Raw genomic sequence first — 288,358 nt, 5'->3', positions numbered from 1 at the left:
TAATTATATATTTGGATGTCTAAACAAGCTTGAAAATATAACCCTATGACCTTTCAGTCTTTATAATGAGAACTTTCAGTCTTTATAATGAGAACTTCACAACCTTTATTCCTGGTTTGATCTAGAATAGTACCAATTCTCCATTCAGTAATTTTACTTTTTCGCTAAGTGTCTTCTAAGTGACTGCACTTTCTGAAATTAATGGCGCGTTTTTTCAGACAGTGTCTCCTTCTAGAAGTGAGAATGCTTGATGTTTATAGTTACTGCCAAGGAATGATATGCAGCAAGGCTTTTGCTTGTACTTGATCTTATAGAAACTAATGTCACTGATAAATCTTGTGCCCCATGTTGAAGTGACATAAGTAAAAGGGTCGTAAGTAAGTAAAAGGGTCACACCTGCAGAGAGGAGTGAACCGGACAGGTGACTCAAAACTGACCAACAAAGTATTCCGTTCCATATACATGATAGTCAGTATAAAGCTAAGGGATCACAAGGGTCAAGCCTCTCTTCTTCTATGGATGGCATCCCAGACGGCCTCTGTCTGTTCTTCCACCTTCGATCCCAATCTGTGTGTTCCCAAATCCAGATCCCATTTGTCACTGAGTCCAGTCTGGGGCTTTCCCAGTGCCAACCCTGCAGCATCAGTGGTAACATGATCATCATTGTGGGAGTTCAATATTTGGGTTGTATATATTTGTATATATTTCATTATTTTCTAATTAATAATATTATCTTTTGGGTTTATTGTTATTGTTTCATTAAAGCTGTTTTAGGTTTTTTCCCAACCCATAAGTCTCTCCCCCTTATTTGCTTTCTCTTCTCCTTCTGGGAAGGGAGAGGTGTTAATAGGGAGCATCTGTCATTCATTTAGTGTCCAGCCCAGCCTTAAGCCACGACACCTTTCAAACTTGTTTTTTCCTCCCAAGATAGAATAAAAAGTAAACTTTGAATTTTTCCGTTACTGCTTGATAAAAGTATTTCAAATGAACAGCTTCAAACGAATGAAATCATTTCATTACACCAGACAGCTAGACTGAAAGAACATGTAAACAAAGACCTTCCCTCCATAATGCAAACATTGTACTGAGCTTTAGAAAAAATTAATACTAGCAGCATGACGCTAAAATTTGTAAAACAGTTAGTTGAACTTTAAAAGTTCCCAGTTCTTCATGAAATAGAAGCAGGAACACTCTTGAATTCATTAAATTTTGAGATTACTATGATACCTCATTAAAATAACCCCCAAACCAACTATTCTGCTCAGTAAGACATTGTAATCTTTGGTATAGTTCAGCTCCAAGTTTCGTTTTAGAGAACTCTAGTTCTGCAAACTGTATAAAATAAAGAGATGTATTTGGTTTTTTATTAACCAAGGACACAACTGAAAACTTCAAGGGAAAAATTCTAGTATTGTTCTAGAAATATTGACCTTCCCTTATAAGAATAGGGTTAAAAATACAGATTTTCCTCAAATTACTGAATTTAGAAACACATTACTCAAAGTAAATACAGATTGAAGTGATAACCTGATTTCAAAATATAGCTCAGCCTAACCATTACTTATTGTATTGTTGGACATGTATGAGCAAGTGGGGGAAAGAACACAGATGGATCGACCAACCATCTGCTGTGTGATTTAATACTTAAGTAATTGTGAAGTGTTTAACACATCTGTTAGCAGGAAGGTTTTACCACAACATTCCCCTGAACTAACAGATGACTCCAACTGCCATTGAGAAAAATGGTGTAATTCTTCCATGTTTCATTCCTAGAGCTCTTAGGGAGCCATGCATAGGACTGACAATCTTTGGTTATGTTAGCTGGATTTACTATCCACCTAAAGTATAAAACTAATATATTACATTTTATGTTAAACAAGGTCGTTTATTTGTTTTACCATACAAATAAATGATTTAGCACTTTCTTAGAGCCGTCAGGCAAGTTGAAGCACTTACCATGATGGGTAATGCAAAAATGAATTTCTGAGGCAGATTTCTGTTTGTTTGTTTTCTTGAGGGTAAACAGGGTAGCACGCTGAGATGGAATTTAGGGTTCTGAAAAAAATTAATAACAACAAACCCCTCTTATTTCATGACAAAAATAAGTTAGTTTTTATTAATAGAATTCAGGAGACCATTTCTCCCATAGACCTATTATTTAATTATTATGATGTTAATATTTCTACTTCATTTTGCATAGTTTCTTTTCTCATATTTATCACCACAGATCCTCAATGTCTTCAGTTTGTTATATCATTACAATTTATTCATTATTTATATTCGCTTCCTCCAAAAAGTACCTCTAATTTTGCTTGGTTGGCAATTAGGCTGCTTCTTAATTAATTGAGCTGTTGATTTCACTCCCAACATTGGCGTGCCGCACCTATGTTCATAGTGGGCCTTGTTTTGTCCCCTTCCCCCTAATCTAGGTTTGAAGGGGTGGCATGCCAATGTTGAGGGTGAAATCAATAGCTCATCTCAAGTGCATCTACATCAATGCACGCAGCATGGGCAACAAACAGGAGGAGCTGGAAGCCATTGTGCAGCAGGATAGCTATGACTTGGTCGCCATCACAGAGACATGGTGGGATGACTCATTACTGGAGTGCTGCAATGGATGGCTATAAGCTCTTCAGAAGGGCTAAGCAGGGAAGCAGAGGCGGTAGGGTGGCTTTGTATGTTAGGGAGTGTTTTGATTGTGTAGGGATTGACGATTGTGAGGATGAGGCCAAGTGCTCATGGGAAAAGACGAGGGGGAAGGCCAATGAGGCAGATATCCTGCTGGGAGTCTGTTATTGATCACCCAACCAGGAGGAAGAGGCAGATGAGGCATTCCATAAACAACTGACAGAAGACTCACAATTGTTAGCCCTTGTCCTCATGGGAGACTTCAACGTACCAGATGTCTGCTGGAAATACAACACAGCAGAGAGGAAACAGTCCAGGAGGTTCCTGGAATGTGTGGAAGAGAACTTCCAGGAGGTTGCTGGAATATGTGGAAGATACCAGGGCAGGTGCCTTGCTTGACCTACTGTTTATGAACAGAGAAGGACTGGTGAGAGATGTGGTGGTCAGAGACCTTCTTAGGCTTAACAACCATGAAATGATAGAGTTCTCTATGCTTGGTCAAGTTAGAAGGAGAGTCAGCCAAACCACAACCATGGACTTCCAGAGGGCTGACTTTGGGCTGTTCAAGATGCTGGTCAAGAGAGTCCCTTGGGAGGCAGTCCTGAAGGGCAATGGGGTCCAGGTAGGCTGGACATTCTTCAAGGAGGAAGTCTTAAAGGTGCAGGAGCAAGCTTTCACCATGTACCAGGAGACAAGTCAGCAGGGAAGACAACCGGCCTGGCTGAACAGGGAGCTTTTGCTAGAAAAAGGAGGGTTTACCACTCTTGGAAGAAGGGGCAGGTAATTCAAGAAGAGTATAGGGATCTTGTTAGGTTAAGCAGAGGGAAAATTAAAACTAGAACTCAGGCTGGCCACTGTTGTGAGAGACAACAAAAAATGTTTCCACAAATACATTAACAACAAAAAGAGAGCCGAGGACAATCTCCATCCTCTATTGAGTGCAGAGGGGAACATTGTCACCAAGAATGAGGAAAAAGCTGAACTACTTAATGCTTCCTTTGCTTCAGTCTTTAATAGTCAGACAAGCTATCCTCAAGGAAATCACCCCTGAGCTGGAAGATGGGGACCGAGAGCAGAATAAACCCCCCATAATTCAGGAGGAAGCAGTTAATGACCTGCTACGCCACCTGGACATTCACAAGTCTATGGGGTGGGGTGGGAATTACCTGAGAGTACTCAGGGAGCTGGCAGAGGAGCTGGGCAAACCATCTCCATCATTTAACAGAAGTTCTGGCCAACAGGGGAGGTCCCAGATGACTGGAGACTTGCCAATGTGACGCCCATCTACAAGAACATCCAGAAAGAGGATCTGGGGAACTACAGGCCTGTCAGCCTGATCTTGGTGCCGGGGAAGGTTATGGAACAGTTCAACTTGAGGGCAATCATATGGCAGGTGCATGACAATCAGGGACTCAGGCCCAGGGTTCATGAAGGTCAGGTCCTGCTTAACCAACCTGATCTCCTTCTATGACTATGTGACCCGCCTAGTCGATGAGGGGAAGGCTGTGGATGACATCTACCTGGACATTAGTAAAGCCTTTGACACTGTCTCCCACAGCATTCTCCTAAGAAAGCTGATGGCTCATGGCCTAGACAGGTGCACTCCAAGCTGGGTTAAAAACTGGCTGGACGGCCAAGCACAGAAAGTGGTGGTGAATGGAGTTCAATGCAGCTGGTGGCTGGTCACAAGTGATGAGCCCCCGGGCCCAGTATTGGGACCGGTCTTGTTTAATATCTTTATTGATGATCTGGATGAGGGGATTCAGTGCTCCCTCAGCAAGTTTGCAGATGACAGTAAATTGGGTGGGAGTGTTGATGTGCTCAAGGGTAGGAAGGCTCTGCAGAGGGACCTGGACAGGCTGGATCAATGAGCTGAGGCCAATTGTATGAGGTTCAACAAGTCCAAGTGCCGGGTCGCGCACTTGGGTCACAACAACCCCATGCAGTGCTACAGGCTTGGGGATGAGTGGCTGGAAAGCTACCCGGCAGAAAAGGACCTGGGGGTGTTGATCGACAGCCGGCTGAACATGAGCTGGCAGTGTGCCCAGGTGGCCAAGAAGGCCAACAGCATCCTGGCCTGTATCAGAAATAGTGTGGCCAGCAGGACCAGGGAAGGGATCGTGCCCCTGTAGTTCGCACTGGTGAGGCCGCACCTCGAATCCTGTGTGCAGTTTTGGGCCCCTCACTACAAGAAGGACATTGAGGTGCTGGAGTGTGTCCAGAGAAGGCCAACGAAGCTGGTGAAGGGTCTGGAGAACAGGTCTGGTGAGGAGGGGCTGAGGGAACTGGGGTTGTTTAGTCTGGAGAAAAGGAATCTGAGGGGAGACCTTATCACTCTCTACAAGTACCTGAAAGGGGGATGTAGTGAGGTGGGTGTCAGTCTCTTCTCCCAAGTAACAAGTGATAGGACAAGAGGAGTTAACCTCAAGTTGCACCAGGAGAAGTTTAGATTGGATATTAGGAAAAATTTCTTCACTGAAAGAGTGGTCAAACATTGGAACAGGCTGCCCAGGGAAGTGGTGAAGTCACCATCCCTGGAGGTGTTCAAAAAACGTGTTGATGTAGAGCTTCTAGACATGGTTTAGTGGGCATGGTGGTATTAGGCCAATGGTTGGACTTGATGGTCTTAGAGGTCTATCCCAACCTAATGATTCCATGAATCCATGATTCTATTCTATGCTGGCTTGACAAAGAGAAAGGTTCTCCTATGCATTTCTGTATCAGAAGGCAAACCAAAAGATATACACCCTTATTCTGATGCCAAAAAGTCGATAAGATTTCTAACAGTTCATGGAGAATACCTCACAGTATCACACTCACCACCCTCATAGGACAGTCTTTCCTATTATTCTCCATTGTGCCAGAAAAATTTAGCTCATGGCCAATCATCATCTCTGTTCTTTGACTCTCTTATTTTAACCCACAGCTACTAGCTCCACCAGAAGCCAATTATGAGAGAACATGTGATCTAGTGTTGCAGTAGCTTTCCTTAGAGTGGGATGTTGGACTAGATGACCTCTAATGTTCCCTTCCAGCTACACTTGGAAAATATGGACCTGTTGGAGTAGATCCAGGGAAGGGCCATGAAGATGATCAGAGGGATGGAACACCACTCCTGCGAAGAAAGGCTGAGAGAGTTGGGGTTGTTCAGACTGGAGAAGAGAAGGCTCTGAGGAGACCTTATTTCAGCCTTTCAACACTTATAGGCAGCTTATAAGAAAGATGCAGACAGACATTTAAATCATTCCTGTAGCATTAGGGCAAGCCGTAATGGTTTTAAACTGAAAGAGGGTGAATTCAGACTAGGTACAAGGAAGAAATTTTTTATGATGTGGGTGGTCAAATATTTGGACAGGTTTCCCAGAGAGGCTGTATATGCCCTGTCTTTGCAAATAATCAAGGTCAGGTTGGATGGGGCTTTGAGCAACCTGATGTAGTGAAAGATATCCCTGCCTATGGCAGGGATATGTACAAGCCAAGTGTGTGTAGCTCTGCAGGTTGTCAAACAGAAAAGATGCTGATTATTCATTCAAATCTATCCCACCAACATAAGATGTATTGACACAGAAACTTTAAAACAGCGTCAGAGACAAACCACTTTGCCTGTACTTGGTACAAGCTTATCCGTGAGATTTTATGTTATTATAAATGTCCAGTTTTGAAAACTTTGTATAATCTACTATATCCTATATTATTAAATGCAATTAAAATATTTTAAAAAAATGCTGAAATCAAATAGCATCACGAATCTCCTTTTCTTCATGCTTCCTCCCCATCAAAGAATAGTCAAGCAGTTATTTCTAAAGTGATCAACCAGGCAGTCTCAGAACAACATTTTTACAAGAGTGAGTAACATTTGTCAGGACAAGCAACTTTGCTCAGTGAAGTTTCATACGTTGTGTAAAAGCGTCGGTGCTGGGTATTTGAAGGTCTGTTAAAACAATTCATAAAAGCTTAAGGACAATTACAGGCTGAAGGAGTGTTCCCACAGGTCTCACAGAAACAAGAGAACTGAAACAATACAGATCCATTAAAATGTAATTTCCTGACACCCTTTCAAGCAACAGTGCTGCATTTACATACAGACACTTTCTAGAGGTCTCCTAAGACCTCAGAAGAATGTTGTCTCCACTGACATTTTTGTAAGTGAATATTTGAAACCGAATCCACTTGCAAACCCACCATTTCAGAATCTAGAAGCTGCAAGGTGGGCTCTGGATGCCAAATTAATTACTTAGGGTAGCTCGATGGGCAGTTCAGTTGTAACTGCATATGATGGGTTAGGTGGCCCTAGGTGGGGACTCATTTTGGCCTCAGCAGCATCAGACTGGCAATATCTCCTCAAGTTAAGTACACATTATTTTAGATATCCAATGTTTCTAGCAGAGCTTTTACTGTTTTATAGTTTTCATGCTAATGGGTACAAATACTAAGCACACTGTAGTCCTCCATCAGTATCTTGGAAATCCAGATTCTATTAGACTAAAGAGTCAAAGACAGCTTCTAATACAAAAAGCATAAAATGTGTATGAGGCATGCTAAAGAGGGTGTGGAAATACTGATACACTTAGACTTTTTATAAAAGACTGCCAAGGTTAAGACAAACTGCCAAAATTATGTCCTAGCACCTACTCAAAAAAGAAAAAAATGGATGCCAAGAAGAATCAAAGGAAATGGCCATATGTGGTAAAGGGTTGAATTTATCCTCATACATCTAGAACAAACCACAAAATAAGACTAAATGGGCTAGAGAAACACTGAAGATAAAATTTAGGTTAAAGGTTAAATTTAGTTTGTCAAGAGAAAGGTGATTAGTACATTTACTTGTCACATTTGTAATGATGAAGTTTTCTGTCAGTGATTAGACCATAAAAATTCCAATCTGCAGTTGTAATGAGATACTAACTTTCTTATGGCTTAACAGCTGAAGCTTGGACAAGATTAAGCCTTCATAAGCAGACCACCCATAAGTGTTTCTTAGTATTTAAACTTTATAGTTAATAACCTTATTAAAACTCTGTACATTGACACAATTTCAAGGTTTGTAGCTTTAGTTAGACTGTTCAGATTTTAATTAAACTAATGATGACTTTTTGGCTTCACCTAGGAAATTTAGTCCTCATCAACATTTTCAATGTAACAGGATACATTTTGGACAATTTGCTTTTGCTTTGTAATTCAGGTTTTGTCCTCTACTCTCTTTCATCCTTTCCCTTCAAAATGTATGAAACCGAAGCAGGAAGAAAAACAGACACTTTGCAGAACATTCCTTTAATTCCTGTCAATATTTTGTAATGCTTTGAAGTTACACAATGTTGAAAAATGTTGTGAATGCAGTAACACAGTTTTTAACTATCGTTAAAAAAATAACCCACAATTCCCCAACAACCTGAAACCTTCAAATTCCTGTAGCATTTCTGGGGGAAATAAGCGTACCAACTTGACTGTTCCCCAGACAGCTCCATAGTGTGTTGCATAACAAAAAGATGTTACCAAAATTGCAATTTAATCAGTTCATCATTTTATAGAACTAGGGTGATATGGCTCTGTTTACCAACAAGCAAGTGCTTTGCTTTCATGAGAAACACGATTAACTCACTGAAATGTCTGACATATTGCTCCATTAAAGCATATGAAGTCAGAAGAAGGATTTAGTAAAATGTCTCCACTCATCCCATGGAGAATACACTGACATGGGGGCTGTCTCACCACGGCAAGAGAACACAACATCTCTCTGCTGGTGGGCAGCCAAGAGCAGCAGGACTTCTCCTGTGGCTCAATGCCAACCCAACATCTCCCACATTGTGCTCTGGCTGTTAATATCAGACAGAAAGTCAAGGCCAGGGCAACCTTATGTCAGAAAGTACTGGCGTCACTGCAGTTGCTGGCAGCGGCGAAGAGGGATGGAGCAAAGTCAGGCTGTGCAGACCTTTGCTAAGGACCAGCCCGAGGAGCAGCTAAACCAGAAACCAGGAGTTGCAAAGGGAGCTTGGAGCCAGCTCTGCACTCCTCCACAAAGTCTTACCATTGTCCCCAGAGGTGCGGTCCAGAACTGAATCTCACGGTGCAGTGTTATTTCCTTGCCCAGGATATCGGCTCTTTCGGTTTGCATAGTGCTGGTTTTTTCCCAAAACTACAAACACAGATTTCCTTAGGAGTCATGCTCAATAGGCGTACTTGTTTGTATTATACTTCACATGCACTGGGACAGGAAGCCACAGCGCTTCCAATGCATTGATAACAAAAAATAATAAAAAGATATATTCTGCACAATGAAGTGTAACTTCATACGTCAATGAGTTATTGTTAATAGATAAAAGCTTCACTTGACTCAAAAATTTTTACCATTCTTTATACTTACGGAAAATAAATGTCATTTCCCTTACTTGAAATGGATCTGTAAACACTGAGGCAGTGTTTCTAACGCCTAAACATAGGTTTAAACACCATCTGAGTTGCCCTAATGCACTGTGGCCTCCAGACGCTGCCTGTATGCCCTACATTATGTGCACAGCATATACCTGCCAGGCCTGTGAAGAGGTCTCAGACACCCTAGAGTATCTCAATTGGAAAGAGATAGGTTTGCATGGCTGGGAGTGGCATCCTGCCCCACAGTCTGCTAACACCATCCTCTGAGCAAACAGACATCTCTGTTACAGAGAGAAAACAATAGATAAACATCTCTCCTCTGTACTGTGATTTTCAGGCATATAAAATTTCTCTTAAGCATACGTAAAGTAGGATACCAGCTTATGAAGAGAATTAAAATGCTGTGTTCATCATGTTCGCTACATTCCATGATATCTCCATGAGAAATTATCATTATTTGGGAAAAAAAATTTATTTGTAGATCTGTGTTTGGTTTGGCTAGGATGGAGTTAACGTTCCTCGTAGCAGCCCTCATAGTGCTGCGCTTTGTAGCTGGAAGGTGTTGATAACACGCCAGTGTTGTGGCTACTGCTGAGCAGTGCTCCCACAGCGTCAAGGCTGTCTTTCCAACCCCCACCCCAACAAAGGTCAGTAGGATGGGGGTAGGCAAGAGGTTGGGAGGAGAAATGGCCGGGAGAGCTCACCCAAACTGACCAAAGGGACATTCCGTACCATATGACATTGCACTCAGCAATAAAAGCTAAGAGAAAGGAGGGGGATGCAGGGGAAGCATTTGTTATTAAGGCATTTGTCTCCATAAGAAACCACTATGTGTACTGAGGCCCTGCTTCCCAGGAAATGTCTGGGCATCACCTGGTGATGGAAGTAGAGAATAAATCTTATTTTCCTTTGCCTCTGCCCACAGCCCTTGCTTTTCTTTATTAAACTGCCTTTATCTTGACCCATGAGTTTTTCATCTTATTTTCTCCCCCTGGCCTGATGAGGAGGGAGAGTGAGAGAGCAGCTTGATGGGCACCTGGCAGTCAGCCAAGGTCAACCCACCAGTTCCCATAAAAAACTTTAGTTCTTTGCAGTTTATTTCCCTATATAGTCATATTTTCCTGTGTGGTTTAGGTTACAGAAAAAAATGAAATTGAAAACTTTCTTTGCCACATGTTCAGAACAAACTGAAAACATGGTGTTGGTAAATGAAGAGAGATTCTTCAAATGGATCATGGACCATGCAGGTTAGCAATCTGGGACACAGGTGGTAAAGGTGCTTGATTGGCACAGGACCTGACTTCTTGATATGCTGCTGGTATGCAGCAGAAAAAATAATAATTAAAAAAAACAAAAAAAAAAAAAACCAAAAAACAAAACAACAAAAAAAACACGAAACAACCCTAAAAGTTTGTCATTGGTCACTGGCAAAGTTAGTAAGGTTGGTGGTGTTATACTGTTGGATAGGAAAAAGACCTTACTCTCAGGGATTATCCAGTCTGTGCTCTCAGAATCGGCACTTTCTTTGGGCTAAGACCAGTCCTAACCAAACAAGTCCACTGGGAAGGACCGTGAAAGCAATTGTCCAGAGACCAATTTCTGCAGGAAGCCTATGTGATATGACAGAAATTATCTTACTTGCCTCTCTGTTTGCAAAGCTGTGTTCTGCTAAGTGGTCCTTGCTGACTGTTTGCCTCAGGCTTTATTGTTGCATCAGTCATCCAAAAATGAAGTTGTTTGGTTACAAGTGGAGCATTGCAACACTATATGGTTAGGCTAAGACCTTATATCATTCAAGAGGAAAAATCAAAACTGTTAATTTATGTGACTAGTGAGTCCAATTGCACAACTGTGTAAGAGACACAAGGAGTCATGTGTGCCACTGCTCCAGTGAAGTCCTGTATGGAGGTAAATAGTCCTTACCTCCCCGTTGAAGGTTTCCTCATATCCCATTACCTCACACAGTAGACCAGTGTAAGAGAAAGAATTTGCCAAAAGATCTATGTCAGATTAGTTCTTTTACTAATAACAGGAAGGATAAGGACTTGAGCCAGCTACAGCTGAGTCAGAGTCTATCCTACCCTGTTCTACACTGTGCTCCTGCTCGTCCCCTCACCCAAACTGGAGTCAAGGGAATTTTCTGTGTCTTGGGGCAAAAAATTTATTGACCACCAAAGTGACTCTGAGTTAAGAGCTTCATGACAGGTCCATGACTGTGAAGTCCTATAGGGTACCCATTACTGCTGCAGTCAGATCACTCCTAACACTCTTAGTGCCAGCCAGCCTTTGGGTGATGGGTGTGTACCCTCCTGAGACAACTCCAGGCCTTAAGAAGCCAGAAATGAATGAACATAATGAAGCAGAAAATTAGCAGTGGAAGTATAGAGAAATTCTATTCTGAGCAGTAAACACAGGGAGCAAAGAGCTAGTCAGTGAGGATCAGGACAGCTATTGCAAGGGTAGGTGGTTGTACAGAAAAGGTTCTGGAAACTTTGGAGACCATGGCATAGGGGAGAAGATGGGTGAACCTACAAGGAGGAAGAAGGTAAGTTGGAGAAGAGAGGGAAAAAATAAACTGTCCAGAGATAGATGTTAAACTACTTAAAGGTGCACCAAAGGTGCCTATCTAAAGGTTTTCTCATCAAAGTTCCTCTCTTATTTTGTTTTTGAAGCTAATACCCTGTACTGGTACCATTTAGTCGGACACCTTAAAAGAGAAGCCAGTATCTGTTGAACAATGTGGTTATGTGCTGTTCATAGTATTTTCTCTGGAAAATATATTGGCTGAGTCCTTTTCTCTCCAAGTGCACCTGCACAGGACTCTAGAAGTGTTGCATTGCCTTCCATTTTCCGGAAAAGATTTTCTCTGGTGTACTTAAAGATCCAAAGACTTTATCTGTAACTGAACAAAACTTTCAAGAAAACATTGTCCTGTGAAACTTCCCAATACTTAACTCAGATCAGAGTTTTAGAGATCATCATCCTTACATCTGAAGCAAAGACAGACAGGATCGTAATTTAAAACACAGGACTGTAATTTCCCGAAATGAATTGTATAGCAGAGGTTTTATTCTGTAAAACAAAATGACTTGCGGTTGGGAAAGCTAGCTCATAGCTACCAACAGAGGAGACATTGGGGAGTGTTAATACATGTAATTAATGTCTACTTAATTTCAAAAGAATAATATATGAAACCTGAAATGCATACGCAACTCTCATCCTTTCCATCTACCCCTCAGCTGTGTTTTTTTTATGAGATTTGTCTCTGTATATTATTCCTAACTAATTTTGGCAGCTGCTGTGATATAATCAATCATTGCACAGTGGAATATACAGAAAGGTGAGCGAGAAGACAAGGGAAAAAATGGTCTTGTACTGAGTTAGGATTGGAGGCTGGGGTGGTGTGGAATTCATCTCACCCAATATTCAATACATGCAATGGAGATAGCTCCATTTGAGCCTGTCACTCGGTGCTGTTTCTGTAGTTAACAGAGAGGAAGAGACACCCCAAGAAGGGTTCATCTCACTGTCACCGAAGCATTTAATGTAGGAAAATATGAAACAAGTTTCATCTAATCTAACCCACTGACTGTAAAATGACCTACCCTGACTTTGGGTTCAGAGGACTGCATTTTAGCCACCTAAAGGAGATCTCAGACATGGTGACAGTCCCCAGGCAGATTTATGGTTAAATTTAGATTAAAATTCTCATTAGTGACCACTCACTTTTCTCAATATATTAATATCCCACATTAAAAATCCAATGAAATTCTCATCTGATCATTCACATCCACTTACACCCTTTCCTATGCGGATCGTTGTTATCAGACTACTGTAATCAGCATTCAGAAAACAAAATATTTTATGAGTTCCTTATGGATCGGCTTGTTTTCACTTTTTTTGCTTTGCAAGAGTAAAAGAGATAAATGTTTCTAGCTTTTGAAAACGTTCACACAGGATTAGCTGATGCATTAAGGGAAGATCATATGGCCTGTGTTACCAGTGAACACCAAAGGGAAATAGAGAAAGGGACATACTCCTAAGGTCACTTGGAGGTACAAGAAGCCAAAGTCAGCAGGACAGTCCCCACTTCTTAGGAAAGTACATCTGCCCCTCCCATCGTGCAACAAACAAGCATTTGACATGTTTATTACATCAGGATTTTTTCCCCTTCCATGACATCTTTAGAAAGCAGTCAGGCATAGGAAAAAGTTATCCATCCCTTGGTTTCATGCCCACTCCTTATGTGACTGAATGACCTAGTACTTCACAGAGAAACCTGTTTTTTTTTTCTGCTGTGAGAGTTTAATTATCCCTTTCAAAACAGGATGCTCTGCTCATTACCACTCTGTGTGCTTAATCTGACTAAACCCAGCAGTGAATTTTTGACTCTCTGAGAGGTGCTCTGTGAGACACTGCTGTTCAGCTTGGTATGAAGGAGTACTGTGCCACCGAAACAGAGACTACTTGTTACCTGATAAACATATGCCACTAAACTAAAGTGAAATCCTTTCCGGATTAGTCTTTAAACAAACACCATTGCCAGAAGAAAAGCAGTAAAATGGAAGGAATCTTTCTCCTTCATGTTCTCAGCTACTCTACTTAGTTCAAATGGGAAATTCTTTCTTAAATGCTAATATTGATTTACCGTTTACTTAAGAGAATTGGAAGCAAATAAGCGAACGGTAAAGATACTCTTAATTTATGTGATGATATCGTTTAGTCTCATCTGTGACTTGAATTGTCCTGTGCTAAGCATTATACAGGTTGGGTATTGTCTGTGACACTGTCTTATCTGACCTTTGGCCTGCCTTTGCTACATTTTCGTCCAAGCTGCATGTGGAGCATAGTCATAAAAATAGGTTGCACCACATGACATGTTCTTTCATGGGACCAGAAACGGTTAAGAAGGCATGCCACCTGCACAAAACTTCAAACCCAAGCTTTTCACTAGGTTGTAACGTAAAACCAACCTGAGACACTGCATAGCTGTATATGTGGATGGCCATCAGCAGTGCTTCCTTCCAGAGCAGACCTGCAACCTCCTTGGCAGCTGGTAGAGTGCTCCTCTCCATCCTCTGACTGCCTTGTCTGGGTAAGTCTAACCTTGTGTCCCTTTTGGGGGGTTTAGAGAGAACAGAACTTGTTCTCTCTCACTTGGTTTTCTCTTCTACCTCCTTTCCTCTTTTTTCATTTAACAGAAATCCAACTTGAGGAATGGCACTGACTCCAGCTGCAATGTTTCACACTTCCCAACTCCCCAGCTTCTTGCTGATTTCCTTTCCCCTCCATGGGAGTTCCTCAGGTTTACATGCCTATCATAGTCCTTTTAGAAGACTTACAAGTCCTTCTGGCTTGACTGGCTTTTTTCCAGATTGAAATTTATCCAGAACTGTTACGGTAATTTATGAGCAACATATTAGAAGAAATAATAACATGCTTACGTGTTACTCAGTTTCTAATTTCCGTCTCAATAAAGGCTTCTCATAGAGACCACACATTGCATATTAATATCACAAATGTCAGACTTGGCCCTTGAAGTGCTTTTCTAAACTACTTTTCTATTCTCTCTTCTCTCTTAGGCAAGCACATTGGTGAATCCAGCCATTTTGGGCAGATCTAATACTGGTCACATAGATAAGGATGATATCAGGGTATACTTTCAGAGTGCCAGAGAGGCTACATAGCCTGTCATACATAGATCCTCATGAGCAATATTTTTAATTAAATTCCTTCATCATCTAGTGAAAGGAAAAATAAAGGCAAAGGAAAAAAAAAAAACAAAAAGCTTTCAGAGCCTTGATTTCTTTGATTTCTATCTTGTCAGACATAGGCTAGACTTTGCAGTCCCTTTTTCTCCCTCCACACTCCAGGGGCAGTTTGACTGTATTTTCCTGACAGAAGTGTCCTAGTGTCCACTTGCTGTAGAACTAAGCTTTCTCTGCAGCTCAGCTTCCTCACACCACCTCTTCCCACTCATTTCACCTTACATTGCCAAAATAGCATGTATTTGATGGATTTTGAGAACTTTTCCCTGTGTGCAAGTCAACCTCAAAAATTGAAGCTTCTGCTCTCATAATGGACAACACTGACAACACACATGGTTCCTCACTTCAGAAGACTTTTGATTTAAAAGCCATTTTCTCAAATACATTATTTTAACGGTTACAAGCTCCAGTAAACATTCTGCTTCTCTTAAGATACAGTGGACCACTCTAGTCCTGTATGCTTTAAAATGCACATTTCAAATGTCTTATAATTAGTAGGGGGTTTTTAGCCAGACACAGGTACAGCAGGTAACTTCATGTTTTAATGTTTACACTTGATTACAGCTTTATCAAGCTTTAAAGATCCAGATTGATATCTTCTGTTTCAGAGTGAATAGATCTGTCAGCAACCACAAAACATTGCCATTCCTTAGAGGATAAAATAAAAGTTATGATCAATGTAGTTTCATTGCAAGATTTTGACATTTTTGTAATGTACCAGACCTTTTGAACCGACAGTGTTAGGTAGGACAAAACGAGTTGCTGCAGTTTTAAGAACGTGTATTTTACAGATTTGGGGATATAAAGGAAGATGTAAAGACCTATGCATAAGATGGTGAAGAAAAAAATTCACAGCCAGTGCAGCATTATTCTTTCTCTGAAGTCCCTGCCCTGAATATGCTTCATCCCTCCAACTTCGCCCTGCTGACCAGATTGTGGCCTTTCTATGAATGCTGAGCATCTGAGTGTGCTTCAGCCTGAGGGCACCCCGGCTGAGGGACTGTCCCTCAGTATCAGTCCTTAGCTGACAATGCATTTGGGTGAGGTGGAGTCTCTCTGCCTGTTCCCCGCTGCCACTTCTTCAGACAAATTCCAGCCTTTCCACTTGGCCCAAGAAGATGGTGGAGCCACTCAACTCATACAAAGAGCCCTTAGGAACCAGAAGAAAAGGGAGATAAAAATTCAGCCAGGAACTGAAAGTGGAATCATAGAATCATAGAATCATTCAGGTTGGAGAAGACCTTTGAGATCATCAAGACCAACATCTAAATGATCTTTAAACACATTAAGGGATGGTGACTCAACGACCTCCCTGGGCAGCCTATTCCAATGTCTGATAACCCTTTCAGTGAAGAAATTTTTCCTAATGTCTAGCCTAAACCTACCTGGTGTAGCTTGAGTCTGTTCCCTCTTGTTCTATCATTAATTACCTGTGAGAAGAGACCAGCACCTACCTCACTACAGTGTCCTCATGTAACTAGAGAGCAACAAGGTCTCCCTTCAGCCTCCTTTTCTTAAGACTAGATAGCCCCAGTTCCCTCAGCCACTCTTCATAAGACTTATTCTCTAGGCCTTTCACCATCTTTGTTGCCCTTCTCTGGACACGCTCCAGCGCCTCAATGTCTTTCTTGTAGTGAGGTGCCCAAAACTGAACACAGTACTCGAGGTGTGGCCTCACCAATGCCAAATATAGGGGCACGAACACCTCCCTACTCCTGCTGGTCACATTATTCCTAATACAAGCCAGGATGCCATTGGCTTTTTTGGCCACCTGGGCACACCACGGACTCATATTCAGCTGCTTCTCAACCAGCACCCCCAGGTCCTTTTCTGCTTGGCAGCTTTCCAGCCACTCTGCCCCAAGCCTGTAGCGCTGCATGGGGTTGTTGTGACCCAAGTGTAGGACCCTGCACTTGGCCTTATTGGAGCTCATACAGTTGGCCTTGGCCCATGGGTCCAGCCTGACAAGTCCCTCTATAAAGCTTCCCTACCCTCAAACAGACCAACACTCTCACCTAACTTGGTGTCATCTGCAAACTTACTAAGGGTGCATTCTATCCCTTCATCAAGATCATTGGTAAATATGTTAAAGAGAAGTGGCCCCAGTACTGACCCCTGTGGAACACCACTTGTGACTGGCCGCCAGCTGGATTTAACTCTATGGATCACCACTCTGTGGGCCTGGCCGTCCAGCTAGTGTTTTACCTAACAAAGTGTATGCTCATCCAAGCCATAAGCAGACAGTTTCTTCACTAGAATTCCATGGGAAATGGTGTCAAAGACTTTATGGAGGCCGAGGTAAACAATATCCACAGCCTTTCCCTCATCCATCAGGCGTGTCATCTTGTCATAGAATGAGATCGAGTTCATTAAACAGGACATGCCTTTCATAAAATCATGCTGACTGGGCCTGATCACCTGGTTGTTCTGTAGATGAGTAGTGATGGCACTCAAGATGATCTGCTTCATGACCTTCCCTGGCACTGAGGTCAGACTGACAGGTCTGTAGTTTCCTGGATCCTCCTTTCGGCCTTTCTTGTAGATGGGTGTCACATTTGCTATTCTTCAGTCGCCTGCGACCTCCCCAGTTAGCCAGGACTTCTGGTAGATGATGGAAAGAGGCTTGGTGAGCACATCCGCCAACTCTTTCGGTACTCTTGGATGCAGCCCATCCAGCCGCATAGACTTGTGTGCATCTAAGTGGTGTAGCAAGTCACTGTTTACTTCCTCTTTAATTGTGAAGGCCACATTCTGCCGCTCCCCCCCCCCCCCCCCCCCCGGTCATCCAGCTCAAGGGGCTAGGTGTCTAGGGAACAACTAGTTCTACTACTGAAGACTGAGGCAAAGAAGGCATTGAACACCTCAGCCTTTGTCACTGTGTTTCCCCCTCTATCTAGTAAAGGAGGAAGATTCGCCCTAGCCCTCCCTTTCCTGTTGATGTACTAATAGAAACATTTTTTATTGTCCTTAACAGCTGTAGCTAGTTTAAGTTCTAATTTAATTTTCTCCCTGCATAGCTTTACTACTTCTTTATAGCCTTCATGAGAAACCTGACCCCTCTTCCAAAGGTCATAACTTCTCCTTTTGTTCCTGAGGTCATGCCAAAGGTCCCTACTCAGCCAGGCCAGTCTTCTTCCCCATCGACTCGTTTTTCGGCACATGGGGACAGTCTGCTCCTGCGCCTTTAAGACTTTCTCCTTAAAGTATATTCAGCCTTCCTGGACACCTTTACCCTTCAGGGCTGCCTCCCAAAGGACTTTGTCAATCAATCTCCTGAACAGGCCAAAGTCTGCTCTCCGGAAGTCCAAGATGGCAGTTTTACTGACCCCACTTCTTACTTCCCCAAGGATAGAAATCTCTATAATTTCATGATCATTATGCTCTAGACAGCCTCCAAACTTACTTCCCCAAAGACTGAAAACTATCATCTCATTATTGTTACGCCCTAGACAGCCTCCAACCTTTACTTCCCCCACAAGATCTTCTCTGTTCACAAGGAGCAGGTCCAGGAGGGCACTTTCCCTGGTTGGCTCCCTTACCTTTGTGTCAGGAAGTTATCTTCCACACACTCCAGGAACCTCTGGCACTGTTGTCTCTCTGCTGTATTGTATTTCCAGCATATATCTGGAAAATTAAAGTCCCTCACGAGAACAAGGAGTAGCGATCGTGAAACTTCTCCCAACTGCGTATAAAATGTTTCATCCACCTCTTCATCCTGGTTGGGTGATCTGTGACAGATTCCCACCACGATATCATCCTTGTTTTCCTTTCCTTTGATTCTTACCCATAGTGACTCGACCCTGTCATTACTGTCATTGATTTGTGTGCATTCGTATGTCTCCTTAATATAGAGGGCCACCCCACCACCTCTTCTTCCTCGCCTATCGCTTCTGTAAAGTTGGTGGGCATTGATTGCTGTGCTCCACTTGTGGAAGTCATCCCACCAGGTTTCTGTGATGGCAGCTATATCATAATTTTCTTGCTGCAGAATGGTCTCCAACTCCTCCTGTTTATTGCCCATGCTGCATGCATTAGTATAGATGCACTTCAGTTGAGCTAATGATCCCGCCTCTGTTTTGGGAGGAGAAGCCCTAATTCCTACCTGACCATTCTCAGCGTCTTCCACAGTTACTAACTTATCAACAAGCCTAATGTTTTTCCTGCTGCATGGGTCACAAACCCCCACCTCAACTGAGATGTCAAACTGAAAGAACACACCAGCGCACCAACCCACAAGCACCGATATGACGCATCAAGGCTCCTTTCTGGTGAGCCTGGTTTCATCCCCGTCCTGCTTCGAAGCTAGTTTAAAACTCTTCCTATAAGCCCTACTAATTCTTGTCCCAGGATCCTTTTCCCCCTTTAAGACAAGTTAACGCCATTGCTAGCAGGCCAGTTGTCTTATAGACCAACCCATGGTCAAAGAACCCAAAGTTCTACCAGTGACACCAGTCTCGAAGCCAAGAATTCATCTGATGGCTCTTCCTGTCAAAACCCTCATCACTCCCTGCAATTGGTGGGATAGAGGAGAACACTACTTGCGCTCCCGATTCCTTAACCAGCTGTCCCAGGGCCCTGAATTTTCTTTTCATTGCCCGTGGAATTCTTGATTTAAGTCCATCGCTACCTACTTGAAAAATTAATAATGGGGACTAATCCAAGGGATTAACCAGGTTAGGAAATTTTGCTTTTAATTACTTGACCCTAGCCACAGGGAGGCAGCAGACTTCCCTGAGGAGTGGGTCCAGTCTGCAAACAGGGCCTTCCATTTCCTTCAAAAGCAAGTCCCCTATGACAAGTAAGCACCTTTTATTCTTTACTGTGGCTGTTTTGGTATGGGGCTTAGTCTGGCTTCGTACTGATGACACCACTAAGTTAGGTGAACCTTCATCCCCCTCGGTGTTTGATTCTCCCTGCAGAGCAGCGTATCTATTTTGCAAGAGCACCTGAGGGGGTGCGGTAGCTACTGGGTTGTCACATCTGCTGCGCCTGGCAGGAACTTGTCACCACAGATCCCTATCCTCTAAGTCAACACATTCAGCAAGATGGAGAGAGGACAGGGAAGATGGGAAGAAGACATGGGGATGGGAATAAAAAGGGAACCTCTAGGTAGGAACTGAAGAGGTAGAAGAAGATCTAGGCAGAAGCAGGGAGGAAAGACACAACAGTATTTAACTACTGCAAAACTTGCACTTGAACTTGTCATTTTCAAATCTTCACACTTTCTTCTGTGCTAGACTATTGTCAGCAGTTTCACAGCTAATGTGCCTCTATGGCAGACAGCCAAAATAGTAGGAAATCACAGAAGGTTATTTTGATCTGCCAAAGTGAGCCTTGCTGATACCTCATCTATGGTCAGCATTGTCCCACGTGAAAACTTATTTTTCTCTTTTTTTCTGTTTCCCTTTTTTTTTTTTAAAGGTGATTGCATTCAAAAAAACATGAAAGCATTCTAAAGAGAGCCACTGAAATGTAAAATCTAAGTTCAGCCCTCATGCAAGCATTCAGACAGAAGACAGAATAGAGCTGCAGGTTTCATAATTATTATAGTTCCCCCTCCAATATCCCTAACTGACTCAGAGCCTAGAATGAACAGTGTGTTGCCCGAATAGCAACTATTCATAATTTATCACATGCTTCCTTAGGAAGTGGTGCACTGGATTCTTTACTGTGGAACTACCTAAATATATCTACAGTATATTACAGGGCTATTACTACAGTATCTTAAACTGTAGCACTATGTGTATCTTTGTCTGCACAGGAAATTGCATGTAAGATTGAAGCTGAGTGAAACAAGAACAGAAATGGGGTGAGAGAAGAGTATTTTTTCTTCAGCAATGGATTGTACAATTTGTGGGTACAAATCTTCCTTCAGAAGCAAAATTTCACAAATTTCAACAGTCACAATGAGATTAATCTCTCTCAATTCCCAGGTCATTAAAAAAGTAGAAATTAATATTAAACTCTCAACCCACTGAAGCTTTTTGATCTTACCCAGGCAGACATTAGAATATAATTCTGCCATAAAGGATGTACCCATGAATTCTCTGTGCTTGTGACCGCACTAGATGGGACAGCACATGATGATCCTGTGGTCTGCTGTCTCCCTTCTGAAAATTTTATGAGCAGAAGTTAAAAACATTTTACAATGTCTCTGAAACAAGGATGACATAAAGCAGAAGTAATTTAATGAATGAATCAACACACCTAGGATGTAAAAATATTTAACCTAAATGGCTACAAAAGTTTTAGGGACAACCAACACACAATTGACCTTGGGTGGGTTGCTGAGGACTAGGAGAAATACTTGGGCCAGCTCTCTGGAGAATAGCTGTAGACAGGGAACTTCAAGGACTTATTCGCTCTTATTTGCTTGTTAATGATGCTATGTAAATATGTGCAAAAATGCTCTTTCTATATTCAAAAAATTGTACTTGATTCTACCCAAGATGATAAAACAGAGACGATAAACCCTGCAAATTCAAACAAGCTCCACATTGATCTAGAAGAGGTAACTCAATACCATGCGGGGAGCAAACACCAGGAGAGCTCTGCAGAGAGTCAGCATGGGGCCAATATGACCTATGAGAGCCAGACCTGTGCCCGCGCTGGAGCCAGGCTGACTCTGCGCAGAGCAGCTTAGTGCACTTAAGCACCTCATTTGTGGAAAAGCTGATGTTTGTAACACGGAGTGGGTGTTTAACAGCTAAAAGTAGTAGCTGAGAAATTAGGCAGAGTGCAAGGTTAAATAAGGAAAATTAAAATCTGATTAAATGTATGTAAAATTAGTGCAGTGGTTAAGTTATTACCACCTATTAAAGACAGAAGTGGAGCAATATGTGCTGTCCTGAGGTCCTCACATCCACACTATGGGACTATCAGAGTGGTTTTGCTTTGGACTGGCTGTGATCTGGTGCTGTGGACTGAAAGCCCCCACAGATGATGGCCCCAGCTCTGTCTCGGCACGCACCACCCCCTCCTGCCTCATTTCTGAAGATTACAGTTCATCCCTCCACAAATACTCTACCTGGGGAGACGAAGCATTGATAACAAGGACAATCAGGAAGTTTTTACCTCAGAATCGAAACCAACACGGCAACACAGGCATACCCTTAAACGACTTCCTCAATGACCCAAAAAAAAAAAAAAAAAAAAAAGAAGCCCCCAGAGCAGTAACAGTTTATCAGCAGCCTCTGTGGACCAGCAGCCCTCTCCTTACAAGAGACTGTGAAGTGCTACAGACACTGACTGTGTGCATCACTTTTTCTCTTGGTAGAACCATTTTAGTTCAGCTCCGTAATAACAGATATTAGCATATATTTACTATCAGGATCACTGATTTATTTACTAACTCAAAAACTTCCATCAACTTTTCTTCTAGGGAATTTTAGCTGGATCCTGCTTCATCACACCATCTTGAACTCCAAAAACCCTGATTAATTATTATAATTAATACAAATTACAGGTTAAGAGATAGCCATCTGTCTTCACTCCCGTTCTTTGTAAGCATTTCAGGGACGTAAATATCAGGCAGTGAAAACAACTGTTTAAGCTAAAGGCCATGCTGACACAAGAACAAATGGGTATAAATTGGCTACGAAAAAGCTTAAGCTTTTTAAAGAAAAAAAGTTGAGCATTACAGCACCAAGGACCTGAATGAGAATTTTTATGGGAGCAATGCAGGACTAAAAAAAACAACCTTTAAGGCCGAGCCAGATAAATTTAAGAAACATGTGAAGTAATATGGAACTTGTTAGAGAATGGAAAAAAAGTAGTCCCCTCAGAGAGGTTCTTCTGGAGACATGTACCTGACAATGCACCTACAGCCAGATCTCCATATGGCCCAGGAGCATGGAGAGGTCAAGCTCCAGACGACATTGAAGGTTTCTTGAATCAGACACTGTTAATTGCTTCACTTTACCTGGCATAGATAAGATCACATAGAATATAGGTCCACAATATTTTGTTTGAAGTTCAGAATATGTAATTCTTGCTTGCAGCAACAGAATATATTTTAAACACCTAGAAAGAAACGTTTGTGCAGATGAGAAAATTTGTAAGGTAGATAAATCATAGCTAACTAATGCAGCTTTTGATGTTGAAATACCTCTCTTCAGTTGTTATCACGCTGGGCTTATACCTTTTATCAGAATATTTATACTGTATATAGTTTAATGTTAGACTGTACAATCCTCCTCATAACTTTAAGGTACCTACAGACATCTAAGAAAAAATTCAGTACACAAGGCACCAAGAAAAGTAAGTCTTTCATGGGCCAATGACAGATGAAAATATATACCCAATTCTGGAAAACAGAAATTCCATTAGATGGTTTAATTTAGGCAATGAGTAGTGAAACAATGTAAGTCAAATATATTTCTGAAACCATTTCTTACTCCCTTTCACAGCCTTTCTACAAATTATAAGTTCATAATAAAGATTATGTGGCTTATGGAGCATATATATTAAATTACCTCCAATTCCAACTTCACTTGCAATCTTTTCAGCCTCCATCTGTTTTTTCTCTGTTTGTATAATATACCTGTAATCTCCTATTTGCATAGTAATTTACTATTCAGCATAAGTAAAGGGATTGGACCTTTGTCTTAAAAATATTTACATTAATTACTTCAAAAGAATTAGAATAACAGCTTTTTGGGGATAGCAGCTTATTGACAATAAATACATTTTTTTTTCTATTAAAAAATTCATGAAGCAACGGTTTGTTCTAGGGGATACACCACTAGTAAAGAAACTGAAGGATCATCTATCTTAAGTACAGCTAGAGGAGACGAGGTTTATGTGAATAAAGCCTACCTTTCATTTTTGGATGGTTGCAATTTCATTTCTGTCTAGTTTACACACGTTTATGAGAATTTCAAATTAATGATTCCAGTGTGTAATACCTGACAGAATATTATTCAACAGGTGAAAAAGAGGGAAATGTGACTGCCTGAACATTATCAACATTTTCCAACACTGTGTGAAACATACCCCAAAACACCAAAGAAGAGGTGCAGAAACTCAGAGGCCATCTTCATTATTCTATTAGCTCGGAAATATTGAGGGCAAGAATATGGCTTTGTGAACCTATAATATAAGCAGTTAACCTCAAAGTCTTGGCCAGTTATACTTTATAAATTTGCTAAGAAGTTTCATCAGCTTCACTAGAGAAAAAAAAAAAAAAAAAAAAGGAATTGTCAAGTTTTTTTCCGCTTAATATTCACCCAATTGGAAATGCTACCTACATCTGAAACCTCTGTGCTGAGCAGGAATGAGCCATACACCTCCTCTCCATCAAACACCTACTCTCTGGGGCTGACCTTGTGTCCCAGCTCCCCATGGGATCCAGGCAGCTGCTGTGCACTTCTGAGTCAGATACCTTTCCTGGTGCAGTCCTGTGCATCATCTCCCGTTAGTTAGCTCCAGACAGCTCCCTGCTGAATATGAAAGAGTGCTGAATTGCTCCACTGAAGTACGAAGGAACCCAGTGCAGACAAGTAAATGCTCCGCTCTTGATCCTTATCAAAAGACCTTTAAGGGTGCCTGTATCTCTTTGTTGACTATGTAAGGACTCTGGGCACACACCTAAGTGCTTTGCATCACACTGGCAGGCCACGGACTTATGTGTAAGACACTGTAATGCTTGACTTACAAACTTTATTAATATGTAACCACAGACACCTCAGTTTGGAGTCAGGACTTCAGGATTCTGACTTTTGGATCCACTGGAGGACTACTGAGAGAGTCAGAAACTAGGAGCACATGGCCTTTGAGAAAATGTTGAGAGACATGAGCTTGTTTAGTCTGGTAAAGAGGATGTCTACAGCAGCCTGAAAATGTACACACGGGAATTGTGAATGGGACAGAATGAATCTGTTCTTGGTCATGATTTATGCTGTACATATACAAGGAGAAACAGCCACACATTGTAGCTTGAGAGATTCATCTTCTACTTTAAGTAAAACTTTTTCACTGTACAGCACTGAAACATGTTATCCAGAGTGGTGGCCATTTCTCATTAAAGGCTCTACTGACCTGGTCACAGTCTCACTTTGAGCAGGAGGAGGGACAAGATAACTACTGAAATCCCTTCCAATCAACACCAGAAGGGATTTTTGTTTCCATTTGCACCTCTGAACTTGGCTTGTAAAAGCAAGCCATCAGGTTCACACTAGTAGCCATAAGCAAAATGTAGGGACTCCAGTAGTATGAAGTAAGTTCCTAAAAATGGGGAGATCCTGTATCTTATGATTTCTATCGGTCATCATATGTTCAAAGTTCTTCCCATTGCCTGGTTGAAACAGGTAGAGCTGAAAAATGTGTAGAGGACCTGAAGACTTGGGCTATGTGTGGCTGCAGTAACCATAATGCTGAGGACAACCCACACCACAGAGTTCCTAAGAATTATTTGCTGGGAAGCAGAAGGCATAGGAACCCATTAAGTGCTTAACCTGTTAAGGACATGTGGCTGGATATAATATACGAACAGCTATTCCTAACATGCTGATTTTCTTACAGCAACAGTTTTCACATTGTTCTGAAACAGTTACAGAATTACAGTTGATATTCAAAAGCAAGATTAGGTGGATTTTATTTTACTTTGGAGAAACCAAAGGAGGAATTGGCAACAAGACAGCAGTGCTGTAAGAGGGTAAGGACGTCCACTGAGATGACAGTAGCAAGCAAAAGATCTTTCTTTCTATCAATTTTGTAGGCTTAAAACTTGCATAAATGCAAAAAGAAAGTTAAAGCCAGCTCTGAACAGGCATTTCCATTTGAGCAAAAGACAGAAGGATTTTGAAACATTCATAAATTGAAATATATTAGAACTTTGGAGAGGAGAAAAGGCAATTCTTGGGTTTTGTTTTGTCAGACTCCAATGGAGGGGAAAAAAGTGATTAAGATCACTTAGAAAGTTTTTAGCTCACTAAATGGAGTCCAAATTTATCTTTCTTCCCTCAAATGCACAGTTTTAAAGAGAACTAAGAACTCAAAGAACTTAAAAAACTGCCTACAATCTCTCCAGTTAATAGCCATAAATGAGAAACAATTGCAGAGAGCTCTGTTTTTAAAGCCAGCTCCAACACAAGGATGCTCAAACCAGTGGAAATGTAAGAGTCACTGCTGATTTTGGCTTGATTCTGGAGGAAGTCTAGCCATGTTAGTTCTGTTATTATCATGTTAAGGCATTCCTGCATTTGGTCTGGCTCCCATCCTTCCCTGATGCTCCCTGTTTGGTGTGACATCACTTCTGGGATCAATGCAAGTAGGCTCAAAACTTCTGGGTTGCATGGTATAGATATGTCCAGTATTTTCAAAAAACAGAATTAACAGTGTCATCCTTACAAGTGGGTTTTTTTTTTTGCAAATGTATGAACAAAGGTACATTCGTAGAAATTGTTAAACCGAAATGCTTTTTGTTCACAGAAGAAAAGAATCAGGTCCCAACTCAGATCTGAGCCACTAATTCTGAAATACACTTACGTTATGATGAAAGAATCTGTTATGATTAAAGGTATTTATTAATAATAGAAAGTTTCTGATATATCTCTTTTACTGTTTAGTGCAGCAAATTAGTTAATATAATTATAAGTGATGCAAACACAAAACCAAAAACTGAGCCAGATGTTGCAATACTGAATGTTAAAGAAGATTAATTTGATTTAGTGCTAACATTAAATTAAGAGAAAAAGAGTCAGTCCTAAAAGGTTGTAATTGCATTACGTATTTTAGGATGCTTTGAGGTCACAATAAAAAGGACTTGACTAATGCTGCCAGTAGTTGCTACATAGGCAAAATGACTTTTCATTAATTTTCCAAAGTTGTTTTCAGAAAAACATACAGTAGAGCACTGTAATGTCCTAAAAAGACGTGAGGCTCCCAAATATAGCATTATATTTTGCTATTGCGTGAAGGGAAGTGGTTAGAAACAAATAAGCAAGGAAAAATTTCTTGTTATGAATTATGTGTGTAAGAAGTGATGATGTTTCAAATTCCACACTTAAGTAATGGTAAGTCTGGATCCAGCCTCTGGGAGTGGCTTACAGGGAATAAAAAGCTATTAAATGTGAAAGAGGGGGGTAATTAATGGACATTTATGGCAAGCTGCATTATATTTCTTTTTTCCTCCAAATTTTAAATGTCATCATTTGATATTTAGATTACAGACCACTGGAGGCTTCTCAAAGTTTCTGAAAATGTAGCAAAAAACACATGCTAAGAGCTAAATGCATACACCACCAATATGAATACCCAGAAAGCAACCTCTTGCCTAAGGGATGAACAGGAACTTCTGGGGTTCTGTCTTAACTACCGTAAATCCCTGGGAACATTCAAGGTCAGGTTAGATGGGGCTCTGAGCAACCTGATGTAGCTAAAGGTGTCCCTGCTCACTGCACGGGGTGTTGGACTAGATGTCCTCTAAAAGTCTCTTCCAACTCAAGCTATTCTATGATTCACTAATAAAGCGAGGGGAGACACCAGTTCCTCATAGATTAGACCAGGCAGGAGTTTCCATAGAAGTCATAGAAATGCCCCAGCACTTAAAATTTGACTGCATAGTACACTATAGCAGATAATTCTGCAGGAAGACATAGAGTTATGACTAAATGGGCCTTAGTCTGTAATAAAACACCGTATATGATACACAGGTGCTGAATGAGGAAAAATATAATCAGAACTTCAGGCTGGGACAGGCATATGCTTTGCTGGGTGAAAAACTGATTGCATGACCGAGTCCAGAGGGTTGGGGTCAATGGAGTTAAATCCAGTTGGCGGCCGTTCACAAGCGGCATTCCCCAGGGCTCAGTACTGAGGCCACTCCTGTTTAATGTCTTTATCAATGATTTGGACAAGGGGATGGAGTGCACCCTTAGTTAGTTTGCAGATGACACCAAGCTGACTGTCGGTCTGCTTGAGGGTAGGGAAGCTCTACAGAGGGATCTAGACAGGCTGGATCCCCGGGCCAAGGCCAGTTCCATGAGTCTCAATAAGGCCAAGTGCTGGGTCCTGCACTTCGGCCACAACAGCCCCCAGCAGCGCTACAGGCTTGGGGAGGAGTGGCTGGAGAGCTGCCCGGCAGAGAGGGACCTGGGGGTGTTGATTGACAGTCGGCTGAACATGAGCCAGCAGTGTGCTCAGATGGCCAAGAAGGCCAATGGCATCCTGGTCTGGATCAGGAACAGTGTAGCCAGCAGGAGCAGGGATCATTCCCCTGTACTTGGTACTGGTGAGGCTGCACCTCGAGTACTGTGTCCAGTTTTGGGCCCCTCTCTACAAGAAGGACATTGAGGTGCTGGAGAGGGTACAGAGGCGGGCTACCAAGCTGGTAAAGGATTTGGAGCATGTCTCGTATGAGGAGCGGCTGAGGGATCTGGGGCTGTTTAGCCTGGAGAAGAGGAGGCTGAGGGGAGACCTGATCGCTCTCTACAACTACCTGAAAGGAGGTTATAGCGAGGCTGGGGTCGGTCTCTTCTCCCTACTAACAAGCGACAGAAGAAGAGGAAATGGCCTTAAGCTGCACCAGGGGAGGTTCAGGCTGGATATTAGGAAGAATTTCTTTACTGAAAGGGTTGTCAGGCATTGGAACAGCCTGCCCGGGGAGATGGTGGAATCATCATCCCTGGAGGCGTTTAAGAGACGAGTAGATGTTTTACTTAGGGACATGGTTTAGTGGTATTGGTAGAGCTAGGACAAAGGTTGGACTCTATGATCTTGAAGGTCTCTTCCAACAGAAACTGTTCTATGATTCTATGATTCTATCTGCTGCTATCGGACGAGGGGTAGATTTTTTCCAAATGAAAATTGTTTAATTCTTTCATGCATTGATATATGCATGTAACTGTGATATGACTATGATATTTTCTCCAGCGAGGATCTATCCAGTGGAGTCTGGTGTAGAAGAAATTACAAATTAATCAGAAAGAGTTTCCCAGGGGAGGGTGTCCTTCAATAGCAACACAATGCAAATTCAGCCAAAAATGCCAGCCAGGACTCAGATGAACATTTCAGTAACAAGTATTAGAAACAAGGCAGGGTTGTGTATAGCAGCACACTAGGGACTAGTTTAAGATCTGTGACTGAGAGAAAGAAGTCATCACCATACTGCAGATGGTTTTTATTACACACTTCTTGTTGTTCATCAGAAGGCACTTAATAAAACAGATCAGCAAATAAAATGACAACAGATTTTACAGCCGTAGCATAAAACCAAATAAGTAGTAAAAAGTTAATGCTAAAAGATGCATTTTTTCATCCCTGGCTTTGCAAATGCAACAGGCAGAACTCTGCACATTTCAGCAGAAGGATTTTAGAGGAAGTCCAAAGCAACATGCTGTCTGAAGGCTCTTCTGCCACTCTCATGGATGAGACCAGGAAAAGCTATGCATCTTGTCTTAACAAATGTTTGTTGAAAAGCTGCTGTGAACATAACAAACCAAATTCTGCTTTTAACCATACTCATTGTGATCCCACTGGCTACAGCAAACAAGCTTGGTGTGTTAATGAGAGCAAATTTTAGTCAAAAAGATATCAATTTCTTCCAAAAGGCAGAATGAAAAGCAAGCTGCAGTTGTGTTTCTGTTATTCTTTCTGCCGCATCTACCTAGGGGCAAAATTGTAGCTGAAATCTTATCATCCAAAACGACTGATTAAGAATAACTTTAGTCTAAGCTGATGTAACCATGTATAGCTAATGACTGCATTTCAGAATATCACTAGAAAAAAATAAAAGCAGAGGAAAATTGACTAAATGTTGTGGCACTGTTCTCGCTACATTACCTTAGTTCAGTGTCAAAACAGAAGATGTTTTGGGCAAGCCAAATAATCGCTTCTAAAGGACCTTTCCTGTTCTCCTTCTCCTTCTATGAAGGTGAGATCATGCAAGCTCCATGAAGTAAAGCACTTCATGATCTTCAGATGAAAAGTAATTTGGAGAGTAGATTATTATTTTAGACAAATAAATGCCATATTTTACTGCAAGGCAAGGATAATTTGACTGCTGTTGAAAGAAATGGAAATCAGCAAGAAAGAGACTACAATATGATTTAGGAAGGCAAAGACTCATGCCCTCTGATTTAAAAAAATCATGTTTGTCAAATACAATAATGCTAACAGATTATGGTCCATATATTTCAATAAAAAAGGGTAGAGTTCCTCTTGTTGACAATGACTGGCCTATGGTTGATTTAATGCAGGGATGTGGCTGATTTAATGAAGTGCAACAAAAGATAAGGAAAGCCCAACAGATATTCCATTAAGAATGAAGCAGAACAATTTTTTGCATGGCTACAATGCCATACAAACAGGCAAGTCTCTTAGAGTAAAGCCATCAGTTTAGCTGGAACAATGAATATGACATGTATTAAGCCCACTTCTTGCTATCCTTGAAATTAAAAAGGAGATGAAGTACTGTAGACAGAATATGTTAAATTCAGACAGAGGTCTGCTGAATCTAGGGACAGGCTTTAATGTAATTGAAATCACCTTCCTGGCAATTTAACAAAAAAATTATACTAATAGATTCTGACTCTATGACCGAATAACACCATAAGTATCTGTATTACTGTATAATCTTATGTGCATTTAAAAATTATTTGTGCTCTACTTCTAAGATAGTTTATTAGTTTAACAAATAAATCTTAATGAAGAGCAGGTTTTCCAGTTCAATGAAAATTTCATTCTTTCGGAATTTGGTTTCAGTTCTATTCAGACATTTTTTTCCAAATTCTTTCCAGAAAGCAGTCATCTAAAATGGGGGCACGCTGTACTACCTAGTACTAGTTGGTCGGAAACATGGAAGGAGTACTCTTGCTCCTGAATCCCTTTCAGTCCATCACCTGTTTTCAAAATATAGAAGTTTCTCCTGCTTTGTCAAATGGCCTATCCTGGAGTCCCAGGTCCTTGAGGTGGCTCACAGGACCAGCAGCTCCCAAGCTGTGTTGTGTGTCTGGGCAGAGCTCATCCCCATGGCCGCACTCACTGCCTGCTGAAGGGATGGCTCCTATTTTCACAGCACAAAGCATGGCAAGACTCTGCCTCCACAGCTGAGGGACAGGAAGCCTATAAACCCACGCAGATCCTTGTGAGAGAAACATGGGTCTTGAAATGTTAGGGACAGGAAAGACTGCAACAAATGCCAGAAGAGCATTGCCATAGATTTGGTTAACATGTTTGCAATGAGGAACTCTGCAAAGATCACTTCAGGCACAACAAGATATTCTCGTCTATCAGCACTCTATGAAATTCTGCCCTGTTTAACCGAGGAAATCTTTGTTCATCTAAAAATGACATAATTTAAAGAAAAATGCAATTTTGTATTTCTGGTAGCAAATTCCAGGAAAAGATACTAAAACAGAAAAACGATTTCATAATAATAGGCAATTTACTGGCACATAATGCTGGTTGAAGGGGGAGAGGATTCGTGCATTTTAATATGAGATGACTTCCAGGAATGACAGGAGTTAATGTGAGTGCCTTCAGGAGATAAACAAAGATTGTGAATTCAGCTAATCTCTGTTTTAACTACAAACAAGTCCTGGCCCCATGAACACTTGTACTACCTGTGAACACTTTAAGCATATCAGCCCAGAAACATGTATGCATCCAAGTCCCATCCCTACACAGCACAGACACCATGGACACAATCCATTTTGCCAGATTTTGGGGGCTTGACCCGGTTACCCACATCTAGATGTCTTGTTACATTGGGATGACCTAACAGACCCTACCTGGCCTTCCACTGCTGGTCTTGAAGGACATGGACACCAGTGCACATTGTAAATACCCCTGAGCACCTCAAAGCCACAAGGTATATGTAGATATCCACATCATAGATTTCTCAAGTTGGTAAAATGAATGCAAATAGACACAGGTCAGTAGTGAGCCACAAGAGTGGCCTTGACTGATGTACCTACAACTATAGAAGCTACAAGTCTGAGTTGTCTCACTGAGCTGAGGAGTCTGAACAAACATAGCAGTGACTAGAGGTGCATGCCAAAAAAAAAAAAATAGAGAAAAAGGCAGGTGGGAGATCTTCATCACTGCAAATTTAAAGCCAACTTTCAGTAAACGTTCTTTTGTTTTTACTCATTTATTTAACCATATAGTCAGATAATATCTAACACAGGTACAGGCTATAGCCATCATTTGCTATGAAAGTATTCAGGATTGAGTCCACATTCCCAGTGACATAATTCTAAAACCCTGCTGTGAATTTATTTTTCCCTTGTCAGCAAAGAGCAGCATGCTAATAGCTATGTTAAAACATTAGCTGCATCTTGCCGACAAAATTAAACAGCGAGCCCTCAAAATGAAAAAGTAGCTTAGTGAGGTACTACAAAAGGTGTTCGTCAATAAGGACCAAACAGCAGCAGAGTCAGCTTTCAGAAACTGAGTCCTTAGTGATACAAGGGGAACAGGAAAGCACGACAATATCTTTTCCCTTATAGTCCTCAAAGCTCTTATTTCTCGGGGGGGGGGTGGGGGGGGGGTGGGGGGGTGGGATCTCATATCAACCTATTTTTGTTAAATATGCTCTTGGCTAAAAATTTCCCAAAGGCTACAGCTGCTTTCATGCCCCAGCTGTGATAATGGCAGCACCTGCCCCAGGCCCTCCACCTAGACAAAGCATCCCGGCTGTGTATGTGGAGTTGCTGTGTCTTTGCTCCAGCCGTTGTTCCTGCAGTCACTGAAAGCACAATAGGCAGCAGGGATCATTTCGGGATCAATCAGACCCTGCCATGCTGAGGATACCCCCACCAGGTTGTTCTTCCCAAGGGACCTTCCTCACTGGCAGCATGGGTGACAGACACAATGTCACCAGCTGCTCAGAGCAGCTATGTTGGATGTCTGATGTCCTCTGTGAGGTCTCAGGCATTCCCCCATCAGGCATGTAAACCTCATATTCTGTCCCATGTTTCACTTCCAGCTCAGTGTGTCACAAAGAGCTAGTCGAGGTCTGGGGCTGGGTTCGGGCTGCCTGTTTGTGGCACCCTGTGCTCTGCCTAAGGCAAAGGCAGCAGGGGAGACTGAAGTGCCTGTGCCGGTGTAGGACAACTCTAGAGAGAGGAGACACGTGGAGCCAGCAGAGAAACAAGGACACAGAGAAATCCTTTGTGGAAGGAATTATTAGGAAAACAAGGAAAAAAGAAAAAAGAGATAAGAGGACAAGAATCAGTCTTTTCCTTATTCCAGTGTTTTCCTTATTTTCCTCCAACCCTGATTACCTCTGTTTCCCCCTACCTGCTGTCCACTGGGTTAATTACAGGTGAGATGATAACACAGCTCAGTGCAGCATGTGTCGGCAATACAGGGGTACTTACTGTTCATTTCTTACCTAGCTTCACCAGCATCACTTTGGCAGTCAGACACTGGCCTAACTCTGCCTGAAGACCTCAGAAAAAGGTCTAGGTTCCTATGGCAGGCAATATTAGTTCGTCAGCTTCCTGCTTAAGCTGGATCTAAATGCTAAAGGAATAGCCATGACCACAAACGAGCCCTCAGCAGCATGTTTTCGTGCTTTCTGCCTTCTTCTTGGCAGAGTTTATATATGTGCCAGTGGCCTGAGCTTCGTTCATGGCAAAGGGACTCCAGGACTGTGGCTGGAGTTACTAAACTAAATTCTTTTTGATAACAAGATGCTGTTCGTTTCAGGCAAAGTCAGATGTTATTTGTAAAGGTTGGATCAACTCAGTATGGGATAAAACCAAGACCCTGGGACTGTGAATGAACTTAGAAGGAAACAAGCTTTGAGTGAATTAATTGGAATCCGAGGAACAATCTGAGTAAGTTTGAAAGCAGATGACAGACTGAAATCTCACAATAATTTTAGTGATTTAATTGAAATATTGGTAAATATTCTTATACAGTGATTATATTGGTAGCTGTGGACATCTCAAATGTGATCACCCAGCATCAGTTCATCCATTGCCAAAGGCAAGCTTTCACAGATTCTTGCATCTCCTGCACCCTTACTTCCAGAGGTTCATATGCTTCTGCACCAGTAAGTGCTTCCTATCCAAGGTTTGTGATGACCCTGGACAGAAATAGCATGGAGGTTCTCATCTGGGAAAAAGTGTAGTGTACAATAAAGACAAAAGACTTGCAGAAAAAGTCCTAAAGCCCCAGGCATCCACCTTTTAAATATTTTAAAAATTATTTTTAAAAGGTACTTAGAAAATCTCCAATATCCTGGAAAAGTGAGAGAATCCAGCTTTCTGGGCACTGTGGGACAGCTGCCAGGGGTGCCCAGACACAAACTGAGTTTTGCTGCATGTTTTTCATGGACACACATACACACAGATGATTTTAGGAAAGAAACAGTGTAGAGGAGATGCAATGCCAGACTTTATTATGTAGTCAGCAGGTGATCAACCCTGAAACCTCCTACATTAAGGTACTCCTACATACTGCATCTGCTGAACACACACATATTACAGACAGCAGAACTGAGAGCAGACAGATGTATCATGAATTAAGAACATGTCCTCCTGTACAGAAGCTGACATTGTCAACAGTCTGCTCACAGAATCACAGTGGGGCAGCAATTTATTCTTTTTTCTTTCATAATTTTACTTTTATCTTTACCTTTATTTTTATTTTAGTTTTAGTTTAATTTAGTTTAATTTAGTTTTAGTTTAATTAAATGTGGGAAAGAAGCAGACAAGACATTTTAACCTGGGGAAGATTTATAGACAAACATCAATAGCAATGTACATAATAATGAAGTGAATTAGTACAGCAATTAAAGTTCACCGTTGAATAATTGCTGACAACTGATTTTATTAACAACAGAAAGATCTGAAAACTCCATTGTAAAAGTGTCTTGGCAAAATACAGTCTTCCTCGTCTTCCTGAGAATTTCAGGAGGAATGCAAGAGCACAGTCCCAGTTTTCTTACTCAGGCTGATCTCCTCGCAATGATACCTTTAGTCAAAGTGTTCAGCTGCAAACCCAATGGCACTAGAAATAGAGATTTTTCATTTTTCGATGACAGCTACTTATCACCCACAGGATATGTCACTATAACAAAGGAAATCCAGTTCTGTCCTAATTAAAGGTCATTTCACAGTTAATATTATATTCTAAGCCTTATATGCAGTAGCAAGGCCAGAGAGAAACAGATTATGAACCCTTTGGGCATGTGGAAAAGTCTTACGAGAGACTCTGTTTATGTTTTATGCATACTTTTTATGTCATTAGTTCTCTAATCAGTTTACAAACAAACATTCCTAACACAATTCACTCTCACAAAACAGAATTATTTAATAACACAAGCTATTTCTATCCTGTTCCCACACCTGGGATAGTAACTTTTAATTATGTCATTTCCTATGTTGAAGTAGTTTAAGTAGTATGGCTGTGGGTACACTCACCTTGAAATGCAGACTCCTCTCAGAGCTTGAGCAGAAACGTAGCTATTGTGGCAGTTGTACAGCACGACACCTATGATGTATATAGAGCAGGAGTTCTGCAGAACATACTGTAGGTGCGTGTGTTTGAAATCCCAGCAGTACATAAAAGAATATGGAGAAGACTGGCCTAGTTATTTCTGACACTATTTGTACTTGCAAGAGATGCTGTAAAAGTGTACTGCCTCTTAAATCATAGCAAGGTCCATAGAGAAAGGAAATCATAGCAAAGTCCATAGAGCAATCGCTACCCAGCCTGACACTGTGCCTTTGAGACAGGCCAGTATGTGCACGATGAGCAGGACAAATGCCCAATTGTCCTTCCTCTGGTACATCCTCCCACTTCCAGCAAACTCCAGTTAGGGGACTTCCAGAACCAGAGTTTTCCTCTGCTTCTTTGTGCTTCAGAGTAGTGGGGGGGGGGGTTGTGTGTGTGTGGGGGGGACGACACTGTTCTTTCATTCTTGATGATGTTTTCACTCAAATCCCAGTCACTTCTAGTTCTTTGTATGCCATTTATTGTTGATGATGGGGAAAAAAGTCCTTAGTTTCAGTCTTGCTAAATCCTTCCCTCCTAGAAAGACATGTTTAAGATCCATAATCATGTCAAGTGCTTGACTCCTCCCCCACACAAGGTGTCCAGCTATGGAAAATTTTACTCCTAATGGTTAGTATTGTCAAAAGTATAAGGCTTGAGAAAGAAACTTGTAAGATAAGCAGCATGAGCAAAAGGCACTGCTGCGACCTCTACCTAGCACCAGTTTTGACAAATAGTGCGCCGTCCTGCTGGCAAGATGCACTCTCTGTAGGCAGAGGCCAGTACTAATTCCTTAAATTTCAGTCTCTTGGTGCTGATTCTGTTCTTGTCAAAATGTACATTTTCATGCTAAAGCAGTCTATTCATAGCTTACGTTGTTTAAACAGTGGGCAAATCTTGAAGTCCTCTCTTCATGTGACTGCCTCGATCCATTGTCCCATCCGTGTGTTACATCTCTGGAAAAAGAGACATGCTGGGCAAGGGTGGCAGCATCCAGTTCCTGAGGGCACGTAAAATTGCAACAGTGATTACCAGTTTAAATAAATACAGCAGCAGTGGTGGCAATGCAATCTATTCCTACAGTGAATATAATTTAACATCCATGTTCAGACGCTTCCTGTTATCCATCAATTACTGGATCAGCAAGAAATAGCATACACAGATAGAGCCACCTGGGTAATTGCACTGCAGAGAGCAGTTATGGCTGTTTAAGGAGTAGATGAGTCAGATGGTTAAAAACTCAAAGGAAAGCAAACAATTTCTGCTTGAAAATCTCAGATTTTAATCTTTCACAGCGAGGACTAAATTATTAAAAATGTAAAAAAATAATTTCTGCTTCACAGTTAGAGTTTCTACAGCATATGCCTGGCAGCTGCATAAAAACAGGAAGCAGAAAGATCATCTGGGCCAATGTCAGGCCCTTATCTACAGACCTTTTGATTAACACCATGTCACTGATAGCAGCGATGGCATTCTCATCATTTCCCTTTTGCGGCTATCCCTCAAGTGATCCCCGATATTAAGTTTTGTCCTGTTAATTTTTGAAATTTCTTAATCACTTACTTAAACGATTTTAAATATTCTTTCAGTTTGCTGTTGTATGAGAAGAATAAATATATATTTCAACCAGAGCCTGAGACTAGTTCTTTCCTGGCCTTACACAGAAGATAGTGTAATTCTGTAGTGTATTTAGTGACATCCACTAGCTGACACGCTTAGCTGCATAGAGTTCCCAGTGGGCATCAAGTAAGCCCTTTATTGAGCAGATATGTTCTTCTCATTCAATATAAAGGTAAAAAAAAAAAAAAAAAGAAGAAAAATCTAAGAGACAGAGCACCAATATAAATTTGAGATAGCAAAACTATGAGACAAATATCAATCTCCCTTTCAATAAAATGACTGTTACTGCAACTAGAAGAGGAAGATGTGAAGGGTTCTTGCTGCTCAGCTTGCACAACTTAGTACCTAGAGAAACTGGTATCATATCTGGACACTAAATGTCCTTCTGCCTCCTAGGCAATTATTAAGTGTGGCAACGGTGCTGTTATTGTCAAAGAAGTCAGTATGGCTACAAGGTCCTACTTTCTAGAACATGTCTCTTCTGCCTAACCCCACATGACTGCAACTCTGACTTGATGAATTTAATTTTGGCTTAATTTGTAGAAAATTACATTTTTAAATTAATTTCTGCACTCATTGTGATTATTATAACAATGCAGGAAGGAGTCCTCATCCTGGGGTAAAAAAAATAGCAGAGAGAAAAAGAGAGGAAATGAAAATGTAAGACCAAAATTCAAATAATGAAAAACAAAAGGCACGTCCTTAGCCCCCATCACATTCACTGTCCTATGTCTGCTGTTCATTGTAAAAAATTAGTTATGAAATCTTACAAAGTTTCTTATGGATGTTTTAAAATAGGAACTGTTAGGCAAGTTAAAGCAATCACTGCCAGACCTCCTTACCTTAAAGTAATAAAAATACTTTTTATTAGTTATAATTTACATATATTTTTACCTAGAATTGTCGTTCCTATTGATTATTTGGATTTCAGACTATTTTCTCTAGTATGACAATTTTCCACAAGTCACTTTGCTATTTCCTTTTCTGATGTTTCTTTCTCTATTTTCACTTGAGTTTTAAAAACCACGCAGTCCATCATCTTCTGGCTGTACACAGCAGCAAAAATCTTAGTCTTCCACAGTTATGGCCAGGTAACATCTTCTGTGCTTTTAGATCATATTTGCATATTAGCAACATTAATATATGTATATTTTGCTATCTCTCTGGTTTCTTTCACAGTTATGAAATGAATGCTCAGAACTTGCCATTGTGTAGTAGCTCTGAGGAATCCATAAATCCCACTTAAAAACCATATCACAAAGTGTACACACAAAGCACATAGCAGAGAAAGGGACCTAAGATTCTGACAGTAGCATTCTGTTAGGTACCTTCCCTAAGGCTGTGTATTATGGCTTCACTTACCAAAACTCCAGCAGCTGCATCAGTGTTGAAGATAATGCCTTGTATTGTTTAAGCACAGAGCACTTTTGCACTATTTTATGCTTTTGAATAGTGAAGAGAAGTGAGCAGATCTTGTTTCACTTCCTTGAACCCACTTGCTTTGAAGCACACACTGAGATTGTTTCCTCTGGCCAGGAGCCCTCCCTTGTTGCTCAGCAGACTCTCTGTGTCTCATGCATCAGTCCCTTCATGCACAACCCACCTGGCAATAGCTGGTGTAAGCATCAGACAACAGCCACCATGCTGCAGACATGAAAATGTGAGTCAAATACAGATTGTCTTTTAAAAAAAACAAGTATATCTTTCCTTATGCTTCCCAAACAGCAACTGAGTGATTGTAATGGCTGGGGAGACTCCATGGTGCATGCTGCTAAGTACAGATGTCAGTCTCAGGAACACTCAAACTCAATTACTGAGGGTTTTTTTTACCAACTTACATAGACCCACCCAATAACCACATCAGCACAGGCTCCAGCATAGTCTCTGTCTGTAGAGTTTCTTATCTGTGCAGATTCAAAGCTTGCTTGAAATTGTGCTCCAGAACCAAATGGTTGAAGCCACACAACTGTAGATGCTAACAATAGGTACCTGTGGCTGAGTGAGCTGATTTTCTGTACATCTGCCTGGTTTTCAGTTGTGGTTCTGGTTTTGATGTTTTAATACAGCCCCAGCTGAATGGAAGTACTTTAACTTGGCCCAACTTTCAACTAAGAAAGCATCCTCCAGAGCCTGACAAGATAAGACAGGACAATGACAGTAGAAGGCTATCACTGGAAGGATGCAAAAGAGCTAGTCTGCCCCTGGGCAATTGCAGCTAACCTAGCTTTCCTTCATCATGAACTTCTTCAGCACTGGGTTCTGCTACTAGTCATAAATGAAAGGAGAGAGACCATGAGTGTGTCTGTCTGTCATGAAACCCAGAATGGATCCATACAACCAGTCCAATAGGGAGCCTGGAGAATCTCGGCTTGCTTAGGAAGAGGGAGCTATTTTTAGGAGCTTAAATGGGGGAATATATGAAGTAGAAGAGAACAGAAGGTAGGAAAGAAAGGGCTTTGTCTGGGATAGGTTATGAGAGATTGTCTCTGGCAATCCCAGCAGCACCCATCTTACTGGCCAAGGTTTGGAGGAACAGTGTGCCGAGCCTGCAGGGATATCCCATTGCACGCATCGGATATGCCACAGCGTGTGGCTGAAAAGGGTTAACGACACAAACACAAGCCAGCAAATGCAAAACTTCAAAGTAGGGCTGCAAGTACCAGGAGGAATGAATCCAGAGCCCTTTAATTGTTCTGTTTGCATGTATTTCAGTTATGTCTATAGTTGTAAAGTAAACAAGGCCAGTGAAGGTTCCAGGCCCTGGCAGTCGATAATTTGTACTACTGCAAATTTTCACCACATAGCACATTTTGGTCCAGGCTGATTAGCACTCTCTCAAAGAATTCATAGGCACAATTTAGGTGGTAGCACAGGCCAAGGACCATTCTCTACAGGCAAGTTAGATACCCTCATGGTACAGGAAGGTATGAAAGGTTAATAGTGTGGATCCAGGCTATTCCACACCCCTTGTCCCCAGTGTCAAAGAACAATACCAGGCAAACTGTGTTTGTCAGTGTATACGTGTCCTTTTTGTTCCTTTTTTCAGGTCTCTGCCTTACCTTGAGCCCACAGGTGAGCTCGTGCAGTTTGTGAAGTCTGTTCAGTGTATGGTTTTCCAAAGGAAAATGTCTTCGTAATTTCACATTTACTGTTTCTCATGCTCACGAGAGATTTGTCATTTGATTTATTTCATTTCTATTTATGTTCTTTGTATACAAACACAGTGCTCTTGGTTTAATAAAATGTGACAATCCTTCCCCTAAAAATAATGCATATTAATCAAATTGTATTGTTAAAAGGCAGATAGAGGCATGAGTTAAAGCTCTGCCTGGGGCAGCCCTAGTCAAAAGCTGAATATTTACATTTGATTTTTTCCAGTAGTGATTCTATTTTTTTGAGGAAAAAAGAAAGCAGAACTGCCCATTGCCATCCTGAAGACAGCCCTAGTACTCCTTGGTTGCTGGGGGTGCGTGAAGAAACAGATGAAGCAGGCAGGATAGTAACACTACAGTAACAAAGGGCTCAGTAGAAAAACTCTTCCTGTTCCAGTATGGAGTCCAGGATTTCACTTTCAGTGTGTTTTGGTTTTTTTTTTTTTTATCAGAGCCTCCCAGGAGTGCACCAGTAGCATGAATCCCAGGTGCCATCAATACAAGAACAGATCTGACTGTGCAAATGACATAGACCAGAGCACATTAAAAACTTTCTTCTCTGAAGTCCACATCTTGGATGGTTTGCCATGAGTTTTTACTGATCCGCCTCCTTCTGCTTCCCTAGCATCCCTTTTCTCACTCCACACTTAAACTGAGAGATATCTACTATCATAACTACTTGCATGACTTTTTTCCTAGATCTTGACATGTTTTTCCCATGTAAAGACACTTTAAAGTGAAGACATTTTAAATCATCCCCTCCTTTTCTCAGATGGATATAGAAAAAAGTTTCCCGATAGGTAAAAATCTGTCCCAGTGTGAAATTCTGGCCCCAGAAGTGCCAACGGCAAAATCTCATCACATTCAACCAGACATGTGGTTCTATGCTGCACTTTAAATACATGTTAAATGGAAATTTAATTCTATCTTTTTCACTGCTACAATCCACTATTTATTGGCTCTGAATTATTGACCTTCCACTGCCACGTCTCAAGCCTCAAGGTGCTGTTCGTTCGATTCAATTGCCTACAGGCAAGTGAGTCCAGTGTGTTCCTCTTTGCCTTGATGATGCAAGTGCTGTTAATTGAGAGTAGCTAATTACAGCACAAAGCACGTTGCTGTGGGAGCTGGAAAAGTCAGGCAAATATGTGCAATCCTGGAGGATGATGAACATCTTTAAGTTTTTAAGGAATCAATGCAAGTTGAAAAGCTGAAAGGCATGGCTATGGTCAGGAAGTGAGCTGGTGCATACAATGATCACATTCCTGGAGGGCGGCAAGGAGATGTCTTCATGTCCAGCTGGATGTATCCTTCATGTCCTTCCCTAAAGACATGTCTTGTCCCTGTAATATCCATAATAAGGAGTGAAGAAGTAATGTCATTTTTCTCAGCTGAATGTTTGCAGTCATCAGCATACTCCTGAATTTCTCAGTTTTGTCAGGTTACAAGTAATTACCATGCATCGTATCACCTGGATTGCCATTATGCAAATTTGCATATGGCTTGAATGCTCTGCTTAGACAAATATTTATCATCCTTTAAAGCTTCTCTTGGAAAAGAATATCATACCTTCTGTTCTCCCTTATCACTTTACATGTGCCATGATTTAAACAGAAGCCACAGCTGAGCAGAAGGTCTGTGGAGAAAAGGTCTGCTGCCTGCAGAGAAATTCCTTTCAGAATTCTGTAAGAATAAGACAAAGGGAAAAATCATGAATAAACACCATATAAAAAGAAACCCATAGTTTAATGGCCCACCTTTTTCAGAATGAATTTAACTCTCTTCTCCCAGCTTCCACTCTGTACATTTTAGGCCTGCTCCTGAGCCTGACCAAGAGGGTTTGGTAATCACTGCAGGAATGTTAATACAGAGCAAGACTATTTTCTATCGAGGTTGCTGGAACATTTTCTACCATCTAAAAAAAAGCTAGGCATTATCCTTGCCTCTATCAGTTCATAAACTTTCTTAGTGAATATTGATAGCCAGAATAAAATATGTTGTGGAAAATCCTTGATAGGACAAGGAGTAATGGTTTTAAACTAAAGAAGGGGAGATTTGGATTAGATATAAGGAAGAAATTTTTTATGGTGAGGGTAGTGCAGGTTGCCCAGAGAGGGAGTAGAAGCCCATCCATGGAAACATTCAAGGTCAGGTTGGATGGGGCTCTGAGCAACCTCATGTACCTAAAGATGTCCCTGCTCACTGCAGAGGGGTTGGACTAGATGATCTTTAAAGGTCCTTTCCAGCCCAAACTATTCTATGATTGAATAATTGTATAAGTCTGTAAGAATAACAAGCAAGAATGTTGTGGTCTTAATCAGGGTTCCTTTGGAGGTATCAAGGATTATCTGCCTAAGAAGTGAATGAGGACTATCAACGATACTTCTGCCCAAAAACTAAGCGGCCAGTACACAGTGGCCATCTTTAAATTTCTGGAGCACAACTCATTTAGAGATCCAGGCAAGCCACACACTGACAAGTTCAAACATGCACTTGTTTTTGGTGGAAAGACAAGGAGTAAAGAGAGAGTGTCCTCTTTTAATAAAACTTTGGGTTTAGGCAAGTATCAGACTTCACTTGAGATCCAGGCATGGTTTGAAAGTGCAATCATTTATAAAATCCCTATCTTGTCTTCTGCCAAAATGCCAGGCTGAGGAGAAGGCTGCGCACCATGCATAGTGCTTGTGGGGTCTGCAGGGGGTCAGCAAAGCTCTCCATACTGCAGTGATGAGATGCTACATCTGGAACTGAAGTCTTGTAAATATTTCTGTTGACTGGGCAGAGAAGTACCAGATGTTGGTGAACGTAACAAACATTCACCACTGATTCACCCAGCTGGAAGTTATTTCACCAGTCCAGAATAACCAAAGGGCTGTGGGTCTTGTCTATGGCTCTTCTTGCTGGTGTCGGTACTTCTCACAGCTTCTCAGAAGAAGTCAGCACAGTGCCATCGCAGCAGTTGAGCTCCACACCTCCCCTTGTCATTGGAGGATCCCACTCACATTTTCAGCTGAAATTGCTGTTCTGTTTACCTGCACAGACTGAATATAAGCCAGAACAGCAGACTCTTTTCCCCCAGCTCCTGCTTGCTCTTTCCTACAGAGCACTGCAAAAGAGATTTGGTGCCTTCTCAAAGACACAACACAATGCAGCTTCTGATTAATGCAGGACCAGCATCCAAGAAACAGAGGAAGAAAAACCGTCTTTTTTCAAATTATAAAAAGAAACTACCTTGATTTTATCTAAGTCAGGCTGATCTGGTACAAAAGTAGGTAGACAAACCAGGGAAGGATGTTTTCTATCATAAGAAGGGAGCTTAGAATGACTTCCAGAGGCTAGTGATCTTGATCTTATGAGCTGAAGCAAGAGATAAGAAGACATATACATTCAGATAGCAATTTGAGATACTTTGAAAGAGTCTTTAGTCAAAATGATGGTGGTGGGGAAATGATTTTAAGCAGAAATTAGTAAAATAATGATTTGTTCATTTTCTTACCTGTTTTTCCTTAATTGTATTCTTTGTCATGTGAAATTTACAACGCAAGTTGAACCAGAACATAGTGGTATGTTGTTAATGGCTCACATAAATCAGGTAAATTAGCTATTTTTACCGTTTTTCTTCTTGAAAGCTTTAAGATCAATTTGTGTTGTCTGCCCAGTTAGAAGAAAAATGTCTCTGCTTTGTGTGTTGATAATGTGGGAGCTGCAGGAACTGTTTTATCAACCCAGCTGTTTCTTAATGTATGATTTTCCTAAAACTGTCGTGTTCACCTGCTCCAGAGCTATTTAGCCCTGCTTTCTCTGAGTACCAGGATATGCTCAGAGCTATGCACTGGGTATAATAGAACTTTAAAACACTGTCATTCTTTTACGTCTCTTAATTCCAGTCTCCAAGGAAACACTGCACAAGACTCTCAAACATGGCAAAGTATTATCATTTCATTTTGGCGGTACCTTGTTTCAGAAATCTTAAAAATACCTTGATTTTCAGAAGGAAGATGCTGACCTTGCTATCACCTTGGACACTGGGTTACTTTGTGGTTAGTTGCTAGGTGATTTGACCATGATCATACAAAGTAGATCCATATTCTGTTTCAGACTACTGAAAGTAAATGTCCATGATCAAACCAGGAACTGAACTCTGATTAGGGAGTGGCAAATAATTATTATAATCACTGAGCAGCCTTTCTTTTTACACTGGGCTTAAACTGTTACACCTTTGTTAAGCCAAACCCTGCTTTACTTTTTGTGCTTCATGCACTTCAGATGCTTCATGTACTTCAGCTGGCTTGAAAGTCTAGTTGACAAGCAACGCTCTGAGGAAAAGTTTGTCCATCTCTACTGCTTCCATCACCAGTGGTGGAGAGCATGTCATGATTTTGGGGTAAGTACTGTCAACTTCTTCAAGTCCGTAATGTGCCTGGCATCTGAGCCCAGGTTTCTTCCTTGGCAGAAGCTACCTTGTCCAGCCCAGAAGTAACTAACATATATATTTAGCATGGATCATCAGGGCTTTGCACTGATTATTTCTGCATCCAACAAACCCTGCAATATACATTTTCCCACTTATTGCTTCAAAGCGTGTAATACTGTTTCTTCACCAAACACTTCTGATGTTATACAAATAACATCAAAAGTACTCGAGCAACAAGGAGGTCATTTTAATGATGTATTAAATCCAGCCTCCAGAATCTTCCACCTCCCCAGTAAAAAGAATAGTGGTGTTTTGTGATACAGCTGAAGAGCAAATGCTGTCCACAGGGTTGGTGTCCACTATGACAGCGTGAGACTTCAGCCAGCTCAATAACATTCCCTCCAGCAAACTAGAAAGAGCTCACGCTGTGGAGTCCCACCGGCCTGCCAATCCATTGATAGGCTAGACACTGTAAACTGCATGAATCATAGATGGACAACTAGAATGGATAGCTAGGGTGGTTAACCTATTAACTTGCTGCAGGAAGTTTAAATACATCATATATAGAAAAAAATTTCTAGCCTCTGCAGGCCACCAAGGTTGATATTCATATGGCATTCTTTCTTCAGCAGCATGAAAGTGCTCATTCCCCAAAGATGAGAATTTGAAGGCAAAGTTATTGTGCTGTCACACTACATGCCGCCCAGCACAGACAAAGCTACCATACTTTCCTGTTTTGGTATCAATTTCTTGTGTTAGCACTCTTACACAGCTGGCTGCTATTTCAGGTGCTATTTCTGTTGACAGAGAAACACAGTTATAAAACACCAACCATCTCCATCATGTACTGTTGTTAAAAAGAACAGTAATGGGGGTGATAGTAAGCCTGGAGTTATTTCAGAACTTCATTTGACTCCAGACAATAAATATTCTCTTCTGCTATTCTTTTGTTTGCCATGAAAATGTGGATTTTCATTTCAAAATTAGCAGAACAGAGTACATAATCTTTGTCATATAATCAGTTTCGTGGAATAAAACTTCATTGTGCATTTGTCCTTTTATTCATTCTATTGTGAGCACATTTGCACTTTTACATTTTGCAGGAGAACAGTGGTAATTTCTGTTGGGACTGGATCACATAGGATGGACTTTAAAACCGAATTTCCGTGAATCTAAGTCACTTGTTTCATTCCACCTTCTAACTTCATTTCTTCTGAATAATTTAACTCTTGTTCACACAAGCAAAGGTGGTTGTAAAGCCTGTAGCATGTTTATGAGACCATGCAGAACATATTCAAAGCTTCTCCTTCCTCCCCTCGACACACATAGTTCAGGATGAGAAAACAAAGCTCCACCTCAGAAGTTGTTGGAAGGACAGAATTTTTAAAGGGAAAATTTATATATACTGCAACTATGGGATAAAATTTCTTTGAGACTCACCATCAAGCTGCAGTCTAGGACTATCCTACTTTGCCAGATTAGCCACAATTTTCGACCCCATCTCTCTGGATGCTTGAAAAGACTTCACCTTCAAGCTGTCCCTAATATTCAACAAAGAGACACCATATCCAACTGTCCAATATCTAAACATAGGAGACTAATACTAGTGGTTTTTTCCATTTGTTGACTGTCAATGACACCCTAAACATCTGCTAGGTTGTTGAGCTGATAAGCAATTAGAAAAAGGTAGCTTCCTTAACAATGAAAAGTGGCCATTTATTATCAATTATAATATTGAATGTAAATGCATGTAAAAATAATACAATTAATGTCTTCAGAAGACAGGAAAGATTCCTGTCAATCCCTGACTATCAAAAAGATCTCCAGCCTTACACATGGGCAAAACACTGGAATAGGACTGTGCTGCCGACAGCTCCACCTTTTCATAATGCCAACGTGTAGAAATATGCTCTGAGAGGGAACACACAGGCACATGACCAATCCCAGAGGCTCTCAGATGCAGGTGTTCGGGGATCACACGTCTGCTACATGGGATCCTGTTGGCCCATTTTGAAAACAACAGCAGACACTGCAGACATTTCTTGCCAAGCATTTCTGTTTGGTTTGCCAGCTATTTGTACGCTTTCTGGAAGGTGCGCGTCATTATACATATCCTCATCTCCTCTATATTCCCACCTACCTTTCTTCTATTGCAAGCTGCCCAAAGCTGGTCTTTGATTTGTCTCAGCCAGGCCCCTTTCCCTCTCCTCTTTGACCCCGGACATCCTCCAAGCAGGTACAGGGCAACTGGTTGGCATTTCTCTTTGATGTAGGAAAACCAAAAATGGACCACAGGACATGGGTTAATGCAAACAGCAGGGAAGTGATTCTGGGTTTTTTGACTCAAATTGAACGTTGTAAGAAATTCAGGTTCCTACTATCTTCAGTAAGTTGGCAGAAATTTCCAGAGAACAGTGATAAGTGGTTCTGGGGGCTCTTCTTAGGAAGGACACTTCAGCCTTGCACCAGGTGAAGCACCTTTGATCTGCCACCACAGGAAAATATTTCTCATCCTACAAAACCCAGAAAAAATATTTAACACTAGGGATGGCTCAGAGAAATAGTATTTTCATTATGTGAGAAATGGTAGCATTTTGAAATGAGTTTCTGCTCTGAATTAGATTGTTTATGAAAAATATTGAAATCTATGGAAAGAAGAATGCCTCTGTTAAAAACAGGAAATGCCAACTAAAAACACAAATTGAAGTGTTCCATTTGCTGAAAGAAAATCTATTTGAATCTGACAAATGGATGGTGAGTTCCTGTGACTTACTAATGTTGGCTCCAGTTTTTCCCTTTCTGTTTTCATCATCAAATTTGGTTTTTTAAATAATGGAAATTAAGATTTGTTCAGAGAATTATGTCATATGTTGCAAAATAATTTTTCTGAAGGGAATTGTCCTGTGCCAGTAGCTTCAAGAAGCCTGGACTGCAGCATGTGTTTGGTGCATACATGTATGCTTCCACTCAGATGCACCCCATTCTTTCCTGGAGAACCCATATAAAACCTCTGATTCTTAGTAAAACAGGCCTTAGCTTCCATTGTGTCAGGCTCCCAGCAGGGTCTTTCCACCTCACTGCAGCAGATTTACTGCTTGTATTAAGCTTTGCTACTCTGCAGTATGTATGCACTTGCAAATTTAATTCTGGCTACTGAGATACTACTGGAGCCCCAATTTAAGCATGGGAAGTATAGCTGGAATTGGAAATGCTTCTGAAACCACAGTGAACTCCTGAAGTGTGCCTACTGTTTCTGTAAATTAAATCTGCCTGGGAGATGTAACACTATACGCTTTGGGATTTGTTTTATTTGGCTTTTTGTTTGTGTAAGGCTAAGACCATAAGCAAAATAAAATCTAAGTAACTGTAAAGTTCAACTGTGGAATAAAAAGCAACGGAGAAACATCTCTTTCTGTTAGTCTCCAGGTGGAGTGTTACTGCAATCAAGATAATTATTTTCCTAACTTCTTGATTGTTCTTTGGAAAAAACTAGCAAGCACAGCCCTCTCAAGATACAAACTGTCTCCTGCCCCCAGAAACACATAAAAATAAAAGAAACTCTCTTTCCTTTAAACCCAAAAGCTACAGGAAGCACTTTAGATTCAGATTTGTCTCACCTTTTTCAAAGTAGATTTTGTCAATTTAAATTCCCTTCATGCCCCTCAATAGTCAGCTTTCTCCTGTTTGCACAAGCTACCCACTCGCCATTAGCATGATGCGATTATTTTTCGGATGTCAGCCTTTACCCTGAGTCACCACGCTGCTAAAGCATCTTGACTGTGGCGCTGGATGAAGAACACAGAGTGATTTGATTAAATTCCCTTTTAAAAATCTGATATGGGCAACGGTTTTTATATTATCTCATAATGTGAAAACGAAATGAAAGCCTGAAATTAATAGAGTATGGAGAATTGCATCAGCTGCATGAGAGATAGGGTAGCACTGCATTGTGCTATATTTAACCTTCAGACTCGGGAAGCTAAGAGCATGCTGACCACATACAACAGGGCTAATGGTTATTTTCAGACTGGTGTTTATCAACAAGGCTCACAGTGTTTAGGTACAATAGTTTATAATACATCAAAGGCTTAAGTTGAGTGAATGGATTAGCAAAGCGGGAAGTAGGTGAGAATAGCCTGGAGTCTTACAGCAAAACAGCAAAACTGTTTAGTGCATGCCTGTTTTCCTCCTCCAGACTGACCAGCTGTGCTCCCAAGTACTGTTACCTCCCAGATCCAGTGTGTCTCAAATGCATATCCCAGAGACGACAGAGGAACACACTGCTTTTTTCAAATGCAGCATCTGAGTAGAAAGTGATAGAGGTTTGTCAAGAGCCACAAGAAGGCAGAACACTGTAGAGGAGATCATATGGATTATGGTCAATACAGTCCCAATCACGTAAAGTGTGAAGCTGGAAGAAAGAAACAATAACAGAGCCATCTCAGACACACAGAAGTCATTCAGTGCTGTGATGCACATACGATGGGCCTTGGAGGGGTGAGTGCAGCATGAAAAGAAAATTATCATTAACAAAACAAAAATAACATAAGTTGTACTAAAAATACACTTTCTGAGGTCACATCAGCAAGAGAGACCATACCAAAGGTCACTGATTAAGTATATCTCTCTATACAAGAAAACTGCAGGAGTTCATAGATGAAGCCTCGGCACAACTTACAAGATGGATCCTGTGAACTATGTCCCTTGGCAATGCTGGGGACCTAAGAATGATTAATAAATACTATTGATTCCTGCTTTATACTGCTTAAATTTTCAGACCAAAACAATCTTTCTAGGGAACATACTGCTGAATGTATTGATTAATTCAAGTTTTCGCAGTCAACCTCCTGACATGAATCTTGTTTATAGGTTCATCGGTTTGAAAAACCTTTTCATGAAAAGCAAAATGCTCAGCTTATAAATTCCTCAATAGCTGGAGCCTCACATTTGACAATTGACCTCACAGAATCTTAAAATCACAGAATTGCACAGGCTGGAAAGGAAGCCTGGAAGTTACCTGTGCCAACCCTCCCATGTAAACCAGGGCTAACTCCGATGCAGATCAGGTTGCCTGGGGTCTTGACCAGCCAAGGCCTGAGTACCTCCAAGGATGGAGATTCACAGCCTCTCTGGGCAATCTGTGCCAGTGCTTTACCACTATTGCTGTGAAGATTTTCTTTTCTTCTTAACACAATACATAGTTGTTGCCCATTGTCTTTCATAGAACGCCTTCACACAGAGTGTGGTCTCTGTGCATCCTCTGATCAGGTAGTTGTACACACTAAGTAAGATCCCCTTCAGTCTTCTCTTCTCCAGGCTAAACAGTCTCAGCTCTCGCAGCCTCTCCTCACATGTAAGATGCTCCAGCCCCTTCATCATCTTCATGGCCCCTCACTGGGCTCACATCAGTGTGCCAATGCCTTTCTTGTACTGGACAGCCCAGCACTGGACCCAACACTGCAGATGTGTCTCACCGGGACTGAGCAGAGGGGAAGGATCACCTTCCTCGACCTGCTGGAAATGCTTTTGCTGATACAGCTCAGCACATGGAAGCTGCCAGGGTGCGTTGCTGACTCCTGTTCTGTTTGTGATCCCTCAGGTCCTTCTCTGCAGAACTTTCCACAGCTAGTCAGCCCCAGCCTGTGTTGATGCTTGGGATTGTTCATCCCCAGGGGCAGGACTTCACATTTGTCCTTGCTGAGCTTCATAATGTTCCTGTCAGCCCATTTTTCCAGCTTCTCCAGGTCCCTCTGAATGGCAGACCTGCCCTGCAGCTTCTCAACTGCTCCCAGCAGTCAGACAATGTATTTGTGCTCATTCCCAGAAAAAAATCCCAATCTGACACCAGGTCCTGAGAAAAAAATTAAGCAAACACACCAAAAAAATGCCACCACACATCTCCCACACTTGCATGTCTCCTGGAAGAAAAGTCTTTGTATGAAAGGGGCACATCCAGAAATGACTCCATGTGCATGATGCTTTGAACCTGATGCCATCACCTGAAGATCTCTCAAGACGTTCAGTTGTCACCACCAGCAAAGAGTAGGAAGGCATGCTGAAATAGTACTAAGTGCTGAGCACTGGTTTCACCTGTGTCATTCCCTGGTCTCCTGAGCTTCGGTTCAGCTGGGACAGGGAGCAGCCCACACCTGCGTGTGTACCCTGTGTCCCCACCTCGCTGCCTACTGGTGTTTCACAGTAGGTCCGTGCTAAGATCTGTTGCAAGCTGCAGTGTAACAAAGCGCTACTGGGCTTCTACTATTTCTATACATCCAGGAGAGCCGTACTTCGTGAATGTTGATTTCTCTCTTGTTGCGTTTCTCTTTTCTTCTCCTAAGGTGTATCTGAGCAAATTCGTTTTCCTGACAAATTGCTATCAGCCACTCAGCGTTAAAAGCGGTAGCTTTTAGGTGACAATCAGCATCTTTTTCCAAATGAATTGAACGATCAAGATAATATGAAAAGAAAGTCATTTTTACTTACAGGACATTTGCAAGCAGAGTAGGGGGTAGACATCAGAAATATTGAAGAGCATGAAGGTTAACAATACCCAATTTTGTACTGCTGGCAGAATATTTGTACTTAGGGGAAAAAATGAACATTTTTCAGCATAACCATACTGCAATTGTGATTCAATGAAACCAGGAAAGCCATGGAACAGGGAGATAATGCTGGTTTAATTTATGACTAGCAGAGACTGATTTCCATTGAGAGTAAAGGCAGGAAAAATGCTAATGTAATTACTTTCCCTTGGAACAATAGAGTCTAAGTGAAACAGCATATCTTTATGTTCCATAGTATTTTTGTGTACAACAGTTAATAATGTTGGAAGGCAAAATATTTGGATGGTAGGAATACGCAGATTTTATTTTATGATACAGGAGAAACCAGGCATAATGCAGAAATCTCTTTTCTACACACTGTACCTTTGAAGTTAAGATCTGACCACCTACAAAACACAATATGCTTGTCCCTTGCAATTTAAACACTGACCTGTGTAAGGTCTGTTATAATTCTGAGGCTCTTCATGTTGTGCACATTTCCTACAGGAGAAACAGCTTCATGGGAAGATCAAATATTGTAAGAAGCAACAACCTTAGAACAATTATTTTAACAAACTATAAATTAATTGTCATCATTTTTCTATAGTTTAGAGGTCGCAAGAGAGATCTGATGAGCCAGTATGATTTGCTGCACAGCACAGGCCACAGCTCACAACCTAAAGCTGACTTACACACTACATTAGTTATATACCAAAATAAAAATTGCCTTGAATTTCCATAGGTGGTGCTCAATGTTTTTTAACAGAGACAGACTTTGCAGTATTGCTTAGAAAAAAAGATCTGACGAAGTATCAGAATTTGGGAATTTGTTGAGATTATGTGCTCCATGGCAATGATGTGATAGCAGCTGAGAAGTGCTGAAGCTGCCAGGGCCACCTGGCTCCCTGTCTCACCACCATCTTCCAGGCCTTTCAAAATTTTCAGGTATTTTTCCAGCTAAATGGGGCAGTCCCCTCAAGCCCTGCCAGCAGCTGGCACTGGGACTGGCAATGGCACTGGCAATCATCAGGCCTGCCCATGTCAGGTGTAGCCTCCAGATATACAGAAATTTCAAGCTCCCCTGCAGCCCTCCAAGTGAACCAGGAATCCTAGTCATGGTTTCAAAGATAACTGAAGCCAAAGTGAAATCAATTGGATTTTGGGGTCTGTAATTTTCTGTTTATAGTCTTGAGCAAACAAGATGAATGCACATGGGAATACGAACAGACTAATACAAATCATTTACATTTGAAAACATCTTTTCAGCAGAAAAAATTCAAAGCACAGGTATTTTATCTTGGTGGGATCTTCACGAAAACAAACAGCATAAGCCACCTGTAAGACTGCTGGGCTTGCAAGAAAATATTAAGTGACTTTCCTAGCAGAGCAGAGTTTTCTGATACTAATAAGTTTCATGCAATCTGTTGGCATAGAAGGATGCTTCGCTTTACAAATTTAAGCATCTACAGTCACATACTTTTTTCTTCCAACACAGCAAGAACAACGCTATACTGCACATCAAAGGCTCATTTGCATGTACTGCCTCATTATTTTACACCTGCTGAGGCCTCCAACATTTTGCTTACTATATCAAAGAAAGATTCAGTCCTTGAAAAGGCTTTTACTGTAGAAAGCCTTATCCTCTGACATGCACCTTTTTGAAATAAAGGGTGAAGTGTACCACGTGATCTGCCTGGAATAAAGGCAGATGAAGGTCTTAGTTAAATTTTCAAAGTGTTGATAGCAAGAAAATTTTAGAAAAAAATCCTTTTGTTTAAAGAACAAAATTACATAGATTAAATAATGAAATTCATATTCTGTCTGTCTTCCTTATTGGTAAGTGATTCTAAACCTCAATGTTTTGGTCAAAAAAAAAGAGTTAATACAGGATTTCACTGGCAATTAATCTTCAAATGATGTATCTGCCTCAGTCGATCTTGTAAGACGGGGGGAATCAGAAAAGCTAAAACATCTCTTCTGGAGCAGACTGTTATTTAAGTAATTCCTCCTAAGTCGCACAGTGTAATGGGTTCAGTCTGGTAATGGCTGCTTCTGCATCAACACTCACAGACAAATAATGCAACTGATTTATTTACACGTGGTTATTGAGCAGCCTCAGGCGGTGACAAAGCAGATGCTTTGAGGGCTGGGCAAGAGGAAGACTGCAGCCAAACACACAGGAAGCACCTGGCCAAACAAAATTTGGGACCTGCCAAGGGGTCCCTGACTTTGACTTGGGACTGTATGAACTTCGGCTTGGGACTGTGCAGGACAACAAGCACAAAGTTGGGCTATTTCCCGAAAGGGTAGGTGGGTGGCACCAAGGGCTAGATGCGGCAGAGCCACCCAGAGAGGACTGAGTCTGTCGCTTAGAGGGTCAGGGTCTGGGCTGGAGACAGGGCTGCCAGGCTTGTGCAGGAGGAAGAGGTGGTGGAGAGGGGAGTGTTGGAGCAGCTGCCCTGGAAAACACTCACAGAGCAGACACCCTTTCAAGGACAATACTGTATTTCTAGGAACAATGTCCTCAGGAATGTGACTCTTGAAGAAAAGTAACTGAGCTGTGTTCCCTCTCCCTTTCCTTTAATTTTTCCTTGCTTTCTATACATTTCCTCTGACTGGTCTCCTCTCTGGAGAAAAAAGTTCCCTTCCCTCACAAAGGCTTTTTAAAACTAAATGGCACCGCCATACAAAATAGACACCACAGATATGCCTCTCCAAGGCTTTTAACCCCTTGGAACAAAGGTATTTACCTCCTACACAAAGACTTTTCCGGATGGATGCTTTCAATACACTTGAGCCTTAATTGGTATGCAGTAAGGCTTATTGCACCTTTTAAGGTAAAAGTCAGTATTTAATTATAAAAGAAATAAAAATTATCACTCAAAAATCATGGCTCACAATGTATTCAGGTGATTGTGCTTTTTGTTTACCAAAGTTCAAATTTTAGCAGTGGTATTTGAAAGTTTACATTTTTTTCTTGTATGGTGAAATTTCTTCACTGTTCTATTTTTTCCTTAATATGTGACAATTCTGAAAGAATGATGTCAACATCAGACCTGAATTCTGGTTGTCTATGGGATAATTAAGCATTTGAGTAAAACATAAACATTTTAAGAAGGAAAAAAAATTATATATTTATACTCAAAAGCTAACAGAAAGGAAATCAGAAGAAAGAATCCACAGCTTCTCAGTTTAATCTAACACCAAGCAGGAGGTAGAACTACAGACTGCGTGCATTGTCTTTCGATCTGTGCAATTTGTGATTCTATAATTACAGAAAAAAAAATCAGAGCTTGGCTGTCACCACAAGGTAATCTACAGGCTAAGATGATGGATACATTGGCCAGGCGCTGCCCTAAGTGGTAGCACATAGAGGGTATGACCTTCCCATAGAGGTGGGAAGGGTCTGGTGGCTCACCATTGGCACACCTTGCTGCTCCACTGTCTTAGTAGATTATCTTTTTCAGCAGTATTCTGCCACATTCCTGCTACATTTGATGACCAACAGACCAAGCTGCCAGCTCTTTGGAAACTTCTGCCTACTGACCATTGGGAGCACAGGTCAGCTGTGAACTACATATTCATGCCAGCACTTCTCTCTCAGTACCGCGTGCACGCTTGGCTAACCTGCACAGCACACAGTCTCTATTTGTGGCTGTGCAAGATGAATTCTTGCTCCTGATGACTCCTGGGCAGCCTCTTTTTACCATGCCACAGCGAACATCACTAGACTGTCCTTGGGCTGAAGTGTGACTTTACAAAGATTGGGTCCATACATTCTCTGTTCATTTGTTCAATTTTACATTGTGCAGGTCAGACTTAAAGCTTGTCCATGCAATGTTTAGGATGAGCTGAGGAAGGCTTCACTGTGGCTTGCTTGGTGCAGATCTGATGCCCTGATGCACTGGACTGTGCTAAAGCTTGAGCTTCTCCAGAAATGATCCCTGGAGATCTTCTAGCCCTGCCCTGGGGATAGTCCAGGCTTAAGAAGAGATTCAGAGCGACATTTAAATGACAACATAAGGATGGAGAGAAATCCAGATGGCTCCTCATGAACTGTCCCTGTGATTTGCTTCCAGGGCATTCCCTGCTTTTAGAGCCAAGTGGCAGGGAGTGGCTTGTGTCTGCACTGCCATCAAAGGCAGACTGATCGCATCATCCTGCAGTACATCTGAGAGATGCTCAAAGCATGTCACACACAACATTATGTCGTGTGTCTGTGACACTGTGAATGGACCACATGGATAGTCCTTCTTACATGTCAAGCAGCAGAGCTTGGGGATATGCTTGAACTTCTTAGTATGAGGCCACCTGCCTGTGTCCTGAGGTGGCCATGAGAGTCCCAGCCTCCATGAGCCCCTCCTCAGCAATAACTGAGGGCACGTTTTATCACTTTTGAGGGCCTATGAGTCATGGACAGTTAGTCATTTAAAATGCTTTTGGAGTTTGTATTGCATTGTGAAACAATGAGAGGACTGACTGTTGCAAACTGCTGTACTTGTTACCCCTGTAACGTAACACATGGGTAAAATGCCAACAGACCATGAAGGCATGTGGAAAAGAAATGCTTCTGGAACAGTCTTCAGGGACAACTCTGAGCTCAGGCACCAGGACATGGTGCAGTCCCATCCATATTATCATGGAGCAGTCTCTGGATTTGTCCAACTACCAAACCACCCACAGATTTACCTATGTATTTCTTCCATTCTCAATAATTTCGGTGGGGACAATACAGCATGCAGGCCCTGGCCAATCAGAAGAACAGGGTCCTGAAGTGAACTGAGGAGCAGTTCAAACCAACAGTGTAAAGATAGCCAATGGTTGCAACACGGATACAAATTTTGCACTAAATTAAATAATACACTTTGAAATTCTGGAATATCTTTCTGAACATGAACCGTGACAGGGCTGCTGCTGATCCACATATGACTGTTTCAAGAATCAACTGAAGGCTTTCGAGTTTCTGTCTTACTGCTCAGACCAGCTCTCACATAAAGTACCCTTACTCATGCCCCAACTCGTGGCTAACTAGACATAGATCATTTATTATAAAAAGTAAATACAGATTCCACCAAAATTCTAGCAGAGCATGGACAGTAATAGATCATCTTCTCCTCCCCTTTCCTCAATTGAAGCTTTAACCTAAGGCTAAACAAATCTGCAAAATTACTTCTGGAGGAATTTAATTTCCCTGTTCACTAGTTTTACCTGTATTAATTGAAAGCAAATTCTCAGTCACATCTTATCTGGCTAGTAGAAAATACCTTAATATACAAACCTCTCTGAATAAAATATCCTTTCTACATAGAATAAGTTCCTCCTCCAAAAGCTCCAGTTAAATTATCTAGTTATATACACTTAATGAGTCCATCCCATTAGTACACAGGTATCAGTCAAAACCTTAAAATCCAGAATAAATTCTGTTTATTTTACCTCATGCTGAGTTTAGCAAGATTCATATATATTGCAAACAAATCTAATCATCCCCTCCTGAAATTTGACTGTATGGGAATACTTTTTAAAGTTGATCTTCTGTTCCTTGCCTTAAAGGCACCTTTGAATTGCATTTTGTTTTCTGATTGCAGAGCATGACAATGTCATGGGACACCTGGGATCTTCCTCTTGGTCAGTCTCAGGACTCCTAACAAGGGAAGAGAGGAACTTACAGTGAATTTAAACCTGGATGACTTATTATGAAAGATCCCAGTTTTACATGTTAGTTTGTAGCTGTCCTTTTTTGTGAGGAATTCTATTTCATGAGAATGAATTGGCCATTCTAACATGATCTTCTCTGAAAACAAACACTGTAACATCCCAGAGAGGGCCAGTCAAACTATTTTTTTTTACTAAAAAATATATTTTTACTAAAATTGGAAGTAGAAGAGTCCATTTGGGTAATCACATACTGAATCTCTCCTTCTCAAACAAAAGTTTGCTACTACCTGACTAGCAAAAAACTAAAAGATCTGTACAGTTTGTTCAGACTTTTCTAAACGGCCACTAAATTTGCAAGTATTACAGAAGCACTTAGTGGCAAGCCTGGATGTTACTTTTAATTGTAGGACTTGCTTAACACAAATCATAAGCACAGGTCATGTGACTTTTGGTCAGAAATATCATGGCTTTAGTCCTCTTTGCTCCCTGCAGGGGTACCTTCTGGGCATTTAGAGGTACTCTTAAGTTTGGTCCACAGTTGTGTGTTCAAGATGTCAATGTTCTGAGCAGAAGAGATGCCATCCCATACTGCGAGGATTGTGGTTGCTCTCAGATTCTGTGGATTTGCATATCCTGCCAAACAACTATTACCATAAACTTGACACGGCTGGTGAACTTTTATTATGGCAGCATGTTCAACTTGTAGAAAAGCTGCCTTTACAGTTAAATGGTTGGGGTGCTTGTTAAAGACATCTGTCTTACTGTGAATGCCTTTCTTCCCTCCAGGACAACACTGCTGGAGTCTTTGAAAATTTATTATCCAATAAGTGAGTTATTATCATAAAATACTGTGGAAACTACTGATTGAAGAAAACTAGATCTTTCTTAACATATAATCAAGAGTTCAGTACAGTAAAAATAATTTAATAATTATGAACTGACAGAAGAGATGATGTACATTATATCAATTCTCCAGTAGATACTGATCACAAAGGTTGTCAGACTGAAATTCTTTGTGTGTATAATACACCAGGACTGCAGTAGTCTCTGAGACAAGTACGGCTGAATAATCCAAGCTGACATCTGTCTGGGTTCACTATCACAACTCGTTCCTTAAATTCCTAGATGCTGGTCTAAGATGTTTATTCACATCCGAGAGCACTGAATGAACAATTCCCTCCCAAAACAGGTGTCCATTAGCAAAATGGCATGCCTCATTTGGCCTTAAGCACGGTTGACAGTTAATAAAAGCATATGAACATGTGTTATGCATATATATGCCATAAGGCATAATCCTCTTTGCTCCATGCAGAAATATTTCCTATTGCCCCGATTATTGTGAGTGCTGGGAAGTATTTCAGCATGGACAATTATGTCCATAACATCTGTGTCCAAGCTGGAAACCAGCAAATATTGCAGAGTACTATTCACAAACATCCATTTAGAGGTTATTCAGTTCCTGCCGTCTATTGACAATACGAGTCATATAAAGACAATTCACTGACACATGTTGCTTTCCTTCCAGCTGTCGTGGTAGCTGTTGCTGGTCCCTGACACTGAGCTAGGACTGACAAGAGGCACAAAGGTTGATGCCCCTTCCTGGTGCAAAGCAATAGTCCAGGAAGCAGAAATTCTTTCTCTGGGATACTTACTGAAGCAAATCACAAATGGAGCATCTACCCAGTAAACCACCAAAGAGGTTTCATCATGATTTGTGTCCGATTTCTTTCCCAATTGTCATTGTTTAAACCAAGCCGTCAACTAAGCCCCACACAGCTGCTCGCTCACTCCCCCTGGTGGGATGGGGGAGATAATCAGAAGAGTAAAAGTGAGAAAACTCACAGGTTGAGATAAAGACAGTTTAACAGGGAAAGCAAAAGCTGTGCATGCAAGCAAAGCAAAACAAGGAATTCACTCTCCAGTTCCCATTGGCAGGCAGGTGTTCAGCCATCTTCAGGAAAGCAGGGCTCCATCATGTGTAATGGCCGTCAATCTGAACATCCCCTCCTTCCTTCTTCTTCCCCCCATGTTTATATGCTGAGCATGATGTCATATGGTATGGGACATCTTTTCGGTCAGTTGGGGTCAGCTGTTCCAGCTATGTCCCCTCCCAGATCTTTGTGCCCCCCCAGCCCACTCACTGGTGGGGTGGTGTGAGGAGCAGAAAAGGCCTTGGCTCTGTGTAGGCACTGCACAGCAATAATGAAAACATCCCTGTGTCACCAACACTGTTTCCAGCACAAATCCAAAACACAGCCCCATATTAGCTACTATGAAGAAAATCAACTCTACCCCAGCCAAAACCAGCACACCAACACCGTAAAAAGATACGTGCAAACACCTTCTAATATGCTCCCTGATAGGAAAGGTACATTTAGTTTTAAATCTTTTATGTGACAGTATGTTTCACCAAGTAGATCATAAAAATTTAAATTACTTAAGAGGAGGAAAGAAGACATACAAGTGCTATGAAACTTACTGAGAGCTTGTACAAATGTGACTCTGCAGCAGACTTTCACTTAGGCAATTGCTTTCTGTCTCCCAAAGAAGAGCTATTCTACCTCAGAAAGGCTCCAGCAGTGGACATTGATTTCAGCTACATCTGTGCAATACAGCTAACTGTGATGAACATGTCAAAGCTGATATCCCCATTGTATTTGAAAGCAAGCTGTCTCAAAGCAGAAACTACAGAGCTCCTGTTAGATGACTTTTCCATTACAAAGCAAGGAACAATGTTTATCTAAAGCAATACAATATTTTATTCCCAACTGGCCAAATTAACAAGCCTATGGGAGTATCTATCTTAGACACTTTGACAGCAAAGAATTACTATTACTATAGCACACAAGCTCAGTAATAAAGCAAAAGCATAAGAAAATGTCCTTCATACTATAAAGCTGGTTTCTGTATCTGACAGCCCAAGTTAACAGCCTCTGTCTCTCAGCTGTTAGATATTCTAACCATTACCTTCAGGCTTTCTCCAAACATGTCCTCAAAATTATGAAGGAGTTCCCTTAACCAGTCATCAACACTCCATGGCATCAACTTCCCACAAGTTCTCCACATGTGAATTACTACAGAAAATAAATATATTGGCCATGTCTATGCAGGGTTCATTATGATCAATATTCTTTCACAACTTCATCATGTTCCTTATCTGCATGCAAAACTATTGTACATTACACTTTGATTGTACATGCAGATCATCATTTTCTTCTGAGTTTGTGTGCAGCACTTAGCAAAATGGTAAATTAACTCACAAAATATTGCCAGATGAGGATTCAGTAGCAGGGTGCTGCAGCTTGTATGACTGTTGGAGACACAGAGAGGCAGCTGATGACAGCTCCTCCAGTAGGGCTTGACATATAGAATATAAAGGCCAGTGTTTCACAGCATGGTGCTCTTGAGCATGTTGTAGACCTTATACCTTGTGCTGTCTTAGCTGCAGTCTTCTCCTCAGTATCTTGGTGTACTTCTTATTCCTCTTGTTCTGTATTGCCATTTTGGTTTCCTGATCCTTGGCTTAGCTTCCAGCCATCTTTCTGCACTGCTGTGTGGATTGCTGCCTATCTTGACGACCTGACCTCAGCCTTTAACATTGGATAATAAAGGGAAAGGGAGAACTGAGAAGTTATTTGTATTAACTTAGTAAAAGCGGAAGGGGAAAAGCTGAGAGGAGACTCACAAGTGAGTATTCAGAGAGACCAGAACTAGCCATTAGCTTGGGAGCAGAAGCCACTCTGGTCATGGTGACAACAGGGAGGTCACTGAAGAAGAGGAAGCACCAAGAGGTGATCTCAGGAAGCTCCTCTGTCTGCAGACAAAATGTGCACTGGAGGGTGAGTTGCGGTGCCTGGAGAAGACAGTGAGTGGCACAAGGAGCTGGTGACTCTGGTCTCCCAGGTCCTCACCAGCATTGCAGACAGAGCCAAGCATGGGGACCCAGATGGAGAGCCTAGTGCATGAAAACTGCAGAGAGATTGCCTCTTTCCAAGAGATTATGCAGATATATGCATATATTTCCCTGAAACTGAGGCACAGACCAGGCCAGAAGTGTGTTTGTTCAGAGCACAGAAAATAATAACTACCAGAGTTGTGATTTGGAAGGTTTTCCAAACTGTTCTTCCAGCTGGAGGAAGTTTCCACAAGCCACAGAGTTTAATAAAAGAGTCCTGACCCAAGTTTTACAGCACTAAACTGCATACTTGAGGCTAGATTAGTAAAAACAGATGGGCAAAATATAAAGCTGCCTAGACTAATTGGGTGCCTTGTTGGTGGACATTTCCCGGAATCAGGGGAGTTTTGAATGACATATGTTTAACTTCTCCCCCTCCTCGGGATACTATTTCATTATACACAGTAATGAGACACCTGGCCCAGCGATTGCTGGGCTGAAAATCCTTAGAAGGATTTTTAACCTGCTGTATGTAAGCTTTTCTATTGGTAAAGCATAGATGTTCTACCCTGACAACTCCCTGGGGCTCGACAGAGGACTGGTTGTCAGGAAATCACTGTGATTTGAGTTATTTGCATTTGGGATGCATCTCTGCCTTGGCTGAGAAAGGCAGCTGGATGTCACTTTTTAGCCAGGGAGGAAAGGTAGAGTGGGAAAAGGAAGAAATGAAGTGGAAATAACTTCAGATACGTCACAGACAGTCTGTATAGAGGCACAGTAGCAGTGAGTGATGGGGTTCACGAGACTTCAGCTATCACCCTTGTGTGACATGAGAATCCAACCTGCTGTCCTACAGTCACTTGAGTGGCCTGCCACTGCTCAGGGCAGCCACAGCACTGAGCCAAGCCCCCATAGAAATCCACATGCAAACAGCAGAGCTCTTCTTCCAAGGTTGGGAGTACTGAAGCCTTGGGGTGGAGGCTTTTGGTTTCTTAGTGATTCCCAGACCTTTCTGTTCATAGACCCTGTCCAAGCAAGGGACCCCATGATGGACATTTCCAAAACTAAGTGGCCATTTCTGACATCTTAAAGAGCATTTCTCTCTTCCTGTGGCACAGCCTCCATCCCACCACACATCTGATGGGTTTGTATGGCTGGAAGTATAAAGACAAGTATGTTTATGCCCCTGTCCAGTTCCTTCTGCCTTTACGTAAATGTTCATTGCACCTGGTGGACACAAGATCCTGCCACCTGCCCTGGGATGTGTGTCAAAGCTGGAGCAGGGCAGGTCTGTATCGGTTCCCACACCCAAACACCAGTGGGATTGCTGGTATAAGGCTCCAGGGAGGAGCTGACTCTGGCCACAAAGGCTAAATAAAGCTCAACACTAGCTGAGTTACTGGAGACAGGCACTGAGTAATCATGTTCCTACCTGTATAAACTGGAATCAAAAGTGAATTATTCAGTCAGTGGAAATAAATGGATTTTTCCAGCTGGTGTGGCTGACGTGTACTGTGTATATCACATTTATATATCTTCCTTCCACCAACTAGCTCCCCTTTCAATAATCAAGCTCTATAGCTATAACAATTCTACTGACTGGAAAGAAATGTGTGTTCACAACATGCACCAAGAGATAAATCCTGATATAGCACCAGGAACACATTCCATGCATTACATGTGCCAAAGGAGTAGGATTTATTCGGGTCATTTATGCTCCACTGGAGTGGAAAAAGGAAAAAAAAAAAAAGATCTTGCTATAATGAATTGAACACTTTGAGTCCTGCAGAAAATAATCCCTATGCATTGGCTAACAGGGATTGCCATCCACCAAGGCAACAAGGGGTGGCTTTGTAAGACAGGTCTGTTCTGGACCCACAGCCACGTGTGTATGTTACCTCCTTCAGGCCCCAACTGGTACCTACCGAGACCCCTGCTCCCTGCACTGCTCATCCCTGCAGCAGCCCCTCATACAGCCTTGACCAGGACTCTTCCCATGCTTCACAGGAGCACCTTGCGCAGTCTGCCATGCCCTGTCCCACCTGAAAGCCCTTCTTTCATCTCTCTGCCCTTTCAGGACAGGCCATTCTTGAGAGAGTTCAATTTTGCACAAGTTATTGTTCATCCTACAAAAAAAGCCCAGAGCCTGCAGAGTGACCATTGTCCCATTCAGCTGTGCAGCCACAGAGCCACAAACTCTTGTGATCTAAACAAAGAAATGAGGAGAGAAAAGGGCAGAGGAAGGGGAGCACAGCAGGCCAAAGCTACAGCTAAGACCAGAGCTGGCTTCAAAGCCATCACCATCCCCTCCTATAAAGGAAGAAAGACTAAATTATAAACTTCTGGGAGTTGCTGCCTCCTCCTCTGTCTGTCCCTAAGGCTGTGAGCTCTCAGAGCAGAAAACACCCCTTCCTCTGTGTTAAGAAAAGAGCTAGCACATTGCAGCTAGTGCTACAACTACAGAGTAACCTGATGTACATCTGCAGGCACCTGGCTGGTATTTCACAGCTGCTTGAATAAACAGCCTGTCTATCTATATCCTTACGCACCAACCTGGTTTGTTCCTTCATTGCACTTAAAATTTATTGGCACTAGGGAGGGGAAGTTGAGAGAGAAGAGCAAAGTAGGAAAAAAAAGGCCTGAGTTGTGTATTTGTGCTTCACCATCAAACAGAATAAACATGTCACAGGCTGCCTGTCCCCGCACTAGAAGAAGGGGCAGCAAGTTCACCTTGTCTTTAATAGGAATAGCACCAGTGGTGCTTTTAACCCTTGCTAGCTTGTACTTTCCCCAGGAGACACTGAATGAGGCCAAAACAGCAATAAATTATCATGGAATGCAGAAATGCAGGTGAGGAGCTGTGTACATCGAAAATTCAAACAGGTTTTTAGTGTTTGAAAGTGAAGATTAAATGTTCTTTTCTGGATTATTATCAGTGTAGTAGTGTATGTACAGATCCAAAAGGACATGATCTTTAGTCTTTCATTGTAAAGGTTTTTCAGATAAGAAACTAGAGTGTAGATGTTTCCAGGTTTTGAGTAAAAAACTGCAGACTTCCAGGACCACGCATTTAAAAAACTTCAAGCTACATGGGAAGTCATCAATTATGTATTTGCCATTCCAGCTATCTACTCTACATCTGTATCAAAACAGGGAGGAAGAAACAAGAACTATTACACTGAGATCAAAACAGTGCACTCCTGGGAAGAGGTAGTGCTTTTGAATGAGTGAGGGAAATGGTGCACAGCCCCTGAGCATCTAGTGTCACTAAGCCTCCCGATCTTTCTAGGTTGCAGCACTTCATTCATATGTGCTTAGCACTGAGTTCCCGTATTGTTGTAATATAAGAAGTCCTGGGGGAGGATGCTTGGATACATCACAGTTAGGCACACAGAATTTTAAAACACCTTGTGCTGGTTTTGACAGGGATAGAGTTACTTTTTCCATAGTGTCTTGTATTGGACCAAGTTTTGGACATGTGTTGAGATGTTCTCAACATGTGTTGATAACATAGGTATGTTTTAGTTACTGCTGAGCAGCTCTTACACAGAGCCAAGGCCTTTTCTGCTTCTCACACTGCCCTACCAGCAAGCCAGGGGTGCACAAAAAGTTGAGAGGGGACACAGCTGACCCCAACTGACCAAATGGATGCCCCATACCATATGACATCATGCTCAGCATATAAATCTGAGGGCAGAAGATAGAAAGGGGGGACATTCTGAGTGATGGTGTTTGTCTTCCCAAGTAACTGTTGCACGTGATGGAGCCTTGCTTTCCTGGAGATCGCTGAACACCTTCTTGCTGGTGGGAAGTGGTGAATGAATTCTTTGTTTTGCCTTGCTTGCATGAGCAGCTTTTGCTTTACCTTTTAAACTGTCTTTATCTTAACCCATGAGTTTTCTCACCTTTACTCTTTCAGTTCTCTCCCCATCCCACCACAGGGGAGTGAGCAAGCAGCTGCATGGTGCTGAGCTGCTGGCTGGGATTAAACCAAGACAATCCTCAACTGACAAGCCACCTCAGACCTAGTCTGGCTTGTTCTCACATTACCCTGTCAGCCTAAATGGTCCGGCCAAAAGAAATGGAGGTACATGGGTATGCAGAAGTGATTGGGATGAAGAACTGTAAAAAATTTCCTTTTGTCTGTCATTTTCCCTAGAGAACAGAAGTGAGAAACCTCTCTGAAATTTACATACATTGAGAAGACATCATATAATATCCAAGGCCACAGGATGGAGGATAGTGGAAGGCAGAGGATCAGCAAAGGAAGGGTGAAATATATGGTAGCACAGCACTTGGGGTAACCTTCTGAGTCATTCTAGTTGGCAACAGTTCCTGGGGGCTACATCATGGAATTCCCAATCCTTACATCATCTAACTCCATCCTGAAATGCTGAAAGATGCTCCTGGTGGAGAGAAAAGATGTCCCAGAGACACCTTGCTTTTGCAGTCAGAAACTCATGAATTATTCTATCTGATCTTACTCACAGCCATGTAGGTTGCTGTTTGTTCATACAGATCTTCTCTGCCCTTGTTTATCCTTGCTTCCCACTTTCCCTAGGAAATATCAGTCCTAAGATTGTTTTCTGAAAAGATCTTACTGTGGCATGTGCTATTACTTCAAGTTTCATTTTATGCTATTTCATCCTTACCTCCGTATGTTCAGTCTTTTTCTCATTCAAAAGCATGTTTGGGTGTGGTTTGTTTGTTCGTTTGTTTTGCATGCTAGTGATGTGTAACTGATGGGGTATGGATGTTTAGGCCATGCTTTCTCTTTTACTTAAATGGAAGTGCTGTGGTTTTTTACTTTCTGGGAAGATTTGAAAGAAAATATTGTAGGAGTAAGAGAGATGAACACAATGCGATACACAGCTTCAGGGTACAAAATGCAGTTGTGAGTGTCTTTCACATGGACTCATACATTGAACTGCAGCTCACATTCAAATATGTGTAAAGTATGTATGTTTACTTATATATGCACTCCATAAGCAAGAGTTTTAGAGACACAACTAGGTAAACTGTTTAGAAACATGAGGAATTTGAAATGTTGTCTTTTCTTTCTAAAGAGAATTGGAACTCAACCTTAACATGGAATCTGCAAAACCACAAAAATGGCAAACCAATTCACAGTTTGTGGTTGCGTGTTTATCCCTAACACAGTAAAGATATTACCCAAAACAATAAACAGTAAAAATAATTAAAGCAGATACTTGTGAACGACTTGATACTTCTGCTTTGCTGAAGTCAACAGGAAAGGCAGAGCACGAACCTGGAGCCATGGTACAGCAGTGGCTCCAGTACAGTTGGCAGAATCCAGTTACATTGCTGGAGCAGATGGCCCAAAATAAACAAAAAGAGTTGTCAGCATCTTCAGAGAGATAGATCTAGCTAAGTAGTCACTGACGTTTTTTTTTTTCACAAAGCCTCTCCAAACCATGTTGAAACATATAAATATGCCACTGGTGAAGTAACTGCTTTGTTTGGTCCCAGGCACAATGGCTTTTATAGCAACCCAGATCGCTTAACCAAGACATTATGATGAATACAAAGAGACAAGAACAGGCACAGTTTGGGGGAGATCTCTGAAGTTTTCCGTGGATAACTTGTGTCCAGGCCTATATCCCACCATGCAGTTCAAGGTCTGCTTTTAGCATGGGTGTCTCCACAGGCTGGGGCAGCTAAGAAGTATCAACGTCATTATTAAGCAGAGCCCAGAAAGGAGTGATAAGGCAACCATTACTCATGCCTTGAGATCCTCCCAACAGAAAAGCAGAGCTTTCTCAGGTGAATTTGATAATAGGATCAATAGTGAAACACTGTGGTTTCTCTTCTGCCATATCCTCTATGCATATATTACCTAGACAAATTACCACAGAAACAGGAGACTAACACTGTTAATCAGGATAGCATATTAAATATTCTTGATGTTTTGCGGGGGGGGGGCACGGGGGGGGGGGGGGGGGGGGGGGGGGCGCGTAGTGGTGCGGGGCAAGTCAAATGTAATTGTCCTGAGCAGAATATATTTCCATAACAATGGAATCTCAAAATCAGTCTGCTGTTCATTTCAGCAAAGGAAAAAAAAAAAAAAAAGCATATCTCCAGATATTTTGGGTCAGTGAGGATACCATTATAACCTTCTCAATCTGCAAGAGCCGTTTCAAGCCGTATCGTTTTCTGATGACTCTGTCACTGCAATGTGACAAAATGGCACGGTTTTTAGTTTAGACCAGTAGACGGGGATTAATCAAGCTGTTACTCTTGCTGTTGTATACCAGCAGTGGAAGCTTTTAACTAACCAGCTGAGAGACTTATGAGTGTGGAAATTGTTTTTTTGCATAATCATTAAGACAGAGAATTGTTCTCCCTTAGCAGAACCATCTGCATGAGAGCAGAGGACAGAAACATCCAGTGGAGTCAGGAGAACAGTCTGGTTAAAACTGAGGCAATCTCTGGCAACAGGAATGAGAGTTTGAGTGCCCTGGGAATCTGGACTAACCTGTAAATGAGGGGATTTTCCCTGCAGAGTTCAAAGGGACAGTGGGAAGCACTACTTTTTCTCCTGAAGCCATGTAAAAATTAGGCAAAAATAAAACGATCTACTGTGTGCTCCCCTCAGCTGTGATGACAGACCATTACCTCTGCATCTGGAGAGAATATGTTTGAAAGTGGCACAAAACCCCCTATCATCTTTTTCAATCTCCAGGCTAAAACACTGACATTCATGGAAGAAAATTTAAGCTGCTGCTGGGAATTTGTGATTGGTTTTGGGAGCAGAAGAAGGGGAGTCTCTAAAGGAGACCGCCTGGTAGACACAGTCTGGACATCTGAATCAATTGCCTGAGACAGTTACCTTCATAATCAGCAAAGGAACAGTCATCACCAAAGCACAGGCCTAACCATCATGAAGTACACGTCTGACACATCAGGTGAGCTGTGCCCCGAATCAGTTTGTCTCTCCACCACCCCAAGCTCCCAAATGCTATCTCCTAGCATTAGTGCAGAGGACACTTTGTAGAGATCTAAAATCCAGTGAAATAAATGCCACTTTATCCTTAAGTCCAGAAGTAAGCCTTGAGATCCTCAGACAAATGGACTTGTCTTTTTTAGCCTCCTCCAACATACTGCAAAGCCATGTGCTACACATGCCTGTAGGACGCAATGTTCCTGGTGTGTACGTGGACAGACGTAGGTGCCCTGGACCAAACTCTGCACAGTATGTAGAAAATTGTTGAATTCAGAGATAATTGATGATGAAGACAAGTTTAGTGCATTTGGTAGGTTTATATTTTTATAAGTCATGGCTCAGACTGGGCCTTGAGAGTCTATTCTTCAATGTCAAATCCCCTAGGAGTATAATTTCCAGAAATGTTTAATGACTATTTAATAACAGCTGCATAAAATATCTCTGATCATTTTTTAATACTCCCAATGACAGAATTGTTCAGTGCTGAAGTATTTCATGCTTATAAAAAATATATCACTCCTTTTTGTCAGTGAGCTGCCCTTAAAGCAAACCCTGGCCACGCAGCATGACCCTCGCCTCCTGGGTGAAAGGGCAGCCCGGGTGCGAGCTATATGAAGCAGAGGGAGGGAGATGCCTTGTCTGTTCATAGGAGCTCACCATGGCAAAATCTGTGACTGGCTTTTTAGAAAGGCCAGAAAATCTTATCGCTTAAGCATTTGCAAGCAGACAGGTGAAGACAAGATATGGTTAATGAAATTCCTTGCTTGAGGGCACCAGCTGATCTGGAGTGCAAGTCCAGAATTTAGCTCCCCAGCTGCTGCCTGAAGAGCCCAGAGCAGATGTTGACACATGCCACTGGAATGTTTGGTCTTCCCTTGAAACATAATTACTGCCCAAAGATGGAATACAAGCTCTGAAGAAGGTTTCCACACCCCAGTTGCATCTAACCTCTTGCTCGTGAGCAGCCTAGGCAAAGGAGGCACAGCAGGTGCCACCAACACCTCTTGTTCAGTTTACCTGAGCCTGCCAGAGGTACGTGGGCAGGCTTTGTGTCTGCCAGGGTTGCTGCTCTCCTCCCAGCTCAGTCTGGCTGCCTTCTGCTTTGCTTTTGGTCAAGGAGCCAGATCCCGCTAACACCTACACCTGTGAGTTAACCTTCCTTGTGAGAGAAGTGCACTAAGTTCACATGAACCGAGCTGCTTGCTTGTGGAGATGTGATAATATGGTTATGTCTTCAGGGTAAGAGCTGCCTAATTTAGAAGCTCTCATTTTTCTTTAACCAGCTATCACCTGGAGCCAGGTGGTGGCAGCTCCCTGCTCCCGGGCTCAGAAAGGCTTGAGTATTAGTACTGGCCATGTACTCCATTTTGTGCAGTGTCTGTTGGGGTCCACACTTGCTCATAGGGACATCTGTAATAATCCTAAGTAGTCTCTGGTCCTAAACAGGACTACCTGCACTTCGAGCATGCTAGGATGTTTTCAGTGTTCAGGTGGATGAAGGAAATTCATTAAAGTATTTGCCTTGTGAGCGAAATGTGTGCGTGTGTGTCTGTATGTGCATGTGTGTACGAAATAAACAGAAAGGAAGAGAAAATTTACATGATTTTCCAGACCATTAAAAGCCAGTTTCCGGTAATCGGATTATCAGCCCAATCGACTCAGATTCTTGGCTTCTGTAATTTATTGCTAGTTTTAACAGCTGCCAGTCTTCTTATGATCAGGTTCCTGGGAGCTGTGGAAGCAAAATACATCCTTAAAGCACTTCGCATTCCTAAAGGAGATTGAAGTAATCCTAGACCTCGTTACATTTCCATTTTTAACTGAATTAGTGAGCCTGTAATATGCGCAGCAATTAGACTTTTCCTTGCAAATAGAGATGGTTGCAGAAGAAATCTTTTTTTAATATATCTATCCTCATCATTATCAGGAAAACATTTTCTCTACATTAGTTACATATGCATTTAAATTCCATTTTGAATGGGCTTCACCAGCCTGAGACCCTTGAAGAGCAGCTACCTCTGAGGAGAACGCACCCATAAAAACTATTCAGCCCCTTGCAGAGTATTGACAGGGAAGAAAATTCTGTTGAGGGTCTTGAGTGTTTATGCTTGTTCTTGAAAGGATTTTCATGGGATATTTATGTCTACTTGTAACTGAAGTTTTCTAAAGCTGTCTATAAAAGAGCATTCCATGGCAGCCTGGAGGTTTCAGTTTATCTATTCTGGCTGCTTCCTAAAAGGAGAGCAAGTCTCTTATAATTCTAGCATTTACAGTAAATCTGAGCTCATGTACAAAAGCATTGCTAAATTAATTGAATAGGTATTGATCATTTTATTTTTACCAAAGAAAAACGCAGAACTCCCTGTATCTAAAGTGTATCTTTGTCCACTGTGTTGTTAGTGCAAGTTGTATATCACTTCCAGAGAATTTACTTGTACTGTTGTTTTAAGTGAGGTGAGTGATTGATGCGACTGAGGCAACTCGTATAATCCAGACTTCTTCCTTGCTGTGTCATAGGAAGCAACAGGGCATAGAATCCTTTCCTTTCTGTATGTGGAGATGCTTGGTCAGTCAGCTGTACAGGAAAGCTGTAGTTTTATAGTTTCTTATACTACCTTCATCTATTATGCTTTTCTAATAGCTGTCTGACAGTTTACACCTAATGAGCCTTACAAGGCAGCACCAAAATGAGTATGGCTGCTGCCTCATCCTTTGAACAGCATCCAGCGCACTATGAACAAGTGTTGTACTTTAACCCCGGTACGCAGCTAAGCCCCGAGCAGCCACTCTCTCATTCTTTCCCAGTGGGATGGGGGGAGAATTGGAAAGGTAAAAGTGAGAAAACTCAATGGCTGAGATAAAGACAATTTAATAGGTAAAGCAAAAGCCACGCACAGAAGCAAACCGAAGCAAGGAATTCATTCACCACTTCCCATGGGCAGGCAGGTGTTCAGCCATCTCCAGGAAAGCAGGGCTCCATCATGCATAGTGGTTACTTGGGAAGACAGAAACCCAAAACTCCAAGCATGTCCCCCCTCCCTTCCTCCTTCTTCCCCCAGCTTTTATTGCTGAGTGTGACATCATATGTTAAAGAATATCCCTTTGGTCAGCTGGGGCCAGTTGTCCCAGCTGTGTCCCCTCCCAGCTCCTCGGGCACCCCCAGCCTACTCGCCAGTGGGCTGATGTAAGAAGCAGAAAAGGCCTTGGTGCTGTGTAAGCACTGCTCAGCAGTAACGAAAACATCCCTGTGTTATCATCTACACAGTTCTCAACACAAATCCAAAACATAGTCCCATACAAGCCACTATAAAGAGAATTAACTCTATCTCAGCTAAACCAGTACAACAAGAAAATTTAAACACAGCCACAGAGAAAGATGATCATTGTCTGAATGGTTGCAAGCTGGCTCCACTTTTGTAACTGAAGAGCAAAACCTGTCTAAACTGACCTGGCTATTGTACCTGGCAGTGAGAGTTAAGATTAGATAAAGCTGAGAGTATGAGCACCCCACCTGCTTACTAAATTTCCCTTTCTTCAGCATGATGAATAATGTTGAAGAAAAATATTTGCTTGTTTGGAAAACTAGTTTAATAGAATTACGTGGTCCCAAAAATGAAAACACAAAACCCAGCAAGACCCCTAGAGCAACAAGGACTTGCAATCTACAGATGCCAAAAAGGAAGAAGTCCTGTAAGCACCAGGAAGTCACAGTGGTACTTTTCTTGTTGTTTATTTAGAGAAAGATACTATGTGCCTTTTTGGTGACACAGTTAAAAACTCAGAGGGTCTGTACAGGTATGGAGAGAAAAGGATCTCCGAAGCAAGTTTAAGACAGATCAGGATGCATGACCACTTGAGTTGTGATTAGTCAGAGACCAGAAAGGGAAGGATATGAAACAGTCTTTAGCATTTTGACATATCCACTACCAGATACACAAATGTTATCTTTCTTCTCCGCTCAAAATACATCTCCAATGATTTTTAAAAAAAAAATGTGTGAATTTACTATCTTGGAACCCTTTGTGAATTCCCAGTGGAGAGATCATGGAAACATAGAAAGGTTTGAGTTGGAAGAGACCTTTAAAAATCATCTAGTCTAACCCTCTGCCATGGGCAGGGTCACCTTCCACGAGATCAAGTTGCTCAAAACCCCATCCAACCTGGCCTTGAACACTGCCAGGGAGGTGGCAGCCACAGCTTCTCTGGGCAACCTGGTCCAGTGTCTCACCCCTCTCATCATAAAAAATTTTCTTCTTTATGTCCAATCTAAATCTACCCTCTTTCAGCTTAAAGCTGTTGCCCCTTGTCCTTTTAGGCCTTGACAAACGTATATTTCCATCTTTCCTACAAGACCTCTTTATGAAATGTTGCAATAAGATTTCCCCAGAACCTTCTCTTCTCTAGGCTAAGCAGCCACAGAGATGGTGGCTCTGTGCCCATGGTGCGGAGAAGAGGGGCATGATGGTGTCTTTGTAGATGGAGACATTAGAGTCTTGCACAGGGAAGCAAAATTAATGAGCTGTGGGTTTTCACATACTGAGCAAGACAGACACACTTGCATCTGCCCAGAGCCTAGTCCTGAGATCCCTGAGTCAGGGTGATCCATTCTTCCACCCTAGACCCTGGTCCTATGCTGAAAAAGACTACCTGACCACATTTGTAGATAGTCTGTGGGACAGTCCTAGGCAACACATCCTTAATGGCTGGCTACAAACCCAGATCGAAACATCCGCATCCATCCAGAACATGCCCAGTATCAGCTACATGAGGCCCACAGACATGTGGGGAGATGACTGTTCTGCTGTTGCTTCCTTGAGGCACTGAAAAGTGCACAGCGATTCCCTTCAGGACACCTTGTTAGGCCACAAAGAGCCCTCCCTTGGTCTGTTTGCATGGGAGACACATGGCTGTTTTGAAGGGAGTCTGGACAGGATTTATTTATTCATGTGGTCTCTGAGAGGATTGGCAGGAATCTCCTGCATCGAGCCACTGAGGACTTGTCCTGTCACATTGTCTAAATCAAAATACAGCTCCTAAACCTGCATGACTTCAATAACCTTAGTGGAGCCTTGTTGGCTTTGATGGAGCAAGTGGACATGACATCAGATGCCAAGGATTTGCTTGTCATCTCCATTGTAGGTTCACTTTTGGATGCTTGCTGGGCTACAGAAATCTGTTGCAGACTAATCTGCTTGGGATGTCAAGGAAGCCGGAGCTGAAGCCTTGATGTATGAATCTTCTGTGCTGATAACTCTCTGCAGAGCTTTGATGAATGCATAAAGAGTTGGCAGATGAGTGGAGTTTTTGATTAACTGTGCTAGTCTGTGCACACTCAAGCTTCAGTGAGATTGTATATTGTCAGCTTGCTGTCTCCTGTGTGCTGAATTCTCATTTAAGCTTTTGTATTTAGCTGGAAATTCTGATTTCTCTTTCACTATGCAGTTTAAAATGAAGTTCAAATCAGACATAATTTACAGCATTATAAAGACTGTGTAATATTTTCTGTCTCTGTAAGTAGCTTTGAGATGGAATTACCTTTAATGTTTATAACGTCTTGTATTCACATTTGCATTAATGCATTTCCTTAACAAGATAAAAATATTTCTCCACCAAGCACATCCATATGGAGTTGTGCTTATGAATATTTTTGTCCCAGGTATCAAGTTTCCCCATTTCTGAAAAAAAAAGAAGTTAAATTCTGCTTTTTAAAGGGCAACTTTATTGTAATTGAATCATCCAGACACAGATGAAGACTTAACGATCGCTAGGAAGATCAGAATTTAGATCACAACATGCAAAGATGAACAGATGCATCCTGAGCAAGGCAAACAAATATACAGCAAATGATATATTCCCAGACCTATAAGAGAAGAGAAACTGTGTATCCTGCTTCTTGTAATAATGCTGGGGAATCGTTACCCTAATCATGGACAAATATAACAGGTTGTACAATTTCTGTTCTGCTTTGCTAGTGTACTAAAACCAAAGTAAGGCTGTAGGAACAAGGACAGATATGACAGAAATCGTCAACACTGCAAGGTGCAAATATGATTCCAAGGTGCATTGTTGTTTTTTTTTTTTCACGTTGTAGTTTTGTTATCCTAAATATTGGACCTGTTCTTACAGTCCTTAGTTTTCATCAAGTTTGCATTCTGTCAGTGTGTCAGAGTATCTGCTGGTGAAAACCATCCTGGCTTCACACAGGGTCTTCCCGATTCATCATAGCTGGAGTACAACTGAATATATTGTACAGAAACTTTTCAGAACCAACATCAGGTCTTATTTTTGTAGCATAACTCTGTTGACTACAGGAGTTAGTCCAGTTTACAACCATGCAGGTGAGATGGTACCATGTCTCTGACCCATGAGCTTGTATCTCTTTATACTTGACCTCAGCTTGTCCCTATAGTTGCAGTAGAGCATTTGCCGGATGAACAACTAGATTACTTCATCTGCTGTATTCTTATGTGCAGTCTCCCTAGCTACTATCCATTTTCCCCAATAAATCACTATGGGGCATTAACCCAGCAGTATTTGTAATTTAATAATTATTGTATATTACAATTATTCAATAATCGTAATATATGGTCTCACTGCTTTATCTTGAGACCTCTCTGTCTGTCGGTGTCAGGGATGTTCTATTTGTAGGAAAGCCATCTCTTTCAATTATTATTTCTGTACAAGAATCCTCTAATCTTTTATTTTGGTTCTGTTAAACAGAGCATAAAATCTAACTCAATACAACATAAAACATCACAATAGAGCAATTTGTTGAGGCAAGTCATCTTCACGGTATGATACTCCTGGAAAGTAAAGGACGAGGGGGGAATAGCATGTACTGGGTTTTACCTGCCATGTTTTGCATTCCTCAGTGCACAGGTTTCAGAGAACCCTCTCAGCCTCTTTTCACTCCTTTTCATAATGATGGGTAACGGTAGCGGTTATTGCTTCCACCCTTTCCTATACCCTTTACTGTTTCTAAGCCATGCAGGACTGCAGTCAAAAGTTATGATCTGGCTGTGCTCCTGGGGATTTTCTGCTAGCACAGTTCTGCAGCCTGATGTATTGACAATGTTTAAATGTGAGTGTTTACAGCCTCTGTACATCCTGTCAGCTGTTCTTTCTGCAGAAACCCTCAAGAGGTCTTTTGGAAAAATTCGTCACAACTGAAGGGTTTTGAAAACACAGTTTCCACTGTCCTTTATAGGGACGGTGTCATTTACAACGATTCCCAGCAGAATGTCCCTCTGTGCTCAACAAAACCAGGAGAAACCAATGAAGTGTGGCTGAAATCTTTCTCTTACTGCAATGGGGATCTCCCAAGTTCTGAGTTAGATGTGAGGAATTAAAGAAAATACAAGCCAGTCCATTTAATCTATGTTGGGATTAAAAAGACATCAAAAGGTCTATCTCCTGCTACGAAAGCTTGATATGCATGATCCGTTTGCTTTTAACAGTCAGGCTGTCTCTACTGAAAAGTGTGTGAACCATTAAAAGGTACTGAAAAGACAGTGAAAAAAGGGCAAAAAGAAAAAATCCCCTACACTTTGAGCTAACAAATGCTCTAGATCACTGCTTTTGAACTTATTCTAACATTTCCAGTACACCAGTCTTCAGTGATTTTTAAATTGTATCTCAGGGCACAACTGCCCACGCTTGGTGACCCTGAGCTCTGGTACCTTTCTTAGCTGGTAATCATCCTTTCCTACCTTACTCGTTTTAAGTAGGTAGTACTACGTCTACATAAAACGCCATCCCTTTTTAAAGACTTTTAAATAATTTGGGTATTTGTCTACTTAAAGGGTCTCTCAAAATTATGTGATTTTATACTCTATTTAAAAAAGGAAAAAAAAAAAAAAAACACTAGAAGACCACATTTTCTAGAGTTCCGAGTACTTTGGTTACTTTGCTCAACACACTTTTAAGAGGCCAGTTGTCATAAACACTCACTTTCTTGGAGCAGTAGTCCCCTCAAAAGTGTCTCAGTTGAATTAGTAAATGACATTGATCACCATGGATGTGATGTATTTTATACAAATTGTTGCTCTGAAAGTAAGATGTCAAGACATCATAGCTGGCTTTATCTATATAGGCTTTATCTATAGCAGTTAGAGAGACAGAGGAATCTCATTTAAGATTGTAAAAAGGCCTTTTACTGAAGATTTCATGGAAGAAAATATTTGTAAGTTCAAGAGATGGTTCATTCCACCTATCTTACACACTAGTTTTAACATAGGACTGCTACACCTTTACTTAAAAATAAATAGGGCTGCAAAATAAAGGTGAGAGAAACCCAGTCACAAGGAGTGTTTTATGATAGCTGGTGAGAAAGTAAGCTGACTTGCCACCACTTGCAGGAGGCTGGGGAAACTGGAGCAAGGCTTTTAGGACCAACAGCTACACCAGGGTTTTAGATCACACCTTGATAGCTGAGGGTGACTTGCCAGGCCAATGAAAGCCATATCTGGTCCCACTTTGGACTGGCTAACTTGGTTGGAAAACACTCAAATACAGATGAAAGTAATTTTGTGTAGAGAAAAATACCCTGGTTTTATTCCCAAGCAAAATCCTTTGCCAACACTGCAGCAAAAACACGAGAGATCTGGGGTTTGTTGAGTACTAAATCCTCCTGAAATCCCTGAAAGCACAGGATGGGATTTTTCGTAAGGATCGTAACTCCGAAGGATTAGTCAACGTGAAGCACTTCTGAAGCCCCGTTCATAGTTATCAAAATATCACATCCCATATTCTGAATTCCAAAGGGAAATGGAAATCTGTGGTATCAGGATTGTTTCTGTACTTTATACTGTGGGACACAGGCATTTTACTAACTGTGAAATTTTTAATAGTCTTCTTGTTTGTCTGAAAATATATGGTTTTTATATTTCTGTTCCAGTACCCAGAAGAAACCCAAAATACTGTAATAACATGTAGGAACAAAACAGTATGAACAACTAGGGCACAATGCCCTAACAAATACACAGAATACATCTTATCTCCTATTATAAGCCTGTTTCACTGTACTGTACTAATCATGGTAGTATAGTCTTGGCAAAGAGTTTCAAGCACCATATATGCTAAAGAGGTAGACAATTTCTCCAGAAGGGATTTAAAATTGTAGTCACATTTTGGAGGAAATGCTACAATATGTACATTCAAAGTGACCAGATTCTGGAAACTAAAATCTCCAATGACAGAAATGGGTCCTTGAAGTCCACAAAAAGGGTTCTCCTGTATCTTGGGTTAAACCAAATTGTGGGAGGACATTTATGAAATAAGTGACATGTGAACAATCCAGCCTTTCCAGAGAACCTGGGCTGGGACGTACCGGAACTGCAGAAAGCATAAACAACTTCCGGTGCAGGGGGCATGAACATCTTACAGGTGCAGGAGAAGAGACAGCCGCCATTAATGACGCAGTTTGAATTTCTTGAAGAAGATGGGTGTGAACATCTGTGAACGTGACTTGAACATGACTCGCAATGTGGCCAGTCAGGTTGGACTATGGGCTGTTATTTGCGATGAAGCCAATCAGTATTTATTGGGTGTGGTCAAGGGTTATAAATTGCACTGGAAACACGGAAATAAAGGTTCACTTGTTAGATCACACTGATCCTGTCAGTGTCCTCACTCAGCTCCCGCACCAAATCTTTGTTTACAAAGCAAATTAATTCTCTTGATATATAACCTAAGTGTAAACTGCTTGGAGACACTTTATTTTGTGATAGGATAATATGTAAAAGAAACTGGATGAGGCTCATCATAGATGTTTCATTTAATTTATTTTGGTATCCTTTTAGATGTGAAGAAATTTGTTTAGATTTCAAAACAGAAAATTCCTTTGAACTGAGGAATAAAATCTTTTGTATGGCAGCTATCTTAGAGGGACACTGTAAAGCATGAAAAATCTTTTTAAATCTTCTATTTAGGACTGGTTTCAATGTACTTTCCTTCTCAGGAGCATTTTGGTTCTAATGAATCATCATTTTCCAATGGAAAAAAAAATCAACATAAATTACTTAATCAGCCACATAACGCCCCCCCCCCCCCCCCCAATAAGTTCTGCTCTTCACCACAACCATGACCCCCACTGCACAGAACTGTTTAAGGTCAAGTTAATTCAGTGAGGCATTTCATCACCTGATGTGAACCAGCACAGTTTCCCTGAAGACAACAGAGACACATTGATTTACAGTTGCTGGGAGTGTCCATGTAAATTTTCCAAGCTTTCCATGGCACATTACTAGATCCATCACTTCTGATGATTTATGTGAATTATGCTCCCCTAGAGAGGTCTTCAAGGTGGTCATACTGGAATACAGCTAACATAATTTCTGTGATACGAGATCTACTGTAAAATCTCACATGGATTAAACAACTCACACAACATGGCAGGCCAATGATCCACCTCCCATTCTTCCCCTGTCTCCAGCAACAACCAGCAGAAAATGCTTTGAGCAGAGAGCAAAGAAGGTCCTTCAGCAGATGTATCTGTCTCTTCTTAGTCTTCCAAGAAAACCACTACAGGTCTCTTCCTATGCTTTGGAAATGCCTTCCATAATGTTAAAAACAGATAATGCATAATATGCTAAGAAAACAGATAAAATGTTTTTACAGTTCTGACAGAAAATTTATCTCCTGCCTGTCTCTATTCTCTGTCAGTCCATTTCTGTTCTGTTAACAGATTGGAGCCTGACAGCAGTGGGAAAAGGTGTCTGCCTGATCTGAGCCGCTGGGGCCATTGGAGAATGGAGGGGACCTTCCAGCCAGGGAACAACCAGACTGTTGTAGTTGAAGAGACCTTCTGGAGAAAGGGTCAGAGAAAGCAGACTGTCCTAGGTTACAGTGTAAGATGTGCTGTTGAGACCAGGTGGGGCGGTGCTCCCTGACTCCCCCCTCTGGACTATCTTCTGTTAATGGCCCATCAAGGAAATGCCTCACGACTCCCCATCCCATTGTGAGATGCTCCGCCCAGGGGCGGGGAAGGAGCCAAGCAGTCCATGCTAAATATAAACTGAGATCTCGAACACCCTAGCAGCCTTCTTCCACTGGATTCCTAGAGAAGTTTTTTTTCCCTCACTGGAGTTCCAGAGGACAAGAGCTACCTACCTACCTACCCCTGGACCTTCGGAGGAAGACCAGACTCTTTTACCTGATTGCTGCTTCAACAGAACTACATCCATCGCTTCAGGAGGACTGCAGCCAGCATCTTATCGGACTGCTACTGCCACCCTAACAGGGTGTCAGGTTGTATTTCTGACTCTTGTCAGTGTAAACCAGTGGGTTGGTTTTATTTCCTGCCTTGTGTTATATATATATATATATATATATATATATTAGTAAAGAACTGTTATTCCTATTCCCCATATCTTTGCCTGAAGGCCCCTTAATTTCAAAGTTATAATAATTTGGAGGGAAGGGGGTTGCATTTTCCATTTCAAGGGAGGCTCCTGCCTTCCTCAGCAGACACCTGTCTTTCAAACCAAGACACAGACAGAGGGCAGGGACCCTGCTACACCACCAGAAACTGGGCAGCCTCTGTAAAGAGCAAAGAGCAAATCTCAGACCTCCAGATTCAAAGGAACTCCAGTTTTCTTGAGAGGTATAGAGAGGACTTCCGCTATACCAAATTAATTAAGAATTTAAAATGTGTTTTATCCTTAATATTTTTGAAGATAAAATAAGAATTTCTCTGCAAAACACCTACTCTGAAGCTATTCCATCTGCAGGTGGGAATGAAATGTGATCTAGAATAATAAATGTGATTAAGAATAACTTTAAAATTAAAAGGTATTTTAAAGAAAAAGGTAAAGCCAATGTTGCTTTAAAGTAAAATTCAAAAAAAAACCCCAAAAAAGCAAGTATTGACTTAATGAACTTGGCATTGGTTTGTTAATTGCTATGTTTCACTTGGTTTTTTGAAGTGTGCATCAGCTTTCTTGTACTTCAGTTGGTGCTGGTTTCCAGTTTCACCAATTTGGACATTTTCATTCCCATCCAATGAAAGAGACTGAATTCAATGACTAGTAGAATAAAATATATTTCAAACATCTAGTTTAACCTATTTAAAAATGAGCTTTACAGGGATTAATAACATTGGCATCACACACATGACAGGGTAATTTTGACTTGCCTGTGACAATATGAATTTCACATCTCATCAGCTCACTCCTAGAAGCAGCTTTGTGTTGGGAAGTGATCAGCTTGAAACCTTCAAGTCTGTTCCTTGTTACTTCAGGAGTCCATCAGGAAGTGCAGTCAGGGTACTTTGATTCATATTAATTCGTATGGTTATGTTGTTGTTGCTGGTGCAGGTGATCCCTAGAAGCAGGTGTGATATAGTCTATTCTTTTATGTGAACTGGCTCATTACTGCCAAGATAAAAGGAAGGAAGGGCGGAAGGGCAGAAGGGCGGAAGGGCAGAAGGGCGGAAGGAAGGAAGGGCGGAAGGGCGGAAGGGCGGAAGGGCGGAAGGGCGGAAGGAAGGAAGGAAGGAAGGAAGGAAGGAAGGAAGGAAGGAAGGAAGACACGTATCTCCCTTTTTACTGTTAATATGTCTTGGCAGCAATTTAACAAAGCAGCAGTATCTGTGAAGTAAAAATTGATTGTTTGCTTCTTTGCCACCTTTCAGGATAATCAGTTACTCAGCATCTGAGAGACAGGCACAGAGGGTACATAGGTTAACTGATAACCTACCCTTGGGGACAGCACAAATGTAGCAAGAGAAGGAAAATTAATGCAGAATTCTCTTTGAAAGAGTATACTGTTGTAGTGAAGAGTGACAGCAAAGATCCTGGCCTGGGATTCCTGCGCTGGTAAAGATCAAGTAGGAAACTGAGATCCTTAGATGTTGTAAAATGGCACAACACTACTCACTCTCTCCCTCCATCTCTCTCTCTCAAGCTTTTTGTTGTACAACATAGTTCCTTTTTCTCAACTTCTCCCACATTGTGCAAATCCCTGTACATTGCATCAAATTATTTTCCTGACTCCATCAATGTTTAAAGCTTCTTCTTAAGTTATCAAATGGTTCCTCTAAAATATGACTTAAAAATCCATGCTGACCTTTCTTGATTTTAAAATAGTAGATTATCGAATTTTATTGGTTTACAGTTTCTGTAAGTTTTGCAAACATAGAAAAAAGACTTTATGGAGGACTGTTAAAAAAGTGAACTTTTCATTCCCCTAGAACCACAGCCCACCTAAACGATGGGTTAGACATCATGTTGAGTAGTGAGGCATCATTATGATTGAGTTCCTTTCGGACCCTTGGATGAGGATCATCTGGCCCTGATGAGTTGTTACTCTAGTTTCTTCTAAAACTCCTTATTTTGACAGGTCAATTTAAGATGATCCCTAAGACTCATCCCCTATTTTAAAAAAAAAAAAAAAAAAAAAAAAGAGAGAGAGAGAATAATCAATGTGGGAACCTTCCTCAGCTTTTTTGAAATGAATACTGATGTAAAGAGTTTGTATTTGTGAACTGTGTACTCCTTTTACACTTAGTCATCTAATAACCCAATACTCTCTTTGGCAGGCATCCTGCTTCTGATGTATTCAGAACATTTATTTTTGGTTTTATGCCTTAAGTGAGGTTCCTCTAAATTGTTTTTGGCCTGCCCTATTATGGTTTTACATTTCATTCATCCGTTTATTCTATGAACTGCTTCATTTTCCGTTGACTTACCCCTGAACTTGTTGATAGCTTATGAGGCAGCAGTAAAACTGAAGGACTTGCAGGTCATTTCTATATGAAGCACAAAGTAGAAAGAGCAGAGTGACAACATTTTCTTACTGTAATTTATACACTTTGCTTGGAATGATGAACACATAACTAATCTGCCATTCTTTTTTTTTCAGAAATAGAAGCATAGTATAATACAGGTCGGAGGGGACCCTGGGAGATCCCTAATAGCAGAGTCAGCTCTGAGGTCAGAGTTTTATGCTCAGAGTTTTATGCCATCAGGTTTTCAAAACCTCCAGTCATGGCAACTGCACAACCTCGCTGGACAACATGTGCCTCTTCCTGACTGTCTTCATGGTGAAAACATTTTTCCCTATATACAGTCATAACATCCCCTGTCCTCTGTCCTCCTGCCATGGAACTTGATAACCTCCTTGTAGGCAATGGCAAGCTCTTAATAAGTCCCTCACAGCAAAGCTGTCTCTTCTACAGGCTGAATAAGCCCACTCCCTTAGACCTCTCCCCATAAGGCATGTGCTCCAACCCCTTGAGCATCTTGGTGACCTCCACTGAACTGTCTCAAGATTTCCAATGTCTTTCTTGCATCAGAGGACTCAGAACTGTCAGGTCATTCTTGGGCTAAGCATTCCTCTCTTGCCTCTGCAAACTGCTGGCTTCTGCCACTCTCTCTCAACAGTCAACCACAATTTTTGGTGTCTGAATGCTGCTCCCTTGTCCCAATGCAGCTTCTAAGTATTCCACAATCTCAGCCAAAACCAACTATGGAATCATAGAATCATAGAATCATTAGGTTGGAATAGACCTTTGAGATCATCAACTCCAACCGTTGACCTAATACCACCATGCCCATTAAACCATGTCCCGAAGTGCCACATCTACATGTTTTTTGAACACCTCCAGGGATGTTGACTCCACCACATCCTTGCACAGCCTATTCCAATGTTTGACCATTCTTTTGGTAAAGAAATTTTCCCTAATGTCCAATCTAAACCTCCCCTTGAGGCCATTTCCTCTTGTCCTATCACTTGTTACTTGGGAGAAGAGACCAACCCCCATCTCACTTCAACCTCCTCTCAGGTAATTGTAGAGTGATCAGGTCTCCCCTCAGTCTCCTCTTCTCCAGACTAAACAACCCCAGTTCCCTCAGCCGCTCCTCATAAGACCTGTCTATGGCTATGTCTAAACTAGGGGAGCTAGGAGTCTGCCCAAGTTACCTTGTCAACATCCCTTGCAATTAGAGACATGGGTTGTGCATCAGACACTCTCTTGCATCCTGACTTCTACAGAACAGAGCAAGGAACCTGGACTGTGGGTTGCCATATGATGTAGCTTAGTGGGTGTCAGTACTACCCATATGATGTGAAAGGGAGTGGGGACTGTTATCCCCACTGTGCAGCTGCTGAAAATCCAACTCCAAAAAGTCTAATGAAGTCAAAATAGGACACAAGCTACTTGCTAATATCCTTGTAATCCTCTGAGAGGTAGTCATGGCGTTGTTTCCTGGTTTTATTTAAAAATTTTAATCATAGCTTTAAAGTGTGACCACCAAAAGTGAAGTGCCTTATGTAGACAATCCTAATGATGAGTTTGTTTCCCTTTTATTATGAAGGGCACAAAAGCAATGATCACAGTTACTTAGGGGCTCACTTGTTCCTGCTGCTGTTTCTTCACAGAACTCTGACTACAAGAGGAATTATCTGTGTGAGAGGATATTTCTTTACTGCAAATGTCATTTTCAACAACAAAGAATTAATTATGGCATTTAACCTCAGACGCCAAAAGGAAAAGTATTATCTCTCCTTCCCATGGAGAGCCTATGAGAATGATGGTTCAGGAAGTCCAGTGAAATTACTCCTAGGGAAAGGGCTTGAGAGAAAAATTTCTTGATCCTCTACAAAGAGAAGAAATAAAAACTGGAAGCAAAAGGTTAGAAAAGAATAAGAGGTGGTTTCATGTAGACGATACCGGCATGCAATCAGCCAGTGTTTGTTTTCATTTAAACTCCACTGAAACAGTAACAGATCACAGTGCTCTTTATGATAGGCAGGACTTTTACTCCTTCACGTGTCTTTGCATCCCATCCATCCCCTCCTTAACTCATCAGGAGAATTCTTCCCAGCATTGATGTAACCATGAGTGAAACTCCTCATTCAGGGGATGTAGGCTAGGTGTCCCAATGTGATACACTGTCTTCACAGTGACGAATAAAAGCTGTTTCTGGATAGATGAAAATCAAGTATGCTCTTACAAGGGACATTTTGTGTTTTCCCAATGCCTGACAGTTCCTTCCAATGAAGAAAGTTTACACTGAAAAAAATTCAACTACAAACATTTTTTTTCTTGAGTATACTTCGAAAATGCTGAAATTAGAGTAATTATAGGACGGCTCTTGACTTCAAATTTTCTGGCTTTTTCTTTGACATACAGTTTTCTCATGATTTGCAGAAGCTATTTTTATAGATTCTATTACAAACTATATATAACTAAAGCACTGTCTTCACAGTATCAGTGAGGTGTTTGCTCTTTCTTTATAACATTGGAAATGTACTGGAGTCCAAACATCCTTTTAAATTCCAATTTACTAAGTTTTCATCTCAATTTTAATATGCAATTTTCTTAGAAAAATCATACGGAAAATATTTCAAAGCCAGCTAAGGACAAGATGGAGTGGACAGGATAGTATCAGTAAATAATACTGGGATTTTCTCTCATTTCATCCTTATTGGAACCCAAAGGATACAAATATCACTTCAAAGACCTACTTACAATGAACTGGAAGGCCCAGTATTTAACAGACACTTGTCTTCCCTAAAATGGGTTTCCTGTTCTCATGTCAGTGTGGCTGATACTGGTAGCTTAAATGGCTCTTCTTCATTTCCAGCCATTTCACAGGATTATACAATCACAGAACAGCTGAGGTTGGAAAGCACCTCGGAACATCGTCTAGTCCTACCCCACTTCTCAAAGCACGGTCATCTAGAGCAGGCTGCTACAGACTGTGTCCAGTTGAGCTTTGAATATCTCCAAGGATGACATGCCAGAACCTCTCTGGACAACCTGTGCAGTGTTGGGTCATCCTTAAGAGTAAAGAAAAAATTCATTATATTTAAATGAGATTTCACTCTTTTCAGTTTGTGCCCATTGTCTCTTTTTCTTTCACTGGGCACTACTGAGAAGAGTCTCGCTGTGTCTTCTTTACTGTCCCTCATCAGGTATTTATACACTCTGATATAAGCCCCCTGAACCTTCTCTTCTCCAGGCTGAACAGACCCAGCTCTCGCAACCTCTCGTTGTATGTCAGATGTTCCAGTTTCTTAATCACCTTCGTGGCCTTTCTCTGGACTCACTCCAGTATGTCCATGTCTCTCTTGTACTGGACAGCCCAGTACTGGACCCACAACTCCTGATGTCTCTCACAGTGCTGAGCAGAGCAGGATCACCTCCCTTGACGTGCTGGTGACACTCTGCCTGATGCAGCCCAGGAAGCTGTTGGCCTTCCATGCTGCAAAGGCATACTTCTCACCATTCCTTTTTCCCGTACAGATACTGAACATGTACAGAAATAGCTGCAAACAGGCCAGAGTGGTCAGTCAGTGCCCTACCCACTTCCACAACCAAGGGATCTCTAAGTACTGAGAAATTCACTTGGTGAATCACTTATTTCTAAAAAGAAATACATCACAACTAACTATAAGCATTTTTTTAAGAAGTAGCTGCTTATTCAGCACTGCTGATAAGAAAATTTCTTTCCAAACAGGCTGTTGATGCAATGACGTATATACTATAAATTGTCTTTACCTTCCAAACCTCTCAAACGTCTGTGCCAGTCTCTCACGAGGGTCTAGCCCACAGTACCATCTAGTGGCAGGCGTTGATATGACCATGCCAAACCACAAAAAAGCTCTTAACCATTGACATTTCTTAGCAATCTCAGTAGAGAGATAAAAGTGTATGAAACACCGTCTTATGCTTGGAAATAGTACCATGTGGGATAGCATGAGAAGAATTCACCTTGTCAGAGACTGAGAGGAGTTAGCCCTGACGACGAAATTGCCTGTCATCTGGTACACTTCATAAGCATGATTACTAATTACTTTTCCCAAAGATGACCTGTTAAGAAGATTCTGGTTTGCTGCTCTTAAAAAGATACGTGGATCTAACACTGGGTAAAGGAATGAAGATTATCTCTGAGACTTCTTTTGAAGACCACCAGGGGAGCTTGCTTTCTCCTGAGACGCAAAGCCTGTAGTAATTCTGACACACACTTCTTTAGAAACTGCTCCCAGTTAGAGTACACATATCTGACACTCATCTTGGGCAGCTGGTTATTGCTGTTTAGGTAACTTCCTTTACAGACAGGATCATCACGTTAGAATGAACACTGGACAGTATATTTACACATTACACAAATTATATGTGCTCTCAGTTAATTTCTGTGTTGAACAAGAACATAGTAATGCAGATGGTTTTGATAACAAAAAAGTAGAATGGCAATGTATTGTAAAACAGCATGAATATCCAAATTTTTGCATTTACTAGCCTCTCATACCTACAATGTCATTCTAGAATCAGCCTGTGCAAAGCTTTCTGCATATTCTATCATGATTCTTTATGCAATAAGATAAAGTGTTCAAATAAATTAAAACAAATAAATTTAAATTAAAAAACAAAAAATTCTTTCCAATTTCCACAAAGATTACACCCTAAGAACTACTCTTCAGGCAAACAGCAGTTCATATTAACAGTAATTATCATTGTGAAGCTGTTCAAATAAGTAACACCAACTTTATTCTTTGATTTTCTAAAACACACTAGTGAAAAGTCTTTCTGTTTGTACCAAATCTACTGAAAGTGAAAAAAACCTGTTCTGTTGCTTTCTAGGCATCTTACATAAAGGTCGTGAGAACTAGAAATAAGAAATCTAGACCTTAAAGAGAGGCATTTCTTAAAACACATCAATTTAGTGAGCTCTGCTTTAAGCAGTTTAAGTGGCTGAAATGAAAAGAAGATCCAGGAAATGGTGCTGAGCTATGCAGCCTCACGCACAGGAGGCGATGAGCTGAGGTGAAGGAGGATGGCCTCTCAAGCAACAGAGCTTCCAAGGAAGCTTCTAATATCTGAAGAAGTCAAGTGCACTCATGAAGTTACACACCTTCAGAGGAGAATGCAGCTAAGGGCTCACAGAGGGTGAGTTTATTTTCTCAGATGTCACCCACTCTTTATTGTCTTCAGACTCTTCTACATCTAGTTTCTTATTCACACCTTTCATTTTCAAAGGATTAAAAATGTAAAAATTAAAAGGATTAAAAAATGTATATGTAAAACTTCATATAAGGATTTCTAGCCCCAGTCAAGCCTGCACATTGTTAGTATGGTAACCAATATTAAGTATAATTTATGTAAGTCCATTTCTGTCGATGAAAGACAGTCTATCAGTTTAAGAGGTTTGTATAATGATTCATATTTTATGCTTTTGAGTATGGAATTCAGTTTTTCTTCCCCCTTCAGCTCTAGCAATTATGTATCTGTTCTGGGAGAAATTACTGCTCTTCTGAGTACTGTCCTCTGGAAGCTGAAATAAAGAAATGGAGAGGGAAAGACCAATTTGTAAGATCAGTTCTATTTGTACTCAGCATAACTTGCATAACTTCCTTTCCACTGCAGCACTTGGATTTTAGTGAAATTCTAAATCTAATCTGCTTGAGGGTACGGAGGGTCTACAGAGGGACTTGGACAGGCTGGATCAATGGGCCAAGGACTATTGTATGAGCTTCAATAAGGCCAAGTGCTGGGTCCTGCACTTGGGTCACAACAACCCCATGCAGCGCTACAGGCTTGGGGATGAGTGGCTGGAAAACTGCCTGCCAGAAAAGGACCTGGGGGTGTTGGTCGACAGCCGGCTGAACATGAGCCAGCAGTGTGCCCAGGTGGCCAAGAAGGCCAACAGCATCCTGGCCTGTGTCAGCAACAGCGAGGCCAGCAGGAGTAGGGAGGTGATCGTGCCCCTGTACTCGGCACTGGTGAGGCTGCACCTCGAATACCGTGTGCAGTTTTGGGCCCCTCACTACAAGAAGGACATTGAGGTGCTGGAGGGTGTCCAGAGAAGGGCAATGAAGCTGGTGAAGGGTCTGGAGAACAGGTCTTAAGAGGAGCGGCTGAGGGAACTGGGGTTGTTTAGCCTGGAGAAGAGGAGGTTGAGGGGAGACCTGATCGCTCTCTACAGCTACCTGAGAGGACACTGTAGAGAGGTAGGTGCTGGTCTCTTCTCACAGGTAATTAATCATAGAACAAGAGGGAATGGACTCAGGTGGCACCAGGGTAGGTTTAGTCTTGATATTAGGAAAAATTTTTCACTGAAAGGGTTGTAAGACATTGGAATACTGCCAGGGAGGTGGTTGACTCACCATCCCTTAATGTGTTTAAAGGTCATTTAGGTGTGGTGCTTGGAGATATGGTTTAGGGGTGTACTTGTAAAGTAGGGTTGTTGGTTGGACTTGATCATCTCAAAGGTCTTTCCCAACCTGAATGATTCTGTGATTCTATGATTCTATTCTAAAAATGTTCTGGAAAAAAGTATTTAATGAACTCTACAGAGTTTTCCGTTATAACTACAACAATTTGAGGTATTCTATTACAATAATAGGTCTTATTTCTGAAAGGTAGTTTATCTCAGATAACAACAAAAGGTGAGTCTGACTCTTCAACAAACATGTATTCTTCTGTTTGGGAACATAGCATGCCCTGTGACAGTAGACTTGCTGTGAAGTTGCCAAATGCATCAAAGAGCATGTTTTTGGATGGATTGCAGCACCAATACCTGATGAATACTTTACTGCTATAAAATATAAAAGGAAGAAACTGTTCCTGCTTAAACATATAAATGCATTTGTAAAAAAAAAAAAAAAAAAAATTTGTATTTTAAACACACTTTGATATTACCACACTAGCTTCATTATTTTCAAAGGTTTTGTTATTCTTTAAAGGTTTATTACACTTCACATTTTGTCACTTTGATTTCTACAGATAACAATCTGCACTTCCTAAGAAATACCTTTTTCTCAAGTCTCCAAAAGCGGGTGTTTATAGAGTAGTAATATGTGTTTTCTAAGATCTCTTTATATATTTTAGTCTTACTAGTTCCTATACCCCTGAAACTAAATAGCAGAACAGACTCGTTAAAACACCAGTCAGACCATTAAGGCATTTCTGATGCTTTTATTTCTTATATTTCCCAACTTATACTTCTGAATGGCCTATGCTTGTGATACAGCTGCACTTTGGTGGTAATAAACACTCTACAGTTCTGTCTTTTACTTACAAAAATGTCATTCTTATGATATACAGTAGTAGTTACCTATAGTATCTTTCATTTAGATTACAACATTGTGTAGAAAGAAAGCTCATCATACAATGCACACGGGCAATAAATATCAAGGAACACATAAGAAGTAATTTCTTTTTCCTCTTTAGGTCACCTGGGAGACTTCCAAAACATCAGGGTTATGACTAGAGTCATAAGAAGGAAAGATTAATGACTCAGTCAAAATAAGTATCAAACATACTGCTTAATACACTGTGAACATAATATACAGCTCTCAAGTTTTTTGTGATGATAATATTACATCATTAAAAACTTACTAGATTTCAAGCTGCCAAACTAGCTTGAGATTTACTTAAATCATTTTTTTTCCTGTGCTAAAAAAATAAACACATCAAAGACACCTAGGAAGAGCACACCTTTCACACTCATAACATAGATCAGCCTAGATAAGCTCCCAAAGGACTTCTGCTCAAAGAAAAATATAATTCAACACTCTAGCTATAACTAAACATTAAGAGGTTTTTTTCCCTATCACTCGTGGAAGGACTCAGACAGAGCAGAAGCAAGCAGAGAGTTTTGGTAATGTGGAAAGAGGTGAACTAAACGAAAGGAGATTTAATCAAGCTGGTTAACAGTGCTTTCTACACACAGAAAGAAGGCTCTGACAGAAATGCATGAATGCACGCCCTGAAAACATAACTCTTGATGGTGTGAGCTAAGAAATATTCTGCAGTTCTACATTTGAGGCAGTAGGAGATGATAGGTACAAGAGGTAACAAACCTCCAGAGCAGAGATAGGCTAGTTCTGAGGGGTTAGGATACAGACAAGTTATCAGTAAGAAACTGAATCAGTTCCTGACCCTGAAATAGAAATAAAGATAGTGTGGTAGGTCTGAAGGGGTCTCTTTTATATATATATTTTTTATTTTTTTTTTTGGTGATAGAGTCAGTATCTGTATATTAATAGAATCAGTAAAGATTTCCTGAATAAATCTATAAAAAGAAGAGACTTGAAACCAGAGGCTCTAAATAATATTTGTATTTACACTTGGCAGGATGGAAGGAATCTTTGAAGCTTATTAGCAGAAGAAAATAAAACAACAAAAGAAACCAAAACACGAAAATCCCTACAAAGTTCTACTGATGTTTTATTTCAGGGTTTCTACAACCCATCACAGTACACTTTTATTTTCCATAACAAGCAAAACTGGTCATCAAAACCACTTACTACCTTTCTGATCTCTACTTTCTGTGCAAAGTAGATAAACATATCACATCTATTTTCCAGCTATCTTTGCCCTAACATAGGCAGTTAACTGAATATCTGTATTTCTCTACCTGTCCACAAAAGAGAAGCTGGAATTAGTAAGAGCCAGTAGATCCCTCAGTTTTGAGAAAAATATTGAAAGCTAAAATCTAGTCTGCTTTATGAAAATACGTTGGATCCAAAAGGGAAGGTTGCAACATGATCTTTACATGTGCCTAAGGGAACAGAGCACAGTTGCCCTCAGTAAAACTTTCTTCTCCCAGAGATGTTTTACCAAGAAAGCCTAGTACGACAGATTACTTTCTCTGCACAAGTCACCCTCTAAATCCTCACAGAGGTTGTACACGCATTTATACGAGTGCTTTCTGTTCTGCTGGAAACTCTGTTATTTTCCTCTACAATTTTCTTCACAGAGAACTGTTTTCCAAATTTGCTACAATTTTATTCTTTGGTGAATCATGAGTCAAATGTATAAAGGAAGACGAAAAATTATCCGAAAAGTATCAAGTAAATCTATTCTGCATTCAGCTAGGATTCAATTTTAAAACACTATGTGCACTTATATCAAATTATTTTAGGACATCTTTTTATTAGAAGAAAAACTAAAATAGGAAACTTTCCAAATAGAAGACAAAAGACCAAGTTTAAGGGATGGACAATAGAGTAGAACAGAGAAAAAGACTTTCTTCAGGAAGCTAACCTGGAGATGTGGCCAATCTTTTTGCTTTCCTTCTCCCTCCCTCAAACCACCAATGAAAATATCAAGGAAGTGAAATACAGTCTTGATTTAAATACTACTTTAAAATAGATAAATCTATCAGAGATATTGGAGTCAAGACATCTATTTTGCTTTCTAGGCAAACCAAGAAAGTGGTTTTAGGCTTTTGGCTTTTAAAAGTATCTTCATGAGGTGACTCTGTAATTGCAGTTAGAAATTAGACACTTTCAATTCTTATGTTGAGACTTCATCATTCTTCGGTAATGCTGCTTCCTGCTGGACTCTGGGTTTCCTGCTTCTTTTGGGATTTTGTCTAACTGCACACCAAAGCTATGGCAGCATCCCAATGTGATACATCACGAATCAGTGAAATCAAACTTGAGTGTCCTGCATGAAGAACAAGACTCCAGGAGTCTCTCACACCGTAGACCAAAACCATTATTATATCACTCTGTTAATCACTCAACTGGGTGAAAATCTCTTTTGTTTGTCTAAGGAATTGTTTGCCTACCTTGGGCCTTTATGTGTACATTCTTACTGGAATTTAGTACAGTTTCATATTTTTTTTTTTTCAGTAACTTCTAGGTAACAACCACGATTGTAGTCTAACTGTATTTTAACTCTACATGAAGTTTATGAAGCTCCTACTATTTACTACCAATACAAAGAAACACGATTACAAGTAAAACATCATTAAAACAGACTGGAACATTTATTGTGATTTTTATATTGAAGTAAAACACTCAATTTCAATTACAACAGGTAGGTTTTATCATTTTATCTTATTAATTAATGGAGGCATAAGAATAACAGTTCAAAAAGGATAACGAAAAAACTCATCAAAGAAAAAATGCTGACTTTGAATTCACATTCAATATTTATGGACAAAATATAAAAGATTTCAGCAAGTCTCAGAAAGAAAGACAGCTCATTACAATCCAGAGAAACAACCCAAATTAACAGTTTGCTGAAAAGTACCATGTTAATTTTTACAATATCCCACAAATGATACAAGTACTACTCCAATAGAATTATTTTTATATATCTTAAAAACATAAATAGGGGAATTTATAAACCATTGTTTTAAAAATGTATAAGCAATGAATCTAAAGTTTTCTTTTAATAAGAAACAATTGAGATGTTTAAATGATTCTTAACTTTAAGAGTTAATTTAATGCAGTTTCAGATCACTGATTTTTCAAAAATAAAGCAGCACCACATTGAATCCACTGGTCTTGGTTTCCTCCACAAGGTACATCAATATTTGTCACCACACGGTCTCTCTCCATGCTAGTGTAGACTGGTAAAGATATGCATTCCTCTGGAGAATATGGACCGTATGCATTCTGTCAACAAGCAAGCACTTAGTTATCACTTAAACAGATAATGAAACATGAGAAAGAAATAATGTCCAATGATATGGTATGTAAAGCTAGATCCTAAGATACCGTTTAGACACTGCAGCCTTGGACAGGCAACTCTTGGTCCCAGCTACAAAGGAGAAGGATTTCTAACATAGCAGAGACTTTAGAAAATTCACTGGACTACTCCAAAACTAAGCCTCTACTTTTTCTCTCCAGCTCGTCAAACTGAAAACACAAGAAAATATGTAATAGGTGTGATCCTATGAACTACATATCAAAATCTTCATTCAGCTAAAACCCCCAAAACTCCATATCAAAAGCTCCTGCAAACCAGAGGCAAGGGAAGAACTGAACAGTTCTCAGGGGGAGCAGGCCCCTCGAGCACCAGTGCCGCCCTGCAGGGAGCTGCTGACCCGGGCAGGCTGGAGTCCTGGGGCAGTCAGTGCTCTCGTTGGGCCCTGCTGCCTCTCCTCCTCCTCCTCCTCCCTGCCACATAACCCCACTGCTCCTCCTGTGCTGCAGCCCCAGCTCTCATCTGCGGCTGAGATACTTGCAAGTGGGAGACTTCAGGAACTGCACCAAAAAACAGTCTTATCCCACACTTTTCAGGCTACTTTATGGATCTAAACAATGGTTTCTAACATCAGTGAATCCAAATATAAAAACTGTTCTCTGATACACGGAGAGCTACTACACCTTACATTACAGCCTCACAGGGACCCCACTTAATGCAGGATATTAAGAGTAACCCAGAAGTATTAACCACAATTTATTTAGACCAAGACTTTAAACAAACAAACAAAAAGCCCAAATTCCCTAGTCCTTTCCTTCTAGCACGTCAAGACATGCAGGCGTATGTAAAAAATTACATTACTAGTAAAAAAAAAAAAAGGCAGGTTTGATGACTTTTTGATTGATTTTTTTTTTAAATGCCTTTCATACTAATACTGATCACAGTCACAGTTGGGGTTCTTTGGCACTTCTAGAAAACAGGTAATTTCCATTAAGTGCCTAAATAGGAAATTATCAGCTTAACTTTAAGCATTCAGATTTGAACAGAGTGTTTTGAACCTACGGCTGAATTCATTTACAATTTGCATTCTCCTACACATGTACTTTCCCACCGCACAGCATTAGCAGCATTACTATCACAAAGATTACAATTCTATTCTAAACACTACTTAGGGAAGGACCTCGGTTGGAGCCATGGCTTCACCTCTCAGTCTGTATCCCGACGACAAGCCATGCTCTACTGTGAGAACAGGAACAGCTCCTCTCTGCCTTCTGTACTGCAGACTGTGTGCGCCCGCACGCAGCTTTCCCCTAGGGCTTTGCACAGGGCATTGTGCCTATGCATGACTACAGAACTGAGTTCAAATCCTCCGTCTAGACTTCCTACAGCACGTAATTTGGGTTTCAACTAATGATGTATTTATTTAGTGTAAACAATTCAGGGTTTGATTCAATTGACATATATTAAACATGTTTTCCGTCACACTCAAAATCTCCCTTCCTGTCAACAGGACAGTGCCAGAAGATTTTCAGAATTAAATAACAAAGCAGCACACTTGTCAGAAAGGAATTTGAAACAAAAATGAGGGTCTTCTTAATACAAATCACATCAAATGTGAGTTAGTAAAGCTCCTTTATTAGAAAATAACTAAAAACAGGAAAAAGGAAACATGCAAACAGTAACTGTCTGAAGCACTTTGCCTTGCATGTCAAGCGTAAGCCATTTCTGAAGAATTTTATTGTTCCTTTTGAAAATCAGCTTCCCATGTCTTTCGAACATCAGTGTTTAAATCCTTACAGAATGTCTGTGCACTTGCAAGAGTTGTACAGAATAACTTAGCAATCAGAAGTTTGTCAAAAGAACTCAGCTGTTCTCAGAAGGATTATACTTATCACATTTATCCCTTGGTTAGCACTACTGAAGAAGAAAAAATGTTGGCCAGTCTGAGAGTATAAAGTTAATCAGCGAATTTAGGTTTTGCTAAAGCTGGGAGGCCAAAAGTTGGACATTTTGCCTTCGAAGACCTCTTTTTACACCTTTTCGAGTCAAAAGAGCTGTTCTCACATCCTTCTCAATCCCACTGATGTTTGAAGGAAACATTATTTGAGGGTTAAAACCATTCTGTCAAAGTCTTTTTGAACAACAACTCCTTATGTCCTTGGCTTATGCACAGTTCACAAATTCTGTGTCCAGACTCCCTCACACACAGTTCATCCCCCATAGCAACACTGTTCACACCTTGGGATCTATCAGTGAATTAAAACTAGAAAGGACCTTCACAGTTTAATGAGAATAGTCATTTCAAGCAGTGCAGCATTTTGAGGGGGTTCTCTCAGGGAAATACTATAGACTACCTTTTTTTTTTTTTTTTTCCAGAGAGTTCACTTTATTTTAGTTCTGTTGAGAATGAGCTCAAAGCACTGCATTATAAATATACAGATTTTTGCTCACTAGAGTTCATAGGAGATATGTATGGGGAAAAGAAAACAAATTCAAAACCTAAGAATTCTACTTCATGCACTCTTCTCCTAAGGGGAGGATAACATGTTAAGGGCAAGCGCATAATGTCGTGATTCTGCCTTAGTTTCTCAGCACAGTGTTTGATTGTGGTTTATTTTTACCCATAGCAAAACAACTTAAGGGCAAAGCAACTCAGAAATGCTCTCCTTAGAGATACTTTATATTTAAAATCTGGGCAGCTGACAAGTTTTGACCTGTGTTTTAAAAGAATCATATTTCTTTCTAACACAAAGACTTCAGTTGCTATTCATTACAAATATGAAGTACATTGGAAGAAGTTTAATTCACTAATTATTGAACTATTTAACTTCTATGTTTTATAGATAAAGCTCTCTGCTGATGTCACATATAACTGCTGGATCTTATCTTTGAAGTTTAAAGAATACAGACTGTTATTCAGAAACCAAGAATCTGTTTTATCTCTAAGACAAGATGAATGTTATTCAGAACAAAGAGAGGGTTACTTAGAATCCTCATTTTCAGTGTGCATAAGCTAAACATCTGGTGTCACCCTGTAAAACCATGTATATTACCATCCTCTCCCCACACACCACTGAGTTCACATATTAAGATGTCTGATAATTGTGTATTTATCCCATGCATCACCTTTCAAGTAAACTAGAAATCTCTTTATTTCTCTGAACAAAACAAACCTTTTAAACTACTGAAAAATCTTTCACTGGACAACTTTGTAATAGGTTTTGTGCTGTTTTGGTTTTGTTTTGTTTTTTTCATCTTCAATATTTTCTTTCCCAACAAAGCTGGAGCAGTAGTGCAGATGGTGGCTAGTGTTTACTTGTGTGTTCAAAGTCTAAATCCTGGCCATTATACTTCTAATGCTATACTACAATGCTATAATTCCAGTGCTGGAAATAACAATGAGGGGAAAAAATAGGTTGGGACATAAGTAGTACATTAGTAATGGGGCTCCTTGCACAATATCTATCACAATATACCACAAATCTCATCATTGTCATAATTTATGATGAATAATAAACTCAATTCTAACAAAAAATTTTCATCTATTTGTGTCCAGTGAACTATTTTTCTTTAATGTTCTTCTAACCAAACCTAGTTTTCTTAAGAGAGAACTCCGCAGAGCTCTCTAGGTTGCAAAATAACAAACTCCTCCAGTTAATAAATTCATTTGCTTGATAAGTTAATGTCTACATGACAGGATAAAAGGTCACATTATTTTTCATTTTTTAGATGCTGCTAATTTTATTTATTGTTATAAAGAAGTGGAAAAAACCCTGCATCCACCCCTATTTCTCACTGTCGACATTTACACTTGATTTTTGGTGTAAAAGTCTTAATATATTTTCTTTTAGATCTGCATGTGGGGTTCTTCTCACCTGTCTGTCCCAGAGTTGGCATTTCCAGGCAGTCTCTAGAGTCACATCTAGACAGTGAGTGATCCCAGTTGCCTTATGATGGGACGGACTTTCTTAGATGCCTATCTTTTACTGAGACCACAGAAGGAGCTAAGGCAACTAAGTCATACCAGGCAATTAACCTTTACACACCTAAATTTAGATTAGATGAATTCTACAGTAACCTTTCTTTTAGTTGTAAGACTGTAAGTATATGAATTTGCAATTCCTACACATCCTTGAATAAGTTGTACGCAACTTTTTGCTTTATTTTTCAGAGATTGCTATTATAATTGGAGAGCAGAACCAGTAACCACTTTTACTGTTTGAATTACTTCACTTTCATCTTACATAGTTCTGCAAGCATTGGCATTTTTTTAGATCAGTGTAAGTAGGGGAAAGGCTTTCTTTGCTTACAGATCACATCATGTTCTCTATCTTGTTATTGCTGTTGCATTTTAATTTAATGTTTAAAATGCGAAGAAAATATATTCTAGGAATGAACTCCTAAACTCATGTGTACATTTACTAAATACACTTTTGAAAATATGCTAAAGTTTTTTACAAGACAAGGAAAAAAAGCTATGACTGAAATAAACCCTTGTCTTAATCTAAACAATAGAAGCTAAAATATATTGACAAAATGATAATAAGTTATTGTTTTACATAAAAGAAGTAACTGCTTTTCCTATTAAAGACAGGGATTTTTATGCTGAAATGAGGGTGAAAACAGGTCAGCATCATACTGAAAAGCTACTACACAGAAAAAAGCAAATGATGGGTCTCCAAAGTTTAAGGCTTTTAATAATTTAGTACCTGTGGAATCCAGGCCATGTAACAAGGGAGAACAGACGACACACTGGGAGAATCATGCAGATTTTCTGAAAGTCGATTTCCGTCAAAACTGCAGCCTTCCAGTTGTAAGCCACTGATCTGCCATGGAAATACAAAATATTCAAATATATATAACAGACTTGAAATGTCACTAATGATTACACTGTGCTTTAATAAATGATGATCCTTTTTACTCTGATCAAGTTTTTAAATAACAGGAAACTAATTATTGTAATGTTCTGTGTGAGAATAGGAAACGATTTAAAAGCAAGATCTGGACCATGCTCTGGCATGAACTTCCTCTGATTTGGATTCACACTCTTTGAAATGTTAGAGAAAAATACCTGTAAATGCCATCATTTATGAAACTGCAGTTGCCTGGCATTAGATTAATGGAAATATGATAGCAACAGCCAAGTACACAATTATTACAATAGCTAGAAGAAGAGAACAATGACTGAAAGTAGCACAACTTCCTGCTTGGAAGTCTGAGCACAGCTTTCACAGAATGGAATGCGCAATTACATATCTTCAGCAGAGACAAACAAAATATGTTGAAAAAATATGTGAGAAAATTTCATTTACTATCACTCAAGATTTCTTAGCTAAACTACTGTTTGGAAAAATTAAACAAGAATCCCTTAGGCTTCTATAAGAAACTATGCAATACTTTATATGTAATGTGTTTTAAGTGCTTTCTTTTAATTACTAAGTCCTTCAGCCTCTGAATTTTAGCCTGGGAGAAGAGGAGGCTGAGGGGAGACCTGATCGCTCTCTACAACTACCTGAAAGGAGGCTGTAGTGAGGTGGGGGTTGGTCTCTTCTCCCAAATAACAAGCAATAGGACAAGAGGAAATGGCCCCAAGTTGTGCCAGGGGAGGTTTAGATTGGATATTAGGAAAAATTTCTTCATTGAAAGGGTTGTCAAGCATTGGAACAGGCTGCCCAGGGAAGTGGTGGAGTCACCATCCCTGGAGGTGTTTGAAAGATGTGTTGATGTGGTGCTGAGGGACATGGTTTAGTGGTGGACTTGGTAGTGCTGGTTGGACTCAATGATTTTACAGGTCTTTTCCAACCTAAATGATTCTATGATTCCGTGATTCTTTTTTTCTTCACTTTTTTTTCAAGTCCTGCGTAAATTAATGACAAAGATATTTATTCTGGATTTCTTCCAAAGAAAATTTTCAGCATCTGCTGATCATTTTATTTCCCAGTACAAATAATAATACTATGCTCGACTAAATAGTAATAATAGTCAGTTTGGCCTGCTGAAGTGAGAACTTCAATTTTAGCAATAATAAAACTTAACTCAGTAATAACTTTCATGCAGCTTTTCAAAAGGCTAAATCTTAAGCTGCAGCAGATGTCTAACAGAAGCTACAACCTGGAAATCATCTGTCTGTTATACTGTCATACTAAAGCCCTGGATTAAACACATAATGCTGGGTAGGCTTTCACCAAATACAAGGTTCATAAAGTGGTGTGGAACTAGGAAATACAATGCTGTTGGAAACCGGATGAGTGACCACATAACCAAAATGGAGACAAGTATAATTTTGTAATACATCTTCTCTTGCAGGCAACTTTAATAAGTGTACTAAATTTTAAAAAGTGGTTAAAAAGCGATGTTACAATGAAGATCGATATCATAGAAGATGTAACGGAAATAATTTGCTTAGGTAAGCACAGTATTCTAAAATTATTTATTTGACAAGAAAAATTTCAATTAATCAGTAACACAATAGGGCTTTCCTCCTAAGTTTTGGGGAATTTTTGTTAGTACACTACTAACTGTATACTAACCAAGATTACGTTTTGCATATTTAATAACTAATTATTCTTTTGCTTGTAACCAGGCATTGCACTCTTCACAAATATGCTTCTTTAATGTCATATTTCTGTTCTAACTCTAAGTTGTGGACTGTTTCTTACAATGTGCAAGATGCACATATACATATTCTAAGGTGAAAAAAAGGTTATAAAAGGTTGCATTTAAAAAAGCCATAGAAAAAAAATCTGTGTTTTACCTTGGACAGACAGTGACCAGAGAGTGGCAAAGCTCTTTGAAGCAATCTGTGCTCCATACAAAATAGGACACACAGTAAAGCCTCCAAAAACTGTGGATAACCTGAACCAGAACAACCCCAAATGAAAAGCTGAGAGTAGTATGACTTTTCCTCTAACTTTAACTTACAGAAATTATTATAACAAGGCCTCAGTGAAATGAAAGAAATTTTTCAGACTTCTATTTGAAACTGTAAAAACTTTTTTTCTCCTTCAATCTCTTGTCAAAAGCTTAAGGTATTTTCTTTGTTAGGAATGTGTGACACTCCTCGCCCTTCTGTTGCCAAGTTTATTGTTGTCTTTGCTTTGAACCTCCCGTAAGATTTTGTGTTGTTGTTAAGGTACAGTGTTAACGTTTGGTATTTTGTACCATTTCTTTTCAAACTCAAAATGTCTCCACAGAGAGAGATTTTGGAAAAAGCTGGTTTTATCTAGTAGTAAAAGAGAAAATTGGGTGTCAATAGTCTTTAATGATAGCCTATATACATTCCAGTGCCACTTCTTCTGTCTTGCAAGAACAAAGAATATGAAGAAAAATATCATAAAAGGCACAAAAGGAACAAAGTCTTTCTAATGATTATACTGGGACTTTCCCACAGACTCCTTCCTACTGCTTTCTGTTAACATTGACACTTAAGGTCTCACTTTATAATATGCACAGGTCCTGGATTACACTGTATCTGTCCACGCTTCTGATTGAATGCTTTTAAAGCTCTTACTTATCCCTGTCACACAAATATTAGACAGATTAATCTCCTATGTTCTTCTTTCTGCCACTCCTGCGTTCTGCAGGGAAATTTGTTATAGTTCAGTTTGATAAATATGTGAATTTGGCAAAGTTATTGAGGGAAGACTGGTCTGATGAAGAGGTTTTAAAATTTATTGTTAGGGTGTTCAAAGGTCTGGTCCTCATGGGGAACTTCAACCACTCCGACATCTGTTGGAGAGACAACACAGCAGGGCACAAGCAATCCAGGAGATCCCTGGAATCTGTTGATGATAACTTGCTTCTCCAAGCGATAGAGCAGCCAACGAGGAGATGCGCTATGCTGGACTTTGTTCTCACCATCAAGGAGGGGCTAGCGCAGAATGTGAAGCTCAAGGGCAACCTCGGCTGCAGCGACCATGAAATGGTGGAGTTCAAGATCCTCAGGGCAGCGAGGAGGGTGCATGGCAAGCTCGCTAGCCTGGACTTCACAAAAGCAGACTTTGGCCTCTTTAGGGACCTGCTTGGTAGAGTGCCATGAGATAAAGCCCTAGAGGGAAGAGGGGCCCGAGAAAGCTGGTTAATATTCAAGGATCATCTCCTCCAGGCTCAGGAGCAATGCACCCCAATGAAGAGGAAGTCAAGCAAAAACACAAGGATGCATGGATGAACAAGGAGCTCCTGGACAAATTCAAACAAAAAAGGAAGCCTGCAGAGGGTGGAAGCAAGGACAGGTAGCCTGGGAGGAACACAGAGAAATTGTCTGAGCAGCCAGGGATCAGGTTAGGAAAGCCAAGGTCCTGATAGAATAAAATCTGCCCAGAGATGTCAAGGGCAACAAGAAAAACTTCTATAGATACGTCAGTGACAAAAGGAAGACTAGAGATAATGTGGGGCCCTCTCCAGAAGGAAATGAGAGAACTGGTCACTTGGGACACGGAGAAGACTGAGGTACTCAATGACTTTTTTGCCTCAGTCTTCACCAGCAAGTGCTCCAGCCACACCGCCCAAGTTGCAGAAGGCAAAGGCAGGGACTGGAAGAATGAAGAACCACCCACTGTAGGAGTAGATCAAGTTCGAGACCATCTAAGGAACCTGAAGGTGCACAAGTCCGTGGGCCCTGATGACATGCATCCGTGGGTCCTGAGAGAAACGGTGGATGGCTAAGCCACTATCCATCATATTTGAGAAGTCGTGGCAGTCCAGCGAAGCACCCGCTGACTGGAAAAGGGGAAACATAATCCCCATATTTAAAAAGGGTAAAAAGGAAAACCTGGGGGCCAGTCAGTCTCATCTCTGTGCCCAGCAAGATCATGGAGTGGATCCTCCCAGAAACTTATGTTAGGGCTCATGGAAAATAAGGCGGTTATTGATGACAGTCAACACGGCTTCACTAAGGGCAAATCATAGAATACCTTGGTTTGGAAGGGACCTTTAAAGGTCATCTAGTCCAAACCCCCTGTAATAAGCATGGACATCTTCGATTAGATCAGGTTGCTCAGAGCCCTGTCCAGCCTGACCTTGAATGTTTCCAGGCATGGGGCTTCTACCACCTCTATGGGCAACTTGTTCCAGTGTTTCACCACCCTCATTGTAAAAAGTTTCTCCTTTTATCTAGTTGCAATCTGCCCTCTTTTACTTTAAAACCTGTCCTATCGCAACACGCCTTGTTAAAAAGATTGCCCCCAGCTTTCTTATAAGCCCCCTTTAAGTACTGGAAGGCCACAATAAGCTTCCCTTGGAGCCTTATCCTCTCCAGGCTGAACAACTCCAACTCTCTCAGCCTTTCCTCATAGGAGACATGCTCCAGGTGCTCATAGGAGAGGATTAAGAGCAGCCCTGCCAAGAAGGACTTGGGAATACTGGTGGACAAAAAGCTGGACATGAGCCGGCAATGTGTGCTCGCAGCCCAGAAGGCCAACCATAGCCTGGGCTGCATGAAAAGAAGCATGGCCAGTCGAGGAAGGTGATTCTCCCCCTCTACTCTGCTCTGGTGAGACCCCCACCCGCAGTACTGTGTTCAGCTCTAGGGCCCCAAGCATAACAAAGACATGGACCTTCTTGAGTGGGTCCCGAAGAGGCCACAAAGATAATCGGGGGCTGGAGCACCTCTCCTACAAGGATGAACTGGGAGAGCTGGGGTTCGGTCGCAACAACTCCAAGCAGCACTACAGGCTTGGGGATGAGTGGCTGGAAAGCTGCTCAGCAGAAAAGGACCTGGGGGTGCTGGTCGACAGCCGGCTGAACTTGAGCCAGCAGTGTGCCCAGGTGGCCAAGAAGGCCAAGAGCATCCTGGCCTGTATCAGCAATAGTGTGGCCAGCAGGAGTAGGAAAGGGATCGTGCCCCTGTACTCAGCACTGGTGATGCCGCACCTCAAACCCTGTGTGCAGTTTTGGGCCCCTCACTGCAAGAAAGACATTGAGGTGCTGGAGTGTGTCCAGAGAAGGGCAATGAAGCTGGTGAAGGGTCTGGAGAACAGGTCTGGTGAGGAGCGGCTGAGGGAACTGGGTTTGTTTAGCCTGGAGAAGAGGAGGCTGAGGTGAGGCCTGGTCGCTGTCTACAACTACCTGAAAAGAGGTTGTAGTGAGGTGGGGGTTGGTCTCTTCTCCCAAGTAACAAGTGATAGGACAAGAGGAAATGGCCTCAAGTTGCACAAGGATAGGTTTAGATTGGACATTGGAAAAATTTCTTTACTGAAAGAATGGTCAAGCATTGGAACAGGCTGCCCAGGGAAGTGGTGGAGTCACCATCCCTGGAGGTGCTCAAAAAAGGTGCAGATATGGCACTCCAGGACATGGTTTAGTGGGCATGGGGGTGTTGGGTTTACAATTGGAATTGGCGATCTTAAAAGTCTTTTCCAGTCTAATGATTCTATTGTTGTCCAGCCTGGAAAAGAGAAGGCTCTGGGGAGACCTGATAGTGGCCTTCCAGTACTTAAAGGGGCCTAGAGGAAAGGTGGGGATGGACTCTTTATCAGGGAGTGCTGTGATATGATGAGGGGTAATGGTTTAAAACTGAAAGAGGGGAGATTTAGATTGGACATAAGGAAGAAATTTTTTATGATGAGGGTGGTGAGACACTGGAACAGGCTGCCCAGAGAAGCTGTGGCTGCCCCCTCCCTGGCAGTGTTCAAGGCCAGGTTGGATGGGGCTTTGAGCAACCTGGTCTGGTGGGAGGTGTCCCTGCCCATGGCAGGGGGGTTGGAAGTAGATGATCTTCGAGGTCTTTTCCATCCCAAACCATTCTATAATTCTATGATTCTATGAATATAACCTGAAAGTCAACAACGGGGAGGAAAACAGCAGGATTGGATATGTCTGTGTTTATCTTATAGATAAAAAGCTGTATCATCAGGTAGGTTCTGACCACAGCAAAATGAAAATTTCAAAGGGAACAGACAAAAGGTATTTGTGCAGATACAAAAGCTTGTCTATGTATGTATAATATTAACTAAATACATTCATAGATGCATACACAAAAGGATGCCAAGAAACAGTTTACATTTATTTCAGTTATCTTATTGTGCACCCAGCTGAAAAGGAAACAGATCTCCTTTTGCTCATGTACTGAATTTTTAAATGGTAAAAATTTCTTGGTAGCCTTATCTGCAGACAGAAGGATATCCAATGAGGAAGTAACAGTTATGTATAAGGCTGAGATACACAATGTCAAACTTGTAGTGGCACAGTTCACTAAGGATTGTATGTATTTAACTGGATCATGTGTAGCCTAAGCCAGCAAAATTAGACGTTACTTTTTTTGCTAACATTTTACACTTTGTTTTTACAACATTCTGTTGTGATTAGTTTTCTTCTATTTCACTCCCACATAAGATTTTCTATTTGTGTATTACACAATAGAAAGAGAACTTCTTATCAGCACTGGTGCTTTTATACAATGATGATATCATCTTTAATCAAGTAGATAATTGGTATTCATAACAGCATTGTATAAACTTAACCTATTTTTTGCATAAAGTCTGGAAAATCTTTAATTAACTCTTTCCTAAACTCTATGTCTCCATGATACCTGTTTATTTAAACTTCCAAAATGTGACTGGTTTTGAAAAAAAAAAAAAAAACAAACCACCTTTTACCTTCAGGCAATTGACCAAGAGTACTATGTTAGGACCATAGCAACTGCAGTTTTTCTCCTGTCAGTGGAGAAAGACCAGTATCTCCTGAAAGCTGTTTAATTTATTTAAAAATCTGAATTGGTGCATGTCTGTCTCTATTGAAAAAATGAGGCTGGTAAACTCCAGTTTCTGATTGAGGTATCTAAAGTCAGATAGGGTAAAACAGGGTGCCAGCTACCTCACCACATGTGTTAAGACTTACCTACTCTGCTGACTGAAATTTTCTTTGAGTCTCCACTCAAAATAGCTCCCCATTCTATAAGGTTAGCCTGCATTCTTGAAAGTGCAGATACAACATTAATTTACCAGTATAGAAATTCATATTGCTCATGTGAACCAAGCTTAACGTGCAATCCAGAGGTTCCTTATCAAACAAGACACATTTTAGCTGATGATTTTTCTGAATCACTGATATTTTTATGCCCTAGTTACAGTCCATGTGGTATTTAGCTTTACTAATGTGAAATTCACTCCTCAGTTCTCCATGGGCACAAGGAAGGACTCATGGAATGGAATCTAAATATACAGCACAGCAAAGGGTTCCAAAGCCTTTCTGTACATTAACGATTCAATGGAGCAGTGAAGACCCTAATACAGAGTCACTGAATATTGCTGTTACTGAGCAATATTCAAATTAAGTGTCTAAACTTGACAGGATTCTTATCTTTTGTTAAAAATAACCGCTCACCTAACTGCTTCTACTATTTCTGAGGCAGAGAATTTACTCTTAAATAAAATTCTCTTTTTATTTTTGATTCCTCTTAGAACATAAGACTCATTCTTGTGAAGCAGTAAAGGATATATGTTAACCTTTTTATCTACATATAACAGTGACTGCTAACACTGTATTCTAATTAATATTATCAGAAAATCTACCACATAAATCTGCACATAACAAAGAATTATAAGCTTCCATACACCTAACCAGAGTGTTGTTATAAAACTCTCGACTCTAATTACCCATGAATTCTTTAGTTTCCAAGCAGCTATTTCAATCTAGCAACAGTAAAAGATTGTAATATTTTTTAGCATATGAAAATATTTAGATAACATTATTCATACATGGAGTTCGGGTATTTGACATTGACTTCTGACATTTCTCAAAGATGGTAGGATGGTTTTGAATAAGTTCAGGCTTCTAGGATCTGCAGCTGTTAGCCTACTAGAACAAGCGGTCTGAGATGTGAAACACTTTTGGCTCACTGCTGTGGACTTAGAAATCTTGGCTGAATCTGGAACCTCTGAACACGTGATTTGCAGGCCCTGAGGTTTATCATATCCCGGGTTTATCCCAGGGAACCCAATTGCTCGAGAAGTCCTTTGGTTTATTTATTTCCAGGTTCTAGAGTCGCATCTGCTTCTCATTAAATGAAGCAGGCAACCATTATTTTTATTTAAATACCAAGATTGAATAATTTTCTAAATCACATTCTCTAGTTCCAATGAGAATTAATTGAACAAAGTTCAAAAGACTGTATTATACAAAGGTCAAGGTGGACGATTACAGTTATCTTTTTTGGCCTTACAATCTATTAATATTGTAGGAATATGAATACTTACACATTCCGTATTAATAATTTTAGATAGCGTCAGCTCCAATCCAGAACACTAACATCTCCCACAGCCTTGTCTGCCTGCATTATCAGGCTAGAGACGGCGCCCTGCCACTTGCTTTCTTTCTCCTAGTCTAGCAATCTCTCTGCTCTAGCTGCATGTCAGTACATAGTCATGTGGTGAGTGCTCTGCATTATTCACCCGTGTTTCTGTCAGAATGTAGTTTTAAGTGCTGTGCTCTGTGCTGAACACAGCACTTTGAGATGTGCAGCATTATCATGAGACCAACATACCTGCTGGAAGACATAGCATAGAAAATTTATCTTGTGAATTCCTTACAAAATTAAGCACAAAACAGGTGCAAAGAGATCTGGATTCAGCCAAAGTGGCAGTGCCACTTGAAATTTTAAGAAGCTAAACTAAACCATTTGAGGATTCATCTCTACTTTGCTGTCTAAGCAATCAGTAGTGACTTTACAGCTGCTGACTGTAGCCCTAAACGTCCATTAAAAAACTGTTGGGTCTTTATCATATCAAAAGCTAGTCATAGCATAGTTTACTCTGGTTTGTTTACTTCCTTAGAAGTCTCTTTTCAGTGATTCAACAAATGCTAACACATGGCCTTAGACTTACAGGTAGATTTACATGTATATTTCCTCCTGCTACATGCCACAAGTCATTCTGGACAACTGCTTTCTGGACAACAGTTAGATATTAACTAATGGAATTGCAGCTTCAATTTTTATCTAAGAGGTGGCTGAATAGAATGGAGCAAGAATAAGTTTAACTTTTAAATTTCACGTTTAAAATTTTAAATAAGCACCATGACTAGGGAGGGGTAGAAAGATAACTGCTATCCTTCTCCTGTTTCTGCGGAATTTTTGCACTACCATTTTTGTATCTGTATACCATTAATTGGCCTTTGTATCTCAGGTACGCCAATGTATTTACAGTACCTCAGTTTTCCAGAAAGTTTATGGATGGATGACTTGGACTATGCTAATAAAACACCCTCAGAAAATCTAGTAAAACATCCCAGCAGAATACCTTAACTTGGAGTTTGCCTTCCTGTATTCGCCCTTTCCATGATGCTGTAAATTTAAGGCTGTCCACTGAACAACTCATTACTCTGCAAGGAAAATATATATACAGTAAAACTTAGAGATATTTAACAACAGCAGATTAAATTAAAAACCAAAACCAATGTATTTTCAACATGTACCATATCATGCTCAGTCTTACATTGAAGAAAAATACATTTTTAATTCAATCTAAAAAAAAAAAAAAAAATCAGCATTTAACAAGTAACTATTCTACTTCAGTACAAGTGACAAAAATAAGATGACTAATGACAGCAATTGACATAATTTGTTGGATCTCTATCCTGAAAATGAAAGAACCAACTTCATGCATACGGAACAATGGCACAATAGCACAAATAGGTAGATTACATTTCCCTCACCTTGCAGTTTCCTGGCGTAAGGCATTGAGAAATGTGTCTGGATGAAAGAGCTCTGAAAGGTCAAGGGTGTCTGACAGTAGTTTCTGTTTCTCTGCTTTTTCTACCCAATTCTAAAAGAGGGGGGAAAGGAAAACAAAGAATCCTGAAGTTATTGCCTGATTTTTCAACACTTTGACTTAACGGGGGTTTGTCAATTACTACGATTAATGAAAAATGATTGTGTAAATATACTCTAACCTCAAAGATTAATATAAACTTAAATTATTTCAAACTGTTAAACAGAGATTAACACCACTTAAACGTATAAAGAAAACCAACAGTTTATGTGTAATGGGACTCATCCATTCTAAAGAAAATTCTGTCCCATTCTTTGTACAGTGCAGCTCTGTACAATGAAACTTTTATCAAGCTTCTATAATTCTGTTGAAACCCTATTTCACCTTTACTAACAGGAGGGTTTATGGCTGTCATTACCGCCTTTGCTTTACTAAGTTTAGGCAAATAATTCCCTTCAAGTAAGCTTTAAGATCCTTCTTCTGTGTAAATTGCATATTAAATTCAAGAAACATTTGGTTTTCAATCTGCAGTAAGAGCTTTTGTAAATACATCCCAACATTTTTTTTGAAAATATCTCTTAGTCTTAGGTTGATGCTTCCATTTTTAGTGTATTAGTTTGAGACATGAATCCACAGAATTTTTGGTAAGACAAAAACTGGCCTCTATTATATTTGGTTATAAATGAAACTAATAGATGTGGGGGGAATAACTGGTCTCAAAGATCCTTACAGTACACATGCCCCAACCTACTTCACACTTCTTTCACTCTGTCTTATATGCAGCTATGAAGCCTGTTACTAGGAGCAGCAAGCTGGGACCTTCTCATCAACACAATGCACTATGTGCCAACATGAGAAAAGAGAAACACATTGCACCTTACAATCTTGATAAGCCATGTATCTTAAGTAGTGACTTCTGAGTTTGAGCTTCAAAACACTAACAATCCTAGACTAAAAGTATTTGTTATCTTCAGAGCAGTTATCTAGGTACTTGACTGGTCATGCAACAGTCCACACTCAAAATCCTGTGTTTTGAAACTTCTATGCTGTATATCTTTGGTACAACTTCTTTACATGGTATAGTCACAGTCTTGACTATAGTACTGTAGTATAAATGTCAAGTTACTGTATAACATATTCTATAAGTGATTGCGAGTCAAATGCTTCCACACAGAAAGAGTAATGTTTAATACTAAGCCAAAAAATAACCAGAGACTAAGATTCTATATGCTATCACTAAACAGGGAAGAAGACAAACCATGCTTCTCTCTAAATACCAACTGCTACAAGATTAAGAAATAACTCCAGTCACTGACTAAAAAATCTTGGAAGCTACACTCTCATTACACAATGCACCTTCCAGACATCCACACCTTATTCAGAAAGTACTTTACTGTGTTCTTTGAACTGCCGACAGACAAATAATGCCATAGAAGCATCCTGGAAGTGAAAAAATCATTCAAAATACGAGTAAATATCACTTAGTGAATTTTATTTTATTTTGTCAGTGTGTCAGACACATCTCCATAATGTTTCCACCATGTTCAAACATTTAATCAGTGATCTTTTTATCTGTCACATCACTGATTATGAGCCCTCAACCCAAATGATTATGAATCAGTTAGGAGATTTTCGCTTTCCATTTTCATTAGCTAATTGTACACAGTTAATGACTCTTGTCTGCATGAGTCTTTTAATGACTTTATATAACAATCTCTTTTATCATATAGCAGTATTTCTGCATTCTGGCTAGGACAGATTTTAGGAATTGTTTTGTGTAATAAAAGTAGACACAATCACTTCAACTTGTATTTAATATAATGATTCTATTGCTGTCATCAAATAAACTTTAATGTAACTGCTCAAGAGAAACACTGTCAGGAACATAGATGCTTATATTCCATCCAATTAAAAGACCAGTATGGGTGATATTAATTCTGAAGTCATATAATTAAGTAGCACTAGGAAATAAACAATAACAAAAACTTTCATTAGATCATAAAAGCAAAGTTTGTAATTGCTTGTACTGCTCTACATTAAGCTGAAGACATAGCTCATTCACAGCTGTCCAATAAATAATTTAAGATTTAAACACAATAAAAATTATAATAAAAAGTATTTTACATGTCCTTATGCTTATTCTTCTTTTCGTCTTATATAACCACATGGCAGCAAGTTAGCGAAGTGCTACAGTCTCAAAAGACAGCACCACCATTAAATGGATCATTTGTCACTAGTACATCCACTGCCACTGCCACAACGCTTGGAAGAGATCAGGTCTTGAAGGAAAAGAAGTTTAAGCTAAGCTGTAGAAAGACTGACATGATGTTTCTCAAAAAGCAGAAATCCTGTAACAGATTAGCTAGAATATCTTCATTTCCCTCTTCTATCCCAACTCCCACAAAAACATACACTGATTTTATTTGTCAAAGTGATGCAAAGTTGTTTGACTTCTAATTGATCTTGGATGACCATGTAGTATTTCAGTCTGAAGGGCTTTCTTCCATCACCAACTCAGTAGAAAGTTTTGTCTTTCCTGACAGCATTACAGCCTGGAAGAGGTAGACTCTTACCGGTGCTGCTGATTCAAATACCCGCCGAGAGATTAAGGCATAAACAAGGCCATATATTGTAAATACCACTACAAAAGTTTATTTAGAAAGAAAGTGAGAAAGAGAGAGAGAAAGAGAGAGAAAAAGAGAGAGAGAGAGGAAGAGCACCCAACAATAGTCACCACAGGGGATCTGCAGTGTCCTGCCGTTCCAATCAGGTGGCCTTTTCTGTCGAGTGATGGTCCAGTCCAGACAGGCTCCCAAGAGGCTGTCAAGAGTCTTTTTTTATAGTCTCAGGACAATCTGACGGTGATGTGCTGCGATCAAGCGGCGAGACCCAATCCAACAGCGGCATGCTGCTTTCACATGCCCATCACAAGCCAGCAGTCTATGCAACCTCCATTACACAGCTTGCGAGCTTTAGCGCATAAGCCAAAACACGCCTTTAGCTGTTACAGCGTAGCAACGAACAAATATTTCCAAGAAGCCATGTTGTCTAGCCCAAAGCCCTCAAAACCAGGGGTCTTCCAAGAACCCCTGCCGTCTAGCCTGAAGTCATACAAAACAGGTGTTCTTCTAAGAAGCTGCTTCCAGCCTTAAGGCAGTGCGCCGTTGCTATGATGACTCAAGTCTCTACTTCCTCTTCAAAACCACTGAGATACAAAGTTTGAGACAAACATGAAGTTCAATGGTCCCGATTCTTACAGAGAGCTAGACCAAAACAATCCATGCACTTGTCATGTGCCAGCTGGATTACAGTGAGAAGGCTACCATCAGCCCCAAGATGGCGTAACATCTAGCTACTTGTCTTTTTCTGGCTCAGGCCAATACCTATGCTCTCGTGACTGTTCCCTCATTCCTACCTCCCAGAATATGGTCTTTAACAGGTTTGCTGCAATTCAGAATTCGTTCTTCAAAACAGTTAATAGTCAAGATCTAAACTCACTAAAAGCAGCTTTCATTGTATGAATTAATGATACATCTTTGGTTAGATATGGCAGTTACAATATCTTGGAAAAGTCATAAGAAAGCTGAAATGGTGTGTAAGTTATTTTTAAAAATAAATTCACATTATATCAATAATTTCTATTATACCAATAATGTGGTTTACTAGTCCAAATATCCTGACCCTGAAAAGATTTATATGACAAAATCAAATAAAACAATCTATCATATACTTTTATAACAGTTTCATTATTTCATTATTTCGATATTTCATTCATTCAATACTTCCTGAATGTTTCTTATTAGAATGAAACCAGAAATTTAAATTTGAACTGTCCATGATAGATTAATTTAGCATATGATGATTATATATATAATAACAAAACTTATCAGCCATACACAAAATGCTTGCAAAGCAATTCCTAGCAGGATATTTCAAAACTTCAATTAATGTGAGGTTGTTTGGTATAATAAAAGGACTTTTTATTATTTTTTTACAACAATTAATCTCAAAGTGTGGTCTCAGGTGGTTCAGATAATATTTTTTCATGTATCTCAACATCCAAGAAACACCTATTCCATTTTCAGAAAGAAGCCTTCCTTATCTGCTATAATCCCAGAGCAAACTGAGCCCCTCATATTGAACAGTGGGAGGAATAAAGAGACTGCCAGATTTTCACATTATCATTTATACAACTTCAGGATCACAGAACTCCTCTACAATGAATCAAGTACTTTTCTTTCACCTGTTTTAATTCACTCCAAATGTATTCTCTTCTATGGTATTTTTCTGTTGGTGTGGTCCCTGTAGAGAACTTTTATTGAACGAGAAAATTATATAAATCACTACAGAAGCGATTTAATTTCTGTGTCTAGATGAAAAATTGTATTCAGTGTTATATGAATATGCATAGCCAAAAACCAGAGTGGAACTCTGCTTTTCCACTAGTTTTAGAGGGATTCAAAGTTCCTAAGGAAAAAAAAATGGAGGACTTTGGATAAGTCTGAGAGCAGATGATGGTGAGTAGCACTGCTAGTATTCAGTTAACCAGAGTTTAGATTAAGCAAAGGTCAATCAGGCAGTTAAGCTAGAGTCCTATTTTCCTCACAGTGCAGAGGCTGTTCCATGGGTCTGCTCCTAAGCGTTGGCATTCTGCAGTAAATGCCAGCAGGATTAATTGTATTGCACTCCAAAGAAATGAAACAGAGGTATTTTTCTGACGTTGAGCACAAAGGGGGTAATGCGTAGCTTCTCAGGGGCAACTGGCATACAACAATTTACTCCCTTGTAATTTTTTTTGTATGTGAAATCCTTGGGCTAGTATTCTTGAGCTAGTTATCTTTCATTAAACAAACATGTGAATACTGCAGTATTTCAAGTATAGGATAAGGTGTTGGCACATACTATCTTTCAAACGGTAAATCACACAGGAATTTAACTTGGAGCCTTATTTTTGTTTTAAAATAGTATTCCTTTATTTTCTTTTCTTTTTAATTTTTTTATTTTATTTTAGAGCATGCAGACCAAAACTGCAGGTTAGTGATTTAAATAAAATGCTACTATTTCTTTATTTCAGTTTGACATGCCTCAGAAACTCTTTGTTTATTCAGGAAGTCTGAATATTAACTCAATTGCACAGTATTAGAGCATAAAAATTCTGAGTCCATTAGCATCAACACGCTAGCTAATGATGTGCCGGAAGCAGATGTGTCAGTTGGCGAAGAGCGAAGCAGCCAACCTTCTTGCTGTAAGTGCTTTCGCCTTTTAGCACGAGCAGGGCATGTGGGACAGTGAGCAGAGCTCAGCCATGGTCTCTGCCTGGCGGAAGGCAGAGATTTCTACGCTCGCCAGAATGGACGTGGGAACACAGGCAGAACTCCCACGGAAACATGTAGCCGTCCAGGTCATAGGGACATTGCCTGGATGTGTAGGGATGAGGTCAGGAAGGCCAAGGTGCGGCTGGAGCTGAACTTGGCAAGGGATGCAAAGAAAAACAAGAAGGGCTTCTACAGGTATGTAAACCAGAAAAGGAAAGTCAAAGAAAGTGTACCCCCTCTGATGAACAGCAACGGTGAACTAGGAACAATAGACAAGGAGAAGGCTGAGGTTCTCAACAACATTTTTTGCCTCAGTTTTCACTGGCAACGTCTCTCCTCACAGCTGTCACGTTAATGGCCCACAAGACGGGGACCAGGGAGACAAAGTCCCTCCCACCTTAAGTGAAGAGAAGGTTTGTGACCATCTGAGGAACCTGAACATACACAAGTCCATGGGACCTGATGAGATGCATCCCAGAATCCTGAGGGAATTGGCTGATGCAGTTGCCAAGCCACTCTCCATGATATTTGAAAAGTCATGGCAGTCAGGTGAAGTCCCTAGTGACTGGAAAAAAAGGAAACATTACACCCATTTTTAAAAAGGGTAAAAAGGAGGAGCCTGGGAACTACCGACCTGTCAGCCTCACCTCTGTGCCTGGGAAGATCATGAAACAGATCCTCCCAGAAGCTCTGCTAAGGCATATGGAGGACAGGGAGGTGATTCAGGACAGTCAGCATGGCTTTACTAGGGGCAAGTCCTGCCTGACCAACCTAATGGCTTTCTACAATGGAGTGACTGCATCAGTGGACATGGGAAAAGCTATGGTTGTCATCTATGTGGACTTCTGCAAGGCCTTTGACATGGTCCCCCACAACACCCTTCTCTCTAAGTTGGCAAGATACAGGTTCGATGGATGGACTGTTCAGTGGATAAGGAATTGGCTGGATGTTCGTATCCAAAGATTACTGGGCAATGGCTCGATGTCCAGATGGAAAATGGTGACAAGTGATGTCCCTCAGTGGTCTGTACAGGGACCAGTGTTGTTTAATATCTTCATTAATGATACTGGCAGTGGCATTGAGTGCACCCTCAGCAAGTTTGCTGATGACACCAAGCTGGGTGGTGCAGTTGATATGCCAGAGGGATGGGATGCCATGCAGAGGGACCTGGACAGGCTGGAGAGATGGGCCCAGGTGAACCTCATGAGGTTCAACAAGGCCAAGTGCAGGGTCCTGCACGTGGGCTCGGGCAACTGCTGGTATCAATACAGGCTGGGAGAAGACATGCTAGAGAGCAGCCCTGTGGAAAAAGACTTGGGGGTACTGGTCAATGAAAAGCTGGACATGAGCCACCAGTGCGCAATCACATCCTGGGCTGCATCAAGAGAAGTGTGGCCAGCAGGTCGAGAGAGGTGATCCTGCCCCTCTACTCTGCCCTGATGAGACCTCACCTGGAGTACTGCGTCCAGCTCTGGAGCTCCCAACACAAGAAGGACATGGACCTGTTGAAGCATGTCCAGAGGAGGGCCACAAAAATGATCAGAGAGCTAGAGCACCTCTCCTGTGAAGACAGGCTGAGAGAGTTGGGGGTGTTCAGCCTGTAGAAGAGAAGGCTCTGGGGGCACCTCATAGTGATCTTCCAATACCTGAAAGGGGCCTGTAAGAAGGCAGGGGAAGAACTGTTCACAAAGGTTTGTAGCGATAGGACAAGGGGTAATGGTTTTAAACTAGAAAAGGGTAGATTTAGGTTGGACATTAGCAAAAAGTTCTTTAGTATGAGGGAGGTGGATCACTGGAACAGGTTGCCCAGAGAGGCAGTGGAAGACTCATCCCTGGAGACATTCAAGGTCAGGCTTGATGGGGCTCTGAGCAACCTGACCTAGTTAGAGATGTCCCTGGTTATTGTGGGGGAATTGGACTAGACGACCTTTAGAGGTCCCTTCCCACCCAATGCATTCTATGATTCTATGGCATAGCTGAGGGAAGCACTACAAATGTGGTCTCATTTCAGTTACTGTATTAATTTATTTTTATCAAAACAGGAACTTAACTTTCCATTAATTGCTGATTCCTACATTTAATGATACCAGAATGATGATGCTGCATAAGAACTGTAACATCATACTGACAAGTTCATGAATGATGTATGCCAAAAATAATCTACTGTCAGATATTTCCTATATAATCACTAAACACAGAATCCAGTTAGACAATACTCTTACACTTCATGCCTTCTATACTTTTCTTTCTCCACAAGTAAATACATCAGCTACTAGGTGCTAGGTTGAATTTGCAGTTTTGTAGAGTATAACTGGGTAAGGAACTGTAAAAGCTGGCACTATTCCTTGGTAGAACTACAACATGTGCAGAGAAAAGGGGGGAAATATTCAAAGAAATTTTAGTGTTCTCTCCTTCTGAAAGAGATTATGGTCCTGCTTCCCGCCTCCACTGGTAAGAAGTTGCAGGGGAGGGAAAACAGTGACACATAATATTCATTTGCAGATAGCAGACAAGATTGCTCACCATAATCCTTAGACAAAGTCAGAAGTATCTCAGACAGAATTCTTTTGCAGAGCTCTGCAGCAGGGATGCTGAAACCTATATTGTGATGGTTGTAGTGTGACTAAACAGTGGTACACAATACTGAATATATTAGGCACTAGTAATGATGGGATGTGCCGCAGTAATTTGTTTTATAGTACCAGCATGAAGGCTATGTTACAATAAGGAGAGATAACAGAACTGCTTATTTTGGTGCATTTTTTCTGGTCAACATCCCATGAGATTTTCCATTAAGCAACTCCTTCACGGTCCTCTGTTACTCTTCTGAAACAACGACCCCTTGGACTACAGTCACCAGACTTTTTTTTTTTTTTTTTTTTTTAATACTGTTTATTAGTCATTTATTTTCTGTTAACACACTCTCTTGAGGCTGTCAAAATTCAGAGAAAATCTCCCAGCCATGCCTGTGTCACAGAACTCTCCTCTATTAGCAAGTATTAGGGATTAACCTAACTCTCAGATATGTATGCAATGTTTGTCAAACACACTAAAGCAATCTAATCAGAAATGGTTTAACTCTGTAGGGCACATTTCCAAAATACAAGACAATGAAAAGGTAAAGAAGGAAATCTATTTTTATAAAAGGAAAAAGAGATCATAGAATGGAAACGGTGGCTGATGCAACCCCAGTCTAAACAAAGAAACTATATGAATGATTGCACGGCCACATCTGTGACATGTTATCCTGGGACCAGCACTATGCTGCCTCATGCTAAAGCTACTTACACTTCATTCAACAGAACACTGCAACATGGGGTTACTGCTTAGACTATCAAATGGCTTGTTCAACGAAGCATAACTTTGTGTAGACACAGAAATTAATTAAGTTTTGGGTTTTTTTATTGGTGTAATAAGCTGGTATGGGTTGTTGTTTGTTCCTACATAGCAAAGCCAAGGCATTTAGAGTGAAGGTACCTGAAGTACAGTATATGAGCTATCTGAAGCCCATAAAGTCTTTCTTTAAACCAGAAAGGGAAATTTTTTATTGTGGCAAACCCCAACAGAACAGGTCTCTTTCAGATGTTCTGTCACACTTGAGGGCTAAGACAATGCTGAAGAGCAGCAGCATGTCATGAAGCTTCATTCAAACCTGTTCTCAGGAAGTAACTCAGAGAAACAGACATTATGGAGAAATTCAGGGGAAAAATATTGCACATTTTGTTTAATAGCACACTTTTTTTCGTTTTCTTCTTAAGTGCATTTTTCTTTTCATTTTTTAGAGACAATGGTTTCAGTTTTAAAATTATTTTTGTTATAGAAATATTTTTTCATAACATTAAACATTTGGCAGCAATAATATTTACATCACTTTCATAACTACTGCAAGAAAATTTAAAGTATCCTACAATGTCATAGAATCATAGAATAATTAGTTGGAAGACTTCTGGAGATCTTCTAGTCCAACTTCCCACCCCCAAAGAAGGGCCAGCTTAGAGTAGGTTGCTCAGGGGCTGTTCAATGATATTTTAAATATCTCAAATGACAGAAATTCCACAACCTTCTCTGGGCCACCTGTTCCAGTGTCTGACCCCCCTCAACATGATTTTTTCCTTCCAAATGTCTAATCAGTTTCCCTTTATGCAACTTGTGCTGTTTTTCCTTGGCTGATCTCAGTAAGTGTCACTATGTATGTCTAAGCAATACATGAAACATCTGAAATTTTCAGGGCATATAACTAGTTATATCAGTACTGAATATTTAACATTTAAGAGAGAAGCAGTACAAATCAAGTGCATATTCATTAATTGAAAGGGACCTCTGAAAGTCCTCTGATCCAATCTCAGCTCAAAGTAGGGCCAAACTCAATGTCAGTTTAGGTTGCTCAGGGCATTGTCTACTCTAGTTCTGTATATCTCCAAAAGTGGAGATTCCACAAACCTCTCTGGCCAACCTGGGCAAGGTTTTTTTCAACCAAACAGCTGAAAACTGGACAAGTGCTTCAGATGTGGCCTCAAAAGTGCAGGATAGGAAGGAATAACAACTCCCTTTGACCTTTAATAACCTCATTAACAATTTTGCATTTCTATAGTATTGTGATATCACTGGTGACACATATTTTTAACAAATTTGCAGCTAATTAGCAGCACAATTCTATTTTTATTATTCTAGTAATGTCTTACTGTATTTTTTACTTGATAGATTCTTCTGTTGATATATTCAAACCACCAATTTTTACTTTCTCAGTCTGATGAGAATAAAATGCAAGAACACACATGATTGAATAAATCTTTTTCTAGCTTCATAATCTACATCTCTGAATAATGTACAATATTTGGTTTAGTTCTAAATTATTTACTGCATTTTGCCTGATATGTAGGTAATTTCAGTTGATTAAATTTATCATATGGGATCATGAAATATTAAAAATGACACTGAAAACTGTAATTACAGAGAATCTATAAGAAAATACACTGTATGTGAAAGGAAAAGCACATACAACACTGTACAACAGTACAAACCTGATGAGGGTTTTGAAACTCAAGCTCAGATGTAGAGAACAGGCTCCTCGCTAGATCATAACTCTTAGTTCAGAGTGACTATGTGGAATTAACAATATAAAAATATCACTGCCTGCAAATGTGCTCTTACACATTCTCCTCCAAGTAAGGGCACACATTCTAATTAAGCTGCTTTTTATAGCACTCAGTTGAACACATGGGGAAACATACTATAGAGCATGAGGATATCATTTTTACCCTTCCTGCCTTTAAGCTTCCCTTACATGCCTAAAATGGGTATCTAAGCTTTCTATCACTCTTAAGAATTCTTCTTTGACTAAAGGTTTAGCATGGGTTTTTTCCCTCAATTATGTACCTTGCTGAACATTTAGAGACAAAGACCACACCAAGAAGAACTCTACTGAGCCCCAAAAAAACCCTCCAAAACCCCAAACCAGAATGCCTCTGTGTTTATGCTAGTTTTGACAACAGAGTTGATGAGTGCACTTGCATCCTGCACCAGTTGCTTTATTTCAACATGAATTCCCAAGAATAAAGCTACTGCACACACCACAGACAAACAAGGATTTAGACAAGAATTACTCTTATGAAGCTTTCCCTTCACAAACTAAATTTGAGATGACAGCTCTGAGACTTTAAATATTCTTTTATATTTGTACAGGAGTACAATATGAAACTATGTTATCATTTCAAATTCAGCTATACGGAATCTCCTTCAAAGAGAGAAAGACAGGTTGACACGCAGCTACATTTCTGCCATCCCCCAAAGAAAAGCCACAAAGATTGCTAACTGGGGATGATGCTTGCTTGTGGAATGGCAATATTTTTCTATTAGAGAATGGGCTTACTTTTTAATATATATCTGCAAATGCTATTTGAGGAACAGTTATATCATGTTACCATTGATCTTGCCCAATTAAAATCTCAAATCAAGAGACGAAATATTTTGTAAACTATTTCACAAAGTCAGTTCCCACCAAAACATCCACAGTTCAAAACAGAACCATGATCACACCTAGTTACTTTTCAGTTACAAAGGTGTCTTATTACTCTAAGAAATTTATTTCTATGTATGCACGCATGACTACGAAAACACAATTATAAATTAACCAATAAAGGATTTTGAATAGATTGCTTATTAGTAGTAGACACAACATTTGTGTCAGTATAATGGTGATCAGAAGAGCAAGTTAGTGCAACCAAGTTGTCCAGATAAACACAAAGCAGATTGATGGAATGTATCTGCAAATTGGTGTATTAGCATGTGTTGCAGCCTTCTAATTTATTAATGGATGGAATTTAAAATTACTAAAAGTATGACAGCATAACATAAGGAGACCCATTTTCATATGCAAATGATAATGTGCTTTTCTACTACTTGTATTATAATTAACCTTTTTTTGCTTGAGCTTTTGTCAGACAAGACTATCCATTTTACTCTGCTTTCTCTTTTGCAGACAGCTTTGTCCATGATAAAGGAAAGCGATTCAACAAAAAACATATTAGAAACTGAGCAATTTACACTTTAAATTTTAACAATTTAAACACATACAGTTTATCAATATTTTATCACTGTATCTTTTCAGATTTCTTCCTATATTGTGAAAATATATCATGTAGCTTAAAGAGAAAAAACAATGAATGCTGATTATTTTATTATATTAAACAAAGTATATCAATTACAGCTTTAAATGTTATATACTACATGGCACAGTTTCTTGTAACTTATGAAGTATATAAATACTAACTTGCATCCATAGAAGAAACACAGAACACTAAATCTAGTTCTTTTAAATTTAATCAGAGGTTAGGAAAACAGATAATTTTCTTTAAAAAATAGGGTAATTTCTCAGAAAGTGCATAGAGACAATGACCCGGGTTTTTCTTCTTTTTTATGCAACAGTTCTAAAAATCTTTTTATGAGTGATCATCTTCTGTAATCAATATTCTACAATCAGAGAGCTGAACAACTGGTTAGTGGTATGATAAAGGGTGCTGCTCAAATTTCTGCTTACAAGGTAGGATTTAATAATTCAAAAAGAATAGTCATTCGCACAAAACATGCTTCGAATTCTGAAAGTTTAATCAACAGGAGTTGAATTCTGTTGAAACAGATTATTTTTCAAAGCACTTAATCCTGTTTATATAAAAGCCCATAACTTGTGGATGACTCAATTTAACAGAGCATCTAAACTTCATTGGAATTAAGCTTCAATAACTCACAATGAAACCAAACAAAATGCAAGTAGAGATATCTTTCATTTTCCAGTGCTGCTTTTTAAAAACTGTTTTTCCTTGTATGAAGCAAATTGTTTTTCCAAAACTTGAGATAATCCTTTCTCATTGACAACCAAAGAATATTTCCATTTAAAATGGCAAAGTGGGCAGATTCAGTGTGAAAACCCACTGTAATCTGCAGGAAAGAAATAGTAATTTCAGTACCTCTGGAAAGTAAAGTCTTGAATTGATGCACAAAAGAAAAAAGAAAACTTAAGGAATCCTTCCACCTCAGGCACCCATGCATGAATGCAGCTTTCTGTAAGTCACAAGAGTACACAAACTCTCTGAGCACAAAAACCACTTCAGCTTCTGCTTTAGCTTCCTTGGAAACTAGACCTTATTTCAGTGGACAACTCCTATGATATCCATGAAATCTGATACTTTCATCTTATATTCCAGGTGGCCTCCTGTTTGGATGGTGTATGTTCATAAAGCACTGCTACTCTATACTGGCCACTACTTAATCAATACAATCTAACTGAAACAGTGATTAAAAAGGGATATGATACAATAGCTGGATCTATCAATCAGAGCTTCAAATTTGCCTGTTACATGAGAGACAAAGAAAACATCTACATTTCTATAGTAGTAGTTGCAAATTTCCAATTTTTACCAAGCAGTTATCACTTAGATAAAATATCTTGAAAGATACAGCCTGGCTGATAAATTCTGAACGAAGTGAAATCATGCCGCAACATGATGAGAGCTGTGGGAGTCAATTAAGGCTCAGTTTCATAGCAGATAACGTTAGGCTGCATTTGTATTTTTGTTTTGACATTCATGACAGCTGAAGAGGAGAAGCCAAGAAAAGCAACAGAAAAATGCTAATTTTTCAGAATAAGGTGGAAATTTGAATTGAAGTAATGGAATGGATGGATTTAAACCACAATATTTTAACGAATTTTTGTGCTTTAATATTAGAATACTAAATCTGAAGTATTGTGCACTGTACAGATAGCTAAGTAACAGCTGTTCAAATAGAGAGAGACAGAGACAGTGATGAGAGGAACAATGACAAGGTGGGGAGCGCAGCCAACCTAATCCATCTGAATCAGCTACTCCTAAAACCATAAAAGACAAACTATTAAGCTATTGTCCCTGCTGCAAAATCTATTAGAAAAAAATCCAAAATTCTATGCAAACTAAGTGGGATTACTTAAAGGGGGATAGTCCTTATTATGGAGTGCCTGAGTGGGTGAATTTGGGGACTGCACATGACAATTCTGGGATTATACAAGATTTATTATAGGACATTTAGGGGAAAGACCAAGGGTGGGGAAAGGTGGATGGGAATGAGCAAGAATGGGAAAACAGAGAGAGGTGTAAAAGGGCAGGTCGCATGTAGGGAGGCTGCTGGTCAGTACACTTTGGCCAACCTTGCACCTGATCACCAGTCTGTCCTATCCTCCTCTTAAGCTCTATTTTTAGTTATTTTTTTTTTGTGCAAGTGTGCTCTCTATGTGAGGGAAGGGAATCCACTAGCAAACTTCTTGCAGTACCAGCCAGGAGGACGATGAGAGGTCTGGGAGCTGCATGCTGCAGACTGAGGGCTTGGAAGAAAGACAGTGGAGAGACCAAAAATCAGCGAGACTTGTGAAGGATATTTTCCTTGAGCAATGAACTGCAGAAACAGGATAGGGCTATACAAGCTATCTGTGTTTATGCAGCTGCCTGGAAAGCTACTGTCCTCCTCTGTCAGCCTGTGTGTGGTTGGCTGTGTCTGTACAGTCTGTGTGTATGCCTATTTTGGGATTTGTGCTCAGCCTGTATTTCTCAGATTTTATGTGTGTATCATCTACTATTGCATTAAGACTGATTTATAGGCTGATCCTCAGAGTTCTTTAACTCAGTGAAAATTGAGAGGATTTGACTTCCTTGGCTTTCTAAAAGCAGACTTTCTGCCTGCTATCAGTGAATGAAAATTGAACCTCTTTGTCTAGGTGCCTTGGGTGTGTAGGAAGAATCCTATGCTTCCTGTTCCCAGAAGATTTTCTAGTAGCTTCAGCAGGAGATTTCCAAGAGTTCAAGCCTCATATACCTTGGGTGTCCAACCTACCTTTCTGGGGACATAATTGTTGAAACGGAGGAATAGTAAGGGTTCCAAAACAGAAACAAAGTCATTCTTCCTCAAACAGTAAAAAAGTAGTAAAATAGTATAAAATGTATACTAGGGGGTCAAAATAGTATTGAAATTAAATATTACTACCCTGAATTTCACTCAGGATGGGAGGGGACAAAAGATAACAGCATTCCAGAGAAATACATACAAGTTTCTTGACAAAACATGAAATGTAACTTTTTTATATACTATATTAGGAGTAGTCTATAGATACACACACATTTCCAACAAAAACGTTCATAACTTATGCAAATAAACTTTAATAACTTATGCAAATAAAAACTTTCAGTATTCATAAACATTTCCTTGATTAGAACTCTGAAAATAGTGTTTATGACTCTGAACAGTCTTCATTTTCAGTGTAGCTGCCTGACCAAACAGACATCCAAAGGAAGAACTGTTTGTACAGATGACTTAAAAGCAGCTCAGACCAAAAGAATGAAATAAATATTTTCATTTAAAATATAAGGTCTTGTTGGAATAAGAGGGGTGTTTTTTTGGAAGCACCAAAATTAAGCTTTCGATTTAGTTCTTGTGGAAACAAAAGCTAAGTTCCAATTTGTTATCTGAAACATTTTTTCAATGTTGATATTCATCTGACATTTGCCTGGGCTGCTGATTTGCCTCTTAATAGCTGTAGTTCTGGGTCTCTTTCTCCCCTGCTGGTATCCACCACTATGAGAAGACACTTATCTACAGACTGCGATGGACTTAAATTCCATTGTACACTGATGTATATTATTGCTGAGCTATAATCATGTACCATGAGAAAGGGAAACCATGGAACTCATTTAAGATGCCACCATGAGGAAGCTGGGAGTATAAGGACCAAGAATTACAACCAACACAAAGATCTATGATGATTCATAAGCTTCATATCATAATGCTGATAGCAAATAAATCACTGTAGACAGACAAGCTGAAATATGATATTGTGAAGTTCAGCGTCAGCATTGCTAATTGAAAGTATTCAGAACTCTTCATCTTCAAAGAATGTTCAATACACAGAATTTCTGTTACAATTAAAAGCAAAAGCTACGATCCAAATATCAGAACTTTCACATGGGAAGAAAAAACATTTCCATCAGCTCTATCACCACAACATGACATGCAGCAAAACTTGGCTCTATTGCATTTTGCATATACTGATTTGTTCACACTTTAAGAAGGCAGATTTCCTTTTTCTTTTTCTGTTTTTCCCAAGTGAATTCAGACCTGAGAAATACAACAACTGTTGTTTTTTCTGTCTGTTGTTGTGTAATGCTCTCAGAACATCTTTACACTTCTATAAATTCTGCTATAATTATTCTACCATCTGGCCTATATTTTGGGTTCGTCCCCATCCCCATTAAATGTTTGTAACAAAGCAGTTGCTTTTACTGTTTTCTGTAGTGGCACCAAACATCTTGACAAGGCAGCCTTTAACTAATAACCTAAGTAAAGACTTACTGCATCCTTAGTAGATGCAAGCTTTCAGTACAACTTCAATGTTTCAATCTCTTCTATTTTCCTCTTGAAAAATACCTAAATCAAACTTGCCTCAAACAGTGAAGGCAGAATTCAGTATCTTATAGTGAATGGAACAGAGGGAGGTATCAGTAACTATCAAAAAAACATGATTATGGAGTTGGTCATATGAAACTAAACCAATCCAAAATATGACCTTAATTGAAATACAAATCTGAAGATAATTTTCAGAGTTATGAGAAAATCTTTACTGAAGCCTCTATTGAATTTCTGAATGCTAAATCTAGAGTTAACTAATGATAAATTACATGTATAAAATCAATAATGAAAAGTCACAAAAAAGGAAAGTTAAATAAAAAATTATCAAGTCTAATTAAAATCTTGGTGTGATAACCACAAATGTGAATTGGAATCACATTTAAGGAAAAAGACGATTCAACTGAAATGCATAATTAGAAACAATCAACATTTTTTTGGTAAAATACGTACGAAAATAAAAACATAGAAATTGTATTTCAGATGTGATCTGACTAGAAGCTTGAGAAGCAAAGGAGACTTATAATGTAGTATTAAGAATTGCTTCAAATACAACTGTATTACATTTTTGACATTGAAAAACGCATGTAAAAAAATATAAGAACCAGTATCTGGTCATCTGTAACTACTTTCTATCGTCACTAACAAAAAAAATAACACAATTTCCTGCTTATGGATACAGTTAAATATCTACTGTAAAGCTCTGCCTTAATTATCTGTCCCTCTCTTACAGTAAGTAAGTGGTTAGAATTGTAAATTATTTCTTCACAATAACTTTCATAAAACTGAGTAAAGCAAATGTACAACTTTGTCAGCAGTTTGAACAATGAGCAAGGAAGATTACTATCATGGTAATATAATGTAGCAGATTTGTCAATAGTTTACTGAGTAATATATGGAAATAAAAACTTTTTTAAGATGCCTGGTTACTGTTAACACTAATTCATTCCTGTTACACTCTGCCACATTACCTCCACTTTGTATGGGAGGTGCACTCCACACAGAATCTTGAACTCTAACCTCAGGCTTCCGTTTAAAAAAAAAAAATATGTAAGTAAGGAAAATGGCATGTGGTTTGGCCACAACCAAATAAAGGTAGAACTCACAAACTGCAAGGTACTCTTGATGATTATGAACACTGCTGATTGAGCCACAAATTATGCTTTTTTAATAATAATGACTATAACAGTCAGTCAAAAGACAGAAGGAACTAAGTGCAACTCTAGTGATATGACCTAATAACATCTGAACATGCATTGTCACTTGTTGCTATATATATTTACACTTTATTGTTTATAATTTGAGCCTTTTTGTGAAGGAAAGGATAAAGAAAAAGTAAGCATTAGCCAAAAAATAAATAGTTTGCATAAGAAGAACCTTATTAATACTTTGGAAACATTCATTTGATAGATTCTTTAGAAAAAGTAATACCTAGAAATCATGTGCCCCTCAAACCTTCCTTCTGAATCTGACAATCAATGCTAATGTTCACAGAAGTCTTCATATCCCACTAGACAAGACTGTGTTAATCAAAGTCAAAACCAGCAGCTTTTTATTTATTGCCTGGAGGTAACAGAAGATCTGACCCTCCTAAACGAACCTACTTCTCTGGAAGGTTCTCGCAGTTTCCTTTCTATATATCCAATGTGATGAAATCTGTTTCCTTAAATATTAATTAATTTAAATAAATGACTTTTTAATTTGTCTGCCTATTATCTTAAATATACCTCTTCTGTCAATCAAAGTATAGATAGATTTACCTTAATTAAAAATTATCTTGTTCACTGTCAGAGCTGTTGTCAGACTCTGCACCTTATATGCCCTTGTAAACCTGGAGAATGCAGATGTTCTCATATTCGGTTCAAAGACTAGTCTTCTATGAATTTCTACATCACCTCTATTAAATTGCTTCACTTTATCTCTTCATACGTACCTCTCTACAAGATTAAAGAGCGTGTCTTCACTTAGATGCAAAGATTCATCTGAGTAAATAATTATTTTTTCCCTACAGTTCATTAGAAAGACGAATGACTAAAATCTAAAATGTAAATCTATTGTGAAGTAACTAACAACATTACTGTATTCAATGTTACTGACTTCAAATTGCTCAGTCTGCTGTCTTCACACTTCTCATGTATCTTTAAATTTTTATATGTCTTTTCACACATCTAAAACTCTTTGGAAAGGCCTACTGTAGTGCAATTCACACAACATACTGTGCCACTGAACACCAGTGTAGTGAGGTAAAATGACTCTTTAAAATTACCTGTATAGCAAGTGCTCGAGCTACAAGACTTCTAAGATATTGTAAAGGATCTTCTGGACCTTCCCACTTGCTTTGCCATGTGACAGGACACTGAAATAAAAATATATTTACTGAAAGTATCTATTTCAAAACCATCATCATTACACTTTAAGATGGCAAGTTGAATGAAATTAAATAATACAAGAGATCAAATATATCTACAAAGAAAAAAGGCAATACAAGTAATATAATGATCAAAGCATACAATCACTAATAATAGGAAGGTCATATTCCTGCTAATTCTTTATGTGGCCCACTGAGATACAGTGCTGATGGAGAACTTACAATAACCTCTGCTATTTAATAATAACCAGTAGGTTCCACAAACACTTCAAAAAGGCCCAAGTTGATTCTTTCTGATGGCCATAATGCCATCGTTCAACTGCAGCCACAGGTTCCCACTCCTTTGCTGCTGCCTCCTCAGACTTGAACCTGCAGTTGTATGGCTCTGTGGTAAAGTGAATCTGGTACAATTCCTCCACATGATTATTTTCTCATCATCTTAAAGTGTTTGTAGAGCAATACCTGAGAATAAAATCCTGCAATACCTCCTCATACAAATTTCTCATTGACTCAAAAAGAAAGGCTTAGAAGATCCTCTGTTAGATTTCCTCCTTATCAAATAAGAATAAAACCAGTAATTGTACCCACTCCACAGGAAGCTGTAAAGCACACTGAAATTGACTCTGCAAGACTGTCCTACTTACGTGAAAAAGAATTGATACAAATCATGACCTGCGGAGTATTGCACAATACTGAAGCTGCTGAGCAGAATGAAGAGTTTATACTGTTCAACATTTACAGTTGCATTTTCAAGGAGGTTCACAATCTAAGGGCATAAGTGCTGAACAGATTTTCTAAATCTGATCACAGAAGTTCATAAGAAAAAGTATCTTTCAAAGTAAATCCTCCATGTGTACCTTTTATAGGTAAAACCCAGAAAATATCTGGATCTGAGAATACTAATTAATAATGAATTGAATAAACTAGAATACATACAAGACAATTAATAAAGCACAGTCAACTGCATGCTTTTTTGCATAATGATGGTTTTTAAGAAACTTTTTATACTTGAAACTAATACCCTTGCAATTTGCAGACTCTTCTGCTAGATATGCATTTACAGGCAGCTCACCAATCTATCACTTAGAAGGCTTTCACCTAATGTTGCTAATTTATCACTCTAAATTACTCTAAGAGTAAAGTAACAGCTTAGCTTATTGTTAGAATGGAAGCATATTACAGATGTACACTAACATATCAATTTCGCACAAATAAGGCATTGCTGAAAGTATTAGAAGTCATACATTTCTTGAGTTTCACATTTCTATTGGTAATCTAGCAGCTTCTTCAGGTGCTATAATCTCAAAAGAACTACAAACTTGGTGCATTTAAAACATAAGTTTTTAAAAATAGTCCTTTGTTATATAATGCATGACCACACTAAACTAAACAAGAACAGTGTATAGAAGATACATAAAACAAACCACTTTAAGATGATAAATATAGTTAGGTTTAGCTGCCATGAAGTTTAGCTGCCATGCTAAGAGCGTGGCATTAGCACGTCTGGAGGGCTGCTGAAAAGATTGCTTTACGGTCACAAACCAATAAAGTGATCTGTATCAAGGTAAGTGGGTAAGTAAGCAGATGAAATGCCAGAAGAACTTTGTTCAATATATCAGGAAGCACTGAACTGACGTTTGCGAGAGATAAAAATGCATAGAATCTTTAAGTACATTTTTGTGACAATGACCAGCTTCATAGCTCCTGCTGCTTCCAATTTCAGAGTACAGCTTAAGCACACGAGCGAACCTCTTGCTCAGTAACAAGAAATATAATTATAAATACTAAGAAACAGCCATTACATGTATGTATCGTGTGCATTCACTGACTTGTACTTAGCACTAATTTCTACCACACAGCTAAAACGTTTTTAAAAAGGCAATGAGAATGCTAACATGAAAATGTTAATTTATTCTAATTGTACTGCAATTTTGCTAACAAATGCTGTCTCCTGAATCTGAAAAGACAAAGAATTTAATTATTGTTTTAATTAGAAATTTGATAGATCAGTAAGTGCATAACAATCTTTTTAACAGTACTTGTTCCTCACAGGAAGATAAACAAGGAATTATCATTCAGTGTAGGGCCAATCTCAATATCTATGCATTAGCATCAACACAACTTATCAATTGCTGCAGGTGAAACAAAACCACAGTTTCATGTCAATGTTTGACTATCTTTGGAATTCAATTATCTAGCTATTAATGACAAAGAATGTAAATTTGCTGTCACTAATCATACCAGCTTATAAACACACCCAGTTCAACGCCAGAAAACGTGGAGAAAGTGCATGTAGGTATTTTGGTTGCTTTTCTTGTACATCAAGAATACAGGGTGAGAGGTTGATATGATAGGCACAGCTTGCCTAGTGTGATATGGCAATAATCCATACTGAATGCAGAGAGAGAATTGTGATTACAACTGCAATACAACTTGGATGTTAAGAAACTAAAAACTCAGAAAAGGGACAGATTTATATGTTCTACTGGCTAATATATTTGACTTAGCTAGCAGGATTTGCTATTTGAAATGGAAATAGCATTCCACAACTTCTAATCTTAACGAATTTGTCTTTAAGAGAAAGCTTGATAAAAGTATAATATACTCAGAAGCTTCTCCAAGTACTTGAAGCAACCTTTTATTGGGTTTTCATTCCAGAAGAGACATGGTTCCATTTTAGAGTCACTATCAATAAAAGAACTTAGAGCAAATGCCGACATGAAAATACGTATCAGAAATTTGTTCAGTTTCCTCAGGTTCTTTTCATTGCTTATAATGTATATTCATGACAAAATCACTTACCTTCTGATTTAGTAGAGCACTTGCTAGTCTTTGTACTTCAGAATTCAGTAATGAGGTACCTCTGATAACTTTACTTAGAGAAGCAAGTGACTGATGGACACTTTGCACAAGGCGAATGGCATTGAATTGTTCCAGAGTAATGAATGATAAGATTGGAGATCCTTGTTGCTCCACAGGAGGAGACACCTTCTGATGAATTAGGTTAGAATTCTGAAAAAGAACACACAATGTCCCGTTAATAAACACAGGGAAACTATTATGTTATACAATGCATTTTTTGTTTAACTCATAATACTTCATATGACCTTGGTTAACTTTGAAGTAATTCAGATATCCCCCCTGTTCTGGCACTGGATTAAAAGTATAATGATATTTTCAGTATTGTCCGTGAGATGTTCAATCAAGGCTCTGCTCTTCTGAAACAACTCTGTCTACCCAATTATTTCAAAAGCACTGGAATTTCTGAAAAATCTTCACATAGCTGAATCACTGTTTTTAGTATTTGTGTTAATGTGTCAAAATACAAAGCAGTGGCGTACTCAACGTAAACCATGCTGCCAGATACAGCTCTTGCTTTGATAAGCCTAGTTCAACATGGAAGCAAATTAAATACAAATAAATAATAAATACAAAATAAATATTACGTGTAAATAACTCAGACTGTGAGAGGTAGTGCTGCTCTCACATTGACATTTTTATCACTTACTTCCATTCCATTACTGCTACTGAAAATCCAAATTTATTCAATAATTTAAATAGGTGGTATCATTTTGCAAATCTTAATTCATACGCAGCTTATTGCATAAATATATTTTAGCATGTGTTCTGAAACTGCCAATCTGACACGTGACAAGGTGCTGCACTGAATTCCAGTTATGGAATTTAAAGCTTTATTGGAAAATTCTACAAGGCACAAATACAAAAAGGAAAACCCTAGCCTTTGGGAAAAAATGTTTTGCTATTTCAATTTCTAGTAATTTATTAAAGGTGAAATCAGATTTTACTTTCTCTGAAGTATGTCTTCTTAAAATAACAAGTAGTTTTGACTTTTTTCAGATTAAATAAACTTTTGAATTGTCACATGGTATCTTGCTTTCCAGAAGACACAGGATGTCTGCCTTCATAATCATTTCTAAGCACTGTGTTTGTCAGAACTTTCACGTGTTTTTCATTTCAAGCTCATACTGCACTCAACTGCCAAGCAAAAATATGAGAAAAGCTAAGTGAAAGAGTAATATGGTCACTTTGGTTTATGAGTGACAGAAAAATGAAGGATAAGGTCGTCCCTCCCACATTATTAAAAAGGTATACAACAAAGTTACTTACTGTTTGAAGTGTAAAAAACATATTGTATTTAGAAATGTTCTGGTTTTATTGTCTTTGCACGCATCCTGAAATCACAGTACCAGTTTCACTTCACTTTTTCTGAGACCATTGTTTGTTGAGTATATATAAAATGTCACGTAAAACTAGCACAAGCTAGTTGATCATTACTTATTGGAGTATTTAACTTAATTTTAAAGACATTGCAACTTGCAGGCTTTCCTCAGTCTTTTACATATACCATTTTAATTACTGAAAAACTTACGGAAAGAGAAGGCTTCTAAGTTCCTCAGTACCACCCTTTACATAACAGTCTCCTATGAATTGCATATTCATTTCATCACTCTTTCTAATGCTTTCTCCTGAGGATTTGTTAAAACAAACCATCTGTCATTTTTATAGGAAAATTAAACATGCATACTGATATCAGCTTATACATTTAATGTTCTACTACACTCCCTTAAAATCCATTATGTATATAACTCACATCAGCTTTAAAAATATCCTCATGACCTGCTTGGGAATTATGATGAAGAACTGCTGAAGTACTGAGTGCTTTTTCTAATTGTAAGAAACTGAAGATAGATTCTAATCTTTAACACTGAATACTATATTATGCTACCAATATTAAATTAGGTGTATTTTGAGACTTTGATCATTTTCCCTCTTTCACTTCTGTACTTGTTACTACCTCAGCACAATATAAGACTTCATATAGTCTCACCTAAATTGCTCCAGAGCTTTTTCTTCTTTACTTTCCTAAACTCAAGTTTTTTGAAACTCCAATATATTCTGAAAATTGCCACCTCAGAAATGTAACAAATATAAAGAAAATAAACTCATATACCTCCACTAGTTCTGCATTTGATTCAAAATTCAATTTTGGTTATGGTGGTGGGTTTTAGAAACCTCCATTGACCTGTTCTGTCTCCTCCTTTGAGTCTGCCAGTTCTTTCAGATATTAGCCTCTCCTGTTTATCAGATAAATTTTTCACTGTTGAAAATACAGGAAAGAATAAGCCTATATTTCTGCTTCAGAGTTTTTCCTTGGTGAAAAAAAAACCATTGTTCTTTAGTTAAAGCTGAGGTTCCTAATGTTTTATCTAAAAGAGCAACAACTCATTAATTTTCAAAACGACTTTTGCAATTGTCTTGCAGCATTATGCAGCTTTATGAAAATAATTAGTTAGCTTTCAACTTACAAACACAACAAAAGATAAGGCAGAACACATCATACCAGCTTAGGATCATATATTCAGCAAAAATAATTTTGAAGCAGTTGCTTCCAGATTTTTACTATAGCTGGGCCTTCTAACTTTCATGGAGGTACTAAAGGGTTTCCCTGAAATAAGGCAGAAAGTGCATCCATCCTACAAACTAAATACAGCACTGTGTCCTGATTTGAGCTAAACCAGAACTAATTCTTTTCAGTGATTTTCCTTTCAGTTAAGTGTCTTCTGAGTAACTGCGCTTTCTGAAATCAACGGCATGTTTTTCCAGACAGTGGCAGATTCTAGTAGTGACAGTGCTTGATGTTTATAGTTACTACCAAGGAATGGTATGCAGAAAGGCTCTTGCTTATACTTGCTCCTATGGCAACCAAGGTCACTCCTAAATTCTGTACCCCATGTTGTGGTGCCGCAAGTGAAAAGGGGTCAGAGCAAAGTGAAAGGTGGTACCTGTGGGGAGGATCGAGGCAGGCAGGTGAGCCAAAACTGACCAAGTAAGTTTTCCATCCCATATACACCATATTCAGTATAAAGCAGAGGGATCATAAGTGTCAAGCCCTCTTCTTCAGTAGCCAATATACGAGGAGAACTCCTCCGTCTGTGTTTCTGTCTTTGATCCCGTTCCATGCATTCCTGAATCCAGTTCCCGAATCCAGCTCCTGCATCCAGTTCCCATCCACTGCCAAGTCCAGCCTGCGACTTTGCCAGTGCCAGCCCTGGAGCATCAGTGGTGACTTCTCATCATCAGGAGACTTGGGTTTGGTATTAGTTTTGTATTTATTTGTATATATTTTATGATTTTCTTATTAATATTATTTATCTTTTTTTGTTATTGTTTCATTAAATGAAATTTAAAAATTTAGTTTTCTTTTCCAGTTCATAAGTCTCTCTCCCTTATTCTCTCTCCCTTCCCTTTTTGGGGAGGCAGAGGAGTTAATAGAGAGCATCTGTCATTCCTTAGTGGCCAACCCAGCCTCAATCCACGACACACTGATTCCTGTCTCTCTCTATTCATGACCGATAGCCATTTGGACACGATGAAACACTTACGCAGCCCCACTGCATCCTGACATTTTTTGTGCTTCTCTGAAAACTATCATATGATGGGCAATGCCTGAGTTCCACTGGACAGTGATTTCCAACTGATCCAGCTACGTGACACTGAAGTGCTTATACAGGTCCTGATCTACACTCTGTCATGGCAGGAGGCTATGTGGAATTGAATGGACACCAGGACAGAGGCTGGCCAACAGGCTCTAGTAGGCCATCCTTCCACAACAAGGAAGATTTATTTTTTTAAATTTGTGTAACATTTGTTTGACAAGTTATTCAGTGACGGCGTCACTTTTTTCAGTAAACAGTCTTTCGTGCAAACTTATACTGAGCATCTGAGTATTTGGGTTTTTTTAAATTAATGGCAGGATCATGAGAGTTTAATTAATTTGATTACAGTTAAGCTGTTATTAAATCACATTGAAAGACACTGCAGAAGAAGTTTTAGGACAGTATTCATTACAAGGGTGTTTTCAAATGGCAAGAATTAAAATGTATGTTTTCAAATGAAGCTAATAAAGATGAAAATGTCAGGACATTCTGTATTAGTCCAGAACAGCTAAATAGTAAAAGGAAGTTTGCTTGTGTAACTTTCAACACAGGAGTGCACTGATTGACCAGATTTTAAGTACCTATTTCATTTAAAGTAAAATTCAATGAAAAATTCCAGAGTCTGGATTATGGCTGGACTAATAAACCATGGATAAATGAGAGGCAGTTTCCACGATTCTGTTGTTATAGATAGACAAAGAAAAAACTCCCCAGCTCAACAATTTCAGAATGTCTGAATAACTGGTAGTAACATTTGACAGGGCTTTGCAAAATGTTTGCCACTGAAAGGAAAAATGAGTCCTGTAAATTTCCGGAAATATTTCTGAAAAAGTAACAACATCAAAGTTCTCATTACCGTAATAATATGTAAGAATTATTTTGCATTTCAAAATCTCTAAAAATAAAAAAGCTAAAATTTCCCATTAGCTGCCATTATTGCTGTTTGGCCACAAAGACTGTGATAGCTCTGAAAACTGAGCAGAAAGTACTACTATTCACAGAACCACAGAACAGCTGAGGTTGGAAGGAACCTCTGGAGATTGTCTAGTTCTGTCTTATGTTTAAATGGCATTTCCTGTATTTCAGTTTGTGCCCATGGCCTCTTGTCCTGTCACAGGACATCACTGAGAAGAGCCTGGCTCTGTCTCCTTTACTCCTTCCCATTAGCTGACACACACTGATAAGATACTCCTGATCCTTCTCTTCCCCAGGCTGAACAGTCCCTATTCTTTCATTCTGTCCTTGTATGACAGATGCTTTTTGTCCCTTAATCATCTTAACGACCCCTGGAAATCATTTCCAGGATTATTTGCTCAATTACCCTGCTGCTAAGTTACAGGCTGAAAAGTTAACTCCATTCCAGCCATACCTGGCTGTGGTAGGTTAACCTTGGCTGGACGCCAGGTGCTCACCAAGCCAACCTATCACTGCCCTTCTCAGAAGGACAGGGGAAGAAAATAAGATGAAAAATCTTGTTCATCAAGATAAACGCAGTTTAATGAAAAAAACACCAAAAGCTGCACGAGGAAGTGAAGTAAAAACAAAGGAGATTTATTTATTTATTAAAGCAAAGGAAAACAAAAGTTTTTATTCTCTATTTCCTATCAACAGGCGGTGTCCAGCCACTTCCTGGGAAGCCAGGCCTCTACGCATAGCCGTTACTTTGAAGACAAGCACCTTAATAACGAATGCCCCACCTCCTCCTCCTTTCTCTTAGTTTTTATCGCTGAGCATGACATCACATGGTACGGAATACCCTTTTGGTCAGTTTGGGTCAGCTGTTCCACCTATGTCCCCTTCCAATCTCTTGCCCACCCCCAGCCTACCGGCTTTTGGTGGGAGTGGGAGTCTGGGGAGACAACCTCGATATTGTGTGAGCACTGCTCAGTAACAGCCAAAACACTGATGTCTTACGAACACAGTTCTAGCCACAAGTGCAAAGCACAGCACTATATCCACTGCTACAAGGAAAGTTAACTTCATCCTAGACAGACCCAGCACACCAGTACAGCCCTTCACATCGCTCACCAGGTTCCACTCCAGATATGATCTGGCTTCCCTAACCCCATCCCCGAATGCTCAGTATCTCTATATTCCTCCCACATCATCTGTTCCTGCTTCCTTCTCTTCACTTCTTTTTTACATTTGAGTTTTGCCAGGAACTCCTCACTCATCCATGCAGGCCTCCTGCTGTCATTGCTTGACTTCCTGCATTTTGAGATTGACCACTTGAGCTTAGAGGAGGTATTCCTGGAAAAGCAACCAGCTCTCCAGGACTGCTCTCCAGGAGAGTGTCCCATGGGATTCTTTCAAGCACGTGCTTGAATTGGTGAAAGTCTATGTGGTGGGTTGACCCTGGCCAAAATGCCGGGTGCCCAACAAAGCCGCTCTATCAATCCACCTCCTTAACTAGACAGGAGAGAGGAGAGAAAAAAAATAACAACAGGCTTGTGGGGTTGAGATAAGGACAGGGAGATCACTCAGCATTTACCATCATGGGCAAAACAGACTCAATTGAAAGGAAATGTGATTTATTACCAATTAACTCAAGAGAGGAGTAATGAGAAATAAAACCAAATCTTAAAACACCTTCCCCCCACCCCTCCCTTCTTTCCCGGGCGTAACTTTGATCCCGATTTTCCTCCCTCCTCCCCCCCAGAGACACAGGGGGAAAACAGGGAATGGGGGTTGGGGTCAGTTCATCACACTGTTGTTTTCTGCCCCTCCTTCCTCCTCAGGGGGAGGATTCCTCACACGTTTCCCCTGCTCCAATGTGGGGTCCCCCTCACGGGAGAAAGTCCTTCATGACTTCTCCAGCATGAGTCTTCCCATGGGTTCAGTTCTTCATGAACTGCTCCAGCGTGGGTCTCCTTCATGGGGTGCAGTCCTTCAGGAACCGACTGCTCCAGCGTGAGCCCCCCTTATGGGGTCTCTGGCAGCAAACCTGCTCCAGCGTGGGCTTCTCTCTCTCCACGGGCCACAAGTCCTGCCAGGAGCCTGCTCCGGTGCAGGCTTCCCACGGGGTCACAGCTTCCTTCAGGCATCCACCTACTCCAGCGTGGGGGCCCTCCACGGGGTGTAGGCAGTCATCTGCTCCACTGCCCATGGGCTGCAGGGGGACAGCCTGCCTCACCATGGTCTTCACCACAGGTTGCAGGGGAATCACTGCTCCAGCGCCTGGAGCACCTCCTCCCCCTCCTTCTTCACTGACCTTGGTGTCTGCAGGATGTTTCTCTCACATATTCTCACTCCTCTCACTCGCAGCAATTTCTGCTGCGCAACAACTTTTTCACTCTCTTAAATACGTTATCACAGAGGCGAAAAACGCTGTCGCTGATTGGCTCGGCCTTGGCCAGCGGCGGGTCCGTCTTAAAGCCGGCTGGCATTGGCTATATCTGACATAGGGGAAACTTCTAGCAGCTTCGTACAGAAGCCACCCCTGTAACGCCCCCGCTACCAAAACCTTGCCGTGCAGACCCGTTACAGTCTACTTTCCTGTAGTCTAGGGTTGTCATTCTGCTTTTTGCTTGTTTCGCTCCTCTCATGATCTTGAGGTCCATCTCATGGTCACTACAACCAAGGTTTCCCTCAGCCTTCACATCCTCAACAAGTTCTTCCTCGGCAAGTATGAGGTCCTGCAGATTGCTCTCCCTTATTGGTTCCTTCATTACCAGAGTCGGGAATTTGTCATTAATACACTACAGAAACCTCCTGGGCTAATTGTGCCCAGCTACACTGTCCTTCCAGCAGATACCAGGGTGGGTAAATTCCCCAATAAAAAACAGGCTCTGAGAATTTGAGGCTTCTTCCAGGTAGGTAAAAAAGGTCTCATCTACTTCTTTCTGATCAGGTGGCCTGTAGCAGACACCCACCATAACACTGACTTCTAATCCTAATTCACAAACTCTCAACTGGCACACTGCACATCTCTAGGTAGACCTCCATGCATTCCCACTGTCTGTCACATAAAGGGCAGCTCCCCGTCCTCACCTTGCTGCCTTTTCCTTCCCAGAGAACCTATAGCCATCCACGGCAGCACTACAGATGGGACAAAACCAAAAACCCTGTTGTTGACATCAGCTGTGCAATCAGTTGTAGGATCTGTCCACTCCTCCTCATGTCCTCCACCGTCACTGTAAGGATCAAGAAGAAAAAACACCTAGGCCCCCATGCCTTTAACCACCACCTCCAGACCCATGTAGTCATGCTTCATACACTCCACATTACCCTGGCAGTATGACTGGGGCCTATGTGGAAAAGTATCAAGGTATAGCACTCTGAGGGCCACACAAGCCTCAGCAGCTTTTCCACCATGTCCCAGATTTGAGTCCCTAGCAAGCAGCAAACCTCCCTAGACGACAGATCAGGTGAGAAAACGGGAGCATCCTTCTCTCCACAGCACAGAGTGGCCCACTACTATTCATTGCACTTCCTCCTGGTGCTTCTGTGTGTGGATCAGGTTTAGTGGGATTGGGAGCTTCATCGGACAGAGCTCCCAGCCTCTTGCCAGCTATGAGGACACTAAACCTGTTCTGTAAGTGAATATCCTGACATGGAGCAGAAGCCTTCCTCCTGGTGCCAAAAGTCAGAAGCTTCCAGCCTTTGTCATCCCGTAAGTTTTCACTTAGGAAGCCAAACAGACCGGGACTCTGCCTGCAACACCTTCAGGGAAGCTGGGGGCTTATCTCTTCAAGCTGTGGAGTCTCAGAAGAGATCCAGCTAATTATTTCTGATGCTGAAGAGTGTGCTGACCTCCACCCACAGCTCCTTAATTTGATGACTGACCCTCAACAAGCACACAACTCCTGCAGGTTAGAAGACCAACTCCTGCTGCCCCAGCCTCAGGAAGAGGCACCAGGAACTCTCTGCAGCTCGAGATCTGCGGAGCTGCATCTTCCTTCTGGAGCTCAGTTTGAGACAAAGTTCTCATCTTAGAGGGTCCATTGCTCCAACAGCAGCTGGGGATTGTGCCCTGTGGCATGTCACTGTCATTGCTGAGTTGTATCCTCTACTGACCAAAATTGCTGGTCTTCTGTAAGCTCTTCTGCACAACTGCTGTGCCAACTGCTGCATGCATTTGCTGCCTCTGTTAGCTGCACTCAATACTATTGATCAAGAGATTACAATTTGCACTCATGAAAAAATACAAATATTATTTTACACATTTTAATGTGGTAGAATTCTTCGGTGAGCATATCACTAAGAAGTTAAACAGTCCATTTACAGATTTGTGAAATGTTAGCCAATATTAGGTAAAATTTTTGTTTTATCACTGATCTCTGAAATTCACTGGCTACATAAATTCTATAGACATTCTTTCAATTTAGCTGTATTATATAGTCTAAGTTATTTAGACCAATTTTTGTAGGATGAAACACCCAGTCAAATGCTGTCTATTAGTTTATCTAAACTTTTACACTAGATTACAGCATACAAAAGTGATCACCATACAGTATTGAGAACATACAGATAAAAATACGTCCACACTTACAGATTATGATTGATTATTCCAGTATAAATTCTAGAGGACAAACCCATGTCAAGTGGTAGATTTTGTTATGCTTCAGAATCATCAGCACTTAGATGTACAATAACTATTTTCAAGGTATTTGTGAGATAATCCTTTTTGAGTTAATCCTTGATTTACATACTCAGCACTGGAATAAAAATGTTTAAAAACATACTTAATCTTTGTCTACATATTAACAAGCTTCTGAGCATTTTTTGCCTCTGGAATAAAAAGTAGTTGATTTTAAAATCAGCTTTGAATTTATAAACAGATTAGCTAGATGCAATTCAGACCTCTACTGGACACTTCTTGAGTTTCATTAGTTTGAAACAGATATTCGACCACTATTTCCAACTACCCTTAGTGATAAGTACATTTGACAAGTAGAAGACTAGTATTTGCTCCTTGTGAATAAAACGGAAGGTATTGTCAACATGTATCCCATCTGCCTCCACTTAGCTATTGCATACATATAAAGTAAAAAGATAATAATAATAACAACCACTACCACCTCATGAGGTTCAACAAGGCCAAGTGCAAGGTCCTGCATCTGGATCTGGGCATCCCCAGTATTCATACAGGCTGGAGGATGAAGGGATTGAGAGTAGCCCTGCCAAGAAGGTGGTACTGGGGGTACTGGTGGATGAAAAGCTGGATGTGAGCCAGCAACGTGCACTTGCAGCCCAGAAAGCCAACCATACCCCAGGATGCAACAAAAGAAGTGTGGTGAGCAGGTTGAGGGAGGTGATTCTCCCCCTCTACTCTGCTCTGGTAAGACCCCACCTGGGGTACTGTATCCCAGATGTTCCAGAGGAGGGCCACAAAAATGATCAAAGAGCTGCAACACCTCTCCTATAAAAAAAAAGACTGAGAGGGTTGGGATTGTTCAGCCTGCAGAAGAGAAGGCTCTGGGGAGGCCTTATTGCAGCCTTTCAATAGGTAAAGGGGGCTTATTACAAAGATGGTAAAAGACTTTTTAACAGGGTCTGTAGTGATAGGACAAGGGGTAATGGCTTTAAACTGAAACAGAGTAGACTTAGATTAGATAGTAGGAAGAAACTTTTCACTATGAGGGTTCTGACACTGGCACAGGTTGCCCAGAGAAGCTGCGTCTGCCCCCTCCCTGGCAGTGTTCAAGCCAGGCTGGATGGGCCTTTGAGCAACCTGGTCTGGTGGGAGGTGTCCCTTCCAAAGCATAACATTCTCTGATTCTATGATGATTATACACTTAGCATGGATTAAATAGGAATTTAATGAGAGATTTCAAAATGTAATAGCAAATTCTAACGCACATCTCATGTTATTTCTTTGTATGTGGCTATCTGAGCAAGGGAAAGGTTTTTCTCATTCCAATGCTGTGTACAAGACATGTTTTTAGGCCATGATGTCTGTGATTATTACTTATCGCTGAGAGGAAAAATAATGGACAAATGCTAGGTAGGCACCTAGCATGAAGTGGGAGGGATCCTTCCCAAGTATGCATCGCGTCTGTATTTCAAAGAGAATTCACACACGTTACAGCTAAATGGACACCCACCCAACCCACTGAAATAAGTTTTACAACATGTAAAAAACCCCACCAAACTGAACCAACACAGAACAACAAAGGAACAAAAAGGAAGTTATACTGGATATTGCAAGCATTGTAACAAGGATTTTAATGAACCTCAATTTAAAGCTAGTACCATATTTCAATATTCATCATACAAGATGTTAGTCTCATGTCTTGTGAGTTTGGTCTCACCTCCATATTGAGAAAAAAGTCTTAGCCTGTTATCCCACATACAGACTTCATAGCTAATTACATACATGTAACATTGTACTTCCCATTTCAAATGCATTTAATTTACTTTTTCACTTATTCAAAATAATACCTTAGACCTCATTTTTAATGGGAAAAAAAAAAGTTGACGTTTCAAATTAGCTGCTTTCCTACCTGATTAAGTTTCTTCCATAGGTTGAGAACAGGAGAAAGTTCAGTAGACCATATTTCTCTGTCAAATTTGCAGCCAGCAGTTACTGACCTGCTCAGGATCCGAAGCTGTGAAATGACCTGAGTGATGAGAACACAAATGCAGTATTGGAAAAGGATAAACAAACTTCCTTTAGAACAACAAGGCGATACAACAGCAAATACTCTCTGATTTATCTATGGGCTACACTTTTCTGTGTACTTAAATTCTAATCATGATCTATTCAAAACACAAACAATACCCATATAAAAATATAGAACATACTTGAGCCCAAAACAAACAAACAAAAATTACATATTTTTCTTAACACACCAATTGTCTTTGTTCAACTATAATTTAAAAACTAATGAGGTGTATAATTAATTAAAAAGCCTCTTTTCTGCAAAATCTACAGACAAAACTCAAGCTCTGCCTTTAATTAGGCTTCATCTGTAATTAAAAAAAGAGAAACAAAAAACCACGATATGTTACTAAATACATATAGTACCTATCAAGCTTCAGAACTCCAAGACAATTCATTCTGATCTCCCATGCACTTCTTACTTCCTTAGATACTCATACTTCCTCAAATTATTTAAATGACTATTTATTAGTTTAAAGAAAGGAAGCAGACAGTTAAAAGAATAACTGCAAAACTTTCAGAAGAGCTTCCAGTTCATTAGGTCCATCTTAGGCCTTTTATTGTTAAAGTAACAATAACATAACTGGTAACTCCACATATAAATTGATCAAATATCTCTATGTATTTATAAAGAAAGAATACCGAAATTAAAATCCTTCAGTGATAGTGTAGTCTGTCCCTCAAACTGCATATAAACACCTCAGTATTTTTAGGTATTTTAGCTAAATTATAGGTATTTTTCACAGTGCAATGTTTGCAAGTCACGTTAGAGAACTTACTAATTCTGTCCTCTTTTGCTTGACTTCAAAGAATTAAATTTGATATTAAAAAATATATTAGCCATTCAGAACTACTTAATTGTTAGAATGATGCAGGAAGTCAAGTTGCTTCTGCTCAGCTTTGACTTATTTTCTATTCTTGAAAGATGTGCAATGATGCAGTGTTTTGTTTTTCATTTTCTTTCACCGGAGCAAACAGTAACTTCTTATTTATCAGCTTTATTGGGACTATGAAGCACTACAAGATGACAGTACATTGAACCATTATTTTAACTTCTATAACATTTAGTATAATTTTATTCTTCTATTAAATGTCTTACAAGACATAAAACAAAATATAAATATAGATAAAGTATAAATATATAAAATCTACCTGTATAACACAGAATCATAGAATCATTTAGGTTGGAAAAGACCTTTAAGATCACCGAGTCCAACTAACCTAGCACTGCCAAGTCCACCACTAAACCATGCCCCTCAGCACCACATCTACACGTCTTTCAAATACCTACAGGGACGGTGACTCCACCACTTCCTTGGGCAGCCTGTTCCAATGCTTAACAACTCTTTCAGTGAAGAAATTTTCACTAATATCCAATCTAAACTTCCCCTGGTGCAACTTGAGGCCATTTCCTCTTGTCCTGTTGCTCGTTACTTGGGAGAAGAGACCAACCCCCACCTCGCTACAACCTCCTTTCAGGTAGTTGTAGAGAGCGATCAGGTCTCCCCTCAGCCTCCTCTTCTCCAGGCTAAACAACCCCAGTTCCCTCAGCCGCTCCTCATCAGACCTGTTCTCCAGACCCTTCACCTGCCTCGTTGCCCTTCTCTGGACACGCTCCAGCACCTCAATGTCTTTCTTGTAGTGAGGGGCCCAAAACTGCACACAGGATTCGAGGTGCAGCCTCACCAGTGCCGAGTACAGGGACACGATCACCTCCCTACTGCTGCTGGCCACATTATTTCTGATACAGGCCAGGATGCTGTTGGTCTTCTTGGCCACCTGGGCTCACTGCCAGCTCGCGTTCAGCTGGCTGTTGACCAACACCCCCAGGTCCTTTTCTGGCAGGCAGCTTTCCAGCCACTTGTCCCCAAGCCTGTAGCACTGCATGTGGTTGTTGTGACCAAGGTGCAGGACCCAGCAATTGGCCTTGTCCAACCTCATAGCATTGGCCTCAGCCCATCGATCCAGTCTGTCCAGGTCCCTCTGTAGAGCCTTCCTACCCTCAAATAGATCAACATTCCTGCCCAACTTGGTGTTGTCTGCACACTTACTGAGGGAGTACTCTATCCCCTCATTCAGATCATCAACAAAGATGTTAAACAAGACTGGCCCCAATACTGAGCCCTCAGGAACACCACTTGCGACCAGTCACCAACTGGATTGAACTCCATTCACCACAACACTTTGGGCCCGGCCATCCAGACAGTTTTTAACCCAGCAAAGGGTATGCCTGTCCAGGCCATGAGCAGCCAGTTTCCACAGGAGAATGCTGTGGGAAAATGATGTCAAAGGCTTTACTAAAGTCCAGGCAGACAACATGCACAGCCTTTCCCTCACTCACTAAGCGGATCACCTTGTCATAGAAGGAGATCATGTTGGTTAAGCAGGACCTGCCTTTCATGAACCCATGCTGGCTGGGCCTGATCAGCTGGTTGTCCTGTACATGCCATGTGATGGCACTCAAGATGATCTGCTCCATAACCTTCCCTGGCACCCAGGTCAGACTGAGGCCTGTAGTTCCCCGGATCCTCCTTCTGGCCCCTTCTTACAGTTGGGTGTCACATATGCTAACCTCCAGTTAACTGGGACCTCCTCAGCTAGCCAGGACTGCTGGTAAATGATGGAAAGTGGCTTGGTGAGCACTTCCATCAGCACCCTCAGTACCTTTGGGTGATGTCATCTGGCCCCATAGACTTGTGTGTATCTAAGTGGTGTAGCAGGTCGCTGACCCTTTGCCCTTGCATTACTGGGCCTTCATTCTGCTCCCTATCCCTGTCTTCCAGCTCAGGGGGCTGGGTACCCAGAGAACAATTTGGTCTTACTATTAAAGACTGCGGCAAAGAAGGCACTAAGTACCTCAGCCTTTTCCTCATCCTTGGTCACTATGTTCCCCCTCACATCCAATAAAGGATTGAGATTCTCCTTAGCCCTTTTTTTGATGCTAATGTATTTATAGAAACATTTTCTAATTGCCTTTTATGGCTGTAGCCAGGTTAAGTTCTAGTTGGGCTTTGGTCCTTCTAATTTTCTCCCTGAACCTCGTGACAAACTTGTAGTCCTCCTGAATTGCCTGTTCCTTCTTCCAAAGGTCATAAACTCTCTTTTTTTTTTTTCCTTGAGTTCCAGCCAAAGCTCTCTGTTCAGCCAGGCTGGTCTTCCTCCCCACCAGCTCCTCCTTCAGCACATGGGAATGGCCTGCTCCTGCACCTTCAAGATTTCCTTCTTGAAGAATATCCACCCTTCAGGACTGCCTCCCAAGGGACAGCACTAGTAGAATTCTTCACAACCCTGGTCCTCAGGAGAGGCCAAAGGGGGCCAGGAGAGTTGGTTAATCTTAAAGACCAAACTCTTAAAAGCACAAGAACAGTCCTTTCTGATGTGCAGGAAGCAAGTATGATAAGCAAGTGAAACAACAAGCATGCAGAAGATCCATATCAATATCAAGAGGAAGTTAGTGATCTCAAATGTAAGAGGGTAATCCACAGAAGATGGGAGCAGGGCTGGACTACTCAGCAAGGATATAAAGACATTGCTCAGTTGTGTTAGGATGGAGGAAGGAAAGTCAAATCTCAGCTGGGTTTGGAACTAGCAACAGATATGAAGGCCGACAAGAAGTGCTTCTGCAAGTATTCTGGTAGCTAAAGGGAGGAAAACAAAATATAAGCCAGTGTGCTTTATAGCTTCTGTTATGGAAAATACCATTTCTTCTTCTCATTCTCATAACTTTATTTTAAACTTTAATAATCTTTGTGTGCTCCAGCTATTATGCATAGTAGAAAAGATTCTTGTTTATTTGGCAAAAAACTTTTTTAAAATCTTTTGCACATAGTATCGTTATCATTCCTGTTATTCTTCCTCCTTTTCACTCTGCACACATGCAAATGTTCTGACAAGCAATACAAATAATAAAACACATTTATGCCTTCCAGATATCATTCTTTCAGCTATAGTTCATGCTCTTATAATTTGTTTTTTGACAGTTGCCCGTATCGTTTGCAAAGAAATCATAGAATCACAGAATGTTAGGGGTTGGAACGGACCTCAAAAGATCATCTAGTCCAACCCCCTGCCAGAGCAGGACCACCTAGAGCAGGTCACACAGGAACGCGCCCAGGCAGGTTTTGAATATCTCCAGAGATGGAGACTCCACTACCTCTCTGGGCAGCCTGTTCCAGTGCTCTGTCACCCTCTCAGTGAAAAAGTTTTTATAAAATATGCTTTAACAGGTAATTCAGCATGCAGGACTTCATATAAACTTGAATATTCATACTATAAAGATGCAAAAGTTTATACGATTGCTTTGTGCATATCAGGATTGAAAATATTAAGTATTGTATTCTTTTTTTAAGTGCCTTTGTAGGTATAAACACTTAGCTCCACAGAGCTGAAATGAATTTGAGACATAGTGACTGCAAGATCAAATAATTAAAGTATTTTCTAACTCTAGTGCATAGAGTTAGCTGTCTATTTCTAATTATCTAATTGGAGATTTTGTCAATATAATTTTAAAAGGAAATATACTATCTATCCATTAGGTTAATCTTTGTTCTTCAGTATACCTATATATATATTTCTGCTTTGTATATTTTATCAAAGTAGCTCACAAATATTGGGATGTGATTACCGAAAGTCAAGCACTTAAATTAAGAGTATTGAATCAAAAGAAATCAAGTTTTAACTCTAGTGTTCTAGAGTACTGTAACATGCCATGGTCTTTATCAAATGTTCATGGAAATTCTTTAACTCTTTCTAGTTCATTCATTTTCTTTTCTCAAGTATAACAGGTATGATGGTATCATAACTTACTACGCAATCTTCCATGACAGCACACTGATTTCATTTGACTGTAATTTTTTTAATGGGTTGGGTTGAAACTTTGTGTAGTGGTGGCTCTTTCAGGTGAATACTTTTTTTAAAAAATTTTAGCCTAGAATAGTCATTCCCTTTCAAGAAACACAGGAAAATACATTTTAGTCATGTCAAAACACTCAGGTTGACCTCTGTCTTTGAACTGCCTCAGCATCCCAAACTGTTGCTAAGGGACTGCAAATTCAATTGACATTTTTTTGTGAGCCATTTTTTACCTCCATGACATCCATTCAAATTGAGGAAAGAATTAGAGACTGTAAAATAGTAACTTATACTACTGCTTAAGAATGATGACAAGTTTGATTTCAGAACTTCCAAGGCATATGTATTTTATTCTCACAAATCGCAGTGAAGTTTCTTACAGCACTGACCAGGTTGTGCTACTTCAAGTTGGCTAAAGCTTGAGAAAAGGTTTACTCAGTACTTTCAATCAGTCTCTCTCTGAATGTTATGCAAATGAAACGGATAATTTATTTCTTTATAGGATCATAGAACAATTCAGGTTGGAAAGGACCTCCAGTCTCTAGTCTAGCCTCCTGCTTGAAGCATGATGAGCTCTGAGATCAGGCCAGGTTGCTCAGGGCTTATAGCAGCCTGGTCTTGAAAAATCCCAAGTAGAGAGACTGCACAACCTCTCTGAATGAGCTGTTCCACTGCTTTACTGTCCTAATGATGAAAAAGCTTCCCCTAATATCCAGTCTCGGCCTTTCTTGTTTCAGTTTATGTCCTGTAAAAACAGGAGAGTCAAATGCATGGATTGGGACAAAGAATGTGTTAAGATTGGGAATGACCTGAGTAAAACCATGAGTGGGATATATTTCCCTATTAGAATTACCAGGTGTACCACAAAAGTCTCCCAGGTTCTGTGATATGTTTGCAGTCACTCCACAGATCTTTTCACCTCCAAGCAAGAGAAACAAGTTTGAAGGGAAACTGGATTTAAAAGAAAGAAGAGTATTGGGAATATATTCCTGGGGGCCATATGAAAGACAAAAATGGGTCTGTAAGTTAGCAGGATAGGAATGAGCACAGACTGGATAAGTACCTAGGAGGCCTTGATCCAGCTGACAAAAGGAATGCAATTAGGAAACTGTATTTAAGGACACAAAATAACTCGAGTTGAGAGACGGCACTGTACATGGTCACTTAAATCAAACTTAAAACAGACAAGCACAAATTTGCCCCGCCTACCCTTAGGCACCTACTTAAAGCTTATTTAAAACTTACTTAAATTACAAAGATTATCAACTTATCCTCCCTACATAATCAATAGACAGATCTTCAGTGGGTAATTTGTCATTTGGAAGGCCCTCCTATTAAGAACAACGGAAAACTAAGTTCCTTACATATGCACCTCAGACAGATGGGTCTGTCTTGTGGAAATTAGATTAAGGATTTTCATCTCCTGGGAACCTAACTTCAAAACTCAAGAAGAATTCAGCTTCTCTCACTGCACTACATATATGGTACCACCAGGTCAACTTAAAATCAACTTCAGATACTTACTCTAGAGTGAGATCTATCGTGCCTTAAACACAATACTTCTATGATCACAAGGAGAGAAGACTAGAATTGACTAGCACAGATGCAGACATCTAGGTCAGTTGAATAGTATCCTTTGCACTCTAGTTTGGAGAGGTATCAAGGTATGTACCTATAATAGTAAAGAAACTGAAAATCTAATCATAATTGTATAATATAGGTTACTCCAAATAAGAGTACTTTTACAATACCTAACCTTTGAATGCTCACCTTTGTTATTGCAAAATATTCTTTTACTATACTATACACTAAAAGCTCTTATATGTTATGCTAGACCACTCTAAATACACATCTAAATATTTTAATAATGATAAGAGTGAAAAAAATCTACCATAAAGCAGAGTACCGTAGCTGAAAACATCAGAGGGATGGCAAGAAAGGTAATCAAAATATAAAAGCAATCACCAATAATCATCTGTTTAAAGAGGGGTGAGAAGATTATTCAGATGCACAAGTCTTTGTAGAAGCTGCCTGCTCCAAGTAAAGTCAACTAATCATAACAGTATTTATATAAAAAAATTCCATAGAGTAATTTAAACGCTTACAATGCATCTAATAACTCTGAATAGCATACAGGAACTGCTGCTGAGTATTTTCTCCATTCTTAGTGGAAAATCCATTCACTGTGTTTTTTCTGTGTTGTCAGCACAGAAAAATATAAATTGCATATATTAATAAAGGCGGGGTAGTCAAACTTGAAATGTCAATATTTATTTACATAGTTATTAAATTAATTGTGCATCTCAGCTTTTTAATCTACTGCATACTTCATGGGTTTCTGTAGACATATTCTGCTATGATATTGACTAACACATTATAGTAAAACCCCCACACAGTTAGAGAAATTAAGAGAGATAATGAACAGAATGGAAAGCAATAAAGACAATGAAAGATTCCATGTGGCTTCATATGGAACTACTAGAAAGCCATGTTTGACCTGAAAATTAAAATAAAATTCATGCAAAAATAAAAATGAGGAAATGTCACGATTTTAACTTTTCCTTCCCTGGAACTTAGATAAAAGCAGATTTCTAGGAAGACAAAATCTGTTTCTGTTCTTTACTCATGCAAAGGATGAGGGAAAAGTCTTGCCTTCAGTAATTCACAGCTAATGCAAGAACTGCTACTTCACAAATACAATATATAATAAACACAGGCTTATATCTAAGTCTTGTATTCATTTCAGAAGCAATCTATTCTACAGATCATACAACAAAATCAAATTTTACACACAATATTACAATTTGAAAAAGAGGAAAGTAATAAAGTCAAAAATATATTGTGAAATTCGATGTCACTGAATTAAAAAAAATAAATCTAGGATCAATAATTTCTGAGCAAAATATGATTACTGTTCTAAGAACACAAAACAGAAAAGATTTGCTAGTCTGAGAACTGCTATTTTTTTGAAGACTATGGAACAGATAAAAGCATTTTTATTTTTGTACAAAAAAGCTAACTCCTCTCAGTAAATCTGTAAATGTCAAAGCAGATACACTACTGCCATCTAGCAGTTTTAAAAGGATGTAGTCTTAGCAGAGAATCCACTTCTATGTCTCATTTCTCTGAATGAAACAATATATCCCTTTACACAGCTGTTCAAGGAGATATTTGTGTTTTTATAGACTTTACAGCTCAAATTAAAATATGAAGTTATAACATAGTCACTTTGGTAAATATTGGGAAAGTAGTAATTCAGTGCAATGCAACTATGTCTTCATTGTGTCAAGAGGTGGAACAGGTTTCAGTTCCATATGCCTTCTAACAGAACCACATGCTTCCATACTGCTCCTCACAGTTTGGCTGCAGTTACCCACACGGCTGTGAAAGCGGTCTAAGTGAGCTGCCAATGAAACCTCTCTGACTTTCAGTCCCTCTGAGTCCCTTACCCTCTCTGCAAGAACAGGGTCCATGGACGTTCTTAGGACAAAGGTACTTTAATGGCATTCATAACCGAATCATTCATTCTGCATGTGGATGAGTAACAAACAGTGTAGCTCTACGCTTGCTCTTTTGTTTTTCCTTTAAGGCCACCTCAAATCTGCGCTTTCATTCAGTAAGGATGTAAAGTAGGACTGGACTAAAGACAGAGATACATGCCGCCTTCATCAAAATACAATGCAAATGAGGGAAAGACATTGACATCACCTATATATTCCTTTATACAGAAGAGGATCGTATACCTCTGCCACCAGGAAGATCCTCTGTAGAGCAGGGGTTCAGTGAAGGAGGAAAGAAAATCAGCATGATGCAGCAGGTGGACAGTACAAGCCCACTACTGACCCAGCCAGTATTCTAGCTGTACCTTCTCCCAAATAATAACTAAGGGGTTTGCTTTGTAGAGGTCCCCCAGATATGTATTACCTGGAGAACATGATGCTAAAAGGAAGGCCAGAAGAGGCAGTTGACCTTAGCTAATTATACACTCTGAGAAATTTTTTTTCAAAAATGGAAAACTGCACCTGTTCTTAGAAAAGAACAATCATATGCAGAGCACCAATCTGTTCTCATGTATATAGCACCATTCCTATAGGAATTAATAAGGCTACTTGAAGCACCTCATTGATTCACTGCAAGGGTAAAAAGATGTGTGTTCCGTTAGAGCGAAGTACCATGGCCTCAGCACAAGACAGACATGAAGCTGCTTGAGCAGGTCCAGAGGAGGGCCATGAAGATGATCAGGTGGCTGGAGCACCTCCCCTGTGAGGACAGGCTGAGAGAGTTGGGGTTGTTCAGCCTGGAGAAGAGAAGGCTCCGGAGAGACCTTGTAGTGGCCTCCCAGTACTTAAAGGGGGCCTACAGGAATGGTGGGGAGGGACTTTTTATCAGGGAGTGTGATGATAGGACGAGGGGTAATGGTTTCTAACTGAAAGAGGGGAGATCTAGATTGGGTATTAGGAAGTTCTTCACTGTGAGGGTGGTGAGACATTGGCAGTCCAGAGAAGCAGTGGCTGCCCCCTCCCTGGCAGTGTTCAAGGCCAGGCTGGATGGGGCTTTGAGTAACCTGGTGTAGCGGAAGGTGTCCCTGCCCATGGCAGAGGGGTTGGAACTAGATGGTCTTTAAGGTCCCTTCCAACCCAAACCATTCTATCGTTCTGTGATTATGTGGCACAGCACATTCCTTTCATGCAGCACCACAGGTATATACAAAATACTCCCCATATTTTAAAAATTCCTGTCAAGTACACAAATCGCTCAATTACAGTGAAATAATAAACACATTTTGGCATTCTCATCAATTTCTATTAGTCATGTATTTGTGACGTGGGATGCATTTAATAAAAGTCATTAATTATATGCTCTGCAAAGCTGATACAAGAGTTATATAAATGCTAAACCATTTTAAGAAAAAATATTTATGTCCATGCTGACATCTATAGCAATAATATAGCAAGTTCGAGAATTATATCAATTGCATGCTTTTCAATAATTATACCCATATTACTCTATGTGGCACGATTAGAATTGTGAAAGAGCAGCAAACACAAAATGAGGTACCAGTGCTCAGAGTCCTGTTGAGCTAGATTTTGAAAGAGAAAATTTAGTCTGTTGACAAACGTGCAAGAAGCTACAGCTATAATTATATTATGATTGCACCTTGAAAAATAACCACACCACAGCCCCACTGTTCTATATACAGCAGAAACACTGCAATCAGGTGTATGACTGTAATATCACAGAACCACACAGAATAACAGAATGTTAGGGGTTGGAAGGGACCTTGAAAGATCATCTAATCCAACTCCCCTGCCAGAGCAGGACCACCTAGAGTAGATCACACAGGAACATGTCCAGGTGGGTTTTGAATGTCTCCAGAGAAGGAGACTCCACAACCTCTCTGGGCAGCCTGTTCCAGTGTTCTGTCACCCTCACAGTGAAAAAGTTTTTCCTTATGTTAATGTGGAACCTCCTGTGCTCCAGCTTGCACCCATTGCCCCTTGTCCTATCACTGGCATCACCGAGAACAGCCTGGCTCCATCCTCCTGACACTCGCCCTTTACTCATTTATAAACATTGATGAGGTCACCTCTCAGTCTCTTCTTCTCCAAGCTAAAGAGACCCAGCTCCCTCAGCCTTTCATCATCCCTCAGCCCTTAATCATCTTTGTGGCTCTGCGCTGGACTCTTCCAAGCAGTTCCCTGTCCTTGAACTGAGGGGCCCAGAACTGGACACACTATTCCAGAGGTGGTCTCACCAGAGCAGAGTAGAGGGGGAGCAGAACCTCTCTCGACCTACTGACCACACCCCTTCTAATCCACCCCAGGATGCCATTGGCCTTCATGGCCAGGAGGGCACATTGCTGACTCATGGTCATCCTGCTGTCCATCAGGACCCCCAGGTCCCTTTCCCCTACGCTACTCTCTAACAGCTCAGTCCCCAACCTATACTAGTCCATGGGGTTGTTCTTTCCCAGATGCAAGACTCTACACTTGCCCTTGTTGTATTTCATTACATTTCTCCCCGTCCAGCTCTCCAGCCTGTCCAGGTCTCTCTGAATGGCAGCACAGCCTTCTGGTGTGTCAGCCACTCCTCCCAGTTCTGTGTCATCAGCAAACTTGCTGACAGTGCACTTTGTTCCCTCATCCAGGTCATTGATGAATATATTGAATAGTTCTGGACCCAGTATCGATCCCTGAGGGACTCCACTAGATACAGGCCTCCAACTAGATTCTGTCCCATTGACCACAACTCTCTGACTTCTTTCCTTCAACCAATTCACAATCTACCTCACTACTCGATCATCCAGATAACACTTCCTCAGTTTAGCCGCAAGGATGCTGTGGGAGATGGTGTCAAATGCTTTACTGAAATCAAGATAAACCACATCCGCTGCACTACCGTCGTCTACCCACCTGGTTATGTCTTCATAAAAGGCTATCAGGTTGGTCAAACATGACTTCCCCTTGGTGAAGCCATGTTGACTGCTCCTAATGACCCTCTTGTCCTTGATACGCCTAGAGACAGAGACGAGGACAAGTTGTTCCATCACCTTTCCAGGGATGGAGGTGAGGTTGACTGGTCTGTAGTTACTTGGGTCCTCCTTCTTGCCCTTTCTGAAGACTGGAGTGACATTTGCTTTCCTTCAGTTCTCAGGCACCTCCCCTGTTCCCCATGACTTACCCAAGATCATGGAGAGTGGTCTAGCAACAACTTCTGCCAGCTCCCTCAGCACCCGCCTGTGCATCCCATCAGGGCCCATGGATTTTTGTATGTCCAGCTTGCTTAATTGATCCCTAACCCAGTCCTCATCAACCAAGGCAAACTCCTCCTTTATCCTGACTTCCTCTGGGGCCTCAGGGGTCTGGGGCTCCTGAGGACAATCTCCAGCAGTATAGACAGAGGCAAAGAAGGCATTCAGTAGCTCCGCCGTCTTTGTATCCTCTGTCACCAGGGCACCCGCCTCATTCAACAGCAGGGCCTACATTGCCTCACGTGTTATTTTTGTCTGCAGTGTATTTGAAGAAGCCCTTTCTGTTGTCCTTGACCTCCCTTGCAAGGCTTAACTCCAAGGAGGCCTTAGCTTTCCTAGTTGCCTCCCTACATCCTCTGACAACAGTCTTATAGTCCTCCCAAGTGGCCATTTCCTCCTTCCATGATCTATAGATTCTCTTCTTCCAATTGAGTTTGCCCATCAGTTCCCTGTTTAACAATATGGGTCTCCTGGCTCCCTTTCTTGATTTCCTACCCGCTGGGATGCTCTGATCTTGAGGCTGGAAAAAGTGGTCCTTTAATATAAACCAACTGTCTTGTGCCCCTTTACCTTCTAGTACCCTGTCCCATGGGATTCCTCCTAGCAACTGCTTGAAAAGGCCAAAGTTGGCCCTGCTGAAGTCCAAAGTTGTGATCCCGTTTGGTATTCTGTTCCTACCACACACGATCCTGAACTCCACCATCTCATGATCACTTCAGCCAAAGCTGCCCTCAACCTTCACCGCTTCAGCCACACCCTGCTTGTTAGTGAGTCTAAGATCTAGCAGTGCTCCTCTCCTAGTTGGCTCATCCACCATTTGCATCAAGCAGTTACCACTGATGCACTGGAGGAACCTCCTGGACTGTGAATGGCTGTACAGGCCTTCCAGCAAATACCTGGGCAGTTCAAATCCCCCATGAGTACCAGGGCCTGTGATTGTGAGGCTGCTGTCAGCTGCCTGTGGAAGGCCTCATCAACTTCCTCATCCTGATTAGGTGGCCTGTAATAGACACCCACAACTGTATCTCCCCTGCGAGTCTGCCTCTTGATTCTCACCTGCAAACTCTCAACCCACTCCTCATCCACCCCTGGCCAGAACTCAATACTTTCTAGTTGCTCTCTCACGTAAAGAGCAATTCCACCTCCTCGCCTTGTTGGCCTGTCTTTCCTAAAAAGGACATAACCATCCATGACCACATTCCATCATGTGAGCTGTCCCACCATGTCTCTGTAATTGCCACCAGATCATAACCCCTTAACCGCACACAGATTTCTAACTCCTCCTGTTTGTTCCCCATGCTGTGTGCATCGGTATACAGGCATTTTGAGGAGTGAGCTGAGCAGACTGACTTCACCCTGGGGGGATGGGAGGCCTTCTGGTCCTCATTAATACTGGAACACTGCCCCACCGGTGCAAACCCAGCTACAACCCCATCCCCCTTCGAATCTAGTTTAAAGCTCTATTTATGAGCCTTGCTAATTGCTGCCCCAGAACCCTTTTCCCTCTACAAGATAAGCCCTTTCCACATGTTACCATCAGGCCTGGTGTCTTATAAAACCAGCCATTATCAAAGGAAACAAAACCCTGCCTTTAGCACCAGTCTCGGAGCCAGGTATTTACAGACTGGATCCTTCTATTGCTTCTCATGTCATCACCCGCACCTGGAAGGAGGGAAGAGAAAATAACTTGCGCACCAGACTTTCAGTAATTGTGCCAAGGCCCTGAAGTCTCTATTCAGTCCCCTCAGACTATGGGATGCAGCTTCCTTCCTTCCTGCCTGGAAGACCAGTAGAGGGTAATAGTCTGATGACCGCACCAGGTTGGGGAGTTTCCTAATGATATCCCTAATTTGAGCTCCAGCAAGACTATAGACCTCCCTATGATGAAGGTCAACTCGACATATTGAGCCCTCTGTTCCCTTTAGGAGTGAGTCTCCAACAACTATAATTCTTCTTCCTTGTGGAGAAGGTTGCTATATGGCTGGAAGACCTACCTGACTGTGATGAGATCTCTGGTATAGGTTGTCTATCTTTCACGTCCTCATTAGACTGGTAGTGCTCCAGCTGGGCCTCATATCTGTTTCTCAGAGGCACCTGGGAAGGTGAGGCAGGCAAGGAGGGAGTTCACCTTCTGTCATGGCCATGAACTTGCCTCCACTCACCTCTTTCATTTAGGCTTCTGTCTTCCACCTGACAGGGGCAGGATACATGGGTCCCTTTATCCTGGATGGTATCTGGTGAGTGCTCCCATTTCCATTGTAGGGAGGGCAGAGCCTGGTTCCACCAGTGTATCTTCATTTCAACCTCCCTAACGCTCCTAAGCCTTTTTGTTTAATCTTGTAACCTTTCAACCTCATCTTGCAGCTATCAGGTGGACAAACCTCACCCTAACTTTTCTTTAGCTGACTTGGGTAGTAATAGCAGTGGAGACTTGGTGTATAGTCTCAAGCATGATCCAGCAATCTAAGAGTTCCAGGTGTCCTTGTACACCCTCCCCTACACCTGTTGTCTCTGTTACTGTCATTAGCGAGGTAAAAACCAGCACTGGAACTGTAGTACACTCATACACCTGACTACAGTTTTAGGAAGTCAGAGAGCAGTTTTAGTGTAGAGTAAACAAGATATACAAGGAACGGTGGGAAAAGGTAGAGAATCAGCTAGTGACTTGCCGAAAATAAGAGCAGGTCAGCAACTAAGTTAAAAAAAAAGAACACAAGGATAAAATGCTGTTTTACTGAAGTCAATGAGATCATTACAATTATATTTAATGAGGCAAAATTCACTTTGTTTCCTGACCCTGGTTCTTGTCTTCTTTGCCTTACTAGATTGCCCCATGCTGTTCTCTTTATTAGTTTACTACTAATTTTAACTCAACAAGTATCCATCACAAAAAAAAAAAATAGCTATAAAAAAAGATGATCAGGTTTTTCTACAAAATTTCTACATTTCAAGCACAGACAGAAGAGCACCAGTAATTATTTTAAATGAGTACTATATTTAGCAGCTACACTAAGGTACGATGAGCTATTCTTTTGACTTCTAATGGATTTCATTAAAGAAATTGTTTCTCTTTAAGCAATCACATCTATAGAAAGAATGCATTCAGTGTGAGATTTCTGTGCTAGTATTTCTGTGGAGTATACACTTAGGCAACGTGCTTCCTACCTGATTTGTTCAGATACCATAATTGACTTAAGTCATCCTGATGTAATATGTGAATATTATTTCTGTATGTTGAGTTCCTGCTAGACCAAACTCTTAAGTTTTCAAACAATTCAGCTGCCATTCATCACGACTATGAAATGTCATGGTGAATACATGAAAATAAGTATGACAAGAGACACCAGTCATTTTTATACACTTTCAAATGCTTTCTATAAAATGTGCATTCTAGTCCTGTACACATCCAAATTGATATTCATAGCAGTGACCTGCAATATGAGATTTTTACTGAGTACGAGAAATAAAACACACAAGCTTTATACTATGTCAAAGAACTGCATCAACAAATTTTTCATGGGAATTATATCTTAAAAGCTTTAATAAAATTAATGAGAGTCCTGCTAGCTTATAAAATTTGAACTCAAATTAAGAGTTACCTTTAAGTCACAGAAGCCCTTTTAATACCATTATTTGTAAGCATATATCTTTATATTTCAAAATGTAGGTGCAAAAGCAGTCTTATTAATGACAACATTACTCAAGGAAATTTCTGAAGTTCTGGTTAACAGCCAACATTGCAAATGCAGGCAGGAATGCAACACTCAATGCAGAACTATGTTTCAATTCCTGTCCCAATGAATATCTAATTTTTCAAGTAGTCCAGCTTCCAGTAGAAGAGACACCCTCCCGTTTCAGCATAAAGAACAACCTAGCAGTTATGGCAGTTTTCTTTAATGTCTTAAATTGTCATTAAAATGATCATTACACAATTTTTGGAAATGCTGTTAACATTTTTACAGACTTTGATCCAAAGTTCAATGAAAAGAAACAGATATTTCCAAAAGGTGATTCACCTGTTTATTTTAAATGCCTATCTTAGAATGGCACATATTATTCCTTGTAGCTGCTTGTCTTTCTCTAGTAACAACAAAAATGGATAACTAGTTAAGATGAGATGGCTAATATTCATATGTTTCAAGTTAGATGAGACGAATTACACTGGGGCTTCTTTTTTTTTAACTTTACTTGGCTTTGAATCAGGCTTATCATATTTTTCTATTACAGTACCTAGACATTTAAAAGAAAAACAAACTCACATGAAATTATTCTATTATTGATCAGGGGAATTTGCAGTGGCTTGAATCAATAAATACATCACAAGTCTTTTCTAGTAGGATTTAAATGAAATATCCTCTAAGAGTTGAACTACAAATCTGACAGAACCTCTCTGTATTTCAAAGATACAGTTTTATTCCACAAAATCTATTTTTAAAATATCATTGACTTGTGGGAAATGTATTAAAGAATAACATCTAAATAAAATATTTGGTATTAACACAGGAGGTATTTTAAGACATACTAAAACATTAACTGAAGATAATATTAGTGAGTGAAACAGGATTTCACAGGTTTACATAATTCACTCTGCGGCAGGTAGGAATGTGTTATTTGGAGATGGACTGTAACACACAGGAAGCCTAGATAACCACTACATTAGCCACCTAACTGAGAAAAATAAAGCTTTGTTACACGAGTATCATCCTTAATACAGAAAATATTTTTTCTGCTATCCTCTAACGACTACCCAAAAGAATATGTCCACACTGGTAAATAAAAGGGGAAGTTTGTGACTTCCAGCAAGAAGGAAAAGGCTCCTTCTCCACCTGCAGAAGTGCAATTGCAGAATGAGTAGAAACAGGTCAGGGAGAAAAAGCTGTATCGGGGAGGCACGTGGACTACCTGAGCCTGACTGATGGATCAGAATCAGTGCCATTCAGAAGTGGCAGGTGACATTGGACATGGGGGTGCAGTTGGTGTTCTCCCTGATTCTGCTAGTGAAGGGAATGGGACAGGAATGGATGCATGTGACCACACAATACTTCGATGCAGAGCTGGGTTGTTGCAGACATGACTTTGGCTCTTACGGATGTGGAACCTTGTTTGAGAGAGATTGACAGATAGGGGCAGACAGAATCCATATGAAAAAGTGTAACAAGAGTTTCTGCCAACAGGCTTGCTACTAGCAAGCAAAGCTTCCAACTACATTTGTCAGGCAGTGATGATCAAAGTCCAAAGAGAAATAGAGGGGCAGAAGAAAGTGCCTAGAGTATAACATGATGGGAAAGGCATTCCTTTAAATATGTCAAATAGCAAGTTGGTCCTCTTGTTAACAATACAAAGCAGCACATTAAAGTTACAGGAATTGTTTGAATCTTTATGGTGCCTTCACGAATACCAGATGGATTTCATGAAGACATTTTGAGATTAGTTAGATGGCAGAGAAAAGCAGAATCAATTATTATCAAAAGAGTGGAGATAAATATCTAGGATTAAAAGAAAAAGGAGTATCTCAAGGAACTATCCTTCTGCAATTATTTTCAGATAATAAAAATAATGGAGTTGCTAACTGGGAGAAGTGAGAGTGATTCCCATCACTGACTCTTAGACAAAACAGGTGAAGACAAGCATGCAGCTGGGTTTGAGAGAAAGGTATCTGTGAAAATTAAATTGCCTTATATTCTCTACCCTGCCACAGAAAATACTAGTCAGATTTGGATTACATTTGAGACTATAAAATTTGTCTGAAACGGGTTCTTAAAGCAAGTAATTTTATTGCAAAATATGAACCAGCAGAACCGCAGAGTATCAGTGGCCTGCTTCAAAAGCAAATAAAATTACAAAGGACAAAATACAAGAGAAGAAATACTCCCAGTAACTTCAGTAGAAGTGAATTGGAACTCACTTGTTTGAAGTTTTAACTATTCACAGCTCAACATTTTTAATTGGTATATAAAATCTACAATTAAATAATCTTATAATATTTCATTGAAAAAATGGTAACAAGCTACAGTTTCTGGACTCTTCAACAACCTGAAGCTCAAAGTATTATTTTACATTTGTGATGCACTTAAGCACTTTGAAGATTTGATGGGTTGACCCTGGCTGACTGCCAGGTGCCCACCAAAGCCAGTCCATTACTTGCCTCCTGAGCAAGATGAGGGGGAGAAAATATAACAAAAGGCTCATGGGTCAAGGTAAGGACAGGGAGATCACTCAGCAATTACCATCACAGGCAAAACAGACTTGACCTGTGGAAATTAATTTGACTTATTACCAAACAAAGCAGAGTAGGATAATGACAAATAAAAACAAATCTTAAAACATCTTCCCACCATCTCTTCTTACTTCTCAGGCTCAACTTCATTCCCAAATCCTCTATCTCGTCCGCTCGAGCAGTGCAAAGGGATGGGGAATTGGGGTTGCAGTCAGTTCATTTCATGTCTCTGCTGCTCCTTGCTCCTTCCTCCTCACTCTCTTCCCCTGCTCCAGTGTGGGGTCCCACTCACATGAAATAGCCACTCACAAACTTTAAAAGGTAAATTTCAATTATGCGTGCACAATTACCTCCAAGAGGTCCTAAAAAGTGAACTGCAAGTCCATCGTCTTGCCTTCCAATTGCCTTTACTGGGATGGTGGACACAGAAGAATCAAGATGTTTTACCAGTATACAGAGAGACTAACTATCCTTTATCCTTGCATGGTATGTGTGAGAAAGTGTACTCATTCATCCTTGCAAATATCAAAACCAACCTATTCAAATTTACCGAGACTTACCTATCTCATATGATAGTCTATGTGAAGCATTATGAATCTCTATGTGTAAAAGAATGCTCAATTCCTGATGCAAGATATTATTAAAATTATTATATGTAGTATTCTATATAGAAATTAGCCTTAAGCAACCTAAATGCTAGCCATATTGATTATCATTGGCAGTCACATTTGAAGAGTCTTGGATAACTCACAAGCTACCGAATGGCTTTTTTCATAAATTGCTTTACTGGAGAATGTTTAGATTAACCAGTCGAGTGATCATACACAGCTACTAGTTACAGGCTGTTGTCATATGCAGGCATGGTCATTCGACAGGATTTGATGGGATGACACAACACTAACAGAAGGCTTTAAATGTTACACTCTCCAAAGAGTGACTGTAATGACTAAGTCTGCTATGCAAATAAAGGAGGACAACAAAACAATGGCTTTGCATTTTCATTTCCTAGGGTGGTTACTGGCAATAAGTCATATTAGTTGCAGGTATGCTAAATTCTGCACAGAACAAGACAGTTCTTACTGCTTTTCCAAGGTGTAAAAATACATTTTTTACAGTCTGTATCTTATCACGTAAGATAAATGTTATTTTGACTAAGACACTCTATGTATGGTTCAATTAAAAATTATAATAAAGGATGAAATTGGTTCATAGGAATTCATAAAAGAACAGAAATATGGTCCCAGGAAGAAGAGACAAGTACATTGGAGCCAAAAGCCCACTTTGCAAGAAAGTGACTGGAGAGAGATCTAAATTACAGACCCTTCTCATCCATAGGAAACCTAAAGCAAACCTCCACATATTCTGACCGCTCTAATCATTGGTTATAGGTTAGACTGGGAGGTTAAACAACCTGAATACAGGCCAATATGCAAGACAAAAATACAGTGTTTATCAGACCAAAAGAATGGAGCATGACAATAACTGAACGGTGAGGATTTTTGCTGAGCGTGAGGAAACTCCAGTTGCAGCTGTACAGAAAATCTCTACCTGGTGTAAAACAGAGAGGACAAGCTATGCTGACTCCTGCAGCTGCACTGTCAGCTGACTTCTTTTCTATTTTAACTGCAGTGTTCTGCAGAGAAAACATAGCAAGCGATACGAGATTATTCATGACCATATTCAACCTAAGGGATGTTGTGTCAAAGCCTTGTTGTAACAGTAGGTAAGGCAGAACCAAATAGCCACTGTCAAATCTAGAAATCCAGCCTCTAAAAATTTACCTAGCTCCACCTACATAGAGCAACTAAGGACAAAATTCAGAAAAAAAATCTGATCACAGATTTTTTAAATCTAGTTAAATAGATCACAACTATTTAAGTCAACTATTTTTCTTAAAAACAAAATGGCTTTTACCAGTATGCATGCAGTATCAATATTCTCTGAATTACACCATGAAACGTCATAAGACATAATTTCTAACAATTCAATTAGTAATTATCAATATTAAAATAATACAGCTAGCAATATTCAGCTCTCAAATTAGAAATTAAGTTCTCTGCTGGAAAAAAGAAAAGCTGTGAATGTAATCAATATTTGCAAGGTTACTGGAAAAAGCCCATTTCTTTTTAGTGCTGTTTAGGTTTACCCAAACATTAGCAATGCAGTAGGTTACAGAAGAGGTTTCTGCATGACTGCAAAATGCTGCACTGTGCTGCAGCAAATTTCTGCTACAGAAAAGTGTGTTGCTGCAGCAATACAAACTATCACTCTGATACATGAAAAATAAATAATATTCATAGAAAGTCTGCATAAAATCTACATTTCTATTATCTAAGTATTCCACCTTGTGTAGTGAAACAATGTCATATCAGATTTCTTGTAATATAATTATTTAACTTCATGGTTAACAGAATAGGTCATAGTAATTTGTTTTAATACTTATTTTAAAAAATTTTGAACTGATAAAAGATTGCTAATTACAATTTCCCTAAAATCAATGTATATCTGAATGATTATTTTAAATCTGTGACCTTAAACAGATGACTAAAGAAGAAATTGCTGTCAGTTGGTTGAAACAAGTAACTTCAAAGCATGTATGTTTCAAAAAATCCTACTTCCCCTAACCCTTAGTTCAGTGGTGTAGATGATACAATTCTGTGCATCTCTGCATAAGAAGATGTTAGTAAAAACACAGACTGAGAAATGACAATGACTAGTAGATAAGAAACTACATGGGATAGTAGACATAAATTATAAAAGAATATACCACATACTTAGCACATAATCAATGAAGTAGCGGACACAGTATTATATTTCACCTTTCTGGTGCTAGTGACACGGTGACTGAGCTGGTAGCAACTTTTTTCTCACTACCTTATTCACTCAGATTTTTTCTGATTTAGCTTGGTAAGAGATTTATGAGAAACACTCCTGTTAGAAGGCATTCATTCAATTTCAGATTGACCATGGGACCACCTATGGATCTAAGACAGCTGCCAAACTGTCAGAAATGGAATGGGAGTAGGATTCATAGTTAGGTAGAAACACAATTTAAGAAAAATCTCCCATTTCTGTTACTTAAATTGCCTAACACTTGAAGTACCACCACAAACTATTATTGGAAGGATGAGTAAATCTCTCCTATGACAAAGAAGCATCTTGCAGAATTGTAACTACAACATTCTCACATTTTCAAGATTATAACCCATGGTTTATAGATTATAAACAATGATATGACAGATCAGTTCAGTAGAGTGCAAGTCTGCATGTAAATGTGTTCATTACCTACTTCCCTTCACACAGGAGCTCTGAATCTATCCTGATTTCATTGAGGTTAACTAAGGACTTATTTTCAAGTACTAGAATTTTTAACAACTGCAGCTTTTAAACAAGTTATGTAAGCATAGCTGACATAAATAAAATAATCAGCAATCTACAGTGTATCTGACAGAAAAAAAAGCATTTGAAGTTGCTGTTTATGTAAAAGATTTTGATACAAAACCAAACGCAGGCACACTGACTCTTGGTGCATTTTTTGGCTTGTAGTTCATGTATTCATGTATTTTTTGGCTTTGTAATAGGGGGGTTCTTGAGCTCAGAATGTTACCCTATGCACCTTCACCCTACTGATTTGTCTTTATATAGCTTTATATTTTCATGTGCTAATATTAAAACAAATAATTTGACAATACAGCTATGGATTTAAGTGAACAGATTATTTTAACAAATATACCAGTTCTATATTTGATATTCAAAAAATGCAATATTCAAAGTCAACTTTTTTTTTTTTTAACAGATCAAAAGTCTTATACCAATAAGAAATTGCTGCATGGAGCTTTTTTTAGGTGATGGCGAGCAAACAATTAGATACTTTTTAAAAAAAAAATGTAATTCTAAGTCTTGAAATTATAGGGAACTCCAATTATGGGGAACTTCCTATTGATTTTTCCAAGAAAGGTTGGACCAGATGATCCTTGAGGTCCCTTCCAACCTGGTATTCTACGATTTAATTTTTTTTTTTTTCCTCCCCTTATAACATGTCCTTATATAAGGCATCATGTTAGGGCTGTGCAGAAAATTAAAGAAAGCCTTGATATACAGACCAGTTCACTTCAGGTATAAGATTCTCAATTCAACCAACTTTCATGTTATATGATGCAATTAATTTACCATTATGTTAACCACCAGTTAAAGATTTGTACTGTTTAATTGCACTTATACAGTAACTGCGTGCTCTCATCGAGACTTAACTGAAAAGCAATAAAAAAAAAAATAGATTAAAGAATTCATGCTTTGCCTCAAAGTCCTAAACTTGCTCCAATTTGAGCTAAAAGATATTGGAATGCCCAGCAAACTCGAATAAACAAAAGATGGACTTTCACCTGCCTATGAACGTTACCAAATTTCAACTCAGGCTGAGGTACATCCACTTCTTAGTCGAACTCCTCCCTAGACTCTAGGCCTTAGTGGCTCAATTTAGTGGTTACACATAATGCTATTTGAGACTCTGTATGTTATCCAAGAAAACGTAATGGATAGGCAGATACGACACAGGACCTCCAGATCCATGCTCTACTGGATAAGGGTACACAAGCAGCAGGAATCAGTTGCTTAAACACTGGCTTGTAGTGCCATTTTGCCCCTGACTTCCAGTTGCTGGCCCAACAAGAAAAAGTATTCACTTGGGTGCTGTGTCATATTTGGCAGATACTAGTAGATATCTTAAGTACACTAGGGCATCTCCAGATGATACAAGATACCAATTTTTAGGCAACTGAATTGACACCTAAGGGAAGTGATAAAATACTAGCAATGAAAAGCTTTGTCTCACAAACCAAACAACATATTGACGATGAAGACATCCAGAGTTCAAATCACTCCACCTTTTCCCTTCTTAGACTGACTAAATAGAAGTTATGAGGAGAACAAGAGAGACACTCAGTATTTTCTAATATTTTCACAAAGGGTGGGAAGAATAGCTGTCCCAGCTGTGCCATTAATAGTACCCAGTATAACAGGTGACCCAGGTCACTCACCCAAGCTGAGGCTTCTACATACAATTCTAAAACAAACAGGTGAAAAATCTTTGATCATTGCCTATTATTCCAGCACTAAGATAATTGAATTCTCACATATTAAATATATATTCAAATCTGGACTAGACTGCAATTAAATGATAGCTGAGAACTCTTGATATGATATAGCTGTCTGCCATATCTTACAGCTAAAGCAATAATGGAAATATTATAAAATTAGTGAATTTTTAAACTAAGACCTACAAAAATCCTGGAACTTACTTTTCATTATGTTGAGAATTTCATTATGACATGCCTAAGTAGTTACATGCTATCCTTCAGTGAGAACAACGTTTTTTTCAAAATTTCATATTTCTAATAGCAAGGATAGAATTCTGACTAGTGGGAGAATTCTTCAGAATTTCTCTTTCAGAAAAAGCATAAAATGTTGACCATGTTATAGCTGTCAAACTGTTATATTAGAGTTTGGTGACCAAAACTAAAACCTTAACTTGCAGTAAGCAGCATCCGTATGAACTAGCCCATTGATGGGAGTGAGATTAACAGTATAAATAGAAATACTGAAACTACTTACATATGTGGATACGCTTCAACATGAACTGAATTATATTACTGTAAACTTTCTCAGTAATTCTTTGTTTATTTAAATTAATATCTTTGTAACTAAATATAATTGTTATTATATTAAAATATTCTCCAAATTAAAGTCAACATACTCCAAAAATCCCTCCATTTACTCTGATTTCTTATGGAAATTCCTATTTATGAACACGTGGTTGGATTCTCTAGCTTACACTGGACAGCGAAAAGATTCAGAGGTCAATGAAAAATGTAACTTTACCTGGGAACTGATCATACGTTGTGATGAACGAGCAATATTAGCAGGCAGGCCAAAAAAGTCAGGTTTATCATCTTCTGGAAGGCTTTCAATAATATTACGATAATCCTGAATTAGAAGGAAAGAATAACCATAACTGAGGGAACTGTTCAGCTCATGAAATTAACAATGTATGCTGAAAAGAATTTCATTAAGTGCACTGTATAACACAAAGATTAAAATAAGTATATAACACATTATATATCTTGGTAATCTTATTTATAAATTTCTTAATTTTACTTATGAAAAACTATCTTCTTATATATTGTGTTTCCACTTTAAAAGAGCAAAAAGCAATTCTGACTACAGTGGTGCTACCAACTGAAAAGAAAAATATGCTAAGACTGTCTCTGAAAAGTAGTTAAAATAATTCTGTTGAAAATTCAAAAGTAGGATTAATTACAATATAAAAAAGAAAAAAAGATTTCGGCATTTGGACTTCAAATAATAGAGCATAATACATGTTTACAAAATGAAGACCACTGACTTCTATTTAGATCTATGAAGATACTATCACTCAAAGAAAGTGAAATCGTTTAGGTAAAAATAGGTTTGCATGATCACTGGAGATACAGAATAGCATCAACGGGGGTTATACTGTAATAGGCACTAGTGATGCTGTTGTACAAAACAGAAAGAGGTGCAGACTCAGGTCTAATGGTGCTGGATTTCTCTTTTATTAGCCAAAAATATTTACTTTTTGAAAGTCTGGCTGCACCCTATTGTGTTATATCATGTGCATTGTGCCCTTTGCTTGCAGGAACATGTCCTAGGTGTGCATGACTGACTTTGACATGGAATCTCACTTCAGAGATAACAGTAGCAGACCTCTACACCAAACACTGAGGGAACACTATTTAGTAAGATATATTATTATTCCCATTCACTTAAATAATCAAAATTAGCTTTATTATCAGTGTTCTACTAATCAAAACAACTTGCAGAAAAAAATATTTAAGACATAAAAGTATAAACTCTCACATAAATAAACATTTAACTATAAGAAACTGAGAAAGATTAAATGCAGTGCAGGCAAGAAGGTTCATCTATTTGACCATATTATCTGCAAGAACCAAGAGCAGCATGGTTTCTTTATTCCTTCCCTCTTTATGATATTAACTCAGCACAACTATAAAAAATAACCATCATAGTTAAAGTAAAAAAATAAACAAACCCCAAACTTTGTCAGAATCCAGGTAGAAAATGCCAAATGACAGCAATTTATTTTAACTGGCATAATTACATTTACACCATCTCATATTAGAGGTCTAGTATGGAGTCCTACATTGAAATGCAAATGAATTTGAATAATAGTAACAACAACAATAGTATGTGACAGGATAGGGAGAGATCAATTCTAGATTCTGTTGAATTCCCTCTTGTTTACACTACAGGAATACTGAAGGAGAATCAGAATCCATATTTATCTCCAAATAAAATGTCATACACTCTCCCCAGCATGTTAGCAGATGATGTCAGAATGTTGATATATTTTGTAAATAAAGTGACATATTTAGATTTTCCTATTTCATCCAGATGTTATAAGAATGTTTAGCAGTCTGTACAACAGTGCTATGATGTTATGTAAAATTGTAATGCTATACTCCTTTGTCATAAATTGACCCAATTTCTTCTACTCGTCTCTTCATAGTTATGCTGCTCTGCCCAGTATCAGTCGCTGCTCAGTATCAGCCCAATCAGATATCATAAGAAAGAAGACTGACTGAACAGCCTAGCAGAATAGTTCTGATAACTTAAGAATTCTTGAAAATAACTTATTTTAGTTTCTGTATTAGGTGATAGGAGATGTATACCTACCAAAATACTGCAGGAATGAGGTAAAGAAATCGAATATGGGAAACTCGTCATCTTCTTGCCTCTAGCATTTAAACTGCCAATGACTTGTGAATTAAAAAGCTGCTCCAAGTAGGACCGAAGAACCCTCATATCGAAGTAATTATCTACACGACCTCCATAAATAGCATTTTCAAACAAGCCACTGACAAATTCCCACTGAAAATCTTTGGAACCTATAAATTAATTAACATCAGATTTGTATCAATGGATAGCATTGCATTATAAGCATTTCTTCTTGTCACTGCAGTTCTTCAGTGAAATAAAAATATACAACCACATCAAATAATTAATTTCTGTTTTTCTTCTATATTACCAAATAATAAAAGTTGCAGAAACTTTTTTGAGTTTGTAAATGTTTGTCATTAATAAAATGAACACTTACTGTGTTTCAAAATGAATTATTAGAAATATTACTTAAGTCTTGAAGTATCAGTTCTTAACTTTATCTTGAAATTATATAAAATGCAAAGACTTTTTAAAAAATACCTTTTTCATATTAACTAATATTAAGAAATTACTACGTTACTTAAGAGAACAGTGAAGTGGGCTCTATCTAACTGCATTTCAATATGAAGAATTCATTCATATTCAATTCACTTAGTCAACATATGAGGGAGCTCACATTGGGAAGGAATGGAGACAGAGCACTTCATCTTCCAGGCACTCCTGTATTTCCTATTTATTCCTTTGGACTCAAGAAGCCGAGCAGAATAGTTCTTGGACCAAAGAAATTCTTGGTTTACCAATACCAATTACCTCCCAAAAAAATGGAATTATGATTCACTCTGTGTTTCTAGCTTTGCTTACTGGTGATGAGCCTTGCAGCATCTTCACTCTTATCTGAGTGTTGTAGAAAGATAAAGCTCTTCATGCAACTTTTCCACTAATGGAAAACGGGAAGGTCCCGTTTGAAGTCAAGGTCAGATGGCACAAGCTGGCTTGCATCCATACAGCTAATCTCTCTTTTGCCCTAAAATAAGGTAACCTACCTGCTGCCTATTGGAAAGAGTCTCCAGGCTCTGCTAACTGACAAACCATGCCTTGTCACTGCCTACGAGAATGCCAGTCTGCATAAGCCAAATATGAGAAAAAAATAAACCTGATCGTGGATCAGGTTTGAGTCTGATCAGTTTTGAGCCTGGGTTCAGCCCTTATCAGTTTACTATCCTCAGAGTCTGGCTCTACATCCAGAAAAGCCTAATAAGCCTAAGCACAGTTGATTCAGGGTCAGACTACTTCCCATATTGAAGAAGTTACCTAACTACCTGGTCATGTGTTTATATTTGTGAAAATGTTCCAATGAGGATTCAAATACAAAACTTAAATACCTTCAAAGCAGCCTTTAAACAGAATGGCCCCTCTCCAAACTCCACATAAAACAACCATGCAAAGTAACCAATTTATAAAAATTACTGTGTAAGTTTTTTATATTCTAAAAATTTTAAATGAGAGACATTCAAAGGGTTATGCTACAGAGGTGAGAAGTCTTTCCTTAAGACTTACCTTCAAAGAGTCTATCAATAATGTCAAAACCAGCACGGAGATCAGATAAAGAAAACTCATAAAACTTGGTCCAACCCTACCATTAAAAGAAATCCAAAGAATTTAATTAGTCACACAATGATGATCATGAAGTAAAATAAAAATATTATGTGGATACTAAATACCGTATAATACTTAATACTGAATTAAAAAAGAAACCACTTATGTCCTCTAAAGTGCATCTTTGGAAACATTTAGTGGAGGTAGTATAAAATAAATCAGCTCTAACAGTGCATGTAATTTTACATACTTATATAAACTAGAATGCATTGTTTATGAGGAATGTAAAGATTATTTTATTTCCTAACAGCATTTACTTCGACTAAAACTAGCTGACATCTGTGACTAGATCATGCATTGAATTACAATTTTATTTCTGAGGGCTTTTTTGTATTTCAGTTTCCTTTGGACTTTCATAAATAGGTCTGATTCTTCAAACAGTCTAAATTATACTTTCATCATCTCACTCCTTAATTCAAGTCACTACTCTATTGACTGAAAAAATTATGATGAGAAAAGCAATTACTATTACTATTACAGTGAAAATGCCATATGCATATTTTAATCATTCTCAGTTTGTATCTTCTTTCTGTTCTTGGTGTTATTCTCTATATAGCATTAATGTGTAATGTGTATGTAATTCTCAAAAAAAACTTTCAATGTAAATGGATAAGTACAAATAAATACTGATATACTACACAGAAGTTAGGAAATCCAGATCGCAAAGGTATCTGTCGTATCTTCTTATGGCTGTACCTTTGCATATGGATCATACCATAGCAACGGGTGCATATGACCCATGATGAGAAACATGTAAATGTGCCAGATAGCATGTGCATGCCCAGTGAGATGGATACAGTCTCAAGTCAAGACTGCAGCTGCTCCACAAATCACAATCAAAAACTATCAGCCAGTCAGCCTGAAGGTCACAAACTGGAAAGATGCTGCAGTCTCTCAACAGTGTTCATGTATTTTTTTGACAGATCTGTACATGGAACCAAAACAACCTGAAATTCATTATAAAATACAAGAGCTTCTAGCTGGGATTAATTGCAGTCCAGCAATTTTAGAAACTGGTAATCATAAGCAAAATATAAAACCATCACTAAGTCTGCACATGAGATAAACACAGTTACAGTGGAATTAAGGAGAAAGCAGTAATCCCATCTCGCGCCACTTGGAAATCTGGTGGTAAATTAACATGAATTTGAACAAAGCCAAATGAGAGGTCACGTGTCAGATCAGTACTTCAAATATTTTCACCTATTCTGCTTCTTGAACACCAGATTCAAAGTCTGATACTAAAGGCAAAGAACCTTATCAATCACGAAGTCAAAACTATCAAAAAAAATCCCAAACATTCCAGGCTCTGCCAGATTCAGATGACAGATTAACTTCACCCCTACTCTAAATAAAACAAACACGACACAGAACAGTTTGTTGGTTGGCATTTTTTTCTGTTTAATTTAAGCATCTGCAGCCAGAAATAAATGTTTGCTTTAAAAAAAATTTATCTAAGGAAAAAACACATCAAAGTCTCTGAAAACCATTATAATCCTGACAAGAAATGAGTAAACTCCCCTGTTACTCCTTCTCCTTGAACAGGATTTGTGTGTGCAGAAAGAGTAGACAATGTCGTCTCCTCCCTCCCAACACTGTCTCTTTTCTCACATCTTCCGTTCAATCGTGTATGTTTACAAAATATTTTTTCCTGTCCTAAGCAAACAGGATTCCTAGAATCTTTTCCGTGGGACCTCACTCCTGCATCAGTATCAGTCAGTACACAAATCACAAAATAATCTCATGCAGGAAGTTGCAATTTTCAGAAGGACAGGAATTTAGGCTATCAAGACCTTATTTTGCAATGAATTCAGAGACAATAGACCAGGAGCACCCATGTTTTTCTTATGTCTGAACATGACCCAACATAAACCTGACGAAAAATATTTCCAAGTATAAAAGCTAATAAATGGGGTAAATTTTTAAAAAGGTAGCAAAAAAATTACCTGCGGAATATAATTTCTTCTTTCTTGGCATACAGCATGAAACCACGCTAAACAAAAGAGGGAATGCGCCCGTGACAAATTTCCCTTTTTATTAATTTGCTCTGGTGTCCAAGATTCATAGGTTCGCAAAAGATTCTTTTTGAGGCCTGGAGGTGCCTGCATTGGAATGAAAAACACTGTTCTAGACAGAAATGCTGACACTTTCATGTACTATTTTCTTAAATACTAACTTGGGATTTCTAACTTAATGAAATGACAAACAGTACTTAATAAAGTAGAATTTTACAAGAAAAAATCTGCTTGTAATAAATGGCCTAACAACAGAATAATCTTATACTGAAAATATCTTAAGCATATTGAAGGAAATTTGTAATCAGGACCAACTGATAGGAGGACTGAACTACACTAAAAGAACCTAGTGAAAGAACAGTACTCTATCAAAATATGTAAACATAAAAGCAAATTCAATTTTTTCAACAACAAGAACCTTTCTTCTGATTTTACAAACTCAACTACCAATTATCATTTCTGTGATCAGAGTCAACTCACTTTACGTCATCACCACACTCTGTTAGCTAGCATATAGATATGGTATACATGTACGATAAAATGCCAGTTCTCTGATTTAGTGGTAGGTAATTTTCACGACCAGCAGAAATAACTGCAGTTAAAGTGTATACAATAATAAAATTACAGTGCTTAAAAGTAAAAACAACTATTTGGATACCTATTTTCAATAGTCATTTTCAAATAATTTGCAAGTGTGAAGGCAAACATAAATTTTAAAGAGATTTAAATCACATTTTCATATCTATATTCTTTCTTTCTTTTGAAAAGAATGTTAATGTTTCCGTAAGATTACCACAGTTACATATATTGCATATGCACACTTGTGGCAAACAACTGCCAAATAGTGTAGTCAATTTTTTTTTTGAGTATCTACATCTTTACTGGTAACACTTAAAGGACATACCATAACCATTATTAGAAAAGTCATCAGCTATCATTGTCCTTCCATGGTAACAAAACATTTACTACAAAGTAATAGGTAACAAAAGGATTTAGAACATTGCGCCAGTGGGAAGTTCCAATTATTCCAAAGACAGTGGGATCAGTCACTTCAAGAAGGGAGATGTAAAGAAACATGGCAATCCTACACAGTCCTGTAGTTTCTGTACCGTTGAAAACCTCAATATAAGCAAGAAGGTACCCCAGAAATTTAAAAATACCTGCAGTCAACATAAAAGTATAACAATTTTGGCTTCTTGGAAGTCAGCAACATTGGACTATAAAAGGTCAGAGCTTCTTGGTTTAGCTGTAGGCAAAATCTCCACACTCCATTAACAGGTTAGTAGTACCCATACCCATGATTCTCATAATGGGCAGTAATATGTAGGTATTAATCAGAGCACTTTCCAACAAGTTGGAGGTGTATAGTCCCAGTTATTCCTTAGGTTGAGCAATTTTGAAAGCAAAGCTCTCAATTCCTAGTAAAGGCCTGTAACTACATGTTCTGCCATACAGGAGGAGAGCCGTTTTATGTTGAAAAGGTCCAGTGAATATAAAGCTATGGGGGCCAAAAAGAAGAAAAAGGAAGATAAAATGTGATCCTGCCATCTTCAGATGAGGACATTCATCAAGAAAGAAGAATTCATTGTTTTTCATCCATGGTCCAGTACCTGTGTAGGATTTTGCTTTTAAGAAACACTGATTAAATACATAAAATAATCTGGAGCACAAAACAGAACAAATACTTCCCCCAGGTAAGTTTATTTTCAGTTCAGACTTTCAGTTGGAAAAAAAATATCTGGAAAGAAATTTTACAGACCTCCCCTTTAAAGCACTGCTTCTGCGAATTTCTACATATACATTACAAATGATTGTCATCTTTCAAGGTAAATTTATACCATTTTTTGTATTACATCTTCTTAAGATATAAGGCAAAAACAGTTCTGTAAATAGTCCACATTATCCAAATTCAATTCTATCTAAACATATAGTTTACTGTACATCCAAATATATTCATTGCAAACATGTAATAAAAGATTTCCAAACTTATCTTACTTCATAAGTTATTTTCAGACTTGATTGAAGCAAAATTGGAGTAAATTTTGGATGAACTTCAGTAGTAAGCCAAAGGCGAAAGTTTGGTTGAGGCTGTAATGTATTCAGCTCCTATTAAAGAGATGTTACATATTGAAGTAGGCTTTGGGTTGTTTTTTTTAATATACAGAAAAGTATTTACAAAATTATAATATTCTAAATTAGAAAGTTAGGCTTGTCTAAAACTTCTTTAGTTGTTTTTACAAGTAAGGTTATTCAAAAGACTATAGTTCAAGAGGTGTTGTCTCTACACGTTCTATATGCTTCCTGTGCTCAAGTTTGAAGTTCATCCTAGTTGTCAAAGTATTTGCACCTCCACCCCAGATCCTAAATTCAGAGCATAAAACTATATAGCAGTTCTTTACTTCTCTTCTTTACCAGAGAGCTACATTTGAAAAGAGGAAGGCTTTGAATATGTGCTGCATACCAGCAACAAAGACTTTCAATAACTGTATAGCTACATTAATTTCTTCTTCTTCATGTGTTTGTTGTATGCACACTTCACATATCATGATTCATAGAAAAGTGAAGATAGGTAACTGGAGTTATAAGAGAATAAATGTTGTCAAATGCTATTTCAAATATAAAGGCTTCACAAAAAATATGTAATTACTGAATTATGAAAACATTCTGCTGGTGCTTTATGTGCATCTGAAACAGACATATTTTCCACTGAAGATGCTAAAGTTGTTTGACAATTGACTTGAGAACAATGTCAACAGTTTTATGTACATGTCTTTGAAGAAATATAGCTCAAAAACTCTTAACAGATTTTCTCACAATCCATTCATTTTGATAATCTCTAAAACATAATCTTAATTATTTTGTTTTCAGTGTTTTTAGTAAAGAAGAAAATTCTCTCAATTCATTAACTGTTCTGCTCTTTAGGCAAAACAACAACTATATCTGGTACCTAGAATCACAGAATTGTTGAGGTTGGAAGGAACCTCTGGACACTGTCTAGTCCAACCCTCTGCTCAAAGCAAAGTCAGCTACAGCAGGTTGCTCAGAACTGTGTCCAGTCAGGTTTTCAATATTTCAAAGGATGGAGACTCCAAAGCCTCTCTGGGCAACCTGTTTCAGTGTTTGACCAAGTAAAAAAATGTCTTATGTTTACATGGCATTTCCTGTATTTTAGTTTGTCCCTATGGCCTCTTGTCCTGTCACAGGATACCACTGAGAAGAGTCTGGCTCTGTCTTCTTTACTCCTTCCCATCAGCCAATACACACTAAATAATAAGATCCCCCTGAGAGGCTCCTTTTCCCCAGGCTGAACAGTCCCTGTTCTCTCAGTCTCTCTTTGTATGACACATGCTCCAGTCCCTTCAACACCTTTGTGGCCCTTTACTGGACTGGCTCCAGTATGTTCAATGCCTCTCTTGTACTGGGTAGCCCAGCACTGGACACAGCTCTCTAGATGCGTCTCACCAGGGCTGAGCCGAGAAGAAGGATCACCTCCTTTGACCTGCTGGCAACGCTCTGCCTAAAGCAGCCCAGAAGGCCGGTGGCCACCTTTGCCGCAAGGGCATGTTGCTGGCTCACAGTCAGCTTCTTACACATCAGGACTCCCAGGTCTTTCCTGCCAAGCTGTTTTTCAGGCAGTCAGCTCCCAGACTGTCTGGGTGCCTGGAGTTACTGCTTCTCATGGGAAGCACTTGGCATTTCCCTTTGCTGAACTTCACAAGAGTATTGTCAGTCTACTTCTCCAGCCTATCAAGGGTCTTCTGAATGAAAGCACACCCATCTGTTGTATCAATCATTTTGCCCAGTTTTGTATTATCTGTACTTGCTGAGGATGCACTCTGTCCCATTATTCACAGCACTAATTACGATGTCAAACAATGATGGCCACAGTATCAACACCTGGAGCACACCACTGATGACTGGCCTCCAGCTGATTTTTTTTGCCACTGATAACAACTCTTTTAGCCATGCAATTAGGCCAGTTTTCAATCTACCTCACTGTGGTACAATCAGGTCTGTATTTCAGCAGATTGTCTATGAGGATGTTACAGGAGACAAACTAAGATATGAAAATGATCCACAGCCTTAGAAGCAGGAGATTTCAGAAAAGAAAACAAGGGGATTTACATGCGGGTTCAAGTGCATCATCTGCAGCATGCATCCTCTGATACACCGTGCTTGGCTAGAAGACAGGTAAGGACAGTCAGTTGTAAGCTGCGAAGGTATCATCCTCATACTGATGAAGTTCTCATTAACCAGAAGACATATTTAATCATCTCAAATGGGAAGATTGTGAGAACCAAATTTATGTGCCTGGATGGGACTGAATTATTAATAGGCAGATCACTCTTAAGAGGATCTTCAAACATACGAATTACATAGCCTCACACTTGCTAATGATATGCAAAACAGTCAAGGGGATGTGCTGAGTCAAACATCAGCAAATCTCAGTCTATATTAAACTAAGCAGGAAGTTTAACATATTCGGTATTACGTTTTCATGAAAAGAATAAGAAACTTCTGATACATATCCATATTTTAATACTTACAAGATGTGAAATTTTATAATTGGTAGGAGGCTTACAAAAACTTCCATACTGTTCACTGTATACTCAGAGTAGATGACACACATAAATGTTATCTTGCTTTGCTTTTCTGCTTTTTCAAAATGGATTATAAGAATGTTGAAAGCACATGCATGCCACATGGTCATTGCTAGACAGAAGACAGACTCCAAGCTTACATGCATAGAGTAAACTTTATGGACAACCATTAGAAACTGGAAAATTAAGATCATAGTAACTGTTGATAGACATTCCCCACATTTCTTTATTTGAGTTAGTTTGTTTTCCGGACATCACAGTGATATACATGTCAAGTCACTTTGATTTAGTTAGCAAGTTAATGATTTTACATGCTGTAAGAGTGTGTTTCTATAAAACATTAGACATTTTAATTTCAAATTAGCAAAAACCTGTTAGTGGCTCAGACACAAGCTACACTTAACAAAAAAGAACTACTAAAAAGAAAGTCCTAGAACTGAAAAAAAACCCAAACAACCGCAGAATATATTTAAGCATACACAGATTCAGAGTTCAGCAACCATGGGCAGTAACTCACAAAATACCTAAAGTCCTTAAAGGAGCTTCTGTTCACTCATTGTGGCAGAAATACTCTACACTGTGTGAAAATTAAAGTGCTCGCACAAAGGACAGAGCTGCTTAGATCCGAAACATTTCACCTTATTCATGATTGAGAAAACTGCAAAGGTTTATTTTTAAATTGTTGGAATTTTAAACATCACCATGAAAATGCCTGAAATGCTTCAGAAATGTTGCATATTAACTTTGTCTTGTTTCCAATACATTCTTTTCTAGTTAGCCTCACCTTTTCCAATACAGGAAGCCAAGATGTAACAAGATGCAGGTTCTTTAAACACAGCCATTCTCCATTGCGTGCACATTCTTTTAAAGTTTGAATAGCCAGGTCAGCTTGGCCTTGGCCCATTGCAATCTGAAATCACAGACACGGTTGTATCAGGAATTTATCATACCTCATTTAACAGCTAAATACGAAATTGTGTTTCCAAGTTAGAGTGCATATGTAAAAAAGGTATGCAAAGATAACCAGAATTTTCTCTAATGTCATAAGCTACCAAAGTAGGGAAAAGCTTGAGGAAAACATGGTTTTTTCTTTGCAACCTATCTAACCAGACTTTCTTAAGAAAAGCATTACCTAGCCTTCTTATGGAAAAAACATACATCACTTGATGACAGTGATGATATTCCCTGGGAACTCAAAAAGTAATTTAAATATCAGTGACTAAACTGTACTATTGCAGAACTGCTGATACAAAAAAACAAGAGATAAATGAGAACAAATTTTCTTTTGACTGTAAGTTAGGAGTACTTTCTTTGAAGAGAAACACTCAATTTCATATTAAGATGAGTGAATAACAAAGGTTGCTCTCTTTCCAACTGGGAAATATGAATAGCTTAATAAATAGTCTTTTCTTCATTTTTTATAGTAACATTGCTGTTAAAATAAATTTGATTCTTCAAACGGAAATGCAGAGAACCAAAACTGAATTCTAATTTCGCTAACTTAGTGAAAATTCAAAATAAAGAAAGGACTTGTTCTGTGGCACAATTACTGCAACAATTGCTGTCAGATTATCTGTAGAGTACCTTCACCTTAGTTCTCCTTTAGAATCTAATTGGAAGCTATATATAACAAAAAACCCTGAACCAAACAAGCTGAAAAGAAAGTGGTCTTAGCCAATCTGAAAAAGTCTTATTTTGGCATTACTGCTATAGCAAAATAGAACTATCATGATTATTATGACTCCATCAAATATCCCTTAAGAGGAAATACATCCTGTCTTTCTATCCTAAAACTGTACTGAATCAAAGAAAACTTGGGGCCTTAGCTTTATATGATGACACAGGGATATCCTCTGCGTAAATAAAACTGAGTATAATATCTTGAAATAATTTAAAATAGCCAAAAGAAGATAACTGAAAGCCACCAGACAATATGGTAGTATCCCCCACAAATCTAATGGTCTGTTCATATGAGAAATGATTCAACAACGGAAAATCTGATCTTCTGTCTTCTATTCAAATTGCACGAGAAAGGGCAGGAAAAAAATAATAACAACAAAATATTCTCATTAGTAGGACAACTTTCAGATGGTTAAGCTATGAGTACTGCTCCTTATTGAAATACCATACCATGTTACATTTTAAAAGTCCAACATGTAAAGGATATTTAGGGATAAACACAAAAAGCCGTGTGGAAGAGTAAGAAATACGTATTCTGAAACATTCACAGCTAGATAAGCTGGCAGTAGGATCTACATCTTTACAATCTGATGGGAAAATCTATTACATCAGTGCACATTCCCAGAAAAGAACAATTTCAAGGACTATTTAAAAGCAGCATTAAACCTGACATTTTCCATTTCTGTGCTAACCAATGATCAGCTGGATAACAACTCCCCTCCCTGGAATATTTCAAATGACAAAAGGAAGTAATGTTTTACAGAAAGGTAGAAAACATATTGGTACTGTATATTAGGAATATTAGGAAAACACTTGTATCACAGAGTAATTTGAGTTGGAATGGATCCTGGAAGGTCCCTAGTCCAATCTCCTGCTTAAAGTAGGGCCAGCTATGAAAGATCAGACCAGGAGCTGAAGGCTTTGTCCAGTGGACTCTTGGGATCCTCCAAGGATGGAGACTGCATTGAGAAATCTGTTCGACTGTTCTCATGGTGAAAAATTTTCTCCATACATCCAGTCATAACGTATCCCATTACCATTTACACCCATTGCTTCTTTCAACCATGCTTGATTGCAAAGAATCTAGGTCCATTTCCTCAGTGACCTTCTGAAAGGCTGTTATTAGGTCATCACAAAGACTTCTCCGCTGGCAGGGCACAGTGCTCACTCACGTCCAGTTAGTTGCCTACAAAAGCCCTCCAGTCCTTTTCAGCAGAGGTCCTCCCCAGCCAGTCAATTTATTGCCCGTATCATTGCAAGGGTTTCTTCTTTCCCAGGGGCAGGACTTCACATTTCTTGAGTTCTGTAAGGCTCCTGTCAGCCAAGGAAAGCCAAGGAGAGTTGTGAGCCCATTGCTTGCTGGGGCAGGGCACATAGTGACAAGGCACATGGAAAAGGTTGAGGTATTCACTGTCCTTTTAGCCCGAGGTTTCACTGCTGAGGCTTATTCTCAGGCTTCCCAGGTCTCCCAAACCTACAAGCAGGAGTGAAAGCAATATATACAGCAGAGACAGAGAGATTTAGGAATCACCCAACTCATTTAGAAATAAAAAAATCCACAGGACGAGATGGGATGCATCCAAAAGTGCTAGAGAGCCAGCTAACGTCACTCCATGCTTTCATCTTCAAAAGGTTATGTTGATCTAGGGTGTTTGCTGATGAAAAATGAAAATATCACATTTGTCTTCAAGAAGGGCAAGGAGCAGAAAGATCTAGGTAATTACAAGCTGGTCAGCCTCCACTCAGTCCCTGAGAAGGTTATGGAGCAAGTCCTCTTAGAAGACATTTCTAAACACTTGAAGAACACAGAGGTGATAAGGAGCAGCCAACACAGATTTACCAACGGCAACTCATGCCTGATCGACCTCGTTGCCTCCTATGAAGAGGTGACTGCCACTATGGACAAGGGGGGAGACAGTGAATGTTTTATACCTTGACTTTAATTGCTGAACATCTGATTTTTCTGTCGAAGAAAGAAATACGCAAATCCTATAAGCAGAGGAAATTATGAAGTCTAGTTTTCAGTAGGTTTTATTCATATTTCGATTAGTCTATGCTAAAAAAGATAGTGTCTCAGCAATAATAACAATTCTCAGTTTCTTTTGTTCTCCTCCATCTATCTTCTCATTTTTCCCTTCTCCAAGTTGGAGGAATGCCTCTCGTGCAGATTCTGCTTCTGTGAGGATCACTAATTGTGTCTCTCTTCTCCAACCCATTTTTCCAGTGGACTCAGAAGTTAGCGGTGAGATAGATGGGAACAACAAACACAGTTACCAAACTATGCTTTTACGTACTAACTTCCTTAAAAAACAAGGTAAACCAGATTACTACTGCAAAATTTTACACATTATGGGTTTTAATCATTATGCTTATCTAAGACTGACCTGATGGTAGCAGTCAGCATTTCCTTCAACACTGGCAAGTTCTTGCAGCTCTTGAGAAGGATCAGCACCGGGAGAAATAATTATCAAGATGGGCTCAATTTCCAGAGTCTCTTTATACAGACGTTTCAAATTCAGAGGCAATGGAGATAATTCTTTTAGTCCTAAAATTAGAATTAGAATTATTACGGACCGTGACTACACAAGATGGAGCACTTCATTAACTACTTTAAAGGTCATCTGGCTGTCAAAGTTCTGTTCAACAGAGACCATAAAACTGGTCCTACAATAAGAATAAAAAATCCTTACAATATGCAGGTAGAAGGCACCCTATATTGGTAAGAAAAAGACACAAGCACCAAAATGATGCCTGGACTTCCAGCATGACTGCAGTCTTTATTTAGAGTGTCATGTTCCAGGAAACAGACCAAAAGAGAAGAGCTGGAATATAAGAATTTGAGAAGCTATGCTATTTGCTAGAACTAACTGCAGTGTGTATGTCTACACGCAGAATTTCTCTCCTGTATTGTCCTGAGAGCCTTAATTATTAAATTTTACTTTACACAGTTCTTGATACTACAATTTCCTTAGTTTATTATTTGCTTTAATATGCAACTTAAATATTTAGAATGTTGACCTAGTATAGGCAAAGCATTTACACATGAGCTATGTGTGTAAGTGTACTATAAACTTAAACAGTGTCAACCAATTATCTTCAATGCATCTTTAGACTGGTCCTTAAATAGCAAAGTGTTAGGTGCAATGGGAAATCACAACATAAAGCAAGCCAGAAGAGCCCAATCAGACATCTATGCCACACTTATTAAAAGACACAATATACATTTCCTCGAGAGCACAGTCTGCTTTCAGACTTGAGCTATTATCTCCACATAAAAAATACTATATAATTTTAATACAACAGGTCAGGTTGTCAAGGGTTAGTATGAGCTCTGGGTTCTCTGCATATATCTGCACAGAGACTCTAATGGATGCAACTAAACAGATAAAATCACTATCAATCAAAATGCTTTAAAATAACTGAATTATACAGGACTAATATTGGAAAATATTTTAATTTTACATTCATTAGGCATGCAGAGGGAATATAAGCAGAGATAAATACATAAACTGAGGCCATAAGTCAATTGATACATTCAGGTCCCTTGATGAGTTCTCCTTCTCACTGCCAATAAGCCCTAAACCCTAGAAGATCCATAAAATGACACTGAAATTAAAGTAGGGCTGTTCAGTGCTGGACTGAAGCATGCTCAGGGAGGAAGACTCTTCAGGGACTCAAAAACATCTGCAAGCTGTTTCTTAATTAATCCTGTATTGGCAAAATCTGGACACTTTTTCAGAAGGCCTGAAAAAAGTTTACATTTTGAACGAAATCTGTCCAGCATACCAGCTTTCTAGTCATTCCTCCAAACTGAGCATATAGGAACATTTTTCACAAATACAAGGTACTCCAAATTTAACATGTCCTTCACTAACATAATAAATGGAAATAGCTAAGCTATTAGCGGGGAAGGGAGAAAGAAAGAAAAATTAGCTAAGAAAAAAAATGAAACTTGATATATAACTACAGATCAGTTTGGTTTTTTTCAACTAGTCATAATTCAAGCTACTTGAGTCATTCCAAGCAATAAAAGAAAAATCAGGAAGTAGAACATGATAGCATTCTCTAGGGTAAGAATGTTTATTTTAGTCAGATTTTATGAAAGACTGTTGCCAATGCTGAAAATGGAAGACAGTATTATGCCTATAATTAGAAATTCCAACATTGAATGTTTGTTTTTGTGGATGAGGGCCACAAGGAAGAGGTACTTGTGATACGTTATGATACTGGGCCTATAAACCACTGTCTTGCACCTTAAGAAAGTTTCATCTCATCAAATCCCTCTCTACTGAGTGGTATTCACTGTAACTATATTTCACTGTTGAAGTCTCAAAATACAAATTTTTCCATATTAATTTAATACAAATATTAAAACATTGCATATTATTATAACTTAATCACTAGCTACATAAGCAGTAAAGATATATTGAGATTCTTAAGATCAAATTTTAGATCAAAATTTGATTAAAAGTAATTTTCTGGAAAAGTCAATTTTAAGTTTTACTAACTTTTATTTCAGTGAAGAAAAAATTTAAATCTTCACTGCTGTTTCAAATCCTGTGAAAGAAGACTAAAAATATCGGGTTTAGTCAACAGTAAGTCCAACAGGCAGCAAAGAAACAAAACTCAAATGCCGATCTTTCTGACCACCAATTAACATTGTGGAATGGGCATCATGCAATATTCATTATTACATGGAAATGCAGAACAGATGTACAAGGTCATACAAGGTAAATCCACTGGGTCTTTTAAGTACTGTTATTACTTCCAGTTGAGAAACCCTGGAGACATAAAACACTGGTCACTGCAAAAGGTTTCACTATAGGCTTGCAACGTTCTTACACTCTTGCCTTGACATTTTCTGTTTGTCATTGACAAAGTCAGTAACAACTAGACAGACCTCTGTACTTCACCTGTTCAACCATTCTTACAGTCCTCTTCCTAAGACTGCTTTGCTGCTACAAACAGGTGCAAGGAATATACTACAGTCAAGATAAACCAGACACTGTTGGCTGTATTGTTACTTTTAGCAGTGCAAGCAGAAGGCACACAGATTCCCGAGAAGCTTAATTGTTTAGGAGTTTTGATATCCTACATAACTCTATGTTAACTGGGGACTACTGCTTGGCCTGGCATTAACTGCAGAATAGAATAAAAAGCTATGACTGGGCAATAGACGAATGTGTGTACACCTGCAACTCATTGTAATAACGTATTTAAGGTAATGATGTTAACTTAAAAGAGGTGCAACTGTAATGGAGTAACTGCCTAGACAAATATCTTGTAGCACTCTTGAGAGGCATCATTTAGAAAATGAATACAGTGGTGTAAGGTTTCTTCCATAAAACAGTTTGGTTTTTTAGAAATTTGGACACAAATTTTTTTTAGAAATTTTTGAAAAAGCATAGCTATGCTGAAGGTGCTTTTTGTTTTAAGGAAGCTCAACAGAACTGAAATACAGAAGACTACAATACAGCCCCGTCTGTTCCTGGCTGTTACAGCCAGGATTACGTTCAGAGAACTGAAAAAAAGGACTCCACCGTTTTCAGGGTAAATCAATATGCACTCATATTCCAGATAACAACTATGCAGTCAGAGTGTGGATCCTGACACACTTTTCTGCTTCCATGTTCCATTCTGACCAAATTTCTTAAATCTGTCCAAACTGACATCCTGACATAAGAAGAAAAAGCACATGTGAGAGCAAATAACTTTTCAGAAAACGTCTAAAGTAAGGGGGGAAAAAGATCTAAGGGGAAAAAAGAAAGACCTGACGCTGGCACAGGATGCAAACGTCACATTTTTTATAAACCAACGAAGCTTACATAAAATCAATGAACAACTTTTCACAAAACCTCTCTACTGAAGTCAATGCAATTAAACCAATATACAGCAGCTGGAACTTGAAGTCAAAGTGCTTGTTAAAATTCCTTCTGTTGGTGATCTGTACACATGGAAACAACATACCAAAATATCAGTAAATGTATTATTACTATTAACAATTCCAATACAGAAAGCAGAGGAGGTTGGTTTTTTTTTATTTTATCAAGTAATTTTATTTTGGCCTAGATGCACTGTGACCATGACAGCTATGATCTAATTTATAGGAAATGGTTTGTGAGAATAAAATACAAACCTGTTTAGCCTGCACTGTACTGGTTTTTTGAAGAATATGAAAATGTAGATAATAAAAATCAAGCCTCTTTAAGTACTATTTCTGATGTAGTCAGTCTCAAAAAACTAAGTTAAAGTATTTAGGAAAAAAACCCAGCTCAATGAGAGAATGATTTGGGAGATATAGTTTTATGCTAACATGGTGCATGTCAGTATAGCATGTGAAAAAGAAATAGGCATACTTTGGGTGCCCACGAAACAGATTTATAGAAAATTCTTATGAACTTTATCTTCAAAAGAAGTTATTTTAATCTCCCTTCATCCATAAATTTAAAAATATATGTAAAAGATTAAAAAAGGAAAAAAAAAAACATCTGGATAAAACTGGATAAAATAGAAGTGGAAGGCTATTACAGCTCTTTTGGAACTCATGTTTATCACAGAAGAACAGCCAAAGGAGATTGGAAACATTATAGTTCCCTTTTGAATGAAGTGAAACAGTTTGTTTAAGAAGTTTCAGGGCAAGGACCCTGAAAAAGACATGGTAGAAAATAAACAGAAAAAATGTTCATACAAGCATGACCCCTTTTATTAGTTGAAAAGCGCTAGTCATGATTTATGACATGACCTCAAGATAAAACCTCACTGATACGCATGAAAAATCTGTGGATGAAACATTGCCTACAAATGGAGTCAATGTTATTCTGCCTTCCTCAGTGAGGGTGTAGTTTCATTCACCATTAATTATTCCCTCGTGGAAAGCCTCCAAGGAGCTGGTATCAGGATAGATCTAACCAATTTATGCCATACATTAAGATTTGAAGACAGTAAGTGGGTGAATAAACTTACTCTGCATTTAGGTCTCTGCTGGGCTTTGAGCTGCATGTACTACAGATGGCACTTGTCATTTGATTCCAACAGACAGGGACATTGTTAGCGTGAGACCTGTACACTCACGACAATGAAAGTACCTCTCTATCTACTAATAATGTTTGACAGAGCAGGCTAACCTTATTCCTGAAAATACTGGCCTTGGTGACAGACATAGAACCAATTTTGACCAACAAATAATGCCCACAGACAGCACAAAGAGGGAGTAAGATAAATTCTCACACAAATGTCATTAAAAATGTAAGAAACAGAGACCTAAACTTACAGTAATAAGAAATGACATGTATGTCAAGAACTTAAAGTTACCACAGTCATTGTTTTTTTATATGTAACTCATCTATTACATTACCATGCAAAACTACCCATCTCAAGATCATTCAGCCTGCAGATCTTCACAAGTACTGGAAATTTAAGTCCAGCCATACTACCTCGGCAGCCTATGAGTCAATTTTCCAGATTCACTTTCTACCACATTAAAATCAGCCTTTGTCACTTACATGTAAATTCTTTATAATCTACATCCTCTCCCTTCTGTTAATCTCAGTTCTGTCCTGACACTGTACCAAATTAAAAACAACAAATTCTGTCCTGTCCCTACATCATGTAGTGGGTGATTGTAAAACTACGGTGTCCACCCTGATGAGACACTGGTAATTCATCTTCCACGTGCGTAATGCCATTAACTGCTAAAAATTGAAGTGTGCTGTATTTACAAAATTAAGATTACCTGGAATATAAATCCCAAACTTTGTATATAAAAGACGTCAGAGAGGAAGCAGACAGACTAGAATTAATAGACAATCATACTATTGAATCATTCTAAATCATGTGTATTTCTAAATAGACAGTAAAAATTGTGTTACAGTCCAAGAGACTGACAAAAATGACTGAATATAAGAAACAATGTTTTGAGATCCAATCTACAAAATCTCAAACCTAATGGTTTTTAAATGGTAAATAACATTAAATGAAATAATCTTTCTGGACAATTTGTGTCTTAAGGAAAATGCTGCACTGTAAAACTCATAGAAAACCTCCTCTCTTAATTACTCCAGTGTTCAAGAATTCGTTAAAAGAATCTGACAGATCTTTTATTATCTTTTAAATCACTATGTAGTAAAAAGTAAACGATTTTAAAAACATTTTTTAAGAACACATTTCAAGAACAAAATCAGCAAATCCATTTACAGCATATTTTCAAATCCTAAAACTTAGTCATTCCATAAGAACTATAAAATAAAAGAGAAATATAGGACAAAAAAAACCCATTTAATTGTCGAGTGGAAACACCCTGTTGAAAAATTAACTTACCCAGGGTTTTACATGCAAAAAGAGCCATGGCACTTTGTAGCCTGTCTGGTCGGACAGCCTGGATCACAAGTACCTTGATATAAAATATATTCAGGAGAGATGAGTTTATAAAGGTATATTGTGACAATTTAAAAACCAAGACTCTTCTAAGAAGGTTTCTCTTTAGAACAAAGTTATTTTCTCTGAATATATAGAGCTATCTGATCATTCTTTGGAAGATAATCTAATGTAATTGTTCTTTTTTAAGTAGCTTGTCCTATTAATAGAATCAGAAGATAGACCTATATTTAATCTCTATTTGTAAGCCGGAACTTTTTCTACAATGTTTTAGAAAAAAAGGTAGGTTTTTCTAAAAAAAACCCAAAAAAAAACCAAAAACCAAAACAAAACAAAAAAAAAGGATGACATTTTTCTCTTTCAGAGGAGAAGGATCCCTGGCTGGAGGAAGGAAGTTGCCTCTCCTCACATTCTTGGTGAGTTCTTTAATCACCAAGCTTTCAGGAAGAGCTGTATTCCATGACTACTACTCTAAAAAGCAGCAGCCGTTACTGTGTTTTGCAGTTTTCAGTCAGATGTGTGAGTTTGCACATTTAATGATGAACCAAATTAATGATGCACAACAAGCTGACAAATTCTGCAGTTACAAAGCAACCATGAAAGAATTTTAATACCTATTCATAAAATTAATTCTGTGACTATTAACAAAGAGCTTGTTACCTTACAGGGTATGCTCAGTTGCAGCCAATACACCAACGCAAAAAAGACTCAGATAAGAAAGATCTAAACATGTATTATTGGAAAAAAAAAATCCTTTAACTAAATAAACTAGTTAAGCTGTAAGACAATGTAGATACTGTCGCTGCCTATAATTCAACCAGGCCTGAAGCCTAAATTCCCAAGACTTATAACTTACTTTCAATGCTGAACTCATAATTATTTTTAAATAATTTAATATTAAAAGATTACCTGCTGAAATAAGGAAATTCTTTTTGCAATAATAGATGGAAAGTCTTGTTCACATACAGAGCTCTGAGAAAAAGTGTGCCACAGACCTTCATCTTCAAAGCTAAGTGTCTGATAGAGACCTGGGAGAGAAAGCTACAAAGCAAATAATGTATATTTAACAATGAAGCAGAATAGCCATTTGGACAATGTATATTTTAAATAATTTCCAAATACCACTGTGACTGTAAACCTGTAAATACTTGTGCATATCACATAACTCAGTTCAATTTTATCCTTGGAGTTAAAGAAGAAAAGGGTAGGTTTTAAAATTAACCATTTGTTTACCTGTTCTCTGGAAATGCTAAGTCTGTATTTGCTCTATATTTTTGTTTTTAAACTTCTAGATTCTTTGTTTTTAAACTTTGGTCTCTACACAATTGTAGACTATAAATAGCTTGTAATAGTAATTTTAGACTATAAATAGTTTAAAATAACAAAATATTTCCATCTCTTAAACACATATTTGAGAATTCAAGAACAAATTACTATTTGCTAAAATCAATGGTGTTTTACGTTAAATTCTACCCACCACATGATGTATACCTTCAAAGATGCTACAGCCCAGGCTCGGTCCTGTTCTATCCAAGGGGGAATCTGGTCACGAACACCCCTCTGTGAATCCTTATTGAAGCAAGTTACATTACACACATGAGTTACGCAAATTTTTGTTAAACACTATATTCAGTAATAAGACCGTAAAACCTATGTTTTTAATAAAAACAGCATTCATAACAGGAACCTTTCTGTTTGCTAGGTTCATAAATGGCATAATAAAACAAAAGCTACCAAGGATTTAAATTTGAGATATACTGTTCACATTAATATTTGCTTAACCACTTGTGCCTGAAAATATTTTACCATTTAGAGTATCCGTATGACACACTCAACTCTAAGTAGTTTTCTTTTCCGTAAAAAAGAAGTGACCCAAATGATTGGCTGTCTGCATATGCACTCTGAGCAACTGACTTCAAAAACTAAATCCACTGCACATATTTGCAGTCATGAATCATAGAATCATCAGGTTGGAACAGACCTCTAAGATCATCAAGTCCAACCGTTGACCTAACACTCCTACGTCCACTAAACCATGTCTAAGAGCTCTACATCCACACGTTTTCTGAACATCTCCAGGGATGGTGACTCCACCACTTCCCTGGGCAGCCTGTTCCAATGTTTGGCCACTCTTTCGGTGAAGAAATCTTTCCTAATGCCCAATCTAAACCTCCCCTGGCACAACATGAAGCCATTTTCTCTTGTCCTATCACTTGTTACTTGGAAGAAGAGACTGACTCCCACCCCACTACAACCTTCTCTACTAAAAGGTTATTTTGAAAGTATACAGATTCAATAGAATTGAGGGACATTTAGCACACTACATCATGATTGGTCAGGCATGCAACAGAAGCTTCTTAAACTGGCTCTGTCACCTAGGAAAATATACGGATATATCTCCAGATGTAGAACTCCGAGGTTAGGGGAAAAAAGCATGTCAAAGTTAGCAGTGTGGACAATTCCATCAATCCATACAAAATGTACAACTCAAAGAAAAAGGAATTCAGAAACACTGATTTTAGTTACAGACAAGGGCTTAAAACCTCCTCAAATGTACCACTGAAAAAACAATTTGTAATCCTGGTAACAGAAAAAGAAAAACAAAGCAACAAAGGCAAAAATTAGAAATTAGAGTTGAATTAGAAAATTAGAAAATGAGTTGTCGTGTTCAGAAAGTTTTTATATTTTTACAGTACTATGTGAGAAGTTATTTATTCCTTTAATGTAAGAATACAATTAATTAAACAATATAGTAAGAAGACAATTCTAACTTTTCTGGATTTATGTAAATGTTCCTTATTTCAAAATACACAAATAAATGTCACTTACTGATTTTCTTATGGTATCTCCAATGATCACACCTGTAAACGTTTCCCATTCCTAGGGCGAACAAATAAACAACTCAGATCAGTCACAAGACATCAAGAATAAACACAAAAAAATAAAAAAATAATAAAAACAAGGCAAAACACAAAGATAAACAAATTAAAGCCTAAATTCTGAAAGAGTTATAAGACATTTTTTAAACTCTAGGTAATAGTACCAGTATGTCATTCTGTGCTTCATAAGAAACAGAAACAAAAGGAGAAGCCCTATCTTTTCTCAGCACCCACAGCTCCCACCCAGATTGCCTAACTACAGGCTAGCAAGAAGTAATATATGTGGCTGGCAAGGACATGTGCTGCCTCACAGGGCACCAGCAACCCACATAACAAACAACTACAGAGTCCACATTTCTATAGTGTTTCACGTTAATAGTATCCAAAAGATGCAGTTATTAGAAAAGCAGGAATATTTAATATAATAGATTGGTTGCATTAAGAAAGGAAAATGAAGTCAAATTTATATATGATTGAAACTTTTAGACTTCATATTTGTATCCAGGATGACAGCTTTTAATCATTTTAAGACAAATCAGATAAGTATTTCAAAACATACTACAACATACTACAACTGACACAATTCTATATCTAGAGGTGGTAAGAAATAAACTAAAAAATCTTCATAAGTATTGAAATTTTACATAATCAGTATCTATAATTCTATGATAAAGAAATTTTTTTATTGTTAAAGAAAACAGCAACCCTCTGAAAAGTCAATCAGCTACTACTACTCTGATACAGACCACAGCAGAGCTTTTAGCACCTATCGATCTAGTTAAGTCTTGAAACAAGTCTCTCTTTCAATTACAAACTGATGCTCCTCTCCTAATTACAAAGTAAATGCTCATGCACAGAAAAATACATGAAGGTTCTCCAGTTTTAAGACCAGAAATTGTGTAATATTTTTATGAAGAAAAGCAGAAGTATAATATGTAGAGACATGTAAAACTACCTCAGAAAAATCTATACATATTGACTCAGAAAAATAATGTCTCTAAGCGCCAAGGCATTCTATAGTACAAAGCTGAAGTTGCACCATAAATTTCTCATCACTATGCAAAAAATCCATAAGTGCAGAAAGTTGAACTCTTTTGGGACAGGGACTTAGAGTATTAAATTCTCTAGCAGCATAATAAGCAACTTCTAACCTCATCACATTAAAAGAAAAGCTTAAAAAGAAATAACTTTAAAAGAATAACCACTTCAGCTTCATTTTCCTCGATAAATATTTTGCACATACACTCTTTTCTTAACAATTTAACTAAAATAATTTCTACCTTTCAAAGAAATAAGAAAATTATTGATATTATTCTGCCTGTTTTAATTCTGATTCTGAATTCTAATCAGATACTGCACAAACGTGCATTAAATGTAACCTAGTTTATCATCCCTCTCAGAGACAGGCCAGTATGGTACAAAGAATCCAACACTTATGTGGCCAGAGAACAACATACGAGAAGGACGCTCTGTGCAGCGCGCTTTTGAACACACTGCTGCAAATGAGGGCATTAATGATCACCGGTCCAGGGATTTCTTAAGACACTGAAGAATCAATGGCTGAAATGCACAGAAGATAACTTCTTGACCTTCCAGAAGGACTCTTTGCTTTAAGTGTCCTCCACTGCAGGTTGCAGAATCAGACTTTTATTTAATTTTTCCCTAGTTCTTGCAGTCTTTTTCTATATCTCAATAGCAAGGCACGATGCGCGAGCAATCTCTGGTCACAGTGAAACAGGTCTGTATCCATCACTTCACTTATGAACAAATATTCATATTTAATAGCAAGGATGGATAAATGTGGGAAACAGATGCAGTGTCTCCAAAACACTCAAGAACCCTCCATAAACATCTTTTTCAGACCCCTATTTAAAAGACAACCATTCACGTACCTTTCTCACAGTAATCTTCACTTTGAACCTAATAAATATAATGCTGACATTCAAAAGAAACTATTATAGAAAAATAGTACCATATAAATCTAAAATGCCAAGTCCTACACTTACTGACAAAATCTTTTTATCTACTTATTTACTCTTCATACTAAGTTTAAGTAAATCACCGGGGGATTTTCTGCTCTAGCACTTACATTTTCTTGAAAAAGTTCAGGGTGCATTCCTCGTACAAAATGTAGAGCAAACATTAGCTGATCAGCCTGAAATAAAAGCCGTAAAAATGTTATTTGTATGGTCATCAAAAGTCACCTTTCTGCTTTTTTCATAAGTAACAAAATTTAATTAATAAAACACCTCTAATTCCATAGTAGTGACTTAATGACACATATCCTAATTCAAAATTGCTACATACTTCTGCAACTTAGAGACAAACACTAACTCAAACCCTGTATCCATTTACAGCTAAGTCCAAGTGAAGAATTAAAACCAGGTACTTGTAATAAAGTAAACATATCAGAATTCATTATTTTTTAAACTATATGTAGAAAATTATTGAAATCTTCTTATAGCAAATTTTTGAAACAGAATTTTGAAATAAAAAACCCAACTATAACCTTCTGACTTTTTCCTAGATCAGTTGCATCACTTGAATCTCAATCACTCTCAGCACTGGAGCAATAAGCCAGGAAGAAGGATTTAATGGAGCCATAAACCATGCAAACATTCAAGATAATATCTTTTAAAATAATAATGGCTTGTTAAAACTGGGATTCCTATGCCCTTACACAGAAACTTTCATAGCTGTGTTTTACAAAAGCTGTGCTGGAATGTAATGAAGTCAACGTGAAAAATTGGAAGTTGGTAATCTGGAAAATCAGGACCATTCAGAAACCTAGACTGAGGCCTCCAACTTTCAAAGTCTGGCTGTAATCTGGAAGATGTATTCTACAAGACACTAGAAGATACACACGTATTTTCTGTCACTGAAATTTTAAGTAAGCCTAAGTAAGGTGGTACCACTTCTTTTCCTTTCAAGAAAGTGAAACATAACTAAAAAGCCTAAAGCACAGGTAAAATGGAAGAACAAACAACAGAAGAAAAATCAATGATGCATGGGATTGGGTTAAGTCTGAAAAGTAGAGGCATCTCAGCCAGCTGATAAACACAACACACCTGCACTCGTATAGAAATCAATTCTATTCCTGACAACATTGTCTGAATTTTCCATGGTGCGGTTTCCCACACACATGCCTTACGTGTACCTCAAAACGACAGCCTGATTGTCCTTAGCTTCAGAGAATTACCACTCTGAAGAATATTAAATTATCAAGAATAGTACTGAAAAATAAATTGCTTGGGACTTTTCAGAAAAGACAGGACCAAATATGAGGAAGTATTATGTACATTATGTACATGACTAATATTGGCTTTCTCATCTCAATGTCTATTATATTTTTGAGGCCAAAATTACATAAAAGGGCCAAATTATTTTTGTTTTCTTTCATTTATTACTGTTTTCTCAAGCAGATGCCTTTTTACAAGCCTGACACATCAGCTTAGAAACACACAGATATAAGAACAACATAGAACGAAAATATGGAATAAGGTGTTCAACATGTTCATCATCTTTGGGAAGTTTGCTTATGTGCTGTAGAAGTAACTTCAACTGCATCTACATCTGTATTTCGAATAATACAAGTGTATCATTTAATAATTTACCTGGTGATTAGGTTCCAGGATTATGGTTGACTGACTAAATGGACACAGGTGGCTTAGAGACCATATCCTTACTAGTTTTAATTGCCCTTGGAATGACTGACCTTGAAAACTAGCCAAGAAACTATATAGAACTTGATTCCTATCGGCCACAGCTGCTTTAAACTGCATTTAGGTAACACAGAAATGCATGATGGCAGCCACAACAAACTAGTGGCATAATTTGTATCTCTGTAGATACCGATACACAAAGTTGTTGTTTGCTGCTTTAAATAGTTCAGTTTTATTAATTCTTTCCATTACAAAACCATATGGTACAAAGTATCCCCTAGGATACAATTAAAGCAAATAAAGGACACTATTTTATTTTTGCATGTATTTACTGTTGATTTTGTTACCGGAGTAGGACTTGAGGGCAAACAAGCCCCAACTAGGAATCAAGGTCAAACTGCACAAAGCACTAAAGTTCTTTTTGTATCGATAAATAAAATACGCCCATGAACATCATATGACACTGAGAACAACCGCCACGGAATGGCTGAAATCCATACAATTAAACCCTTTCATTCTCTCAGCAAGGTCTGCAAGCAAATCCAAATCCAAACTGCCAATTAGAATGCTCCCTGCATGACATGGTATCCAAAACTTGAATGGGAATTGTTTGGAAGAATACTAACTGGCCCAGGCCAAACCCATGACAGCAACTATTTTGACAAATTAACAGTACAGGTGGGCCAATTCCAGTGCTCAGGCAAATTTCTTGGCACCACTTCACTTACTATCATACATGAAGTCTATGTACACAGAAATGTAAGTATTAACCACAGACAGAAAAACAAAACCAACCTTCCCAATTCTAACACATTTAAAAAGATATAAACTTATATCAGCTATACCATTTATGAAGACACTAGTAAAGCCCCAGTTTCACAGCAGTCTTTAAAAATTTGCAAGGATAAAAGGCAGAATTAGCAGTGGATTGATGACGGCATGAGGGGCTTATTTGTTCTCTCCACTATCAGAACACAACACTAAGCCAGATGGACCATTAGTCTGAAGCTGCATGGTAACACTTAGACTTTCAGTATTTTTCTAAACTCCAGTCTGATCATTCACAGTGAAATACTTTCCTACTACAAATCTCCTCTCAGCCTTGCTTTTGAAACCTTTAATCTTTTCTGATATATAAAAATAGCTACCTTCCAACGTTCAAAAGATGCGATGACTTATTGGAAAGCTTCACATACTCATGACTTCAAACACAGACACTAAATTATTTTAAGACTATTTCATGAGAATCCACTTGGATTTTGATAAACCAAAATCCTTATAAATAACTGCTACCTCTGCATCCTCAATAGTGCTGCTAGACTGGGGGGAGAGGAGATGGAAAATTTTCCAAGATCTCTCCATTCTCACTGATCAAACTCCAGACTTGCATGATTTGTACTACTGCTCAAATCATCTATGCAGACTTGCCATGAATTCTTCAGCCTGGTACTAGAACACAAACATCTCCTGTTATGACTGTTCCATGTGAAAGTGAAAATTAAAAGTGAAAGTGAAAGGCATAGGTTTTCACCAAGGAAGCAAGAAGACAAAAGCCAACTGATTCAAATACAGAGCAAACAAGAAATACATCAAGAACCTTATATGGAGGAAAGAGGAACAGATAGAAACAAACAAGCTTGCAGGTGGAGATTTTAGGCAGGATGTGAAACTATTACAATATTAATTTTTTTTTAATTTCTTTTTAAAAAAAAACCAAATAATCACACAAAACCTTATCATGACAGATAGGTCAATCACTCATACCTAGGAATGCTAGAAATAAGAGCGAATGGAATAAGAGTGCTCAGAAGACTGCGAAGCCTGGGACTGGCTATGAAGCCAGCATGAGGCAGAGATGAGGAGCCAGAGGTAAAGCAGAAATAGGACTAAACAAAGAATAGCCTTGTGCATTAGAAAACTGCTCTGTGCAGAAACATGCATAAGCAATCTTAATTCTGTCATATACTAATTTTTAGTCCTCCTTCTTTTGCATGTTAACTATTGCAAATGTAATTTTTTGCACGTATTACATATGTACTGACACAACACTGCTTATCTGAGGTAGATCAAGTCTCGGTTGCTGAAAGAATACTTTCAAAATCAGTGCACTGCATAAAAGCCAGAAAAAATACAATCTTACCTTAAACAAACAACGGCAAACATATTCGTACACTGTATGTTTCAATGAGCCAATAAGCAACTTGATTCTTTCCTCAGTATTACTTGAATCCTAAAAAGAAAGTTTTGATTTCAAAAATTCATGTGGAAGCAAAAATCTTTTTATGTACCCTGTAAATTTCAGCAGAATGACACAAATAATCTGGACTCTATGTGACACTCACTAGTTTTAAAAACATATTATTGAACTCAGCTGCAGCTATCAATGAGTAGATGATAAAATGAGAAGTTCATGTCGAAGCATTAAGAAATGAGTATTTTGGCCTAGAATATTTTGACTGTGAACATTATACAACATTATTTATAAGGTAAATACATAAAGAATGAGACAACGGTTTCTTCTGTTAACATTAATATCCTTGAAATCTCACAGTTTTCACTTGGTAAAAAATTGCTTATGTATTGAATTACTACACTTAATGTTATTAAACAGGTATGTTGATGTTAAGTGTAGTTACTAAACTTCCAGACAAATTTGGCCCAACTGAAGTAAACATTGTAGAAAATAGAAAATACACCCTGTCCTTCAAAGCTTACATACTAAAAGGCTAATTATAACAGAAGAAAACTGAAAGAAAGGTAGGATAAAAAAAAAAAAAAAAAAAAAGGAAAGAAGAGGAAAACGATGTGGTGGGGTGGGGGTGGAAGTTGAGGGAAGTAATAGGTAGTATGAGATTTATCAGGAACAAATTCCTTTCTACCAGCCTGGAATATGAAGAGGTGAGTTTATAAAGGAAGGCAATTTGGTTTCACAAGCTAATTTGACTAATACCTTTCACATGTCTAAAAGATAGCTTGGGGAAAATGAAGAATTGGATAGAGGAGAAGAAAGTATGGAAGAAAGCAAAGAAGGCAAAACCAGAAGATGAGCTTTAAATAGGTAAAATAATAGGCAGGAATAAAAGAAATTATGAAAGAGTGTGAAAATAAGAAGTTAGAAGCTCATATTATGGAAAAGAAGTAATAGGTAAAGTACTTTAGAGAGGGCAATTCACATAGTCAGAACCATTTCCTGGTATTGACTGGAGCTGACGGAAAGCTGTAAGCACAGATGTCAGAATAAAGAGGAATCCAAAAGCAACATGATGAAAGGCTGGTTAATGCCTTTTTAAAGAGGAAACAAAGAGAAATAAAATGAATTTTGGAGATGCTAAATGAAAAAAAAATGCATCACTATTCAGTGCAAGTTTTTAGATTTAAAGAGTGAGGTGACAAGGGATGAATCCACAATTCTGTGCTTCAGTAAGAAGAATATACTGGCCACTAGAATAAAGAAAAGTAGAGATTACATTTTCAACAAGACAGGCTGCATGCACATTTACAAACTGTATAAAAGTAGATGAAGCTTTGATCTTCAGTAACTGAACCATGTAGAAATATAGGCCTTTTCTCATTCTACCCCTTGTTGATAGAATCAGCATTATTTGCAATTAGATCATTAATTTATTTAAATAAAGCCTTCAGTAAAGTTATAATCAACCTTGGTTTTCCTAATTCACCTTAGACAAAGAGCAAGCCTGAAATTACAAATAAGTTACCTTGTTTTCAGACGACACAGTAATTTTATGATTTATATGTAATGTAAGATCATTAAAAATTCCATATACGTGTATTCTGAATATCTAAAGCACAACAGTTCAGCATCACTATTTATTACACATTTCATCATCAGTTATTATACACGATTTTCTATAAATGTCCTCAGCAACTATCAAATTCTAAAGATCAAAACAGATTGATTATTCTGCAGCATTAACAGCTTCAGGAAAAGAGAAAATACCTGCTCACTTTGCAGAGCCCTTTGGAAAAGCCGCAGGAAAGCCGCCAAACTAAAACGGTACATATTGTTAATTTTGGACAAGTCAGATATAATAAAGTACATCTTGCTAGCACTCTCAGCTAAAGGGAGATAGGCGTCCCTCTCCTGTGGATTAAAAAAAAAAAATAACATAAAACCCCAGTACATTACTGCCATCTACCGGTTATGGCATAAACATATATTAATCTCACCAGAAAACATTTGGATTCCCACTGCTTTAAAAAACTGAATCCTTTCCAATTTTTCAAACTGAGGGACATGCACTCAAGACTCCAACACTGTCTTTAGATTTCAAAATTGTAAGAAAGCATTTTTAGCAAAAAATCCTTCAAATTATGATGAACATTTTGAAAATTAATCCTGAGGGCACTGAGGTCTCTTCCCACCAAACACATCCCAGAATTCAACAGAAAATTTTAAACTAAACAAATAAGAACATGGAGGAAAACTCTGTAGTGCATTACAAAAACAGCATGCCAGATGAATAGCATCACCAGTGATCTAAATTTTTAAGAACATCCATATGAGCCATACTGTTTCCAATCGCAGATGGCAAAAATAAAATCAAAACCCATTACTTGCCAATAAGTCTTTAGGGAAAATTCCTTTAATTCAATCCGGCAGACTTTAAATTGTGTAGCTATTCACCATGTGTAAAACCAAGGAATTTAATTACTGAAAATACCTTCTTTACTTGCATATCCCAAATATCTTTTACTCCAAAAAATTTATTCAATATGTTACTGAGTATCTTATACTCCTATGGATGTATATATCCTCTCTATACAGAAGATGGCTACTTTTAGCAGGAAAAACACAGCAATAAAAGATTAAAATATTCTTCTACCTTATCAAGGAAACTCTGAAGTCTGTGAGATTCAGCAAGTGATTCTTGGATGAGTGTACTACTTGCTTTAGTCTGATTCAAAGATTCAATTAGATCCTTATTTTCTAGTATATTGCCTTGTGATGTTGCAAGTGTCTGCCAAAAAAAAAAAAAAAAGTCATTTATGTTACATCAAAAAAACCCAAAACGTAAAGTAACCACTTTGGATGCTCTCCTTCTTTCTGACCTGTACATATTTCTGAATCACTGACTGCATCAAGAGTACTAGAAAGAAGGTGGTTACCTCAAAAGCTGAGATGTTGTTTTAAACAAGCACAGAAAACAACACCCAAGAACAAACTCCAAAAATCCAGATTGCCAGGTTCTGAAATCTAAGTCATCAGCAAGCTTTTGAGAACGATTTCTATGATCGGAGTCTGACACACTAATATCACCACAGCAAACACAAATTAGGGTATTTTTCCTTCTATTTAACTATCAATTTAACCCAAAATTGGCTACTTGTAATGACTTCCTGTACCCAGTCATCCATAAACTCATTTTCCTTCAAAAACATTCCAATATCTCCTATAAATTTAGTTCTCATTTCCAACTGAGATGAATATTCACAATTACAACAATTTCAGTTTTGCAATCAGGGATGCCTTCAAAATCCTTGAGATTATCTCACATTTTCCCTGAGTTCTCCTGTGCAAACCATTTCATTTCTAATAGCAGTGGGAAAGCTTGAATGATTCACTGTTATTTAAGGGTTTTACTAACCTTCAGTAAATACATTTCAATAGAATTTTTTTGTCAGACAACACTACAAAACTGGCTTCTTGTGAGTTAAGTCAGTTGTGAATAACTAGCTGTAGGACAGTATTTCAGAATATTTGGAAGCAGAGATGCACCAGTTACAATATGAGGTAGACACAGTATGCATGTCTTTACTCCAAGGCTTTGGAAGAAAACCAGTACAGTACTTCAGATGGAATGCTAATGTTGCTTTAGGTTTAACTTGAATTTAGCTAATTCACCTCCAGCACTGACTTTCATGTCCATGTAGCACCTGTCAGTTTCCACTGAGCTTTAGGTTTCTTTCTTCAGTGTCAAAGGGTATTCTGATTTCAGCACTAACAACAATGCCAAAGTTGAAACCCGCCTCGGTGTTAATACTTGACCACTTTTTGTTGCTGATATCTTAGACATCAAATACTTGAAATTTTGCACTTGACTACTCAGATTGGACAAATGTGAAAGATTTCGGAGTTCCAAGATCACATAATAAGTCTGTTCTAAAAAAGTGGGCATTGCATCTCTGAACTCTCAGCCTCTGGTAGACATTAAGAAGTTTTTTAAAGAACAAGTTTCCCTCTGCCTGTAAGAGAAATCTGCCCCATCACAATTTTAAAAAATTGAGCTTAGTATTTGAGACTTAATAGGGAGTTTAATAGGGACAGTAAATGTGGAAATTCAAATCACATTAGATAATTATGTGTGAAATTCTAAAATTGAGCTATAAATGGCCAGGCTATTAAAGTTCAGTTTATTACTTTTTGAGAAATCTGTAAAAACCATTAGCTTATGATCAAGCCCATTGTGCTGGATACTGCAAAGCTCTATGACTTGGCTACAGACTGAGGGTTTTGAGGCAGCAGGTCAATCTCCCTGCATCTGTGACATTTTAGAAGGAAGGAGGATTTGAGGATCCATTCATATGGGCATGAAGTACAGTTCATGTGAAAATCCATTACAAGATGCAAATGAAAAAGAAACGGTCTTCCTTGGAAGCCACTTTTTGTTAGAGGTGTACAACTGTTTCTGAGCATGAGTACTTTGAATAAAATAAAAAGGTAAACTGAAAATTGAGAAAATTAATTTGAAACAGGAGAAAGGAAAATTATAATTATAAAGAATATTACAGTTCATTGCTAAAAGAAACAATTGTTGAGGTTTAAAGTTTTAAATGCCTGTCTCAACAAATCTTTCCATTTTCTACTGGGAATTTTCCTTTTACAACACAGAATCATTTCTCATCCTGTGAAAGTACCATTTGACATGATTCACAAGCTTAAATATGTGGCTTTTTTTTAATTCATAATTTGAAAAAGAAATAATTTTTAAAATGTTTTCTCTTTTTTAACGCATTAAAATTAACGACATTTCTAATCAATCTAAATCAGCTTGTATCTGGTCCAACAATTCATATGTTTAACTTTGACAATGCTTAACGTATTGAAATACTACAGTCTCATGACAGATGTACATATTTTATCTACTTTACTCTAACAACAGCCCCAGGCAAATAATGCTCTACTTTCTCAAATCAAAAATTCTGAGGGCTCATTATTCCAACACTTTCATCATCTTCATTCAAACACATAACCATATGAACACTATCATGTTCATCTAACAGATATAAAAGAGGTAAATTTATTTTACCTCCAAAAGAGATTCCTCAAGCTTAGCTAACTGTATCTTCTTATCTTCTTCCTGTTGTAACAGTTTTGTCTTCTGCTCTTCCAAATCAGGCTTTTCATGCTGAATTGTTAAAGCCAAAACCTAAAAAGGAAGAAGATTATTCAACAGGATAAAAACCACTGTAATATTTTGTAATATATATTCATTAACTATCTACGATAATATACACCCATTAACCATATAGCAGTATATAGTTTATATTTTCGAAAGGAGATTTCTGAGGGTTTACTCAGTTGCAGACACCCAGGACATCCTGTAGTGTCAAGTATAACCCAGGAATCACTGTGAACCATGCCCTTATGTGTAACAGCAGATGCAAGCCAGGTGAGATACTAGGACATGTCAAAAGGCAGTGGATCACTTTATTAAGGACACTATGCTTAGATCTAAAGCTGTGCACCTCAGTCTGAATCACATCTGTGTTTAAATGACTGGAAGTCTGCATTAGTGCATATACTGTTATCAGATATAAAAAAGTAGTAGGTGATAGAAAGCACAAACTGGAAGGAATGGCAGTAAATTTCTTTCAAGCAAGTGTACCAAAAGTCAAACCCCTCTCCTGCCAACAGAGACAGAAAACAAAAACACGAAGCTTTTTTTTTCTGTATTTCCACATAAAGAGGGTTAATTCAGCTGGCTACACTTTATGATATCAATTTCCTATCTCCAGTGGAGGAACGAAATCCATATGGTTATCCGTGCTTCACATTTTGGATTATTACTGATCAACATCTTATTTACATCCCATTCTAAGCCTCTCTTTAGTCTGGAAAATCTTTTTCATACCAAATAAAGAGGGTTTTTCTTCCCTTAATTTATCTCTTTTTTTTCTCTCTTCCAACGGTACACTACAATTTGCTTCCTAAATGCTGTAGAAAAAAACTTCAAAAGCTACTAGCATAAGTAAAATACACAATTTTTTTGTTTCATTACATTTTTCCTGTACACAAAGTATCTGGATGCTAACATTACTCTCTAAGTAGGACACTAGAGAGCAGTAACAGAAATGTTTCCATGGTACCATAAATGCAACTTGAGCAGAAAACAGAAGCTTAGTAACTAATCTCTTGCAATTGAAGTCAATGAGACAGTTTCCGTTTTCTCTGTTGGACTCACTACTTTGTTCCAAAGTGCATAAACCCAAGATTTTAAGATTTAAATTTAGTTTCAGCATTGATTTTACCATTTATATTCGAAAATATCTCTGTGACCATTAATGTAAACTGCACCACAGGGCTTCTTCCAGCAGCTGGATGTAGCTATGAAAGCCTGCTATACATACATTGTTGTTATTCTAAATGCCTACCTGCCCTCTTAAGCCACTTCCTGTTGTGGTAAAGTTTACTTCTGTAACAATAGAAGAAGCATCAGGTGGAATGAAGGGATTCGGGTTCCTTGTTGATAGAAAAAGACGGAACTCTTCATTATAATCTATCATTTTTTCACCTATTTGTATAGCATAACGAGGTCCTGTAAATAATAAATAGGTGTTATACTCACTCTGGAACATTCTAGAATGATCTGAAAATAATGGTATTTTTGTAATACTTTATGACCAACAGATGCAAATATATTTGATAAAATTTATTTATTAATTGTTTGGAAAGAAAAATAAATCTAAAAAATTTAAGGAACATAACCTATCCTGCATTGTTAGTCAAAAAAATGCAGTAACAAAGCACTAGTGTAAGAAAGTTACATAGTGAAAATATTTAATACAACAGGGTATTTTAATTATCCTTATCCAGTACAAAAAGCATAAATGGCAAAAAATGCACCCGAAGTAATACTACTGAATCTCTGAAATCTTCAAACAATGAATAGGAGACAAAACACCACAGAAGATGCACTGGAGAACCCCCCTTTTGTGTAAGAATCTTGCCACAATTTAAACATATTCATTTACATTGCCACAAAGGAATACCACTCTACCAAAACACACTAGCCATAATTACATATTGGCTAAAATGGTTCAATGTTTTCTGAATGTGATCCAAAACCATTAGATCTCATCTCTAGGTCTACATTTATTTGTAGAAGGTTGATGTTGCTGTACAATCATAATTCTATTAAAATACTACTTTCTATGATAATTGTTATAAAGTCTATGAAACCAAAGATGCTGGAATATCTATTCATTAGATTGAAAGAAAAATATTCCATTAAGATACACCCCATAAATTTGTCTTATTATAAATACATTTAATTTAATCACAATATGAAAGAAACAATTAATTTATTAAATTTCTGCTGTCATGGTTTCAATCTATGTTTATATTCCCCATATTTTGACATTTCTTAATATGCCTGTCAGAGATTGAAACTGCCTGTATGACCTCTCACCACCCTCCTTCCACCACAGGTTTCCATTCTAGCAGGATCAGAAAAGAATAGACTCAATCAATCACAAGACTAGGGTAAGATTTTGCTCCCTGATACTAAAAAGGAAAGAAGAACAGAACTATAAGACGAAAAGTTTCAAAGTGAAAATTTCCTTTCCAGACAAATTTCTGAGGTGGCATAGTTAGGTGCTTCTCTATGTTTAGCACTAGGAGCAGATCAGAAATCCTCTAAGTATAAATCTCTTGCTAAAACACTGGTAGAGATGAAAATCACATACCAATTTAGCTTCTGTGCCAAGGATCAAAATAAATTTTAGGCCTATGCTGTAAACATGTCAAACAGAAAATGGAAGCTGTACAAAGACAAATTTATTGCAGTATATATATTCACATTTTTTTTTAACATTTCATTCCAAATAATGAAAAGCCGTACAGTCATCACAAGCAAAATAATGCAGACAGGCCCCCACCGCCATGTTTTGACAAAGGAGTGCGCGCTTGCTTGTGAAGTGACTGAAAAGACTCAAATAGTGAGTGACCCATCCTCCCTTTTCGAAAAACAGCTCCCCAGTTTGGACTTGCACAGACCTGGCATTAACATAGCTCGTTAACACGCATAAGAGAATGCCTGAGTGTTATGAGCAATTTCCCTGAATAAACTAGTATATTTTAATTTAATCTGCTTTCTCTGTAGTTCTGCAGACATATTCATCTCTTAATTTGATTCTTTGACTAAAATCAGCTAAGATATCTGTAATATCGTATCTCTGCTTTCCAAAGTTCAGCAGAAGCTAGTGAAAAAAAAAAAAGTTGTAAATATGTTCCATCTAGCCTCCTACAGATCCCTGAAGTCACCACTTTGGTTGTGCTCTCAACTTTTACTGAGGATAAACAAGAAAGCACATCTGTAATGGAAGAATAATTTAAACTATAATTTTCTTTTCACTAAACAAACCTTTCTGATATAGGAGATAAATGTTTCTAAGAACTCTACAGCATTTTCATTTATTTTTACCATGTATTTACATTTAAAGAATTACTGCTACCTCACCCACTATTAGAACTCAATATTAGATGAAATGATAGCAAAAAAGAGTCTTGAGCTATTTTCAGTGCCCAAAGTTCACAGTGTAAATTACATGCAGAGGCTGTGGTACACACCAAGGAATTAACACTTGAGGCAGAAATATATTTACTAAGGATAACATAAATATACTTAGAATTATAAGTATAATAATTTAATAAATTAATAATTTAATAATAAAAATTAATAAAAATAATAATAAAAATAAACTAATAATTTAGAAAGTATTTAAAACGTACATTATTGTATTTTTTAATCCACTCAATTCTTTTGATATTATTTCAAAATATACATCATAATTCAACATAATTCATGCTGAGATATTTGTATCATTACTATTTATCTTTGCTAAACTTTCAACACAATTTTTCATATCGGCCTTTTTAAAGCAATTAGATCCAGATATAAATATTTTTTTCCTTTCATTTCATTAGTTAGGGAGACTCCTTTCACCAAATTCCACCATTTTGCTGATCTCTGTGACCACCCCCATTCCTAAGTCACACCAGGAACAGAACTGTGTGCCTTCTTTAGTTTCAGACAAATGAAAGAGAAACAGCAACACCAACATTCTAAAACTCTGATTTCTAACTGCATAACCAGTTGTGTATTTTCTGGTCTATTTAAGGCCTAAGGTCCTAAGTGTTTGCAATTATCACTAGAAATTAACTTAAAATTTAAATTGTGAAGAGTTAATAAAAACACTTTATTCTAATTCCAATCAAAAAAATCTTTAAATAATTTTCAATATTTTTCCATTTACTAAACAAGGACATTTCTCCAACATATTTCATGCACTGCAGTATTAGTAGCAGGTTAATGTTAAAGAAGAAAAAACTACACAACACTCATGTTTTCAGAAAAACCTAGTTTCATATGATATGTAGAGATCTAACTTACAAAAGCTTTGAGCAAGCATTTGTAAAGCTTTTCGTCACTTACCTTGAGCAACAAGATCTTTTCTTAGCAACGGGTAAAGTACAGGCTCCACTCCATCCATTTCCTGTATAATAAGTGTTTTCCCAAATCTCACTGCCAGCTCAAGAGAAGTTAGGAAATTGGTGTCCTGGGCAAATAAAAATAAATTCCTTTGATTCATGTTTTTTTTAAATATTAACACTTCAGGGTGAACAAGAAGGCATTATACCAGGAGTCTAAATTTAAAAATCAGTAGTATAGCTGAGAAAGTCTATTCCAAGCATCATATAGTATTTCAGGGTTTAGCTACAAGTGTTTAATTTAAGTAAGTTTGATCTATTCAGCTACTGACATACAGGCAACCTATTTAGCATGCCTAGCTCTCCAAGTGCTGCACCAGAAGACAGCAGGTCTACCACAGCTCTTGTGTCACATCTCTCAGGTGCACTGCTAATGCATCTCAAATGTTATTAGGCTGCTATGTCTCAAAACTGAATCAAGACCTAAGGGCAGGATTCACATCGATACTAAGTTACCTAAACACAGCCTTTTGTATGTAGGTGCCTAAACATGCATGTGGTGTTTGAGATGCCATTACAGTCAATGGAGATCCTAGACAATGCAGACAACAGACTCTAAATGGCAATCAAGCCAATCAGCTGGCAGGGGAAGCATTCCATTACCCAAAGATAAGTATCTAGTACCATCAGAGAGTATCTAACAGGCCTGCACAGAGCTGGCAAGGGTCAGTGGAAGACCTACATTCTGTGGAAGCAGTATCTTGAGCACAGGTGGGGTTCAATGAGGGACTTCTGAATGGCACTAGATGCCTGCCTATAGGTGTGCAACTGAGCCAAGCCTCGCCACCCATGTAAACAGTGACATGTACACAATTAATCTTAAGTATCTTAATCTCAAACTACTGTTTCCAACGTAGATAATACAACACAAAAATAATGGGGAAGAAGTGTATACACACTCCTGAAATACAGTGAACTGCAACCAAAAATACAAAAGACCTCTCTGTTTACAAATTTTTTACTATCTCCCTCTCAGCATGAAATACTGATATTCTTGGAGAGGGCAGCCCAAAGAGATAAACTTGTAGAAGTTATACCAGATGACCCTCCGATTTTAGATACTCTGATCTCAAGTAAGCACATTTTCAGTACCATGTAAGAATCATTGCAACCTAGAACTCTGTGAGAAATTGTATGCTTTATGGAATATAACCCCATTTTGGTGACTGTATACACCCCTTTAAAAACTGCTCTCTAAAGTATGGAACAGAGCAAGCTCAAGCAGAATAGAATTGTAAGACCAAGAGTAAATACTGCACCTGTTGGTTAATAACTTCCAAACGTGATTCCTTCAAATGTGTCTTCAACCATTCAGTAGCCCGGAAAGAAGGGTCTACCAAAAATGGGCAAACTTTACTCTAGGGGAAAAAAAAAAAAAAAATATATATATATATTTACTGAAATCTGTTTTGTTTAAGAATAAAATTGAATTAACAAACTGTTTAAAGAGACAATAACAGCCTAATAACAAAATAACAACAAACAACAGCAGAAGGAATTTTCTGTCTTTTTTTAAAATTTAAAAAAAAAAAATGCACCCAAACCCAAAATTCTTAGGTGGTTGTCATGCTAAAGTTCTTCACCTTCTCTTAAAAGCAGAAGCCCCTATTGGATTAGTATAATCTACAGTTTTTGTTATTCAGAACTGCTTTGAAACTTAAAAGAAGAGGTATTACTTTTCCTTTTTCTTCCTGTAGTGGGTGAAGGTACAGTACTTCTGGTTCTGGACCTCAATGCATTTTAGAAAGCATAATACATCTAAGTATTTTGCAGGCATAAAGACATAAATAGCATTTTACTCACAACCACAAACAAATCCAGATCTCAAATTTGCAAACACTACAAAGTAGAATATTTTGGTGATATTGCCTAGTAACATTTATACTGACAAGACAGTAGTTTTTCATTTTAATAAAACTTTTATTAATGTGTGGTCCCCATAACAGTACTGTGCAAAGCTTTACTATTTTCTTATATTATATAAAGATAATTTAAGCTATATACATTGCTTTCTAAATATTGAGAATTTAACCACTGATACACTAAGTGCTTACACAGAACTTACACAATGGTCACAACAGAGTGATCATAGAGATGATAGCAAGCAGGCAGGTGAAAAGAGACCTATTCACTGTTGACATCTTCATTTAAGATTTCACAGAATCACAGAATGACTGTGATGGGAAGGGACCTCTGGAGGTCATGTTGTCCAAACCACCTGCTTGAGCAGGGCCACCTGTAGCTGGATAGCCCAGGACCATGCCCAGATGGCTTTTGAGTATCTCCAGGGATGGAGACTCCACCACTTCCCTGGACAACCTGTGCCAGTGCTCGGTCACTCTCACAGTAAAAAGAAGTGTTTCCTGATGTTCAGACGGAGCCTCCTGTGTTTCAGTTTGTGCCCATTGCCTCTAGCCCTGTCACTGGGCACCACTGAAAAGAGCCTCACTCTGTCTGCTTTGCACCCTCCTTTCAGGCATTGACAGACATTGATAAGATCCTCCTGAGCCTTCTCTTCTCCAGGCTGAACAGTCCCAGCTCTCCCAGCCCTTCCTCATAGAAGAGACGTTCCAGTTCCTTTGTCATCTTCGTGGCCTTTCCCTGGACTCTCTCCAGTACATCCACGTCTCTCTTGTATTGAGAAGCACACAACTGGACACAGGACTCCAGGTGCGGCCTCACCAATGCTGAGCAGAGGGGAAGGATCACCTCTCTCCACCTGCTGGCAGTACTGTGCCTAAGGCAGCCCAGGATACCATTAGCCACCTTCTCAGCAAGGGCCCATTGCTGGCTCATGTACAACCCAGTGTCCAACAGGACCCCCAGGTCCTTTTCTACAAGGCTTCTTCGCAGCTGGCTGGCCCCAGCAAATGTTGGTTCTCTTCCCCAGCCGCTGGACTTTGTAATTTCCCTTGTTGAACCTTCTGAGGTTCATGTCAGCTCACTTCTCCAGCCTACCAAGGACCCTTTGGATGGCAGCTTGACCCTCTGGTTTATCAGCCACTCCTCCCAGTTTTGTGTCATCTGCAAACTTGCTGAGGGTTTAAACACATATTTTCAGCAATTCTCTGGTTCAGTCTGACCGAAGAATGCTTTCAGGGTTAGTTTTCTTAGATTCTGAAACCTACTATTCCAAACTAAGTAACTACACAGATCTGAAAGGCAAACTTGGACAATATCCAAGCATTAAAAGATGATGAGCATAAAGCTTGAGAACTGTACTGTAGATGACATTGGTAAAATACCATGTCCAATTCCAGTTTTAAAAGGATGCCAATAAAAACTGTACACAAAGAAAATTATTTGAGCTGAAGGAGGCCTTGAAAAAGCTCTTCACACACAGTGAGATTTTTAAGAGCTCAATCTACTCAACTAAGGAAAAAGATGAAAGTATAATTTGATTATAGCATGTAAGTAGCTTTAAATGTACAAAATGGTATTTATTACAGAGCTTTTTAATCAGACCGAGAAAGGAATAACCAGATCGAATATCAAGATGATAAAGTAAGATAAATGTAAATTGGAGAAAAGGCTGTAATTGATTTGAGAAAATCATCAATCGTCCAAGAGAACTTAACGATGACTGTAAACATAGTATCATCATTCTTTTCTCAAGTATTATTGGCTACTGGCCTTAAGTGAATGGCATTTTGTATCTTATGTCACATAACTAACCTGATGAATTTAACGGGTTTAAAATCTAGGTGTTTTAAAAGGTACCTGCATACATTCTTTTCCTTTTTCTGAGAAAAAAAAAAAAAATTAGAAATTATATGTCAAAGTAAACATATATAGGAGATGATCTTCCACTGACTGTACTGGTGTTAATGATTACTCATACTTTAACCCCTGAATAGACTGATACCAGGTATTGTCTGCTGAACGTCTGGAAGAAAACTGTAAAAGCAAAAAATGTCTATTTTCTTTAATTGTTTTTTTTTTTTTTCTTTTGCTACAGTATACCCAGTTACATAAGCATTTGTTTCTCTATGTATGTTCTGTGGTGCTAATAAAACAACACAAATTAAATAGTTCAAAATTCCAGAAAGATGCCACATTACTGAAATTTGTAGAAATTGAAATATTTCTAAGACAAGACAAAAAACCAAATTTACCTGCAAGATGACAAGAGCATTTTCTATTGAAAGGTCATCTGAAGGTAAACCTTCACTCTTCCAAACTAACTCCTCACTTTCTGTACACAGGAACCGCCGTAAATCAAACTCTGGTAAATGAAACAGTGTAAGTTTGTGCTATTATTTATAGTCTGCACAGTTTTTAAGCATTTACCACTCTACACACAGTGAAGATTCTAACACAGCGCGAGTCTCTAGATTTCCACTAAATTTATTATTTCATTGCTTATTACTTATTACTATTAACTAGCTGATGTCATAAAAATATTTAACGGTGTTACTAATACACATAGATAAAAATGATTATTGAAAAAGCAGAAGCATTCAGAATGCATTGGCAAATTTCCCACAGTTAATGTGAATACATTCATTCATGTAAACTCTTCTATTTAGCAAGGACTATGGAGCTAAATCTTAAGAATTTATAAGTATTTAAAATCTTAATAACTAATAGAATAATTCTAAGAAATAGTCTGTCTGTATATACAAGTATTTATCGAGTAAGAAACTGTTGTTGCTTTTCATTTGGGTACACCAAGACAACTGAGACTGTTTATTAGAACTCATTTCCTCAGTCAAGCTTAATTACACACACACATCTACACATACCTACACACACCCCCACCCCCACTCTAATTACTTTCAAGGCCTGCTGATTTGGTCCATTCATCCAAGCTGTTTTTCCTCTGATCCTCAGAAGCAGCAGATAGATAAGTAATAAATGCAGCTGCTAACTGAGCTCTTTTAGGCAACGTAGCCAGTTCATCTGTTATCTCTGACACCTTAAAAAAAAAAAAAAAAAGTACAGAACATATAGGTGTATTGCAAACAAAAAATATGTTAATATTTCTCATCAGTTACTTAAAAGTCAGAATTAAATTTGCCTGCCATTGAGAATACTGTTGAGACAGCCTCTCTTCTTGCATTTCAGGTATCTATACCTAGCTAACCCACAACAACGCATAAAAGAAAGTACAGGAAAAGTTCTCTTTAGCTCTGGGCCAGATCATGGACAGCTGTTTCTGAGAATTTAGCTACTAAAAATCTATTAATTTGATGAAGAGTTCATCTTGTCACACATAATCAACAGAGTAAACAGAGAGAAAAATAAGAAATACGTGACCCTAGTCACAGTCAGCAAGTACCACTTACAACGTGTACACAGATACTAAATACTATGTGTATCTATTGCACTTAAAAATGTGATTCACTGCAGACTTAGACTATAAAATACATTTATCATATACCTTCAAATAATTTATCTGCACTACATTGCCTCTACTTGAAATGTTCCAGTGTTTTGGACAAAAATACAGTGTAACAAAATAATATGACTGACATAATTGGTTTAAAAGTACTGTCACTTTTTTACTTTAATCAAATTGACATTAAAAAAAAAAAGCCTTTACACAAACAAAAAAAGCAAATTTTATCACTTTCTCCTTACTTTAAAGGGAGATGAATACTGATTTTTCACCATCCTCAATATGGGATGAGTTCCTGGCTAATATATCTGCCAGTTTGGTCTACAGCATACCATTAGCAAATAGTCTGAACTTTCTAAAGACAGCTGTAATGTATCAGAGCAAAAAAACTTTGAAGAATCACTTTTAGAAGCACTTAAACTCTGGGTTTCAGATATACCCAATCCTTACTACAGCAGAAGGAACTGCTGTAAAGTTACTTTCAGAGGAAAATCTTCCATTTCTTTTGATTATGCTGGTCAACCTACAAGAAGGATTCATCTAACCCCAACTTTAATTCTTCAAAATGCAGGCATTTAGTCTAATTGTTTAGGCAGTGCCAATGGAGAGATGGGACCATGTCTCTCAGCAGGGAGATTTCTTCCATTTTAAGACAACCAAGAAAGCTTGGTATCTCTTTCTGGAGTTGACAGCTATTTTCAGCTTGTATATATCTTGAAAATGAAATTTTCCTTTCTCTTTCAGACTGAAGAAGGGCCTATGTGTCCAAAGGCTTGCCAGCTTCTCCCAGACATATCATTTGAGCAAATAAAATATGCTCACTTTCCCTACTTTAGAAGCAGAAAAGTTTCAAACATGTAAGTGAATACTTCAAAAGCAATGCAACATTTTGGGTAGGTCTATATTTGCATTTGCAACTTCGATGCCATAAAGGAGATATGTTTTAAGACTATGATTGTTTAATGCGTTCCCAAAATCCCTCCCTTCTGATTGTATCTCAACTTGGAGGGTCCAATTGCTGACATGTTCAGCCATCATAACAATTACATTATTACTGTGATTGAAAAACATCAAAGAACGTCATATGTTCTATATTAAATACTGGGGTTTTTTTAGACATTCTGTATCATGTGATATAGGTACGGTAACTTGTACAGTGGAGTAAAAGGAAGTTTCAGAAGGAAGAAAAGCTTTTATTTCCAATGAGAAATCAAATAAATGTACACTTTGAGACATGCAGAACAGCAATAACACCCACTCTACAAACAATGCAAGAACTGTATTTTCAAATTATCAGCTATAAGTTGTATTTACGAAAATTTCCACTGACCTGGGTGCTCCACCTTTTGTGCTCCCTATCGAGTTGATTTATCAGTACCTCTGCAGACTTCAATGTCTTCTGAGCTTTGCTTAGTTCTGCTTCAAGTTTTGCTGCTTCTGTTGTTCTACTCTGGAACCTGTAAAACAACTACTGTTTGTAATTGCTATCACGAACTACTAAACTTAGGGACAGTTATTTTCAAAACAGTTTAATTGACCGATTTTGTAATGAATTCCTCCCCTATTGCTCACGAAGAACACAACTACAATTCTTTTTTATACCTTCTGCTTCAAACTGGCAGATGAGCTTTTTAGACTTTTCACCAACAAAATTTAGATAGATGCACAAGTGTGATCTGAAAACACATTTGCAGTATGGACTATAGTGTCTGAAAATCATTCCTTCTTCCACTTAAACAGCCTGATTTGATTTTAGTGATTGTGTTAAGTTTTGTTCTGTACCTAGTCCGGACAATAGCAGGCTCAAGGCCATACTATACATTTATAACTTCTTGGTACATTTGATCTATGAAACCTTTAAAGGAGAATATTGCTAATTCACACAGGTGACCCTAGTTCAACGCACAGTATTCTATTTTGTAAACTACTATGAAGTAAGAACACGCTCCAAACAACAGGCAAGGTTTAGGTATTTTTTGGTAATATTTAAGAACAAATTACTTTAATTATTATTTAATTAAAATAATTAATGCATTTAATAATCCACCTCTTTAAAGTAATATATTTAACTGTAATATATAGTATAGAGCGTATTGTTGATCTAAGACATCACTATATAGCTGAATTACAAGAAGAATTCTCCAATTATTTATTTTGGCGGACTACAAAACATGACTTCTAGTAAAATGCACATATGTCAGGTGGTAAAGTATCTCAAATATTAACTACGTAATAGAAACATTGAACTAAAAGACTTGGATTAAACTGACTTTGGAGAAAGTATAAAGGTTCAGCACAGGAATTTTTATGCCACTGTGAGTCACATACTTGATGAGACGCTAAGAAAAAAGAAGATAACGAACCAGCTAACTATCACAAAAGTAAGCCACCCTAAAAGAAACAGAACTGCTTTTATTCAAGTTATGATCAGCAGAAGTCTTGTATAGGAACGTTTCCAAAGACCTAAGGAGACATTAAAGTGTTCTTAGATATAAAAGGTGAGAGACATAGTGTTTATCTTTGACATATACATTGTCTACACTGAAGGCTTCCAACACAGTCAGCAGTGAGAAGCACCTTTTCATCTGATCAATGAGATGAACTGTATTCTAACAGTATTTATTTATCTCCACTGAGTGTATAGATGGCCTAACTATCCCTACTTCTGATGTAAATACCTTGCAGACCAGGGAGTTACATTTGGTTAGACAAATTTCATTATTCATACTGTAAAATCATTAATTTTTTATTAATATCTTGAAATAAAGAAACCAAACTTACTTATCTTTCAGTTCCGATACTTTTTGACCAACGGAGTTCAGAAGACCTTCTAACTTCTGTTTTCTGTCTTCAGTTTTCTTGAGATTACTACAAAAATGTAACAGTTATTTTAAGACTATGGATCCAAAGGAAAAAAAAATAGTAAATGTAACAGGAAAGTCATTTACATTGAGACCGTTCTTTCTTGTGATTTATGGTAACAAAAATTTGTTTTCACATGTAAAAGTTTTGACTACTTCTCATCCTATAGGTCTAAAAATGAAAACCAAACACCCCATTCACACATATTCTTAAAGATCAGAATAAATTCTTCCAATACAGAATTTTAAAACCTGGCAAAACCATCAGTATAAATTCCTCATGTTACGGATGGTGTAAGATTACGTTATATCTTTTTGATCCCAACAAGAAAGTGATTGTACTTAGTACATGACTGAAAAAAGAGGACGTACACACCTCATAAAATAGCATGGTTTTCACTGACAGAATGCATTTTAAGCATATTTGTGATGTTCATTTCTCCCTGTCACATTTCAGCTGAGACAGGTAACTTGAATGGCTAAAAAATATCCAAGACATAGATTCCAGGAAAGACAAAATATTACTTACTTACAGTGTTCATGCTGAGACAGAAAAAGTATTACCTGTGGACAAAGTACGGTTTCTTATATCTTTTCCTTTTAATAAACTTCAATTCCTCCTTGGCTGCTTTAGTTTCACCCACTACCATTGGAATTAGGAACATTTATTTTGTAAGTGTCTAACTTACGCTTCCAAGCCAGCCTTTTCTCTTTCCAAAGGCTGAATTCGTTCTAGGACATGAGAATACTGGACATTGGCATTCACCCAAGCCGCTAATGGAGCAGCTGCAGCACTGGCTCGTTTAGCATTCTGAAAAAATCAGTAAGTTACAAGAAAGTCCCTGATGAGATAAATACAGGATAAATAATTGCAACAGATTTAAGAGTTATCAACTTAAACATGCCAATTAGCCAGCTCCTGTACCAAACTAATCTTTTAAATTGTTACTAAGAGATTATATTGTAGGCCATCAATCTGTGTAAAAAAATAATGAGTATCTTTACAACTACGAAGCTTCACTGAAGTTAGGAATTTTTACATTAACACGTAATTTATCAGCATGTTCCTTCTCAGGGAACTGCAACCTTCCTTTTAAAAATAAGGAACTAGTATTTACGAATTCCTTTTTATAGCTACTGCCAAATCAATTCTCAAAGATCACCCACACATTTAAGCATCATTAGTATTCCTTTTTTTAATTAAGTGTACTGTTAAGACACATATTAGACAATCATGTCTTTTTTTTTTTTCTTTTTGTCTTTTTTCATTTTATTTAATGCAATCAGGAATTACCTTCGGATCAAAGGATGTTCTGTTTTTAGAAAGAAGTTCTTCAACACTCTCTCGTATTTCTTTTGGAATATTACGGGCATCAAAGGTTGCTATGTCCTCCCTCACACCTCTTTTGGCCAAGAAACTGTAAAAAGAATTAAATAACTATGTAAAAAAGAAACAAATGTTAAAGAAGTCATTTTCCTATGAAACCAAAGAATTCTGCACACATGTTATTCCTGAATATAATAGTATTTCATACTGTAAATTACTGTTTAAGTTTAAGGCTTAAATAAAATCCTCACCTCTTCATGCTCACCCATGATGTATCAAAAATCCCCATCAGACGTAAAACTCCTTCTAGTATGTCTCTGATTATGTCAGGGGGCATCCGTAGTGACCGGATTTCTGACAAAGACTCTGGCTTTATATTTCCAACTGCTAATTTAGCTTCATTAACCAGTGGCTTAAAACATAAAAACACATTAAAAAGAGATGAAGATACAAGAAACTGAACATTTGCCACTTCAGTTTTTACACAATTTCTTGTTCTTTTTACATATTTTATTACCTAACCAACCGCCATTGATGCATATTCATGTGCCAAAGTTATTAAAAAATAGCCATGTGTTTATTAAGTGATAATAAATATATTTCCATGTAAATCAGCATATGATAAGCTTGACATCCCCTAACTTTTCATTCAGCACTATAATTCATAAACATTATATGGAAATTATTATCAACCATGTTTGTGCGCTCTTTCATTGCTTAAAAGTTCATTGTGATACAGATATGTTTTAATAATGATGCTAATTACTATTTATAGGCATATCTGAGGATATCTTTGCAAAGATATGTAGAAGCACAAGTCACAAATGCTTTCTATTTTCAGTAGCTAAATGAATCTAGATAGCCTTTGCCCTTATCAACAAAGCAAACAAATCAAAGTTGCTGTACTTCATTCCTTTATTCTTTAATACAATTGTAAAATGGACGGGATGAAAAACAGACACTAAAAGCAATGACTGAACATACGTACGTCCCAAAAAACCTGATGCTTAATGGCTGTAAGGTCTCTTGAACAAGCAGTTTACCATAGTGCTGTTAGAATATACTTCAATAAATAATAATAAAACATTCCACAAAATCTACAGAACTCAGCTGTAGACCATGGTAGCATAGAAACAGCAAATGGAGATAAAATTTGGCCTGAAAATTCTTTATGTAATTAAGGTCTAATAAAACACAAATTCCAGAACGCAATCTAAATCTGGCAAATAGAATACTGTTTTCTAATGCATGAAAGTTTTAATAGCATAATAATTTAGGGCCAAGATTTAAGAAATACAGGAATCAATTTTGCAGAACCGTTTCGCATGGCAGGACTTCAGTAAGTCAAATAAAATCAGACTACAAAATATTACTGTCCCTTATAGCTCTTACCTGAACCTCTTTTAGTTCATCTTCAATTTTTCTTTTTCTTTCTTCTATTTCTGCAGCCTCTTCTGCTATCCGGTGTTTTATTTTTTCCATCTCTGTTTTTTGCTCACTAGCACTCTGGAAAAAGAAATACCTTTAGTTTTCAAATTTACACAGATTTTATCCTTTCAGGTCTCTTATTTCTTTTAGTTTTGATTATAACATAATTTGCACAATATCAAGTACAATAAACCTGAGACCATGTGATATTACACAGTTTGACTAGGTAACTAAAATTATACGGAATAAGCATCTTTAGCTTTTACTGTGTCTCCTTCCCTTTCTTTACCACAAACAAGATCTGTACCTCTATTTTTAAGACTCATTATCACTTTTTTTTCTCCTTGCCTCTGATTTTCCATTCCTTATCAAAATATCAGTCCCCCTCTAAAACGATAAGAGTGACAGCCTCTGTAACATTCTTACTACATTTGAAAGCAACCTATTCCTGCCATTTTCCTTGTAGTTCTCACATTTCTTTTACGACACGATTAAAACTCTCCTGTTCTATAATGTTCATAAAAGCAGCAGTTAGGCTGGAACTACCGGCTATTAGCCTAAAAACACTTTTTTACTTGTACATCTGTCTGTAAGGACACCTGTCATATGTCCTACACATATATTGTAAGCTGTTTGGGTTTACATCTTTTTTTTTCCCTGGATTCGTACTGTGCCTACCATACAGCAGAGAGTAGCTATTAGCCATCTCCAGGACTCCTAAGCACTTCAGTACAACAATAAATACCTAGTATATAAAACTACAGTTAAAAGGACCTTACATATCCTCAAAATAACCCAAAAAAACCCAAACAAAACCAAAAAAAACAGGACTACCAATACTAGTTACAAACCAAATAATCAAGGGTAAATGCATAAAATGCATAAAACAAAATACTAATATTCCAGGCTCAGTTCACCTTAAAGATACAAGACAACGAAGCCCAGAGTCTACATTTTCCCAGTATATAACACATTATTATAACCAGCAACTGTCAAGCTGAGTTGAACTTGCAGCAGAAGGTAATAGATGTATATAAGCAGAGAAAACCTTGAGATTAATAATAATGTTCCTGAGCACTTAACCCAAGCTATAGACCAGCATGTCATCGAAGATTACATTCAAATCCATAAAAATTACCTACATAAAACCAGATTAGTCATTTCATGCAAATGTACACATACTGAATGATGGCTCTGAATAGGAAAACATTAAAATTCAGTTGTAGGTCAAAATCCTTGCTCTGAAAGAAGATTAAAAGAGTCTACGTATTAGAGCCCTCTCTCTTACATAAACTAGAACATTTGAAGTGACATCAAAATGCTAGAGGGCACCTATACTTTATGCTAATCTAAACAATCAGGATTCTATTGTAATTTTTCTGATGTCAGTGGACCCATCATGGTTCATTGCTTTTGGCTTATTCTTTGATTTTGTCCTACAATGTAATATGTGCTACCCACACAACATGTGACTCTACACAACAGCTGACACAGACTCAAAACAGAAATCAGGGAAAATGGCGTGATAAATTCTTTGAGGCCAACAGTGAACATACCAAACCAATCATCATTATTCAGGATCAGGTACAGTAGGCAGATGGAGCCTAAAAGTATTAAAATTTGCCAACGGAAGCAGACATAAAAATGGGAAGTAATGCACCTTTAAAGCACTGTGAACCAAATGGTTTGAAAGGCAGCTACTTTACTGCATACAGAGAATGACTTTGTCATTGAGCTTCTGTATTTTTTTCCTTCACCCTGATCAGACTAAACCAGGGACAAAACAAACAGCGTAGTGACAGCAGATTCCTTACGACTTAGCTTACATTTATGATTCCTGGAAGTATCAATGTAGTGATATATTTTCTGCACAATTATTTTACTTAACTGAGAAAACACTACTAAAGAAAATTATCTCCTCAAAAACCAGAATATCTACCTCTGAGATGAACAATAAAAATTCAAGGAGTGATGAACACAGAGGTATTATTTAACCTTCTTTGAGGTTGACTTCAGAGGACTAGTACTCATGAAATACATACTTTCTAATGGTCCAAAAATTTAATTCCTGGTATTTGTTACTTAAAATACTGCTACTTGTTAGTACTTTCCGTAAAGTTCCTATCTGTAATAAACACTATAAAATGGATCAGTTTGGATTTATGAAGTTTTAGGAAAACTTTCAGACTAAACTACAGCCATAAATACTACTGAGGTACAAAACTTGTCCTGACCTCTTCCTACTCAATCAGTTCAAACATGATTTAAATTATATAATCCTCTGTCCTGTTTCAAGTTTATTCAAGCCTCAGGGCTCATGCATTCCCTTAGGCAAATTCTTGTAAAAGCATCAAGTTTTTAACCCTTGAAAAGAACAGAAAGCACAGGCCACCTCTTTTTCTTTCACTTTTGATGTGACTGTATACACCACCTGCATAGATACTGTAATTTCTTGAAGGGCAGCATCAGCCTCATCTTGCTTCGTCTTGAGTAAAATGCTTTGTTCTCCAGCTTTTCTGTTCAGTTCATCTACCAGGGCTTTGGCTTCATTCAGCTTTGAAACACCTGCCTATAAAAGTTTATGAGGAGCAGTTATTTAGCAATTAATTTTAAATGAACTTAAATGAAGGTTGGTTACAAATAGTAAGCACAAACTAAGAGTGATGTAGACTAATATTCTTAATTCTTTAATTTGTTTCACATCTTCTTGATATTAGTTACATTTTCTTAGTATTCTTTAACCCAAAAATAAGATTCGACACTTCTAGATGTGTCACTGTAAGATCTAGTACTACATCAAAAAGCTGAAAAAAAACTTCTCAAAATAACAAACTTTTAATGGAACAGCAACTAGTACACAATCTTCTTCTCATTAATTCAGTAGCATTTCAGTTAACTGATATTAACTCTGTATAATTATATTTCCTCCAAAAGCAAATCTACAAAAATTAAACAAATTGAAACAAATTATAGATTAGTCTATTTCTACATATTTGTACCTTCTCTAGAGAACATAGATGTACATAAAGCAAAGCCTCAATTATGCTTACAATTAACTCTTTTCAATTTATTCACAATTTCTAAATTATTTACTCTATGGTAAACAGATAATAGATTTATTTCAAGATATATTTGGGAAAAAATATTACCTGGAAAATGGTTTGATTTAGGATACACATCTCTAATTTTCATGTAAATTATTACTTTTATTTAACCAGAGTATTTAACAAGTAAATGAGTGCTTGTCACAAACAAACCACAGCTACTTTCTAAACAAATAAAAAAGCAATTTCTATCATTACAAACATAAATGTTCTTAAATTGCTTACTACAGTGATGGAAAAATACTGGCAGGCAGAATAAAAACAGTGTAGAACACAAGGCAAGGAAGTAATTTGTTTTTGACAGATGCTTTAAGAAGAAATACAGCTTTGCAAGTTTTAGAATAGCAGCAAGCGTCACTGGGAAACGGAGCTGAACGGGAAGGGAGAAGGCTAAAGAAAAAGAAGTTACATGTTCTAAAGGATCATACAGATCTTTCCAGAAATATACTGGGGGGAGGGAAGGAAGTATGACCAGAAAGATAACTAATGGTTTTCAAAAATAAGCATGTAATGCATACAGAACAGGAGTAAAACAACATCTGTGAGATGAACTACATTTGGTCTATAACTGTGTAAAGGTTCGATGTGAGGAAAAGGAATTTGAAATCAATTCCAAAACACAAAAGGAGACAATCACAACAAAGAGAATCTTTGCCAAAGCTACACAAGAGCACCACGAGGCTAAAGACAACAGCTTGTTGAACGAGAAGAACGCAAGAATCACACAAAGCAGGAAGTTGCTGTAGAGATATAAAGAAAGGGATGGAATATGGAGCTACACAGGGAAAAATTACACAGGCAGAGGCAGGACTTAAATTGATGGAAAGATATGGGTTGTTTGCAACACAATTTCCCATACATGTGGGTGAAAAAATTTAAGTTGCTTTCAAGTACTTTTTTACTCCTCCAAGAAAACTTAGCCAATCTGATACATACCTAAGGAAAAGTATTAAGGAAAACAAGAAACCACACTTCACTCTTTGAGGCATTTGAACAGAGATGTGCATTAAGATTCATACTATTCCTCTCCTGCAACCACAGCATGAGCTTACGCCAACAAAGGACTCCTCACACAACCATGTTAGCAGCTACAGCCATTTCCAAATTTTATATTTGGCAAGAGTATTTTAAAAAGCCATATGTTAAAAATATTTTAAATACATACCTGCAAGTGGTTCTGCTTTTCTATTAGCTCTCTTCTTTTACCGTTATTGATGGTACTGTATATATGAAGGAATGTCATATACCTGCTAGGCGTTGCTCCATACATTTTACATGATTCATGGATTGCCAGAAATGAGTTCACAAAATCAGAATCACCTGTACAACATAATGTGTTACACATGTAATAAAATACTCATTCTTATCTCCCATTAAAGTAACTAAGGAAGAACAACAGAGTACCTTTTTGAGATATGAATTAAGGGTATTCAAAATTTCTCAAAGAATATAATTTTTTCAATGCAATCTCAGGGAAACAACATGTAATTACATTTGAAAGACACATTCCTCAGAAAGAAATACCTTGAAATTTTTTCAAAGCCACAAAATATTTCACTGATGTTTGGAAAAGGTGCAAAATTAATTGCATATTACTGAGGAGTAATCATAAAAGAAACTTTATTCCCACAGAAATTGAAATACTTGGACTTTGTTAGAAAGAAACCGCATGCATTTTTGTCTTCTCCCTTGTCTCTGATGACAGGTAGACTAAAAGTTTTTTCTAAACATTCCAGGTCCTTCAGTTTGTTGAACAGTTTCTCAAAAGCAAGCCCAAAGATATTGCAAAATAAATCGTAATACCCTACAAAAGAAAAAAATTGCTAAAACATATCTACATATAAATGAATGCCTTTATTAAGTACAGAGGCATAGATTAAGTACCACGATCTAGGATAAAGATGGATGGTAGCATGAACACTAAATCCTAAATTTGGCCATTATTCTGATGGGCTGGAATGCCTATTAAAAATCAATACAAAACAAGAAACTCCAAGTGAACCACTCACTATTTTATAATCTTTTGGCTTCATGACTTCTAAACGCTACTTAGACTGATGCTTTATAATAAGTGGCTAAAAGTAGTGCCATGCAATGAGTGTTCGCACTTGTCTCCCAGATTATCACACTCTGGTTTTGAAATGGTTAAATCTGAAGTTTTATAAAAACAAATTATTCTGTAAATGGGGCATTACTTAGAAGAAATTAGTTATTGGAGGTAAAGAATTATTAAAGTAAAATGAAAAGGTCTAGGACAAGAATAGTGAAAACATATAGATTGAAAAACTCTGAAAACGTCAAATTTCAAGATCGTGAAATACCATCCAGACAGAAGGCAGACACAGAACAACACAAATGAAGATTCAGCTTAACCGGTTTATAAAATTGAATATTCGTAGCTATTGCTCATGGCAGAAGAGACTGCATTTGACCAGCCAGGAGCTGCATTCCAGACTAACATTCCCTTGCGCAAAATGCCTGTCATGTGAACAACACTAAAGTCTATGAATATGCTGGCAAAAACATACTCAAAGTATTATGCTATTATCTATATCCAACACAGGACTGAATAAATGTTTAATAATAAGTAATAATAACTAGTGGGTCCACCTAAACATTACCTAAATGTTTTTTCTTAAGCTCCTTATGTGCTTTTCCAGTCTTTTCTTGTTCATCTGAATCATATAGAAGCATTTCAGGTATCTAAAAAAATTATAACATGATTTTTGTATGAAAATTACGAACAATGAAAATTTGAGTTAAAATAAAAACAAACCTTCAATCTAGTTTCTCATTTGAAAAGACTGAATATGATACTTTATTCAGAATAAGGTATTTTCTGTCATTCTAGGACTGCAAAAATGTGTTAAATAAGCACAGTGACAATTATTACTTCACAACTTTAAATATTCTGATATTATTCACAAAAAAGATCAGTTATTTTTGGAGATAGTAATTTAAACAAGTCATAGCTTTTAATAAATGCAATTTACCTTTTTCATACTGTTTTCTGACCAGGTTTCCATCCACAAAACCTGACATTTCTTGTAGAGTGCTGGATTACTTTCACAGTTTATCGTGAAATTTAAATTGGTAGAATCCATGATCAAAACAACATGCAGATTTTGTTGGATCCCTAAGAAAATGCAACATATTAAATATTTAGTAGGTAACAATCTGATGGTAGATTTATTGCTAATACAACATAATTTACTGTCCTTCAAATACTTATTACAAGGTAATTTCTGAAAAAAGATACTATTACATCACATCGCACTAGGGCAAGAATGTTTATAAACAGAATTTAAACAAACAAATTAATATAATGGATTCTCATTATGTATATTACAGTATATTTTTTTAATTTAGAAGAGCTGACAGTATTTAAATAGATACCACTAGCTCTCATTCCAATCAATATAAACCAACAGAACCAATTAGAAGTATTTCCAGGGCCCTTGAGTATGACTGCCAGCATCTGTATTCTTTCAGTCACAATCTTCTATTTATTTGTAAATTATTTAATCTTCTTGTTGGTCCAAGGAACAAACATAAATAATTAAGAAACTTGCTTATGATTACTCAGAATCCAAAGTGATTTGTAGATCTAATTAACAAATAGAAGAAAACTCTGTTACTAGATATAAAAGCTAAACAAACCAGAAAACAATGGGGACAAAAGCTTTCTTCCTTTGAATTACTTTCAATACCAGATTTCATAACAGCTTTGTAGAACATTCATGGATACAAAATTTCAGATAGAAGAATGAATTTTAAGCTGAGGGTTCTGTGCCCTCAAATATCACACTGTAATCATATTCCTGCCTGTTTTTTTAATAACAAACTGAAAGTTTAAAAAAGCACATAAAAGAAGGATGTTAGAAATTATGTGTCCATTATTATGACACTTTGGTAACTTTGGAATAAATTATAAATTGTAATTCTGTTGACATACGGTATGTGAAATAGTTGAAAATTGGTCCTGTAAATCCATCTTGTGAAGCTTGATCCTTCAGAGGAGACAGCAATGGTTCTAATTCTTCTATTTTATATAACCCAGGAACTTCTCCTATTTCAAGAATTAATTTAAAATATCAGATTAAATACACTAAAATTCTTCAAATTCCTTTGAAGGATTCCCTTGAATCCTCTGTATAGAGAACTTGAACATGGCAGTATTCACCTCCATACTATCGTGAGTATCATCCCATGTACTTCATCATTCTTTTCATGGTGTCATCAAAACAACAAACCAAATTATAGTGATTCCATTTAATTTAAACAGCCTATTTTGTTTATATTACTGGAATATATTTCAAAAACTTATTCGAATTTATCCAATACCACACACAAAACAAATCAAACCAGACTTTGTCATGCCCTAGAAAAAGGAAACACGAGAGTAGCTTTCTAGGTCCTCAGACATAGAGGTGTAACACTAGATGATGAGAATCTGTTACTGTAAGGAGACTTGGATTTGCACCTGGGAGACAGGAAAATCCGGTGCTTTTATCAATCAGCTCTTCACTACCACAGTTCCAAAACACATTTAGTAAGTTAGACTCAGTCCTTCAATGACCTCTCTCTTTAAGGAACAAAGCTAGATAACAAAATGAAGTCACTTTTGTTATTTGTTATTATTATTTATCATCTCACTACTTTCAGAAAAGTGGGCTTTGCTGGTGTTCATTGAAGAAAAGGACTCAATCAAAACATTGGGACACCTCTCAATTTTGAATTTTATTAGAAAAGGGAAGCTGTAGAGCAGAATACATTATCATTTTGTTGTTACACTATTATAAAGGACTCCTTTGAAATAAGTTACTTAACTTGCAACTTTGAGGAACTGAAAGCACCCGTACTGTAGGGTAGGTTAAAGGATACCTAAGTGAACTTCAAGTCAGTTTGTCATGTACAAGCACTCTAGCCAAAACAGCACAGAAAGCTAACTAACACTTCTGGTATGGACATAAAATTAGAAAATATCATCTAATTCTGACTCATTGAGCTAACTCTGCATTGTAAAAGTAGTACCATAATCTTTTTGGATTTGTTTCACCTGAAGACAATAAACTGTTGATCATCTCAAGGAATGTGGAATGAACAAACTGATAGTCTTCAAGTAGCAATACCACCTGCTGTGCTTCAATGCCCGCAAGCTCCATCACCTAGAAGCAGTGAAGACATTTAAGTCTCAGTATATGGAATATAGGTATTGTTCATAAGAGAATTATAATCTTTCCTTGATTATACATATATATATATATATTCTCCACAGCATCTACACTATTATATATTCACAAAAGATGACTAGGTGATTCAGTTATATGAGATATCAAATACAAAGAACATTCTACCTAGACATACAGCTTGGTAACGAAAAAAATAATTAAAACCAGATTGTTTCATAGAGTATATTTATGTTCCAATTGTGACTCAATTACAGAGTTGTAGAGCTTTTTTGTGGGGGCTTAGCTCTATAATTTTCTTTAACATTCCTGAAAGTACTGGGAAACTCCTGATTCAAGGTTTGTATTTGTCTTTAAATACTATGTACACTTTCATTGATCACTAAAATGTTACTTGATTCAGCTACTGTCCTATTACTTTGCAGACTACAATAGACATAGAAAATAAAAATATATACAAATATAAAAATAGATACATGAAAAACAACCTTTCCAATATTCACATAAACTTAGAATTTATTAAATCCACAACACTCATAAAACCAGCTCTGGTATTCAAAAAAAGTAGAGTTTGAGGTAACTACTACAAACAGTATAAATATCTAGACACCAAAAACTTCTAAAAATCAACTTGTTTTGTTCAGACTGTTGACATTTTGCTTTTCTTAAAATAGTGTGTGAAGGACACAACACTTCTGTGTTCTTCAAAATTCCCGCATTTTGGTTTGGTTTTTTTTTTAATACACACCTACAACACTACAAAATGGAAGACACTGAGTGACTTACATATTTAAGATCATTTTTGAACTGCTTCAGCTCATAGCCTCTGGAAATTTTGGGAGTAACGAGAACAGCTCCATGCATATGACTAACTAAAGAGGTAACTGTTCGACGGCCTACACCACTCCGTCCTGCCAAAAGGAGTGATCCTCCAGGAAAACTTAGCACTCTGTCCACTTTAGACATATAACTGAGGACTTCTTGGAACAGTAAAATCTCTATCTCTTTTTTGTCTCGCCCATAATGAATGATACCCTATTAAAAAAGAAAAAAAAAAAAGAAATATCTTTATTAATAATAAACAATGCAGTAAGACATGAAAACATCCAACATTTAAAAGTTTATAAAAAGAAATGCTTGAAAGCTTAAGTGACCATGTTAGTATTCATCACAAATAAAATATTTATGTGACAGAATTTAGATACTTCACATACCCTTTACCAGTAATGAACAGATCGCAGTACCCCCAGCACCAGGATACCCTAGAACTCTTTGATATATTGAAACAGAAAACTACCACTGAATTAATTAAAATTAAATAACGGACCAGAACAAAGTCCAAGCTGTGTCTCTGACTACAGATTAATTAATACATAACTTAGAAGAGTGTTTTAGGCAGCTAATTGCTGCATAATTGCAATTATAGAATTTCCTACTGAAATTCACATAATAACAGATCCTAAGATCAAATTCTGGCCTTCTTAAAATCAGTAATACCTCATCTTTGAAGCCAAATGTAATTGCGAAGTCAGGAAAAATAACCCAAACTCTCTGATTACTGAGGCTATTGAACTTCAGCATTTCCCATATAGTCTATTCGTCACAAGTTGGCAATTAAGAAGAGGGTGTAGTTTCCCATCTACAAGAGCAGTCCATCAAACACTACTACTAAGGGGAGATGATCTCAAAGCTCTCATCCTGAAAATCAGTCAGCCTAGCAGAGTTAACATTTGCACTTCCTCATCAAGCTCATTTTTTTGTACTTTACTGTTTAAAGGCATGCCAAATCTCCAAATAATCCATTTGTATTTCTTCAAACAAAAATTACGTTAGCGAATTATAAATTTAGAAAGTAAACATTTAATAAAATATTTGGTATTCAAACAATACACGGTCATATATGCACATCAATGTTTCTCAAAATGTTGCTCATCAAACTGTTGTAAAACACCAGCAAATGCAACTGAATCCCTTTCATTAAAATAACCTTGCTACAAGACACTTCCTACTGCCTCCCATATAGCATCACAAACCTTCCTTCACTTGATCAAATGCAAAACATGATTCCTCCTACAAGCAGCAGAACCCACCCTAAACCTGGTGCTCGCATGTTATTTCCTGCAAAAAATGTCTAAATAAGTGCTGTGAATCCTTGCTGTGTATATTCTTTAATCTTGTCTCACTTTTTGAATAATATCTTTCAGGTCTGTTGAGTTTAGTCTGCCAAGTTGCCTCCCATGTGGTGGTAGGGCCTGTCCTGGTGTGATGAATGCCTCTTGACAAGCTCCCCAAGTTACATAGAAGATATCTATGGAAATAAAAGGAAACATTTGAAAGTCTGGGTGCTCAGCTTGATCCAACTTGATCAGAGCGATTTGATTAGGCAGTTCCTAAACAAATATTTCAGGTTTGTGTAGAATGCCTCAAATGGTTTACCTGCCATATTCTCCAGAACATCTGAGCCCCAATCACCTTGAAACACTTTCATCAAAATATTATCGAATACATGAAGTTCTTTCATGCCAACAATTTTGTCACGGAACAAACGACATGCTTCATAAGCAACAATTTCTAATACATAGTCTGCAGTTTGTGTCGATGATCCTACAAAATTTAAGGAGAGATTTAACTTTATATATTTATAATAAATTTTAAATTTCTCAAATTTTCCATTTCAAAATATGATATTGAAAATGAGTAGGTGAAATTACATACCAGCAGAAGAGCATCGGTAAGGAAGAAATAAGAGAAAAAGTAAACATTATGAAGTGCTTTTTAATAATATCTTTATGGATCAATACAAGATAAAATGAAATATATTCTATGAAAATGAGTTCTCCAGTTTAGTGCCAGCATTCCAATGAAAATGAATAAGGTGTCGCACATGAAGTAAAAATTAAAGGACAAAATTCCAGGTAATGAAAACAAGAAAATCCAGGAGACTGTTTTAAAGGTGAAGAGAAAGATAACAAATACTAAACCAACAATAAATATCCCAAATAGTCTGTATTATAAAATGCCACTAGAGAATGCAAAGCTTCAATATTCTTCACAAAAGCAGGAAGGTGAGGTGAGTAAATGATATGCCAAATTATTCATCACTGAAAAAGCGTATACACATGTCACCTTCAGAAGCAACAATAGAGTCCTTAAATGCGCTATTACCCATTCATTGATTGCCAGTGTAGCCTTTCTGACCTCATTCAAGCTACATTTATATCATCTGATGATCCCAGAAAATAAATGGAAAGCGAGCACAACATTCTTGTCACCTTTACCCTCTTTAAGCTGCCCTCTATGTAACCCTTTAATTAATCCAAGAGCTAAAACACAATAAGGAGTAATTGCTCATCATCTAGTAATAACAGCAATTTCAGCGACAAAAACAAGATTAGAAAAAAGCCCATGCTGTCTATTTGGAAAAGCACACAAAATTTAATACCTTTTCCAAAGTTAAGGAAAGAAGAACTTTCAGACTAGACTGTAAGTAGCAAGCATTCCCAAACTATGAGAATATTTAGGCTCTTACATAGATATTTTTAAACTTTTACACAGATGAGAGAGTTTTCTAGATGATATCTATACGTTTAAGGGTGGTTATATTCTTCTTTTGTTAAGTAGGTCATAGATGATGTGCATCAGATGTAGTTCCACAGTCACCTCAACAGGTTTATACTATCAGGTATAAAAAGACAAGCATGAGAGGCAAGTCTCTTGGAATCCAAAAGACCAGACATATGCTCAAAAAAACCCGCAACCCAAAATGCAAAAAAAAAAAAAAAAACAGAAAAAAATAATGGGGACTAGGTGTTACACTTCAAGTTCCCATAGTAAAGAATTTAGTCACAACTTACTAACTTCCCTTAATCTACATATAGCTCCCACACATCTTTTAAAACACCATTGGAGTTTTTGAAACTTGTTTACTATATGTTATGGAATGACCTGTTAGGTATTTTCTCCCTCTGAGTTACAGACAGCTCGCAGTTTAGAAAGAGTGCCACAGGTGAATGAATTGCATGTGGAATCAACCATAAGACTGACATCAATAATAATTTAGCCCACTTTAGAACTGCTTTATCAATGCAAACTAAATAAGTAACTTACCACCTGCTAAATCATATCTGAATAAACCAAGAACCCACTGAGTAAGAATGCATGGTGTAAAAAGGTAATGGCTGTGATCATCAACTGTGAATTTTGCTCGTACCTAAAAATGGAAGTTAAGGAAAGGAAAAAAAAGTGAAGTTTTTGTAAGTAAACGTAGCTTTAAATTCTTCTAAAATAACAGATAAATTTATCTTCTACTTGGTCTATATATTTAGATATTTTATTAATGTGCTCTTTAGGTTTTTTTAAAAGTGAAAAGATTAATTGTTTAAACCTTGTTTTCTGATCACAAAAGATTTTCTCATAATTGGAACATTTCTTCTGTACTGTTTTTGATGCAAACTGCGCATGTCACCTATGATTGTTAGTGCAGTATTATTAGGCAAAACATAAAATTTTTTTGAAGCAATATCAAACCTAAAACGCAAAGACAATGTAAAAGTGTAATAAAAAACTACCTAAATCAGTAACACTTTGTCACTACAAAACACTCCTTATAGAAATACTAACTCTTCCCCCAGAGAGGACATTTGAATCTACAACTATACCTTTAATTCAAAGAATAACTGCCTACATCAGTTATTTGGTCACAGTGTGACGTGATTCAAAAAATTTCTTAGAATACATTGATAATATCACATGAAACTCCTGCTAACTGGTCCATGCTAGCCAGCGACTATACCCACATTCAAGTCATAAAGATTGGGTTTATATCATGGTTCTGTCTAGATGGGGACATAAATACATTCTTGGAACATACAGTAAGCACTTACATCCTCATAGTACCTACCCCAGCAAGGCTGTGTACATGATTAAGAAAAGCAAGTACTTAAGTCTTTTGCTAGATAGAAGTCTGCAAAATTTTAAGTGGGAGGATAAAATGAACTTGTGTGTTTAAACATCTATTTCTAACAGCATAAAATTTTAATAGGCTCTGATGTGTGTAAAGGACTCTACCCGCCTCTCTTCTCTCTTCATAACAGCTTCAATAACATCTGAGCACATAATAATCTTTGAAGTACACTGTCTCCTCATCCATTAAGTAGGAAACTACTACTATTCTCATGTTATAAATCTGGACCTGAAAGCACAGATGGGTTAAGATGCTTGCCAAAAACATACAATAAATCTGTGGGAAAGCAAGAACACTTACCTCTTACTTAGTCTGCCTCTAATACCTAAGATTCTCTGTAAATAAGTAGCTCTAAAATTGGTACCAATATTATAAAAAAGATATAAACTTGGATTTTAATACTGATAAACCTTTTTATTCTCTTGTTAATATCAAAAGCTAATTATTTTTAAAAAAAATCTAATTTCTTCATCTCCTTGAAAAAAAATTATTTTCTATATACCTGTTCATATACTTGAACCATAGATCCTGCTAGCTGATGTATTTTTGGTAAAGAACCCCAAACAGGGTGATTCTTTAGGTTTCTCTGTAGTACAGGTTCCAAGTAGGCACTATAAATAGTCTGCAGTTGGTCTCTTTCTGGATAGCTAGAAAGGAAAAAAGAATCATTATCGCTATCATTGTTAATGTTTTTATTAAAAAGACTCAGTTACATATACAATTACTGAAAAATTTCAATGAATAGCATCTCCATCTAGCAGCTAAGTAAAATTATCATTTTATTGCAACAGGCCACCCTCAGAAATTTTCTAAATACATTTGTAAATGTGTTCAAACTTAAAAACAAACAAACTTGTTTTCAATTTCTCTGATTTTGTAACCAAACAGCACCTTAATGTAAAGCTGCAGAAAGCGGTTTACTGAAAGCAAAATCATCCAACAGGAAACGTTTCAAACACTTCACTATCAACAGGTAGCTACAGATTGCTCCTTGGATGCCTGTTGATAGTGCCAAGAGGCATCAAACGGCACCAAATCTGAAGAGCCCGAACTGTTAGAAAAGATGAAAGACTAGAACAGCCACATCTTCATAAAGACTATATTGAGCAAGGGTCCTATAAACAGAGGCTGAATCTGAGTTCTGAGAGTCAAAGTAATTTCCACACACTTACTCAATTGCACAGAGACGAACAATAGAAGTAAATCTGGAGGTAAGTTTATGTCTTCCTAATGTTCCTCCAGCAGACATGGAAGCCACAATTTGGATGTTTTCTAAACCAACCCATTCCAGATTTTCAGCATAAAATCCTTGATACGTAAGAACCTTTAATAATTAAATAAATATTTTATTAAAAGAATTCCAACAGAGTATTGTACCAAAAAAAAAAAACAACCCAAATTATTTTGAAATATACCATTATTCCTGTTTTCATAATTGCCAGAGATACACTACTCCTCCCAGTTTGGTGTTAGCTGCAAACTTGCTGAGGGTATACTGCCCCGTTGTCCAGACCATTAGTGAAGATGTTAAAAGAGATATTGACTTTTAGCTAGACTTTGTGCCACTGATCACCACGCTCTGGGCCTGGCTGTTCAGTCAGTTTTCAACCCACCTCACTATCTTGCTTATCCAGCCCATACATCAACAGCTTTTCTGTGAGGATCTTTTGGGAGACAGCATCAAAGCCTTAGTGAAGCCCAGGTAGACAATATCCATTGCTCTCCCCTTGACTACCAGGTCTGTCATTTCATCATAGAAGTTTATCAAGCTGGTCAAGCATGACGTGCCCTTGGTGAATTCATGCTGACTACTCCTGATTATTTACTTGCCATTCATATGCCCGCTGAATTATAACTCATTGAGGTAAGCATTGTCTTTATTTACTTATGTATATGTCAGATAAAAATGAGATCTTATTTCTGGCTGACACCTACATATTGTATCAAAGTGCAAACGAAACTAATGTCAATACGGATGCAGAATGTTAATTGAAAATAATCAATGTCAGTATTTACCACATACACTAAAATTTTCCAGTACACTTAAGTCTCTTCATAAACAACAGACATAAGTGTTCACCTGCTGTAGAAAAGCCACAAGAGTGCTTGTTCCCCATTTATCAGGTCTGGGTAGATTGATATCCTTTAAGTACAAAACCAGCCTTTCACAGTCCTTTGGTCTGTACACTCGCCCAGTGTTCGTACTGATCACAATGCAAGTTTGACTTAATTTTTGTAGAAGATGTTGAGAAGTAGTTTGTGCACTGCAGTGAATGGTAGCAATCTGAGTGGATCGGAGTTGAGAAAATGCATAATGAAGCAGCATCCTAAAAAAGCAAATGTGTATATACATACAAGCATTAAGTAATACATAAATTCATTAAAATACCATGTATCCAAAGATGTTGTATAGCTTTTGAATTAAAACACATATACTGCATACTGTATTAATGTAATAGGGGATGCATCAGGTTTGCTGAATTATACATTCTTGCCTTTAAAATTGTAATAGTTTCCATTCAAGAAATGCAATAAAAACCAAACAAATACCTAGCCTAAATACCTTGGATATAGTGATCTAACCCATCTAAATAAGGAACCTAAGATAGGCAACAGGATGACCTAAATTCAGTTGCCTGCACACAGGCATCTAGTGCCTCTTAACATGAGACCAGATACCTCATGTGCCTTTCAGCTGTTGCTCCATGACAGCACAAGCTTTCCAAAGGTCCTGTCTCATATCTAAAAGCCTCATTCAGATGTCTTAGATGCATAGTGGCAGCCTGAACTTTCCCTGTAGATCTTTGTAAGAATTTACATATTTGCTACTACAGAACGTTTGTTTTATTAGTAACCTAAACAAGAGATATTCTAGCAGAAAGACATTATGATAATACCATTATAAAAAAATATTACAAACTTTTGTCAATTAGCTAGAAGTATATTTTGCTTAAAATAGGAAACAGTTTTACCCCTTTCCACATCCTTCAGGACCCACAAGAAGAAACGGTTGCTTATTGTTAAAGTCTAGCCAGGGTCTGAAGTAATCTAAACCTCTTTGCATGTCAGGGGTTTGGATGACGGGAAGTGTTTGGAGATTACTGAAGTCATCAGCTGTTAAATTTTCAGTTTTCTTCAGCCGATATAGCATTAGCTGTCCAGTGTCAGTGTCATAATATGTGTCCAGGGGCTTCCTTGGATCTGGTGGAGACTCTTGTGCCCAACTGAAGATCTTTAGAAAAATAAAAATAAAGCTTCTGTTAAATCCATAATCCTAATTACAAGATCTACAATTTCAAGCTAATCTAAAGAACGTTCAAAAACTAGTTCTATAAAATCAAACATTTAATTCTTCTATTTGATAGTTTTAAGGCTGCCTTTGAAAATTTAATCATGCTATGCATACACTTTATGATTAGGTCCTTAACTAAACAGTAACATATTATTCTTCCATATATTATTTTTCATAATATAAAGAACATAAAATGGAGTGTATTTACCAAAGATTTACATAAACTTTTTTTTTCATATTAGGCAGGATATTTAATAATAATCGTAAGATTGAGGTAATTCGACATGCATCAGCAGCCAATTCCATTCCATAAACCTTTACCACCTGCCCTATATGTATATTATAGCTCCAGGCTGTCTTTTGGAAGGAACTACTTCCTCTCTCCAACACAAAACCCAAGGGTGATTGCGGAGATAACTATCTCCAGGGACAGCCTTCTGCAGACACTATGGACCAGTATACCCACATAGTTTTCCAACACTATTCCCTAACCCTTGTGCCCTCAAGTATTTACACAAAGACAGAACCACACCCCAGTGCATACAACACACAACCTCAAAATAATGCTGTTAAGAATACACCCCTGCTGAGGTGCAACAAAGCCCTCACATTATTATTTCAAGCATTCTGAACAGGAAAAAAAAAAAAAAAAAAAGGCACAAAATAAATCGGTGTTACATATACACAACACATACACACACACATATATAGAGTTTGCTATAGTGGGTCCTTGCATAGAACAGTATGGACAGAGGCCATTCTGTATGTCTTGGTGCGGCACCAAAGGCTTGCTACCTGGGCTGGACACACTTAGCAGTGTATCAGTGACACATGAAGCACCCCTTTGCCCCTCAACTATTTCCCTATCAGCAACACAGACTGCAAACAAATTAGAGCACAAATATTCTATTATTGTAGATCTGCACTGTTAGAAGACAGAAAACCATTATTCCTACTACATATACTGAGAAATTTTTAATAAACTTGCTGGAAAAGATTATTACCTCTTTGGCAAATTCTTGTCGTGATTTCATGTTGAGATTGCCACCAAGACCACGTAACAAGTTAATAATAAACTGTCCACGATCTGTACACCCATGAAGATGAGACAGTCCATTCATCACAGTTCCAACTAAACTTGTTTCTACCACAGAGTCATTCTGTAAATCGCAAGTTGTAGCAGATTTAAATATATTCCTAAAAATAAATGTGATGTATTGCTAGCAGAACATTACTCATTGGTCTTGACATTTCCACAAATGATGAAAGATCTCAACACTGCTGCTCTTCTGGAAAATTCACTGGCTATGGAATTATTTTTAGGCACTGATTTGGAAGTCTTAATTCCAGAATATATATTGATGTAATTTAGGATAATCAATCAGAACTTTCCTTTCACATTTTGAGAATCTGTAAGAAATCAACATAACTGTATACTGGAAATGTCTCTCTGACTGAATAGATTCTTTATGGATTTTTCTCTTTAGCACCAAAGGGCATTTGCAGCCTCAGGATAAATGTCATGGGTTTTCATCTGTATCTACCTGGAGATACTTTAAAAGTCTAAAAATCTCCATGGGTGAAAGAACCAAGAGGGGAAATAAGATTAAAAATACACCAGAACCATGTATGTTCCCCAAGGGAAGGTAATGCAGGTCTCCCAAACACTATCGTACTGGCCACAGCAGTGACGATTTCTCCAAAATAATGTTTTGTGCAACATAAGCCACTCGTTCAATGCAAATGCAACTTCTCCAGAAGAAAGGGATGCTGGGAAGCATCTAGGAACCTTAAGAAAATCTAGCCTATACAAGAACAATTATCTTGATGTATGTCCCAGAATCACAGAACCCGGATAATGTACAAGCTTTTGGACTATCTTTTTTTAGTCCTGTAATTACATATTACCTTTCACCTATTAAAACACCTTTCAGTTAAGGTTTTGAGTAGAAACCTAAAGAGCTGAAGTCATACACTTAAATCCAGGACAGATTGGTGGGAGCTGTTAAAACTTAGCATTCTGAACAGACTACTTTTCTAGATATGCCTCTATCAATCATTTTAGCTATCTAGCACTATATTTCTCCCCAACCTATTACAAGTTCAGTCTACACTGTGCAACTTTTCAAATTTCAGCTTTTTTTTTTTGTTATAGACAATAACTTAAATCTAGAAAAACAATTTCTTCACTTTTCCATTTTTTAGCTCAGACATTCAGATCTTTCAGATCTTTGAAAACATATAGAAAAATGTCCAGTATGGAAATTAAAGACAGATATTAAGTGTCACAGAAATACATGCATTTCATTAGTTAAAATTGTATTAAAAGTTTCAAAACTTCAAGTACAGCAATCAGTTTCTGGAAACTGATTAGAATAGTTCCAGTATTAATCCTATTAAGAAAACAGCTATCAAACAAGCACTGAGATATTTTTTGTATTTAAAGGTTAAAAATTAATATGAATGATCTCTTCAGTGTTAAACTAGAAAAATGGATCATCCTTAGTAGAAGCTGAAATTCGATTAAGTATTCAGTTACTAACCTTCTTCACAACCCAGTTTAAAGCTCTTTCAAAATAGTCCCCAATCCAATTTTCAAGGTTGTATCTGCATTCTTCAGGCTGACTTCTTAGCCAAGACTTTATCAGGGAATTAAGATCTGTATCTTCATCACTAACTCAAACCAAAACAAAACAAGATTCAGACAAATATAAGGCATCCACGTCTTCACATAGACAGGTTCAAGGGAACAACAAAATTGCAGGAAAAGTTCAGGGAAATACTTTAACAAGAATTTCTAACCAATACTGGGACTCTCTAAGGGTCACACGCAAATAAAGAACCCACTATGACTCTTTCAAAAAGTCAGACATATATAAGCCAAAAGATTACAACAAGACAGCGCAGAAGGGACATACAACCTAAAGTAAACTTCCCCAGTGATTTCCTTCGTAAGTGTAAGCAAGTAATTAAATTGCTCCATCCACTTTAGACTATATTTCAAGAAAACTAAGTAAATTTGCTTAGTTTAAAAGTACGTCCTGTGACTTACCTCAGAAAGATCATTCCCATTCGAGATATCGTAGCAGGAGAGGCACAGCTAAGGTCATGAGTTTCAAATATAAAGTTGACATTTGAGCCAAACTGAATTCTTTCTCCACTGGGCATAGTCAACAATCTGTTGTCATCCAAAACTGAATTCAAAGACTCAATCCATTCAGGATCAATATCACCATCACAAATTATCCATGAAGTAATATCTATTTCCAGACACATAAAAAAGATCATCAAACACAAGAAAAACACTTAAAGCATATCACCCCTTGCTATTTTAACACTATTTAATACTCTTCCTGCATTATAATTTAAATATAAGCTCCATGAAAATATTCCTTACATGCTTTACCTTCTGCTATTTTTGCTTTCATATCACAAAATTGAGTGTTCTTGACTATGATTGCCACCAGAAGTTCTTCTTATGTTATCCACACATGTACTGATAATAAACAATTTCAGTAATTCAAGCATAATGATGTATCATAACTCCTGCAAAACGTACCTCGGGGTTCTCGTACCACTTGTCGAGCACTATTTGTAAGCACACCGTCAGACCACTCTCTTGTATCCATGTCAATGTGGCCCAGCAACTGATGTCGAGGCATAGCTTTGGGATTCATAGTATACTGTTTCACTACTTTGCCAGTTTTACCCAGTGCTGTCTTTAACATCCGCCAAAGTGTTGATTTACCTCCACCACTTGGACCTACAATAACTACACCCATTCTTTGACGTAGTTGTTCATATAATTCCAAAGCCTTCTTGATCTAGATAATAAAAAAGATAACGGCTATGTGAACCTGCAAAGCTAAATCAATCATGTCCTTTTTTAATGTTTTTCCAATTTGCTTTCCATGCAGTCACTTTGTACAATTTTTGAAACAATAGATATTTGCAGAAGTAATTAAAAATACGAACTAAAGCATATTAAGAAACTTATTTTGCATATTAGAAGCATTTCACTAAATTACTAATATAAAAATAACAGCCCTTTGAGCATATTTTTACTGAGAAACTAATGAACCTTTAGTCACAAAACTTCATCCAGCCCTACAATGAATAAATATAAAAGAGAGTTAGAACTTCTTGATAAAACCAAATGTTCATATATTTAGTTCTTTCACTGTCCAAAACATTCATTGGCATTTGTAGCTGGCTTGAACAAAACTGTGTGTCACATGTTCACATCTTAATTTTCTTTGCACTGTTTTTCTTTCAGTTACACAACCGATCTACTAAGCTTCAAAAACACACATCTATTTTTTATACACATGTAATTAGAATCTAACTATCAGTTATTCTCACTTTTTTAGAAAAGGTTCTTTCAAAAATAAACAGAAATTAGTCAAATGTCATGTTAATCAGTTCTAATTCAGAATAATTCGCACAGTTTTATTGCTGTAGTTGATATTTACCTGGGTGCTTATAATTTCCAAGTTTGCTTCTTCAAAGACTTGGTGTAAAGCTGTAGTTAACTCAGCATACTCCACATCTTTAAAGTCAATGCCAGGAAACACATCTTTAACCAGTGCATCAAAACGTGCGCAGTCTGCAAATGTAAGCTTTGACATGGTATTAAGTCGCAGAGCTTGAACGACCATGTGACTTTCATTAACTGGAAATAAAAGCAAAGAAGCCAAATCAGTTTAAGCTGTTGTTTTGTTTTGTTTTTTTTTTCCCTTGGAATATATCAGCATTTGAGCCCATACTGCTAAGATGCTGAAGGTGGAGAAACAGCACAGAATACATTCCAGTTCATGTACCGCTCTACTCGGAAGTTAGAGGAGTGCCCTACTGTAAATATCGTATATGCTCACGAATGCATTCTGTACAGATAACAGATGGTTATGATGCTGGCCAGATAGTACATAATAGCCTAATAATTGAAGTGTCACTAAATGTAGCAGTGCACACTAGCTTACTTGTTAAAGCACTCATCAAAGAAATTAAGGTTCTGGATTCCAGACTCTGCCAAAGGCAGTTTGAAGTCACATCTCAAGTTCATCTGATTTAACTATAAATACTCCAGAAGTTAACCTTCTTCACAACTCCTCTCGAATCAATGGAAATGTGTTTTGGGACCAGAACAAAAACAGCCACAAGAAAGCTTTACTCTGCCACAAAAAAAATAGAGATCGGAAAGGTGCAGGGCTCTGATCTCTGGTTTTCTGCTTTTTTAATGTAAAACACGGACATTTTCAGACAGTAGGACTAGGAATCACAGATGAAAATCATCCTGTGTTTCTGCCCTCCTTCTGAATGGATGCTTGCCCCAAACCAGAATGCACTACAGCCCAAATTCAACACAAGGAACAGAAAATGTCCATTCCCTAACATCCCTTCTTCCTACATTTTTTTCCCAAATGTTCCAGAGGTTCTAGAACTTGGAAGAAGCTCAAGGTTTTTCATCCTGAACAATGTCTTAAACACAAATGCTTCGACAGGCAAATTTTCCAAATAGCATGATAGACTGTTAAGATGAAAAATGTTGACATGAAGGAACTTGATTCAGAAAGGCTGAACAAAATTTAAGCAACATTTAAGGACATGGACAACATTTTGACATGCCAAAGGATTTTGACTCAACAATACAAGCAAATATAAAGAAGCAAGAAACCACATTTGTTGGAAATACATTAAGCTTCTCAAGCTAAGAGATAAAAAACAAAGAAACAAAAAAAAAAATCCCACAAAAACCAATTCCTGAGTTTAAATCATAAGCTAAATCCATCTATCTTGCCTTCTGCAGGGTTATTGGAAATTATATTTTAAACCAGACCAAACAAATTTCAGCAAATTACACATATCTAAACATGAAGCTAAAATGTCACAGCAAGGAACAGAGATATGAATGTGCCCTGTAACACATTGCTGGTAATCCTTCTTTGGCAGATCCAAACTAAAGTCAATTACAAGTTCTTTAAAGTTGTCAGACCATTTGTTCTGCCAAGATTTGTAAACCAAGGTTGTCTCTAAAAACTTTCAGATATATGCTGTTTAAGCAAAGAAGAAGCCGTAGTTGTGTTCTAAAGATGTGAAATGCTCATCCATCCCACACTCTTAATTCCCACTCATTTAACATCTAAACAACAGCAAACAAACATTTTAAAAAATCTTTAAAAAAAAATACAGTGACCCAGTCAAGTCCAACACATTTCTACATGTTCTTAACACTTGTCTCTGTCTACCAATCTGAATCTAATGCCATGTCACAATTTCAGCAAACCTCAAATAGAATCAAAAGTTTGATGACTGATGAATAATGATAGCATCAGACGATCAACTTTCCTGTCCTACGCCAAGAGCAAACAAATCTTTGAGAATCACTCAAAATCACCCCAGAATAAAGTCCTGTATCTATGTTCTTATCATATAAAAGCTCAATCTAAAATATGACAACAGCCTTTTGTGATCTCCTAATGAAGGAGGACTTTCACAGATATTTTTTTCTTTTCTAAATTTGCTCCAGATCCAACCCATAGCTTCAAAAACTCTACTGAACGAGAAAGCTATAGTGAATGATATCTGTACAATGTCCTAAATAATCAAAAGTTTGGCACGGTCAACCTTACTTTCTTGCTTTGCTTCACTTTTCTTCAGCTGACGAAGAAGACTGCCACAGCCTCTCAAAACAGTCTTCAATGCTCGTAAACCCCAATCATAGTGCTGCTGCGGTGTCAGAAGCTCCCTAAATTTAAAAACAGCAATACTTTAACAAGCTTTAGGTGATAATGCCTGAAATTTTTGTTTGGAGAATGAATATGCTCATAACATGGTTCTGGGCAAAAGAGAAACTTATGAGTATCTGCAGCGCCATCTGAAATGCATTTCAGACATACAAGCAATGACACTCTAAAATCTTCAGAGGAAGTATATTCAACAGTTAATGTTTTTATTATTGTCCCTAACAGCATTAATTAAAACCTCTGAACTTTGTTCTCTTTAATATGCATACTTATAACTAAATAGTCACTTCCATTTCAACAACTTCTAGAGTCTAGATTCAACCCAATGCTTGTGAATATTCATACGCTCACATTCACATTTAGTGAGCATAATAGGGGAGCAGAACTTTGCCACCTTGAGATTACAATTGCATTCCAGGTATTTTCACACCTGAATCTCCCAATATATTACAATAATTGTATTCTGTAAGTTAAATTAGTATCTACAGATTTCCATGGTATACCATTCAGATTTAAGACCTTTATTTGAATGTAAAACTTTAGACGACTTCAAACCCACATTTTTATACCTAGTTTTGTTTCTGACACATACCTTTCTGCATTATCCAAGTTATAAAATATTACAGAATATTAACAGAAAGTATATGCAGATTGTATCCCTACAGTCATGCTTTGGCATAGTCTAGATGGAGAAGAAACCAAATGGCAGTGAGATAAGCACAAAGACCAATGCTAAAATAAAAGCAGGAGGGAAGAGAATTAGTAAGGTAGCATGCCTAAGGAAAAAAAAAAAAAAAAGAAAGGAAAAAAAAAGCTTACCTTGACAGGTTAAAAATAGCCACTAATTTTCTACCAAGTATTTTAGCATCCTTAAAGCCTTCTGAATACAAAATCACTTCTGCAATGAGTTCGTTGTCTGGATGAGTCATAGCAACTGGCCTAAAAAGTTGTTTGAGGTTATCCGGCAGCTTTTGTCTTCCTCCGTAACCTTTTCCAGCAGGATTCAGTGTGATAAAAATTCCAGAATTATGATCCATTTCAACCTAGCATTAGAAGTGCATTGCAATAGTATATTGACATATGAAACAGTACTGAGAAATGTTGGGTGGGCTACACTTAGTTACAGTAGTCACCCAGTTGTTTATAGACTATTTTTATAAGAAGAAAATAAGTAAGTTTTGCTGTACCTTTTTGCCAAGCATCTCACATACAGGACTCTGTCTCTTCAATGCATGTTGAATTGTCTGAATCTGCATAGATACTGCAGACAATACAGCTTCCTCAAGTCTATTGAATTCATCAAAACAGCCCCAGGCACCACACTTCACTAAGCCCACAAATATGCGCCCCATTGACTTCACATCAATGCCCTTAAAATTAAAAAAAAAATATCAAAATTCAAATAATAAGAAAATAATGAAAGACTGTCTTCCCATCTATTAAAAAATATGTCATTGGAAATATCCACAAATTTCTAATGGAAACTAACAAATTATCAAAAGTATTTCTAGAGTATAATATTCCTTCATGAAGTATGGGCACAGATACCCATTTCTTAAATTATACAGAACCATATTCACCTCATCACAATTAAAGACTAATACTTGTCTTCCAAGAAGTCCACCCAGGGCCTTTACTGATTCTGTCTTTCCTGTTCCAGCTGGACCATAGGGGTTTCCTCCAAGGCCCATCTTCATAGCCTGAGTAAGAGTTAGGTAACACTTATCTGTCAAAGCTGTATAAACAAGTTTAGGGGAATTACCCTGCAGAAACAAAAAAAATTACATTGATTGGTAGACAGAAGTTATTGACAATGTAATTTCATTAATTTCATTCATAAGTCATTAATTCAAAAATATAACACAATGGTCAAGATTACTGTACTGTTAAAATATATTAATTTGTTTACAGTTACAAAGCTTTTATATCATATTATGAAGATTTTATATCAAATGTCAAAGCATTGTGCAAATTTTTTTTAGAATTACAGAAAAGGGATCAATACAGATGAAACTGCACTCTGATGTATAACAGTAGCAAGCACATTAGAAAATATTTGTATGATAATGTAGCTGCCTTCCATACAACTTACATTTACCCCATCGATATCAAGAATAAAAATGATTACCCTATCTTTTAGTATTTTCTATGAAACAGCATGCTAAGGACACAACAAAGTTGAAAAAATGACAACATTTGGGAGGCAATCAGCAGCATGTGTGAAATGAGAAGGTGTTTGACATGTATATAAAAGCATCAGGTAAAAATTATAAAAGTACCACACCTGATATTCGTAAGTATATTGGAGTTCAGCATCTACCATCTGAACATAACATTTTTGGTCTTTCATATAAAACCTCAGCTGCTTCTTCCAAACCCAGTCTTCAACACTGTGAACCTGAGCTTGATTCAGCTGCTTCACCACATCAATGTTATGAATGATATCAAGAATCAGAGCTTTAAGCTTGAGCTCAAGGATTCCCGATTCTGCAAATAACCACCAAAAAGAAAAACAAAATCACAACAGCATAGTAAGGAGGAGACACATTATCCATTCTCAAGTTCATTGTGATGCTTTCTATTAACAGCAGATTTTATTCAGAACTCGTTTCAATTACACATATTAATTATCTAAGGCAAGCAGCAAAAATGAGATCCTGACAGAGAATGTGAATTACCGTGTAACTTTAGTCATTTAGAAGTGATTTTTGTCTGCCTCTACACTCAATAGAGAGATAGAGGCTTATCTAGAAAGCAATTTATTCTAGGAGTGTTTACAACCATGTCCCCTTCAGTAATCAGTGTGGCACAATCTGTTAATTGATCTGTTGAGGATCTGAAAACCATACTACACACACTCTGGAGATTTTATTCAGGCTAATTAGGGTGAGGTGGAATTAATGTTCATTAACAGAGTGGGTGCATTACATGTACTCTGAGAACACATTGTTTAGCTTAGTTTCATTTGAAAGAAATCCAGTTTGTGTGCTCCTACACCTATAAATTATCAGTAAACATATAAACCAAAAAAATATTAAAAGTTATTTAAAAACTAATTTAAAAGGCTTGCAAACATATAAATGCTCCAAGATCACTTTTAATCTAAATAGAAACTCATTGCTCACTCTGAAATATTAAATACATTAATCTTGGCAGTATTAGATGGGCAACTTTATGTAACTCAATTTTATGAACTCAGATCAAGACAGATTTATATAATTTCCTGTTTAAATAAACAGAATGGTAAATACTATACAACTACACAATCATTATAAAGAATTATATATTAATAATAATTTTTATACCTGTACTCCCAGTATATTCTATACTAGTATCAATGCTAGTATAATGCTCCAGTTTAGCCATGAGCTCTAATTCTAACTGTTGCAGATTATGGTCTTTGATAGCACTTTCAACATCTTCAGTGAACTGAATTTGTTCTGCCAAGGAAAGAATCTTTGAAAGAGAAAGTTCAAATTAGATTTTATAAATACAGAAGACAAAGAAAAGTTTTTCAATTCATTTGTAATTGCTTATTATATCTGATATTTGAAGTATTTTACTGTATCATTTTTAAGCAAAGCCACACACTTGCTATGCTCTTAAGAATGTCTATAGCCACCTTAAAACCTGACAAAATCTAGTGAAAACTTGCAACGTAATCTAATTCAGCAAGCCCCTTAGCTGTTCTACAGCATGTGGTAGCAAAATTTTTAAAGTACCTTTTCCCATTAAATATGTCAGATGAAAACTACCATATTGTAAGCATGCTGAGCCCATATTCAACAGGTTCAGGAGCACCTCTGACTTTTTTGTGTCATTGACCTGCTAATACAGTATTTTGCATTCCAGTTTCTAACACTCCACTTATGTTCTAACTACTTTATGTTCACTGGAAAAGCTCTGTTTGAGCTATGAAGGTTCAGTCAAACTTGGACTGGAAAGATCTGTAACAAAAAATTCTACCAATTATGCCACTCAGAAGATTTGTAACAGTAACTACATTCTGGGGAGGGAGAGAGGAAGCAGCAGACCTGTGAGGGAGTGACAGACAGGATCACTGAGTGCATGGGGTGATGAGACCAGAAGAGATCACAAAAAACAACAAAATAGGGCTTAAGCAGCATCACCTCCAGCACTTGCAAGTCAGCAAGGAATTGCCTACAAGGCATCATTATGGAGAAATCCCCCGAACCCTCTCCAGAAACTCAACACGGTGGGATGCGTCTCTAGAATGCCTGTACACTAATGCCTGCAGTACAGGGAATAAACAAAGAATTAGAGACCTGTGTGCAGCTGTGGGGCTACGATCTTATTGGGATCATGGAGAGGTGGTGGGGTGGCTCCCATGGCTGGAGTGTTGAAAGGGAGAGATAAGGCTCAACAGGAGGGGAAGATGATAAGGGGGAGTTGCTCTATATGTAAGAGCATCTGGAGTGCATGGAGCTCTGTCTGCAGCTGGATGAGGACCCAGCTGAGAGCTTATGGGTTAGGATTCAAGAGAGGACAGATCAAGGTGAAATTATAGTGCATGTCTGCTACAGGCCATCTGACTGGGAAGTGGATCAGGCCCTTGACAGACAGATGGCAGCATCCTCACATTCACAGGCCCTGGTCCTCATAGGGGACTTTCACCACCCCAGGACCTGCTGGAGGGGCAACACAGCAGGACATAAGCAATACAGGAGGCTCCTGGAGTCCATGGATGACAACTTCCTCTTCCAAGTGATAGAGAAGCCAGTCAGGACAGGTGCTTTACTGGACACAGGACAGGTGCTTTACTGGACACAGTCCAGTGAAAAGACAGTTAAGGGACTGGAGCATCCCTCCTATGAGGAAAGGCTGAGAGAGCTGGGACTGCTCAGCCTGGAGAAGAGAAGGCTCAGGGGGGTATCTTAGCAATTTTTATAAATACCTGAAGGGACAGTGCAAGGAAGATGGAGCCAGGCTCTTTTCAGAGGTGCCCAGTGACTGGACAAGAGGCAATGGGCACAAACTGAAACATGGGAGGCTCTGCCTGAACATCACAAAACACTTTTTTACTGTGAGAGTGACTGAGTACTGGAACAGGTTGCCCAGGGAGGTTGTTGAGCCTCCATTCCTGGAGAGATTCAAAAGCTGTCTGGACACAGTCCTGGGCAAACTAGCTATAGGTCGCCTTGCTTGAGCAGGGGAGTTGGAGCAGATGATTTCTAGAGGCCCCTTCCCACCGCAACCACTCAATGACACTGAGTGATTCTCTGTGCTACTGGACAAAATTGCATAAAAGAATTTCACGTTCATGACTACTTCCGCTTATACAGCTAAGCTCTAGAAACCATGTTTTAATCAGATTCAAAAAGGGCTTTTTATGTTACTAAGGTCTTAACAGCCCTTCATGTAACATTCACTACCAACCCAAGATCAAGATTTACATCAAATCTAATAAATAGATGAATGTTAGATCAGGCACCATGTAAAAGACTTGAGTATTTCAAATGTTTCCAAAAGAATTATAAGGACACATATTTTTAAAAATTTCTCTATACTATAAATGAATAAAATGGATTTCTTTGGGATTATTTTCATCCAAATCCAAATGTATACTTCTTCATAAGACTTCAAAAAATAACTTATTAGGTAAATCTAAGACTACACAGTGGCATTACTGAATCAACTACTACCTGGGAAGGAAAGACTGACGGATCGATTGAACCTTGTGATTTTTTTCCAGCATCAATACAGTCAATTAACATTTTTTTCAGGGTCTCCTTCATCTCAAAAGCCAAACTGTTCAGCCACACCTGACAAAGAGATGAAAAAACCTCAAAAGTTACATTACAAAATAATTTCTCAAAGATGCTTGAACTATACTTGGATGTGATTTTCTTACCTCCACATCATTTGACAGAAGAACTTTATTTCTAAGTGGCACAGTTTCTCCTTCTACAGACTTCATGGCAACTATGTATTTAAATTCTTCATCAAAGCTCACACTATTAATGCCTATTAATCAGAAAACGGCAATGAAGATATATATTGTTAAAGTCAAACATTAATTCCTTAGTGTGTAGTAGCGTAAAGTGAGAAAAAAAAAAAAATTCAGCAACAGATTATTTAGCTTTGAAAATCCTTATTTCTAAATAAGTACATTTCAGAAATGAAGATTAATGCATTACCAGCAAAAAGTTTCTTAAGATGAGACTGGATAACGAGAGGATTCATAGACTGTCCTAAAATTTCTAATAAGTCATCATCTCCAATGAAATAGAATCTTGGAAATGCTGAGCGCTTTTCCTATATAAAAACAAAATAAATCATTTTTGTTGATTTAAATTAAAACTAACTAACTTTCTTTATAGAGAACTATATTAATGTCAGCTGTACCTCCAAAAACTCATTCAAAGATCTCTGACATCTCTGAAGCTGGTCAAGTATGGTAATTAAGGTATTTCTTATTCCTGTCCAGGCATTCAGTGATGTTATCCTGTTGTCACTCTTGATATCTGACATAATGGATCTTGACAGAAAAAAAAATAATGCAATAATTCATAAAACAACCACTGCAAATGTAGTTAAGTAAATAAAAACTAAAGCACAGGTAAGTCATATAAATATCTAACTTTCAGTTTTCATTATTAATGATGAAACATTTCAGAATTTACATCAATGTCTCTCCAATGTAATTTAATAACAACTGTTTCCTGCTAAAATTTCTCTTCCCAAACCCAAGAAAATTCAATTCTTGACTTTTATTTCCTTCTGAGAAGTCATTTTAAATCAAGACAGATAATGGTACATATCTTTCTACATTTCTAAAATCTCCTCCCTTTTTATCTCCTTGACGTGTTCGAAACAAATAAACCACCTGTTTCTCCCAAAGTCTATCTGTGCACTTTCTTAGTGAACTAAGTGCTTGCCTTTTCAAGACGTGATTCTTGAAAAAACAATTACATTGCCTCTACTTCTGTTGACAAGATTGATCTTGTGTTTGCCTGCCTTGCTCATGAACTTCGACATTTCATGTGATTCCCTTCATGGAGACCCCATTAAATGAAATCTACTTTATCACCTTTATTCTATTTATTCTATTTATCTATATCTACTGAATTCCTGTTGATGACCCGCATGTCCATACGTATTCCAATTGTTCCATGTATTTTCACCATGAATAATGTTCTAGCCTACATGTGTCAAAGACTACGAAAAGTAAGTCGCATTCCATAACACTAACCTGAAGTCTTCATCAACTCTGTTAAAACGAGCCTGTTCTTTGGGCAGAGCTCCATGACCAAATATTGGTTCCAAATAGACCCATTTCCTTTGAATTTGGTTTAAATTCTGCAGGTACTCATCCAACTCAGACAGCTTTTTTTCCCAGATGGACACTTTATCTTCAAAACCTTTGTAATATGGAGAGTCCTTAAGGGACTGCAGAAGACAGCGATGATCTCCAACTTGGTTGACTATGTCCTTCCAGTCTTTAATAAGCCTGATAGTCTTGCCTTGGCTATCTTCATAATCTGTTAATGTAAAGACAGCTCCAACTCCCCAGAGTTCAAGCTCACGTAATGCTTCTCTGATTGTGACTTCACCTTGGGCCCGACAATTCAAATCCTATTTAAAAGCATAAATAGATTTCATTTGAAATCAGAGAGCTTGCAATAAACTTTCCATTCAAAAATATAACGTAAATTCTATTTCCGTAGTAATAAAAATATAAACATGCATACAGAACAAGATACACTAGATAAAATAAACGATAAAATAAAATAAAGTACTTTTATTTGAAATTATTCATACCTTAAGTTCCATGGCTTTTTCTATAATGGTATCCATCACTTTTAGCAGATCTCCAAATAACAAACCCTCCAGTGTTGTGCCTCGAGGAAGACCCAGAAGACGAAAGAGATCCAGCCAATGGTCTGGAGAAAGATGCTCTCCTCTTACATATTTTAGGAGTGGAATTATCGTCTACAGGAAAAATGCACATGTGAATCCATCTAGCCTTTATGAAAATCATATCTGATTACAGAGTGACATGCTATTCAAACAAAACAAAAATGTACATTCTTAAACTGAAGTACATTTTCAATTCCTGGATTTAATGTTTAGGAGTATAACTATGAGGAAAACTCATTGCTAAATGTGTGTCTATGTTCACTGTAAGGAACTAAAAGGTTCTCAAAATGTTCAAAACAGTATCAGAAGATGAGCTACAGAATTAAGTATATTATCCAGTAATATGAAAACATTTGTTTTACACCATTTTGTAATTAGCATCTTACTTTATATTTGTCCACTTCTTTTTGCAATTTTACTGTCATTACAGTATGTTCTTCCATTTTCCTCATTTTGTCATGCCAGTTAAACAAAAATTCTTCAAATAGATATGTTTTACTCCTGCATAAAAATCAAATATAAACAGGTCTTAACAACACAGTACTAGAACCATTCTCATATGTCCATGAAAAATAAAGTAAGAAAATCATACCTAAAAGTAATCCAGTCTTCTTTGGCGTTTTCCTGAAAATCTTGATAAAACTCTTCATACAATGCCCAGACTTCTGCACAATTCTTAATGTCTTGACATACAACTTTTGACAGTGAGAAATCAGGCTCTTCCAATTTAAAATGATGGCATTCTTCACTGAATAAAAAGATCATTGTATTAAACATTACATTATTCCATCATACATTTACTGTTTAAGAGATGATATCATATGGAAATAATTACACTTTTCCAAGAAAAGCTATTGGCTTCACTGAAGAACATTGCTGCCAACTGCAATTTCCTTAGTCTCCTTCTTTAATAGAAAGGATGAAGGAATACAAGGGATAATTCTCCTATACAGCAATCTTCTCCCATATTCACAATTATTTTCCATAAACTTTAATTTCTTTCTCTTTTATGAGAAAAGTGAAGTAATTTGTGCCCCCAAAAACAAAGCTTGAAAGAAAATAATTTTTAATTGATTATTTCTTCCTGTTAGGTAGAAAGAATATGCTAATTTTATTTATTATCATATTTAAGAGCCAAGCTCAGAATTTAAATAGAAAACATTGTCCACTAAGGATTTGGGATAATAAGCTTACTGAAAGTAGGCACCTGGAGCCAAAATCCTTTCCTTTTGCACAACGGTCTATCAGGTAGGACACTGACTCAAGAAATGGGAGAGGTGAGCTCTTACCCACTTAAGTTACAATAGGACTGAAGTAATAGCTCCCCCTGCTTGGACCAGCATCCCAAACCTTCTCTTAGTGAGAATTTCAGAAGTCAGAATCAAGACTTTACTGTACAGCCTCCCTTATGTGAAAGCCTAAGTGACTTCTTGAATTTTTCATTCCAAAAATCTCTAGAAAAACTTAGCTTGAGAAATTCATGTTATATAAAATCAGCAATAAGGACCCTGAAAAACTAATGAAAATCACGTAACACAAGTAAAATTAAATTCCTCATGTCATCTGTCGTGTTAAAAATTAGTTAACATTTCCTGAGATACTATTGCTGCAAAAGATCCACACAGTAATGAATAAAGTATACATGGAAATAAACATACATACATGAGCTTTTCTTTCACAATTTCAAGTTCATCAAATTCTTTTTTTTTTTCCTTTATGATCTGAGCACTTTTCTCAAGCGCATCCTGATCACCTGTTTCAATGACATCATCACTTGGCTTTAGCTGATCCCAACGAGCTTTAAACTTTTCCAGGTCTTGAAGATACATATTAATACGTGAAATCACATTTCCTTTCATCATTTCAATCTGTAAAGCAAGAGTTAAAATTAAATTCCTTCAATGCTTTGTCACTACAACTATGATCAAAATCAAAGTATCAACATCAAAACTTGATCAAAACTTGATAACTTGACCAAAATCAGACCCAAAAAACTTCTTGTATAATACCCAAAGAAATAGTTCATCTTCATTCTTCTGGGTTTTTTTGAAAAAGGGGGCACTAATTTTTTTTTTATGGTGGTATTTGAGACCTATTTATTTGGCCTATGCTACCCATTTAGCCTGCATCTTCTAGCTCATAGAGAAATCGCTGTATTGTATGGCATATTGATATCTTCAGTAGAACTTCAAACGAGTTCAGCAATTTGCCTATGGACTGGAATTACAGGAATGCACATAGTCCAGCAAAATTGTGTGGAAAGAAAATAGCAAGCATTAGTACTAAAAACATGATAAAGTAATAAAAATGCTATCTTTTAACTGTTATCCTGTTTTCCTCAGTTAACCATTGCATTCATTAAGCCATTTCTGTCACCAGAAGTACAACAATGTAATATTCATTTCAACACCAGTTCAACAGAAGTTTCACCTCGTTACTGTTTAGACAGTTTAATTACTCTTCCTTTAAAGGCTCTCCCTCAACTCAGTAACGTTGCTGTTAACATTCAACTAAGAACATTTATGGATTTAATCTAAGAAAATAATATTTCCCCAGACTTACTCAAAATAATATCAACATTTTTAGGTAAAATATTAATCTTTCATTGTTACCTGTTCTGTAATCATAAGCTGGTGGCTTTCCATCATTAATTCAAATTTATCCCATGTAGCTCTTAGGTTACTGATAGTATCCAAACCTGCACCAGCCACAGTTCGCAAAAGTTTGTTTTTATCTTCAGCCTCTTGAAACAGGAGAAAAATCTAAATTCAAATGGATTAAAAGTGTGTATGTAAAAATTCAGCAAATTCCGTTTATCCAAACTATAAGCAAATACCTAAGAATCATCACCTGTGTATGCACAGATTATACGCTTATATACAGCTACTTTTTAATCACTGTTTATAGAATAACATTAAAACACTGGAAAATAGTATCGGAGGTATTTCAAAAAATTCTAAATCTTGATCCTGACATGAAATATACAGAAGAGAATGTTTACTATGAAACAGGTTAAGTGCCTCTTTATGCTGATTCCAGAACAGCAGCAGAGCAACAGAATTCAGTAAATATGTATATGTGTGCGCTGTCTCTGGCTGGGATGGAGTTTGTGTTCTCCATAGCAGCTCATACGGTGCTATGCTTCACATCTGTGATGAAAACACTACTGACAACACACTGTTTCATCTATTGCTGAACAGTTTTCCCACAGCACCAAGGCCTTCTTTCTTTCTCATTCTGCCTCCCCACCTCCAGTGAAGAGATTGGGGGTACATATGAGATTGGGAGGGGACACAGCCAAAATTGGGTGGAGTGGGGTGTAGGTAGGTTAGACATCTTTTGTTCAGGAACAGGCTGGGCATTGGTCTATCCATGGGAGATGGTGAGCGATTGCATACTTGGTTTATTCTTTCTTTCTTTCCTTCCTTCTTTCTTTATTTCTTCCATTTTTCCTTCACTTACTGAACTATTTTAATCTCAATCCATTAAGTTTCTCACTTTTACTCTTCCTTTCCTCTTCTCCCGTCCCACCAGGGGTGGGGGAGGCCATCTGAGCGAGTGAGGAAGTACATGAGCGGCTGTGGGGCGCTTAGCTGCCTATCAGGGTTAACCCACAACAATAAGGAATAATAAAAAGGAGGAATAGAGACATTTCAAATAAACAGAAATTATACTCATATAAAAGAGCACATTTTTTTCCCATGATAATGGGAAAAAAAATCCATTTTTTCCCACATTATTAAGAGCCAGTCAAATAAAAAACCAAGCTTTTTTAAACTATGTGAGAAGAAACTGAAAGAAACACACATAGTTTTACACATTTACCAAAATGTCCTGTTATGTATGTTTTCCTTTATAAATTAAGGGGTAACAACAGACGCTAACGCTAAGGAGCAATACTGTTTTGTAAATTATAGAGAATTAATTCTCTTCAACATCCAACAATTCTCCTGGAATTCCTACAAAATGTAAATACTTATACCCAACCTAATACAGTCATTACTGAGTCAGCAGCCAAACAGTTAAACTGTATCCAAAATTAAGCTAAAATTAGATGTCTGTACGTGGGCTTGTTAAGTAGGCATCTAAAACTCCATAATCACCAAAGATTGTTGAAACCAACCATGAAACTCAATCATTTAATGACAGACGTTTCCAGCATTACTTGAGATCCCTTTATCCCATCTGCCTTACACCCACTGCCTCAAAAGTTATGGATCTTCCATATCTGCCACTGTTGTATGGTGCTCCCAGATATGCCAGAACATTCCCAAAGCAGTAGACGCCTACGTATGAACAACTGCATTGAGCTCCTAATGGAGTTAAGAAATCAGTTCAGGAGGATCAGTCACAAGGTATCTACTTTAGGGTGAAATGGACTGCTTTAGGCTACGACTGACTACATTCACAGAATCACAGAACCAAAGGGTGGCAGGGGTTGGAAGGGACCTCTGGAGATCATCTAGTCCAACCCCCCTGCTAAAGCACGTTCGCCTAGAGCAGGTCACACAGGATCACATCCAGGCAGGTTTTGAATATCTCCAGAGAAGGAGACTCCACAACCTCCCTGGGCAGCCTGTTCCAGTGCTCTGCCACCCTCAAAGTAAAGAAGTTTCTCCTCATGTTGAGACAGAACTTCCTGGGCTCCAGTTTGTGCTCATTGCCCCTTGTCGTGTCACTGGGCACCACCGAAAAGAGCCTGGCCCCATCCTCTTGACACCCATCCGTTAGATGTTTATAAGGGTTGATAAGGTCCCCTCTCAGTCTTCTCTTCTCCAGGCTAAAGAGACCCAGGTCTCTCAGTCTTTCCTCGTAGGAGAGATGCTCCAGTCCCCTCATCATCTTTGTAGCCCTCCGCTGGACTCTCTCCAGTAGTTCCCTGTCCCTCTTGAACTGGGGAGCCCAGAACTGGACACAGGACTCCAGATGCGGTCTCACCAGGGCAGAGTAGAGGGGGAGGAGAACCTCCCTTGACCTGCTGGCCACACTCTTCTTAATGCACCCCAGGATACCATTGGCCTTCTTGGCCACAAGGACACATTGCTGGCTCATGGTCAACTTGCTGTCCACCAGAAATCCCAGGTCCTTCACAGAGCTGTTCTCCAGCAGGTTGACCCCCACCTAGTACTGGTGCATGGGTTTGTTCCTCCCCAAGTGCAGGACCCTACACTTGCCCTTATTCAACCTCATTAGGTTCCTCTCTGCCCAGCTCTCCAGCCTGTCCAGGTCTTGCTGAAAGTCAGCACAGCGTTCTGGTGTGTCAGCCACTCCTCCCAGTTTTGTGTCATCAGCAAACTTGCTGACAGTGCACTCTGTCCCTTTGTCCAGGTAACTGATGAATACCTTCAGCAAGACTGGACCCAGTACTGACCCCTGGAGAACACATTCACTAGGGACTCGATTCAGTTTCTCACAAATACATGTCCAGGGCCTTTTGAGATGCCCTAGGCCACCGGCCTGGCCTCCAGTTGCAACTACAGAAAGGTAAAGGCCTCCCAGAACTCCTCTGTTACGTCTGCCAGTCCTGCGTGGATGTTGCATATGCATCTCAGTAACTCTAGAACTGCACTTGTGGGCAACTGAACCATACTTCCACTGAGTATATTAGCATACACACTGCAGACACCTGCACATACACACATAAACTCAGACGCATTCACTTAGAACTAAATCCTTTTCTGGACAAATATTGTTCGATTGGAAAGAGTCAATATGGCTTTTGTAGAATTCCACAATTTTGTAGAACCAGAGTTCTTTAAAGGCATCAGTAAGGGTACAGATGAAGGAAATTAAAATTTTATATTCCAGCTGGGTTTCCAGAAAGCTTTTAACACAAACCCTCACCAAAGGCATTTAAGGAAACCTGCTACCCTTGACATAAGAACAAAGGTCCCTTGCAAAGACAATTAGTTGAGTAAAAGATAGAAAACAGAGATAGGAGCAATGGCTAGCTCCTGCATTAGAAAAAGGTCACCCATGGTGTTCTGCAGGTAGCTGTGCTGGACTGCTCAAGGTGTTTATAAAAGAGTTGAAAAAGAAGACTAGCCTGTGAGATGATAAAGTTTACTGATGATACTAAGTTATTGTAGGCATTAAAATAGTTCACCTGTGAAGAACTGCAGAATGAACTTAGAAGAAATAGCGACTGACGATACCAGTGACAAACAACATTCAAGTAGATAACCATGAGTGACATAAATTTCACATGTACAAGTTGAGTTCTGAGCTAACAACTGCACTTCAGGATTGCTATTTTGGGATTATGACAGCCAGTTTTACAAAAATGCCAGCTTGATATGAGCAGTAGGGAAGTAAATAAAATGTTAGGAGTCACAAGGATCAAAAAGAGAATAAAAAAGATAATACTGCTATTTCATCGTATAAATCCATGGTTTGTTCATAACCTAAATATTGTACAAAATTCTGTTGGTCCCACAGAAAAAAGATTATTGCAAAACTAGAAAAGACTTACCAAAGGGCAACAAGGATGACCAAAGTTATGAGTAGGCTTATGTATAAGAAAAGATCAGTTAAACTAAAACTCTTCAATCTAGAAGAGAGATGGCTGACACAGGACACAGCCAAAAAAAATTACAATTGTGTGTCATGAAAAGGAAGAATAGGGACTGATTGGTCCATACCTCTTCCCATGTAAGACTTAAACGGTATGAACTCAACAGATGGCAAGTGAAAAAAAAATGAGGGGTCCTTCATGTAGTGGGTAATAGACCTACACTTTACCAGAGGGTATTTTGGATGTCAAAGGTATACACGCTTTCAAGAGGAGACAAGACAAGGCTGTGGAAGACAAATCCACTGAGTGTTACTATAAGCTCAGGAACTACATAATATTCAAAAAGATTCTGGTTGGAGGCTACAAGTGTGGGAAAGCATCAAATATGCTACCTTGATTTTGTATTTTCATCTAGGCAGCCACTTTATTCTACTGCTGGAGACAAAATACTGTGCTACACGGACCGCTGCCCTGACCCTATAGGGCCGCTGCATGTTCTAAACTAGTTACATTAAATGTAAGTTTCCATACTAGAAAGCAATTACATTTTTTGATAGGTGTTGTCCTGGATATGATAAAATAGTATCTTACCCCTTCTTTTTGTTCATGTAAGTTTAAATATTTTAAATTGTCTTCTGCTATTTCCTCTACAGTCTGAGGCCTAATCACTAATGTTTCCATGGCATCAGTGAGAAATGAAGAAACATCACATAGGTGAGCTATATAAAGGTGAAAAACAAAGTTATCATGGAGAAAATATTCATAGTAATAAACATCCAAATCAAGATGACAAACGTACTGTGATACAATACTGTTATAAGGTATTCGCTTAAAAAAAAATGCAGACCCCAGTCTTATACGCTGCTTCAACAAAAATTGCATGTTTGTGTTTACATAGTTTTTCAAATGTAACCCACTGTGTTCAGTGTATGATCTAGACGGTAAGTATCAGGCTTCCTTCTGAGAATTACACATAAATATGTAAAGCATTTATTTATACACTTTCAAAATCTTTTTTGGGTAAATGGAGAAAACCAGATGTTAAAATTGCTTTTGGGATTTTGGCGGGGGTTGTTTGTTTTGGAGTTGTTGTGTTTGGGTTTTTTTAGAAACTGACTAACTAAAGCCACCTTGCTTTAAATATTGAAAAGATTCACAAACAAAAGCCTGATTAAGCTATACATTGTATTTTCCTACCAAGGCAGATCCTTTTGGTACTGCGAAAGGAGCTGCACAATCCAAGGGAATAATACATCTTCCAGGAAACAATTCATCTTTCAGGCTATGGAAATAATTCACTTTCTGCATAACCCCTGTTCTGTTTCCTGTGCTGATTGTTACATTTAAAGCCCAAAGCACTGGTATTTCTCATCATCTACAGCTTATTCCATTTTGTCTACCTGTTCCAGATACAGATAGACCACCCAAAAATAGGGAATTTTGCACTCTTTAACACTCTGCATTTTGAGAATCTAATTGACAAGTAACTCTATGGAATAAGTCTTGATGATTTAAGACTCTTCATGAAGTATTTCAATTTGTGAAAGAAGAATCTAATAATACTTTTAATTACAACATTTCATGACGCCTCCTTCAATTACCCTCAAATGCCTAAGAAATTTTCCTCCCTCAAACATCAAATAAATTTTCCTCCCTGAAATGACACAGAAATTCTCCTTCAGACAAAAGAAACATGCAAAACAATGTTCATGTGTATTCTTTTACATGCGGAACAGATGTGGCCAAAACAAGTGAATGGAAAAGATGCACGTGGACATCAAGGGGTCTTAGGTCAGCCCTGTAGTGAACACTTAGTAACAGATTGCTTTGTCTGCACTGTTTTCTGCAGCTTACTGTGCCCATGAGCAAAATATTCCCTAAAAAGAGTATTTACATTACACAAATGTCCACAAGTACAAGAGGAACCAAAAATACTACTCATTAAAGTTATTTACCTTGAACAGATTTTCTCAAAGAAATGACAAGAACATCGTACAACTTCTGGATGAAATCATCAATTACAGTTTTCACAGGGTTGCAATTAACCGTTAAACAATCTATCCTGATGGTACTTCAAGACAAAAGGTTAAAACAGAGCAAATACTCAATAGCATACTTACATGTCAATATCTCTAAGATCTATGTACATCAATAGTTTACCCTGATTTTTTAGCCTAATAAGAAAAAAATTCCCTCATAATTCTACAAATAAAAGTCATAGCTTATTGGGAAAACTACCCATAGTATTGAAATATTTACAACCATTATGCACATATATGCAGTTTTATGGGGACTAAGGTCTAACGCTCTGCTCCTCCAAACAGTTAGAAAATTGCTTGATTTTATATAACCAATGTCACTACATTTGAAATGACTATTTCTATACTCAAAGAGAAAAATATTTCAATTAGTTGTACAGACATGTCTTTAAATCTCTAATTTCCATGAGAATTTACTAACCCAGGCTTCAGCAGTTCTAAGAACAGAAGAAAAGCCATAGTGAGTCATTTCAAGGCCCCATATCTAATATTTCACAGTGACCATAAGTAGATGCATAAAGAACACAGAAAAAGGACTACCTTATTTGATACCTTCCCGAGTATCTTCCCTCAACACCAATTATTTTCAACCCATGGCACTTCATAGCCACATGTGGTTTCTGGCTATAAGACACATCGGCCAATTTCTCTTCTATTCACCCCAGTATGTCCTTGTACTCATGAAAATCTTTACTACTCAGAATATCACTTAGACAACATGTTCTATCAGTCCATTCTCCTGCATTAAATGTCACCTCTTTTTCCTTGTTCTGAACACGATTCCCATCAGTTCCATTTGAGAACTCTAACCATTCAATACACTAAATTCTATGTTAAAATATGTAAGAATAAAAGCCTACACTAGCATATCTTAAACTATAAGTTGTAAGAGGCAACCGAGCATTTCAATAAAGAAATTATTTAATGTATAAACATTCACTAAGTCTGTTCCTAACTGCCACCTATACTCCACATGTACAGGACTTAGCTAAAAGAATTGTTAAAGTATCACCGTGTTTTGTAGTATTTCAGAATCAACCCTGAATTTTGAGGGGGTTTCCTATCATATCAAAGGAAGGCATGGAAAGTTTTCAGAGAAAACTGTGCAGATAAAAGGGAATAAGTGTATAAAAATAAAACTGAAAAAAATCTAAACATTTTAAAAGTACATCAATATTTTAAACCACTTGAAATTCTAAAACATACATCAATATTTTAAACCACTTGAAATTCTATCTATATCTCCACGTAAAAAGAATAACTTTATTTTACTATTACCTTTAAAGTATCTGATAGAATACATTATTCAAACAAAACAATAGAGTTACACTATACCTTGGAAGACGCTCTGCTTCTTTCCCTCTCACTTTCAATGCTTTGAAATTTTTTTCCCAGTCCTGTTTGCTAGAAAGATGTGTCTTCACCAGAGTTTCCATATCTACTTGGCCAATTACGATCCATTCCTTTTCAACGTGATTTTTGATTTCATGGAAAAGAAATATTTTCCAGACTAAAAGACTCTGTTTCTCATCAATATTAAAATACTTTAATAGTGTTTTCAAGGTACATTCTCTTTAACCTTTGTGCTCCTTCAATTACCTACAGATTCTTTCAGTGCAAAAATCAGGAGCTACAAAATGGTTTGACATACACATTTAAGGATAATCAAAACAGACATTGAACAAGAGTAAAAGGACAGCTATAATACAGAGATCTCAATGGGAACTGTACATATGCTTCAAGCTAGGTACGTGCTTAAGCGGTTGGCTTAACATGGATGGACTTACTAAGCTTTTGCTTCTATGCCTTGCAGAAAAGCACAATAATGCACAAATGTCATTGCTCGGTTATTTCTAGAATGTCCAAGGACAATAATACAACAAATGTCATTACTCAGTTACTTCTAGAATGTCCGAAGCCTAAAATGATACGAATATTTAGAAAAAAAAAAAGCATGAGTCAGGCAAATATTGAAAATACCTTGAACTGATTAGAAACGTCTGTCAGCTTTCTGAACAAATCCTCTGCCTTACTGAAAGCAGTCAGAAATCCATTTGCATTTCTTTCAGTCATAACAGCGAATATGGACTCTTCTTCTGCTTCACTTACTCCCCTAAACTGATTTGGAATGGAAATGAATCTCTTCATTTCTCTATAATATCTAGCTCGTACTTCTTCAAAAGGAGGTCTGAATTGCAACCGGCCTTGCCTAAAAAAGTGAAACAAATCATACAAGAACTAACATTTGAATGTAATCTGAGCCAGAATACTTTCTTGATAGAAAAAAGAAAACATCTTACTTGAACGTTAGATCAATATTTATTTCTGGTAAATTCTCATTGAGTGCTTCTAAGCCCATTTGATACTGATGCTCCAGAGCCTTGTAAAGTTGGTGATTCCAGTGCTGTCTCCAAGCTTTCATATCACATGATTTGAAACCCTAAAATGTAACAACGTTTATTTTTAATTTTATTTTATTCTATTCCTCAAACCATAATTATAAGCTGAAACTAAGCTATATGCCTGAAGACCAGGATCTTAGTAAAATTCAAAGAAGTATCACACCACTGGAACAGGCTCCCCAGGGAAGCAGTCACACCACCAAGCCTGGCAGAGTTCAAGAAGCATCTGGACAATGCTCTTAGTTTTAGTTGTAGTCCTGTGAGAAGCAGGCAGCTGGGCTTGATGATCACTGTGGGTCCCTTCAAACTCAAGATATTCCATGATTCCATGACCAGTTTGAATATTAAGAAGATCTAGAGCCATTACATTTATTTCAAATGAATATAGGAATAAAGAAAAATATTCAAATCAAACCAGTCTCCATGGCAGTTTAGCATAACAACTTCACTGAGGTTCACTGTCCATTGGTTTACTATGAGATTCTTCAAGGTTACTCTAAAATGCACAGGACTGCAAGAAATAAGATACCGAGCCAGCTGAATGAGATCTCTAATCCTGTATTACACCTTTTATTTTCTTATGATATATAAGCTACCTTTTGAACAGTATTTCAGAAAATTCCACAGATCAACATTAACTAATAAGTAGATATAAGATTTTACCTTAAAGAATTCAGATTTTCCTTGGAATGTCCTACATTGCACTGTAAGAATGTGTAAAGCCGTATCATACACTCAAGTCTGTAGATGGTCACTTGTAAGCCATACAGGGATTTTCAAAACGGCAATACAAGTTAAAAAAGAAATTAGAAACTTCTTCTAGGTTTCTCTTCTTATCTAATTGGATAAGGATTTTTCAGCCAAGGCTTCAGAGGCAGTCCAAGGTTGCTGAAGGAAGCTACACAGTTAAGGTCTGCCCTACAATTCAAGGCTGCCCAGAGGAATTCTTCCAACAGAAAGATTCCAGAGATTAAGAAAACTTGAAATTGGTTCAACTAAGCCTTAAGACAATTATAAATGGAGTTTTCGAAGAAATATGTAAAATGTTCATGACAACAGCAGTAAGACTATACCATCTTGTAATTTTGGATGGTGAAAAAAGGATATACTTGGTTAAGTGTTATCACTTCTAGTCAAGGATTAAAAAAAAAAAGTGACTGAATACAGTTTAGTTAGTTTTCCATATATAACATTCTGTAATACCAAAACAATTTTCAAAGAGAAAATTTGCATTTCTTAAAGCAAATAGAGACTATTAATTTCCACAAAATATACCGACTTCAAGATAAAAACTTGCAAACTAAATTTCCAAAGAAATTACAAACCAAAAGCTGAATCAATGCGCTTATTTATTATGTATATTATCTTGAGTAGATGGAAAAAAATATAAGGAAAATACAGTAAAAATACTGCATTTATTTGACTGGCAAATACCAACTAAAATAATCAGAGTTTGCATTAGAAAGGCTAAGAACACAACATCAGTCTAAGAATATAGCCCCATTATTCGTCAAGGCTATAGGAAAAATTAAACTGATTTGAATGATACCTCAAAATAGTTTAGGTGATAGTAGTATCATCTAGTTACTTTGATAAAAAGATATTCTTAATCAAAATCTTAATCACCTTACTGATGATCTTAAGAGTCTTTTCCAACCCAAATGATTCTATGATTTGGTTCTAAAAGTTGACAGTTGACGAGTGAATAGATAAAAATGTGGCTTTTTCATTATTTCAGGCAGAAATGCATTTTAATTCTAAATTCTATTAATTTGTCCTATTCTGCCCAGTGATCACTCATACCTGTATCAATTTCTTCATTTTACCTTGCGTTAATGGCTCAGACACAACTGAACTACATGACCTAAGGTTTTCCCATTTCTTCATCTAACCACTGTCATCTGACCAAGTGTTGTTCTTCTCCCATTACTAGTAAGACATAAAAAAGATTTTTTTTTTAATCTTTTAAATTTTTGTGTCTTATCCTCCTCATCTGAGATTTTACCTCACATCCGGCATCAACACAGTCAGTTTTCCTGAGCTAGGTAGTAAATCCTTAATCAAAATTAATTCAGTCATGCTAAGTTTGAGTCTTAAATCTTGGCTATGTTGAAAAGTCAAGTGTTCACAGTTTGCAATATGCTAATGAAACCCTGCCTGTGACTGGAGGCTGGCAAAACCAGTTCTAAGCTCCTGGAGTCCATCCTTCCAACGCTGCTGCTGACGAAGTAGATCAATGTTCATGAGTGATATAACCTGTTAAAAGAATTTTAAAGAATAATAAACATATTTATCACTGTATAAATGAAAGAAAGGATAAAGTAAGCTATAAGAGATCCAATTTCAACATCGCTTATAAAACATACCTTTTCAATGAAGTTGGTGTGCCACTTTCTTAGTTTTCTATTTTCGGTGGACAGCCGTTCAGCAGCAGCTTGGAGTTTTTGGATATAAGCTTCCAATTCTCTAGGATTATCCCATGTTATTTGAGCTTTTCCTCCAGGACCAGATTTTGAATGCTTGAAAAACATACAAACTTTGTAAGATTTAATGACAAATATACTCTTCCAGCTAGCATACAGGAAGTGATAATAAAATAAGATTGTTTTACTCCTAGTAAAAACGGAGGATCGCCCTCTTACTACTGCGCTAGAGACGTAATAATCTAGCAAATCACAGACACATGGGTATATCATTATAGCTACATCAGTGCACTGGGGAAGGATTAATATCAGATCCTTAACAGAAGCTTAAAATAAATTCACTGATGTTGGAGACTGACACACATAAGCCCCACACACATCAGCAGACATCTTAAGCTGAAAGGACACCTTAAACTCTTCCCTTCCTCTTTGATCTGCACAGACCAAAAACCAAAATATGACACTAATAATTGCCATCCAACTTCACCCATTTATGAAGAAATAAATTTTTTAACTTATACTGTAAAATTCCACTGACTCATAAGCAGCTTTGGGGAGTTCCATTTCTCTGGGGTTTTCATCAAGATTCTGGAGGGTTTATGCATTTCGCTAAGTTTATCGTGGAAAATCAGAAGCCAAAAACATCTGAAGTTCAACAGCTGGACCCATTTCCAAAAGGTGTAGGGCAGAAATCACACCAAATAGGAGAACATGTGGCTTTGAACACTTCGGCACCATCACTGTCTTAGGGTCTGCACACTAAAGGAATCTGTGGCATAATCTGCAGCCAGCCCAAGGAAAATTTAAGAGACAGTTTGGGAACTTTTTCCAGAACAGTTTTAAACCTACAGTCTGGTCTAGACTCTCCACCGTTTTGTCTGAGCTAATCCCAACCCCAAACATCCCTTCTACTTTCAGCCCCTCATACTCTGTCTTGCAAAATCATTTTCAGGAGTGAGTTTCCAACTGTCGCTGTAATGCTTGCTCTGGAGGTATTATACTCCTGCCCAATACAGAGCTTATGGGCATGTTATAATTCTCCAGCCATTCTCACATTCTAAGAGTGTTGGAAGAGGGTGGAGTGCTTCAAACTGACCAAAACCAGTAAACTGAAATTCATGATATACAACATGTTTCTCCAGAAATAAAATAGAGATATGGTGTTAAAAAAGTGTAATTTTTAAGTTCATATTGTCCATTAAAAGAAGAAAAATGAAAAGAAATAAATTACTCTGAATTCCTTAAAAGAATCTAAAACTTAAGTATAGTGAACTTCAAATTACAAAAATAAAGCCCTCTTCTCAGAGCAACTGTATCATGTCTGAACACCAACCCATTGTAACAAACTCCATGTGTAAATCAATAATCAGGTAGATCCCCAGATTCTTTGCTCTTAATCCAAAACAGAAACTATCCACTTTCAACCTGCCCAAAACGTGAATTAGAAATATTCAAGAGAATTACAAGATCCACAGAGTTTAGTAACGGTCGAAATAGTGAAACCATTCCTTAACACTAATTTATCTCCAGGATAAAGTATATGCCATTTTTACTAAAATAGACCAAAATAATATTCTTTAGAACTGTTAAAACAGGACTTATATTCCCAGCTATTAAGGAACTGACCACATTGTGGTTCTTGTGTAAATTCAAACACTAAAAATAATTCCTGAGAGAGCACATTACACTAATATCCAAAGTGAAAAGGAGTACGCAGTTGTTTAAATGTCAGTATCAGAAAAAAGGACCACTGATTTCAGCAAATGCTAATCAAACAGATGATGTTGCTTGTATGGGAACGCTGCAGTTAAAAAATCCAGCAAGAAACACAGAAAAAGCAGCATAGAATACGCATAGATACCACTGAAATAAAAAATACAGAGAGGGGAACTCTTTCACCTTAATTATCTGTTCAAATGCTAGAGCAGACTGTAACATCATTGGCTTCTGACTCTCAATCATTTGTTGATCAATAGAATTATAAAAATGCGCCACCTGTAAAAATGCAGAGATTAAATTTACAAAAACAGATAAAAATATTTGTATGCCAATAAATGTAATGCAGGGTATTTCTGAAATCTACGCCCAACCAACACCATTAAGAAATCAAGATTAACTACTAGCTAGTAAAGCGTTCACAAAAATAAAGTACATATGCCATGCCAATGTGATCCTATCTTTTTCTAGTGAGGAATTCTGACTGCAAAAAAGACTGCCACTTACATATGTCTGAGGTGACTATACTTCACCTTAAGTGAAATAGGTTCAGCCTCTGATTTATTGTAAGTGGAACAGTTCCAGTATTTTACGCCAATGTAGGCATCTAATGCCATTTCATAGGCCTCCAATTATCCAGGACGGCCAGCAGGATATGACACAAGACCTAAAAACCACCAATTTACCTCCAGACTGGCAGCTGGAATAAGAGGGATACCCTACATCTCAGTTTAGTTGTCCACACTTGTAGATACCTAGTGCCTTTCTAGATGACTAAGGTTTCTGCTTGGGCACCTGTCAATGATCCAGATGCATGGGTATCTTGTAGGTCTTGTGTCACCTCTGTCTTAGCTGTGCAGGTATCTCAGATACCAATGACACCTCATGTGGAACTGCATTGAGCCTGTGGATCTACATAAGAATTTTTACCAATATATACATATTTATTATTGCATTTTACAGTAGCAGAAGAAAACTTGACATGGTCTTTCAACTGAAATATAAGCCAAATAAAAACTTTTGTGGCATTGAGTCCAATCAAAAAATAACCCCCCCAAAAACCAAACACTCATTTTCATTAAAATAGTTATTAATATATTTTCAGTTGAAAACTAGCAATGGTGAGGACAAGTTGTTCCATTTTATGAAATTTTCCTTCAGTTATAATAATCAGAAACGGGGATTAACACCAGAAGACCAATTCACTACTTGGCTTATTTTTGTATATTCATACAGTAACTTCACGTGGCTTTAATACTATAATTCATTTGGTTTCAAAAGACGACACATTCTGAAATTGTAACGGATTTCTTTATTTTTGTTTTCTTTTAAGGAGTTACCTAATTTGTTCAAGAAACAAGTCACTTCCATACAGACAAACACAGTAAAAAGCTTAACCCCACAGTCAGAAAAGATAATAGTCTAGAAAAGTTCTACTACTAAAGGTGGGAAATGAGAACAGGAAGTTCTTATGGCACTTAATGCTGTACCTGTTTGAGGATGACCGCCTGCTTACAGAACTTCTGCGCAGTGTTTGCCACATGCTGTATTTTAGCCGGTATAGCAAAACCAAGTGCTGATAGCTGACGTACTTCTCTTAGGAGGGTCACCAAACGATCTGAATAAAGTACGTTTAATGTTCCAAGTTTGTGATCCAACTCCATTACAGGACTATTAGCTTGGATGCTAAACCAAAATCAAATGAAACGCGTTATGGAATATAATTTAATATTGATCCCTTCTTAGGTGCATATTATAATAATACAACAAACAATTCTAAAAAGCTTGATGTCGTTCTATTATGTTTTTCTATGTTTATTAACATTTTAATTTACTCAGAAATTAATTCCAGCAACCTTTCTCTTAATTCAAAGCCAGTGAAGCCAAGAAGAAATGAACAATGCCTACTGGTTTTGCTCACAAAAGTTTTCTGGCTTGTTACAACAGTTAACACGTAACTCACAGATAGACAGTATCTCTCAAATACACTGAATCCACAGGCCCCAGACTTCAGCACTGCAAAGAGGAAGACATTCTTCAAGGGAATCAATCCAAGAACCAGGACTTGGATCAGTTGAACGTTTTGGTACACACAATCAGGTGCTAATAAGAACATCAGCCTACCTTTAGACTTTACTCCATTTTTTTCTACTGTAATAATGCTTCTACCACCATCCTTCTACACTTCTTTCATAAAAACTTCAGGCTTATTCATTTTTTCACTTTTTTCTCATCTTTTTCCAATTCTCATATCCATTGCATTCCTCTTTTGAGTGAGCTACCTTCTTTCTTTTCAATTAATCTCTTCACATCTTTTAAAATCTCACAATAATAAAATTTTATGGTACTAATAAATTACATGGCTGTTATATATGGGAGTGCTGAATCTGCTTATCTGTTATATTTGAGTGTTTTTCATAAAATAAATGTTTGCACAAGTATCAACTCCTGTATTGTCTGAAACTGTAGACAAATTTTATTTTCAAAGAAAGTTTGCAACACTCAGAGATACAGACAGAAGCTATGTGGCCAATCAATTAAAAAAAAAAAAAAAGTTAAAATACATTTTAGTATCCCATGAAGTAATTTCATTATTTTTGGGAACACAATTCATGAGGTTTAAATTTATTTTCTTACCCTTGTTTTATCCACTCTATTTAGACTGCAGAATTTCTTGTGAATAGCAACTAATTTGTTACTCTGTATGGCACCTGTATATCAAGCTATACTCTAATCTCATCTGGTTTCTAGACATTATCACTATATGGGCTACAATGGATAACAAGTAGTAACAACAAGCAAGACAAACATGTCTTTCATTCCAGGTGTTAATAGAAGCTGCAAGACTAGTTATTAACACTGTCCTGCATACTTCACCTCACCAACCAAGCCTGGCAGGATGATGAAATGATAATAAACTCTCCCATTTTGTTTCTCCACTCATTCTCAATTCCATAAAATGTTGTATTTCCTTCATCAAGTTCTCTTGAATTACACTACAGATTTCAGCATAAACATTATTTAAACAAGAATGTATTTACCAAACTCCTGACTTGGGATTTGATAATTCTGACTGGATATTCCTAGACCAATCATCAAATTGTTCTTGTTCATATACTTTTAACTGTTCCAGAAAAGAATCTGCACTTCGATGAAAAGTTTGAAATCCAGGTAAGTCAGACAGAAGAGCCTCTGCCAGCTTGATAGCATCATCCACCTTAAACACAATCACGAAGAAAAGAAGCTTAACTTCCCAGTATTCAATCACAAAAGAAAAATTACAATAAAAATCCATATTACAAAACATCCAAGCAGGATTCAAAAACTAAATAGGAAAAAAAAAGTGAATCCTGAATTGTGTCCCAGACATTCCAGTTCCCATTAAAGTAAATTGGGTCCGAATAAGATGTCCACCACAGGTGTCTACCACTATTAAGACACCCCAGAGTATCCCACCTGGTCTTTAGTTAATTCTCCATAAAGGTAGAGATCTCCCATGCGTCCTTTGTTGCGTCTATAAGGTTCATGCCAATGCTCAAAGGTATTTCAAATGGTATTTCACATCTACGTGTGGATAAATTAATCAAAACCCTAATCAATACAACCAGTGGAGATTTGAGAGCAATTAAAAAATTTAGCACAGTGTAAAGCAGACACGTAATTGACAGACATCAGCTGAACTGCTCTTAGGTCTTCAGCAGACCAAGCAGAAGAAATAATGGTGAAACCTAAGCTGCTGATTTCTCTCTGTAGGACCCATTCAAAGTAACACCTTTAAGACCTCCACCCTTTGTCACATTCAGCTGAAATGGGCCTTTCAGATTTCTGCAAATCACGGGTGAAGGCCAAAAAAAAAAATGGGCTAATAGTTATTCTGGGATAAGTAACTTCTAGTCTTATTAAAACCTATAGTTATTGTAAATTGCACTTATTTTTACAGGAAACATTTTGCTTTTAACTAGTCGATACATTATAAAAAAAAGTACCAGAGTTTCCAACTAAAGTGCAAATGCAAACTAACAAAAATAATGTAAGGTAAAATAGAGTCAAATACGTTTTAAACTCATTCTGTTGTAAGAGAACACAGAAACGTTTGATATTTGCTTTTACTACCTCCTCTGTAGTAAATTCCCTGGCAGTCACTGACTCAGAAAAGTACTACCAAGAAATCCCTTTCATTTCAAGTGGACACTACGCAAGTTAGTAATAACAAATGAGAATTAGGATGCCAGAATCTGGCTATCTGTAAATCTTAAAACAATCTTAAAATGTAAACTGGAGCGTAAAATTTAACAGAAACATCTCCTCTCAGAATTTTGGACTTTTTTTTTTTTACCAAAAAAGAAAAGTCATAAAAGCAGGCAGTTGAGTGTATTACAAAAAGACTGTCTTCTGGGTCAGTTAATAAAATTCAACTTAGCAAGCAGCACCACTGATAAGGAATCTTGATTATATAACTCCTGGCAAGTCCACAATTCTTCTGTGAGGAATTCCCCACAGAAATCTCACATACTATGTTTTACATTCTATGATAACATCGTGTCTCAACAGTAACAGAATCTGTTACCTTCAGCTCCAGCTGCCGTACCCACACAATATTATTGACAACTTCAGAAAGGTTTTTGCCTGACAGTGGTCCAGAAATATCACCAGGAACACCATGGCATCGAGTTTCAAAGTCTGTCTGATAGTCTAACACAAGCAAAAGATTCACGTTAGTCCAGAAACCTAATAGAACAAGCTTAAAATTATTATTGTAGTTATAAAAATACACTCGGGATATTGACATAATTCTAAAAATAATTCTAAAAAGTAATTCTAAAAAGATTCTAGTATTTGCAAAAAGACTAATGCAATTAAAGACTTTTAAATACATTTTTACCTTTGACATAATCTTGAAGTCTTGCTAGCAATGTCTCCCTTTCAAAAAGCAATTCTTTGCTTATACTTGGATGTTTTATCAGTTCCTTATATTTCTGAAATGTCTGAAGAAGCTGGAATATGAAGTTTAAAAAAGTTATCTCTTTCTCCTGAAAAACATTAAACATATTCTGACACTACTGTCAGTGCTGTTAATAAGTACTGTCTTTGGCTCTAAATACTTACCCCTGTGCTGTAAACTGACTACTTAAGAACTCAATAACTTTATCTTCAGGGAAGTTTTCAGATGACAAAAATAATCATACCTGCTGAGGACTGTCCTGAATTTCTGAAATAAATTTCTTCAATTTGCTTGCTACTTTTTGTTCCGCTGGTGCAATAATTCTCTCATACTGAGAAACTGCTGCTCTCCATAATGGCTAGAGATAATGAGTTCACATGTTAAGTTTATGATCATTCATATACACCACAAAAAGTCATCAAAAGAATGTGAATAAATTAAAAATAAGCATTTTACCTCTGTGTAAGGATTATAGTGTACAGGATTTAGGCCAGCAAAAGGTTCAAACACTTGGGCAAGATATAAAGCATTTTGTTCTCCAGCTGGCAAAAAGAATGTAAGTTTTTCATGCAGTGTTCTAACAGTTAGCACCTATAACAGAAAAAAATATTTGCTACATCCAACACATTTTTACATAAAACTTACATTTAGAATCAAAAATCACAAGCAGCACATCCCACCCCTCTCGTTTTTACAAGAAACTTTTGAAAGGCTTAGGCAAACATGGATTATGTAATGTTATCCAACCCTGAAAAGGCTTTAAGTGTTTTAATTCCATTTTTTAACTTAAACCAATGTTATTTAATTCTGTGTCTAATGAAATAAATGTGTATAAATCAAATCTCTACCTCATCAAGACGTTTGCCAAGTTTGGCTAACGATTCAGGGAAATATTTCTCATTTTTCCATGGATGCAGGGTATAACGTTGCCACAGTTGCCCCGTTAGGTACTCACAAGCTGACACCCACTGCTCACAAATCAAGATGCCAGCCTTTAGATTTTCTTTAACATTGTGAAAAGCATCCTCCCACAAATTCAAAGCTGCTAATTTTCTCTGAACATATCTACCTAGCGAGCCACCTAGAACACAAAAAAAGTATACAAAATCAGTACGTTATGTTTGTTTAAAATAATTCCTTTAAATGTTACACCACGTTCCAATCACGTTACTAAAAAACTAAGGTAATGTCTTGATTTCAAACCACACAAATGTATCAATAACTGATTATTTTTTTTCAGATTCAATAAACCTCTCCAACATCTCCAAGTTAAACAGAGGTTGGTCCAACATCAGAAGCTGATGGATTTGGGTTCTGGGATCCACACACAAGCACCTGTCTTTATCAGCAGTAAGGTCAAGAGCTGGCTGCCCCCAACAATCCTTCCTCTCATGCACACATACATCTGGCAGCAACAAACTCACAGTCTTATGGCTGTCCCAGAACGTGGGACTGCTGCCGAGAGAATGAGAGGAGCAATCTCTCTGCATGTCCTGCTCTCACCTCCACACAGACTGAATCAACCTTCAAATGGGGGTTTATGTAAATAAATTTTATCCTCTGAGACAGAGACAAGGAGTCAAACAGAAGCAAGACAAATCCAGTCCACAGGCTGAAAGGTATCCAACTTCATCTTGTTACCATCTGTCATCTTCCCAAGTATGTGTGAAGGCATCTACCAGAACTGGCTGAATTATTGGATACTATAAGGCAAATAATATTCATGGATCATAATTACAAGAAGAAAGCACCTTAACACTGTAGGCTACCACTGGTGCCTCCAGGAGGACAAAGGCCTCTGCTGAAGGATTCATTTTACTTTTTTCTCAACTGTTCATTTAATGAAGACTGCACAAAGGTTTACCTATTACATCCAAGAGATTATGCATGCGTGGCTGTGGATAAGGATCATGTTCTGTTTGTCTCCACACACCATCAACAGTATCCTTGGTAGTCTCCACCAAATCCACAACTTCAAATAATGAGAGACTATCCAAGCTGTAATAATCCTAGAAAAAAATACCCTTAATAAAATTACTTTGCAACTAGTATTGTAGAAACATTTATACTTTTCTGAAGCTGACAACTGCTATAGCTTCCTGGGTTTTATTGTTTAACAGAATATGGCATCATCCTCTCAAAAACCAAGTATTTATGTAAGTTTATTCATGTGAAGAATGCACTGATACCTGAAGCGCTATTCAAGTAAGCGCTTTACGGGTGCCAAAAATTTTAACAACAGCATTCACTAGTATTGTTTGCATTTTCAGGTTTCCTTTTTATAATTTCATGAGCCAATTTCTAGTTCACAAACTGTAGCATACAGTTGTATTTCTACAGCAGCTCTTAGTATTCAATGGTCAAATCTGCTCCCAATGCAATGTAGGCTTTCCCCTGCACCATTGTCACTAGAAACTACATGAATGTCATTTAAAGTAAAATTTTACCTAAGGAAAAAATAACTTAATAGTTATATATTCATCTACTTGAAAAAAGTGGACATATATTGACATAGATTACATAAGAAGACTGTTTTTTACTAAGTCTACAAATATATCACTGATCACATAAAAGAAAACATACTTTTGCAATGTCCTCAAACAGGTCTTTAAAATGAGAAGCTCTCTCTTTACTACACCATTTACTTCCATGATGAGCACATTCTCTCCAGAACTGAAATTCATCTGTTGGTGTAAGTATAGCTGCAAATAATAATGAAAAATGTTTAAATATTAAATATGCGAGTGGTCACAAAATATTTTCAGTCAGAACACACTTTCTAAAGCAAATTTTTACTATATGGTTATGTAATTATCCTTCATCTACTGACTCTGACTAGATGTAGTATCCAGTTCATACGAAGAGACCAGAGTTGATCATCACTAATTCCAATCTACTCACCACAATCTGTTACATTTCACACTCTGCAGTGACTGCAATAATGAAGACTGAAAACTCAACCTGTAAATAAATTATTTACTCCTAATTGAAAATTAAATATAAAAGACGTAACTTCAAAACAAACCTCGCACATCATCTTCACTGAATTTTGTTCCTGTGTAGTTAGGATCTGATCTTCTGAGAACAGTACTCAAACCAGCTTCAAGCTCACTTAAAAGTTTCTGGAGTTTGGGATCAAATGCTTTACTCCATCTCTCATCCTGCAATGAAAATTTCAAAAACTGTGACTCACATGATAGAACAATTACTATTTTCCTCCCATTAATCTTAAAAATATATATAATTATTCAGAATAATAGCAGTAACCAACCACATGGTGTGACAACCTCACAATTTACTTTTCTTAAAGTCTAGGAAAAGCACCTAACCTAACAATTCAGAATAATACTGTAAAAATATTTTATCACAAAATCAAATGTCAGTTGTTGGATTTATTAAGGCACTCTGAAAATGTGTTCAAAATTCTTTATTAACGCATTCTCTTGAGTTAAATAAATTTGGAATCTACTTCTATAGTAGAATCTCAAAATTGCTAGAATCAAACATTAAAAGTTATTATTTTATTAATAGTATGGCATCCAAGAAATTAAAAATATTTAAATACTGAAACTCTGCTTGTTCAAGCTTATGAACCTCAGCCATGGTCACCATTTTTGACAAAAAAATCCACAAAGGAAATATATTCTTAAACAGAACAGAAGGAAAAGCCTCAGAACATTTTAAAAAAAGCAAAACTATGAAAAGTAAGTGACAGGACAAGGGGTAATGGTTGCAAACTGAAAGAGGGGAGATTTAGAAAGAATTAGGAAGAAATTCTTTCCTGTGAGGGTGGTGAGGCACTGGTGCAGATTGTCCAGAGAAGCTGTGGCTGCCCCCTCCCTGGCAGTGTTCAAGGCCAGGCTGGATGTGGCTTTGAGCAACCTGGTCGGGTGGGAGGTGTCTCTGCTCACGGCAGGGGGGCTGGAACTAGGTGATCTTCAAGGTCCCTTCCAACTCAAACCATTCTATGGTTCTATGATTACTGGTGGAAAGGAGGTAAGGAGCTGTTGTCTCCACTAACCACCACTGCCCTGTGTATTCCACATTTCTAGTCAGGCACATGTATGACCAGAATCCTCCTCTTATCCTTACTCTTTAACTTAGAAAATAAAACTATCATCCATTATTTAAGCTCTTAAAATATTTTTATTCTTGAAACATAAAATATTTATCTCAAAATAGTTAATATTACGTAATTTCAATGTTTCAATATAAATCTAAAGAACATTTAAATTGGCATATTGCTCACCTTCAGTAATACTGGTGCAAAAACCTGTCGTACAGCTTGATAAAGGGTGTTAATTGGTGAATCTAGCATAGATGACACAAGAATATTACTATGAAGATTATCTTCTGTAATTACATCAGGTCGCAGCTTAAAGAACACCAACACGTTATTCTTTGAATCAGTAGCTTCAATCTGTAATAATCAAGAAGACATGATTTGTTTAGAAAACTGTCATTGACTGCATGTTACACTAAACTACCTACACGGTTTACACAAATCATTTACATCAAGAAAAAATCATACAATACCATATTACCCCCTACGGGCTCTGCTAACATTCTGGTAGTTTCTGATTTGCACAGAAAATAAAAGCTTTTATTATACTCATTCCTGAGGTCATAGGAACCCAAATTCCAGCATCAAATATGTAATGCCTTTTTCATTATAAAATATCTGTAAATACCATAATTACTTACATTATTTGAGTTTATGGTTTGTCCCCAGAAAGTGGTAAGTGGAGTTTTCACTTGTGAAAATTCCACTTACCACTTTCTGGCAACAAACCAGAAACTCCATCTTGTGCCTAGAGAAAACTAAGCATTCAGTCTATCTCTTTTACTGCATTTTACACTACTTAACTTCGGGAATATTTTTCTAAACATTCAGTATTGTTATCCTGAGTCTGTAAATACATAACTCTATAGCAATTGATAGATTTCTCAAGGACAGAGAAAGGCATGCTCCTTCATCAGCAAAATCCTGAGTTGTAACGTGACTCCACAGTCCAGATTATGGGTGAAGTTCCAAAAATTACCATAAAATCAATTATTGAAACTATTTGTGGCCATGTGAATTCACAAAACAGAATAACATTATTAAACCTTTGATAAAATAGAAAAAAAGATACACTAGATGAAATCTCAAAGTCTGTACAACTGTAAACATCTGTGAACTTTTTTTCTGAGAAAAGAAGCAGAGGGCTAGTAAGAAGTGCTTTCAGTTTGATGGACAGTATCAGTTTTACTTTATTATCAAGTCTTTAGCCCAACACCTACAGACATCCTCTCACTGAGACAACAGGTATACGTTCCAGCCCTGATGGGCATCTGACCTTTCATAGCTGCTGACAGTGGCTTTGTGCATTAGACAGTGGCTCAGCAGCACACCCCAAAAAATGGTACACGGAAATGTTCATTCTTGCATGAATGTAGCATGCACTGCACTTCACAGACCACACAGATGATTGCACCAGGAGGTGTAATCGTAATTTGCCCAGCGACAGGACAAGGGGCAGCAGGCACAAGCTGGAGCACAGGAAGTTCCGCATGAACATGAGGAGGAACTTCTTTACTCTGAGGGGGGTAGAGCACTGGAACAGGCTGCCCAGGGAGGTTGTGGAGTCTCCTTCCCTGGAGATATTCAAAACCCGCCTGGACGTGTTCCTGTGTGACCTGATCTAGGCTAAACTGCTTTGGCAGGGGAGTTGAACTAGGTGATCTCCAGAGGTCACTTCCAACTCCTACCATTCTGTGATTCTGTATGTAAATTACAGGTCCACATGGCAGTTCACATGTTAACAACCCATTACACCAGTCTTCAGTGCAGAAAATAAAGTCACTGACATAACAGACACCAGGTCCCTGGGCTCACAGCAGAATGATGGGATGCATGCCACAACCCGCACTGCTCTGTGCGCGGCAAGCACCACACCGTGTCCTGACTGCATGGTGACTTTCACTGCACATCACACCCCACGGCAGCACTCGGATGAGCCTGTCACTTGAACACAAACACCCAGAGCGGGGCATTTCACACAGTGAACCTCAGGTTGGCTCACAGCTGGACACATCAACCTGAAAAATGCATGATTTGGACAAACACCCACCTTGTCAAATACCAGCCAATATGCCACATACTGGGCCACGTTTCCTGCACGGACATTGGCAAGGCAATCCTTGCAGTCACCTGCATGCGCCCTTGCCCAGGAACAACCCACCCATCAGCTTCTACCTGGGATTTGCAGTGAGACAACACACGATTCGCCAGGCTGCATCACATTCCCACAGCAACAGCACACGGCATGCTGAAACTACGTGTCAGCACGGGCACAACCCGCTAACAAAGCCATCGCACAGCTGGCCACCCAGTCTTCACAGACCCTTAGGCCAGTAATTTACGCGGCAGACGCTGAGGCCAGCATAGCAGGGAGATGTCTCCCGAATCAGATACCAGCCTTTCACGACCACTAAACCTAGACTGGACCCCAGGCTCCGCATCCCCCCTCACCCACTGGGATGAGGTGGCCACGCTGGATCCCCAGGTGCCCGCACACCCTCGGCTGGGCGCTACCACCACCGTACCTTGTTGGAGGCGGTGAGCTGGCTGCCCGAGTGCTGCACAACGAGCAGGAACTCGTTGCCGTCGTCGAGGAAGCTGGCCAGCTCCGGGCGGGAGTGGAGCCCCGCGGCCAGGGCAGCCGGACTCCCCGCGGGATCCACTCCGAAGTAGTTTGCGGCCGTGGCTGAAATAAAGCGCTTCCTCTTGTCTCCTTCCCCGGCCATGCTGGCAGGACGCACCCCCGCCAGGCAGGATCAGGGCGGGGGCGGATCCCGAACCCCGCGGGAGCACGGGCACGGCTGGCGGGAGAAGACCCAAAGGGCGGGCGGCGGGAAGGACGGCGGCTCACGCCGGGGCACAGGGCGAGGCCCGAGGCCTCCCGGCGTCGCGGCGTTGCCAGGACCCGTCACTATGGTGACTGAAAATGGCGGCCCTGCCGCGCTCGCCAGCTTGGTCCGCTGCACCGCGGTCGACGCGCTCGGTAATCGGCAGGCACGGCGGGGCGGGGCCCTGGCGGCGCGCGCCCGCGCCGACCGGCCCGGGCACGGCTGTCCTCTCTCCTGCCATCAGCCGCATTACGGTGTCAAGGGCAGCGCGGTACTGGGGGTGCTTCCCTCTCTCCCCCTCCCGCCGCGTTACCGATCAGTTTCGGCTAACGAACGCGCGGGCTTGCGCGGCTTCGGTACCACACGGCAGAGAGGGACGGGTGCCCCGGCTGCTGGCTCGGCCCAAGGAGGCGGTGAGCGAGCGCTCAGGGCTTCCAGCCACCGGCCAGCAGCAGGAGGGAGCCGCGGGGGAACGCGGTCCCGCCTCAGAGACATCCCCCCCCACCCCGTCCTCGGGGACACTCTCCGCTACAGGGCACCCCCCTCCGCAGGGACACTCCCCGCCTCAGGGACATCCTGCCCACCCAGACCGGGTTTCGGGGGCAGCGGCTGGCTGTGCGGGACGGCTGGCGGTGAGCCGCGGGCGCGCAGCAGCCACACCAACAACTGATGCGGTAGAATAAACGTGAATTGCGATGAATGGCGATGGTGTTCGTGCTCGGCGCCAAGGGCCCCGCTGGTGCCGCCTCCGGCAGACCCGCCACTGGGAGCCCGTGCTCGTGGTTCCAGCGGCTCCGCTACTCGGCGCGGGCTTCACTCCGGCGCTCCCGGCCGCCGCCTCAGGCCAGGGGGGTCCTGGCGGTGGTAACACACTTCTCCTCCCCGCGGCAGCTGTGCCTCAGCTCGGCCGCCGCCCGGGGCTCTCCACAGGCAGCCGGCCCCGCCTCACGCCAGAGCTGCCCGCGGGACACGGCGCCGGTAACGAAGGGCTCACGCTTCCCCTTTTTATTTTACTGTGAACACGCTGCAACGGCCACGCATGCCCTGCTCTTCGTGCTCGCGCTTCCCCCCGCCCCGCCGCGCCCCCGTTAGCCGCCCCGTAGAGCCACAGCGCTACATCCCGCCATTCCCCACGGGCGGCCCGTACGGCCGGGACCGACAGCGTGGGGGTGGCTCCGGAGGACGCGTGGGCGGGGCCGGAAAGGGCGCGGGGAGAGCTCCGCCCGCTCGGCGCTGTCACTTCCTGCCCACCGTGTCTGCGTCCGGGTCGGCCGCCGTTCCCTCAGCAGCCGCTAACGCCCGGTTCCCCGCTCCCGCCCCCGGCGCGACACCCGCCTCTAGGACCGCTGCGGCGGCGAGGGGGCGGCGGGGCCCGGCGGAGTTCAGGAGGAGAGGAGCAGGGCGGGACGGGGCCCCTCTCGTCTCCTCACCGCCGGTCCCCGGAGGCGGCGGCGGCTGGGGGGAGGTGAGCCCGGGGGGGCGCCTCGGCTGCGGGCCCCGGCAGCGGGGCGGCCCCTGCCCCGAGGCAGGACGATGCCGGTGAAGAAGAAGAGGAAGTCCTCGGGGTCGGCGGCTGCAGCGGCGGACGACACCGGCCTCAAGAAATGTAAACTCGGCAGGTACCGTCTGGCGAGGCGGCGCCGCCCGGCGGGCGGGGCGGGACGCGGCGCTGCTGGCGGCGGCGGCACTTGCCGGCTGTCACGTCCCGGGCGAGCGTCGCGGGGGTGGGCCGCTCCGCCGCGGACGGGGTATCCCTGGCGGCCCCGGCCGTGCGGCGGCTCCGCTCCGCACCGCGTGTCCCTGGGCGGCGGCATCCCTTTGTGCGGCGGCCGCGGGGCCAGGGGACGCGCACCGGGGCCGGTGGGCTCGGTGAGGCCCGGCCGTGCTCGGCGCGTCCCGGTGGCGGGGCGCGCTGGTGCGGGGTGCTAGTCGGGCGGGTGGCAGCGTCTGTGTTTGGCTCGCTCACGTTCAGGGAGAAACACTATGGAAGTGCTCCCGTTCCTTGCTGGTTTTGCCTTGCACCGTACCGGTAGGGCCAGTTCCAGCGTTTGTCCCTGTGTTCGTTCTAACCTTGTCCCTGGGGAGGCAGCTCTCCTCGTTTTAGGATTGCCAATACTCAGTGTCTATGTTAAATCGTGTCTTTTTTTTGCAGTGAAATGGAAACAGAGGTCAGCACTCTCCAAAACAAAATCAGGAAAAGTTTTTTGATAAATACAGGAATCTGAAGCATCTTGTTCATTGACCACTTAGACTGTGATACCTGAAATTTTACCATTAGCACGATAAACCGTTAGTATGGTGTGGCAGGAGCTTCTGGTGTGGCTTCCATAAAGTAACTGTGTGCTTTCTTCATCAATCGGAACTTATTAACTATGTCAGTAAACTAGGAGTTACGACAAACATCCTGAGGACACTAGAACAGAAAGGCCTTACGAAATCAATGCTGTGGGAATGGCTGTTGCAAGTAACTGGCGTATGGCTTTTCTCACAGGTTGGCCAAGGTTGAGCTTAGAAGTACCCAGGCTTTTATTTTGTTGTGACTGTTCATTTTGGATAACTGTTCCAGAGCTTGCTTTCTGTGGTCATTAATGATCTTTTAGTTTCAGTCTAACTTTATTCATAGCCAGTTAATAACCATTCTTGTGCTTGCGTTATCCTTTATATAGCCCTTCTTCTTTGTGGTTCTGCCTCATAGTGTATTTGGAGAGAGCACTTCTGTTTTCTCATGCTTTATTTTGTTAAATTAAACAAGCTAAAATCTTTTGGTTTGTAATACTGATTTTCAGTTTCCTTGCTCATCATAGCTCATCTTTGCATCTGTTCCAGTTTCAATTCATCTTTCTTGGAACACAGCTGACCAAAATTTTATGATCTTCATGTCTTTTACTTAAAAAAAAAAAAATCTTTTGAAAGCTCCTTAAAAAAACGACTCTACAGGAAGGTGGTAGTTGTTGGGCAAAAACTGTGATGTAAATGAGAGTTCATCCTAGCTGATCACAAAATGTTAACTGCACGAGTGTTTTTGACATAGCATTCTTGTGTAGCAATATATTGGTAATATTCTTTAATAAAACCAATTATTACAAATGGATGAATGTTAAACTGAATAAAACCAACAAGCAATAGCATGCTATATGGCTCGCTCTGCTTCTGGGGATTAGTGACTTTTTAATGGCAGTTTAATGGGTGTTTGTCTGTAGTACAGCTGTAGTTCTAGCTTTCAGCACAGGCAGCTTCATCTTGGAGAGTGTGGCTTTCTTTTCCAGTGAAGCTTAAAGCGATACACAGGAGATAAGCTGTTGACCACCTCTCAGAATTGAACTATTCTTTTCCTGCTTGACGTTTCATATTTAAATTGAAGTGTAGAAGCTGCATAATTTTAAATCCTCTTGTACGATTAACTTTCACCTCATTCTTAAAAATAATCTTAGCTTGTTCTAGAAGTCTGTGGCTTGTATTGGAAAGGAGCGTGCATTGAAAAGGTGCTGCGGCTCTTTACTGACTAAAGATGCTTTCATGTGATCAGTGTTTTTACTGGAAGTTGTCAGTTGTTCTATGTATTCTTTTAAAGAACGATAAATTACAAAATTCCCTTCCTAGGCAGACTGGGTTGTGTGTCGCCTAATGAAGACAAGGAGGGGGGGGGGGGAAGCTGTGTGCGTGGAGCAGTTTTAGTCTTACCATAGATCGCATATGACTGTTCTGGTATGTGTATCAAACATCTATAGAATTTACAGATACTTAGTTACATGTTTAATGTAAACAAATTGACCGAGTTTTCTTCCCAAATTTGGATGCTTAACTATAAATAGCCTGACTTTTAAATATGTCAAACTCTGCAGCTCCCGTTGACCTAATTGGGATCTGTGCACATTCAGCACTCTGGAAGATCATGCTGCTTATTACAGACCTAACTTTAAATGCCTGCGTGTATAAATATAAGTAGATAAGAAGGCACTTCAATTACTGAGTAGTGATACTTTGACCATCTGTGTGGGGGTTTTTTGGTTTAATATCTACAGGATAACAGTTCTTTTGCATTTCAGAAAAAGTAATAGTGGCAGTAAATTGGGCTGTGAGAGGGTTGTCTTTCGAGGTAATTTTGTGTTCCATCGAGTGTTGAAATAGGATGACAGACAGTTGCCCTTTTACAAATTCAGCTTCATTGTTAATGAATATTGACTTCATGAAACAGTTTAAATAGTTTGAACTAATAATGAACAATTTGAAATTTAAATTTTTTATTCCCATTTCTCATATAAAAATAACGCTTATCATCCTTGTGTTTCTATAAGCTATTGCAGATCACAAGCCTCTGGTAAAGTAATAAGTGGAGAGGAACATTTTTCAAGCAAAAAGTGCCTGGCTTGGTTTTATGAGTATGCAGGTAATATACAATGGATTCATATTAAAAACAATATGGTTTTGTTTAAAATGAACAGATACATCAAATATTATTTGTTTTGCTTTTTTGTATCCTGATGTAGACATAAAAAAATATGTCGCTTCCTTATAACATGCACTTGAATTAGTATAGTTTTTGCTATCGCCTCTTCAGTATTCGTTCTTTTTGACTTCTTTACGCTTTATAACTTACAATGGTGTTCTTTAAATAGAAATAACTGATGTTGGACAGTACAGTGTGGAGTCTCAGGATATATGGAATGATTCTGCTTCTTGATTTGAGATGGACAAGTAGAAGTCAGGACATGGAGAGACAGTTTAGATAGAAGTTTATTTATGTAACTGGTCCTTGTTTATAATCAAATTGGAAGGATAATGAAGTGGTTCATGATTTAAGCCTCTTGGTTTTTCTGGTTTACAAACTAAAATAATAGATGCTTATACTATTTTTCCTCTCTGAGAATCTGTCTTAACAGTTTTGTTATTTTAAATAATGACTGTTTCATTCAAAAGTGTTAGAAGTAGCCTCTGTCAAATTCATCAGAATTGCTATCCAAGTAATAATTGCTTTCAGTGAATATGCAGTGTATTTTTCAGAATTTTATTGGACTATCACTGCCACTTATTTACCAGTTATATGGTCAGAAATTCAGGATCCATAAACTTATTAATTTCTCTTCTTGTCTAGTCACTACTTGAAGTCCATCATAACGTTAGTGATTAAAACTTATTTCATACTGAGAACTGGTCATTAATGAGCTGATGATTTATCTGCCAGCAATTGATTTGAGTGTATTTATCAGCACTAATGTTTTCCTTGCTGTCTTTATGACAGCTGTAATGAACTACAGCTGATTCTCGTAATCTGCTTTCTGATTTTGGTTTGAGGCATAGTCTTTTGAAGTAAAGAGTCTTTCCTGATGAAAATAATAAAGCTCAATTAATTCTCTTCTAATAAATGCGCCTGCACATACTTCAATTTTTTTCAAGCCTGTAAATTTTGTTTTTATTGTGATTCAAGAACTGAGTGTAGGGGGTTATACTTTGTTAGTTAACCAGTAATCAAAATATCCATGTTTCTATCATAAAGTAGAATTCCAGCAAAATTACACACCATAGGAGGTTGAATGTTTCCATTAAAAGAGAAAATTACACACACGTGTAGATATATGAATTGTACGTGATTTCTGGGCCAAAAACACTAATTCGAGCTTGTACTTGTCATTACAAGTGAACCCTTGTATGTTTTTCTCTTCATAACTTAAGCTTGCAATTTTTTTTACACGTTCTATGTAAGGGCTTCTTAAAACCAGATGGCAGTGTTTTGTCTTGCTTACCTAGGTGAAATTTCTTTGAAATGTTTTTCAAGAGGTAGGAGTTCATGATCTGAAATGCCAGTTGCATTTTATTTTCCTGTAAAAGTAGCCATTCTCAATGGTTTTTATTGACTATTGTTATCTCATGGTGAATAATTATTCAAAGTACGGTATCCGAACTCTCAAAAAGGATTCTGCTTACAGTAACAGCAGTGGATATCGATGAAGTGGAGACGGGTACCATCAAGGGAAAAAAAAAAAAAAAGAAACTGTTCTGTCTATGTAGAGATAGCAGAGTTTGCCAAAAAATCGTAAAATGGCACATTGCTTTGGAAGGCAAAGCCTTTACCTTTTACATGGGTTCGTATTTACTAAAACGTTAACTTAATGATCCAAGACACATTAAATTAACATGTCAACAGGCCCTCTAATAATATTTGGTTGTCCAGTAGGAGTCGTTTTGGAACAGGCTTAGCAGACATAACCGAAACCAGAGAGAGATTTGGAGAAACAAAGCATTGTAGAGTGTGTCTTTATGAGCTCTTTAAATACGCGATTTTCCTGCTTTTTAGAGGCTTTCTTTGTGTGACAGCATAACACTTAACTGTTATGGTCCTAATCAAGTTATTTTCATTGCAGTCATAAACCTTTTTCTGCTTTGTACGTCTCTAACATGCTTAGCATTTTTCTGATTTATTGTTACCGCTCTCTTCGTGTTACTCCGCATCATAAATCTAACCTTACATTGTTTTAAGATTGATCCACTTCTGTGTTAGTGCAAACCCATAATGTTAACAACATTTAAAGAGTAGTATCTGTAATGGTAGCTCAAACAGAATTTTTTTTTTTATTATTGATAAAATAACTCTTTGAAGAACATTATTCATAGAGTAACTTCAGCACAGAGTAGCAGTACCCAAGTTGTCTTAAAAACAATTGACTGCCACAATTATTGGAGTTGAGCTATAGAACCATAGCATGGTTTGGGTTGGAAGAGACCTTAGAGATCAACTAGTTCCAACCCCCTTGCCATGGGCAGGGACACCTTCCACTAGACCAAATTGCTCAAAGCCCTATCCAGCCTGGCCTTGAATACTTCCAGGGAGGGGGCAGGATGGAGTTATGTCAATGGGAAACTCAATGGAGTCTTCTGAAAACTCACATACATGAACAAAAAGAGCTTTTCTGCTGTTATAGGGAGACAGTGCACAACATAAAAGTTCTGGTTTAGTTTTGCTTTTCGTTCATAGTGTTAACTTCATACGTAAAATACATGTCTCCACGTTGCAGTTGGTAGAATGGTTCTAACACAAAAGCTACTTAATAGTGTAATTTGGTGTTTTTGAAGATAGCTTGTATGCAATATAGTCTAATTATTGTGTGTAACCCTTGTGAGCAGTGAATTTTATGTAGATTTCAGTCTGGTTTCTTTTTGGTTTTGAAGGTCCTGATGAAGTTGTGGGGCCTGAAGGAATGGAAAAGTTCTGTGAAGACATCGGTGTTGAGCCTGAAAACGTAGGTTTCTTGCATGATACTAATAACATTTTTGAAAGGGGGTATTGAATAAGATTAAGTTTGGTGTAAAACTCTTAACTTTGGTAAGCAGAGAATTGTTTATCTTCCTGCTTTTAGGAGCTGCTCTAAGATATTTCAGCTGAATACATCAATTATGCGTGGCTGGTGTGTGAGGTTTTTTGTTTTATTACAGTAATGCTTCATTTTCAGAAATTGAAATTAAGGGAAAGATTGCACATAGCTGGATTATTAGATGGTAACAGATAGAATGTGCAAGCATGTACAGCAATTGCTAGACTGTTTGAATGCTTAAAGTTTTCTTCCTGGACATCTAGAAATCAGCTTTTTGTTACATACTGCCTCCTTTTTCTCCCCTTGCTTTTTTTTTTTCCTCCTAGATTATTATGCTGGTTTTAGCCTGGAAACTAGAGGCTGAAAGCATGGGATTTTTTACCAAGGAAGAATGGTTAAAAGGAATGACCTCATTACAGTAAGAGTGCTTTTACATATATAATAGAATGTTCTAATTTTATGTTTGTACGAGTAGCTTAATTAACCTTGCCGTCAGTTTCTTGTGCATTAGCGATAAGACGCAGAAACTCTTGCTTTTAGGTCTGGTCTTTGTCAGCAACTGGAAGTAGCTACTGTTGTTCACCAAGTTGTGAATCTGATGAGTTCACTCAAGTTATAAAGTTTTGTCTAACCCTAATAAGTCAGGTTTTGGTGGCTTCTTTTTCTTAGAAAAAGTGTGTTAAAATATTGTTCTAGTTAGCAGACACAAATAAGTAGAACTGGAGATACCCATAAGCATATCTCAGCACTGGAACTCTAGAAAGTTTTTACTGATTTCTAAGCTTTATAGAGGGGACTGCACTGATAATAATTTTGGTTATTAGTGTTGTTTAATAGATGCAGGTCAGAAGCCATGCTTAGTGCTTAGATTAAATAACGTTTTTTCAATTTATAAATAAACTTCTCACTCCTGTTTGTAAGAATTTTTGGTGAGGTAATGCTCTGCCTAAAGAGGTTGTTTCTTTCAAGAAACTAATCAGCTTTTTGTGAGGCTTAGTTCAGTTGTCCTGTCAGTTGTGAATTGGTTTGGGAAATTGTATTGGGCAGATACCCTCTGGTTATTCAAGACTATGAAGTAAGTGTCTGTGGCCTGACTCTGTGCAAATCTTATTTGATTTGGGATAAGGCTTCTGATAGTCACAAAACAATCAAGGCATCTATCAGAAGCTCTTAAATTTCTTAAGAGACAAAATGATTAATTTAACTGAAATTCAGGATGACGGAGATTAAATTCTGGGTGCATAAATTTTTAAATGCAGTGAACAGGTATAATTTGGTCACTTCTCTGAAGTACTTAATTTTTATGCCCAAATGGAAGCTCTTGAGAGTTAGCCAGTCTAGCAGAATGCAAGCACAAAGATGTACGAAATCAGGCACCTCTTCAGAGCCAGTATTATAAACTTTGAAGTAATTGTGGAATGGTTTGGGTTGGAAGGGACCTGAAAGACCCTCTAGTTCCAACCCCCCTGCTATGGGCAGGGACACCTTCCACTACACCAGGTTGCTCAAAGCCCCATCCAGCCTGGCCTTGAACACTGCCAGGGAGGGGGCAGCCACAGCTTCTCTGGGCAACCTGCTCCAGTGTCTCATCACCCTCACAGTAAAGAATTTCTTCCTTGTATCCTGTCAAAATCTCCTCTCTTTCAGTTTGAAACCGTTACCCCTTGTGCTATCGCTACACTCCCTGATCAAGAGTCCCTCCCCACCTTCCCTGCAGGCCCCCTTTAAGCACTGGAAGGCTGCTATAAGGTCTCCCTGGAGCCTTCTTTTCTCCAGGCTGAACAACCCCAACTCTCTCAGCCTGTCCTCACAGGGGAGGTGCTCCAGCCCCCTGATCATCTTCATGGCCCTCCTCTGGATCTGCTTGAGCAGGTCCACGTCTTTCTTGTGCTGGGGACCCCAGAGCTGGACACAGCACTGCAGGTGGGGTCTCACCAGAGTGGAGTAGAGGGGCAGAATCATCTCCCTCAATCTGCTGGCCATTCTGCTTTTGATGCAGCCCAGGATGCAGCTGGCTTTCCAGGCTGTGAGTGCATATTGCTGGCTCGTATTCAGTTTTTCATCCACCTGCACCCTCAAGACCTTTTCTGCAGGGCTGCTCTCAACCCACTAATCACTCACCCTGGATTTCTGATTTGGGTTGCCCCGACCCAGGTGCAGGACCTTACACTTGGTCTTGCTAAACTTCATGAGGTTTGCACAGGCCCACCTCTCCAGCCTGTCAAGGTCCCTCTGGATGGCCTCCCTTCCCTCCAGCATGTCGACTGCACCACACAGCTTGGTGTTGCCAGCAAACTTGCTGAGGGTGCACTCAATCGTACTGTCCATGTTGCCAAAAATGATTTTGAACAGCACCGGTCCCAATACTGACTGCTAGGGAATGCCACACATCACTGGTCTCCACTTGGACATTGAGCCATTGACCGCAACTCAAGTTCAACCATCCAGGCAATTCCTTATCCACTGAATAGTCTGCCCATCGAATCCCTATCTCTCCAATTTAGAGACAAACATGTCATGCAGGGCAGTGTCGAATGCTTTGCACAAGTCCAGGTACATGAGATCAGTTGCTCTTCCCTTATCCACCAATGCTGTAACTGCATGTAGAAGGCCACCAAATTTGTCAGGCATGATTTGCCCTTGGTGAAACCATGTTGGCTGTCACCAATCACCTCCTTATTTTGCATGTGCCCTAGCATAGTTTCCAGGAGGATCTGCTCCATGATTTTGCCAGGCACAGAGATGAGACTGACTGGCCTGTAGTTCCTGGGGTCTTCCTTTTTTCCCTTTTTAAAAGTAAGGGTTATGTTTCTTCTTTTTCAGTCAGCAGGAGCTCCACTAGACTTCTGTGACTTCTCTAAATATGATGGAGAGGGACTTGGCAACTTCATCTGCCATTTCTCTCAGGACCCGCAGATGCATCTCATCAGGTCTCATGGACTTGTGCACCTTCAGGTTCCTTAGATGGTCTCAAACTTGATCCTCTTCTACAGTGGGTGGTTCTTCATTCTGCCACTCCCTGCCTTTGCCTTCTGTGACTTGGGCGATGTGGCTGGAGCACTTGCTGGTGAAGACTGAGGCAAATCAGCTGTGATTATGACTCTTCTGGTTCTTTTTAAGAACAGAGCTGGTCATGCTGTAGCCTAAATGTGTTTCAGACAGAAAATATGGTACTGCTGTGCATTTTTATATAAACAGACTTGTGGTCGGAGCACCTGCCTAAGCCTAAACCAGCTAACCTGTATGTTTTGCTTCCCCTGGGTGTGCTCTAATAGCAGACTGTAGACTAAGCAGCTGGATGAAGCAATGCCAGTCACATAAAGGAATTCAAGATTTGTTGGCCTAAAAAGAAAATATAATTCTGTAGACTTGCGCTGTTTCTGCTTGTTGGGAAGGGAGGATCATATTATGGGATTCCATCTGGAATGAGGGAATCTAGTTTCTCTTGAAAGGTTTGACAGAAGTTTTGAAGAAGAGGGATTTTACACTCTTAAAGCAATAGAGTATTATTACATTCTTGCATAGCTCTTTTTTTTTTTTAAAAAATTTTTGCATGAATTATATTAAAATGCATTAAAAGGCCAGAATGTATCTGAAGTCAGAGTTACATTATAGAATCCTTATTTCAAAATATGTGAGATGTCACATAAGGTCATTCCATGAACAGGGTTGGGTGGAATTCAGCTCCATAGTAAGGCACCTAAATGTGTGGTTTATATGCAAGACCTGCAATCTTTGAGATCTAGTCAATGTAGTGGAGCCTGGGGAGGCATTCAGTTTGCCTGAAGGCCTAGTAACTGGTCACCTGAATTGCTGTTATGGGTTGGTTGGCTAGACCTCTCTAAATGGCAACACCTAAAGCTTAGACACCTAAATCTGATCTACAGTTGGATGCCAACATATAGGTGCCTTAATCTTGAAGTAGCATTCTTTCTGTGTGTGATTTTGTGATATGCTGATGAAGTTTGTTCTTGAGACAGACGGAGAAAAATAAATATGTGATAAGGTATACACTGTCAAAACTAAGGTGGATCAAGCACTAGCAGCTTATGAGACAAACAACTTAAGCCGTGAAAGTGAGGTTTCTAGTATATCGTGTTGATAGGGTGAATTCTGCCCTATATATGTATATATGTGTGCGTGTGTTTATGTATGAAAGCTGGGTGCTTGAATCTAAATTAATCACCTGAAGCTCTTTTCATAGTCAGCAGAGAGAAACAAGTACTTCTGCTGGGCAATTTATTTCAGCTATTTTAACCTCCTTAGGAGGAGCTGAATAGCCCTTAGCAAGTGACTGTTTATCTACATTTGTTTTAAAGCCATTAGAGGGTGAATAACTTAGAGCTGAGCATTTAACTTTTCATATCTGAGTTAAAGGAGAAGCATACTTATGTATTTGTCAACTGTAGCCTTTACAGACCTACAAAGAAAAAAAAAAAATCTAGTTACAAAATGAAGGTGAAGGAAAAAGGAATGCAATTCATGATTTTATTTAACTCCACAGAAGCCATTGTTTGAACTACGTAAATACAAAGAATTTTGTGTGTAAGGAAGTGAGGCATAAGTAGCTGTATTATCTGAGTACTTCCCTCTGGCTGTTTATTTTTTACCTTAGAATTTGAGCCAAATTTTACATTAAAGTTGAGCTTTTGGAAATGAGTGGCCGGGTAAAGGGGTGAGTGCCAAATTAGCTTCCAACTGAGGGAAAGATAAGGTCATAATCTCACATTTTTAGGTATGAGAAGCTATACGAGAGAGAGAGGCAGGAAAATCAGGTTTGTAACTTCTTGCTGTTTGGAGAATTTAGTGAAAACAACTTATTTGTGTTGGTTTTAATGACAGCCTAATATTAGCTAATATCAGCTAATGATAGCTAATATCAATAAGCTTGTTGCTTGTTACTACCTTTCTGTTATTTTTTTTGAGGCTAACACAAAGCATAGTCTAAATAATATTTTATTTTTTTTTAATGCCAGTATAGCATTCACTGTATACGGGAATCTAATTTCTGGGCTTCAGACCTGTAAATCAATGCACATGGTGAAACTATAGCACTGTCAGGGCACAGAAAAGATGTCCCTTTGCTCTCATAAGCCATTACTTCCTCAGACCTCTGTATGCTGCAGTCATAATGTGGAACGTAAATTTCAGAAGACCTTCAATGCTTGAAGAGAGTGGATGGGCTAGATGGGTATCACTTCCTTTTGTCCATCCAGAGGGCTGGATGATGGCAGGGGAACTCTTTTTTTGTAGATTAAAAGACCTTCAAACTACTTTATGTACTACCATTAAATGCTTTTGGTTTAATGTTTGTATACATCTTACCAATTTTTCTTTTTAGTAAAAGACAAGCATGTGTGAGTTGTTATGAAGTATGAAACATTGGAATATCTGAGTAGGAGTCATTGAATCATCACTCTGTCCGTGTTAGTTGTGCCTCAAATGAACTGTCTACCTCAACAGAAATACAGACAGGTCTGCTTTGTGGTGCTAATTGTAAGTTTTGTTCCAAATACGATGTAGGGATATGAAGAGAATGTAGTAAGCTAATGTCTAGTTTTGTTGATCTTGAGGTAACCTTATTTAATGATATCTTTCAGTAAAGGCAGTTCAAGAAATTACATCTTTTTGTGGTCTCTGAGCAGGAGCTTGGAATTAATTCACTTGTACTTATTAGAACGCTGTTCTGACTTAAAAAAAAAAAATGCTGTTAAGATGATAAGTATGGGTGACCTCAGTCATCTTGTTTATGGTGCAGCCATGCAAGCAGCTATACCTCTAGAAAAGAGGAGTTTGACAGCTCCTTACCTCACTAGTGTGAAGAACATCAGTGACCAGGTATAGAAATGCCTTAAATGGCTTTAACGGAGATATGTCCCTGCACTGGGCTTCAGAGGGTGGTACCTGTTGGTTGGAGTGGGATCCATTTGACTATTTGATTTTTAAATAGATTGACAATCTCTCAGGAGTCTTGAGGTTTGATAATTGCACATTTTCATACCAACTTTTCCAAGAGAATCATTTCTGCATTAAAATACATACAGGCAATAGTACAGAGACAGTAACAGGAATTGTACTTTGTACTTAAATTTATGATTATTTGAACAATTTTAACAAAATACCTTGTAATAAATTTAAACATACTGAAATTTATGTTTATCCATGGTGTGTAAATAATCTTAGACAAATTATATTTGACAAAATCCGTGGTAAACCCACTTTAAATAGTTTATGTGTGTCATTAATACACTAACAGTATGAGCATTTAGTTAGGTGTTAAATAGGTAGATTTACTCTCAGATGTGTAGAGGACAGTATTATTGCAGTATGAAAGTTTGAACATGAAAAGAAGAGATATGAATATAAAATGAGATGCCTTTGTAGCATAGCATAATGCTGTTTTAAGGGTTAAACAATAGAATACATAGACCAATTAGATGGTGAAGACAAAAAAAGTGATTTTACTTCTAGATAAATTTACCAAAGCTTTTTTTAAGAAGATTTCTTTTCAATTTAATGCGTGGTTTATTGCAAAATATATTAGTTCTCATCATCTGAATATGCAGCCTAATTAGCTAATAGTTTTATTTATTTAGCACTGGTCTTGGCTGGGACTCAGTGCTGCTGTAGGTAGGTACTGCTAGAGCCAAGAAATAACAAAAGGCTCCATCACTGGAATTTCTCTTGTCACAGCCTGAGAGGGACAGGCAGACAGACAGACTGCGCGCATAGGCTGGCGGACCTGAGGAGCGGGAAGGTTCAGCTGTGGGCAGGGTGCAGCATCAAAGCACAGCTTCTCAGCAACCTGCCGTGGTGCTCCTGAAGGGCCCTGGCTTGGGGCTGCTGTACGAGTCCGTTGGGAGCTGTTAAAGATGCAGATGTTCTTGGTTTTTTAATGTTGAAGATGCCTTCTTTAACACTAGGTGCCAGAAGGGGGACATGGTACCAGAGGAAGTATTTATATACATCCGCGTTTCTGAAACTATTGCTTCTGTCACGCAGGATATAGGGCAAGGTGCAATTTTATTTTTTTTAACCATGGCAGCTATTATTTTATAAGAGTAAAATGTGATATAATGTAACAACTGTTCTTTTGAGTGAGCCTTTCTTGGAGGATTAGCATATGTAAATTATCAATTTACAATCAGCTCAATCCTGCCACTTACAAATATATAGTCTTGAAGTGTGTTATTAGGGTTTGGTTTTTTCCAAAGATATATGGCATAAAGCCCTTATTTACAGCTGGATTTTACCTCCTTAGTGCACACTGTTTTCTCCAACCTTTCATAGTGATTGAAAGATCAGATAGTGCTGGGTGTGAATATCAATTGCAGAATAAGGCATAAAAAGACTACTATTTGAGAAGTAAAGAAGAGACTTTGTATTATGTTGCTGATACATTAAAAAACAAAAACAACAAAAAAAAAAAACAAAAACAAAAAAAAACCCACCTCGATTACAGCAGCCAGGCGTTCATCTTTCAGTAAGCTGCAAATATTGAGCATGTTCAGTGTTCTTTAAGTCACGTTCATAGTATTACTCCTGTGCATCTGGTTATTGCATCTTGGTGATCTTAATTTTGTTTTTATGTTTGCTGGCATTTTTTTCATTGTGCAAATAACTTGGTTTGAACTTTTAATTTGGTTTTCTTTATTTTAAGGTGTGACTGTACAGAAAAACTACAGAGTAAATTTGACTTCTTGCGGTCACAATTGAATGACATTTCATCGTTTAAGAATATCTACAGATATGCCTTTGATTTTGCAAGGGTAAGACTACTGTAATGTTAGAGAAGTTCTTACTTTAATTGTTCATTGAGCTTGTACTTGAGTGGTTTTTGTGCTTTCTTTATTCAACCTTAGGATAAAGACCAACGAAGTCTTGATATTGATACTGCAAAATCCATGTTAGCTCTTCTGCTTGGAAGAACTTGGCCACTGTTTTCAGTATTTTATCAATACCTGGAGGTACAAGTTTCCTTGGCTTTCTGAATGATGGCATAGTAGTTGGGCTGTTCTGTGAAAAGTTTTCAGGGTTTGTGTTGTTTTTGCTCAAGAACATACCCGTATTGCTCCTCTTCTCTTGCTCAATGTGCTTATGAAACAGCGTTGTTCTTGTATACATCACAGATCCTTTTCTCCCTCCCTGTGCCCCACCCCCCTTCTCTTATCAAAGGCAACTAAAATTCTCTTAATTAGACTATAAAGGTAAATTTAAAATTAAATAATAGAGCCCTAGTAGTATCTTCAGCTGCATTGGCACTGAATTTCAAGTTTACTTTGTGTAGATACCGTACGTAGGTACCTTGAGCTCTGGCTGTTTCTGGAAGATTTTGGTCAGCTCAGCTGCAAGTGACTTAGTCAGTATTGAGGACATGTGTAGTTGGTGGAGCGTGCTAGGCTTGAGACTGTTGCCTGGCTTCAAATCCGTACTAATATTGCAAAGTAGGTGTCCTTATGGTCATACTGTACCATACCCTGGAGAAGAGATTTCTGTAATTGTTCATTCTGGAAATATATCTGAACTAGGTATGCCCCACTTCAGGGCAAGACAAAAATTTGCCAATTTTTGAAGCTGAAGAGTGGTGGCTTTCTGATTCCCTGGTATTTTGATTTTGCTCTGATCTTTCAAGAAACCATTTATGTAGTTTGAGAACTATGAAATATGTGCATCTATAGTATTTGGGGAGAAAAAAAAACCTACAGAAAACCAAGGAAATAGTAGCCATTGTTACCCATTAAATTGTTTGTTGGGAACTGATTGAAGATAAAAATGAGAGAAATGAGATGCAGCATTACCAGATGTCACTTCACATTTTAATGTTCTGAAATTATTTTCCATAGCAATCGAAGTATAGAGTTATGAATAAGGATCAGTGGTACAACGTGCTAGAGTTCAGCAGAACTGTCCATGCAGATCTTAGCAACTACGATGAAGATGGTGCATGTAAGTATTGATAACATTTTGCTTATTCAGCTGTTATTTCAGTATTTTCAAATTGCATAAAACAAATTTCTGTAACAGAAACAATAATGTAAGGTATAAAATATTTCTTCTCCAACAAGCATAGAAAAACTGTCCTGATACCATCCATCTTCAAACTGCAGATATTAATTGTAGTAGTATGTCAGGGGTATGATAGTATACTTGAGACAACTTATATTCAGTTGAGGATCTAGTGAAGCTGCTTGCTACATGAAACTATAGACTTTCATACAGAATTATTAACAGCAAACTCTCATTTTGTATTAATATATAATAAACTCTAGTTTAACTATGGAGTAGTCTAGCTGCTGGTGCTTGCTTCTGAACTCTACACCTGGCTGATGGTCAGTCATGCTATGACTGAACTGCATTAGGCATCTCACTTTGGTCCATGCTCTAATTATGTGTAGTTTTGAAAGCTCTAGGAAGAAGTAATTAGTTGTGCCGGTTTACAATATAGCCTTGTTTTCATGCTTTCTGTTTGGTTCAGGGGACCTGTCAGATGTCAGGAACATTTTTTTTCCATAGATCCGTGGAGAGTTACTTGTGCAATTTTTGCTGCCCTTGAATTGAAATGCTTGTAGTCATCTTTGAGACTTAAGAAGTATTTGACCATAGGATTGACGTGGATGTTACCTAGACCAATATTTTCAACCTTCATACTTTAAGAGAAGATGTTTGAAAGACATTGGCAAATATAACTCCAACTTTCATCCATTTGCAGGGCCTGTACTTCTGGATGAATTTGTTGAATGGCAAAAAGTTCGTCAAGCGTCATAGCAAGAATTCAAAGGAAAATGCAAAAGTTTTTTTGGTGCCCACCTGTACACAAACTAATGAGAAAAACAAAGGATTGCATTTTCATTCTTAAGAAAGACTTTACAGTAATTTTTTTCCTTTTTTAAGGAAACTTTCTTGTTACATGTGATATGGGCATTGAACCACACCTCCTCCGAGACTGAAAGTTGGAGTTCTTGTTTTGAGTCTTATGTTTATAGCATTTATTTCAGAACAATAAAGATTCAGATTTGTGACAAAGGCCTAAAACTGAAGAATGTCCCTTGAATGTGAGTGTGGTGTCTATTTTTAAAACCAAATCTTTAAGATTATCTTTCTCAGAAGTGCCCTTTGTGAATTTTTGAAGACCTTAAAAATGCTTAACTGGCACTGTTGCTTGCTGATGGTATGACTGTCCAGTGTGACAAACGTTACGAAGAATGACTGATTTTTGGAGCCCTGGGTGGGAGTGTGCTGATTTGCATATTAAGATTGGTCATGGGTTGTGCCACAGTTTTCAGCTCCTTGTGGAGAGAAGGCCTTAAACTCTTATTTTTCTCTTCTTTCTTTTTTTGTTCAGTACCCACCCAGTGGCATGGCGTTTAATGGCAGGCCCTCTTAAAGCAGAAAGGTGTAGAGCATATGGCTCTAGATGCAGAATGGCTGAAAACTAGTTGCCTGTACCTCTGATGGTGAACACAGATGCTCTTTGGTACAGTAAGGCAGCTTCAAATTTTTACTACACTTTAGACTTTGGATTGCTTTGTATAAAAAGTGCAATTTATATTTTAAAAGGGAAAGCTGGAAAGACTTGGTTTCAAGCTTTGCTTCTTACATGTTTTAGACTGGAAGCATTCACAACGTGACTTTCTTTTATCTCCCTGGA

General features: G+C 38.5%; 2 protein-coding genes across 5 annotated transcripts; one reads left to right on the top strand and one right to left on the bottom strand.

Moving 5' to 3' along the window:
* Window positions 1-91,653: 91,653 nt before the first annotated feature.
* DYNC2H1 (dynein cytoplasmic 2 heavy chain 1) lies at window positions 91,654-270,301 on the bottom strand. 3 transcript variants are annotated; one of them, XM_086481759.1, is made up of 89 exons: window positions 270,101-270,301; window positions 267,762-267,932; window positions 266,538-266,673; window positions 266,096-266,214; window positions 265,377-265,521; window positions 264,361-264,593; window positions 263,969-264,103; window positions 263,757-263,870; window positions 263,453-263,564; window positions 263,138-263,262; window positions 261,612-261,787; window positions 260,061-260,256; window positions 258,754-258,849; window positions 256,798-256,950; window positions 256,589-256,687; window positions 254,330-254,469; window positions 254,010-254,238; window positions 253,365-253,492; window positions 251,946-252,061; window positions 250,582-250,709; window positions 246,089-246,238; window positions 245,139-245,344; window positions 244,069-244,224; window positions 243,863-243,977; window positions 243,378-243,548; window positions 242,809-243,191; window positions 241,962-242,094; window positions 241,754-241,871; window positions 241,468-241,580; window positions 241,259-241,378; window positions 238,901-239,051; window positions 237,880-238,082; window positions 237,176-237,358; window positions 236,783-236,965; window positions 236,415-236,638; window positions 235,482-235,597; window positions 233,325-233,524; window positions 232,412-232,676; window positions 231,905-232,112; window positions 231,396-231,525; window positions 229,857-230,012; window positions 228,533-228,792; window positions 227,641-227,887; window positions 226,733-226,884; window positions 226,063-226,207; window positions 224,705-224,807; window positions 223,034-223,201; window positions 222,781-222,905; window positions 221,384-221,632; window positions 220,468-220,576; window positions 219,364-219,477; window positions 218,402-218,544; window positions 218,030-218,111; window positions 216,574-216,728; window positions 214,736-214,873; window positions 212,269-212,382; window positions 211,128-211,288; window positions 210,844-210,967; window positions 210,239-210,360; window positions 209,470-209,556; window positions 208,019-208,145; window positions 206,124-206,265; window positions 205,463-205,572; window positions 202,607-202,705; window positions 201,292-201,415; window positions 198,230-198,393; window positions 196,885-197,004; window positions 194,461-194,595; window positions 193,575-193,718; window positions 191,757-191,846; window positions 188,044-188,109; window positions 185,905-185,955; window positions 184,567-184,644; window positions 183,985-184,116; window positions 183,019-183,091; window positions 177,087-177,247; window positions 173,807-173,932; window positions 170,417-170,527; window positions 168,353-168,508; window positions 166,308-166,383; window positions 164,766-164,977; window positions 162,912-163,016; window positions 139,058-139,174; window positions 127,957-128,166; window positions 125,053-125,142; window positions 106,493-106,602; window positions 106,078-106,159; window positions 96,553-96,669; window positions 91,654-91,812 (listed from the first exon to the last, which is right to left on the bottom strand). In XM_086481759.1, exons 1-89 carry the CDS (start codon window positions 270,299-270,301, stop codon window positions 91,654-91,656), a joined length of 12,921 nt encoding a protein of 4,306 aa, XP_086337885.1. The 3 variants fall into 3 exon arrangements, with proteins under 3 accessions (XP_086337885.1, XP_086337887.1, XP_086337888.1); XM_086481761.1 differs by lacking the exons at window positions 256,589-256,687; window positions 256,798-256,950; window positions 258,754-258,849; ... (10 more) ...; window positions 267,762-267,932; window positions 270,101-270,301 and having other exon boundaries at window positions 205,442-205,572; window positions 254,330-254,466; XM_086481762.1 differs by lacking the exons at window positions 256,589-256,687; window positions 256,798-256,950; window positions 258,754-258,849; ... (10 more) ...; window positions 267,762-267,932; window positions 270,101-270,301 and having other exon boundaries at window positions 223,034-223,180; window positions 254,330-254,451.
* A 1,616-nt stretch (window positions 270,302-271,917) lies between these two features.
* On the top strand, window positions 271,918-287,814 carry DCUN1D5 (defective in cullin neddylation 1 domain containing 5). Of its 2 annotated transcripts, none has more exons than XM_086481757.1 (8): window positions 271,918-272,022; window positions 274,708-274,790; window positions 277,568-277,638; window positions 278,037-278,128; window positions 285,371-285,479; window positions 285,573-285,677; window positions 286,554-286,656; window positions 287,420-287,814. In XM_086481757.1, exons 1-8 carry the CDS (start codon window positions 271,937-271,939, stop codon window positions 287,473-287,475), a joined length of 705 nt encoding a protein of 234 aa, XP_086337883.1. In that variant the 5' UTR covers window positions 271,918-271,936; the 3' UTR covers window positions 287,476-287,814. The 2 variants fall into 2 exon arrangements, with proteins under 2 accessions (XP_086337883.1, XP_086337884.1); XM_086481758.1 differs by having other exon boundaries at window positions 271,919-272,022; window positions 274,699-274,790.
* Window positions 287,815-288,358: the final 544 nt, after the last annotated feature.

This window comes from Leptosomus discolor, chromosome 1 (genome assembly GCF_034619465.1).
Source record: "Leptosomus discolor isolate bLepDis1 chromosome 1, bLepDis1.hap2, whole genome shotgun sequence".
NCBI classification, from domain to species: Eukaryota; Metazoa; Chordata; class Aves; order Leptosomiformes; family Leptosomidae; genus Leptosomus; species Leptosomus discolor.
The sequence above is the reverse complement of the archived record's forward strand: the minus strand, read 5'-3'. Positions and strand labels throughout refer to the sequence as shown.

Bases quoted from the DNA above. Each gene is read 5' to 3' on its own strand.
- DCUN1D5 (XM_086481758.1), top strand. From the start codon at position 271,937: ATGCCGGTGAAGAAGAAGAGGAAGTCCTCGGGGTCGGCGGCTGCAGCG. The intron at 274,791-277,567 runs GTAATATACAAT...TTGGTTTTGAAG, and splicing joins TTGGTTTTATGAGTATGCAG to GTCCTGATGAAGTTGTGGGG. The intron at 277,639-278,036 runs GTAGGTTTCTTG...TTTTCCTCCTAG, and splicing joins TCGGTGTTGAGCCTGAAAAC to ATTATTATGCTGGTTTTAGC.
- DYNC2H1 (XM_086481759.1), bottom strand. From the start codon at position 270,301: ATGGCCGGGGAAGGAGACAAGAGGAAGCGCTTTATTTCAGCCACGGCC. The intron at 260,257-261,611 runs GTAAATACATTC...ATTTTGGTTTAG, and splicing joins AATCCCAAGTCAGGAGTTTG to CATCCAAGCTAATAGTCCTG. The intron at 254,470-256,588 runs GCAGGGTTTCAT...GTTACATTTTAG, and splicing joins TTGCCAGCCTCCAGTCACAG to GGTTTCAAATCATGTGATAT.